The 288,358-nt window shown below is 40.7% G+C and overlaps 1 protein-coding gene across 1 annotated transcript; it reads left to right on the top strand.

Moving 5' to 3' along the window:
* Window positions 1–50,289: 50,289 nt before the first annotated feature.
* On the top strand, window positions 50,290–230,384 carry cntn3b (contactin 3b). Its single transcript, XM_060919261.1, has 23 exons — window positions 50,290–50,378; window positions 70,709–70,848; window positions 85,108–85,243; window positions 117,429–117,604; window positions 130,566–130,661; window positions 139,829–140,032; window positions 144,035–144,137; window positions 144,717–144,901; window positions 149,116–149,252; window positions 160,006–160,135; window positions 163,286–163,436; window positions 163,951–164,078; window positions 176,268–176,443; window positions 196,444–196,561; window positions 201,126–201,284; window positions 203,074–203,223; window positions 208,692–208,762; window positions 209,649–209,883; window positions 210,474–210,583; window positions 220,063–220,249; window positions 220,424–220,536; window positions 229,510–229,675; window positions 230,169–230,384. Exons 2-23 carry the CDS (start codon window positions 70,794–70,796, stop codon window positions 230,261–230,263), a joined length of 3,081 nt encoding a protein of 1,026 aa, XP_060775244.1. The 5' UTR covers window positions 50,290–50,378; window positions 70,709–70,793; the 3' UTR covers window positions 230,264–230,384.
* Window positions 230,385–288,358: the final 57,974 nt, after the last annotated feature.

Genomic DNA, 288,358 nt, shown 5'->3' with positions numbered 1-288,358 from the left:
ATTGTTGATGCTCATCAGGCTGGAAAAGGTTACAAAACCATCCCTAAAGAGTTTGGACTCCACCAATCCACAGTCTAACAGACGGTGTACAAATGGAGGGAATTCAAGACCATTTTTACCTTCCCCAGGAGTGGTCAACCAACAAAGATCACTCCAAGAGCAAGGCGTGTAATAGTCGGCAAGGTCACAAAGGAACCCAGGGTAACTTCTAAGCAACTGAAGGCCTCTCTCACATTGGCTAATGTTAACGTTCATGAGTCCACCATCAGGAGAACACTGAACAACAATGGTGTGCATGGCAGGGTTGCAAGGAGAAAGCCACTGCTCTCCAAAAAGAACATTGCTGCTCATCTGCAGTTTGTTAAAGATCATATGGACAAGCCAGAAGGCTACTGGAAAAATGTTTTGTGGATGGATGAGACCAAAATAGAACTTTTTGGTTTAAATGAGAAGTGTTATGTTTGGAGAAAGGAAAACACTGCATTCCAGCATGAGAACCTTATCCCATCTGTGAAACATGGTGGTGGTAGTATCATGGTTTGGGCCTGTTTTGCTGCATCTGGGCCAGGATGGCTTGCCATCATTGATGGAACAATTAATTCTGAATTATACCAGTGAATTCTAAAGGAAAATGTCAGGACATCTGTCCATGAACTGAATCTCAAGAGAAGGTGGGTCATACAGCAAGACAATGACCCTAAGCACACAAGTTGTTCTACCAAAGAATGGTTAAAGAAGAATAAAGTTAATGTTTTGGAATGGCCAAGTCAAAGTCCTGACCTTAATCCAATCGAAATGTTGTGGAAGGACCTGAAGCGAGCAGTTCATGTGAGGAAACCCACCAACATCCCAGAGTTGAAGCTGTTCTGTATGAAGGAATGGGCTAAATTTCTTCCAAGCCAGTGCACAGGACTGATCAACAGTTACCAGAAACATTTAGTTACTGTTATTGCTGCACAAGGGGGTCACACCAGATACTGAAAGCAAAGGTCCACATACTTTTGCCACTTGCAGATATGTAATATTGGATCATTTTCCTCAATAAATAAATGACCAAGTATAATATTTTTGTCTCATTTGTTTAACTGGGTTCTCTTTATCTACTTTTAGGACTTGTGTGAAAATCTGATGTTGTTTTAGGTCATATTTATGCAGAAATATAGAAAGTTCTAAAGGGTTCACAAACTTTCAAGCACCATTGTATGTACGTACCTTTCAGACTGTTGGTGCTTTAGAAACTCATTTAGAGCACATGATGTAAATAGCCAAAGTATGTTCCATTAAACTGCAAATATATGTGATTTTAAAGATGTATATAACGATTGGGTATACTTCAAACAATTAAGCCTTCACTTGAAAAATCATGAGACAGTAACATGCCACCATTTCAACTGCAATTGTGAGGCAATGTTCTGTCAGCTTTTCAAGCTCATAATAACAGAAGTGAAGGACAGACTGTCAAGGACTTCAAAACTCCAAAAACTGTTAGACAGACTTTTATATCTTCTACAGTTGTAAGATATGTTCTCTCATGAAAGAGGCTGCTTATAATTCATTACTGCTTCTGGACATGCAGACAGTCTTGTTTCAAGACATGTCACAGAGTAGATTATTGGAAATCTAAATGATCTTGTTTCACTTTAACTCTCATGCAGTTAAAATTATTGATGACATTTTCAAAGAAATAATGTCAGCCAGTTGGTTCTTGAGGAAATTTCAGAGACTTAAGGCCCGGTCCCACTGGCCGATGGACACAAAAGTATGCAAAAAGGACACAGCGGACGAGCAAAATTTCGGGGGTGGCTCTATCCGTTTTCATCCGCTCCAGAAATGGACAAAATTGGCGAAAATTTGCGAAAACAGAACGGAAAAGAACGGACGTGAGTAGTATATAGCGGGGATGTTAAACGCATGTTCATAGGAAGCCTAGCGGATGAAAGCGGATGGAAGTGGATGACAGCTCCGAAGGGGTTACCAGTGATAACTGAGAAGCGGACGCATAGCAGAAAGAGCGGATGCATAGCGGATGAAGGGGATGCATCACGTACGCCTAACGGAAACAAAGGGGATGTTGCGCGGATGTATATCGGATGCAGACCGTTCACTGCGCATGCGGGGGGTATGAATTGCGTCTGCTCCGCGGATATAAAGGGATGCAGCACGCATGCCGTCAGCATAAAGCGGAAAGACGTGCTGGCGGCTACATCGATACATCTCTACTACATCTCGTTTTTGAAGAAGGCTACATTGATACATCTCTACTACATCTTGTATCAACACCATGGCTGTTCGACTCGTACTGAGATCCAGATGATTTTCTCCCCCCTTTTATACAAAATATCGATTGTCCGCTAGGTGTCCTTCTACATACTCTAGACATACTCCAGACATCCTAAATATATGAGATACATCCCAGATATAAACGCTTTGTCCGTTTTGAATACTTTATATACGAGATGCATACGCTTACATCCTTTCTATTTCCGTGCTACTAACGATGAATAGACATTTCATGTACCTTATCTTTCCTCCCTCTTTCCGTTTTCAGCTGCAGCGGATGTGAGTTGCGAGGATGCCCAGAGGATGCAGAGAGGATACAGCAGATGTTTAACGGATGATAACGGACATAGAACGTTTGTTGCTCGTATATGTCGCGGATTTACATCGTACATGGCGGAAAGTTCATCCGTTCTAAATGTTTTGTGCAGTTCAAAACTTTTTGCGCGGATGAAATCACAGTGGACGGATGCTCGATGGATAGAGCGTATGAAGCACGTATGCAATGAGTACACAACGGATGCATAGCGTTTTCCAACGGATGGCAAAGATTTTTTTTACGTTTTACATCCTCTTTGCATCCGTAAGTGCAGTGGGACCGGGCCTTTAAGGAAAACCTGTCTCTTTTCTCAAACTTCTGGAAGATAACCCATTACCATTGATTACAGAAGAGCATTTTGTTTTTAGAGCAAGTTGGTTTTTGAACAAACCATTGCAAATATTTTCTCAACTAAGGATAAAATCTTTTCTTTATGGGTCATTTCCTAAAGGGATTGAAGACATTGCTAGCTAAGGTAGCTGTTTCAGAGAAGGTTTTGACCACGAATGTGAGCATACAGTAACTTGATCAATAATTTTCTGATTGTATTACAAAGAAAACAAGACTGTTGCTGGCCAAGACTTCCTCTTGAATGCAGTAATTTCCTGTCAGCTGTATATTGGTCAATTTGAGCTTATAATTCCACTTGGTTCACATGAAAAAAATAAAAATTAAAAAAAAACAGCATAACTGTATACTGGATTGTACTCAGAGTTTCAAGTGGTCTCCATGAAATTCAACTGGCACTGTTGGGCAAGAGTGCTGATGTCTGAATTTGAGATTTTTCAGACCATTTCTCAATCACCTGAAAATTCTTGAACAGGAAGCTTTATATATTCACCAGTTTCCTTATTAGGAACAACTGTACACCTGGTGTTTTATGCAGTTATCCAGCCAGCCAATCATGTGGCAGCAGCACAATACATAAAGCAATGCAAATAAAGGTGAAGAGCTTCAGTTAATGTTCACATCAAACATTTGAATGGGGAAAATTGTGATCTCTGTGACTTTGACCATGGCATAGTTGTTGGTGCCCATTGGGCTGGTTTGAGTATTTCAGAAACTGCTGATCTCCTGGGCTACAAATGCAGAAGACTACATCAAGTTCCCATCCTCTCAGCCAAGAACAAAAAGACTATTATGGGCACAGACTCACTGAAAATGAACAGTTAAAGACTGGAAAAAGACCAGTCTTTTTTTCTTCTAATTTTCAGCTGTGCAGTTTGAGAGAGTCTGTGACCTGATTGCCCCAGATTCCTGTTCTTGGTTGACAGGAGAGGAACCCAATGTGGTCTTCTGCTGTTATAGCCCATCCACCTTGAGGTTTAGTGCATACTGAGGTGGTTTTCTGCTCACCACAAGATTGATTGTATGAGTTATTATATACTTCCTGGCAACTCCAACCAATCTGCCTATTTTCCTCTGACCTCTCTTATCAACAAGGTGCTTCAACACACAGACTGGTTGTTTGCTCAATACTTTTTGTTTTTCATATGAGCCTGTGTAAACTCTAGAGTCCATTGTGTGTGAAATTCCCAGGAGATCAGCAGTTTCTGAAATACTCAAACCAGCATATCTGGTACCAATATCCATGCCATGATCAAAGTCACAGAGAGCATAATTTCTCTTTATTCTGATGTTTGATGTGAACATTAACTGAAGCTCTTGACTCCTCCTGTTTTACTCCAATAATTCATTTTCTTCTTCTTTTTTTATTGCACTGCTGCCACATGATTAGTTGAATAGAGAACTGCATGAATGTGCAGGGGTACAGGTGTTCCTAATAAAGTGAATGGTGAGTATACATTGAGCAGCTTGTTGAGAATAGTAAGCAAATGGTTTTTACAGTGTCAGCTGATAATCTTGGTGCACATACATAGCCTTGCAGAATTCCTTGCAGGAAATTACGTGTCCCTCATATTGTTTCAGAGGAATATTTGTGCCATTTAGAGAACATGTTCTGATCCTCTGCATTGCTATAGGTTGTTTTACCAAATGAGAAAGAAACCAAAATATCACTTTATTGAACACTACCTATATCTCATTCACTGTTTCAGCCCATTAGTAGGCATGGGGACCATCAGGTTTCATTAAAAAATATATAGGTTTTTTTTCTTTTCTTTCAAAAAGATAATGCATGACTCAAATACAGCTTACAAACTTTGGCAAACAAACATCAAGTCATGGATGCATATGTATTGGATCTAATCTTCAAGTCAATAAAGTGAAAATGATCCATCCATCTTCCCTTGACCAAAAGCTTAGGACTGCAATTGAAAGACAACATAAGGAAATAAACATACTCTTTCTAGCAACAGCAATTTTCTTTCATGAGACGACATATGAAAATGATATACACTTGTGCTTGTGGGTTCCTGTTCAGTCCATCCATCCATTATCTGTAGCTGCTTATCCTGTTCAACAGGGTCACAGGCAAGCTGGAGCCTATCCCAGCTGACTATGGGCGAGAGGTGGGGTACACCCTGGACAGTTCGCCAGGTTATTGCAGGGCTGACACAGAGACAAACAACCATTCACACCTACAGTCAATTTAGAGCCATCAATTAGACTAACCTGCATGTCTTTGGGGGAAATTGGAGCACCCAGAGGAAACCCACACAGACACGGGGAGAACATGCAAACTCCACACAGAAAGGCCCTTGCTGGCTACTGGGTTCAAACCCAGGACCTTCTTGCTGTGAGGTGACAGTGCTAACCACTGTGCCACTGGTTCTTGTTCTGGTTTAAAAGAATTTAGAAAAATATTTACAATTTTGATTATGGAGAATAACATTGCATTCATCACTGAAAAGTAGTGTTCTTGGGACAAATTGAGCATTTTAGAACATATGAAATACTTGGGTGTACATACTGTTTGCAGATATAGCTGTTGTTCACCCATGGGAGCTCAATGGCTAATACCCCCTTATAGCTCACAAAATTAGAGGAAAGCTACTGGTGTCACTAAAGAGAATTATAGTTTGTTACTTACTGTGGCCTGCGACTTTTCTCACTTTTTTCCTGATTGTCAATACCCCAAGCTGCAGCTTGAAAGTAGATTCTCACTAAAGTATGTATGTCTGTGAAAGTTCTCAGTCATTCAGGTCATAGTAAACCGTAGGTGCTAAAGAAGGCAACTGAACTTGCTTGAAATTATTAAAGACATTTCACTTTTCATCCGAAAGGCCTCTTCACTTCTGTCTGACAAGTGGGGAGTTCCAGGTATTTATCCTCTAGTGGACCAAAAGCAACCCTAAGGAAAGTCATTGACGTCACATGGGTCATTGAGTTATCCTGTAGGTGTAGGTCACTAGGGGCTGGGTGTGAACGGTGTTAGCAGCCTAGAGAATTGTTAGGGTGATCTGTGGGTTGTTGGTGTTCTCTGCCATTATGTGAGTCATTGAAGTCAGCTGAGTCTTGATGTGGATGTGTATTCACTTTCTTGGGAAGTGTGCCAAAGACTGCATTGTAGGTGGCTGATAAGTGGTGTCTCAGACCACCTCCTCTGTTCAGTGATGGTTGTTTCAGGTTGACAAAGGTGGTGTTTGCATTAGACCGTATCAGCGGATCATCAGATTAACGTTTTTCAAACGATTCGTGTGCACACAGCAATGCCAATACACGATTCGCGTGCACACAGCAACGCCAATACACGGATACGCTCAGCTCCGCAGGCATCCTGCGCTCCAAATCACTCCGCCCTGAACAGCGAGTGCCCTCTGGAGGGTGCGCACTCCGGCCCTGCGCAGCTCACAGAGCGCGAGTGAAGCGCACGAGCAGTGATTCGGGACAAATAGCAGGAAGTGAAAGTCCGCGCCGTTTTTCAGCAGTCGCGTCACATGACCAACGTGGCATGACCAACGCCAGCGAATCAGGAAGGTGGATGTCACAGTGACGTTGTCCAATGACGATGTCAGCTAGAGCTCAGCACAGCGTATCCTCGTTCCTCAATGTTTACACAGCACCGGATCAGATACATAATGGATTGAATACGTGGGCCCTGGCGGATTCAAGTTGTTCCGCCTGTGGAGTCGTTTCCCGGTGTTTTAATGTGAACGGACAGTGCATCTGCAACAAAAATGAGACGGATACGCTCTAATGTAAACACCACCAAAGATGGCTTCTTTTACTCCTCTTTCAAACCACCGGTCTTCTCTGGCTAAAATGCATACATTTCAGTCCTTTGTTATTGAGATGAAGAGAGACTGCAGAGTCCTGGCCTGAGGAACTGGCTCTCCTGTGTTGAGCCATGCGCCTGTGAAGCAGTTGTTTTGTTTCCCCAATGTACAGGTCCATGCATTCCTTACTGCATTGAATTATGTACACTATGTTGTCCTGTTTGTGTCTGGGTATTCTGTCCTTAGGGTGGACCAATTTCTGCCTCAGAGAGTTACTGGGTCTGAAGTGTACATGGATGTTGTGTTTGTAGAATATCCTCCTGAGTTTCTCAGATAGTCCAGGAACGTAGGGAATGACAATGTTCTTGTGTTTGTTGCTGTTTTCTTCCCTGTCCATTAAGGTTCTTTTTCTGGTCTTGATGAAAGCCCAGTTGGGATACCCACACTTCTGAAGTTCTTCCTTTATGTGTTTTTGCTCCTCCTCTTTTTCCTCTACCATTGTAGGAATGTCCTGAGCCCTGTGATGTAAGGTCCTAATGACTCCCAGTTTGTGCTCCAGTGGGTGGTGAGAGTCAAACAGTAGGTACTGGTCTGTGTGTGGGGGTTTCCTGTAGACCTTGATGCTAAAGCTTCTGTCTTGTTTGATGTGCATGCCGGAGTCCAAAAAGGCTAGGTTGTTTCCACTGATGTCCTCCCGAGTGAACTTGATGTTGATATCCACTGCATTGATGTGCTCTGTGAAGGCTTCCACTTCATGGGTTTTGATTTTAACCCAGGTGTCATCCACATACCTGAACCAGTGGCTGGGAGTGACTCCTGAAAGTATGAAGATCTGGATTTTCGCAATCAACCTGCAGCCTGGCATATATTACTGAGCTTGTGCCTGAGAGAACAAACTTCAAAGGTTTTTTTTTTTCTTTTTTTTTTGGAATATGACCGTCACACTAGAAGGGGACCAGACACCAACCCAAGATGAAGCTGTCATGTCTGACTTCACAGCAAGTCATCTTCCTCATCTAGCATTTGTCAACATGCAGAGAAGTGGCCAACTTTCAAGTTTCATGTGTCATCCTTTTCATTTGATGTTGAATTTCGGGTTCAGAAAGAAAATGAAGCCTCTGCAAAGAACAAAGCTATGCTTCGCATGTCTTGAGAAATAGAAATGGGAATACTGAGACAAGCTAGCAGAAGCTTTATATTCCTTCAAAACATACCCTAAATATTCAGAATTTGCAAGTCAAGCAGTAGCCTTGGTTCACAAGCATCCTTGCCTGTAAGAGCCAATATCAGAGACGAGTTGTCAAGGATGGAAAATTAGCCTTAAATATAAAATGGGGAATTATAGACAGAAGGTTTGAAATGCTGTAAGTTTTGAAGTAGAAACAAATAAGAAGGACAAAGAAAAACCATAGAAAAGTGTGAAGAAACCCAGGCACTCCAAAATAAATTTTCCTCCTGATCATTCAGTAGGAGTTGATAAATAGTCAGTTTCAAGAGAGAGGCCAGCAATGAAGGAGGAGCTGAAGAAAAGTAATTTTAACATGACATTTATTAACCAACAGATGGAAGTAACATTCTGTGTCCGACATAATGCTTAATATACTGTTGTGACAGGAGGTAAAATACCTATTGGCAACTGGAAAAAGTAAAATGAAATGTGAAGCAACAAATGTGCTGGATGGCTCAGCATAGCAGTTGTGCTACAAACAAACAGGTACAATAAACATTAGGCAAAACTTATGATATATTACATGAATATACATAACAATGACACTACACAAATATAACATTTCCTGCTAGAAGTTTATGTTCTAGCAGGGAAACTTTGTTATTGTTGCTTGTTGTTGTTTTTTTCTCTTTTTTTGTCAAGTCAAAATGGGTAGCTTTGCATGTGTTCTGTAATTTGCTATGTACTTTGCGCACAAATTTCCCCTTTGGAATCAATATTTTCCATCCATCCATCCAATTACAATTAGATAGGCTAGCCTTAGGCAGCACGGTGGTGTAGTGGTTAGCACTGTTGCCCCACAGCAAGAAGGTCCTGGGTTCGAGCCCAGCGGCCAACTCCTGTGTGGAGTCAGAGCAAAGTCCTTTCTGTGTGGAATTTGTATATTCTCCCTGTGTCTGCATGGGTTTCCTCCAGGTGCTCCGGTTTCCCCTATAGTCCAAAGACATGCAGGTTAGGCTAATTGGTGGCTCTAAATTGACCGTAGGTGTGAATGTGAGTGTGAATGGTTATTTGCCTCTGTGTCAGCCCTGTGATGACCTGGCAACTTGTCCTAGGGTGTACCCCGCCTCTCGACCATAGTCAGCTAGGATAGGCTCCAGCTTGCCTGCGACCCTGTAGAACAGGATAAGTGGCTACAGATAATGGACGGATGGATGGATAGATGGGTGGATGGATAGACTAAGCTTGACACAATGGCAACCATCAAGAACACACAGAATGACAGGCTAGCCTTGATGCCATGGCAACACCCAGGAACAACTTAACCAATGTGAAGTGTGACACACGGTAACTGTAAAGTGCAGCAATTGAGAACCAGCCTTGAAACAATTACATGAATTATAACACTTTGATGAAGATTCATGGCTTTGATAGAAATATTAGGAGGTTAATCCCCCACAAACCTACCCACAGTGGTAGTGTAGTGTAGCTCTGTAGTTTGCACCTGATTGTCATCCCATTGATCGAAAACACCTGACTCTAATTTCATCGTCAAATTAACTGCTAATCCTAGAGGTTCACATACTTTTGCCACTCACAGATATGTAATATTGGATCATTTTCCTCAATAAATAAATGACCAAGTATAATATTTTTGTCTCATTTGTTTAACTGGGTTCTCTTTATTTACTTTTAGGACTTGTGTGAAAATCTGATGATGTTTTAGGTCATATTTATGCAGAAACAGACAATTCTAAAGGGTTCACAAACTTTCAAGCACCACTGTAGTGACTTGGAAGCATGTGGGATTTGGTACCAAGGGTGTGCTGAAATAAGTAACTCACTAAATAATAATAATAATAATAATAATTATTATTATTATTATTATTATTATTATTATGATTCTGACATGGAGATGAGATTAAGATTCTCTGTAAAAACCAGTGAGACATTTATTTAAATAAATAAAATATATCTGATGCATTAAATTTTATGAAAACTATGAAGTGTGTGTGTGTGTGTGTGTGTGTGTGTGTGTGTGTGTGTGTGTGTGCGCGCTTTGAAATGAAACACAATTTTCCCTTCGAAGGTACAAGATAATTAATATTTGAATACATAAATACTAAATAATTTATTTCTCCTTTCGTTTCCTAAACTCATTGCTGCTATAGCAACAACTATCAGTGCTAACAGAGATGTCACTGATGTGATTATCTCCCTTGATATTAAAGGTTCTCACTACTGAAAAGCTGTAGACATGTCATCCAACATGTGTGTTGGTGAAGATTACATTCATTACAGACTTTGATCATTAATATTAACTCACTTTTTGGCTTGATGTTATAAAGATGGGTGGAGTAACAATGTCAAAGGAAGTTAATCTGTTCACTCACATGGTCAAGGCAATAGCATTTTTCTAAAAAGAGTAATAATTAAGTCCTAATTTAGGGTTGTGTGTAGAGATCATTTTAGAACACTCTGTATAAACTTATGGTTAAAAAGGTCTCCATATTTGAAGTGCATCATGAACATGGAATTCACAGTCCAAAAAAAGTTTCTTTTTTTCTTGTTTGGCCAGCTTCCATTATCTCAGGATCTGCTGTAGTCTTTTTAAGCAGGAGGTCAATGTGCGTGGATTCTAGTTTGCTAAAATAGACAAATTTGCAAAGATAGCAAATTACTATGATTAAAATTCCAACCTCATTGTATTCTGAGTGTATTAGCCTGATTATCAGTGTGTATTCAGATATTTGCCTTGTTTTAATTTGAACTCCGTAATGTCAAACCAAACTAAAGTGCATGAGACTGATGGTAATGAGGTCCAAGAATAACAGTGAAATATAGACTTATCATTCTGAGAATACAGTGACAAACTGGTCCCTTGAATTATTAGTGATTACAGTTTAAATATTTTCAAGAAGCCACAAATAGCAGACATCATTGTATAACGTTAAATGTTCCTAAGCAATATAAAATGACTGTGGATTTGATGACTTGTACAGGGTGTACCCTGCCTCTTGCCCATAGTCAGCTGGGATAGGCTCCAGCTTGCTTGCGACCCTGTATAGGATAAGCAGCTACAGATAATGGATGGATGGATGGATGGATGGAATAATATCATAAAGTATTGATGCTGTTGTTGGAATTTGTCACTGGTGTTACTATCACTGGCCTGTGTTCATGACTTACAGTACTGTCCAAAAGTCTTGGGCACATGTAAAGAAATGCTGTAGACCAAAAATGGCTTAAAAATAATGAAATTAAATGTTTCAAATTTAAAAGAAATACAACCCCGATTCCAAAAAAGTTGGGACAAAGTACAAATTGTAAATAAAAACGGAATGCAATAATTTACAAATCTCAAAAACTGATATTGTATTCACAATAGAAGATAGACAACATATCAAATGTCGAAAGTGAGACATTTTGAAATTTCATGCCAAATATTGGCTCATTTGAAATTTCATGACAGCAACACATCTCAAAAAAGTTGGGGCAGGGGCAATAAGAGACTGGAAAAGTTAAAGGTACAAAAAAGGAACAGCTGGAGGACCAAATTGCAACTCATTAGGTCAATTGGCAATAGGTCATTAACATGACTGGGTATAAAAAGAGCATCTTGGAGTGGCAGCAGCTCTCAGAAGTAAAGATGGGAAGGGGATCACCAATCCCCCTAATTCTGCGCCGACAAATAGTGGAGCAATATCAGAAAGGAGTTCGACAGTGTAAAATTGCGAAGAGTTTGAACATATCATCATCTACAGTGCATAATATCATCAAAAGATTCAGAGAATCTGGAAGAATCTCTGTGCGTAAGGGTCAAGGCCGGAAAACCATACTGGGTGCCTGTGATCTTCGGGCCCTTAGACAGCACTACATCACATACAGGCATGCTTCTGTATTGGAAATCACAAAATGGGCTCAGGAATATTTCCAGAGAACATTATCTGTGAACACAATTCACTGTGCCATCCGGTGTTGCCAGCTAAAGCTCTATAGTTCAAAGAAGAAGCCGTATCTAAACACGATCCAGAAGTGCACACGTCTTCTCTGGGCCAAGGCTCATTTAAAATGGACTGTGGCAAAGTGGAAAACTGTTCTGTGGTCAGACGAATCAAAATTTGAAGTTCTTTATGGAAATCAGGGACGCCATGTTATTCGGACTAAAGAGGAGAAGGACAACCCAAGTTGTTATCAGCGCTCAGTTCAGAAGCCTGCATCTCTGATGGTATGGGGTTGCATTAGTGCGTGTGGCATGGGCAGCTTACACATCTGGAAAGACACCGTCAATGCTGAAAGGTATATCCAGGTTCTAGAGTAACATATGCTCCCATCCAGACGACGTCTCTTTCAGGGAAGACCTTGCATTTTCCAACATGACACTGCCAAACCACATACTGTACTGCATTAATTACAGCATCATGGCTGCGTAGAAGAAGGGTCCAGGTACTGAACTGGCCAGCCTGCAGTCCAGATCTTTCACCCATAGAAAGCATTTGGCGCATCATAAAACGGAAGATACGACAAAAAAAAAGACCTAAGACAGTTGAACAACTAGAATCCTACATTAGACAAGAATGGGTTAACATTCCTATCCCTAAACTTGAGCAACTTGTCTCCTCAGTCCCCAGACGTTTACAGACTGTTGTAAAAAGAAAAGGGGATGTCTCACAGTGGTAAACATGGCCGTGTCCCAACTTTTTTGAGATGTGTTGTTGTCATGAAATTTAAAATCACCTAATTTTTCTCTTTAAATAATACATTTTCTCAGTTTAAACATTTGATATGTCATCTATGTTCTATTCTGAATAAAATATGGAATTTTGAAACATCCACATCATTCCATTCAGTTTTTATTTACAATTTGTACTTTGTCCCAACTTTTTTGGAATCAGGGTTGTACTATAAACAGCAGTAAACCATAATAAATGAAACAAAGTCAATATTTAGCATGAGACGACCCTTTGCTTTAAAAAATGGTAATCTCATGTACAATTAGTGTAGATTTATAATGAAATGAGCTGTAGGTTTTACTGAACATCTTGCAGAACCAGCTACAGTTCTTCTGGACACTTTGACTGTCACACTTGCTTCTTAATTTTGCAGCAAAACCCAGTAGCCTTCATTATGTTTTCTTTTTTAATCTGAAAAGTGCTCTTTTATGTCATATGCTGCTCAGATACAATTTTTTTTGTAACATTTAATTTTGTGCTGAAAAATGAACATTTGGAACTCTAAGATGTTTTTGTACTGACTCGATAATGTAGAAGTCATAAAATAGAAATCTATAACAAAGTTTGTATGAAAAAAATAGGGTGCTTAAGACTTTTGCACAGTACTGTATGTGACAAGTAATGGCAGTGACTTAAAGTTATGGCACCAGAAAAAAAAAAAAAATATATATATATATATATATATATATATATATATATATATCATTATCTCTAGCCGCTTTATCCTGTTCTACAGGGTCGCAGGCAAGCTGGAGCCTATCCCAGCTGACTACGGGCGAAAGGCAGGGTACACCCTGGACAAGTCACCAGGTCATCACAGGGCTGACACATAGACACAGACAAACATTCACACTCACACCTGCGGTCAGTTTAGAGTCCCCAGTTAACCTAACCTGCATGCCTTTGGACTGTGGGGGAAACCCACGCGGACATGGGGAGAACATGCAAACTCCACACAGAAAGGCCCTTGTCAGCCATGGGGCTCGAACCCGGACCTTCTTGCTGTGAGGCGACAGCACTAACCACTACACTACCGTACCGCCCATATATATATATATATATATATATATAAATTTATTCAGTCAAATTTGTATGTTATTTTTACTTACAGTCAGAATTTCCATATAGAGTATGAAAACATAATTCAAAATCTAATTTTGCTTGTCAGAAAGTCAACATATTTTGAGAATCTCACCTAACCTTCCGAAGCATGTAGCAGCAGTTGTGTTGAGGTCCATAATGTCTTTATATGTCTGAACATGGCAACAATAGGTAGATAGACAAACAAACATGTAACAGTATAATATGAGGCCAACTAAGAGACAGCATTAGCATGGCTAAACAATGAATAATAATAAAACAAAAGGACAGTACCAGTGAAAAGTGTCAGCAAGGGCAAGCTACACACAAGCATACTCACACTAGAAGAGATGTACAGTACATATACTGTTGAAACTTGAACTACTCCACTGGCATTTAGTACACAAGGGGGATGATGAAAAGCAATGAAGTTTTGGACCAAAGCCAAACTAACTGACTATACCTCAATCTCAAGAGAGCGAGTTGTGCCTTGCCAATGAGGATGCTCACAGACAATGGCACAGCTATGGTGGGAAGCTCATTCACATGGCTGAAAAGCACACTGCATGTTGCTTGACTTTGCTCCATGAGCTCTCCTTAAGCCATAAAAGTATGCTGTTATTTTAAACACCGGGCAAAAGGTCACATAAACTCTGAGGGGAAAATACATGGGAGTCCTTTAGGATTTTGGTGTACACATCTGAGGTGGTGACAAGGGTGCCTTGTATCAACAGCACTGGCCTAAGTTACCATCTCAAATTTTCTCTGTGAAAGCTGTGTTGCCTTGGAAATACAAAGCCACCGAAGGAGGAAATGCAGTTCATTGGCAAGGATGTGTGTAATGGGGTTAGGCTGTCCTGGAAAGACTTGTCTCTTTTAATTAGTATCACTGGGCCAAACAAGGCCTCCGAACAAGATCCTCTGAAAAATGAGTTACTCAGTCAACCATTCCACTGATGGATGAAGAAAAAGGGCATCTTCATTTACTATATTAGAGTTTGTGTTGATTTATGCAATCTCTGCATGCAATGCTTATTTAGGTCAAGGTATGTAAACGTATACAGCAATAAATAGTACAAAGTAAAATTGACAGTCATTTTAAATTACCAAAGCTTACTAGAAATCTCAAATGAAAAGATAGTTATGTACTATCTCCTCATCTTATACAGTACCAGTCAAAAGTTTGTACACCCCTACTCATTCAGAGGTTTTTTTTATATTTTGACTATTTAGTACATTGTAGAACAATGCTGAAGACATCAAAACTATGAAATAACATATTGAACATATATGGAATTATGTGGTAAACAAAAAAGTGTTAACAAAACAAACTATGTTTCATATTTTAGACTGTTCAAAGTAGCCAGCATTTCATGACACTTTGCACACTATTAGCATTCTCTTAACCAGCTTCATGAAGTAGTCACCTGGAATACATTTCAATTAGCAGGTGTGCCTCATCAAAAGTTAATTAGTGGAATTTCTTGCCTGCTTAATGCATTTGAGATCAAACAGTAAATAGTAAATAATACAAATACAGTAAATAGCCTGATTCCACAACTATAGTAATCCATATTATGTCAGGAACCACTCAAATAAGTAAAGAGAAATGACATCCATCCTTACGTTAAGACATGATGTGTCTTTTAATTAATAAAAATAAAGAAAGACAGGGTGGCACAGTGGTGTAGTGGTTAGCACTGTTGCTTCATAGCAAGAAGGTCCTGGGTTCAAGCCCAGCGGCCAACAAGGGCCTTTCTGTGTGGAGTTTAAATGTTCTGCATGGGTTTCCTCTGGGTGCTCTGGTTTTCCCCACAGTCCAAAGACATGCAGGTTAGCTTAATTGGTGACTCTAAATTGACCATACTGTAGGTGTGAATGGGTGTTTGTCTCTGTGTCAGCCCTACAATGACCTGGCAACTTGTCCAGGGTATACCCTGCCTCTTGCCCATAGTCAGCTGGTATAGGCTCCAGCTTGCCTGCGACCCTGTAGAACAGGATCAGTGGCTACAGATAATAGAGTTGAGCCAGATACTTGGCTGAAACGAGTATCCGGTACGGATAAAGCACTTTTGCCGAGTACAAGTATTATACGAGTAATACAAGTCAATATCTGTGCTCGGACTGAATGAAAATCCTCACACAGCATCCCTCCCCTACACACACCGCTCTGCTCACTCACACACAGAACAGCTCTCTGTATATCCCTCAGTCACTCAGGTTTGTAGGTCTTTTCCATTAATGTTTTGGGTTTCTTCAGCTTCAAGTTTGTTTTTATTTCAGTTTGTACTTACTTATAACCAGAAGAGTTCTGGTAAACGTGGGTTCATTCAGACGTGGTGCTTGGTAGAAGCAAGCTTTTTTTTTTACTTCACGCATTGAGTGATTCACGCACACTTTCTTGCTGTAATTCATGTAAAAATAAAGGTAGTAGTGGTATAAGTATTACAAATCAAGCTACACACACTCTCTCTCTCTCTCTCTCTCTCTCTCTGCCGGTCGTCGGAGTTTTTTTTTTTAAACCGTCAGTTGGCTCTAACCAGTTTTATTTTACTTCACGCACTGAGTGTCTGACACTTTCTAGGTAGTAGTGGTATAAATAATATTACAAATTAAGCTACACACACACACACACACACACACCTGGTGTGGAAATAAAAAAATAAAAAAGAACCAAAAAACAAATCACACTGATCATAAAAAATTAAAAGTTAAAAAAAGAAAGTTATGTTGAGTATGAAAACTCTTGTTCATTACATTTCATTTCATAATTGCAACCGCATGTGTTGTATTCATTGTTGCAAAACTTGTTCTGTAAATAGTTCGTTTGCTATCGTGATCAAAACCTCAATGCTGATGCTGTCCTGTAAACAGTTTTCTAATCAGCAATCACTATAACAATTTCTGATTAACCCATATCAATTGCATGCTTAAAATAACATACTGGTTAAAGCCCCGCCCGTTTCAACACAACCAGACCCACTTCCGGGTTAAATCCCGCCCACTTCCGGGTTAGGCCCCGCCCGCTCCGAGTACAGATATGGATACAGATAATTCATATGGTTAACAGATACAGATAATGCTGTACTCCCTCATCCCTAACAGATAATGGATGGATGGGAAGAAAGACCATTGAATTAGGTGTGTCCAAACTTTTGACTGGTACTGTATAATCAAGGCTCTTTCTAAATTTGCAGCTACTCAGCAGGACACATTAATATGGCATTAATGTTGTGTCATTGTATATGTACTGTACAGGTGCATCTCAAAAATTTTGAATATTGTGAAAAAGTTCAATATTTTCCATTTGTTATTTAAGAAACTGAAAATGTAATATATTCTACACTCATTATATATGAACTAAAATGTTTCAAGAATTTTTCTACTGGTATTTTTATTTTGATAATTATGGCCTACAGCGCAAAAAAATAAATTAAAAACACATCTCAGAATATTAGAATATTTAATTTTGAGTTTGCCTAAATTACTATTCAAGCAGTATAAACTGTGTGTCTCTCAGTCTAGTTCAGTACACATAATCACAATCATGGGGAAGACTGCTGACTTGACAGTTGACCAGAAGAGGAGGTTAAGCCACAGAAGGTTATTGCTGAAAAGGCTGCCTGGAAAAGTTGCACAAGCAACAAGGATGACCGCAGCCTTGAGAGGATTGTCAAGGAAAGTTGAATTAAAAGCTTGAGAGAGCTTCACAAGGAGTGGACTGAGTGGCTGGTGTCAGTGCATCAAGAGCCAGCACACACAGACTTCAGGAAAGGGGCTACAAGTGTCACATTCCTAATATCAAACCACTCCTTAACCAGAGACAATGTCAGAAGTGCCTTACCTGGGTTAAGGAGAGAAAGAACTGGACTGTTGCTCAGTGGTCCAAAGTCCTCTTTTCATATGAAAGTAAATTTTGTATTTCATTTGGAAATCAAGGTTGAAAGTGAAAAAGAGGAAGCTTGAAAGTGAAAAAGGGGAAGCGTGAAATAGTGGAGCCAAAGATTAAGTGGTGGAAACTAAGAGGTTGAACATCAGAAGGAGTTAAGGGAAGAAATGAGATGAGCACTGAGTGGTCATGGAAGTCTGCCAGAAGATTGGAATATTACTGCTGTACTAGTAAGAGAGGCAGCAAGGAAGGTGCTAGGGTAGTCATTAGGAAGGAAGACAAGGAGACATGGTGGTGGAACAAAGAAGTGCAGGAAATTATAAAAGAGAAGAGGCTAGCAAAGAAGAATTGGGACGATCAGAGAGACGAGGAAAGCAGGCGGTTATACAGAGAGACGAGACAGAAGGCAAAAAGAGCGGTAGCAAAGGCGAAAGCAGATGCATACCAGGAGCTGTACGAAAGACTGGAGACCAAAGAAGGAGAGAAAGACCTGTACAGACTAGCTAGACAGAGAAACAGGGAAGTGAGGGATGTACAGCAGGTAAGAGTGATGAAAGATGTAAATGGAAATGTGCTGACAAACAAAGAGAGTGTATTAAGAAGGTGGAAAGAGTACTTTGAGGATTTATTAAATGAGGAGAATCCAAGAGAGAAAAGGTCAGATTCATTGGAGACAGCAAATCAGGAAGCAGAGTTGGTTAGTAAGGATGAGGTGAGGGTAACCATGAAAAGAATGAAGACTGGGAAAATAGTCGGACCAGATGGTATCCCGATTGAGGCTTGGAGACGTTTGGGTGAGATGGCTGTGGAGTTCCTAACGAGATTGTTTAATAAGATCCTAGAGAATGAGAAAATATCAAATGAATGGAGAAAGAGTGTGCTAGTCCCAATATACAAGAATAAGGGAGATGTACAGAGCTGCAGTAATTACAGAGGAATAAAATTGATAAGCCACACTATGAAGTTATGGGAAAGGGTATTGGAGGCGAGATTGAGAAGAGAGGTAGCAATCTGTGAACAGCAGTACGGGTTTATGCCAAGGAAGAGCACGTCAGATGCAATTTTTGCTTTAAGAATGTTAGTGGAGAAGTACAGAGAAGGCCAGAGAAGGCCAGAGAAAGCTACATTGTGTGTTTGTAGACCTGGAGAAGGCATACGATAGAGTGCTGAGAGATGAGTTATGGTATTGTATGAGAAAGGGTGGAGTGAATGAGAAGTATATTAGAGTGGTGCAAGACATGTATGAGAGCAGTGAAACAGCAGTGAGGTGTGCAGTTGGAACAACTGAATGGTTCAAGGTGAAGGTGGGACTCCATCAAGGATCTGCTTTGAGTCCTTTTTTGTTTGCCATAGTGATGGATAGCTTGATGGATGAAGTGAGGCAAGAGTCACCATGGAACATGATGTTTGCGGATATTGTGATATGTGGTGAAAGTAGAAAGGAGGTTGAGTTGGGTTTGGAGAGATGGAGGTATGCATTGGAACGAAGAGGAATGAAGGTGAGCAGTAGCAAAACAGAATACATGTGCATCAATGAGAATGGGGATGAGAGTGTAGTGAAGATGCAAGGAGTAGATGTAAAGAAAGTTGGTGAATTCAAGTACCTGGGGTTAACTGTGCAGGAAAATGGGGGCTGCGATAGTGAGGTGAGAAAGAGAATGCGGGCAAGGTGGAACAGTTGGAGAAGGATTTCGGGAGTCATTTGTGACAGGAAAGTCCCAGCAAAAGTGAAAGGTAAGATGTATAAGACAGTAGTGAGACCAGCTGTGATGTATGGATTGGAGACCGTACCCTTAACAAAGAGACAGGAGGCAAAGTTGGAGGTGGCGGAGTTAAGGATGTTAAGGTTTGCGAAGGGAGTGACAAGGTAGGACAGGATAAGGAACGAGCACATCAGAGGGACAGCACATAGAATAGAATAGAATAGAATAGAATAGAATAGAATAGAATAGAATATCTTTATTGTCACTATACACATGTACAATGAGATTAAAGCATCTCCAATAACAGTGCAAAACAGCGTGTAAAGTGAGAGAGAGAGAGGAAGGGGAAAAAAAAAGGGGGGGGGGGGGAGTGTGTAAGAGGGGTAAGGTGCACAGTCCTGAGGTGTATGTGTTGTGTTACACATTATGGAGTGAGGTATTGCTCATTGCACATATAAATTATTGCACAGAGAGAGTCACGTTATAAATGATTGCACGAGAGATTCACATTATAAAATAAAATAAAATATTACACATTTATAAAGTATTGCAAGGTAAGGTAGGTGCACAGACTTGAGGTGTATGTGCTGTGTGTAAGGTGCACAGTCCTGAGGTGTATGTGCTGTATGTAAGGTGCACAGTCCTGAGGTGAGGTGAATGTGTTGTGTTTCACATTATGGAGTGAGGTATTGCTCATTGCACATATAAATTATTGCACAGAGAGAGTCATGTTATAAATGATTGCACGAGAGATTCACATTATAAAATAAAATATTACACATTTATAAAGTATTGCAAGGTAAGGTAGGTGCACAGACTTGAGGTGTATGTGTTGTGTGTAAGGTGCACAGTCCTGAGGTGCATGTGCTGTATGTAAGGTGCACAGTCCTGAGGTGAGGTGAATGTGTTGTGTTTCACATTATGGAGTGAGGTATTGCCCATTATAAAAGTATTGCACAGAGAGAGTCCCTTATAAAATACTGCACATTATAAATTATTGCACGAGGAGAGTCACATAGTAAAATAAATAGACTATAAAGTCAGAGCATATCCAAGTTCAGGGCAGTTATGGCTTTTGGAAAGAAGCTGTTTTTGAATCGGTTTGTCTTTGTCCTGATGCACCTGTAGCGCCTCCCTGAGGGCAACAGGTCGAACAGATCAAAGCCACGGTGGGAGCTGTCCTTGATAATGTTCTTAGCTCTGCTAAGGCAGCGGGAGGTGTAAATGTCCATCAGGGAGGGGAGAGGGCAGCCAATGATCTTCTGTGCTGCCTTAACTACCCTCTGGAGCCTCTCCCTGTCTACAGCAGTGCAGCTGCCGTACCATACTGTAATACAGTATGTCAGCAGGCTCTCGATGGATGAGCGGTAGAAGGTCAGCAGCAGGTTGGAGTTTAGGTTGTACTTCCTGAGGACTCTCAGGAAGTGTAGCCACTGCTGAGCCTTCTTAATGACTGCTGTGATGTTTACTGACCAGGAAATGTCGGCGGAGATGAGCACGCCGAGAAACTGGAAGGTGTGGACCCTCTCCACATACACGTTGTTGATGTAGAGGGGGGCAAGGTCAGTGGTGTGCTTCCTGAAGTCAGTAATGAGCTCTTTGGTTTTCTTGGTGTTCAGAGCGAGGTTATTTTCTGAACACCAACTTCAGGACCTCCTCTCTGTAGGCTGCCTCGTCTCCCTTTGAGATGAGTCCGACCACTGTGGTGTCGTCAGCAAACTTGACAACGAGGTTGTTGTTGTGGGTCGAACTACAGTCATGGGTGTAGAGGCAGTACAGGAGGGGGCTCAGCACACAGCCCTGTGGAGAGCCGGTGCTCAACGTGCGGGTGGAGGAGAAGTGGGGGCTAAGTCTCAGTCTGGGGCTGGTTAGTAAGAAAGTCCTTTAACCAGGCACATGTGAGAGCGGGGAGGCTGAGAGTGTCCAGTTTTCTAATAAGGATGTCCGGGATTATTGTATTAAAAGCTGAACTGTAATCCACAAAGAGTATGCGGACGTAGCTCTGCTGCTGCTCCAGGTGATTTAGCACAGAGTGGAGAGCTACAGCGATGGTGTCCTCTGTGGATCTGTTTGTGTGACATGCGAACTGGTAGGGGTCGAAGTCTGGGGGGAGGTGGTCCTTGATGTGCTGAAGAACTAGTCTCTCGAAGCACTTCATGATTACTGGGGTGAGGGCCACATGTGGAAAGCTTGGGAATTAAGCTAAGAGAGATGAGACTGAGATGGTATGGACACATCCTGAGAAGAGATGTAGAGCATGTGGGAAGGAGAATGTTGAGGATGGAGCTGCCAGGCAAACGAAAACGAGGAAGACCAAAGAGGAGATACATGGATGTGGTGAGAGAGGACATGAAAATGGCAGGTGTGGTAGAGAAGGATGCGGAAGACAGGGAGCAATGGAGATGAAAGATCCGCTGTGGAGACCCCTAATTGGGAGCAGCCAAAAGAAGGAGGGGAAGAAGAAGAAGAAGAAGAAGAAGAAGAAAGAAGAAGATTTGGAAATCAAGGTCCTAGAGTCTGGAGGAAGAGTGGAGATGCACAGAATCCAAGGTGTTTGAAGCCCAGTGTGAAATTTCCACAATCTGTGATGATTTGGGGTGTCTTGTCAACTGCTGGTGTTGGTCCACTGTGTTTAATCAAGTTCAAGGTCAATGCAGCTGTGTACCCAGAGATTTTAGAGTACTTCATGCTTCCAAGCTTTATGAAGATGGCAATGTCCTTTTCAAGCAGAACTTAGTACCTGCCCACAGTGCCAAAACTACTACCAAATTGTTTGCTGACCATGATATTACTGTGCTTGACTGGCTAGCCAACTTGCCTGACCTGAACCCCATTGAAAATCTGTGGGGTATTGTCAAAAGGAAGATGAGAAAGGAAGGAATCTCAGGTATGTCAGAAGGAAGATGTGTGTCTCTGTGTGTTTAACCTGTTTTTTTAGAATTCATTATCAGCAGGAGTGATTAGACACGCTGGTGTGACATTTAATCAAATCAGCTCTTGTTATTCAGTCCAGAGTATTTGATTAGCATTTGGGTGACTATTTCTAGTAAAGTGGGTTGACATACTTTTACGGCAAAGTGGAATCACATTATTGGTAATGATAAATTTTCATTTTATGGATTCAACTGAACCCAAAAATATATAATTTTTGCTTTTCTTTTTGCACTAAAAAGGGGTCTTGGCAGGTGGTAACAAAAGAAAATTTATGAACCAGTGCAGGTTTTTGCAACTTGTTCAACAGGGCACAAAATAAATAAATAAATAAATAAATAAATAGAACAAAAGCACAATATATAGGCATTATTATAATCAGACATGTAAACAATCAAAACAGTCAGAAGGTCACACTGTTTGGAAGAAATTAATTTACCCTCAAATGTAGCCTCAATACTAAGGAGTCAAAATGTTCCATACTGGAATCAGTGGTTTTCTTTAAAAAAAAAAGACTTCTCTTTTTATCTTAAGGTTCAACTGTGGTGGATTTGGTGATAAACCAATGTTTTGACATTTCAATTGAATCATGCTTATTCATTTTACTTCCAGTGTAGAGGAAAGCAGGGACAATTGGGGCAAGTTTTCAGCTTTTGTTGATTATGTGAAAATTCATATTGCGTTAGAGAGTATTTACTATACAACATTAGATTCTCAACTTGTCACATATACTGACCTTCAGGCTTCACTTTTTTCTGTCATTATTTTTTGCGGGGAGACATGAGACATTCAGGGGAGATATGGGACATTATATTGGGAGACTTGGGACATCGTGGGGAGAAATGAAACAAAAATAAAATACCTAGGCCTACATGTTTAATTTTTATTTATTATCAAAACCTGTAACATATGAACTCTATGAACACACAATGCTGGTATAACAATAGAAAAATGTCAGTTTACTAAAACCTGATCAGACAAAATAGTTCCATTCTCAAGAAGGAATGAAATAAGCTTAATCCTCATGCAGGTACACTCCTACATTTTCACCAAATATTTTTAAGCAATTTTATATTTATAAATGACAAGAAAAACCCTGTAACATGAACTGTCCAAACTCTCCCCTTCTGGCCATTTAAAAAATATATAAATAAATAAATAAATAAATAAATAGTTTTCCCAGAATTTAAGTGTAATAAATAATACTATATATGGTAACTCCATGCAGGCTTCATACTTTAATTCCTAACAAATCCCGAATTCAACAGCATACATTGCACCATAGAATGGAGTTGGACTGTGAAGTAGAAAATACAAGTTTTACTTTACATTACATTACAGGCATTTAACTTCTCCAGAGCAATGTACAACATACCCAGAACAGCTTGGGGAGCAGCTGGGGGTTAGGTGCCTTGCTCAGGGGCACTTCAGCCATTCCTACTGGTCCAGGGAATCAAACTGGTGACCTTTTTTATCCCAAAGCTGCTTCTCGAACCATTAGCCCATGGCTTTCCCATTTTTGTCAACTAAAACTGTTCCCCAGTTTTCGTTGACAAAAATATTTAACTGCATATACCTTACTGCAGTGTCCAGCTTTGTGGTTCCAAATGACGTAGGTTACTCTAAGGGGCAACATTTAACTTCTAAAACCTGATTGGTTGAAATTAAATTATTGGAATACAAACTGTCCCAAGTTTCCCCCATCCCAAGTCTCTCCACTCTTCCCTACATATACACTGTATACACTTGCCACTTTAATAGGAACACCTGTACCCCTGTTCATTCATGCAATTATCTAATCAGCCAGTCATGTGGCAGCAGTGCAATACATAAACTCGTGCAGACACAGATCAAGAGCTTCAGTTAATGTTCACAACAAACTGAATGGGGGAAAACAATGATCTTGGTGACTTTGACTGTAACATGGCTGTTGGTGCCAAATGGGCAGATTCGAGTATTTCAGAAACTGTTTATCTCCTGGGATATTCATGCACAGCATTCCCTAAAGTTGATACAGAATTGTGTGTGGGGAAAAAAACATCCAGTGAGTAGGATTTTTAAAGAAAGAGAGACATCAGAGGCACTGGCGTAACGCAAGTACTTGGGGCCCCCCTGCAGCTACTAAAAGTGTGGGCCCCCTCCCCCCCCCAAGGCCACCCTGCCATGGCCTCCTCTCTCTCTCCCTCTCACTCTCTCTCTGTATATCTCTCTTTTGATTGCTGAAAAGTGTGAAAAAAGTGCCAGGGCTCAGCCCCTGACAGCCCAGGCCCATTTAAACACGTATAGGACTGCCTAACCCATAGGCCTAGATGTTTTGTTAATTCATTCATATTCAGTACACCAGCAGAGTAGGCTATCCATTTATTACAAATAAATCCAACAATAAAAATGGTGTATGACGTGACAAAGCTCACAGTTCATACAGCTCAGTAAGCAGTAACGATAACAGTAACATTAATAATGATAATTACATAAGGTTCAATAAGGTTTAGGAAAATAAAAATGAAACTGTTTTAAAAGCCAGAGTATGGTTAAATAAAATACATCATAAGTTTAAGTAAAAGTTTGCATAAAGAATAAATCTGTCAAACACAGGGGTGCAAGCAACTAACATTTACTCACATTACTGTTATGAGAAGTTTTAAGAGTAATATAAAAATGAGTAATTTAAATTTTACTCAAGTAAATTTTGACCTAGGTATCTTATTCAATTACAATGGAACCAGGCCTGAAAAGGCCTACTGAGTAAAAATGAAATGCAGCACAATAATAAAACAATCTGGCGGAAATTAAAGAAAATTATGCTACCTTGTGTGCAGTTTTTTTTTAAACTAATTTACATAACCAACCTATCTTGGATCAATGTGTTGGATGATGGCTGGTGGTCACGGAGAACAATATTCAAGAAAAAGAAACATTGAATTATTGAGAAGAAAGATAATAAAAAGTAACTTTTATTCAAATGCCATTTTAAATCAGGTACTTTTTCACTCATTAGCCTCGTTTTAACTGCACTAGTCCTTCCCCATGGCCCTACCTGTTAGCGCATCATGAACTGGAGGATAAGGCCTAGCTCTCCCAAAAACGGATGACATTTTGGGCAGTGTGGATGTAAATTCTTCTTTTTTTCTTTTTGATTTGCCGCTTTTGAGCACCACTTTTTTCTCTGGTACGCTTCATTGTTGTGTTTATTATTTTCATGTTTCATCGGACTTTTTCCTGCATTGAATCACATCGGGCGACGGGCCCCCCCTAGCGGTCGGCCCCCCCGCCTGGCGGGGGCTGCAGGGATATACTTCACGCCAGTGATCAGAGGAGAATTGCCAGATTGATTTGAGCTGTCCGAAAGCCTAAAGTAACTCAAATAACAACTCTTTACTACTGTCGTGAGCAGAAAAGCATCTCAGAATGGACAACACTGTGATCCTTGAGGTGGGTGGGCTACAATGGCAAAAGACCACACTGGATTCCAGTCCTGTCAGCTTCAGTGAACACATGTTCACTAAAACTGGATAGTTGAAGACTGGAAAATGACCATGCAGTGTGTTAGCTAGTCAACTCATCTCATTCATCTCATTATCTCTAGCCGCTTTATCCTGTTCTACAGGGTCGCAGGCAAGCTGGAGCCTATCCCAGCTGACTACGGGCGAAAGGCGGGGTACACCCTGGACAAGTCGCCAGGTCATCACAGGGCTGATGCTAGTCAACTCATCTGCTAAAGATGTAGATGAAGAGAAAGGCTCACTTCCTGATAATCACAGCTGTTCTCACACTAAAATGTCATGGCACCAATTTGAAATACTTAACACAATAACTAAAGTAATTTGTGTCTGATTGTTGGAGGAAGCCGTGTTTATACCATTACAAGTCTGATCACAGCTGAACCATCATAATTTGACCAACAATTATATTGAACTTTATGTGGCTTAAAATCAAGAAGAAGGCCTTTATTTGTCACGTATAAACTACATTAGGGTACACTGGAGGAAATTCTCCACTGCAAGATGTATATGGAAATTCTTTTCTTCACGCATACAAACCGGACTTTTGAGGCATGCATGAAATATCAAGGAAAGAAATGGTTTTATGCATTCTAGGGTAAAACTCCAATTTTAAACACCTTTGTTTCAGTCAAACTTTGCATATGCAAAAGTTTCCATTCTAGTGTGAAAAAGATCCAAAGCTCAACAGGAAGTGAAAGAAGTGAGATGTCCTTGGTATTCTCTTGGCCTGCTAAAGATGCAGATGAAGTGAAAAGCTTCTCTTCACCCCACTTTGTTTTGAAGTTACAAAACCACAGCAGGATACCCAGCAAATAAGAGGATCAAATTCTGTTTGATGCCATTTCTTCTTTCTACACTGCAATGCCTGATTGTGCATTGTGTGAGGGAGCTGAGGCATCCCCAGTGCCCGCTACAGAAATATAATGTTACATGAGGTCAATAAAAAAAGAAGTGATTCTTTGAAAATTTTGCAATGAACTCCTCGAATTTTCTGAACAACCAATAAAAATATATGGTTAAAAAGTATGGACTAATAATATATGGAAATATATTTGTCTCATTTGTTTACCTGGGTTCTCCTTATCTACTTTTAGGACTTGTGTGAACATCTGATTATGTGAACATCTTATTATTTCCATATATTATTTCCATATATTATTATTCCATACTTTTTAACCATATCTTTTTATTGGTTCTTCAGAAAATTCAAGGAGTTCATTGCAAACTTACAAAGAATCACTTCTTTTTTTATTGACCTCATAGTATTTATAGTATTCATTGGTATTTTGGCCTGAATACATTACAGACACATTAAAAATCCAGCTTCAGTAAAGCTGATCAAAATATCACATAGTCTACTGTGAATGACAAGTAGCGAGCAAACATAAACGTCAAATTATGGTCTTTTTACAGCTAAATTGAAGGTTAATTGTAAAACATTCAGTCAACACACCATCTCCCCAGGTCACATCACAATGCCATGTTTGCATCTCACAATGAATCATAAATAGAGAATATTACACAGTCAAGCAAAGATATGAAGTTTATCTTCAAGGGGTGAATGGATATAGCACATGTGAGTGAAGCAAATGAGTGATATATTTTTCAATACAAGAAATCTTCATGCCACCATGTAATGTTCTTTATATTATATGGACACATCTACACACACACACAAAAAAAAAAAAACATACAGTGGTGCTTGAAAGTTTGTGAACCCTTTAGAATTTTCTATATTTCTGCATAAATATGACCTAAAAACATAATCAGATGTTCACACAAGTTCTTAAAGTAGATAAAGGGAACCCAGTTAAACAAATGAGACAAAATATTATACTTGGTCATTTATTTATTGAGGAAAATTATCCAATATTACATATCTGTGAGTGGCAAAAGTATGTGAACCTCTAGGATCAGCAGTTAACTTGAAGGTGAAATTAGAGTGAGGTGTTTTCAATCAATGGAATGACAATCAGGTGTGAGTGGGCACCCTGTTTTATTTAAAGAACAGGGATCTATCAAAGTCTGATCTTCACAACACATGTTTGTGGAAGTGTATTATGGCACGAACAAAGGAGATTTCTGAGGACCTCAGAAAAAGTGTTGTTGATGCTCATCAAGCTGGAAAAGGTTACAAAACCATCTCTTAAGAGTTTGGACTCCACCAATCAAAAATTTCCTCCATTTGTATACAGTCAGACAGAATGTATACAAATGGAGGAAATTCAAGACCACTGTTACCCTCCCCAGGAGTGGTCGACCAACAAAGATCACTCCAAGAGCAAGGCGTATAATAGTCGGCGAGGTCACAAAGGACCTCAGGGTAACTTCTAAGCAACTGAAGGCCTCTCTCATATTGGCTAATGTTAACATTCATGAGTCCACCATCAGGAGAACAATGAACAACAATAGTGTGCATGGCAGGGTTGCAAGGAGAAAGCCACTGCTCTCCAAAAAGAACATTGCTGCTTGTCTGCAGTTTGCTAAACATCACGTGGACAAGACAGAAGGCTATTAGAAAAATGTTTTGTGGATGGATGAGACCAAAATAGAACTTTTTGGTTTAAATGAGAAGCGTTATGTTTGGAGAAAGGAAAACACTGCATTCCAGCATAAGAACCTTATCCCATCTGTGAAACATGGTGGTGGTAGTATCATGGTTTGGGCCTGTTTTGCTGCATCTGGGCCAGGACAGCTTGCCATTATTAATGGAACAATGAATTCTGAATTATACCAACAAATTCTTAAGGAAAATGTCAGGACATCTGTCCATGAACTGAATCTCAAGAGAAGGTGGGTCATGCAGCAAGACAATGACCCTAAGCACACAAGTCGTTCTACCAAAGAATGGTTAAAGAAGAATAAAGTTAATGTTTTGGAATGGCCAAGTCAAAGTCCTGACCTTAATCCAATCGAAATGTTGTGGAAGGACCTGAAGTGAGCAGTTCATGTGAGGAAACCCACCAACATCCCATATTTGAAGCTGTTATGTATGGAGGAATGGGCTAAAATTCCTCCAAGCTGGTGTACAGGACTGATCAACAGTTACCGGAAACGTTTAGTTGCAGTTATTGCTGCACAAGGGGGTCACACCAGATATTGAAAGCAAAGGTTCACATACTTTTGCCACTCACAGATATATAATATTGGATTATTTTCCTCAATAAATAAATGACCAAGTATAATATTTTTGTCTCATTTGTTTAACTGGGTTCTCTTTATGTACTTTTAGGACTTGTGTGAAAATCTCATAATGTTTTATGTCATATTTATGCAGAAATATAGAAAATTCTAAAGGGTTCACAAACTTTCAAGCACCACTGTATGTTAATGAAAAGAATTTTAATTTTGAACCAGTTTGCCATTTTGACAATGCACGTCTAGTCAGCAGGAAAACATTGGGAGTGACATCGGAGCGAAATGTCACTCAGGTCCGTGATGTATTTCATATGAAAAATATAAGTTTTTTCAACATGAGAAGATAAACTTCATATCTTCAAGCTTACGTGTGATGGTATTTTTATTATATCGACACATTCACAAACAAAAAGTACTCACATTTATCAAAACAATTAATCGAGTTCCTCATGAGTGACATATAGAGATTTATTTCACTGTTTTGGTTCTTCATGTCCCAGACGTAGTTCATTTGAAAAATACGAGTGGCATATTTCCCAGTAAAACACTTATGTTCGTATAATATTAACAGGTATTGACCTGGATTTTCTTTGTACATTTTAATTTATATCTTACAGTGCAGGGCGGCACGGTGGTGTAGTGGTTAGTGTTGTCGCCTCACAGCAAGAAGGTCCGGGTTCGAGCCCCGTGGCCGATGAGGGCCTTTCTGTGTGGAGTTTGCATGTTCTCCCCGTGCCCACGTGGGTTTCCTCTGGGTGCTCCGGTTTCCCCCACAGTCCAAAGACTCACATTCACACCTACGGCTCTAAATTGATCGTGAATGTGAATGGTTGTCTGTGTCTATGTGTCAGCCCTGTGATGACCTGGCGACTTGTCCAGGGTGTACCCCGCCTTTCGCCCATAGTCAGCTGGGATAGGCTCCAGCTTGCCTGCAACCCTGTAGAACAGGATGAAGCATGCTAGAGATAATGAGATGAGATGAGATCTTACAGTGCTCAGCGTAAATGAGTACACCCCCTTTGAAAAGTAACATTTTAAACAATATCTCAATGAACACAATTTCCAAAATGTTGAAAAGACAAAGTTTAATATAACATCTGTTTAACTTATAACGTGAAAGTAAGGTTAATAATATGACTTATTACACATTTTTTCAGTTTTACTCAAATTAGGGTGTTGCAAAAATGAGTACACCCCACAACAAAAACTACTACATCTAGTACTTTGTATGGCCTCCCTGATTTTTAATGACACCACCAAGTCTTCTAGGCATGGAATGAACAAGTTGGCGACATTTTGCAACGTCAATCTTTTTCCATTCTTCAACAATGACCTCTTTTAATGACTGGATGCTGGATGGAGAGTGATGCTCAACTTGTCTCTTCAGAATTCCCCATAGGTGTTCGATTGGGTTCAGATCAGGAGACATACTTGGCCACTGAATCACTTTCACCGTGTTCTTCTTCAGAAATCTAACAGTGGCCTTAGATGTGTGTTTAGTCATGTTGGAAAAGTGCACAACAACTAAGGGCGTGGAGTGATGGTAGCATCTTCTCTTTCAGTATAGAGCAATACGTCTGTGAATTCATGATGCCATCAGTGAAATGCAGCTCCCCGACACCAGCAGCACTCATGCAGCCCCACATAAGGACACTGCCACCACCATGTTTCACTGTAGGCACCATGCATTTTTCTTTGTATTCCTCACCTTTGCGACGCCATACAGTTTTGAAGCCATCAGTTCCAAAAACATTTATCTTGGTCTCATCACTCCAGAGTATAGAGTCCCAGTAGTCTTCATCTTTGTCAGCATGGGCCCTGACAGACTCTAGGTGGGCTTTTTTGTGCCTGGGCTTTAGGAGAGGCTTCTTTCATGGACAGCATCCATGCATGCCATTTCTCTGAAGTGTACGCCATATTGTGTCACGGGAAATAGTCACCCCAATTTGGCTTTCTACTTCTTTGGATAACTGCAGTGAACTTGCATGCCGATTTTCTTCAACCCTTCCCATCAGAAGACGCTCCTGTTGAGGTGTTAACTTCCGTGGACGACCTGGACGTCTCTGTGAGATGGTTGCAGTTCCATCTTTCTTAAATTTTTGTACCACTTTTGCTATAGTATTCTGACTGATAAGTAAAGCTTTGCTGATCTTCTTGTAGCCTTCACCTTTGTGGTGTAAAGAAATGATTTTCTTTGGGGAATTCTAAAGAGACAAGTTGAGCATCACTCTCCATCCAGCATCCAGTCACTAAAAGAGGTCATTGTTGAAGAATGGAAAAAGATTGATGTTGCAAAATGTCGCCAACTTGTTCATTCCATGCCTAGAAGACTTGGTGGTGTCATAAAAAATCATGGAGGCCATATAAAGTACTAGATGTAGTAGTTTTTGTTGTGGGGTGTACTCACTTTTGCACCACCCTAATTTGAGTAAAACTGAAAAATGTGTAATCTAAGTTTATATTATTAACCTTACTTTCAAGTTATAAGTTAAACAGATGTTATATTAAACTTTGTCTTTTCAACATTTTGGAAATTGTTTCTGTTCATTGAGATATTGTTTAAAATGTTACTTTTCAAAGGGGGTGTACTCATTTACGCTGAGCACTGTATATATGTCTGTCTTGGGGTAACTTTTATAAATGCTGAAGAGTTTCACTGACATCACAGGTGAAATGTCTGATATGATTGAGTTACAACAGCAGTGTCCCAGTTTTCCCAGTACTACAGACCTATGTATGAGAAAATCTCCAGACTTGCATAAACCCTGAGGCGGCAAAATTCTGTCCAGGATCAACCCTTTAAATGCATTTATTCTGGTTAAGTTATTAGAATTGCAGTTCACTTTTTTATTGTTATGTTGTGTCCTAGTTTTAGGCTATTAAGGAAGCATATTATACCAGATATTGTGGGAGGTAGTAATCATTGTGCACATGAAATGTAACATGATAGCTCTGGGGAGCAGAATGGAGGAAATGTTTATTCCACATTGCATCAGAGTAAAAACTTGTAGAAATAATAAACAGCAGCCCATAAATTAGCTACAATAACTCTAACTGAAAAAGGAAGCAGAAGGCTGTTTAATGCAAAAAAAGAGAGAAATATTTATTCAGCAATCACATTATAAGTGACCTTCTGCTTCCATTTCTGTTTTACTCACATTGCTAACAAAATACATCTTCAATAGTACTTGACAATTAGACTGAGTCAGCTTTTAGATGGTAAGCTTTTGGACAGTGGCCATGGAGAAAAGCCACAATTATGTTAATGCTTTTGGTAATATTCTTCAAAATTATAGGATTATTAAAGGAACACTTAAATCTTACAGTTTCGTCTGCTGTGTCAGTTATGGTCTGGAAGTGCTCCATGGTTGCTAGATGAAAGATATTTAAAAAAATAAAATAAAATAAAATAAATACAAAATGATGTGATAGTTGTGAGATTAGACAGTAGGGTGTGCTGTTTTGCAACTCTAGGTCTTTCTTTCTTTCTTTCTTTCTTTCTTTCTTTCTTTCTTTCTTTCTTTCTTTCTTTCTTTCTTTCTTTTTAATAAATTCATCATATCAAACCCTTCTTCCATTTAGTTGCCTAGGTTAAAGGCCATTTGTCTTGTAATTCTATCCAAACTACAGTCGGACCTGATTGGAGACAATTATTAAGTAATCCCTTAAATAATCCCTGAAATAAGTAACATGGGTATTCCTTGCTAGTCACAGATGTTGGGAAACTAAAATATAAAGGCACTTAACAGTTTGTAATATTTCACACTTAATACTCCACTCCAGTCAGTAATCTGTGTCTGAAAGTTGGGATTAGGAGAATATTGATGTTTACAGTATTACAGGCCTGGTGACATCTGAACCATTATAATATGAACAATATTAGTGAATTTTGTATGACTTAAAATGAGTCGTAAAAATTAAAATCCAGAATGTTCTGAAATAAATATTTATATTATATGGACATGAATGTTTTACTGTGGAATACACCACTCATATTTTTCATATGCTACATCCAGGACATGGAGAATCAAAACGGTGAAATAAGAGCTACATGTCACTTGTGATTAATTGTTTTGATAGATTTGGGTACTTTGTTTGTAAATGTGTCTATATAATAAAAAGACCATCACATGTTGGCTTGAAGATATGAAGTGTATCTTCTCGTGCTGAAAAACTCACATTTTTCATACAAAATACGTTGTGGATCTGAGTGACATTTCCCTATATTTCACACAGATGATGTCACTCCCAGTATTTTCCCGCTGACTAGACATGTTGTCAAAATGGCGAATTGGTTCAAAATTATTATTATTTTTTATGAACTTGCATATTTATGTGTGTGTCCATATAATATAAAGAACATTATATGGTGGTGTGAAGATATGAAGTTTATCTTCTCAAGTTGAAAATATTTTCACTTGTTTGCTTTGCTCACTCATGAATATGTTTACTACTTGAAGATAAACTTAATCTCTTTGTGCAACTGTGTAATATCCTCTATATATTTTTACATTTAACTTATCATAATAACATAAAAAAGGAAATTTAGTTTAGTACTAATGTGGCACCATCTTACAGTGCAAAATATTAACTATTAGCAAGAAAAACTACCTTGGATATCGGCATAGCATTAATATTTCATGTAAGTAAATAAAACTAATAAGCATATTTCCAGATATTGTTTACACAATTCAAGCTTGAAATTGTTTTAATTTTGCTTATTTCAAGAGTTTACATCTAGAAAGAAGCAAAATAACCTGTCAATAGAATATGCCAATTTTAATAAGCTTATTTGTTATATAATCATCTCATCATGAAGAATGACAGAAAACGTATTTATTTAAGATATCGTCACTTGCTAAGGAATCATCTTTTACAATGTAATAATTTCAAATGTCTATGAATGGGACCCAACCCTGGATCATCTGTGAACAAAAAAAATCTATCTCTGAATGTTTAGAGTTTGAATCTGAATATGAATTTTGTATATAAGAATTACATTCATCTCATAGGTTTTTTTTTTTTTTTTTTGCTCACATGTTTCATTGTTTCTTTTGTGGAATATTTAATAAATGTCCACTTTCCATATTTGTCTTTTTCTTTGTGTTGGTGTAAGAAATCTAGGGGTAAGGGGAAAAAAACTGAACTCTGAGATTTCAGATTTTAATAAAAATTCAAAACCCTATATATACACACACCACTGCCAGCAAGCTAACCTTAGCATTGCATAACTACCTAGAACAGTACTTTATACTGGGCATATATGCTGACTGGTCACTTGAATAGGAACTTGTTCTTGATTCTAAGATTCCTGTTCTTGGCTGGCAGGAGTGGAACCCAATATGGTTTTCTGCTGTTGCATGCTGAGATGCTTTTCTGCTCACCATGGTTGTAAAGAGTGATTATATGAATCACTTTATCCTTCCTGACAGCTCAAACCAATCTGGCCATTTTCCTCTGACCTCTCTTATCAACAAGGTGTTTCCACCCACAGAACTGTCGCTCCACTCAATGTTTTTTGCACCATTCTGTGTAAACTCTAGAGACTTGTGTGTGAAAACATCAGGAGATCAGCAGTTTCTGAAATACTCAAACCAGTCCATCTGGCACCAACACCCATGCCACAGTGAAAGTCACAGAGATCACATTTTTTTCCCATTCTGATGTTTGAAGTGAACATTAACTGAAGTTTTTGATTTGTATCTGCATGATTTTATGCACTGAGCTGCTGTCAAGGGATTGGCTGATTAGATAACTGCATAAAACAGCAGTTTTATGGGTGTTCCTAATAAAGTGGCCAGTGAGTGTATGGAGCATCAAGTGCTTAACATTACTGTAGAAAACCAGCTGTTTTAGCAAAACATCAAATCTTTTAGATGCACATTGTTCTGAGTGTTTTTAACTCCACTCCAAAGCTCTGCTCTTCTCTTCTCTTCTCTTCACAGTCATGAATGAATGTTGCAGACTTTTGTAAAAACAAAATTCTAAAAGCATCTGCATTCCTTTGGGAATTCAGAATGATTCACCTTTGACCTAATTTGCATAAAATCTGTGGGGGTTTTTTGAATTTGTATTTAGGGTTCTGAATTTTGCAAATCTTGGGGTTATGCTTGCAATCTCAGCCCTGTGATAACCTGGCAACTTGTCCAGGGTGTACCCCGCCTCTCACCCATAGTCAGCTGGAATAGGCTCCAACTTGCCTGCTACCCTGAACAGGATAAGTGGTTACAGATAATGGATGGATGGATGGATGAATGGATACTTTGCAATCATACCCCGAGCAATTTCAAAATAAAGGCAACATAATTGATAATGTCAATTTATTAAATACACCTCAAGGAAAAAAAGAAAAAGTATGACATTATATAATTCAAATATATGACATTCATATTCATTTTCAAAGCTTCCTCTCTCCACAGTCAAATTAAATTATCAGGCAACCAAGTGTCACATATAATATAATTTTGCTATCCCAAAAGATTTAAATGTCTGACACTTGGATCTCAAACCTGCAGTGCCTCTGAGGTGCACATTAGTGATTAAAGCCAGCACATGAGTATGTACAGCCCTGGGCAAGATCCTGAGAACTGGACACCACCAATATAACTTTAATCCTACATAGCAAAATTGGTTCACACACACACACACATCCATATAATCAATGAAAATGTTCAAAATACTGTAGTTTTCTTTGTCTTCTATTTAATTAAAATGAGTATAAAAATAGGGGGGCACGGTGGTGTAGTGGTTAGCACTGTTGCCTCACAGCAAGAAGGTCCGGGTTCGAGCCCTGTGGCCGGCGAGGGCCTTTCTGTGCGGAGTTTGCATGTTCTCCCCGTGTCCACGTGGGTTTCCTCCGGGTGCTCCGGTTTCCCCCACAGTCCAAAGACATGCAGGTTAGGTTAACTGGTGACTCTAATGGCCCTTTTCCACTACCCTTTTTCAGCTCGCTTCAGCTCACTTCAGCCCGACACGGCTCGCGTTTCGACTACCAAAAACCAGCACGACTCAGCTCGCTTCAGCCCTGCTTAGCCCCTAAAACTCGCACCGTTTTGGAGTAGGGCTGAAGCGAGCCAAACCGAGCCGAGTGAGGCTGGGGGCGTGAGCAGACACTCCCCTGTGCACTGATTGATGAGGAGGAGTGTCCTCACATGCCCACACACGCCCCGCGAGCGCGCTGGGATCTGTAAACACCGCAAACCCGGAAGGAGAATAATTACGAATTACGAGAATTTCTGAAGCCTTATGCGCCTCGCCTCATCTATACGCTCTTGCCAGTATCTGTCCGCGTTGTCGGTGACAACAAGCCACAGCACCAAGACCAGCAACACTAACGACTCCATGTCCTCCATGTTTATTGTTTACTATCCGGGTCGTGAGACTACCGCTTAAAAGCTCACTGATGTCACTGTTTGCGCTGCTTAACGACATCACCTGACGTCCACCCACTTTCGCTAACTCCACCTAATGTGTCCACCCACTTCCAGCCAGCACGGTTCAGCGCGGTTGTAGTCGAAATGCAACTCCAACAGCCCCGCTCAGCTCGACTCAGCCGCGTTTGTAGTGGAAAAGCGGCATAAATTGACCGTAGATGTGAATGTGAGTGTGAATGGTTGTCTGTGTCTAAATTGACCGTAGGTGTGAATGGTTGTCTATGTGTCAGCCCTGTGGTGACCTGGCGGCTTGTCCAGGGTGTACCCCGCCTTTCGCCCGTAGTCAGCTGGGATAGGCTCCAGCTTGCCTGCGACCCTGTAGAACAGGATAAAGCAGCTAGAGATAATGAGATAAGATGAGTATAAAAATAATCATGCACAAAACATTTACCAATTAGTTGATACATATTAGAGCAAATTAGAGCACAACAGTTGAAGAATTAGTGTATATTGTGATGATTTTTCAATGAACTATTGTATCTGTTTATATTTTTTTATTATCATTTCTATTTAGATTGATTTAGCAGTTTATTAAATAATAGGTATATCCAACACAGCTCATTTTAATCTATTACACGTGGATTATTTCAATGGGCTTTAAGGTTTCAAAAAGAACATTTTATAATATTTAGAGAGAAAGGGCAAGCTATATTTCGCAAACTATTAATGTCTCACAGACACAGTATCACTACTGTAGACAACATAGTTACATCTTTTCATAGGACACCAAGCAAATTTAGCTCTTATTATGAAATGAGGATTTGAATGTCAAATTGAATGCTCTTAAAAGTGGAAATAAGTGATAATATGAGCTTCAGCTTAACTTGCAAATCAATAGTGAGCTAGAATTCAGCAAGGTAAATACCCAGTTAGCAAACAGATGCACTTCCATCTTAGCCAATGTTTGATTATCTCCATGAAATGCTTAACTTGCATGTAAAACTGGAAGGCCATCCATCATGTTGTCAGTTTTATGCATGATTGAAGTCTAAACTCCACAGACATCATGCACACATCCCATTGTATATTTTACAGTTTGAGAGTTGATGTATCTAATGTACTGTTGCATTTAAAAAAAAAAAAACAAATAAACCAAACCAAACAAAAAGCCTATACTGCATGCTGTTTCCTTTGTCCAAAATCATGATCAACAAAGTTAGGATTAATGTTATGGTACTAATGAAGCACGCATCAGAAATCTGAATAAACACAAATTAGTAGACACTGTCTATCAGTTTCTTCACATTTTTAAGTAAATAAGTATCCTGGCCTTGTCATGATGTTGTGTGTGGGGGCGACATCAGTTCTCTTTTTAAAATGAAGTGTGTTATTGCTCTGTTTTGGCCAGTAGTTCTTACAAAACAAAGAAAGCTTGCCTGTAATTCACACAGCTACATTTATCCATCCATTATCCATAACCGCTTATCCTGTGCAGGGTCATGGGCAAGCCGGAGTCTATCCCAGCTGACTATTGAGGTATTTCACCTGACGTCACAGGGTCACGTGACGCCCCGGTGTCCGCCATTTTGGACGGCAAGCTAGCTAATGTCAACAACAGTAGCTAGTATGTTACTGTAGCAATGTTTACGTTCAGTCATTTGGATGACTGTTAAAACCTTTCAGTCTCAAGTTTTTCCTTTACTGGATTTACTAGTTTACTGAGCCAGCCAGCCCCGGAGCGCTAGCTAGCCGGCCAGCCAGCCCCGGAGCGCTAGCTAGCCGGCCAGCCAGCCCCGGAGCGCTAGCTAGCCGGCCAGCCAGCCCCGGAGCGCTAGCTAGCCGGCCAGCCAGCCCCGGAGCGCTAGCTAGCCGGCCAGCCAGCCCCGGAGCGCTAGCTAGCCGGCCAGCCAGCCCCGGAGCGCTAGCGCCAGCCAGCCCCGGAGCGCGCTCAGTAAACTAGGAAATACAGTAAAGGAAAAACTTATAATGGGCCATGTCTCAACAGACTAAGAAGTTATTTCAATGACATTTAATAACATTTTGTTTATCCTGAGGACCGAAAGTAAATGAAAATGTGAACAAATCTTAGCTGTCAGTGAACAATCCTGGTGGAAGCAGGTAAATGTCATTCTCTAAGCCTGCTAACCTCAATTTTTGCAAATACCTCTCCCTCTGCTCGCCTTGTAAATGCCCTACGTCGCTGGATAGTGAAGGTGTTTTCTGCATCTCGCTCCTTTTTCTTTTATGTTTTTCGTTTGTCGCCTTCCTCGCATTCAAACTGATTCGAGCCGTGCCGTCCAAAATGGCAGCATCACATGACTTGGTCACGTGAGTGAAATACCTCAATAGGCGAGAGGCAGGGTACACCCTGGGCAAGTCACCATATCATCACAGGGCTAACACATAGAGACAAACAACCATTCACACTCATGGCCAATTTAGAGTCATCAATTAATCTAACCTGCATGTCTTTGGACTTTGGGGGAAACCAGAGCACCTGGAAGAAACCCACACAGATACGGGGTGAACATGCAAACTCCACACAGAAAGGCCCCCGTCGGCCACTGGGCTTGAGCCCAGAATCTTCTTGCTATGAGGTGACAGTGCTAACTGCTACACCACCGTGCTGCCCTAGCTACATTTATGTAAAGTAAAATATTTATTTGTGTTGTGTATTTAATTAGCTAAGTATTTATTTCAACTAATATTGCTTTAACCAGTAAAATTAGCCTCAGCTTCTACAAAATAAAATCTAATTAATTAGAAATGTAACTAGACAGAATTGGTAAAAGCTTTGCTTTTCTTATTTGTCTTTTCTGTACCAGTACAATAATGCTTCAAACATGAAGTGGGTTAATAAAATGGCATATGTTATACAAAATGTGGGTAGAACAAAACAAACAAACAAAAAACTCCAAAAATGGTGCAGTATTGGAATGATCGCAGCTGGATGCTTGAAATCAATGAGCATGGAAGAACAATGAACATGCTTTTCCTCCTCATTCATAGTAAGGCTTCTGAATACAGTGTTGTGTGCAATTTTTTTTTACCATTTTAGTGATAAGGAAAAGATTTCTTAGTCAGACACAACCTCAGACCAACAGTTTTTATCTCGTCTCATCTCATTATCTCTAGCTGCTTTATCCTGTTCTATAGGGTCGCAGGCAAGCTGGAGCCTATCCCAGCTGACTACGGGCGAAAGGCAGGGTACACCCTGGACAAGTCGCCAGGTCATCACAGGGCTGACACATAGACACAGACAACCATTCACACCTACGGTCAATTTAGAGTCACCAGTTAACCTAACCTGCATGTCTTTGGACTGTGGGGGAAACCGGAGCACCCGGAGGAAACCCACGCGGACATGGGGAGAACATGCAAACTCTGCACAGAAAGGCCCTCGTTGGCCACGGGGCTCGAACCCGGACCTTCTTGCTGTGAGGCGACACTACACTCACTACACCACCGTGCCGCCCCTATTATTATTATTATTTATTATTATTATTATTATTATTATTATTATTATTATTAAATATTATTAATCATTCTTTAGTTGTCTGGAAAACTATAAAATCCAAAGACCCAAGCATAGTTCCAGCTTTTAAAAGTCTGATTAATGTCAAAAAGTGAAAAGGGAGGAAAATTTGCATTTAAAGATTTTATTCCAATTCCCCTGAAAGAAATTGCCTATCTCTGCAAATATAACCTAATAAATTATGGAAAATCAACATGATGAACGTTTAAGAATTATAATCATCGGCCACTTTATTAGGTACACCCATACACCTACAGTTTTATGCAGTTATCGAATCAGCCAATCCCTTGCCAGTAGCACAATGCATAAAATCATGCAGATACAAATCAAGAGATTCAGTTAATGTTCACTTCAAACATCAGAATGGGAAAAACTGTGATCTCTGTGACTTTCACTGTGGCATGGGTGTTGGTGCCAGATGGACTGGTTTGAGTATTTCAGAAACTGATGATCTCCTGGGGTTTTCGCACACAACAGTTTCTAGAGTTTACACAGAATGGTGCGAAAAACAAAAAAACATTATGTGAGCAACAGTTCTGTGAGTGGAAATGCCTTGTTGATAAGAGAGGTCAGAGGAAAGTGGCCAGGTTCATTCAAGCTGCCAGGAAGGATATAGTGATTCATATAATCACTTTTTACAACCGTGGTGAGCAGAAAAGCATCTCAGCATGCAACAGCAGAAGACCACATTGGGTTCCACTCCTGCCAGCCAAGAACAGGAATCTTACACTACGTTCAGACTGCAACCTGAAACGACCCATATCCGATTTGTTGTGAAATCCGATTTTTTTGTTAGGCCGTTCACATTACCAATTATATGAGACTTGTATGCGATCTCCAAAATGAACGGAAAATGACCCAAAAGTGTCCCGCATGCGCAAATTGACACGTAATAAGCACATCTACGTAATACGTAAACAAAAAAAAGCGCACTCTTCATGTTTAATGATTTCTTTGTTTGTTTGTTTGTTTGTTTAATTATCTGGTTAGTGTTAAAGTGTGAGGTCTCGTGTGTGTTTTTGTTTCTGAAATGAAATGAAAACGTGTAGCCTGGTAACGAGGGTTGACTCCTAAATGTCTCTCTAATTTCTATATAAGTGCACTACATGTTACTAGGAAGTAATGGATTTTTAAACTCTATATAGTGCACTCGAGCTTCAGTAGGCAGTCATTTGGGATACGGCCGCTGTATTACCAAACTCTTAATTCAGGCTTAATAATTTGCACATATTTATTTCGTCATATTAATAAACTTTTTCTACATTTTTATAAATATTTATTTAGATTGTTTATAGCCAGCTGAATTCTGCAACTTCTCTCAGCACTGGCTCAAGGTGCATAAACACCAGTGCAGTTTACGATGGAGATGAGGCGAGACCTGGCGATGTGGTTTTTGTGGTGGCGGCTAATGAGACCGAAGGTGTCAAATTACTGGAAATTTCCAGAACAATTTTATAATCTTGTAATACAGGATGGTTTAAGTTATAAATCAGTTATAGAAACTGTTTTATTTAATAAGGCTAACAGATAAACATCCAGGTCCCTACCAAATCCACCATTAGCTTGATCAATTCTACAAAAGTCTATTTAAATTCTGAAAACTGTACAAATGTTGTTGTTTTCCACCAAAGAGGCCGGATTAGCCAACGCAGAATAGTGACGTTTGTCTCTTGTTGATGACGTGTAGGTCGCATGAATGCGACCTGTCCGGTCAGACTGCAGTCGCATGTGAAAATATCAGATATGCATCGGATTTAGGACCACATATCCAAGCGGCCTGGGTCGCATGTGAAAAAATCGGATCTGTGTCGTTCAGATTGTCAATAACAAATCGGATACAGGTCGCATATGGGCAAAAAAATCGGATATGGGTCATTTCAGGGTGCAGTCTGAACGTAGTCTTACGCTACGTTCACACTGCAAGGCTTAATGCTCAATTCCAATTTTTTTGTGAAATCCGATTTTTTTGTGAGGTCGTTCACATTAACAAATATATGCGACTTGTATGTGATCCTCAGTATGAACGAAAAGCGACCTAAAAGTGTTCCGCATGCGCATTGCAGGATACGATGACGTCACACGCAGTGAGCATGGCCAGTGTTTACAGAAGTAAAACCGCCCGGTTGCGGTATGACCCATCCAATCTAGCTTGAATAGCTGTATCCCCCCAAATGGAAATCAGCTCCCTAACCTCTGCGTCCTTCCATTGAGAAGATTCAGAACCTTCACAGCCCGAAGCGTCCCTCGCATTGATGTCATGCGCAGGGGTGCAGATACGTTTTTTGAACTGGGGGGGACAAAAAACTGGGGGGGACAAAGCTGCCAGCAAACCAACCCCAACCCCGATATGCCTGTCAAACTTGTGGGTTACCATAGCAACCAAGCTCGAGCTCGCAACCTGTGCAGTCTGCGCAGCTCAACCAACCGGATATCAGTCTTTGTTTTATGTGAGTTGTTGCAACTATGTATACACTGCTGTGCACCTCAATAAACCGAATGGTAATTAGTCTTTTGATTTTTCCGTGAGGTTTGCCTTATGCAAAGAAAGACAGCATAGACGTTTTTTCCTCCCTATAAGTGGGGGGGACCGAACGAGGTGAATTTAAATCTGGGTGGGACGAGTCCCACCCTCTATCTGCGCCCGTGATTATGCGCCATGTTGTTGTAACTTTTTTTGAGAGACCCGCCACCTACTTCAGCGCAGAATAGTGACGTTTGTGGCTTGTTGATGACGTGTAAGTCGGATGAATGCGACCTGGCGGTTCAGACTGAAGTCACATATGAAAAGAGCGGATAGGAATCGGAATTAGGACCACATATCCAAACGGCCTGGGTCGGATTTGAAAAAATCGGATCTGTGTCGTTCATATTGTCAATAAAAGATCGGATACAGGTCACATATGGGCGAAAAGATCGGATTTGAGTCACTTCAGCCTGCAGTGTGAACGTAGCCTTAGAATCAAGGACACGTCCCTCTAAAAGTGGCTAGTGAGTGTAAGTTGACAATGGAAAATTAGTTCTCAATTTGATTATAAACATCAGACACATCAATCTCTCTCTCATCACCTGAGATAAAATTCATCTTATCCATTTCATTGTGGCATTTAAAAGCAAGTTTCATTGTTCTCTTTTCACTCAACTAATTTCTGTTCATGCTTATATCAGAAGGACAATAATCACTGATTAATTCAGTCAGTTTTGTTACCTAAATTTCTTGTTTATCAAGTCCGTTAAATATTTTAAATGGTTGAATTTGTCCAGACGGTGTAAGCTTTCTTCTCTGTTTTGATGCCATAGTAGCATCCCAGACATTTTGACGGATGGGTATGGAATTACAAACTGAATTGCTTAGGTTGATTGTGTTTCTTAAACTACCTTCTTCCCCAAAGTGATATTTTCAGGCAGCAAGCCAAGGCAGGGTTAAATATTAACATGTAATTTAGCAGTTAGATATTAACATATAATTTAATGGTCAGATATTCAAATGTAATTTAATGGATAGATATTAACATGTAATTTGCATGCTATTTTGGTAAAATATTTTTTTTTCTTAAAGTTGAGATGTCAAATTTTATTATTTAAAAAAAAAAAAAATTTGCAATATTTTTGGTCTGCTTTCCAAAACACCCATGTTGCTCTACGGAGCAATTTATTTTCCTTTTTTTCGCAGATCTTTTGTCCCTGCAGCAGTCAGACTCTACAACGGCAGTCACCACTGCTCGCAGCGACCAGTCACCTTAACATTTTGGACTACAGAGATAGCCTCAGTCACTCTTGCATTCTGCACAATTAGTAATTTTACAAGTAATATTTATAATAATAATAATAATTATTATTATTATTATTAGTAGTAGTAGTAGTATTGTTCTTGTTATCTCCTCACTGAACCACCAACTCCATGGCCGATACTTTTAGATAATCATGTTTACATATTCTAGTACTTGTGACTTTGGAACAGTTACATCACAGATCCTTACACTTTTGGCTCTGTCTGTCTGTCTGTCTGTCTGTCTGTTTGTGCATTGTATATTGTTTATATAAATACTTATGTTCCTTTATATTGTGTTCTTCTGTTGTTGTGTATTATCTGATTCTTATTTGATTACCTGCTGCTGCTGTAACACTGAAATTTCCCTTTGTGGGATCAATAAAGTTTCATCTTTTCTTATCTTAAAATTCAGCCACAAAAACATCCACTAGGTTTTCTCAAACTGCCACACAATTAACTTTCTGAGTTAGCTTAGCAGACTTAGCTAATTATCCCAACAGTTATCCATCCATAATCTGTAGCCGCTTATCCTGTCCTACAAGGTTGCAGGCAAGCTGGAGCCTATCCCAGCTGACTATGGGCGAGAGGCGGAATACACCCTGGACAAGTCGCCAAGTCATCGCAGGACTAACACATAGAGACACACAACCATTCACACCTACAGTCAATTTAGAGCCACCAATTAGCCTAACCTCCATAACTGTGGGGGAAACTGGAGCACCTGGAGGAAACCCACGTGGACACGGGGAGAGCATGCAAACTCCACACAGAAAGGCCCTCACCGGCCGCTGGGCTCGAACCCAGGACCTTCTTGCTGTGAGGCGACAGTGCTAACCACGACACCACCGTGCCGCCCCCCAACAGTTATATGTTAAATAAATAGTTTCTCACATAATTTGTAAAATTCTGTGAACACAGTAAATATGTCTGCATATAGAAACCAAATATTGCTAAGTAACTGTCTCAGTTTCCCTGATGCCCTAATATGGCTGAATGACATATACTTTGCACCCAAATAAGTGTTTGGCTTTTTTCTTTCCAAATGATTGTGACTTTTACACCTCCTTGTTATTCAGTAATCAACCAAGGGTGGCTGAGTGATCCTGAACTTGGATTACTGTCTCTATGGGGTTTCTCTGAGCATCCTTTCCATGTCTGTGTGGGGTTTCTCTGGATTGGTAAATTTAAATTGCTCCTAGTGTGAAAGTGTGTAAATGTGTGCACATTGCCCTGTGATCTGGCATCTCATTCAGCATGTTTTCACCACATGGCACTCTTTCGATCCTGACTCAGACCAGGATAAAGCAGTTACTAAAGATGAATGAATGAATAACAAAATAAGTCACATATAGTCCCCCCAGAAATCACTGGAACAGCAAGACCAATTATTTTGTTTTTGCAATACCCTGAAGACATTTGGGTTTGCATGCACTGCATCCAGCAAAGTGCTAGTAGTAGTTTTCTTTGCTTTTTTTTCAGTCAGTGCAGTGTATAAGCCTACATTGCACTGATCTTCAGTAATCATCGAGTCATTAAATGGAGTAGGTTTTAGGGTGAGGATGATGCTATGGCCAGTGAGCTCAAGGGTGACTTGAGGAACAAATATAGCACTATATCCAGCCATCTATTATCTGTAGCCGCTTATCCTGTTCTACAGAGTCGCAGGCAAGCTGGAGCCTATCCCAGCTGACTATGGGCAAGAGGTAGGGTACACCCTGGACAGGTCATCGCAGGGCTGACACAGAGGTGGGGTTTACATTAGACCGTATCCGTCTCGTTTTCGTCGCGGATGCACTGTCCGTGCACATTAAAACACCAGGAAATGACTCCACAGGCGGGACAACTTGAATCCGCCAAGGCCCACGTATTCAACCCAGTTCGTATCTGATCCGGTGCTGTGTAAACATTGAGGATACGAGGATACGCTGTGCTGAGCTCTAGCTGACGTCGTCATTGGACAACGTCACTGTGACATCCACCTTCCTGATTCGCTGGCGTTGGTCATGTGACGTGACTGCTGAAAAACGGCGCGGACTTCCGCCTTGTATCACCTTTCATTAAAGAGTATAAAAGTATGAAAATACTGCAAATACTGATGCAAATACTGCCCATTGTGTAGTTATGATTGTCTTTAGGCTTGCCATCCTTCCACTTGCAAGTGGTAAGTGACTTTCGCATGCCCGATATGCACTGGGATCACACACACAGCGGCTCAGTCCCGAATCACTGCTCGTGCGCTTCACTCGCGCGCTCTGTGAGCTGCGCAGGGCCGGAGTGCGCACCCTCCAGAGGGCACTCGCTGTTCAGGGCGGAGTGATTTGGAGCGCAGGATGCCTGCGGAGCCGAACCGCTAAGGAGGAATTTACACATTGCACATTTACACATTTCAACTTACGTGCCATCTAATTAGTCATGTGATTAGCGTATCCGTGTATTGGCGTTGCTGTGTGCACGCGAATCGTGTATTGGCATTGCTGTGTGCACGCGAATCGTTTTTAAAAACTTTAATCTGATGATCCGCTGATACGGTCTAATGTAAACCCCACCAGAGACAAACAACCATTCACACCTACGATCAATTTAGAGCCACCAATTAACCTAACCTGCATGTCTTTGGACTGTGGGGGAAACCGGAGCAAACCCACGTAGACATGGGAAGAACATGCAAACTCCACACAGAAAGACCCTCGCTGGCCACGAACCCAGGACCTTATATATATATATATATATATATATATATATATATATATATATATATATATATATATATATTGATAGATAATTCTTTTTCAATGTTCCTTACAGCAGTGGAAGAAAAAGAAATTGTTGATATTGTTAGGAAATGTATGAACAAAAAATCTACCGACTGATGATGTTGAAAAATGTTATTGATGGAATATCCAAACCATTCACATATATGTAATTTGTCATTTCTAACTGGCACATTTCCAAACAGAATGAAAACAGCAGAAGTCATTCCTCTGTACAAAACTGGGAGCAAACACCACTTCACAAACTACAGACCTGTCTCACTACTTCCGCAATTCTCCAAAATTCTTGAAAAACTTTTCAATAACCGATTGGATAAATTTATTGACAAACATAATCTACTTAGTGACAGTCAATATGGATTTAGAGCACATAGATCAACATCACTGGCTTTAATAGAATTAGTTGAAGATATCACCGATTCCATAGAGCAGAAAAAACATGCAGTTGGAATATTCATTGATTTAAAGAAAGCATTTGATACAATAAATTATGACATATTAATAAAAAAACTGGAATGATATGGCATCAGGGGTATAGTTTTAAACTGGGTTAAGCTATTTAAGTAACAGGAGACAGTTTGTGAAGCTGGGAGATTGCTCTTCCTCATGTTTGGACATAACTTGTGGTGTTCCCCAGGGGTCAGTGTTAGGACCAAAGTTTTTTATCCTATATATCAACAACATATGTAGTGTATCTAAAGTAATGAAGCTTGTCTTGTTTGCTGACAATACAAATATCCTCTTTTCTGGTGATAATTTAATGGAACTATTGCAGGAGATCACAACAGAAATAAGTAAATCAATAACATGGTTCAACAGTAACAAATTATCATTAAACTTGAACAAATCCAAAGTAATATTATTTGGTAACAACAAAACAAACACACAAATAAATATTCAAATAGATGGGGTTATTATAGAAAGAGTTAAGGAAATCAAATTTCTTGGAACAACTACTGATGAAAAACTCAGCTGGAAACCACATATAAAAAACATACAATCCAAAGTATCAAGAAGTATTGCAATATTAAACAAAGTTAAACAGTTTCTAGATCACAATTCACTCCAGATTCTTTACTGTTTCCTGGTTTCACCTTATTTAAATTACTGTGCAGAGGTATGGGGCAATAATTACAAAAAATACAATACATTCATTATTCATTCTCCAAAAAAGAGCAGTAAGGATTATACACAAGGCTGGTTATCGGGATCATACAAATACATTATTCTTACAGTCAGAAATACTGAAATTTGCAGATTTGGTGGACTATCAAACAGTACAAATATTATTCAAAGCAAACAATAATCAACTACCACATAATATTCAAAAACTGTTCACTGAAAGAGATGGGAGTTATAATTTAAGGGGTTTATTTAAATGTAAAAATTATAGGGTGCGCACAACCAAGAAAAGTTTTTGTATTTCTGTTTGTGGGGTAAAGCAGTGGAGCAGTTTAAATGAGGACCTCAAGGGATGGCCAGACATGAAGCGGTTTAAAAAGATGTACAAAAATTTGATTTTCACAAGGTATAAGGATGAAGGGGATTAATCATAACTGGCTGTTTATTGTGTAAATTTTCTTTTTTTCTTTTTTGAGTCTTCATCTATTTGTTTTGTTTTTATTTTGTTCTCCATTGTGAGTGTGGTATTTGTAGTAAACTTGTGTGTAGACATATGGATATACACATGTAGTTAATTAATTATATGATATAGTCATAGAGAATTGATATCTGAATAGTTGAAGTAATAAGTAATATACAATGTATGTATGTCTGTGTGTGTACACACACACACACATATATATAAAAGGAAGCTCGATAATCAATTTATATTGACTAAAGTAGAGGGGTGGGATTAAATAAGATTTTACTTCAGCCCACTCCTTTTCGGACATGTAAACTCAAAACTGCTTAGTGCGTCCTTGTTTGTATTTTTGTCTTGTTTTCTTTTGTTTTGATTTTGATATATTATTATTACCTATATTATTTAAGGTTTATTTTCTAATTTAGTGGCTTTTTACGTGTTTTTGTTGCAAATGCTGTTTTGTTTTTCTTGTTATCTGCTTATTTATTCATTGTTTGTTTACATGTTTGAAATAAACTATCATAGTGGTGCTTGAAGGTTTGTGAACCCTTTAGAATTTTCTATTTTCTGCAGAAATATGACCTAAAACATCATCAGATTTTCATACAAGTCCTAAAAGTAGATAAAGAGAACCCAGTTAAACAAATGAGACAAAAATATTATACTTGGTCATTTATTTAGTGAGGAAAATGATCCAATATTGCATATCTGTGAGTGGAAAAAGTATGTGAACCTCTCGGATTAGCAGTTAATTTGAAGGTGAAATTAGAGTTGGGTGTTTTCAATCAATGGGACGACAATCAGGTGTGAGTGGGCACCCTGTTTTATTTAAAGAACAGGGATCTATCAAAGTCTGATCTTCACAATGCATGTTTGTGTATCATGGCACGAACTGAGGACCTCAGAAAAAGCGTTGTTGATGCTCATCAGGCAGGAAAAGGTTATAAAACCATCTCTAAAGAGTTTGGACTCCACCAATCCACAGTCAGACAGATTGTGTACAAATGGAGGAAATTCAAGACCACTGTTACCCTCCCCAGGAGTGGTCGACCAACAAAGATCACTCCAAGAGCAAGGCATGTAATAGTCGACGAGGTCACAAAGGACCCCAGGGTAACTTCTAAGCAACTGAAGGCCTCTTTCACATTGGCAACTAAAGTTGGTTAATGTTCATGAGTCCACCATCAGGAGAACACTGAACAACAATGGTGTTCATGGCAGGGTTGCAAGGAGAAAGCCACTGCTCTCCAAAAAGAACATTGCTGCTTGTCTGCATTTTGCTCAAAATCATGTGTACAAGCCAGAAGGCTATTGGAAAAATCTTTTGTAGATGGATGAGACCAAAATAGAACTTTTTGGTTTAAATGAGAAGTTTAAACAGTTTTCATGTGAGGAAACCCAACAACATCCCATAGTTGAAGCTGTTCTGTACGGAGGAACGGGCTAAAATTCCTCCAAGCCGGTGTGCAGGACTGATCAACAGTTACCGCAAACGTTTAGTTGCAGTTATTGCAGGTCATATTTATGCAGAAATATAGAAAATTCTAAAGGGTTCACAAACTTTCAAGCACCACTATATATATATATATATATATATATATATATATATATATATATATATATATATATATATATAATGGAGCATTAACCTGTCAACACTCATTACAATAGCTTACGACAAGACGGTATTAACAACAGACACACTATAATTTTTTTTTTTTTTTTTTTAACATACCTATTGCTTCCCGACACGGTTATCCTTATGACACGCCCATTGCCGGAGGTGCAGCTGTACCTAATGCTGCACTAAGAAACAAACTCAGTTATAAAAGAAAGAAAGGCAGTGGTACTGAATTGCTCAGTTTCATTTCAATAATACTGTCATATTATGGGTTCATGTTTTTGTCTGTTTTTATTCTATACCAATGGGCAATGGTAGAAATGCAATATTGTATTATTCTTTGTGCAGATTAGGATAATTTCAGGCACCTTTTCTTTCCTCCAGCAGCCATTAGGTAGGTTATTTACTTCCATATTTACTGATGCTCTTTTGCACAGCAGTGACAGTAAGAGTCTTTCTTTCCTATAGCCTACTGTTATTTCTCTCTTCTTCATTTATCCTCTGCCTTCTCGTCGTCTTGAACACTTTTCCCCCTTTTCATGCAGAGAGAGAGAGAGAGAGAGAGAGCGCAGCGCGCAGTTGGTGGACTCATTGCAGAGGACAGCACACGAGAGAGCATCATCTCGGTGACACGGAATTAATAGCGTTTTCTAGCTTTATCAACGTGTGTGTGTGTGTGTGTGTGTGTGTGTGCATGTGCGTGTGTGTGTGTTTCACACTATGAAAGCACGAGCTGTGAGGAATGATGTTTAAAAGCGCTCTCCAAGCGGGTTCCGTCCCATACGTGCAGAGGAATACCAAGCAATAACGCATTCTCAGAAATTGATGAAGAGGAGGAAAAAAAAACACCTCACACATTTAGCTGGTACGTATTAAACTTGGTTTGCCTTATTCATTAGCTATTTCATGTTGGCATAGCCTAATGCATGCGCACCATCTGGTCAGTTCTGCACTGCATGTAGGCTGCTTTTATCAGCCGTCCTTAATTCCATCATACTAATTTATACTAATCAGGATTCAACAAACCTGATTAATACTGTAGCTATACTAATACCATGTACAAACTGAAGTAGTGCTGAATCATTTAGTATTTGTGTTATTTTGGACTGCTGAATATCCTGTTAAAGTTCCAGTGTCCACCTTTAGGACTAAATGTTTTCCTAGCATCATTTAGAAAAGTAGTACGAGTGTTTCTCATTCACACAACATAATGGTCAGGGCTGAAGGAGCATCTACGCTGCTGGACACACACGGGCACACTGTTAACGTCCATTCAACACTGTAGCTTGTAATTCCCCCTCGAAAAAGTTATTTCAGAATTGAGATGTTGATTGAACTGTCATGCTGAACACTCCTGTCCCATATGTTCTGATTTCTGGCTTTTTTCCCCATCACCATACCATTATAAATAAGGAAATTAAACACTGTTGCGGGAGCAGGATGCTGATGCTGTGTGTGTGTTCAGTGTGGTCATCTGGGTGTTGAACTGCAAATGCAGCCCAGTGTGTACACGTGAGCACTCTCGGTTCAAGTCGCTTAGATACAGTACATACAAACCAATAGGATAAGAGTATGCCTGTCACCTTTGAGTCTTTTGAATCCTCCATGGATCTGAGTGATCAGGCATACTATCATACCTGGGCTCTAATGATCCCTAGAAGCATTGCGAAGATCAGTGGAATTGGGAGAGGAAAAAAGAGAATAGCCTCAGGAGGTATAGAAAGAGAGACAGAGGAGGTAAAGAGGAAAGCATGGAAGGGAAGAAGGAATAAAGAAAGGAATGGACAAAAAAAAAGTTTATGCAACCAAGATTAAAATGTGATATTGGTAATGCTTGGCACTACTAATATTATTAACTTTGCTCACAAGACATTTTATTCTGAGATAGTGTGGATACCATGAGCATTTTCATGATACTGAGCAAACCCATTGTTTCATACAGTAATGGAAAGAAAGCTAATATGACATTAAAATAATGTGTTTAGAAATGCAGTACCAGTCGGGCAGCACAGTGGTGTAGCACTGTCGCCTCACAGCAAGAAGGTCCTAGGTTCGAGCCCAGTGGCAGGCCATTATAAATAAGGCCTTTCTGTGTGGAGTTTGGATGTTCTCCCTGTGTCTGCGTGGGTTTCCTCTGGGTGCTCTGGTTTCCCCCACAGTCCAAAGACATGCAGGTTAGGCTAATTGGTGGTTCTAAATTGACTGTCGGTGTGAATGGTTGTTTGTCTCTATGTGTCAGCCCTGCAATTATCTGGCGACTTGTCTAGGGTGTACCCTGCATCTCACCCATAGTCAGCTGAGATAGGCTCCAGCTTGCCTGCGACCCTGCACAGGATAAGTGGTTATGGGTAATGGATAGATGTTTGATCTCAAATGCATTAAGAAGGCATGGAATTGTACTAATTAACTTTTGATGAGACACACCTGTTAATTGAAAAGCATTCCAGGTGACTACCTTATGAAGCTGGTTAAGATAATGCCAACAGTGTACACAGCGTCATCAAGGTAAACGCTGGCTACTTTGAAGAATTTAAAATATGAAACATTTTTTTAACATTTATTTTTTTGCTTACGACATAATTCCATATATGTTTCATATGTTATTTCATAGGGGCAGCACAGTGGTGTAGTGGTTAGCACTGTTGCCTCACAGCAAAAAGGTTCTGGGTTTGAGCCCCGTGGCCGACGGGCCTTTCTGTGTGGAGTTTGCATGTTCTCGTGTCTGCGTGGGTTTACTCTGGATGCTTCGTTTTCCCCCACAGTCCAAAGACATGCCGGTTAGGTTAACTGGTGGGTCTAAATGGACCAGGAGTGTGAATGGTTGTTTGTCTCTACTATGTGTCAGCCCTGTGATGATCTGATGACTTGTCCAGGGTGTACCCTGCCTCTTGCCCATAGTCAGCTGGTATAGGCTCCAGCTTGCCCGCAACCCTGCACAGGATAAGCAGTTACGGATGATGGATGGATGTTATTTCATAGTTTTGATGCCTTCAATATTGTTCTACAATGTAGGAAACAGTCAAAATACAGATAAACCTATGAATGAGTAGGGTTGTACAAATGTTTGACTGGTACTGCATTTAATTTTCCCTTTTATAAGACATTGAATAGCGATATTATTAAAAGCATAGTTTTTGTACGTTTACTACAATGTGGTGCTACTCTTTTTTGTTTTTTTGTTTTTCCTGGCAATCTACCAAACTCTAATGTAAATTTTGTAATATCTATCGGTTATTGTGAAAATGCCATATTGTCCACCTTTGTGTGATACTCATCATATTATATACAACACATATTGACTGTGGCTGAGTTATGATTGCTAACCTGTGTGGTTTGTGACCCTTCTTGAAGATGGCCCTGACCCTTGGTTTGTTAAATCTGCTTTAAATCTTCATGCAGAAAAATCGATATTGCCATCACTCTCTTCATGTGTGTCAATCCACCTGATAGAGGGCAAGAAAGAAGCAACTACGAATCTAAGAAAGTGAGTGAAATCGAGAAAGAAGGGCAGAAAGAGAGGGTTTAAAAAAGGAGGAGCAACAAGGTGAATGATATGGATATATAGAAACTGAAGGGGGACAAAGTGGGAGAGAGCAGATCAAAAATAGGAAGCACTGAGAAAATGAGTGAAAAGAGACATAGAAAGTGATAGCAAGATAAATACAGATAGAGATAAACAGCAGGGCTAGATGATATTGAAATGTTGTGGTCTATACACATCTCATCTCCCATCATGCAATTTTCACAAGAGGCCGCTTTCCTCGTATTCATGTTTATTTATAGGTGCATCTGGAATGCTTGGCTTATCTCATTTTGTAGCTAACAAGCACAGCCAAATTAGAGGTGAGAACATTGGGGAAGAGCAGTATACAGAATTCTGTTTAAACATGCCAGAACAGTGCTGAACTCTCATCTTCTGAGACTGTTAAAGCCTGAGTATCTCATCTCTGCTGCTATATGAGGGTGAACATGAGAGCTATGTTTATACACTTAATAAAATATTGGATTGTGATCTTATGATTTATTAAACTTGATGTCAATTTCACTTTCTCTCACCACTCATTTTACTCTGGTTCTCTATTTGAACCTTTTATTATTATTATTATTATTATTATTATTATTATTATTATTATTATTATTCCTCTCAAATTTCAATTTACAATAGGTTCTGAGACCATAATGAAAATCCGGGATATTTATTTATTTATTTATTTATTTTCATTTAAAATTGGAAATAAGCAGAAAGTTTTAGAATTTTGAAATATTTAAACAATGAAAGTAAATGTTCAATATATTGAATATTTAACATTCAAGATTCTGCACTATTTCTAGGTCCACTATTAAGAACTGTTGATATTTCATATGATAATAACAACCAAGGCCAAATTGTATATGGTTAATATTTACAATTCATTGGTAATTCATTGTGAAATCCTCTCTCTCTCTCTCTCTCTCTCTCTCTCTCTCTCTCTCTTTGTGTAATTCCCTTGGTGATGGTTGGAGCTTAAGGGACGAGGCCTGTTTGATGGACTGGGGGAAATAGGGCAGAGTGATGATGGGTTTGTGGAATGGCTCACTGGCCACTGCCTCCCCTCTCTGTTAAGTGCACTTACTCCCCTGGCCCTGCCACTTATCCTCAGGATTCACCCTTACATTTTATCGGCACTAATAAGGGCCCCCTGGAATTTCGATCACTCTCCACTTCACTGTTCTCTCCCTGAGCTTTTGTTAGGTGCTATATGAAAGAAACATATAATCTGGTAAGGGGTTGTATTACATGAGGAATGCATTTTGATTGCCTACTTCCTTTTATATAAAGCACTCATAATAAACTACATTTTTGAACTTTTTTGGGCGCAGTGTTCAGAGGTAGTTTTTCCATGGTGTGAATATTGATTGTCCATTTTATCTGAGGCTGTTGGCAAAGCCAGTGCAATCTGTTGTGGCTTTCGACTCTTATCTCAGTTAAGAGTGTAAATGAATAGTCATTTATCATTTCATCAGCCAGCTGACCATCTGAAAATCTTTTTGAATCTGAGTGTGTATCATGGTATTAACTGAGAACTGATTAAAAAAAAAGCTTCATATTTTCACTGAGGCTTATCTGCTCATTTACTTAATAATTTGCAGAATGTGTACATCCATGTGCCTTATACAAAAAATAGTACAATTTATGGGTCAGCAAACTCAGCACATTAACCTGTCAGGGAGCCTAAATTACAATTTTGCCCTGCATTGAAGAATTGGAAAAAAAATTACACGCCCATTACAACACATGAGACGATTAAGTAATACATTTTTCCCCACTGCTTCCCGACACAGTTATTCTCATGACACGCCCATTACTGGAGGGTGCAGTTATACCTAATGCAGTATTGAGAAAGAAACTCTATTAAATGAATGCCATCAGTGCTCAGGTTTCCTTTTGGTAATGCTGCTGTATTGTTGAATAATGTTGTATGTTTGGTGTGCTTGCATTGTACATCTTAACTGAGATTTGATTAAGGCCACATGATTCATAGGTTCGAAAAGAATGAAAAGTAGAATCAGAGTGGTGCTTTGTGCCCTAACATTCACACTTTACAGAGAATCAGAAGAAATGTAAATATTCTTCTGCTACAGAGTTATACAGTTTGATAAGTGAAAATGACACATATGCTGCAATTTCCTCCCATGTTTTTTTTAATAGTATATATATCCATCCATTATCTGTAGCCACTTATCCTGTCCTACAGGATCGCAGGTAAGCTGGAGCCTATCCCAGCTGACTATGGGCGAGAGGCAGGGTACACCCTGGACAAGTCGCCAGGTCATCGCAGGGCTGACACATAGACACAGACAACCATTCACACCTATGGTCAATTTAGAACCACCAATTGGCCTAACCTGCATGCCTTTGGAGGAAACTGGAGCACCCGGAGGAAACCCACACGGACAGCATGCAAACTCCACACGGAAAGGCCCTCGCTGGCTTCGAACCCAGGACCTTCTTGTTGTGAGGCAACAGTGCTAACCACTACATGAATGTCATGGTAATTTGGGGCTGTTAATGATTTCCTTGAACTGTTCTTTTTCCAGGGTGGAATCATTGTACATCATACACCTTTAATTACTTCAAAAAACAAGAATTGAGTGCACAAGTTTGAATTTATTTTGAATTTTCTCTCACCCACACAGGGTCAAAATTATACATACAGGCTCAAATATATACATACACCCCCACTAATATTTGGTTAAATGTCCCTTAGCAAGCTGCACCTCGACCAGACACTTTTGGTAGCCATCAACAAGCTTGTGGCATAATTCTGGCTGGATATTTAACCACTCTTATTGGCAGAATTGGTAGAGTTAATTTAAATTGGTTGGTTTCCTGGCACGGACCCGGCTTTTAAGAGTAGTCCACAAATTTTCAATAGGGTTGAGGTCGGGGCTTTGGGAAGACCATTCCAGAAGCTTAATATTAGCCTGCTTTATTCATTCCAAAACCAGTTTTGATGTGTGTTTGGGATCATTGACCTGTTGGAACACCCAATTGTGTCCAAGTTTCAACCATCTAGCTGTTGATTTGAGGTGAAGTTGAAGAATTTGGAGGTAGTTCTCCTTCTTCATTATTCCATCCACTTTGTGCAATGCACCAATACCACTGGCAGTAAAACAGCCTCAGAGCATGATGCTACCACTACCGTGCTTGACAGTTGGTGTAGTGTTCTTAGATTTAAAAGCCTCACCTTTACTCCTCCAAACATACAGTACCTCTTGCCATTGTGGTCAAATAGCTCAGTCTTTGTCTCGTCTGACCATAAAACTTTTCTCCAGAAGGCATTTGGCTTGTCCATGTATACAGCTGCAAATTTCAGTCGAGCTTGAAGGTGTTGATTTTGGAGCAGGGGCTTCCTTCTTGGTCGGCACCCTTTCAGTCCAAGGTGATATAAGACTTGCTTCACTATAGACAGTCAGTGCATTTACATGCACATCCAAATCGAGCTACTGTCGGTAATTGAGCTAAGGGTCCCAGCAGGGGTGCCAGAGAAATCCAATCCTACATGCACACAAGGAAATCGAGCTATTATGTGAGGTACATTGTGCACCCGAGCCACAGGTGGCGCTACACGCCCCATCGTGTTGGTACACTTCCGGTTGTCGTCATGAAGAAGAGGAGTGATTTCCACTTTACATTCACACCACATGTCATTGCCACCTGTTGGCTACAAACTGTCCTGCGCAGACCACTGTTTTGCAAGACAACTTATTTTGCACAATTGTATATTTTTTTAAAGTCCATTTTTTGCTTACAATTTAACTTATGTCTTAATAAACACACAAAAAGTTCAATTGTTTTTGTTTTTTGTCTCCTTGTTCCTCCTGACCTCTTCTGCTGCTCGCTACTACTACTGTTGTAATGCCGACCGAGGCTGTTGTGTTTCCCGCTTGTGGTCTCGTCACTCGTCACTTCCGGAAGGGAAGTAAGTAGCTCGACTACGTAGCTCGATAGGGTTACATGCACTAAGTAGCTCGGCTACAATCGCATAATCTAGGTCGTGTAGCTCGATTATGAGAAATCCAGTTCGTTTCGATTTCAGCCCAGCTAAGGTGTATCCATGGCATTTAGAACTTCGATTTCAGTCGAGCTACGGCAGAAATTCGATTTTCTCTATGTGCATGTAAACGCACTCAGTGACGCTGGTGTTCCAGCAGTTTCCAGTTCATGGCAGGCTTGAGCCTTGGTGGTTCCTGGGTTGTTCCTGAACATCCTAACCAAGTTCCTCTCATCTGAGGGTGACAGTTTGGGTCTTTTTCCAGACCTTGCCAACGTGGTGACACATCCGAATAACTTGTACTTACACACAATTGTTTGAACTTATGATCTTGGAATCTGCAGTTCTTTAGAAATGGCTCCAAGAGACCTTCCCAACTTGTGTAAATCTACAATTCTCCTTCTTAGATCTTCACTAAGTTCCTTGGACTTTCCCATGGTTCTGAGTATTGGTCAATCCAGTGAGTGCTATCAAACAAATCCTTTTTATGCTGCCAAAGAGAAACTACAAGTTGTAGTCAATCATGATCACTAATGAGAAGTTAATAGGCCTTGGCCTTGTCAAGTTAAAAGACATTGTAGACCCTTCAGCACCACTTATTAACATATTTAAGTTAATGGATGTATATATTTGAGCCTGTATGTATAATTTTGAACCTGTGCGGATTAAAGAAAATTCAAAGTAAATTCAAACTTGTGCACTCAATTCTTGTTTTTTGAAGTAATTAAAGATGTATGTTGTACAATGATTCCACCCTGGAAAAAGAACAGTTCAAGGAAATAATTAACAGCCCAAAATTACCATGACATTCATGCCCATGATGAGTGTATGTAAACATCTGACCACAACTTATATATATATATATATATATATATATATATATATATATATATATATATACACAACCCCGATTCCAAAAAAGTTGGGACAAAATACAAATTGTAAATAAAAACGGAATGCAATGATGTGAAAGTTTCAAAATTCCATATTTTATTCAGAATAGAACATAGATGACATATCAAATGTTTAAACTGAGAAAAAGTATCATTTAAAGAGAAAAATTAGGTGATTTTAAATTTCATGACAACAACACATCTCAAATAAGTTGGGACAAGGCCATGTTTACCACTGTGAGACATCCCCTTTTCTCTTTACAACAGTCTGTAAACATCTGGGGACTGAGGAGACAAGTTGCTCAAGTTTAGGGATAGGAATGTTAACCCATTCTTGTTTAATGTAGGATTCTAGTTGCTCAACTGTCTTAGGTCTTTTTGGTCATATCTTCCGTTGTATGATGCACCAAATGTTTTCTATGGGTGAAAGATCTGGACTGCAGGCTGGCCAGTTCAGTACCCGGACCCTTCTTCTACGCAGCCATGATGCTGTAATTGATGCAGTATGTGGTTTGGCATTGTCATGTTGGAAAATGCAAGGTCTTCCCTGAAATAGACGTCATCTGGATGGGAGCATATGTTGCTCTAGAACCTGGATATACCTTTCAGCATTGATGGTGTCTTTCCAGATGTGTAAGCTGCCCATGCCACATGCGCTAATGCAACGCCGTACCATCAGAGATGCAGGCTTCTGAACTGAGCGCTGATAACAACTTGGGTCGTCCTTCTCCTCTTTAGTCCGAATGACACAGTGTCCCTGATTTCCATAAAGAACTACAAAATTTGATTCGTCTGACCACAGAACAGTTTTCCACTTTGCCACAGTCCATTTTAAATGAGCCTTGGCCCAGAGAAGACGTCTGTGCTTCTGGATCATGTTTAGATACGGCTTCTTCTTTGAACTATAGAGTTTTAGCTGGCAACGGCGGATGGCACGGTGAATTGTATTCACAGATAATGTTCTCTGGAAATATTCCTGAGCCCATTTTGTGATTTCCAATACAGAAGCATGCCTGTATGTGATGCAGTGCCATCTAAGGGCCCGAAGATCACGGGCACCCAGTATGGTTTTCCGGGCTTGACCCTTACGCACAGAGATTCTTCCAGATTCTCTGAATCTCTTGATGATGTTATGCACTGTAGATGATGATATGTTCAAACTCTTTGCAATTTTACACTGTCGAACTCCTTTCTGATATTGCTCCACTATTTCTCGGCGCAGAATTAGGGGGATTGTTGATCCTCTTCCCATTTTTACTTCTGAGAGCCGCTGCCACTCCAAGATGCTCTTTTTATACCCAGTCATGTTAATGACCTATTGCCAATTGACCTAATGAGTTGCAATTTGGTCCTCCAGCTGTTCCTTTTTTGTACCTTTAACTTTTCCAGCCTCTTATTGCCCCTGTCCCAACTTTTTTTTAGATGTGTTGCTGTCATGAAATTTCAAATGAGCCAATATTTGGCATGAAATTTCAAAATGTCTCACTTTCGACATTTGATATGTTGTCTATGTTCTATTGTGAATACAGTATCAGTTTTTGAGATTTGTAAATTATTGCATTCTGTTTTTATTTACAATTTGTACTTTGTCCCAACTTTTTTGGAATTGGGGTTTATATATATATATATATATATATATATATATACACTCACCGGCCACTTTATTAGGAACACCCACCTGCTCTTTTATGCAGTTATCGAATCAGCCGATCCCTTTGACAGCAGCACGATGCATAAAATCACGCAGATACAAATCAAGCGCTTCAGTTAATGTTCACTTCAAACATCAGAATGGGAAAAACTGTGATCTCAAAGTGTGACTTTCTTTCGCTGTGGCACGGGTGTTGGTTTGAGCCAGATGGGCTGGTTTGAGTATTTCAGAAACTGCCGGGGTATCTCCTGGGGTTTTCACACACAACAGTCTCTAGAGTTTACACAGAATGGTGCATAAAACAAAAAAACATTGAGTGAGCGACAGTTCTGTGGGTGGAAACAAACGCCTTGTTGATAAGGGAGGTAAAAGGAAAATGAGCCAGATTGGTTCTAGGAAGGACATAGTAACTCGTAGCAACTCTTTACAACCATAGTGAGCAGAAAAGCATCTCAGCATGCAACAGCAGAAAACCACATTGGGTTCCAATCCTGCCAGCCAAGAAGAACAAGTTCCTATTAAAGTGGCCAGTGAGTGTGTATATATATATATATATATATATATATATATATATATATATATATATATATCCATTATCTGTAGCTGCTTATCCTGTTCTATAGGGTCGCAGGCAAACTGGAGTCTATCCCAGCTGACTATGGGCAAGAGGCGGGGTACACCCTGGACAAGTCGCCAGGTTATCGCAGGGCTGACACAGAGACAAACAACCATTCACACTCACACCTACAGTCAATTTAGAGCTACCAGTTAACCTAACTTGCATGTCTTTGGACTGTGGGGAAACTGGAGCACCCAGAGGAAATCCATGCAGACACGCAACATGCAAACTCCACACAGAAAGGCCCTCTCCGGCCGCTGGGCTCGAACCCAGGACCTTCTTGCCGTGAGGCGACAGTGCTAACCACTACATCACTGTGTGTGTGTATATATATATATATATATATATATTTTTTTTTTTTTTTTAATGAAATGTCAACTTTAGTCTTCTTTACTCAAGTGTAAACAAGTGTTGCCAGGCAAAACAAACCTCACCTGGCAGCACTTATTTTATACCTATAATGGTAATATTTGTCAATCATCAGTTGTCAGGTTATAGTCCTATGAAAATTCATGACCTTGAGTTTGACATTTCAAAGTCATTCAAGGTCAAAGGTCTTGGTGGTAACTGAAAGCCCATATGGCACTTCCTATAAGTTGATAATGGTAAATATCTGTCTACCATCAACCGTTTTCAAGTTACAGCCCTCTGAAAATCTGTGACCTTGAGTTTGACCTTTCAAGGTCACTCATGGTCAAAGATCTTGGTGCCAAATGAAAGGCCCTATGGGAGTTCCTATATGCTCATAATAGTAAACATCTGTCTATCAGCAACCGTTGTTCAGTTATAATGAAAAATGTGTTATTTTGACCTTTCCGGTGACCTTGACCTTCACCTTGACCCGATTACCCCCAAAATTTAATCAGGTAATATACAGACCATTGCCCATCTAACCTGAAAATTTGAAGTCAATCGGTGCAACTATCTAGACACTAGATTGTTAACAGACAGATACACAAACAAACAAACAAACCGCACTGATTACAAAACCTCGCCCCACCGACTCCATTGCGGGTGAGGTAAACATTGCAAAATGTAATAAATATTATTTATTGATATTTTAGAATATTAGGTATTTGCATTTGAGCTGGCTTTGCTAAATTGCCATGGGTGTAAATCAATGTGTGTGTGTATGTGTGTGCGTGTGTGTGTGTTTGCGCTGGTGGTGTGGGGGCTTGCAACGGATTGACATCCCATTCAGAGTGGTTTCCTGCCTCGCATCATAAGTGATAGGCTTAGGACCGACCACGACCCAAGCCAGAATAAAGCGCTTACTGAAGATGAATGCATGCAGACAGTTCATTAACAGTTTTGCTCAAAGATTACAAACATCCACATTCTCATTTCAGTGCTTGCACTACACCAGCTTTGACTGATAGACTTGAATCGATAATACTATAGGACACTATGCTATCTTTTTTTCCCCTGGGATTATATGTGCAACATAGTTACGATTATATTTTCTTATTCTTGCTTCACGTAGCCTCTGGTCTGGAGATGCCATGGTCAACACATAGAATGATAGACGAGCAATTACTTAAATGATTTCAGTGCTGCCTCGCTGCATCAAAACAAGAAGAACACAAAAATATATTCTGAGCACATTAATTCCACTACACACTGTAATGGGCTGTTCTTGTAGACTTCTAACCATTAAATGCCAAGCAATTTATGTGCACCATTTTTTTTTTAATGAGTTCATATGCCGTATGAGAGCATTTACACAGACTAATCTGTTAAGTCATACATATATTTCAGCATAGAGCATTACATTGAAGTTGTAAACTGCACAATACAGATTAGATTCTTGTATCATTCATCTCTGCCTGAGGCCTGTAGGTTTGTGTGAGAGTTGTAGATAGGCTTTGTCTGTGTCTGGCCAGAATACTCATCCAGAAGCATCTGCTCTATTAACTGCAGAATCAAATGGCAAGCATATTCAATCCCGGCATCAGATGTTGACTGAGCTTGAACACATTTCTGTTTGATAATGCTACATTAATATAATGTAGCACATTTATGCTTCAGTGCATTTTAAAAAGCAGACGGTGCAGGCAATATACACACCACTTATTACCAGTTGCATTTCCTGCACTGGCAAATTAATTGTTCGTTTTTTGTTTTTTCTTTATCAGATAAGTGGCTCTTGGACAAGTATGTGTCCCATGATTTACCTTGGCAGGGTTCATTACATAACACTATTACAGAGGTGAAGCCTGACCACCTCATTATGTTTGTAAATGCAGTGTTGAGCCTATCATTCTGCTTCTCAAAATCCAGTAATAGCACACTATTCGTATGAAGACATATGAGAGATTGGTTGTAATTACAGTGAATGACAGTGCACAGTTTGTAACTTTTTACTCATAAACATTCAGAATGAAACTCTCTAGTTTGCCTTCCTGACAGGCTATTACCAACCTTATCCTTGCACTGTTGGAATTAGGGCTAAAACATACATCGCAGTTACTCCACAGTCACACATACATCATTGCTATTATTTTTAAAGGACCCTCTAAACTAAATTACTTAACCCAAGGTGACCCTCATCACTGCTGAAGAATCATAACTACACTATAGACAGAGAAAAGATATAAGAAAAACTGTAATGGGCAGCTTTTGTTTTGACAGAGTGTATGAACCAATCAAAATAATACTAAAAAAAACCCTCTAAACTTCTATTTATAACTTGAACATTTCCTAATTCCACAGGTCACTTTATACTATTGCACTTTATAATATTTTTGCTGCTGCATAATTTAATTTAATACACTTCATATTTAATTCTGTGTTGAGCCAAACTGCAACGAAATTTAGTTTGGTGTACACTTGTTGCATACTGAATGACAATAAAGGTTGTCTATGTCTAAGTCTAGGTCTAAAATGAACCAGCCTCCGTGCAGTTCAGACTGTCAGAACTAGCTATCCTTACCAAAATCACCGGGACTCACCTTATCTGCAATGTTTATATCAATACCACCGGCTATGTTTACTTGCAAAGATTGTCTCCAATCTGAATGAATTATTTCTGATTGCAAATTTTTAATGAAATGCTTATATGTATCTTGTAATGGACACTCTGCAGCCAGTTTCAGTCTATTTGCCTGTTATATGTAATCCAATCCAAAGTTACACACACATACAGTGTGGTTTAGTATCAAAGTTGCAATAACAATAGAAAGTGTCCAGAACAGTGAGAAGAGTCCAGTTAGCTTGCTCTGCTTTTTAATCATGCTGCTTGTGTTTTATGAGTTTTAAATTACAGCAAAATATCATTGAAGTCTGATGATTAAACAAGCCCCAAGAGTGTCTTTGTGACCACAGTAAAGTTCACATCTCATCTCATCTCATTATCTCTAGCTGCTTTATCCTGTTTTACAGGGTCGCAGGCAAGCTGGAGCCTATCCCAGCTGACTACGGGCGAAAGGCGGGGTACATCCTGGACAAGTCACCAGGTCATCACAGGGCTGACACATAGACACAGACAACCATTCACACTCACACCTATGGTCAATTTAGAGTCACCAGTTAAAGATCTGATGACATGTTTTTGACATCTTTGGCGATGTTTTATAACATAAAAAGTAATTCCCGATGATCCATATATTAATTCACGAAGGCGCCTATTTTACAAGTTATGATAAAAAACGCGGCTATTTGGGCAAATTTGACGGGGTTGCAGCACCCAGGAGACGAAAGAGGAGGAGGGGCTATATGACGTCATCAAAAGAATCTTCCTCCTCACTTACCAGTTTGTTGTTGATGTGACAGGTGTTCAGTTTGTCATTATTAGTATTATTATTATACATTATATATATATATATATATATATATATATATATATATATATATATATATATATATATATATATGTGTGTGTGTGTGTGTGTGTGTGTGTGTGTGTTATTATGCCTTCGCGTTGTGTTGCCGGCTTTTACTCCAAAACCCACAAGGATGGGGTAAGTTTATTCAAGTTTCCCAGAGATCCCGAGGTGCATGCGAAGTGGGTGAAGCAAGTCAGGCGCACTCGTGACAAGTGGGAGCCCTCACCAACATAGCAAACACTGAGGGAAAGCTAACTTAGCCAGAGAAGTAGGCTACAGATTGTCATTTGCTTACGCTGATGTAGGTTATCAAATATTTTGCTTCATTCAAGGATAAAACTAAGAAGCCATAAACTAGAAGACGTGCCTGCCAATATTATCCTAAATGTATCACGGATCAGGCATAGTCGTAAGCTTATTATGTTAGCCATTTTCATGCTCCATTAGGAACTATGTATTCAGTGTAGCATACGGCTTACATGATAGAAGCAGTGTTTACACATGCAAGACAACAATACACAATATTAAAATATTGATTCCGTAACATTTTGAACAAATACGGGTTGACCTACCAATCCTTGTTATCCAACCTTGTGGTGTTCGTCAATGCTGGGCTGTCTGCCTGTCCGCTGTCCATCTCGGAGTTGGAGTCGCTCTCAGATTAGTGCACAGTAACAGGTTCAAACCTGTACGGTTGGATGCACCCATGTTCGTCATCACTAGATTCTTCCGATCTATCCCACTCACAACACAATTCTAGACTCCCAGAAGAGGAAGAGCTAGCACTAGAGAGTTCACCGGCATTTTCATGCGCCATTTCCATTGAGTAGAACCAGAGTAGAACAGCCAGTGAACCGCAGCGTGTTCTTCCGCTGACGTCACAGCATGGCTGCGAGCCACGGACCCAGTTTTCTTGCGCTGTACAATTAAAAGTTGGATATTCACATAACAACAGCTTCTTTTCACGTAATTATAACAGAAATCTAACATGTTTGCCATGTTGTATAGTTTTTTTTAAGAAATTGCATAGAGTCATGTTTCGTGTCATCAGGTCTTTAACCTAACCTGCATGTCTTTGGACTATGGGGGAAACCGGAGCGCCCAGAGGAAACCCACACGGACACGGGGAGAACATGCAAACTCCACACAGAAAGGCCCTCGCCGGCCACGGGGCTCGTACCCGGACCTTCTCGCTGTGAGGTGACAGCGCTAACCACTACACCACCGTGCCGCCCTTAAAGTTCACATCTCATCTCATCTCATTATCTCTAGCCGCTTTATCCTGTCCTACAGGGTCGCAGGCAAGCTGGAGCCTATCCCAGCTGACTACGGGTGAAAAGCGGGGTACACCCTGGACAAGTCGCCAGGTCATCACAGGGCTGACACATAGACACAGACAACCATTCACACTCACATTCACACCTACGGTCAATTTAGAGTCACCAGTTAACCTAACCTGCATGTCTTTGGACTGTGGGGGAAACCGGAGCACCCGGAGGAAACCCACGCGGACACGGGGAGAACATGCAAACTCCGCACAGAAAGGCCCTTGCCGGCCACGGGGCTCGAACCCGGACCTTCTTGCTGTGAGGCGACAGCGCTAACCACTACACCATAAAGTTCACATATGGGGGGAAAAAATCATATTTGCCTAACATTCTGGAAAAAGGATGCTTTAGTTGTTAAAAAATGCTACAAAATACACATATTATCCACTGCTCTATTGCCAACATTAAAAGACATTATTTAGGAAAGACTGCACAAGAAATATAGCTTTTATTAAAATTTTCCCCCTTTTTAATGTGTGCAAGTTCTGCATCCTCACTGAATGGCTGGCAAATATTAAATGCTAAGCCAACTTTACTGAGGTCAATTTGCATCCTGCATCTGCCTCAAAATATAAGTTTGACATTCTCCCAGACCACAGACATCCTTCTGACGTCCTCAGATGTCCCCATGCCCATTCAGACTCACAATTCTTTTCAATTTATTCAAATCTGTAACATGAATGGTTTTCTTACAGGATCATTTTATTACACCAGGTGCACATCAAGGCCCGGACGCATAGGCATAGAAAGCACATGCAGATTTTACAAAGGTTTACTCACCTATTATTCCTCTATTTAAGAGATTCTTAAAATGATTACCCAACTCATTGGGTGTACATTTATTTTGGAATGCCCTAAATTGTTTTTTGTACTCCGATTGAGGTGCATAAATAAAACTTTTATTATTATTATTATTATTATTATTATTATTACAAATGTAGCTAGCAACAGCAATGGAAAGATTCTGCTAATTCTCTTGTCCGCTCCCTGTATGAAAGTAATCCAGTATGAGAGTAAATCCAGTGGAAAAATATGTCTCCAACCTGTCTCCAAAGACACCAGCCAAATCCTCCCAAAGGCAATTACATCAGGAGCTCACAAGGTCTGCAAAGTGTACGCCAACCTACCCCATGACAGCAGATCATGCCTGCTCTACATCTTTATTCATGAGGTTAGGGGGCACAGCTAGTTGAAGACAAGAGAGGCCTTTGTTTGAATCAGAGCCAAAGAGCAGACTGTATGCATGTGTAGTTATGAACTGAAGAAGTGACATTTTTAAGCACGACAGAACTATTCATTTCATGTCAAGAAAAGGTGTGCTTGTCAGAAAGCCTGGAAGGAAAGAAAATGTTTCTTGTTTTCTCCAGATTGTAACACCAGAAAGGTGATCATTATTGGCAAGCAATGACAAACAAAGTTTTCTAGTCTAAAGAACATTTTGGTCCTGAAATGAGCTGTGTCTCCTTGCTAGTCAGTCTTTACACTGAACAAAACAAACAAACAAAAAAAATCTGTGAATCTGTGATCCATCCCGAATGTCTTTATTATATCAGCCATTGGTGCCATTATCACTCTTCATCCAAAATAACATGATCCATCCTGAGCTTTTCTTAAACTGTAATCACTTTAGTTATCTTAGAGAAGAATATACAGTGGTGCATAAGCCCATACGAAAAAGAACAGTAAAGAACTTATAAGAATTTACCACTGTCTTAGTAGTAAATCCTTATAAATATAAGGATAAATCCTTATAAGGATTTATAAATAAATATATATGCCATGTATGATTTACTCCTGAAAGTGGCCCATTTTGCATTTTCCTCATACAAATTTATGAAAATCTAGTATGTATGAAGTGAACATTGTGCATGGTTTTTACAGATAATGTGTATGATGAATTACACCATCTTTGTATGCTTCATGTAATGTTTTTTAGTTTTAAATTATATTTTACAGTTTAAAATGTATATGCCTTTTATATGTAAATCCAACACAAACATATGTGGATTTACATATAAAAGGCATATGCATTTTAAACTGTAAAATATAATTTAAAACTACAAACATTACATGAAGCATACAAAGACGGTGTAATTCATCATACACATTATCTGTAAAAACCATGCACAATGTTCACTTCATACATACTAGATTTTCATAAAAAATTTGTATGAGGAAAATGCAAAATGGGCCACTTTCAGGAGTAAATCATAGATGGCATATATAAATCCTTATAAGGATTTATCCTTATATTTATAAGGATTTACTACTAAGACAGTGGTAAACTCTTATAAGTTCTTTACTGTTCTTTTTCGTATGGGAGTGCAAAATACATTAACAACCCAAAAATAATACAGCATATCAGAAAACGCCACAAGAGAGAGGAAACTTCAGAAACAGGTCACCATGAGCTAGTAAAATAATTTTAGATGAAGATACATACTGTATATTTTTGTAATGAAGAGCAAGTCTGTTGTATGAACATCCCAGCTTCCTTTATTCAGGTTTTCAGTGTGTGCATACTCATATTCACAGCCAAGTCTCACAGAAAAAGAAGAAAAAAAAAGCATTTGCATGCCACTTTTTTGCAGCACCTGTGAATATCAATGCTCTGGCACAAGCATACAGCACATTGCATAGTGAAGTTTCAAACTTTCACTTGGACATTCAACACAAACATATTTCAGCCATGCCAACCAATATCATGAAGCGTCTCCTCTTTGCTGCAAACACAAATGGGCTCGCAAGTCATGTGATACTCTGATAGGGTGACATATGCTCAAAACAGGGATAGTTTTCCCTGTATATTCTAAGCCCATTTGCGCTTGCAGAGAAAACGAGAAGTTCCATTACCTTGGAAAGTACCAGTCAAAAGTTTGGACACACTAACTCATTTGTAGGTTTTTCTGTATTTTGACTATTTTCTACATTGTAGAACAATATTGAAGACATCAAAACTATGAAATAACATATGGAATATGTACTGAATCATGTGGTAAACAAAAAAGTGTTAAAAAATGAAATGTTTCATATTTTAGATTCTTCAAAGTAGCCCCCATTTACCTTGATGATGCTTTGCACACTACTGGCATTATTTTAACTAGCTTCATGAGGTAGTCACCTGGAATGATTTTCAGTTAACAGTTGTGCCTCCTCAAAAGTTAATTAGTGCAATTTCTTGGATTCTTAATGCAGTTGAGATCAAACAGTAAATAGTATATCATAAAAATACAGTAAATAGCCCTATTCCACAGCTGTAATAATCCATATTATGTCAAGAACTGCTCAACTAAGTAAAGAGAAACAACATTCATCATTACTTTAAGACATGAGGTGACTTTTAATTAATAAATGTAAAGAAAAAAATGTAAGGTGTGTCAAAACTTTTGACTGGTATTGTACGTCATAAAAAGCACAAACTATACACATAAAGTGGTAATGCACATTTTATATATATATATATATATGAGGCAAGCTTTTTTTCATCTCATCATCTCTAGCCGCTTTATCCTGTTCTACAGGGTCGCAGGCAAGCTGGAGCCTATCCCAGCTAACTACAGGCGAAAGGCAGGGTACACCCTGGACAAGTCACGGAACAGGGAGACCATGCAAACTCTGCACAGAAAGGTCCTCGTCGGCCACGGGGCTCGAACCCGGACCTTCTTGCTGTGAGGCGACAGCGCTAACCACTACACCACCGTGCCGCCCAAGCTTTTTTTAAATTTCATTTTATTTTTTTCCAGCTTAACATGCTGCACATAGTTTACATTGAGGTGAACTGTGCAGGATAGATAGATAGATAGATAGATAGATAGATAGATAGATAGATAGATAGATAGATAGATAGATAGATAGATAGATAGATAGATAGATAGATAGATAGATAGATAGATAGATAGATAGATAGATAGATAGATAGATAGATAGATAGATAGATAGATAGATAGATAGATAGATAGAAGTGGTAAAATGATTCATTCCATATTGTTCTTATTGAAATAGCTTAGTAGTTAAAACTCATATGGAGCATTTGAGTGAATGTTTGATACGTTATTGTGCAACATATGTGCCCAAATGTATAGAAAGTTCTGTCGATACATTGCATGAGGGTTTGTTTGTTTGTTTGTTTGTTTGTTTGTTTTTGGTAAGGTTGAGTTACATATTAATGATGTAGAATATTAACAGCACATTTAATATAATTTCATATGAACACCCTTGATAAAAATAAACACAAATAAATGCACTAATAGATTTATTTAGGCTCATATTTCTTTTTTTTTCTTTTAACTCTCAGACTGTTTTCTGCAGTCACTGTAGTCAAATACAAATATAGTTACAGTTATCATTGGTTAATATTGGTTATTGGTGTATATATAGTTAATATATAGTTATGTAGTTAATATTGGTGTGCTTTCTGGTTTGTTGTTGTGTTTTTCAGTTTTCGTGTTGTGTTTTCTGATTTGCTATTGCATTTTTGATGTGTTGATGTGTTCTGCACTTACAGGCCACTGTAATTCCAATGCTAAAGTTGTTCTAAACACCATGCTATCATACAGCATTTGGCAATGTAGGGCATAGTGTCCAGAATAATGTGTTTGGTATTGAGAGCTTTTTCAGAGCATCTTTTGCAGCTGTCTTCTGTATGGCAGGATTTAGGATTCCAGCTCAATCTCAGTCTTGGCATGCTTCCAGTCTTTCAAAATGTCTAACATACTTGAGCAAGCTTCCAGGAAGCTCTCTGAGAAGAAATGGAAAGGGTGAAAAGGATCCTATAATTAGCATATTATGTATATCTCTAAGAGCCAGTGGAAAAGTGTCAGTATAGAAGCTGACATTTCCTATTTATAGGTGAGGGAAAATAGTTTTTGCGGTCAATGAGTTATTATAGCAATGAGGCAAGCTTTTTTAAATTTGATTTTATTTTTTTCCCAGCTTAACATGCTGCACTTAGTTTACATTGAGGTGAACTGTGCAGGATATATATTTTTAAGAACCAAAGTTTAAATGGTTCAACTGGAGCATTTTAAAGGACACATCAATGCCATAATTACACTTCGCACTTTCTGAGTCCATCTGCTTCCATGCTTTTGAACCAGATTGGCTACACGTAAAACATTTTAAAACATTTAAAGCTCCTATTCAGTGAAAAGAGTGGCTTGTTGACATTTTAGCACTGTGTTTTTTGCTTAAATTGCTTTTAACTACATGTATATCTAGATTGAATGTGATCACTTAAGTGTAATCATTAATGTGTCTATAACCCAAAGTTTAAAAAAAAAAACGTCCTGTCACATTTGGCCCAAAATGTCTCATTTTCATTATTTCTGTAATTACTTTTCCCACAGATTATACGTCTTGATTTAGGAGGAAAAAAACTATTCTATTCACAAGCAATTGGATGAGAGTCATATTTGCCCTTGGCAACTGAAGATGACGTTACTATGGAAATGGCTAGTGCTGCTATCAATCACTGGCTGCCTTGCAGGTAAAATGTCTCATGCGTCATTTTATTCCAAAGCTCCATTTCTTCTCCTGTTTTCCATTTTCATTTTAGATTCATTGTACATGTTGTGTCATGTAAGCCTTGTATTGTAGGAAATTGTTCAGAAAAAACTGAAATATAATCTAAACTTGTGGACTTAGTTTGTGTTTGAAGATGCATTGAAAGGGACTAAAATGTAGTGGTGCCATGATTCAATTAACCTCTACAGTGTAATATGTTTTCAGAAAATATTCTCTTCAGGCATACCAGTCAAAAGTTTGGACACACCTACTCATTCATAGGTTTTTCCGTATTTTGACTATTTTCTACATTATAGAGCAATACTGAAGACATCAAAACTATGAAATAGCATATGGAACATATATAGAGAATATTGCATGTTTGTGCAAAAATATGAAGTTTATCTTCGAGTGGTATATATATATATATATATATATATATCACAAGTGAGCAAATGACTGATATATTTTTCAACACAAGAAGATAAACTTCATACATATTCATGCCATCATGTAATGTAATATTATATAGACACATAAAAAAAAATGCAAGTTAATCAAAAGAATTTAAATTTTGAACTGGTTTACCATTTTGACAGCACATATCTAGTCAGCAGGCAGCAGGAAACCACTGGGAGTGACATCATCAGAGTGAAATATCGGGAATTATTATACATATGGGCCATTTTTTCCATGGAATAAAAACATATATTCTATTCCCTTCTTGTGGGTTTATTGATGGCATGCAATATTGTTATCATATTGTTGATCCTCCATGTATTACACCACTCTCCCCAATGGAGAATGAGCGTGCAATATTATAACAAGACATCAAGACAACACGAGGTCACGTCAGAGCTCATGTGAAGATCCAATGACAAAACTTTTCTGCTGTGCACACGCAGAATCATTTCTTTGTCAGCCAGGTAAGAGAGAAGACAAGGCTAATCCAGTGCTAGGTTTTAGCAGTAAATAAATAAACTGAAACAAAAGACGTGCTGAACACCTGAAAGGCTACCAAAACTTCATTATATATTCTTCACGCATACTTACAAGAGAAAAACATACCAAAGTACATCAAAAAACTGGAAAAGAGACACGTCGGAGATGTAAAACTTTCGTGCTAGCGAGTGACTGTGACAGTCTGTAAACAAACATGGCTGCAAGGCTTGCTTTGGTAAAAGTGGAAGATTTTGACAGAATTTTGGCTGCCAGGTCACTCCATTGTGTGTAGTTGTTGATGTTGATTTTAAAAGTAACTAAGTAAATTACACAGGGAAAATAATAATAATATTCAGCTTGACTGCACTAGCATTGGCCTACGCTAGCATTGGCCTGCGCTACCACTACACCAGCTAGAAGGTAACTGCATTAACAGCACCAAGTCGTGGGTAAGCTAGCATCAGCCTTCATAAACAGGGGTTACCTTGATGACACTTTGCACACTATTGGCATTATCTTAACCGGCTTCATGGGGTGGTCACCTGGAATGCTTTTCAATTAATAGGTGTACATCGTCAAAAATTAATTAGTGGAATTTCTTGCCTTCTTAATGCATTTGAGCTCAAACAGTAAATACTAAATAATAAAAATACAGTAACTGGCCTTATTCCACAACTGTAGTAATCCATATTATGTCAGGACCGCTCAGCTAAGTCAAGAGAAACAACATTCATCATTACTTTAAGGCATGAAGTGTCTTTTAATTCATAAAAATAAAGAAAACCATTAAATTAGGTGTGTCCAAACTTTTGACTGGTATTGTATGTACTGATCAGATAATGCTCTCAAGAACATTCTGAATGACATGTGGTGGCTGACAACAGTTATCACAATTTGCCATATGGAAATTTACTGACTCATTTGAGAATTATGCCATCGTGGAGTAGCACCGATTTTCACTGAAGGAATCAGAAACTGTTTTGAAACTCATCCTTTTCTTTCAATCTTCCCCCCAAAGCCACATACCCAAAACACATGCATGCTTGCTACCTAGGCTAGAGCATGTAATGCTTGTGCAAGATGGGGAGCTTTCTGAATTGCCCATTGTGTTTAAATAACAAAACATTTTTTAAAGTCTTGCCCTTCAGACAATTATTCTGAGACCTTTTACATTCAGCCTCACAGCTTTTCACTGACTCTTTAATCCTATCAGTGGGCTTGTTGGAGATGATTATCTGGAACCTTTGTATGGAACTGTGTCCATATCTCCCCAGAAAGCACCATCTTTCTACTACCCTATGCCCTCATGGGACTTCCTTTCATTTTCTCGCTTTTATTTATTTAGTCATTTTTTTCTCTTTCTTTTTTTTCAACTGAGCTCAATGCTTTAAAGGTCAAATTTAATGTGAATTGAATTAAGCTTGCACGGTAACCAAGTGCAAACCCCTTCAAACAATACCTGTTCACTTTAGTAGGGGGAAAAAAGAAGAAGAAAATGTCAGGAAATTAAATCACTTCAGCCAGGTAGTGCAGAGGCAGACATGAATCACAGATAGTGCTTGACAACGCTGATGAAAGAAGTGATTTCAGAAACAAAATCCTGTCAGTGTAATGTCATGCCTCTGAACTTTGCTGAAGATGATCTGGGCAGCACTACTTGACATAAGCAACACTTATAGATTTGAAATTTTATATGCACAGAAAAACTCTTAATTAAAGGACTTTCAACGCAAAATTTATTTGACTACTAGTTCACCATTCTTTTTTATTTTTATTTTATTTAGGTTTTTTTTATAGCAATAATTTTAGCTGGGCAACATGGTGTTGTAATGGAAGGATTTGTCACCTCACAGCTAGGCAGTTCCATCCTGAATTTGAGTTATTGTAGTTTTTCAAGCTCTCAGCTTTGTCTGTGTGAATTTCCTTCAGATTCCTCAGTATGGTAGATTGGCTATGCTAAATTGCCCTTGTGTAAATGAGTGTGTACATGGTCTGGACTGGAGTTCCTTCCAGGATGTAGTCCCATCTCCCATCCAGTGTTCTCTGTTACTAAATATAATAAATAACTTCAGTTTACTTATCCTTACACAAGTCCACTATTTAATTAAATTGTAAAGGTTTTCATTTATCCATAAGGGATCGGTTCACTCATACAGCCTTGGAAACATTCATGTACTGACACAGAGCAGAGAAGTATTTTTTGATTTCCCCCATTGTGGCTTTGAGTAGACATAGAAAAAGAGGCATGGAGTCAACGTTGTTCAAATGTGTTTAGGTGCTGACTGCAAAGTCTTCTGAAATGTTCACATTTTTTATTGTGCAAGGTGTTTTCCTGTGTCTCAGAAGAACAATATCATGTGGAAGAGATGCGATCATTTTGATGTCCTGAGGGTTACTTTTCTTTGTTTTGGGACTGAATATCCTCCCTCTTGAGGTAAACAGTATGGCCCTATGGAAATAGCCAAACGTGAGGAGCTTTAACTAATTAGCATAATTATGGAACTGTGTCACACCAAGATGGCAACGTGCAGAAAACATTGTGACTCTACATTGACCTTGAAGAGTTTTGAGTCGCAGGTATGTAATTTGTAGTTGACATTTGCAAATAGATCAACGAAACAAATGATGAACATATCTTTTATCTGTTACTGTTTTTCTCTTATCATTTCTTTCTCTATAAGATCAAAACATTAGGTGTATAACTCCATACTCACTACCATGGAGTCAAGCCCCTGCATTCTAAAGCTAAGATAGCTAAGCACTAGCAAGGATGATTTCGTTATCTCTCCAGAAAAATGACATGTCCTATCACCTTTCTTGCAGCTCTATCTTGCAGTTGCATTCACTAGGCAGGCTTTCCTTTTCTTTTCTGCTGCCTTTTAGCTGGCAGGAGAGTGAAGTCCGCCATGTTTGCCCACGGCAACTTGTTTTGGTTAAAAGTAGGTTAAACATGCCCCATGATGGTCATGTGATATTGTTGCTCATTTGCTTTGGCAATCTCCAGAATCATAAAATGCAGGACGCATTTTATCTCGGCAAAACATTTACACATAGGATACACAGTGTGTGCAGCAAAACATCTTAAAACTCCAACAGCAATAGAAATAGAACATTTTGCCCAGAATTCAACTTTGCAGTCAGCACACTGAAATAAAGGTATAAATTGGTTTAGAAAATAGCTCAGGTCTTAATGTAGCCGTGCATATCCAAGGATATTGCAGAACTATGACAAACATGTGAAGAAAAATCTGTATGGATAAATCACTTAATGGAAGGTCATTTATCCAGTGACCCGTGTCGTTACTGCTTAATTAAAAAGCCATAATTTACCTAATTAAATAGGCAAAGTGTTTTACACAGGGTTTTTTTTCTTCTTCCAATTAGGTCAAGACTCTTTTGACAAAATTGATATTATGTACATGAAGTTGTTTCTTTAACAGCAGCTCTTGCCCTTGTTATTTCATTGTATTGTGCAATGATTCTTCCCAACTTTTAAAGTTATTTCTGGCTTTTGAAAACTGAGATTATATACACTGAAACTTATCTCTACAGACACTTTTGTTTTTGTTATTTAATATGCTTCCAGTGCATGTAGCCACTTCACATAATGTCTTTGGACTTTGTATGCATACAGTAAATATGAGAAAAATATATTTATTCATAAGCATAAAGGATATGTTTAAAACAAAATTGATCAGAAAAAAAGATTTAGACAGAAATACCATAAATTAACAAAATTAGTGCTTTGTTTGAAAACTGGTGTTAGCAAGCACAACTTGGAGACATCTATGGTAAGAAATAATAAGCTTTTTTGCAGCATTATGGTTTATATTTTGCCATATTTCTCTTGGCAAATCATCTTCAATTTGACAAAGTTATATCCACTGATTTACTTATAATTACCTCAGCCAATGTTGTTTTCACCTCTATTTGTTTATTTGTTTGTTTGTCTTTTCCCAACATAACTCAAAAAGTCATGAATGGATTTTGATGAAAGTTTGAGGAAAAGTGGGCTATGGGCCAAGGAACAATGGATTCAGTTTTGATGAAATCCGGATATATATGTGGATCCAGGATTTTTTTTTTTTGTCTGTTCCCAACGTAACTCAAAAAGTAGTAAACGGATTTTAATAACACTTGGACCAAGTGGGATCCCAGACGTCCGCTATTTAGCGGAATTCCGCTATTTTTCTAGCCAAAGTGGTGGTGTTTTTTTTTTAAATCTCTTGTATATCCGTTAAAAATATGTTTGTTTAAGTAAAATGACCAGCAGAATACGTTCTGATTTGGTTTGCTTGTTTAGCGATGTTTTTGTCAGCTTCGTTTGTTCTCGTTGACATTTGGGAACACTCGGAAGTTAAATTGATGTAAATACCGCGAGACTGTACGTGATAGAACGAGAAAACAATATGACCGTGCCCATTTGCTAGAAAATGTGTTTTAACTCTGTTCGTGCTTTTGTTTCTAATGCGTTGAACTTAATTCAATATGCAGGGCTGTGAAATTTCTGCGGATTCTGTCGAGAAAAATATCATCTTCACAAAACGTCTATTTTTGCATTAAAAATCATTGGGGGGGTCTAGTCGGTTTTAATCGCCTTGCACAAGACCGGCGGCTCAATACAGCCGGACTCGCGGAGTTTTATGCCAGCTGAGCGTGGAACACGTCTTGACTGCGACTCAGGAGAAGTGTTGCCAGATTGGGCGGTTTCCGCCTAGCTGGGCGGTTTCAAGTGCATTTTGGTGGGTTTTGAACATATTTTGGGCTGGAAAACGTCAGGAGTATCTGGCAACACTGCTCAGGAGTGCATGACAGAGCTAAAAATAGCTATTGCGTGACCTGGCACCGTGTACGTGAATTTTGTACTTACAGGGTGCAAGATCAGACATAGTTAAGATGCCATCAAAAAGGAAAGCTAAGGAGGTGTTTGAGAGAGATGCAAAGAGGGCTAGAAAAGAACACACAGACAGACTGAAGGAAAAGATGAAAAAGAACAAGTTTGCAAAACTGAAAGAGATGGTGTTAAAGAAAAGAAAATGAAAAGACTTTCATTAGATGCTGTTTGACAGACTATGAACATTTTGTAAATGGCTTTAATAGAGGAATGCAAATACTATAGAATTAATAACTGGGAGTGATACAAAGAGGAATAGAAGGAGCCAGAAGTAAAAGAAAAGATGTAAATAATAGATAAGAAACATTAGTTTTTTTTAAACTTTTGCTCTGTAGACAAGAGACATTGTGACAGATTCTTGGAAAAAGCCAGGACATAATACAAGAATTAAGTGTAATTTGGAAGACAACAGGTATCTCTCACTTAAATATTGAGCATGATTTTTCACAAAGTCATTTTGAAAGGCCTATCAAAGTTTTCTTTTATTAACATTTCTTTAAATTGTTATTTACACATTTTTTTAACTTTTATTTTGATTAAGAGATAAAATACATAGGCACTTATTAGATATTTCAAGGTATTTTACATGGATCTTTCATTTTAAAAGAGAAAACTGTTGATAGGTATTTTATATGGCAAAATGAAGACCAAGACTAGTCAAATATTTACTTGTTGAGATCAATTTTTTACTTGCAGGAAATGCTCAGAATACACCATATAACACCTAAAATGGCTTGGTATCTGGGGCCCTGCGGGCCCCAGACCCCCGGCTTATGCTGGGGGGCTGTGCCCCCCAGGCCCCCCCTTTTCCTTGGATTTCTTATTTACAATTTCACAGCCCTGAATATGTCGTGGAAAAAAGATATCGTCCATAAAAGAGATAGCGGAACAGTGTCCGGGTTAGAAGAAGTATATTCTTCAAAGCTACATTTTCATCTAATTTTTATAAATAACAATTTTTTTTTGCCACTTATGTCATTGATTATAAAATATGGCATCAAATAGATACACATTATTGTTAAATTCTGTTGCTTTTCTATGTTAAATCTATGTAAAAAATGTGTTCTATAGCATCTTTAAATGTTAAAATCTCAACAGCTTCAGGGGGCTTGCAGCGCCCTTGACCCCTGCTGATAGTTTCTTACATTCCTCTATTTTTTTCAGTTACTGCTGGGATCCCTGACTTGGTGTATAGCTTTAGTATTATCCTAGGTTCAAATAATTTGATTTTTATGTTGATAATATATGGCTTGGCAGAGGTATGCACTTTGCCGAGTGCCCTTCTAGTTTTAAAATCCTCCAAAAATGTTCAGTGTGATTCAAGTCAGGAGATTGATTTGGCCATGTAAGGCCTTCTTGAATCATCTGTCTGTTGGCTGTTATCATGCTGAAGCTTCCATCTTCTCCCCAGACTTTTACTGGTCAATGAGATTTAATTTTTCCCTAATATGCACTGAAAAAAATGGCCTGTTAAATTAACACAAAAAAATCTTGTACATCGGTTGCACTTATTAAAATCATATCCACTAAGCCCAATTAAGTCATGTTCTGTTTGACGAACATGACTTAATTGGTCTTAGTGGATATGATTTTAATAAGTGCAACCGATGTACAAGATTTTTTTGTGTTAATTTAACAGGCCATTTTTTTCAGTGTGTCCCACTACATCATGATTGCTAATTCTTGTGTGAAAACTTCCCAACCAATGACAATGTCCGAATACCTCTCCCTATCAATTTAGTATTGCAAACACATCTTTACTCATGCTTATTAATAGATATTTCTGTTCATATTTACAAGTGCAAAGTGAAAAGACGTGTGCAAATTTGAAATGAATATATGGTATCAGTCAAAAGTTGGACACACCTTCTCATTCACTGTTTTTCTTTATTTTTATTAATTAAAATACACTTCATGTCTTAAAGTTATGATGGACTGTCATTTCTCTTTACTTAGTTTAGTGGTTTTTGACATATGGATTACTACAGTTGCTGAATCGGGCTATTTACTGTATTTTTATTATTTACTGTTTAGTGTTTGATCTCAAATGCATTAAGAAGGCAAGAAATTAAACTGATTAACTTTTGAAGAGGCACAGCTGTTAATTGAAAAGCATTCCAGGTGACTACCTCATCAGGCCTGGCACCAGGAACAGTTTACTAAGGGGGCAATTAGAAATCGCAAGGGGGCAAATATTTTTCATATAGTGTGTAGTAGTGATGGCGGTCTGACAACGTGTTTCAAACAATTAACTGCGCCAACCACAAAACCACGGCCCCGAAGGTTGCTTTAGTCCGGGAAAATCATGTGACATATTACCAGGGCAGTTGCGCTTTTATCAACCCCCGTGCCCACCTGTTAACCCTCCCCTCCAATTTTCTCACAGACACGCGTTACAACCGGAAAGATGCCAAACATAAAACAACACACACAAACCTACAGGCAAGTCCTTTACATTTAAAATACATACAAATAGCTCCGCAGCATGAAAACAAAACGTCAATGCAAGTCTAAGGTACTTGGCTCGGCGGCCAAAATCATAATTAAAAAAAATCAACAGACCCCGCGGCTGCACTAGTAATAGCCTTCCTGACTCGCACCGAGTCAACGCTAACCACTTAATCCGCGATCCCAGTTTAGGCGTGTAGGGGACAAAACACTCTGAAGTGATTTATTTTCACCCCCGCTGCATGGGGGGGTGACGTCAACGACACATATTCTTACGCTATTTGCGCACAAAGCGGACCATATATGAACACATACACCAACATAAACGGAGATAAACTTAGCCTACAAAGAAAGAAAATGGATTCACAATATTGTGATTGAATTCGTTTAATTCGGAAGGGGAAAGACTACTCCCATAAACTGACTGCATATTGCAGGATATTGCAGAGACAGTGCACTTGTAAGTGTACATGTAAAACCCCCGCCCGCACGACCCTTGTCCTTATCACAGGTCTGTGTGTGCGCGGCTGTGTCAGCATTTCACACATACACCCACAATAACTAGTCCCCAGTAGTTAGGATTGATACATATGTCTAAAACAGGGTTAATATTAAATTCAGGCTTTTTGAAATAATCCTACCTTAATACAGTTAAATTCTACGATTGCAACGTAAGAATCATAACAACCAATCAGATTTGTTCTACCGTGCCAGTTTTAGTAGTGATTTATGTGAAATGTATTTTTGTGCAATGCGCAACCACTTAATATTTCGTATTTGAAAATGCAAATTATTAATACGTCTATAATACATTATATTTTCATAAGAAAACAATTAAGTGATCTGAGTCTCCGTTGAGGGGGCAGGGCTGTAGCCACGAGGGGGCGACGCCCCCTTTCGCCCCCCCATGGCGCCGGGCCTGTACCTCATGAAGCTAGTTAGGATAATGCCAATAGTGTGCAAAGTGTCATCAAGGTGAATGGTGGCTACTTTAAATAATCTAAAATGTGAAACATACTTTGTTTTTAACACTTTTTTTTACCACATAATTCCATATATGTTCTATATGTTATTTCATAGTTTTGATGTTTTCAGTATTGTTCTACAATGGAGAAAATAGTCAAAATACAGAAAAAGCTATGAACGAATAGGGGTGTCCAAACTTTTGACTAGTACTGTATGCACTATATGCATATTGAATCACAAAAACAAAGCGTCCAAATACTTATTTCCTCTCACTGTATACAACTGAAGTAAAAAGCTAATTCTAATTCAACTGCATTCAAACTTTACAGAACTGGTGGGGAGATGTGCTGAATGGAGTTTTGAATTGACCTATTTAATAGTAAATTGTAACTTACATACATAACATACATAACAATAATGTGTATAAATTGCATTATTGACAGATGCCTTTAACTACTTTATATACTGTACAGTAATCAAAATCACCATTATTTATTATTTTACAGCATAAAAATACAGTATACACCATATTATTTTACAGCAATTTACCGACAACAAACTTGCCAATAAACTACAATAAAAAGTTACAGTAGACAACTATAAACATACATTACAGGGTAATTACAGCACTGTAATATCTTACATAGTATAAAATAATACATAATCCAGTATATTTGCTCATTTGGCTGTTTAAAGAAACGTGACATAATGCAGAATACAACTGAGGTGAAGGTCAAAAAAGCAACTTATAATTAAGGCAGGATACAATTGAACTGAATTGAGGGAGCTTAGCAGTTCTGGGATTTGAACAGACAACCTTCTGCTTTGTAACTCAAAGCCACTGAACCATCAAAACTAGTTCAACTAGCTTGCATTGATTTAATGTAATCATTTAATGTAAGTTAATTCAGTGGTTGCAGTGGTTGAATCAATGTAAGCTATTTAGCTGGTGATGGTGGCTCAGTGATTAAGGCTTTGCGTTACAGATTAGAAGGTCTGGGTTCAAAGCCTAACAATGAGAAATGTCATGGCTGGAACCATGAGCAAGACTCTTCACCTCAGTTGTATTTTGCATTGTATGCCAAGTTTCTTTAAAAGCATCAACTAAATGACCAAATGTACTGGGTTACGTTTTGTTTTATCCTATGTAAGTAGGCATGTCAGGTGAAAATTCAAATTCAGTCCAAATTGTTTGAAACTGCTCTCACGGAATTCAAATTTGAATGCCGAACAACATACTTTTTACAGAATTAAAATATGTTTATCCGTTCTTGAGATATTACAAATCAAAGATTGAAGAAATGGCTTAATTTTGAGAAAAGTGACCTAATATTCTGTATTAGGATAACATGGTCCAAAATGGGCCAAATTAGTGAATGAGATCAAATGTTTTTTCTTAATAACTTTTATATTTTTCAAGATATTTACATGGAAATTGGCAGGCACGTAGATGGTTGTATACTGAATACAAAGTTTGAAAAATTAGTCAAAACAAATTATTTAATTAGTATTAATTATGCTAATTAGGTAAAACATTAAATTTGTACACTCAACAAAAAAAGTTATAAAAGATTATTTCTAATACCCTCTTTGTACTCTGCAGGCCTTTGTATTTCTCAAAAGTAGGGCCTACTAGTGTTTATATTAAAGAATATAAATGATAATATTCACAGCTTTCAAGGCTAACCTCGAAAAAATTGTGTGAGCCACATCCAATAAACAATTCCAGTTAATTTAATTGAAATTGACACTCGCATTTCTGACTTCCAGTTTTTTAAAATATCATTCTGACCACTAACATCTCAATATTTTTCATCAAAACAACTACAGTTGTATTCTAAAATAGTTATTTATTTACATGAATCAGTTTTATTTGAAAAAAAATACGTAGGTAAAGCTATGAAAACTCACTTCAAAGTCTCCCGTGAATCATAACATCAAAACTAGCAGATGGAAAATTCTGCTGAATACTTCATCAGAAACAGTGAGTTAGAGAACATCCCTATAGGGGTTATCTGACTGATATTCACAAGTGACCCAGTCGAAAAACCGATCAGAAGACAGCCTGACTACTTTCCTGTGACTCAAAAAACACCGGCAGTTTCCAGTGTTCTTAGGCAAAATTGTGAGTGAGCCCACTCCCTTGGATGAGAAGCAACTCCACACATGAATAGTCTCAGGATGCTTTACTGTTGGCATGACACAGGACTCAGAACAGTCCTCTGCAGTCTGCAAAAAGTCCTGCAAAAAGTTATTTTCTCTGATGAAGCCCCCTTCAGACTGTTTGGGACATCTGGAAAAATGATTGTCTGGAGAAGAAAAGGTGAGCGCTACCATGAGTCCTGTGTCATGCCAACAGTAAAGCATCCTGAGACTATTCATGTGTGGGGTTGCTTTTCATCCAAGGGAGTGGGTTCACTCACAATTTTGCCTAAGAACACTTCCATGAATAAAGAATAGTATCAAAACATCCTCCAAAAGCAACTTCTCCCAAGGATCCAGGAGCAATTTGGTGATGAACAATGCTTTTTCCAGTATGATGGAGCACCATGTCACAAGGCAAAAGTGATAACTAAGTGGCTTGGGGAACAAAACATTGAAATTTTGGGTCCATGGCCAGGAGATTCCCCAGATCTTAATCTCATCGAGAACCTGTGGTCAATCCTCAATCCTTATTTGTCCGGGTGGACAAATAAAAACCCCAAAATTGTGATAAGCCCCAAGCACTGATTATGCAAGAATGAGTTGCCATCAGTCAGGATTTGGCCCAGAAGCTGATATCCAGCATGCCAGGGCGAATTGCAGGAGTCTTGAAAAAGAAGGGTCAACACTGTAAATATTGTGTCTTTGCATAAACTTGATGTATTTGTCAATAATAGCCTTTGAAACTTATGAAATGCTTATAATTGTACTTCAGTATACCATCTGACAAACATCTGACAAAAAATTCTAAAAACACTGAAGCAGCAAACTTTGTGAAAACCAAAATTTGTGTCAGTCTCAAAGTTTTGGCCATGACTGTACTTTTTAAAAATTTTATTCAAGCAACAACGATAACAAGGAAGTGAGATATTTCTTGGAATTTGACTGTACGTTAGTCGATTAATTCAATGTTAATGTAGGCTCAACCACAAATACACAAAAATATTATATAACATATTACTCTGAGAATGCCCAATCTCTTCTGATCTTGTCTGATTATGTTTGTGATATTAGTAAATATGTTTTGTGTTCTAGTATCTCTCTACTTTTCCATCCATCCATCCATCCATCCATCCATCCATTATCGATACCACTCATCAGTCAGGTTCACAGGGAAGGCTAGAGTCAATCCCAGCTGACCTTGGGCAAGAGGCAGGGTACACCCTGGGCAGGTTACCAATCTATTGCACAGCTAGCACACAGACGAGTAATCATTCACATTCACTGTAGTTTTCCATTAACTTCTAAAAATATTCTGAATCCAGAGAAACCTCTGTATTACCACACATAAAATAATTTACAGTATATATGTATGCTATTAATTCAAGTCAGTTTATTTGTATAGCGCTTTTAATAACAGACATTGTCACAAAGCAGCTTCACAGAAAAATAAAGACTTTAAACATGTGAGCTAGTTTTATCCCTGATAAATTTATTTATCCCTGATTAGCAAGCCTGTGGCAATGGTGGCAAGGAAAAACTTCCTCAGATGACATGAGGAAGAAACCTTGAGAGGAATCAGACTCAAAAGGGAATCCATCCTCATTTGAGTGATAACAGATAGCATGATTATAAATAACTCACTTTTATAACTGTCTCCTATATAGTCACAATTACAACTGTGTAACCAAGAAATTCATTATAGTTTTAGCATGAAGTCTAGCTTGTTGACGTTATCAACTGTTCATTGATGGAGACTTGAGTGCAAAACTGTTCATGACAACTGCAGTCCTAAAGTTATCATGGCAATTGTAGTCCTCAACCATCATAGCAAAACTGTAAGTGTCCAGAGCCAGCTTCCAAATATGTTTTTCGACTGTCCATATGGGGCCATCCTCTACAAGAGCAATGTGATGAGACTCCAGCCAGACATAGGGCATCAGGATGGATCTGGTGGGTCTGAAGAGCAGAAGAGGTCAGCATCTGCAGTCAGCATCACTAGTGTCTTAAGATCGACATGTAACTCAACAGAGACAGACAGATAGTGGGAGAGACATAGACGGGGGAAGAGAGAGCCAGAAAGAAAACACAGGTTGTTAGATATGCCTTTTGTCACCTAATGGTTAAGAACAGTATACGTTGTGCACTGAGTACAAGCAGGGACTCCAGCAAGACTAACTATAACAGCATAACTAAAAGGGAGAGCCAGAAGATAACACAGACATGAGGGTGCCCTGGGACATAAATCAGCTAACCACTCCACCGTCAACAAACCCGAGTGAATGTGTGTGTGTGTGTGTGTGTGTGTGGGGGGGGGGGGGGGGGGGGGGGCACAGGATCCACACATCCCAGTTTACCAAAACACTCTAAGCCTGAGGACCCTCCAGATCTACTCCTGTATCTAATAAAAAGCCATTAACAAAGGCTTGACTAAAAAGATATGTTTTCAGCTGAGACTTAAACACAGACTGTGTCTGAGTCCCAAACAGTACTTGGAAGGCTGTTCCATAACTGTGAGGCTTTGTAAGAAAAGGCTCTTCTCCTTGATGTAGCCTTCACTATATGAGGTACCAAGAAATAGCCTGCACATTTTGACCTAAGTAGGTGTTCTGGGTCAAAAAGGATCAGAAGTTCACTCAGATGCTGTGGCACAAGACCATTCAATGCTTTATAGATCAATGTAATAGTAGTATTTTATAATCAATGTGAAATTTGATTGGGAGCCAATGCAATGTCTTCTTAAGGTTCACCAGTTAAATGTAGCATAAAACTTATTCAGCATAAAAATATTAAGCAGTGTTTTTGAGGTAAAGCTATCATTGATGCACTTCTTTCTTCTCTTCTTGCCAGCTTATGCAGATGATGCACTGTTTCACGGTCCGAGGTGGAGAACAGAACCCAGTGACCTGATTCTCCCTGTCCACTCCCCAAAGCAGGAGGCTGTCCTAGCATGCGAGGCCTTGGGCATCCCTCTTCCACAGTACAGGTAATAGCTCTCTCTAACACACTAGCAACCATTTTGACTGTACACTGCTTCTGTGCTCCTGTCGCACTGTTGGCATTGGCAAATCAGCAATGCTTCCCTCAGGGGGATTGAATGAGAGACTAATAATGCTGATTGTTATCGATTTTGGAGAGGAAGAGGCGGTTTGTTTGTCTCAACAGAAATACAGTAACCCACTCTATGGATAGTATGTGATTCTTCTGACAGTATCTTATCTCATGACTCATATTTTATAAGCTCTTCAATGCTGTACTGGATGTCAAGGTCATCAAAATCAATGCTGTACACTAAATGGCTTCATCTTGGTACTACACAGGTTGCTAGTTACACGAAGAACCACCATTGCAGCTAGAGACTTGTTATTTTCCTGCCGTGTGCAAACCTCAGCAGGAGCTTCAGATATTAGCAAGCAGCAAGCTTGATTTATTCGCCTTTCCCTGAGAGTAATATGCACTTACATTGCAGTAGGAATAAAAAAAAATTGCTTCGAAAATAGAAGGGATGTAAATGACTAATTTGTTCTGAAGATTTCCAAGATACTGTCCCACTTAGTCTCTAGTGGGATCTCTGGCCTGAAAATAGCAGCTGGGATTGGCTGCATGGCAGATTGTGTTTCCAAGCTTGGGTCAGCATCATGCAAATCTTCAAGTAAGTGCTTGGGGGATGGGGATGGGAAAGGGACAATAACCTTGTGAGTCACATTTTGTTAAATAGACGTATTTGCCTTTATACATTGGAGAACACAATGCTAGGTCAACAGCAGGGGGTGTCATTATATTCGTCGTGTGAGATGAAGAGCATTCGAGGAGCTAATCAATTACACTCCCAGCACCACACGAAACAAAAGAAAACAAGTGCAAAAGCTGTCTGCTGCTCTTCAAACAGACGGAATGACTTAGATTATGCACTTTAATTAGAAAGCTTTTGATTTATTCATGAACTTCTTGTAAACACGGCGACCGAATAGGATGCAGTCGCTTCTGCAAATTCAGCAAAAGGAACAGACTTTTGCAGATTCAGGCATAGTACAGTCAGACATTGTATGCAATGTAAACAAGGTTAGCTATTCTGTGTACAAAAATTATATGATTGTAGGGGGTAGCAAGCATTCTTGTAACCCTGCATGTTATCCATAAATGGATGTATATAGCCAACATCCATGACTTCTTTACATGCATACACAAGTACATCACTTCTCCGTGTTTGTTCAAAAAAAAAGCAGGACTCACCCACTTTTTTGTACAAAGTAATTAAAAAAAAGCAGGACATTGTTTTCTAATATGATTTAATAGTATTAATATTATAAGTGAAATCTGTACAGTTGTGTACACCTTGTCTTGGAGTGTTAAGAGTAGCAAAAGCCGGCATCACTGAAAAAGAAAATATGCGCACCCACTAATTTCTGTTCTCAGAAATTGAATTGTATTTGATTCACAACTCATTAAGAACACATCTTTTTTTAATAATTAAAGTATGTTTTAAGTATAGTAGTTATACCATACCATATTGTTATTATGAGGAAACAAAAATGGAATGGGGAAAAATGAAACAAAACTGAAATCAAACATATTTATGAGCTGTGCATCATCATTCAATTACCATACAATAGTGTAGAGGGGACATATGACAAATTCATTTTTTCAGTGCTTTTGCGCATATATTTGGGTATCTGGAGTGCCTACCTACCCACAAACTCTGAAATAAGACAACACAGTCTGTTTCTTTTGGGCTCCCTATTTCAGAAAACATGTGCTTCAACAGTTCTTTAGAATTATGCTGCCCTCTCATCCAAGTATCTCCACTCATGGTTTGAGAATTGCCTTTGTGAATGAATATTCATGAGGAAAGTGCTACCTGTTTGACCAGCAAAAAAAAAGGGGGGGGGGACTAAGCAGTGGCTTATTATCATTTAAAGGAATAGGTGGGTTGCATCCAACATCACATCCATCTCATTAGATATGCAAGACATGAAGTAGTGGTCAGCTAAGCTCACTGTTCAGAAAGCGTTACTATCGCTGTGGCGCCTTGCTAGTCAATAAAATGCCCTATGCTTGGATTGTTTTTGGCTGCTTGAATCAAACAAACAATGAAGCTGATGAAAGTTTCTTCTGGGTTTCCCATGAAGTGATAAAGGGTGAAAGAACAAAAGATTTTACCAAAAGATGACAAGAAAGGTGGCTCTTGAACCTTTCACTGTAATGGAAGGGAGCCGAGTCGAAGAGTGCTCAAGTTTGCGATGATCACTTCATGAGAGGTTTGTAAATTCCTCTGATCTATTTTGTTTGGATTCGCAAAGCACTTTTCTCACCATTTTCCGTTATTTTGTGATGTTTTGAAGTTCAGGAGATGCATAAGTCCTCCAATGTGTTTTTGTTTACTGCTTGATTGTGGTTGCCATATTGTAAACTAACACGTATGTTTTCACTTTATTTATCAGGATGTCCTAGCAATCTTTACAAGGATGATGATGTAGATTGGGCTCCTACACTGAACTACATAGATAAGATAATTGAGACAATCCACATAAACACAAAAGCAGAGCTCATGAGTTAACAGCACGAAACTGCTTCCCCAGCCATACAGTTACAGTAAGCCGTGATAACTTTTCCGTCATGTTTCACCAATACCCAGGTCTTTAAAGGGGTTTCTATGGATCTTTGTGAATGATTTACCTGAAAGAGAAGAGCAGGGAGGATTGGGAAATGAGTGGCTGTGGTTTGTTTACACCCGATACTAAAACTTGTAGCGTCCTATCATTGCATGAATACATCATACATGTACAAAAAGCCCTACTGACCCGGTCATAAACAATAGAGGATATGTCTTGTAGTGTTTTGATTCCCAGATCTTTAACCCAGCCACATATAAAAAGTTGCACTCCTCCATGCTCTTCCAGGTTTTCATCTGTTTGTCCGTGTAGAATGATGTCTGCAGCACCAGATAGTTTGAGATGTCAGGGAACTCAACGGATGGATAATTTTCTAACTCATAGGAAAAATCCTTCTTTGTTAGCGTGTAAGGCTCGGTCTCATTGCAGTGAGCAACTTTCTGAAGGTATCTTGACCATGCATTGGCCTCGAAACTGTGAAAATAGTCGGAGATGATTTCACTAGTTCTCTGCCAGACCACCACTTCTTCTGCATTTATTCTCCATTTATTTATACTTTTAAAAAAAGATTACTTTAAATGGTATGCATGTATTTGTCAGGGAATAGCACCATTTTCTGCTGCTGAAAAGCAGAGGTGCTACAGGGCATACCATGATACAGACCCTGAAAGAAGGCAGGAGTATCTCAACAAAGAGAAGGAAAGGTGGAGAAGGGATTGAAAGGAAGGAAGAAAAAAAGAAAGTGCCACAGAGAAAGAAATGGTGAGGGAAAAAAGAGAAAGAAAAGAGATAGTGTCAGAGCTAGGACAACACTTTAGTCTATGGCCACTCCTCCAAGTTCAAACAATCCCCCAGAACCAGAAAATGCCCCACAAACAGGACCCTCAAGGTTAGTTGACAGTTAAATGCTTTGTTGATGATGTGGCAGGGTAAATGAGATGCCTTTTTTTTTCTTTTTTTTAATGAAACATATTGTTGTTCAGGGGCGGCACGGTGGTGTAGTGGTTAACGCTGTCACCTCACAGCAAGAAGGTCCAGGTTCAAGCCCCGTGGCCGGCGAGGGCCTTTCTGTGTGGAGTTTGCATGTTCTCCCCATGTCCGCGTGGGTTTCCTCTGGGTGCTCCGGTTTCCCCCACAGTCCAAAGATATGCAGGTTAGGTTAACTGGTGACTCTAAATTGACTGTGAGTGTGAATGGTTGTCTGTGTCTATGTGTCAGCCCTGTGATGACCTGGCGACTTGTCCAGGGTGTACCCCGCCTTTCGCCCGTAGTCAGCTGGGATAGGCTCCAGCTTGCCTGCGACCCTGTAGAACAGGATAAAGTGGCTAGAGATAATGAGATGAGATGAGATATTGTTGTTCACTGGTGTGATGTCTGTGAGATCAGAGACTGAAAAATGTTCCTGATATTTCTCTTGGAAGTTTAAAATATTTTTATTAGAAAGAAAGAAAGAAAGAAAGAAAGAAAAGCTAAATTAAAGTAAATAAATAAACTCAGTTTGCCGATCACAGCAAGTGCCCTGATGTGCTTTCCGCATGTTTTAATTAAAAGTAAAACATTATAACAATTTATCCATTTTAAAACTTGTGATATTGCTAAAAATAGGCTTACCTGGGCGCAGCAATTTGCACTGAAACCGGATCTCTGCTTGTGATGTACAACCCCGATTCCAAAAAAGTTGGGACAAAGCACTAATTGTAAATAAAAACGGAATGCAATAATTTACAAATCTCAAAAACTGATATTGTATTCACAATAGAACATAGACAACATATCAAATGTCGAAAGTGAGACATTTTGAAATTTCATGCCAAATAGTGGCTTATTTGAAATTTCATGACAGCAACATATCTCAAAAAAGTTGGTACAGGGGCAATAAGAGGGTGGAAAAGTTAAAGGTACAAAAAAGGAACAGCTGGAGGACCAAATTGCAACTCATTAGGTCAATTGGCAATAGGTCATTAACATGACTGGGTATAAAAAGAGCATCTTGGAATGGCAGCGGCTCTCAGAAGTAAAGATGGGAAGAGGATCACCAATCCCCCTAATTCTGCGCCGACAAATAGTGGAGCAATATCAGAAAGGAGTTCGACAGTGTAAAATTGCAAAGAGTTTGAACATATCATCTACAGTGCATAATATCATCAAAAGATTCAGAGAATCTGGAAGAATCTCTGTGTGTAAGGGTCAAGGCCGGAAAACCATACTGGGTGCCCGTGATCTTCGGGCCCTTAGATGGCACTGCATCACATACAGGCATGCTTCTGTATTGGAAATCACAAAATGGGCTCAGGAATATTTCCAGAGAACATTATCTGTGAACACAATTCACCGTGCCATCCGCCGTTGCCAGCTAAAACTCTATAGTTCAAAGAAGAAGCTGTATCTAAACATGATCCAGAAGCGCAGATGTCTTCTCTGGGCCAAAGCTCATTTAAAATGGACTGTGGCAAAGTGGAAAACTGTTCTGTGGTCAGACAAATCAAAATTTGAAGTTCTTTATGGAAATCAGGGACGCCGTGTCATTCGGACTAAAGAGGAGAAGGACGATCCAAGTTGTTATCAGCGCTCAGTTCCGAAGCCTGCATCTCTGATGGTATGGGGTTGCATTAGTGCATGTGGCATGGGCAGCTTACACATCTGGAAAGACACCATCAATGCTGAAAGGTATATCCAGGTTCTAGAGCAACATATGCTCCTATCCAGACGACGTCTCTTTCAGGGAAGACCTTGCATTTTCCAACATGACAATGCCAAACCACATACTGCATCAATTACAGCATCATGGCTGCGTAGAAGAAGGGTCCAGGTACTGAACTGGCCAGCCTCCAGTCCAGATCTTTCACCCATAGAAAACATTTGGTGCATCATAAAACGGAAGATACGACAAAAAAAGACCTAAGACAGTTGAGCAACTAGAATCCTACATTAGACAAGAATGGGTTAACATTCCTATCCCTCAACTGGAGCAACTTGTCTCCTCAGTCCCCAGATGTTTACAGACTGTTGTAAAGAGAAAAGGGGATGTCTCACAGTGGTAAACATGGCCTTGTCCCAACTTTTTTGAGATGTGTTGTTGTCATGAAATTTAAAAATCACCTAATTTTTCTCTTTAAATGATACATTTTCTCAGTTTAAACATTTGATATGTCATCTATGTTCTATTCTGAATAAAATATGGAATTTTGAAACTTCCACATCATTGCATTCCATCTTTATTTACAATTTGTACTTTGTCCCAACTTTTTTGGAATTGGGATTGTAGCTTGCACATTAGTACACTGCTTGTACTAAGGCTGTCTTCACTATCCGTTGTAGGGCCTTGCAATGTGAGACGGTGCAATTCCCAAACCAGACCATGATGCAGCTGCTCGGCCCCCTGTAGAATATTGTGAGGATGGGTGATGGGAGATGGGTTTTCCTCAGCCTCCTTAGGATGTAGAGATGCTGCTGGGCTTTCTTAGTTATGGAGCTGGTGTTGAGGGAACAGATGAAGTTCTCTGCCAGATGAACACCAAGGAATTTGGTGCTCTTGATGTTCTCCATGAGTAAGCCATCGATGTACAGTGGAGAGTGGTCACTCCGTGTTCTTCTGAAGTCAGCAACCATCTCTTTTGTTTTGTCCATGTTCAGAGTTGACTCTGCACCAGTCCAATAGCCATTGCACCTCCTCTCTGTCTGCCGACTCATTGTTCTTACTGACAGAGGTGGAAGAACCCGGGTGCAGAAAGTAAAAACCCTGCCACATTTTTGCTCCAGCCAATTCAATGAACCAGCTGATCTTAATTACCACATCCCCTAAGCCAGGTTGATGAGCTAATTGGTGAAATCACCTGTGTTGAGAGCACAGGCAGAAGGAAAACCTAAGCAGGACTTTTACTTTGTCAATCCAGTTTTTCCACCTCTGCTTACTGATGAGACCCACCACAGTCGTGTCATCAGCAAACTTGATGATGTGGTTCGAGCTGTGAGTTGCTGCACAGTCGTGAATCAGCAGAGTGAACAGCAGTGGACTGACCACACAGCCCTAGGGGGCCCCAGTGCTTAGTATGGTGGTACTGGAAGTTCTGCTTCCAAGCCGGACTAACTGAGGTCTCTCAGACAGGAAATCCAGGATCCAGTTGCAGAGGGAGGTGTTCAGGCCCAGTAGGCTCAGCTTTCCAATTAGCTGCTGAGGGATGATTGTGTTGAATGCTGAACTGAAGTCTGTGAACAGTATTCGAGCGTATGTGTCCTTCTTGTCCAGGTGGCTAAGGGCTAGATGGAGGTTGGTGGCTATGGCATCATCTGTTAATCAGTTATGGCAATACACAACCTGCAGAGGGTCCAGTGAGGGAGGCAGCAGGGTCTTTATGTGCTTCATGATGAGCCTCTTGAAGCACTTCCTGATGATGGGTGTGAGTGCAATCGGATGGTAGTCATTGAGGCAGGACACTGAAGACTTCTTCAGCATAAGGACAATGGTAGTGGTTTTGAAGCACTTTGGAATGATGGCGTTGCTCAGGGAGTTGTTGAAGATGTCAGTGAGAACATCTGCCAGCTGGTCTGAACATCCTCTGAGCACTTTACTGGGGATGTTGTCTGGTCCAGCAGCCTTCTGTGGGTTGACTGTGCATAGAGTTTTCCTCACATCAGCTGTAGTCAGACACAGCACCTGGTCATTGGGAGGAGGGATGGTCTTCCTCGTTACCATGCTGTTCTGTGCCTCAGACTGTGCATAGAAGGTGTTCAGCACATCTGGAAGGGAGGCATCATTGTCACAGGCAGGTGGTGTTGTCCTGTAGTTTGTGATGGCCTGGATGCCGTGCCACATGTACCCTGTGTCACCACTGCCCTGGAAGTAGCTGTGGATTCTCTGGGCATGTGCATGCTTTGCTGCTCTGATGGCCTGAGACAGTTTGGCCCAAACTACTCTTAGGGCTGCCCTGGCACCTGCTCTGAAGACAGCATCTCGGATCCTCAGTAGTGCACACACCTCTTCAGTAATCCACAGCTTCTGGTTGGGGCAAGTGGTGATGGTCTTAGAGACAGTAACCTCATCAGTGCACTTGTTGATGTAGCTGGTCATTCCTCTAAGTTAATGTAGTCGCCATTGGTTGCAACCTCCCTAAACATGTCCCAGTCAGTGGTCTCAAAACAGTCCCGGAGAGCAGAGATGGCACCTTCTGGCCAAGTTTTCACCTGCCTTAGACCCAGTTTGGAGTGTCTGACGAGCAGTCTGTATGCTGGAATTAGCATAACAGAGATGTGGTCTGAGTAGCTGAGGTGGGGGTGGAGCTCCACCCAGTGTGCACCAAGAATGTTTGTGTAAACAAGATCCAGTGTGTTTGCTCCTTTCATTGCAAAGTCCACATACTGATGAAATTTAGGGAGCACTAACCTGAGGTTTGCATGGTTGAAATCTCTGGTGACAATAAACAGTCCATCTGGGTGTGCATTTTGCAGTTCACTGATTGCACCATGCAGTACACAGAGCCCTTCCTTAGCATTAGTGCTGGGGGGAATGTAAACTCCAATTATGAATACAGAAGTGAATTCCCATGGTAAATAAAACGGTCTACATCTAACAGTCACAAACTCCACTAGCAATGAGCAATAACCAGAGACTAGCAGTGAATTCCTGCACCATTCTGTGTTGATGTAAATACACAAGCCACCTCCGCAAGTCTTACTGCACAGATCTGCATTTCTGTTGGCTCAGAACGAAGCTAACCCATCCAGCTGAATGGCGGTGTCTGGAACATGTGTGTCGAAGGCTCACTGATTTGCATGGAGTACAAAGGCTAGCCCATATGGTCCCAATCCCACAGAAGAGCTACACTAGCACAAACCGCTGAAAAAGTTAATACTGGCTAAAACAGAAAGGTGTCAGCAATAGCTTTTTCAGCAGTTCGTGCTACAGTAGCTCTTCTGTGGGATTGGACCATATGGGCTAGCCTTCTTGCCCCATGTGAATCAATGAGTCTTTGACACCCATGGCTCTGTTGCCAGTTCACCAGTTGTCCTTCCTTGGACCACTTTTGCTAGGTACTAACCACTGCATACCAGGAACACCACACAAGATATGCCATTTTGAGATTCTCAGACCCAGTCATCTAGCCATCACAATTTAGCCCTTGTCAGAGTCGCTCAGATCCTTACGCTTGCCCATTTTTCCTGCATCCAGCACATCAACTTCAAGAATTGACTGTTCTCTTGCTGCCTCATATATCCCACCCTTTGACAGGTGCCACTGTAATGAGATAATCAATGTTATTCACTTCACCTGTCAGTGGTCATAATGTTATGGCTGATCGGTGTCATTAAATAAGCCCTCTTTCAGATAAAATCTTGGAATGTTTTACATTTTTTGATTGAAAGCTACCACACTGAAATGGCACCAAGTAGTAGAAATGACCCGTTTACTTTGAATGATCTGTTTGATTTGAATGACTGACTTTTACACCTGCACTACCATCCCAGCTCTGACAATGACACTTCATTCAGTAGATACCCACATGTTAAAATCAAACATCTGAAGTTCTTAGAAAGTCTTGTGCAATTAGGTGCTGATCAGTTTTTCCAAGATGTGATGTTCTAAATACTAAACATTATCCATTTATATTGAAACTGAACAGCATGCATCCAACAGGTGAATTCATCATCAGTCTCACTAATGTGTAGCAGTATTGATGGATCAGTGTCAGGAGCTAATGTTGAGTCAAGGGCATCTGATTCAACAGCAGCTAGGAAAAAAGATTATGTGACTTTTCCTTTTAGAGTTGTTTTGATGCCTCCTCCTATGCCAGTGAAACTGGCATCAGCTCAGAGACTAACACCATGCCAGAAGTTTGTTTGCTTGTTTGTTTGTTCATGTGACAGTTCCTGATGTGGGTGGAGCACAGAAGCAGGGCAGGCGAGTTGATGGTCACACACAAACTCTTTATTTCACTTATTACTAGCTTTTCAGCTTTCTTTCTTTCTTTCTTTCTTTCTTTCTTTCTTTCTTTCTTTCTTTCTTTCCTCACTCACTCACTCACTCTACACACGCATGCGTTGTGGTTGGGAGGGAGCCCCTTTTCTCTGCTCTCCCCCTCCTTTTATGCTCCGTCCCTGTAACAAACACACATACACACATTAATTGACAGCAGGTGGAATGACTTAGCCACTTACCTTCCCTGACCCTGCCCTCCATTCATGTGAGGGCGGAGGACCCTGTCCATAAGCCGCTGGAACGTAGCAGGAGCCCCAAAAGGGAGTGTGACAAATTGGTGTAATCCAAATGGTGTGGAAAAGGCCGTTTTGTAAAAGGCCGTTTTGTCTCGGGATAGAGGAGTCAAGGGGATCTGCCAATATCCCTTTGTTAGATCCAGTGTCGTATAAAAGCGAGCAGCGCCTAACCGATAAAGCAATTCATCAATGCGAGGCATTGGGTATGCGTCAAATTTAGACACCGCATTGACCTTTCTATAGTCCACACAGAACCGGATCGACCCATTGGTCTTGGGAACCAGGACCATTGGGCTGCACCAGTCACTATGGGACTCCTCGATTATGCCCATTTTGAGCCTGGCCTTGAGTTCATCCCGAACCACCTTTTTCTTGTGTTTGGGCAAGCGGTACGGGCGACTATGCAATACCACCCCTGGGGGCATTTCGATGTGGTGTTCTATGAGGTGGGTATGACCAGGAAGGGGCGAGAACACGTCAGAAAATTCCTTTTGCAACCTGGCCACCTCCGTGAGTTGGGCCGGTGAGAGGTGGTCTCCACAACAGACCAGAGTGGTCCGAGATGTTATCTTTTTCACCTCTGGCCCCAGCTCTGCCTTCTCCAGGACTACCGATGCCAACGCCATGGGGACCCCCTTACTCCAGCATTTTAAAAGGTTGAGGTGGTAGATTTGCAATGCCCCGCCCCATCCATTCGCCTCACCTCATAGTCGACATCCCCGACTCACCATGTGACCTCGAAGGGCCCTTGCCACTTGGCAATTAATTTGGAGCTTGATGTGGGCAATAATACGAGCACTTTGTCTCCCAGCGAGAACTCTCTAAGGCGCATGCCCCTGTCATACAGCCGGATTTGATGTTCTTGTGCCTGCCACAAATTCTCCTGGGTTAAGTGCGTTAGGGTGTGGAGTTTTGCGCGCAGGTCAAGAACGTATTGGATTTCGTTTTTGCTAGGTGAAGGTCCCTCCTCCCAATTTTCTTGTAGCACGTCCAGAATGCCACGCGGCTTATTCCCATATAATAATTCAAATGGAGAAAACCCCATGGAGGCTTGCAGGACCTCTCATACTGCGAATAACAGGGGCTTGAGCCACTTATCCCAATTACATGCATGTTCACTTACGAATTTCCGGATTATGTTCTTGAGTGTTTGGTTAAATCGCTCTGCTAAGCCATCCGTTTCTGGGTGATAGACACTGGAGCGGATAGACTTAATCCCCAATAACCCATACAGCTCGCGCAGTGTGCGTGACATAAACGAAGTGCCTTGGTCTGTCAGGATTTCTTTCGGAATCCCGACCTGGGAGATAAAGTGGAAGAGTGCTTCTGCAGTACTGTGTGCTGAGATATTGCGGAGAGGCACTGCTTCTGGATATCGCGTTGCATAGTCCATCAGAACTAGAATAAAGCGATAACCTCATGCCGACTGATCTAATGGCCCAATGAGATCCATCCTAATTTGCTCAAACAGGGTCTCGATTAGAGAAAGAGGGTGCAACGGCACTTTTGGAGTGGCCACGGGATTTACTAATTGGCATTCACAGCATGCCGCACACCACCAACGGACGTCCCCGCGAATCCCTGGCCAATAGAACCGGGCCATTATTTGGGCTAGTGTTTTATCTTGCCCTAAGTGTCCAGCCTTGGGATTAAAGTAAGCTGCATGGAATATGAGTTCCCTGTGGCTCCTTGGGATTAACAATTGAGTTATTCATTCACTAGTTTGAGTGTCCTGCATCACTTGGTACAATCTATCTTTAATAATAGCAAAATAAGGGAAAGTCGGTGCCGCACTTGGCTGAAGAGTTTGACCATCGATTACTCTCACCTGGTCAAACGCACGCTGCAGAGTCGAGTCTCGTGACTGCTCTAATGGGAAATCCCCAAGGGAATCCCCGAGAGAGGAAGGAAGAGAGGGCTGCTCCTCACTCTGACGCGGTGTTGACGTAGAAAGCTCTGTGACAGCTTCTCCAGTCAACGCCACACTGATATCTTCCCGTGACCTACTAGTGCAGGACCCACTACGTGTTAAAAATTCCATCAGCTTTTTAAATCCTGGCCAATCAGTACCCAAAATCAACGAGTGGGTGAGACGAGGACTAACCGCCGCCTTCACTCTATGCATTTGGCCCCGGAATAGAATACGGACGGACACCAAGGGATAATTGTGAACATCCCTGTGCACACAACACTTTCACCGCTTGTGCTCTCCCCAGTGCCTCACCTTGCACCAGGCGTTTGTGAATAGAGGTCTGATTACAACCGGAATCCACCAAAGCATGATATGTATCCCCTTGAACACTTACCAGTATGCAATATGTTCCAGCCCGATCGGGGGTGGTTTCTGGCACATCGGGGATCCAGATCACAGCTCCCACCTTCCTTGTGGAGCTCCGACTCTGGAGATGCTCCGACTCTCCACCACGCCAGCGCACAGCCCCAGGCTTTCCCTCTGCACTGGTGTTATGGGTGTCACTCACCTGAGGAGGAGACAACACAGACACGGAAGAGGGAGATGGGAGGACACCACGGGTGCAACGGGCCAGTTGGGGAGGAGCCGGCCGCCTCCTCCGCGGCAGGGGAACGGGGTGGGGAGGGGAACGAGACGGGGGGAGAGAGAGAGAGAAGAGAAGCAAGGGGAGATGCCTCGTCTGCCTGCCGTCGGAGCTGTCTCCAGATGGTCCTCCGCCAGCTCGATGGCTTATTCCAGCGACGCCAGGCGATGACACTGGACCCGTTCCACCGTTCCTTCCGGAAGTTGAGAGATTAACTGTTCCAGTGCCACCAGATCGATGATCTCATCGGCATCGTGGTCTTCCGCCCTCAGCCACCGCCGGCAGGCGTCCCGGAGTTGCTGGCCGAATGCAAAAGGCCAGCTGACCTCCTCCAATGCCACCGTCCGGAAGCGCTGGCGATGTTGTTCCGAGGAGCGGCCGACCCGCTGCAGGATGGCTTTCCTCAGGTCAGCATACACCAGTCGGCTGTCAGCAGGGAGCTGCTCCACTGCCAGCTGCGCCTCGCCAGTCAGGAGTGGGAGGAGGCACGCCACATGCTGCTCCAGCGGCCACCCCCACACCTCGGCTGCATACTCGAAGAGGGCGAAGGACGCTTCTGGATCGTCCTGTGGGCCCATCTTCGTGGGGGTGCCGGCTGCAGTGATGGTTGACACCCCTGCTGATGCGAGCAGGTGCCGGAATGCCTGGTGATCTTCCTGCTGGGCCAGCATCAAGGCTTCGAAGCGTTGCTCTTGTTCCTTTCAGAGAACGGTCAGCGCTTGATGCTGGTTCTGCTGGGCGGTAGCGAGGGCAAGGATGAGCTCTTCGGATGGGGAGGACTCCATGGGGTGGTTCCCTTCTTTGCGTCCCGGTTTTTGGCACCACTGTGGCAGTTCCTGATGTGGGTAGAGCACAGAAGCACGGCAGGCAAGTTGATGGTCACACACAAACTCTTTATTTCACTTATTACTAGCTTTTCAGCTTTCACTCACTCACTCATTCATTCATTCATTCTACACACACACATGCGTTGTAGTTGGGAGGGAGCCCCTTTTCTCTGCTCCCCCCCTCCTTTTATGCTCCGTCCCTATAACAAACACACACACACATTAATTGACAGCAGGTGGAATGACTTGGCCACTTACCTTCCCCGACCCTGCCCTCCATTCACAGACTGCTGCTTGGCCATGCCCCCGCTGCCACAGTTCATTTCTTTGTTTTTTTTCTTTTTGTTCCCCCATCTCAGTTTTCTACAGAGCCGTGAACACAATGTTGAGTGGAGCATTTTGACATGACACAAATTTAGAGACTCCAGAAACTAAATAATGGTTGATGATCTCAATCGCATTAAGAAGGCAAGAAATTCCACTAATTAACTTTTGACAAGGCACACCTGTTAATTGAAAAGCATTCCAGGTGACTAGCTAATGAAGCTGGTTAAGACAATGCCATTAGTGTGCAAAGCGTCTTCAAGGTTAATACTGGATATTTTGAAGAATCTAAAATATGAATTGTGCTTTTTTTAAACACTTTCTTATTTACCACATAATGCCATATACAATGAGCTAATGAAGCTGGTTAAGACAATGCCATTAGTGTGCAAAGCGTCTTCAAGGTTAATACTGGATATTTTGAAGAATCTAAAATATGAATTGTGCTTTTTTTAAACACTTTCTTATTTACCACATAATGCCATATACAATGGTGCTTGAAAGTTTGTGAACCCTTTAGAATTTTCTACATTTCTGCATAAATATGACCTAAAACATCATCAGATTTTCACACAAGTCCTAAAAGTAGATAAAGAGAACCCAGTTAAACAAATGAGACAAAAATATTATACTTGGTCATTTATTTATTGAGGAAAATGATCCAATATTACATATCTGTGAGTGGCAAAAGTATGTGAACCTCTAGGATTAGCAGTTAATTTGAAGGTGAAATTAGAGTCAGGTGTTTTCAATCAATGGGATGACAATCAGGTGTGAGTGGGCACCCTGTTTTATTTAAAGAACAGGGATCTGTCAAAGTCTGATCTTCACAACACATGTTTGTGGAAGTGTATCATGGCATGAACAAAGGAGATTTCTGAGGACCTCAGAAAAAAACGTTGTTGATGCTCATCAGGCTGGCAAAGGTTACAAAACCATCTCTAAAGAGTTTGGACTCCACCAATCCACAGTCAGACAGATTGTGTACAAATGGAGGAAATTCAAGACCATTCTTACCATCCCCAGGAGTGGTCAACCAACAAAGATCACTCCAAGAGCAAGGTGTGTAATAGTCAGCGAGGTCACAAAGGACCCCAGGGTAATTTCTAAGCAACTGAAGGCCTCGCTCACATTGGCTAATGTTAATGTTCATGAGTCCACCATCAGGAGAACACTGAACAACAATGGTGTGCATGGCAAGGTTTCAAGGAGAAAGCCACTGGTCTCCAAAAAGAACATTGCTGCTCGTCTGCAGTTTGCTAAAGATCACATGGACAAGCCAGAAGGCTATTGGAAAAATGTTTTGTGGATGGATGAGACCAAAATAGAACTTTTTGGTTTAAATGAGAAACATTATGTTTGGAGAAAGGAAAGCACTGCATTCCAGCATAAGAACCTTATCCTATCTGTGAAACGTGGTGATGGTAGTATCATGGTTTGGGCCTGTTTTGCTGCATCTGGACCAGGACGGCTTGCCATCATTGATGGAACAATGAATTCTGAATTATACCAGCGAATTCTAAAGGAAAATGTCAGGACATCTGTCCATGAACTGAATCTCAAGAGAAGGTGGGTCATGCAGCAAGACAACGACCCTAAGCACACAAGTTGTTCTACTAAAGAATGGTTAAAGAAGAATAAAGTTAATGTTTTGGAATGGCCAAGTCAAAGTCCTGACCTTAATCCAATTGAAATGTTGTGGAAGGACCTGAAGCGAGCAGTTCATGTGAGAAAACCCACCAACATCCCAGAGTTGAAGCTGTTCTGTATGGAGGAACAGGCTAAAATTCCTCCAAGCCGGTGTGCAGGACTGATCAACAGTTACCGCAAACGTTTAGTTGCAGTTATTGCTGCAGAAGGGGGTCACACCAGATACTGAAAGCAAAGGTTCACAGACTTTTGCCACTCACCATTATGTAATATTGGATCATTTTCCTTAATAAATAAATGACCAAGTATAATATTTTTGTCTCATTTGTTTAACTGGGTTCTCTTTATCTATTTTTAGGACTTGTGTGAAAATCTAATGATGTTTTAGGTCATATTTATGCAGAAATAGAGAAAATTCTAAAGGGTTCACAAACTTTCAAGCACCACTGTATGTTCCATGTTTTTTTTCATAGTTTTGATATCTTCAGGTGTTGTTCAACAATGTAGAAAATAGTCAGAATGCAGAAAAATCTATGAATGAGTTGGGGTGTCCAAGCTTTTGACTGGTACTGTATTCCAAGCAATGTTCTTTCTATTTCTTTTCTGGCAGAACAAAACCTCTTTCTATGCAGCAGACCTTTTCTGTTTTTAAACAAAAATGCCCCATGAGCTGCACAAATTATGTCTGCTCTCCACCTGCCTGGCTAACATTAGCCAGTTAGCTTTGGAAGACAATTCTCTGCAGCACTGCTAAGCTCGCACGTTTTAACATGTGATTATCAGAGTTGTTGAACAGTTAATGTGGCTTGCCAAGCTCACAGCTTATCTAGCTAGCTCGCATTACTATTTGTTGTTTGGACTGAATTTGTGTGGCAGGAGGACTGTCTCTGTTTTGTGTGTGTTCCTGTTTGGGTTGTCAAAAGAAGAAAGAAAGAAGAACACAATGCTGTTGTGAGATTCAAGTGTACCTGTGGCTGGTCTGTACTTCACTGCAATCACATATCAATTACTTAGGGTGACCAGATTTCCCTAGTCTGAAACCGGGACACTTTTGCGTGCGACCATGCTCGTGCACGCACACCTTTTTTTTTTTTTTTTTTTGCGTAAACGTGACACTCAGAGAGGTGCTCTTATTATTTTGTTGAAGCTCACATTTATCAACATCTCATATGAAATAAAACAAACAGGCATTTTGTTATCTAGTAGCATAGTGGTATACAGATCAGTTAAATTATGGTCAGACAACAGATTTTGTAATGGCTGAGAATAGGCCAGGCTATGTCCATAGGCCAAATTTAAACTGATTTATTTCACCTGTTTGTGAGAACACCAAGAAGAATGCATATGCACATGTAGGCTATATCTCTAAAATTGTATGCACTATAGCATGAACATAAAAAGTAGATATGTGACCTCAACATAGCCTAGGTCAGAATCAACCTTACTAACCATTCCCCACAACTGAATGAATAAAGCAAGAAGATGTGTACAAAAGTGAACACTTTAATGGAAGGTGCAACAAGCTGTTCAATATGGCCAAACTGTCAGAATGGTATGTTAAACAGAAACAAAAAAGAGACAAGTGATTTGAGAATATACACTCAAACAAAACAGCAGTAAAGGAGGAGAGGGGCGACAGCCCGAGGAAAGCCCCCACAGGAGCGCACAGCATTTGCAACATAGGCTACCCAACTCAGTACAAGAATAAAGCACAGGAACAAAGCTAAGGCGACTGTCAATCCACCCACCCGAAACAAAATGCGTTAGCCTACGTATATTTACAAGAAGAGTGAATCTTTTCCAGTTTTAATGTGATCCTGTATATCGGCGTTACCACCGTGGGCTACGGAGAAGGAACACTTTCAGTGTGTGCAGTAGACTTCATGCGCATTGTTCTGCACCTCTCGGAGGAAGGGGTAGGTGCCCTGTAAATCTTTGGAAAAGGTACATTTTCTTTTCGGCATAATTGCTGCAGCATTACTGTTGCTGGCTGCTAGACAAAGAACATTCGCGCCAGTTAATGTTTATTTTATTGTTGCATGGCAACCCGTTCTGTTGTCTGGAATAATGCGGTTAAATAAGCACCCATGCCACAGGGCCAGGGGGCAGTAACCAGGAAAGTTTGCGATTCCTGTCAATTCATCAAAATAGTAAATGCAGACATTTCTCCGCTAATGATTCCCACGCTGCTCAGTCACAAACGTTGCGAGTGGCGAAAACCGGGACATATCCGTGTCCCGACAGACTTTTGTCGGGACTCGGGACACACAACCCCAAATCGGGACTGTCCCGGTAAAACCGGGACGTCTGGTCACCCTACAATTACTATATTTTCATTAACAAATACATTTTTTTTGTGTGTCACCATTCTGTACTGATTTATTTAGTTGTTTATTTTCTGAGTGGAAGCATCATTGATCAGATTAGGGCAACAGCTATGCTCAAGGGTATATTACATGCAGTAATAAATGTATGGCATTTGAACATTTCTTCCCCTTGATGTGCATGTATCTGTATGTTTGCTACATTTTTGAATGGTGTTACAATTGACCCACACATTTTTATTCAGTGTTATGCCATTTCGCTCATACAGTTCAGTAGCACGGGACTCAGTGAAATTGTACAGCACTCACTGATATGGATAAATTTACATTTGATAAAAGAAGCAAACATATGTGTGATGTCCTCTGAAAAGTATAAAGTCTGTAATTTAAATAATTGATATTAATTTAACTAAAAAAAAGCAGAAAACATTACAATAGTGTCAGCTCTTCCCTCCTGTAAACACTGAGAACTTATGGCAATTTAAATCATGATTCATTTCAGAGTAGAAGGAAAGAGCAAAGGTGGAGGTAATTGAAGGGAATGTGTCAAGACATAGCTTACTCTGAAGTCTGCAAATATTTGAAGAACTTTTAACGATCTGTTTAATTTAAACAAATGAGTCTTACACCTGCACTACCATCCCAGCTCTGACAATGACACTTCATTCAGCAGATACCCACATGCTCAAATCTAACAGCTGGAGGTCTTAAAAAGTCTTGTGCAATTAGGTGCTGATCAGTTTTTCCAAGATGTGATGTTCTGAATACTAAACATCATCCATCTATATTGAAACTGAACAGCATGCATCCAACAGGTGAAGTCATCATCAGTCTTGCTAATCTGTAGCAGTATTGATGGAGCAGTGTTGGGAGCTAATGTTGAGTCAAGGGCATCTCTGATACAACAGCAACTAGAAAAAAAAAGAAGAAGAAGATTGTGTGACTTTTCCTTTTAGAGTTGTTTTGAAGCCTCCTCCTATTCCAGTGAAACTGGCATCAGCTCAAAGCCTAACACCATACCAGAAGGCCTTTTTTTTGTTCCTCCATCTCAGTTTTCTATAGAGCTGCGAACACAATGTTGAGTCAGAGTGGAGCATTTTGGCATAGCTCACAAATCTAGAAAGACTCCAGAAACTCAATAAACTTGGAACTGGCTTTGAGACAAAATTGGGACTTATGAGGCTTTCATACAGCACCTTCAGGCAAAATTGATTGCATGTTTTTTCAGCATGTTGTAGACATCATTTAACATGGATTTGATGTTGCCTGCAGTCGCTGTTCAATGCCAACATAACTGATTCTTAACTAATTGTGAGTTGAAAACTGCTCATTTGTTCCATTCATGAACAATGAATGGACGTCTTGCCAGCAGATAGTGTTAGATGCAGATTCTTGGGCTGTAAGGTGAATCCTGTGCTTAATGCAGCTTTGAAGGTCAGCCAGAGTTCATTGTGACTAAGCCAGGAACTGCAGAGTTCCTATCCTCACATTCCCCCCTGAGGCAAAAAGGTTTAAAACAGGAGAGCTTTCATCACTGGACTGCATGGGCCAATAAACTAATAAAAGCATGAAGATAACAGGAGATGACTAAAAGATCAAATAGGGATGCATTTTATGGCAGCAGAATTTAAGCTTGTCCTGTTTTATTCATCTATGTTGGCATTAACTTTGTTTATTAATTAATGTACAATTCCAGCTGTATATTTAACCTTAGAATCAGAGGAATTGCACCAAGACCTTTTGTAACTAGGCAACTTGAAAGCAGGTTTGTGCATAAGTAAATCATTAGAGAGTGGTCTGATCAGTCATTTGTTTAAAATTCAGAAATAACACAGAGTCAGAGGTGTGCTTGTGCCCGTGCTCGTTAGCTCTGCTCTGTCATTTTCACATATTTGGAATAAATTACCAGTCAAAACGTTGCATAAATCTTCTAATTCAATGATTTTGCTTTACTTTTATTAATTAAAATGCACTTAATGTCTTAAAGTAATGATGGACTGTCATTTCTTTTTACTTAGTTCAGCAGTTCTTTACATACTATGGATTACTACAGTTGTGGAATAGGGTTATTTACTGTATTATTATAATTTCCTACAAACCCCATTTCCAGAAAAGTTGGGGTATTTTCCAAAATGCTATTAAACAAATAATAAATAAATAAATAAATAAATAAATAAATAAATCTGTGATTTGTTAATTCACGTGAACCTTTATTTAACAGACAAAAGTACAAAGAAAATATTTTCAGTAGTTTTACTGATCAACTTAACTATATTTTGGAAATATAAACTAAGTTAGAATTTGATGCCTGTAACACACTCAAAAAAAAAAAAGTTGGGACTTTTTGGAATGTCTGCATTGATGTTTACAATGACCTACAATCAGAATCTCATAATTGTATATCAAAATTATTTGGAAGAGGTTATATCAGCCAGCTCTCGGCACATGTCTGATTACCTGAGAATAACCCAGCATCTTGTTGGCTCTATCCTCATTTTATGTAGCACATAATCTGGCCCACTGGAGAACAGATTTGTCATTGCTTGGATACAGTAGGTGCCTTTGTCAGCAATTACTTGTTTGCCAGTTTTGGACATACCAGGCACTCAATTGCCATATTCACGTCATCTGTGCTCTTTGAGCTGTACTGGTGATGGTGAAATGAATCAGTGAATGCTTGAATGGTGAGAAGAATGAACAGATAATCAAAGCAATGATTGGTCATTTAAAAGGGTTAACTATTAATCACTGAGGCATTTAATGCTTGCGTGTATGTGTGTGTGGGGGGTACATGACTATTCATTTTTACTAGTTGACCAATAATTAAAAAAATTTTTTTGACTAGTTTCATGACCTCACTTAGAAGCGCAAGAAACATGCCATACTGAACTTAAGTTCTATAGGCTACAAATTCAATCACCCGTGTTGAAGTAAACCACTTGTTTTCACCACTGACAGGCTCATAATGTAGTTATAAGTGTCTGACAACATGGAAAGGATCCCTATGGAGATACACCTGTGCCTGTTTACCTCAATACCTGTGAAGAAACTGTAGAAAATAACTGTTTCTACACTCATTGTTTTACCTTTCTCTTCTTCCGGTCTCTGACGCAATGCCCCATTCAGTGTCTGTAATTGAATATCACAGAAGGTTGTTTTCTGATGTTTACAAAAGGGGTTCTTTCCATGTTGTCAGACATTCATATTGTCATAATCAGATAAATATCTGGGCATTACTTTGGTAATAGACTTATTAATAAATTCTGCATGACTTCTCCTTTTGTAAACATCAGAAAACAGCCCCCATGTGATAATTGACTACAGGCACTGAATGGAGTGCTGCGTCAGAGATTAGAAGAAGAGAAAGATAAAGTATTAATGATCAAAAAGAATTAAAAAAATTCCCTGTGTTGTGTAGCGACTGCAGAACTGACTACATAAAGTCCAAAATATTTTTAGACGAACAATGAAAATGAAAGTCTTTACTGCATGTGTGTGTGGTGCACAAACACACACTTTATTGCGCAATTTTTTTCCTGGTAAAGCTTTTTCAGCCTGGAGAGAAGACCCAGCCATCCTATCAGATCAGTCTGCTTCCTGTCCTCGTCGATTACTTTCAGTGAGCCTTCACTGAACCCTCACCACTCACACACACAGAGAACTGCTGCACTTAAGAGAAACAAGCTATTTTCTATTTATACACTAACAGGCAACAGACAGACTATATGAAAGTCTATTATTCATGTTTAAGTGTGCTCACGTCTTGGCCTGGGGCTGAGTATTTTATTACAAACCGTTATTTTATAGATGTAGAATAAAATATATTTTTTATTTCTATATAAGTATAACAGATATTTTTTCTGACCTACAGGAGGATAATTATGCACAAAGTAGAAGACTTGTTATTTATAGGGACAAAGCTAATTCAGTCTTTATAAGGAGAAAGAAAAACACATTCCGCATTTGAGCATTCAGGGGCATGTCTTACTATCATTAAAAGTGAATGCAAACATTCGTCTAAAATGGTGACTAAAGAAGTTAGATTAAGCCAAAGCCTGCTCAGTCGTAAAATGAAATAATAAGATGAGAATCAGGACGAGAAACAGAGACAGCATTGCTTTTGTAGTCTGTCAGAGCTGTCTGGGGACAGACATGACTGCTTTGTATAATAAAGGAGCTCTGCCTTCCCTGCTCATTACATTTCTGTAGTAAAAGAACAGTATTGATTTTTCTTTCATTCTTTTTTTATGTCATACATTCTTAGCAGCCCCAGACTAAAACCCAATCTTGTCATTTCTTGTTCTAAAGAAATGAGCTATTGGCATCCTGTATTCTTTTGAGTGAAGTACATTTGTTGTGATTCAACCTCATCTTTGTTTTACTGGAGGATTTCTGTCCAGTTTCTAATAGCCATGACCCATGTATTAAAATCAGTTTATTATTGTCAACCAATATATATTTCAGCACTGCCTAAAAGCGGAGTTCCCAATGAGTGTATGTGTTAGTAAATAATCCCACATTTTTTAAAAAGCAAATTAAAAATAAGTGCTGGATAAAAACCCATCCATCTTATGTCAGTAAAGATACAAATTTTCTTGTCTGGTGGTCAAGTGTTTATTACGTTGCCTTGCACTTACGATCCGGTTCCCTGTGGTGGTACACATATGTTGTTTGTATGCATGTACTGACGTCGTACGGTCACAAAAGCCATCAAAAAACAGGTTGAAGCATTACCATATTCTGTTAAGTATAGATCGTCGCTCTGCTATTATTGAGCTCTGTATAATTAAACCTCAGATCTATCTGTCCTGTCTCTCTCTTCACCTGCATATCAAATACTCTTTCCAGCCTCACCCCCCGAAAATCCAACCCCCACGGACCTGGTCAACATCTATAACGACACACTGTCAACCTCCTTTAACAAACTGGCTCCCCTGAAGACAAAAACAGTCAACTTTACTCAGCCCCCTGGTACACTCCGGAACTCTGCGAACTCAAAAAACAACTCAGACAACTTGAACGACTTCACAAAAAAAACGGTCTCTCAGTTCACTCCCTCGCCTACAAAGACCACATGCACCTTTACAAATCAGCTCTCAACGAAGCCTGTACCACCTACTACTCTGGCATCATCCATTCAGGATCCTCCAACCCACGCTCTCTGTTTTCCACCATAAACAAACTCCTCAAACCCCACGACAACATCTCATCCTCATTCACTTCAGAGAAATGCGACAAACTCATGTCTTTTTTTCAACTCCAAGATAGCAACCATCCACAACCAACTTGCTGCCTCTTCTGCTATCACCCCTGTCTCAGAACCCGTACTTTTTTCACTCTCTGACCATCAGCTTTCTTCCTTTTCACCTGTAACCATAGCAGACCTCTTCAAAATACTTTCTACTATGAATTCATCCACCTCTCCCCTGGACCCCATGCCATCCAAACTCGTCAAAGATTGTTTCACCACCCTTGCCCCGCTCATCATGGACATCATAAATTCCTCCCTCACCTCCGGCATGGTACCCCTACCTCTCAAGCTTGCTACCATCACCCCTCTTCTTAAAAAACCTGCCCTTGACCCCGATGACCCTAACAATTATTTCCAACCATTTCCAACCTAACATTCTTGTCAAAACTACTGGAAAGAGCCATCGCAACCCAACTCAAAAATCACCTCCTCTCCAATTACCTGTATGAAACATTTCAATCCAGTTTCCGAACCCACCACAGCACTGAAACGGCTCTCCTCAGAGTTACAAACAACCTTCTGCTTTCCTCTGACTCTGGCTCCTTCACCATCCTCCTCCTTCTCGACCTCAGTGCTGCTTTTGACACAGTTAATCATTCCATCCTTCTCAACCGTTTGAAATCTATTGGTGTCACTGTCTGCGCCCTTTCTTGGTTCAAATCCTATCTGTCTGAAAGATTCCACTTCATTGCTATTAACCATCACAAATCCCGTATCACCCCTGTTTCACATGGAGTCCCGCAAGGTTCAGTTCTCGGCCCCATTCTCTTCATCTTATACATGCTTCCACTCGGTTACATTATACGCCGCCATGGACTTCAATTCCACTGCTACGCCGATGACATCCAGCTCTACATCACCACTAAAACCATCACTCCAGCTATCTTTTCCACCCTCACCAACTGCCTGACAGATATTAAAACCTGGATGAGCCACAACATTCTCAAACTCAACAACAATAAAATTTAAATTATCATCTTTGGTCCAAAATCCATCCTCCCCACCTCCCAAGATTTCTCACTCTGCATCGATGATCACTCTGTTACTCCCTCCCCCCTGGTCAGAAATCTTGGAATCTACATGGACCCTGCACTTTCCTTCAAGTCACACATTAACCATGTCACCAAAACATCTTTTTTTTCATCTACGTAACATAGCACGTCTACCACCCATTCTCTCCTCCTCAGCTGCAGAAACACTAATCCACGCCTTCATCACCTCCAGACTTGACTACTGTAACAGCATCCTGTATGGCCTCCCCTCCTCTGTTCTCCAAAAGCTGCAATATGTTCAAAACTCTGCTGCCCGACTGCTCACTCGATCCCCCTCCAGAGAACACATCACCCCCATCCTCTGTCAACTTCATTGGCTTCCCATTAAACAACGTATACATTTCAAGATCCTCCTCATCACCTACAGAGCTCTTAATAACCTCGCTCCCCCATACCTGACTGATCTCCCCCAACGCTACTCTCCTACTCGCCGACTACGCTCTGCTGACGCAAACCTTCTTACACCCACCACCAGGACCAAATATCGTACAATGGGAGACAGAGCCTTCACCATTGCTGCCCCAACTCTCTGGAACTCTCTCCCACAAGCCATCCGAAACTCTGATACACTGCTGTCCTTCAAAAACCAACTCAAAACTCATCTCTTCAATGCTACTTACAATACCTGATACATCATCTTCCATTATTATCCACCCTTTTCCCTCTGTTTTCCCTCTGTGTGTGTGCTGTGTGCATGTTGTATGTGTAATTTTTGTAAAGCATCTTTGAGTGTTAAGAAAAGCGCTATATAAAACCAATGTATTATTATTGTTATTATTATTATTAATTAATTAATCAGTACATTCTGGATAAGCAGTGTTTAAAGGAACATGCAATGCCAGAATGGAAGGCCCTCGTCAGTCACTAGAGATTTTCTGACAGCATGGTGCTGCTATCTACAGAGGAAATGCATTCACAGCTTCAATCAGGAATTCTGTTTTGTTATGCCCACATCCTGATGTCTGTCAAAACCAATGCCAGTTTGTACCAAATTATTATTCTCCAGACACTGTATGATTTCTAGTGTTTTATTTTTATCTATGTGATGTTTCTATAGAAGGGTCTACAGTAGATTCCCAGTAACCTGAAATAAAGCAGTATGTGATTGATTGAATAATTGCTGGATAATCACACCTACTTTCATTTTTTCCGACATTTCTCAGGTGGTATATCTTGATCCTTCAACATCATCTTACATTTTGTGTATTTTTTTTTAACCAAATTGTCCATGTTAGTTTTAAAGTCTTTGTCTCACAAATGACACTCAAGCTTCAGACTTGAACAGGATACCACAGTACTTCATGAGCAAACCAGAATATTCCTATATCTTATTGGGCAATCTTTTAGGTTCTGCAAGTGTAGTGTAGCACAAAGTCCATGCCCCAGGGTTTTTAGCCACCATAACTTGGTTCTATTGTGCAAGGTTCCTTGTAAGTGTAGTCTTTTGTAGGTTCATATGCTTTTTGACACAGCATGTTCCTACCCTCTGGAAAGTGTTCCTGATCCAGTGAACCATTCTTTGAGGTTTTTCCTTCCAGGATGAAAGGATGATTCACCAATCCTTCAGTGTATTCTTGTCCCAAATAATGTTGCAAGGCTATGTTTTGCTGCTGCAGCTCAAAAAACTTTCAGACAATAGCACAAAGCTACTCTCACTATTGCTGGGTTTCACGTGACGTCACATCCGCCTCATTAGTTATTCAGAACTTTAGCTGGTGATCTACCAAAGCTCAGTTGACAAAGCGTTTGTACAGAGAAGGTGCATTGCTCACATGAAAAATGTCTTACGCTTGCGTTGTTTTAGGTTGTTCAAATCAATCAAACTGTGAAACTGAAAAGTTTCTTCAGGGTTCCTCGTGAACTAATAAAAAAGGGTGAATGAACACAGGATTTCACAAAAAGACGCTGAGAAAGGTGGCTTTTGAACCTCTCACTGAAATCGAAGGGAGCCGAGTCGAAGCATGCTCGAGTTTACAGTGATCACTTCGTGAAAGGTTTGTATATCCCTCTCAGCTATGTCGTTAGTGTTTTCCAAGTACTTTGCTTGCCATGTTTCATTATTTTATGGTACTTTTTTTAGTCACAAAGCACTAAAGTCCCCAGCTGTTACTTTGTTTACTCCTCACAAAGTCCATATGCATGAAGGTTGCGACAAAATTATTACCCAGCCATACAGTTACAATGTGCTGTGATCACTTCTGTCTTGTTTAACTAAGATCCATGTCTATAAATGGGTTCCTGATGATCTTTGTGAATGATTTACCTGAGAGATAAGAGCCAACACAAGTGAGAATCAAGCGATCTGTTGTTTGTTTACACTTCAACTTGCAGCGCTTCGTTGTAAAGACGTGAATGAAAAACTTTAAAAAAAAATACTTACATGGGTAAAAACAATACAGGATTCATTCGGCAGTAACTTGATACCGAGGTCCTAAACCCAGCCACATACAAAAAAAGTTGTAAGCCTTCATACTCTTCCACGCTTTCATCTGTTTTGCGGTGTAGAAGGACGTCTGCAACACCAGATAGTTCGAGATGTCGGGGAACTCGACTGAAGGGTAGTTTTCGAGATCATATGACAAATCCTTCTTTCCCAGACTGTAGGGGTCTATTCCATTGGACATAGCAATCTTCTGAATATATCTAAAGTGAGCAGTGGCTTCTAGATTACAAGTGTACTCTGATAAGTTATCACTGGTTGTTTGCACTATGGCAGCTGTTTAGACCACCAGCTATTTCACTTCTGGTAAAACCGCTAAGAAAAGTCACATGACTGAAACCCAGCCATACACCAGTCAGCCATAACATTATGACCACTGACAGGTGAAGTGAATAGCATTGATTATTTCATAACAATGGTACCTGTCAAGGTTACTGCAGCACAAACTGCTGAAAAAGTTAATGCTGACTAAAACAAAAAGGTTTCAGAATTAACTTTTTCAGCAGTTTGTGCTAGAGTAGCTCTTCTATGGGATTGGACCATATGGGCTAGCCTTCTTGCCCCATGCAAATCAATGAGCCTTCAACACCCATGACCCTGTTGCCGGTTCACCAGTTGCCCTTCCTTGGACCACTTTTGCTAGGTACTAACCACTGCATACTGGGAACACCCCACAAGACATGACATTTTGGAGATGCTCAGACCCAGTCATCTAGCCATCACAATTTGGCCCTTGTCAAAGTCCCTCAGATCCTTATGCTTGCCCATTTTTCCTGCTTCCAACACATCAATTTCAAGAACTGACTGTTCTTTTGCTGCCTTTATATCCCACCCATTGATAGGTGTTATTGTAATGAGATAATCAGTGTTATTCACTTCACCTGTCAGTGGTCACAATGTTATGGCTGATAAATGTATAAAATAACATATTTTGAATCATAAAGCAGTTGATATTGGCATGTACAGCATGTTTTGATTGGCAGATTTGCTTCAGTTTTCACTTCATGGCCTACTTGGCTGAAATTGCAGCAGTTATTGGCTTTGCTTATATAAGCACATCTTTAATAATCATCTTAGGCAGAGGCAGTCAAGAGTGTCTGGGATTTCACGCTTAAAGTTTCAACACATAAGGAAAAGTTAATCAGTGTAATCAGTGATGAGATGGTATGATGAAGTGTTTCATCATATGGATTTATATGGTGGAAAACTTTAAAAGACAGATTTATCTCTACATATTACAAAGCAGTGACACTGGAGGCTTATTCCAAATGTTAAATAAACTTCTCCTTCCAGAAATATTCGCCATCCCAAGATTCTAAGGTGTTTTTTTTAAAACAGTATGTTATTTATTTATTAACTGTAATCAACTCGATGATGTGAATCTGTGATTTGAATTATAAATTAAAACTAATCAGGCCCTTATGACAATTCAGATGAGATAATCAACATTGCTGTGGCATAGTAACATACAAAACATTGAAAACCTGCCAACTAGTATAGGCATTTTTTTTTCAAATTCAAAACAAATACAGTGGTGCTTGAAAGTTTGTGAACCCTTTAGAATTTTCTATATTTCTGCATAAATATAACCTAAAACATCATCAGATTTTCACACAAGTCCTAAAAGTAGATAAAGAGAACCCAGTTAAACAAACGAGACAAAAATATTATACTTGGCCATTTATTTATTGAGGAAAATGATCCAATATTACATATCTGTGAGTGGCAAAAGTATGTGAACTTCTAGGATTAGCAGTTAATTTGAAGATGAAATTAGAGTCAGGTGTTTTCAATCAATGGGATGACAATCAGGTGTGAGTGGGCACCCTGTTTTATTTAAAGAACAGGGATCTATCAAAGTCTGATCTTCACAACACACGTTTGTGGAAGTGAATCATTGCACGAACAAAGGAGATTTCTGAGGACCTCAGAAAAAGCATTGTTGATGCTCATCAGGCTGGAAAAGGTTACAAAACCATCTCTAAAGAGTTTGGACTCTACCAATCCACAGTCAGACAGATTGTGTACAAATGGAGGAAAGTCAAGACCATTGTTACCCTCCCCAGGAATGGTAGACCAACAAAGATCACTTCAAGAGCAAGGCGTGTAATAGTCGGCGAGGTCACAAAGGACCCCAGGGTAACTTCAAAGCAACTGAAGGCCTCTCTCACATTGGCTAATGTTAATGTTCATGAGTCCACCATCAGGAGAACACTGAACAGCAATGGTGTGCACGGCAGGGTTGCAAGGAGAAAGCCACTGCTCTCCAAAAAGAACATTGCTGCTCGTCTGCAGTTTGCTAAAGATCACGTGGAAAAGCCAGAAGGCTATTGGAAAAATGTTTTGTGGACGGATGAGACCAAAATAGAACTTTTTGGTTTAAATGAGAAGCATTATGTTTGGAGAAAGGAAAACACTGCATTCCAGCATAAGAACCTTATCCTGTTTGTGAAACATGGTGGTGGTAGTATCATGGTTTGGGCCTGTTTTGCTGCATCTGCGCCAGGAAGGCTTGCCATCATTGATGGAACAATGAATTCTGAATTATACCAGCGAATTCTAAAGGAAAATGTCAGGACATCTGTCCATGAACTGAATCACAAGAGAAAGTGGGTCATGCAGCAAGACAACGACCCTAAGCACACAAGTTGTTCTGCCAAAGAATGGTTAAAGAAGAATAAAGTTAATGTTTTGGAATGGCCAAGTCAAAGTCCTGACCTTAATCCAATTGAAATGTTGTGGAAGGACCTGAAGCGAGCAGTTCATGTGAGGAAACCCACCAACATCCCAGAGTTGAAGCTGTTCTGTACGGAGGAATGGGCTAAAATTCTTCCAAGCCGGTGTGCAGGACTGATCAACAGTTACCGCAAACATTTATTTGCAGTTATTGCTGCAGAAGGGGGTCACACCAGATACTGAAAGCAAAGGTTCACATACTTTTGCCACTCACAGATATGTAATATTGGATCATTTTCCTCAATAAATAAATGACCAAGTATAATATTTTTGTCTCATTTGTTTAACTGGGTTCTCTTTATCTACTTTTAGGACTTGTGTGAAAATCTGATGATGTTTTAGGTCATATTTATGCAGAAATATAGAAAATTCTAAAGCGTTCACAAACTTTCAAGCACCACTGTACATGTCTACTAATAATATAGCTGTAATGTCTGTTGTTCAAATAGATTTATTAATATAAAGAAGAGTGACTGATCGTGAAATAATTTGAATCCCTTTAATCAATTTATTCAGGTAATACTATTAATTACTTAGTAGCTACATGAATACTAGCAAAGTTATATCATTGCTAAAGTGAGAAATGTAAACCTGAATCCACCACTGACAGCCCTATGCACATTGTGTCATTTCACTTTTAAAATTTGAATTATAAGGCACCATCAAGATCTTTTGGATCTTCAAATATACTGTTCTATGTTTGAATATGTTTGAATTTTCATTTAAATAAGCAGTGGGATCAGCCAAGCTAGTCTTTACCATTTAGATTCTTAAACCATTGATTCATTACATACAGTGGTCATTGGTATGCCTTCTTGATCACTTTAGGATTTTGTAATAGCTTTTATGGAGTAGTAGAGAACATCCAGACTGCAAGTTGGCCTAGTGTTGGTTAGCATGTCTGCTTCTCGACCGGGAGATTGTGAGGTCTACTCGTGGTCGGGTCATACCAAAGACCAGGGGTGGGCAAACTTTTTGGCTCAGGGGCCACATTGACTTTTGAAATTTGCCAGGTGGGCCGGGCCAACACCAAATTCATACATATCGAACATAAACCGGAAAAGCTTTAGTGTTATTGTAAGGCCTTCACTGACAGAGACCCAAATGCAGATCAGATTGACATTTATTTTAGTTCTCAGTCAACAAAGACAGAGCAGAAAAATGCTTGCAGTTCAATAGATTGGCACTGGATCCATCCAGAAAAGTAACACACACACACACACACACACACACACACACACACACACACACACACACACACACACACACACGTGACAGTAAGAAAAGTAGCGCACTTAATTCTTAAATTACATCTTTGAGCTGCCAGGATGAGTAGGATGCCAGTGTATTTGTATATTTGTATAATTTTATACATACAACTAAATTGCATATCATTAAATTGAACTAAATTACATATCAGTACATATCATTTTTGTACATTTCACTGAACTCGTAGATTTACACCTGAGTGTTTTTTTTTTTTTTTAACCATCCACTTCCAGCCTGCCAGTACAACCAACCACCATTAGTAGGAGAGGTACCACACCATTCCAAAATGTTTGCAGTTCAACAGTTTGGATACCACACCATGCCAACATGTTTGCAGTTCAGTGGTTTGGCACTGGATCCATCCAGCCCACAAAATCAGACAAAACAGCTCAAGAAAGCAAAAAACTCCAAACTGGTTTTCAGGTTCAAAGTCACTCACTGAAATATTTCCAGTCCTCAAAAAATCAAAACACAGGTTCCAAACAGGTTTTCATATTCCAAAAGGCCACTCATAGATCAGAATAACCTCCACAGGCAAAAGTCCAGGAACAGATATAAGCAGAAGCAAGGTCAGCTGCTCATAATACACCTATAGTAGCAGACAGGGACATAAATGAGTTAATACTCACATTCACTCAGCAACCGCTGAGCTGTATTCGTCCGTGCTTGCGCTGACTGGTTGTTAGCATAATTAGCATGCTTGGAGGAAAAGTGCCGTTTGATGTTATAAAACTGCAACGGTTTCTTTGCAAATAAGGCATACAGCCTTTGATCGGACTTCAGCAAAAAAAAAAATTTAGTTGTCCATTCTTTATTGAACACCCTGCACTCACTGTCCACTTTTCTTTTTTTAGGACTACTCATTGTAAAGTTTTATCCTGTGTTCTCGAGATCATCAGTGGCACGGGCGCCAGAATGACTTCCATGGCACGCGCTGCACCACTCTGCAAATGTAATCTCGCGTGAATACGACTGACTGGAAAGACGGATCTCTAGAACACCTGTCTACGTGATAACACTGACGCTTATAGTTTATAGATCTGCTCAATCGTGTTTATATGATTGTCTTCCGTGGGCCGGATTAAAAACGCCAACGGGCCGGATGTGGCCCGCGGGCCGTAGTTTGCCCACCTCTGCCAAAGACCATCATAAAAATGGTACCTACTACCATCTGGCAAGGCACACTGCAATACAGATGCGAGTGGGGAAGTCAAACTCTCGCGGTCACCAGAGGATTAGCCCCCCACTGTAACCCTAGCTGTATAGGTGAGAGGCCGAGGGCTATCGAAACAGAGATCAGCGTCACACCCATATGCCTTAAAGAGTTGGTTAGTACTGGGAGAAGAAACTGCCTGGGAAGACCAGATTCTGGCATGAGAGGGACTTTGACTTTGAGAGAACATCCATCCATTATCCACAACCGCTTATCCTGTGCAGGGTCGCAAGCAAGCTGGAGCCTATCCCAGCTGACTCTGGGCAAGAGGCAGGGTACACCCTGGACAAGTCGCCAGGTCATCGCAGAGCTGACAAACAACAATTCACACTCAAATTTACACCTACAGTCAATTTTGAGCCACCATTTAGCCTAACCTGCATGTCTTTGGACTGTGGGGGGGAAACTGGAGCACCCAGAGGAAACCCACACAGATATGGGGAGAACATGCAAACTCCACACAAAAAGGCCCCTGTCAGCTATTGGGCTCAAACCCAGAACCTTCCTGCTGTGAGGTGACAGTGCTAACCACTACACCACTGTGCGACCCAAGTAGAGAACATACTCCATGTTATGTATATGGGGTTTGATTCATCTAAAGCTCTGGTATCATAATGAAGGTGACCTGATCAGATCGATGTATGTGATTAATGCTCTTGAGCGAAATTCTCCTGAGATGTGAAAGCTGATTGTGTTTGCATTTCCACAGATGGTCTCTGAATGGGACACTCATTGATCTCGACGGTGACGAGAGGCGTCATGTGTCTGGAGGGAACCTGATTATCAACACATTGGATCGAGTCCAAGATGCAGGCATTTACCAGTGCTCTGCCTCCAACGCCCGAGGAATCATCCTGAGTCACAAAGCCACTGTGCAGTTTGCATGTGAGTTCTGTGGATCTTATGCTGCAATGCTAAGCTCATGACTGGACTCATTTTTTTGACCATAGGTATTTGATTAAACTGGATTGTCCACTATTCCAGTGGATAATAGGTATTTCCTTTTGTTATTCACAGAGATCCTGCAAAGGAATAACACTTGCAAATACATAAGCCCAAATGTGATTATAACTTTGTTCAAACTGCTGTGCAGTCCAAAAACAGTTATTCAAGTGTGCGTGACATGGGTAATTTCAGTGCCCCTTTCCCTTATCCATATTGATATACACAAGTGCATTTTAATCCCCATCAAAAACATATCCTCATGCTAGTTCTCTAGGTCATAGACTAAGAATACCATCACGCTAAAACCCTATTGGAGGAGGCTAGTACAGCACGACAGTGTTAAATGTTAATTCAGGTGCTTGGTGAAGAGGTTTTTGTCTAAGAAGCCTTGAGTCTTCTCTTGAGGACAGCCAGTGACTCAGCAGTTTGGACAGCTACAGGAAGTTTGTTCCAACACCTGGGTGCCAAGACAGAGAAGAGTCTTGATGTGTGCCTTCCTTGTATCTTGAGGGACGTTGGGTCTAGTTAAGGCTTGCTACTGACTTGTAGGGAACGTGGTGCAGTGTTATATGTGGGTTATTGTAGATGAGCACTGATTTGTTTTTGGTTTAGCGTGCAAGCTTCAATGTTCTGAATCTGATACAGGCAGCTATGCAAAGGCATTGGAGGGAAAGCAGCAATGGGATGGTGTAGGAGGTTGAAAACAAGTCTTGTAGCTCCATTCTGGATCAGTTACAAGGATTTGAAATGCACTCACCTTCCAGAAGCAGGTTGCAGTCGTCCAATCTCAAGATGAGAAGGGACTGAGTGGTACCTGAGGTACCCGTGTGACCCCTGTGAACAGAAAAGCCCAGATCCTCCAGATGTTATAAAGGAGAAATCTGTATGACTGAGTTAGGTTAACAATGCAAGGCAAGAAGGATAGTTGGCCAGGAATTACCCCAAGGCTGTGTGCACACCCAGATGATGTTGAGGATTTCAATGTTGTTCTGGGAGATCACAAGGTAACATAACATAAGGATATTTCCAGTGGGATATTGAAGTGTAAGTCCACAATCAGGAACTGATTGTATTTAATCATTTTCTCTAATAATTTACTTATAGGTTTCTGACAAAAAAAAAGAATTAATGTTATAAACATGTTATTTACATGCCACTGAATGAATGTGTGAGAAGAAATGACAGAACATTATAATTCCATCTTTTTGATTTATGAAACTTAATAGCAAATTGTATTTCTCAATATTTGTTAACCTTCACCAATACAAGTTAAATGTCCTTTCTTGTTTACTTGTTTACTAAGTTGAACAGTGATGATAATCCTTAAACACAGACAGTAGTTTGATTCATGTACAACTATTGGTCAGAGATCATTTAATATTCTATATTAGGAGAATGCATATGATGGTCTTTAAATAACATATATGGCAGCCCAGTTTATTTTAAGACACTTCAGTTTCAACCAAGTATATTTCAAACTGTTATGTTGCTTTGATTCCCCATATTCATGAATTGTAAATATGAGCTCAGTGACTTTCTTTTCGTATCTGATTAAATTAAAAGGTAGATTTTTTGTTGTTGTTGAGGAATTTGATTTTGTTTTTGGATTTTCACTTAGTATTGGAATGCATTCTTTTAAGTATGTGTATGCTGATCAGACATTGTTTCTTTCACACAATGTGTGAAAAAGATAGTTCACTTGATAGTGTGGGAAGTTAGCCAGCAGAAGAGGAAGAACTGGATGGACAGAGATAGTTCTGTGGTAGGATATGACATTAACTCATTAAATGTTGTACAGATCCTCCTCACACCAGTATAGGCTAAACTAGACTACTTCTATAGGAAGTCTGGCTGATCCAATTAGAATCCAATCCCAACCCCTACTGTGTGCTTTTAAATTTACTTTAATGAAGTTAAATGCTATCTGATCATGATTGGATCAAAATGCATGTTAATGCAAGGAGTAAATGAAGCATTTTACCCTACACTATGTGTTTGTGGATATGTGCTTGTCTGCATTTATTTGAATAAGGAGCTTTTGTGGCTAGTGCTTGCTCATCTCTTGAGGCTGTTCAGATTTGTAAGGCAGCAAATGAGATTTCCCAGCTGAACAAAGTGAAATCGAACTGGATGTCAGATGCAACCAACTCACAGTAGCAGAGAAGTGTTTGATTGGATTCAGACTCCATTGCTGATTCCCATTAGTCATGGAGTTTCCAGCTTTAAGCGAATCTTCGAACACTATACTGTAGACTCATGCAGCTGTGCACCAAGGATGGTGTTTCCTAACCTGCAGGCATGCCAAAATTTAAGTGGATATGCAAAAGTAATTTCTATCTATCTATCTATCTATCTATCTATCTATCTATCTATCTATCTATCTATCTATCTATCTATCTATCTATCTATCTATCTATCTATCTCTTTTTTCTGAAAATTTTAAAACAAGGAAAGGAAAATGTTCAATATTCAAGATAATACGGTTTCTATGTCATTGTTTAAACTTAAGGAAATTTATGATATTGCCCATGTTAGGTTCTGCGACTGTTAAAGATCAGATTTTCCTCAAGTCTTATCCCTTACATTTAAGCATATGTTCAGATGACACTCTGATGGATTGATCCAACATGGATCATTACACTCCACAAACACAGCTCAAAGTGCACCCTGTCACTAAAGCAAATTAAAGAAGTAAAAGATTCTACATTTTAACCATGTCATTACTGATGATATAATTTGTTCTAAACTTGCAAAAAAAGAAAAAAAAAGAAGCAAAACAGAAGTGTTTTCATGACTCCCACTGTATATTATTGCTGTAACACACTCACCACTCACTCACTTGTTTTTAGAAAGCTATAGATTCTCCACAATAGTGTGTATCACTGTAAGGAAAGAAGTAGGCATGAACTACAAATATGATTGACAACATAGATGTCATATAAAAATAAAGTCAAAATGTATCTGATGTTATCTATAGTGGCTGTTTAAAGGACAAGTTTGACAAGCTTTTTTTTTTCTGTTAGTCCTAAGAGCTCTTGTAACATAAATAATGTCTTTATATATATATATATATATATACACACCGGTATATACATACACACACACACACTGAAGACATTTTTAATGTTACAAGAGCTCTTAGGACTAACAGAAAAAAAATGCTTGTCAAACTTGTCAAATTTGTGAGGGTAGAAAATTAATGAAAGTTATTAAGCAGTGATTTTAAGGCAGTGCTTTAATCATAATAATATCAGCATCTGGAGACAAAGGAGCATTCCCATAAGATTAAGCTTAGCCTGTGGATTAGATAGATAGATAGATAGATAGATAGATAGATAGATAGATAGATAGATAGATAGATAGATAGATAGTGGTGCTTGAAAGTTTGTGAACCCTTTAGAATTTTCTATATTTCTGCATAAATATGACCTAAAACATCAGATTTTCACACAAGTCCTAAAAGTAGATAAAAAGAACCCAGTTAAACAAATGAGACAAAAATATTATACTTGGTCATTTATTTATTGAGGAAAATGACCCAATATTACATATCTGTGAGTGGCAAAAGTATGTGAACCTCTAGGATTAGCAGTTAATTTGAAGGTGAAATTAGAGTCAGGTGTTTTCAATCAATGGGATGACAATCAGGTGTGAGTGGGCACCCTGTTTTATTTAAAGAATAGGGATCTATCAAAGTCTGATCTTCACAACACATGTTTGTGGAAGTGCATCATGGCACGAACAAAGGAGATTTCTAAGGACCTCAAAAAAAAAGCATTTTTGATGCTCATCAGGCTGGAAAAGGTTACAAACCATCTCTACAGAATTTGGACTCCAGCAATCCGCAGTCAGACAGATTGTGTACAAATGGAGGAAATTCAAGGCCATTGTTACCCTCCCCAGGAGTGGTCAACCAACAAAGATCACTCCAAGAACAAGGTGTGTAATAGTTGGCGAGGTCACAAAGGACCCCAGGGTAACTTTTAAGCAACTGAAGGCCTCTCTCACATTGGCTAATGTTAATGTTCATGAGTCCACCATCAGGAGAACACTGAACAACAATGGTGTGCATGGCAGGGTTGCAAGGAGAAAGCCACTGCTCTCCAAAAAGAACATTGCTGCTTGTCTGCAGTTTGCTAAAGATCATGGGGACAAGCCAGAAGGCTATTGGAAAAATGTTTTGGACGGATGGGACCAAAATAGAACTTTTTGGTTTAAATGAGAAGCGTTACCTATGTTTGGAGAAAGGAAAACACTGCATTCCAGCATAAGAACCTTATCCCATCTGTGAAACATGGTGGTGGTAGTATCATGGTTTGGGCCTGTTTTGCTGCATCTGGGCCAGGACGGCTTGCCATCATTGATGGAACAATGAATTCTGAATTATACCAGCTAATTCTAAAGGAAAATGTCAGGACATCTGTCCATGAACTGAATCTCAAGAGAAGGTGGGTCATGCAGCAAGACAACGACCCTAAGCACACAAGTCGTTCTACCAAAGAATGGTTCAAGAAGAATAAAGTGAATGTTTTGGAATGGCTAAGTCAAAGTCCTGACTTTAATCCAATGGAAATGCTGTGGAAGGACCTGAAGTGAGCAGGTCATGTGAGGAAACCCACCAACATCCCAGAGTTGAAGCTGTTCTGTAGGGAGGAATGGGCTAAAATTCCTCCAAGCCGGTGTGCAGGACTGATCAACAGTTACCGCAAACGTTTAGTTGCAGTTATTGCTGCACAAGGGGGTCACACCAGATACTGAAAGCAAAGGTTCACATACTTTTGCCACTCACAGATATGTAATATTGGATCATTTTCCTCAATAAATAAATGACCAAGTATAATATTTTTGTCTCATTTGTTTAACTGGGTTCTCTTTATCTACTTTTAGGACTTGTGTGAAAATCTGATGATGTTTTAAGTCATATTTATGCAGAAATATAGAAAATTCTAAAGGGTTCACAAACTTTCAAGCACCACTGTAGATAGATAGATAGATAGATAGATAGATAGATAGATAGATAGATAGATAGATAGATAGATGATACATTAATTTTATAAAATATATTTAATCTTTTTTCAGGGTATGGTTGATGAAGGGTTTGACAGATAAATTTCAAGCTGATTTACAGCTAAAAGACTGTCATGAATCATGGCTGCACAGACATGTTTCTTTTATATTTCATAGTCTATTCCATGCGCTTATCCTCAATGATACGATACAATTTTTTTTGGTTAAAAGTTGTACTTAAATCCACAGGCTAAGCTTAATCTTATGGGAATGCTCCTTTGTCTCCAGATGCTGATATTATTATGATTATTAAAGTATTGGCTTAAAATCACTGCTTAATAACTTTCACAAATTTTCTAACCTACAACTGGTTTGGAACCATATATTTTATTTTTTTTTTATTTTCGTTAAATATTCACTTAATATATATTTCGGCACTGCCTAAAAGTGGAGCTCCTGATGAGTGGAATATGTGTTAGTAAATAATCCCATGTTATTGTTTTAAAAAGCAAATTAAAAATAAGCACTGGATAAAAACCCATCTTTCTTATGTCAGTAAAGATACAAATTTCGCTGTCTGGTGGACAAGTCTTTGAGGTATGTTACCTTGCACTTATGATCGGGTTCCCTGTGGTGGTACACATATATTGTTTGCACGTACATGCGAACATCATATGGTTGCAAAAGCCATCAAAAACTAGGTTGATGCATTGCCATATTCTCTTAAGTATGGAGCTTTGCGCCATGCTTTGCACACGGAGAACTCCGCTTTGCAGATGGAGAACTACCTGTTTATTACAAACACCTGCACATTTTTGCAATGATCTAATCAACCAATAACATACTAGCAGCATAATGCATAATATCATTAAGATGCAGCTCAAAAGCTTCAGTTAATGTTCACATCAAAATGGTCGGAAAATATGATCTCAGTCACATTGAACATGGCATTGTTGTTTGTGGTAGATGGGATGGTTTGAGTATATAAAAACTGCAGATCTCCTGAGATTTTCACATACAACAGTCTCAAGAGTTTACACAGAATGGTCCTGAAAAAAGAGTTGTGAGCGTGGAAACACCTTGCTGATGAAACAGGTAAGAGGAGAATGGTTAGAGCTGACAGGAAGTCTGGTCTAACTCAAATGTGAGCAGAAAAGCATCTCCAGACTCACAACTTGGCAAACCTTGAAGTGGATGGGCAACAACTGCAGAAGACCACATCGGTTTCTGTTCCTGTCTGCCAAGAATAGGAATATGATGTTATAGTGGGGACAGGTTCATTGAAACTGAAAAATTGGAAAACGAGTCAGTGACATTCTCCTTTCTGATTGTTGAGGTGAACATTAACGGAAGCTCTTGACCTGTATCTCCATGATTTTATGCATTGTGCTGCTACCCCATAATTGGCTGATTGGATAATTGCATGTATTTGCAGGTGTACAGACATTCCTAATGAAGTGCACAGGGAGTATATGGTGTCTGTCTTAAACAACTTCATGGAACTGAATAGTTTTTCAACTAGGGCTCTTCAAAAAGCCTAAGTTTTATTAAATTCAGTTACTATATGCACTATCTGCATGAAGATGAGTGTACCCATAACAACACACTGATACCCCCTTTCCACCAAAGCAAAGCGAGTGTTAGGTGGGGTTTACATTAGACCGTATCAGCGGATCATCAGATTAACGTTTTTAAAACGATTAGTGTGCACACAGCAACGCCAATACACGATTCGCGTGCACACAGCAACGCCAATACACGGATACGCTCGGCTCCGCAGGCATCCTGCGCTCCAAATCACTCCGCCCTGAACAGCGAGTGCCCTCTGGAGGGTGCGCACTCCGGCCCTGCGCAGCTCACAGAGCACGCGAGTGGAGCGCATGAGCAGTGATTCGGGACTGAGCCGCTGTGTGTGTGATCTCAGTGCATGTCGGGCATGCGCGTCACTTACCACTTGCAAGTGGAAGGATGGCAAGCCTAAAGACAATCATAACTACACAATGGGCAGTATTTGCATCAGTATTTGCAGTATTTTCATACTTTTATACTCTTTAATGAAAGGTGATACAAGGCGGAAGTCCGCGCCGTTTTTCAGCAGTCGCGTCACATGACCAACGCCAGCGAATCAGGAAGGTGGATGTCACAGTGACGTTGTCCAATGATGATGCCAGCTAGAGCTCAGCACAGCGTATCCGCGTATTCTCAATGTTTACACAGCACCGGATCAGACACGATCTGGATTGAATACATGGACCCTGGCGGATTCCCGTTTCCCGGCGTTTCCAGGCGTTTTAATGTAAACGGACAGTGCATCCGCGAAGAAAATGAGACAGATACGGTCTAATGTAAACTTGGCCTTAGTAATGTGTTTGTGCAAGTGCTGGTTCAACTTGTGAACTTTCTAAAACTGTCTCCCCTCCCCCCCAATTGTGACAGAGAGCCAGCATAGAGCCATGTCATTATGTCACTGGATATGTCTCTACTTTCCCAGCTGCTAGCCTGCCATGCTATTGAGGTATTTCACCTGACGTCACAGGGTCACGTGACGCCCCGGTGTCCGCCATTTTGAACGTCAAGCTACATACTAACGCTGCAGACAGAGAGGGAGAACCGGCTTGAAAAAAAAACGTGTTACAGACACCTAGAATAGATTAATTTGTCAGTAAGCACTCTATAAATAACCATGGTGTTTGCTTGTTGTGCTGTGGGCTGCCACAACAGACAGGGACAGCGTGCAGGACGCTCCTTTTACCGGTTTCTAGTGATGGGAATTTCGGCTCTTTTTCGGGAGCCGGCTCTTTTGGCTCTTCTTACTATAAGGAGCCGGCTCTTTCGGCTCCCAAACGGCTCCTGAGATTTTATTTTTGATTTAATTGCTGCAATTAACTAGTTAATTAATTACATTATTTATATTTTATCAGTAGGATGTTTTCCATTTTATTTTTTAGTTTTTGTAGCCATTGTAAAGCTTTGTAAAGTATAGCAGTGTAACAATGTTCTAGCTATAGAAATAAAACTTGCTTACCAATTAATAAATTATTTTCTCACAAACATAATGCAAAACTGTGTTATATTACCAATATAAAATACACAGCTGATTTTCCCCTCCTCAGGTGCCTCACAGACTCCTCTCCCCTGTGCTCCACAGCTTTAAGCATTACACCAATTTTTGTATTTTCGCAGCTGTGAATGACATCAACCAAAAAAAGTAGGCGTACACCATGCTACTTTTTTTCCTTTGAATGGTAATAGACAACACAAAGACGCAATCGGACAGCAACTTTTTCTGTGAAAGTCTCTCTCTCTCTGAGGCACCTAAGGACAAAAAAATAATTCGGCTCCCCAACTCGGCTCCCACCGAAGAGCCAGCTCCTGTCGTTCACTTCAAAGAGCTGGCTCTTTGAACTGGATCATTCGCGACCGACACGTCACTACCGGTTTACTACTGACCCAGACAAGAGGGATTACAGCTGTGAAGAGACAGGATTGGGAGCCAACAGAGTACTCCAGACTTTGCAGTGATCATTTCATTTCAGGTTAGTTTATCAGTTAACGCAATTTTGATAAAATATATAGCAAAAAGTAAATGGGTCAGTGTTTGTTAACCCATCTGAACAGTGAAACAAGGCAGTGTTAATTTGTCTAGGGTTGCATGTAGCAGACATCAGACATAAAACGCAATAACAGAGGCTAGAAAGAAACGGGACACAGAAATAAACAGGGAAATTAAGTAAAAAGAAAGAAAAAAAAAGAGCGCGGATCTCCAAACACATGAGAAGCCTATCTTACGCACATATCACGCGGACTCCACGCCTCCACACACGCATCGCGTCTGAAGTCATAACTCATCAGGGGAAATCGTGTCCGCATTGGCATGTTCAAAAAACAACCTCGCGTCAACAATGATACCACACACAAGAAAAAAAAAAAGAAAAACAGTCAGGCTACTCAACAACCAACCTGGCAGCAGCAGTTGTTGTCATGTAAACACAACACTTCGGATATGCAAATGCTTCCCGTTACACACGATTGCTATGTCAATAAACATCATTTTGCCAATATTTTAGAGACCCCCCAACATTTCCCAAATCATGTTTTCAAAGGATCTCATGTCTGTTTCAGGGGATCTCGGATCCCCCGAGTAACAAGACAGTGTTGTGAACATAGCCTACCTTGTACCATTTCAAACTGCTGGGGTCATCCTTCATCAAACTGTTGACTTCTGTCGACAACCTTGGCTCCATACCAAGGCTGGGTACAGTGTTTGTGATAAAAGACAGATCCAATTTAACACGAATCACAGCTTACTTTCTTGTTAAAATGTGCAAAGGTCTCCACCATCTCATACCTCCTTGCACTGAAGGACTTAAGCGTGCCGTCCAAAATGGCTGCATCACGTGACTTGGTCACGTGGGTGAAATACCTCAATTACCACTAGCACCAAGCACAACAACAACAACAACAACAATGGCAGACTACATCATCTCTTCTTCTTCTTCTTTGGATTAGTTAGACTAGATGCTACACTAGCTTTGTTTTTGTTTTTATTATTTTTTAAAATTGTTATTGTTGCTGTTTTTGTTTGTTTGTTTGTTTGTTTGTTTGGTTGGTTGGTTGGTTGGTTGGTTGGTTGGCTTTTGTTTTTTTAATGATGGTCACAAAGTTTTCCTTGTCTTGTTGGTCACAATAATCCCATCCCCAGCCCCTTACATAAGTGGTTCTTGGTTCTAAGCCAGCAAAGTGTTGGTGCCGCTCTGGAATCAGTTTTCCTGGCTGAGAAAATACAAAGAAGTGGTTTAAAGATTAGGTACAGGTTCCAAACCAGCCCTGGAACTGCCTTGGTGGAAAAGGGATATGAGTGGACACACTATCCCATCTCTTGTCTCTACTGAACAGATCCTGACTCCGACTTTCATCTATTGCAGACATTCAAACAAGATGGCCTGTTTCTTTGAGTCCAACTTTTGACATGGCAATAACACAATGGGAATCAGTGGCAACACATATCCATATGGATTCTCTGGCATAAAGGCACACCAGTAGCATCACGTGATTATGCACATTTTTACCAGGTCTACACATATTCAGTTCAGTTTCAACATTCAATTTGACCTCCTTACTATGAAATAGTGCAACTTCATAAAGTAAGCATTTTAGTAATGCTTCACCTAAACTTAGAGACTTAAGCTGCTTTTACACGAGCAGCGGGAACAAATTGCGCCTGGAACAAGTTGTGCCCACTTTCCTTTGTGTTTATGTGCTCACTCTCTATTGGTATCAAACCTGAAGTTAGACAGGTAAACATAAACATGTGCATGCACAAATCAGTGATAAGAAGAAAAAGACTTTTAGCTTGTTTTTAACTTGCTTTATTGTCCTCTCACTGCTTGTTTCTCAGTTTAAATGTTCGGTGATTCAGCGATAAATCAGCTCATTTACAGGCCAGTTTCTCCAAATCCAATTGGTATCTGCATCTCCCCACAACTGAATGAGGGTAAGAACTACTTCTTTAGTCCAGTTATCACTGCAGTTGGCTTGGGGATTGCTTGACACGATCGTTTAAAGGTGGAGGTTTGACAAGGAAAAGCACTTGAGAAGAACTGGCCATTGAATTTGCCATGAAGTGGTCTTGTGCAGATGATAAATGACCCGGATGAATGCTACAGCGTACACGTAAGCCCTCCTACTTGCCACCGTTTGAGTTTAGATGGTAAGTGGGACCAACTTGCACCTAGAACAAGATGTTCCAGAACAAGTTGCGCCACCTCGTGAAGTGGAGAAAGTTGTGCCCACTGGTGTCAAATTGTCCCAGAACAAATTGTGTTTTTAGATAGGCAGTTTCGCCGGGACAACTTGTTGCAGCAAAACTTGTTCTGATGCAAGCGCCTGTGTAAAAGCAGCTTAAAAGAGATGAGAGTCAGCCTCTTCAGGGTTGTTGAATAGTAAGGTTCTTCTGTCCTCTCTCTGCACATTGTGCTGCCTTGCTATTGATTAGTTCTCTGGCCAAAGAGAGCATCCCACTCGCCCCTTAGGCTCCCACTATCCTCATGGGTAGGATAATGAATCTCACTTCTGGGGATTGGTTAAAAGGAGTTGCTTGACATTTATTTCCTTTATTGATTACTGGTTAGTTGAAGAGAGAGTGGCAACTATAATAGGGCACTATTTCTGCCAGATTCAATTACCTTCTGATAAGGGGAGCATTTTCATGGTGATTTATTTTGTTTACAAATAAATCATCAGTCATTCCAAGGTGCCTGATATCTATTGGATTAAAGTTTTGACATTGTGCTTTAGTGATTTTGTGCTTTGCAAGCAGTTTTGCTTGAGCTTTATTAGTGACTTCGTATCCACATTACTTACACAGTTAATAAGGTTGTCTAATAGGTTAAATCAAAATGTCAAATTAGCTGGTTTCAACTTCAACCTCATAGATTTATATGAAATAAATACAAGACACAGAGAGCATCCAACAGCCCCAGCTTCTAGCTCCTGGGCTAAATTGTTTGACCTTCATGTTTGGACTGATATTAATGTTCTTCATTACAGAGCACCTGGACATATACAGGCACTATAGAGCTACTCGGCTTCTTCTCAAATCGACGGGCCAAGCCATACAGATTCCAACCCAAGAGCTCGTTAATCATCCTTAGGGCCTCACTATCTCAGACTCTGAACCTTTCATACTGTTATTGTGAGCTGACCAAGTCCTTTTTCCACCTCCTCCTCTGTTGCAGTTGAGGACATCTCTTTCTTTCAGCAGGGACTCTCATTAGGTGAAGCTCCATCCACCACCCCCACTGAATCCTGTTTTCTTCAGCACCTCATCCCTTGTGCAGTTTGTCTTATCGGTCACACTGACTCATTTTTTGTTTGGCTTGCTGGGCTTGAGGCCCAGCTGTTTGTTTGAATCCTTACAAGCTTCTCAATCTCGTAACACATATGTTTTTTTTTTTTTTTTATTAAGCCAGGTGGGGAACAGCTGCCTGCAGGGTTTTTTTTTCTCCTTGTGTTAATTTGATGTGCATGAATGGTGCAGGAACACACTGACACTGGGGATGATGTTTTAATTTTAAAGATTAGGGCTTGTTTGATAATAATACCGACATGTCGCCACTAACGACAGTTGACCCTCATGTTTTTTGCATTTGCTGTCTCCAGCCCTACTCTGTTTTATCCATCCCTCATTCACATTTTCCTTCAGGAGCTCCCTGATCCCCTCCCTGTGGTGTTGTGACACACTTGCTATATGCTAAAATCCATTTCACATCACAAAAACAACAGTCAGCCTCTGGATATATATCAAATAGATGTTAACTTGTAACACCTGGTCCAAACTGACCACTAGTATCACAGGCATCACAGTTGTTTAGTATAGTATATAATATGTAAGGAATAAAACACAACAAGGCATGCTGTCATGTGAAGTGTCTGCCACAGAACGTGAATAAGTCCCTGTGAATGAGTTATTACGATAGAAGAGATAATGCATAAGAATGTGCATTTTATAAGAAACATTTATTATACTTTTGAATTATAGCCAGTGTGTGTCAGAGATGCTGTAATAGAAAATTCATCAACAGCATCTGATTCAAGAATTCAATAACAATGTGAAGTATAACTTACAACGTGCTACTTGATATAACAGCTTGCTCTGAGATGTCAGGAATGTGAGAAAACAGAAAAAGCCAGAATCATGATCTCCTGTATATCTGCAAATATCAGGTGATATCTCCAGATTACAGTTATTCATGGTATTTTTACCATAAAGGTTTGATTAGAGTAGCAACAGCCATTGGCTATACTGGACTGTATATAAAGTACAATTATTTTTTTATTCAAAACACAAACTTACTATCTGTTTCATGTTATAATATTATGTATTATTTCATAGATCTAGAGAACTTCAAAACCCAGCTCAGAAGTGCTGTGAATGTGAGGGAAGGCCAAGGTGTTGTTCTGTTATGTGGAACCCCAATGCATTCTGGAGGTAAGGCTGATTATTCATAGATATAAACACTGTTGCAAAATAGTAATTTCTTGGATACGTAGTATGTCCCATTGTGTAGAAGTCATATTACAGACAGCCTCTTATACATTATAGATATGATGACTACTGTTTGGTAATGCATCATTACAAAAGCATCGTCTCCTGGCAAATAAATACTGTATATGAAGATTAGGGAAGTAAAAACTCTTGAATGTGTTTTGGATGTTGTGGAAGTGCCAAAATAATGGATCAAGATTGAAATCACATTTCAAAACAAGACAAAAGAAAGTGAATAACCATTATTTTGCACCTTGATGTGTTCACTGCACTTCATCATGGCTTAGGTCTGAGTCACAGCTGTTCTGTTCTACTTTACATGTTCAGCATCTTCTTGGCCAGCTGACGGAGCTTAAAAACTGGGACTGTTATTCAGACATCAGTAATTAGAGAGGAGTTTTAATAGCCTAAATGGAAATGACAGATCAGCGGTGTGAAACATTCATTTCAATTTGAGATTGCAGCAATTATGGGAACAGATGAGACTTCAGAAATTAGAAGACATGGGACTTGTTTCATCGGACAGCAATTAGGATTTGTAGAGATAATTAGTCTGTGATTAATCATGTGCTTAGTTGGAGGACAGGAAATCCAGGATGTACCACAATATGCTGATATGGAGTGGTCATGTTTTAACCATTTCAAAAGCTCACAGTGGTATAATCATGTCAGTGAGGACAAAAGAGATAGTAATGCTTGGTGTCAGTTATTTTGTAATCACTTTGCAATGCACACACACACACACACACACACACACACACACACACACACACACACACACACACACACACACACAGTGCCTGCCATGATTATTGGTACTCCTGTAAAGATTAGTAAAAAAATCCCCTGACCTGAACCCCATTGAAAACCTGTGGGGTGAGCTGAAGAGAAGAGTGTGCAAGAGAGGGCCAAGGACCTTGGAAGATCTGGAGAGATTGTGTAAAGAGGAATGGTCTCAGATGCCCTGCTCTGCATTCTCCAAACTTCTAAAATGTAAAGGAGAAGACTCAGTGCTGTTTTACTGGCAAAGGGGGGTTGTACAAAGTATTAAATGCAGGGGTGCCAATAATAGTGGCACATGTGGTTGTTGAAAATAATTATTTCTTGTTGAGGAATTTGTTTTTCTCTTATTTCGATTAAAGGTTGGATTTTTCTCTTTTTTTCTGTACGAGATAAAGCTATTTCTCCAAAAGGTGGATTTTTTTTTCTTTTTTACTAATCTTTACAAAGGGTGACAATAATCATGGAGAGCACTGGATATAATATGTAAGGAATAAAACACGACAGGGCATGCTGTCATGTGACGTGTCTGCCATAGAATGTGAACGAGTCCATGTGAATGAGTTATTACTATAAAAGAGATAACGCAGAAGTATGTGCATTTAATTATCAACAATTATTTTAAATTTGAATTATAGGATTAGAGATGTTGTAATAAAAAAAAATTCCTCAACACCTTCTGATGTAAGAATTCAATAACGATGTGAACCAGGACTTACAACATGCCTCTTGATATCACAAGTGAATAATGAATAACCTGAATAATTCACACTGGTAAGCTGTAGACCTCCTATAGATTTCTGCAAAAAATGCTCTCACTCTCCTCACGAACCTATTCTCCATTTATTGCTTCATTTAAATCTCTTTCTTTTCAATTATACTCAAATTTGTTGGTAAATGGAAATACACTCTCTGATTTGGAGCCTCAATCCAATCAGAAAGTAATATATTTCTCAGCAGAATGCAATCCCTGCTCCAAAAAGCAATCAATAAGTTTGTCATGTATGAAATGTAATGGGGAATGTTTAGCTGGATACACTGCCATTAGCTCCTTGAAAATCTTAGTCTGAAGAATAGTATAAATATATGGTAGACAAACTGAAAGGGAAAATTGCATGGTATGGACCCTTTTCAGTCACGTGACCTTCGTAAACGCGACCGCCATTTTGGACATGTAGTGGACTTCGGCTCAAATCGGTTTGAATGCGAGGAAGGCGACAAACATAAAAGAAAAAGGAGCGAGATGCAGAAAACTGTATTTACTAGTTTACTGTAATTATGATCTGGCAGCTATTTACACCGGATCCAGTGTAAATAGCTGCCGGAGCCAACGTCCGGCCGGGCCGCGAGCGAGCGCGCGCCGGCTCCACGGCCGCCGGCTCCGGCCGGGCCGCGAGCGAGCGCGCGCCGGCTCTGCGGCCGCCGGCTCCGGCCGGGCCGCGAGCGAGTGCGCGCCGGAACCTCGGACGTTGGCTCCGGCGGCTATTTACACTGGATCCGGTGTAAATAGCTGCCAGATCATAAGTACAGTAAACTAGAATGGAATTTTAACAGCAATGTAATGCCTTTTCTGGCTAATTTTATTCGTCTTACCTCCAACAAGGCGGTCACTACACAAGCGTTGGTATGCCGCTATCCATCTTCTCTGTCGGTCAGCATCTACCGGGATCCGATAAAATAACCCTTGCCTTGTTTGTTGATGGTTACTACATCCAGGTGCACAACAACATAGTGGCATGATGGAAGTCTTGCTGAAAATAAACACTTTCTTTGCTGCCGTTCCTCAATGCTGGCTGTGGTAAACTACTGGTAGTACATGTCCAAAATGGCGGCCGCGTTTGTCGTGACGTCACGTGAAAAGGGTCCATAGAAATACCAGCAATGTTTTGAGCAATTAGTGAATTTGTAGAAAGCCATATAGACCATTATAACATAAAAGAGGTAGTATAGGTACTTGATGGTGTTCAGAGTGCTCAATTTTCAGAGCAAGCTGTTATATAAAGTGGAATGTTATACACCACAGGTAAGTGTCAGGACTAAAAATATTAAAATCCTTCTCTATTTTCTATTGCTGATGCATTTGCACATTTCTTTCTTTTTGTTTGTTTGTTTGTTTGTTTGGTTGGTTGGTTGGTTGGTTGGCTGGCTGGCTGTATTTTTGTGGTCATTAATTCATGCAGTGTGTGGGTGGAAAGGTGCAAAATTGGGTGTGACATTCAAAATTTGCTAACACATTAGAATTTTTGGACCCATTTTGGTTAAAAAATGTATGGGCACTACCACAGCTCGAGACCCAATTTGTGCAGACTCAGGGAAAATAATGTAATTTCCTGACCTCAAACTTACCCTTAGTAGTACTTCTCCATTTCTTAAAACTTGGTTTGTCCATTTATATCACCCCACTCAAAGTGCATTGCCCAGCCAAAAAAAAGAAAAAAAAGTCACACACACTAATATTTAATTGGACTGCCATTAGCTTTGATTATGGCATGCATTCACCATGGTATTGTTTCCATAATCTTATGCAACATCACAACATTTATTTCCATCCTGAGTTGCATTATTCCCCCCCCCGAAAAAAAAAAGATCTTGTATTAATGACGAGAAAGTCTAATCACTCTGTAAAGTATTTTCCAGCCTATCCCAAAGACTTTCAATGGAGTTAAGTTCAGGACTCTGTGGTGTACAATTCATGTGTGAAAATGATTCATCATGCTTCTTGAACCACTCTTTCACAATTTGATGAACTCTGGCATTGTCATTCTGAAATATGCCAGTGCCATCAGGGAAGAAAAATGCTCTTAAAAATGGAAATGCTCTTAATTTCACTATTAAACAAACCCATGCATTCTACTGTTAATTTTTTTTTTTTTTTTATGATTTGATTTAACCAAGTGTTTAATTGATCTCTGCTCATGGTCAGTCAAGATTTTTTCCGACCACGTTTCTTCCATGAAGTTGATGGTTCAGCACTATCCTTCCAGGTTTTAATATTGCGTTGGATAGTTCTTAAGCCAATTCCATTCATTTCATCAATCTCCTTAGTTGTTTGCTTTGCTTGATGCAGGCCAATAATTTGACCCTTCTGAAACACAGTAAAATGTTTTCCATGACCATGTGGTACATCTTCTCACTGCATCAGTTAGGGTTAAAAGAATTGCTGCCAGCTGATATTAATGATTAATCAGATATTAATCATTGCAGTAATTATCCAATTAAAGGCTCTTAAGTATTTGCTTATTTAAATGAAAACATGTTTTGTTTTGTTTTTGCCAGGCAGCGTAAATAGACTTCTTCACCAAAATACAACCTCACAATTCAGACCATGTTCCTTTTCATGACATACAAGATTCTATTTTAAACTAGTGTTTAAATCTACACCAACTATAAGACGTCCTATAAAAATGCATGCCTATTTACTCTTCGTGAAGCATCTAAATACATCCAAAACCATTATAAATCCAAAAGAGCATTGCTATATATTTTGTCTGATCAGCTTCATTTCATTTGCTTCATTTCATTGAAATGAAAACTATGACAATGACGACCCTGTACTCTTTATAATAATAATAATAATAATAATAATAATAATTTAAACTGGCGGCACGGTGGTGTAGTGGTTAGCGCTGTCACCTCACAGCAAGAAGGTCCTGGGTTCGAGCCCCGGGGCCGGCGAGGGCCTTTCTGTGCGGAGTTTGCATGTTCTCCCCGTGTCCGCGTGGGTTTCCTCCGGGTGCTCCGGTTTCCCCCACATTCCAAAGACATGCAGGTTAGGTTAACTGGTGACTCTAAATTGACCATAGGTGTGAGTGTGAATGGTTGTCTGTGTCTATGTGTCAGCCCTGTGATGACCTGGCGACTTGTCCAGGGTGTACCCCGCCTTTCGCCCATAGTCAGCTGGGATAGGCTCCAGCTTGCCTGCGACCCTGTAGAAGGATAAAGCGGCTAGAGATAATGAGATGAGAATGAGATGAGATAATTTAAACTTATATAGTGCCTTTCTCACACCCAAAGCCGCTTTACAATTACAACAAAAAAAAATCCACCAAAAGGGTGTCAGGATGTAATTTCAGTGGCGTAGCTGCCCACAATCCCACCAAAGGGCACACAAAGGTATGTCCCACATTGCCTGCATGGCCACCACGACACCATCGGGCAACATCGCTCAGAACACCATGCCATGGATCCACAAAGCAAGCACAGAAGCACCACCACACTGAGTGCTGGACAATCCCAATGTTAAAGAGAACAACGAGCTCACTGCAGTCCATAGTGAGCAGCACAGGCATCACCCATTGCAGACCAAGGCCTGAGTAAACCGACAGCCAAAACTGGGTCTGGAGCTACACCACAACCAGCAGACAAAACATTCAAAGATAGAACAAACATCAGACCATACAAGCACAAAAAGAAAAAAAAAGTGGAAAAAAAAGAAAAATAAAAAGCTCCGGTGGGACGCGGCAGCCAAAACGCGAACAGCGTACTTTCAGTCGGAAATGGAAAACAGTTCTGTTGCACACTTTAAGACCTGTTTGCAGGAACAATGGGACAAAATAACACCTGAAATGCTTTATCACTTGGTGAAACGTCTTTTAAGTGTTGTGAGAAGGAATGGCAACATTATAAAGTGGTAAATGCTTTACCATTTTCAATGTGTAGTGAGAATAATCAAAATTGTAATAAGTGTTGATTTAAAAATAAATTAAAAATAAAATTGGGTACAACATAAGGTACAACATCAAATAATGTGCTGCTGTGTTATTTTGAGTACAGTACAGGTCAAAGATTAAATCATTGTTTTCAGTTTTAATTTCAATCTCAACATACCATCCCAACTTTTTCTAATTTGGGGTTATATGTCACACAAGGTAAGATCACACATCATATCAGGTTGGGGTTGTATACTTCACACAGGACAGATCAGATCATCCAGATAAAGCTATGCTGTGCAGGGCTTTAATTCTATTTTAATTATATGCAGTGATTAAAAAAAATAATTTCCAACTCATTAAACATGTGTGGGTTTGTAATGTGATGAGATATAATTAGTATGTACTGTCTTATAAGCTTTCAATTTAATTGGTTAAAAAATGTTTTGGTGTTTATCATGCAACTGTTACATGTAATTCATGGTTTATATGCAGTATAGACTGTTTAATATAACAGGAATTCTGCATTATATTGCATATATTGCTGGAAAGAATGCAAAGAGGCTAAATATGCTCTTTGTCTGTGACCAGCATTTGCTCATCTGCATTTTCTCTTTAAACTTTCAAACACTGTATTAGTCTGATATCTGCATGTTTTGAATTTTGCACTGTTCCCATTCAAAATTGCATATCATGCATAATTCAATTCAAATCATCATATTTATCATGCTCCTGCTAAAATACTGTCAGAACATTTGATGTCAGAAAAAAATTAACTAAATTTATTTGCTTTATAAATCCTGTCAATCAGTTGGGTATTGATGCCATTCAAAACTGATCCAAAATCTGGAAGTCAGTTATATTTGTGTTCAGCATTTTGAGTTCATACAATTGGAGAAATTTAGTTCCCTCTGAAATTTGGTCATTGTGATATGTTTATTTCTGTAATATCTAAAAAAATTAAAAATTAAAAAAATAGTCCTTTGTGTGGCTGGGAAGTTATTTAATTTGAGGGGATTCCCTAGCAAATAATGTGCATGAAATCGCTCACTCCGCACAGTCATGCAGACAGAGGAAGTCCATGTGTGCATGCACAGGTGTGCATGCACAGGTCTACCTGCTTCTTCTTCTTTTCCTTCTTCTTTTGGGTTTTACGGCAGCTGGCAATCCAGTGTTGCATTACTGCCATCTACAGGTTTACCTTGACCGTGCACTGACAATTACATCATTCTGTTGCTAAACGAACAGCTGATCACACCGAGGTGCTTGCTGACCACTGATATTTAATAGTTTGGTCCTGCGTTTCCTTTCCTTCGCAACATAACGTCTTTTCTCACTTTTCCTGACTGCAGTCAGTCTTTCACGTTTCATTCACGTCCTCCATTTTCCTCTCCTGTTTCAAATTTGCATCCCACAATGCCTTGCCCAAACAAGGAAAGCTCACCACATGATGCATGATGTAGCATCTTGAATGGGTCATGGTGAAGCAAGAAAAAATAGCTGAGAATTTAGGGCCACATGGCCCTAAATTCATTAATTGTTTTTTTTTTTTTTAAATCCTAATAAAATTGGGAGTCTGTGATTCAAATTCAGTAGCTTTCGGTCCACTAAACAAAAATAATTGGGTGTCATGGAAAATTCTTTTTATGACCCAAACTTGAAAAATATGCAAGGCAGTCTACTTTTAAGAATGAGAATTTATTTGATTTTAATATTGCAATATCAGGCTTAATATCTTTATTATTAACATAAAACTAAAACCCTTTTTTTATTTGTGCCACTTTGTACGAGGATACAACTGGCAATGATGGTCACAAAAGATATCAAAATATTCCGTGTGCAGATCATATGTTTTTGCAAAGTAAAAATAGAGTCCCTGGTGTCCATTCCAAACACGTCCATTCATGCATACTTTTGCATTTATTTCAATATGTTTGTCAGAAAGATCTTCTTAGGCCTTTGTAATGTAAAGCACTTTTCTGTGAAGACAGTCACAGCAGTGCACCCCCCCATTTCCCCATTTACAAGCCCTCTTTGTTAGTGCTCACTCACTGTCAGAAATCAGAATAAATCCCTTTTAAGGTCAAATCCTGGAGTTAATGACAGGGAAACCGCGTACCTTGATGCATCGACTACCCATGTCTGCCACGAAAAGAATGAAAAGAAAAGAAATCACCAAAAGAAGACTTCCAACTTTTGGTTTTGATTTTCATCTTTCCTCTCCTTGCACTTCCTGTGGATAACACAGACACACTTTTACACCATGACAGTTCTCACCATCCTTCCCACCTCTGCCTTTTTTCAGAGGATGGGAAAAGGTGAGTCAGCCAGGCGTGAACAAAGCCAAGCGAACCAAAGCCAGTGTACTGAGATTGGCAGTGAGGCAATTTTAATCTAGTTTGTTTCGCTCCTTTTGTCCTGTCCCTTCTGAAGAACTGGTTTGTTTACTAAGTCCCGCCTGCTCAAAGAAAAACGGGAAGTCTTTTTTTTTTTTTTGTGTGTGTGTGTGTGTGTGTGTGTGTGTGTGTGTGTGTGTGTCCACAAGACAAAGATAACAATGACCTGTCTAAAGGTGTCAGTCATTGAATATTCAGGTTCTGTTCACTACTCTGAAATTATTACATGCTGTCCATCAAAAGTTTGGTGATAGCTTGTAGAGTTATTTGACTTTTTTAACAACCTCAAACACATCTCAAAGCCAGAGACATTTGGTCAGAAGGGGGGGAATGCTGTCTATAATAGAATGGCCCCATCACCTGACCTGAACCATTCATGCTGCTCTGGGAAGTGCTGTAATAAAATGTCCAACCAACTGCAAGAAGCACCACAGAGCATCTATGAGAAATGTTGAGAAAGAAAAGAAAAACACTTTGATTGCATTATGTATGCATGTTTAATATAGATTTATCTATTAATTGTTTTCATCAGTAGACCTATGTATACCGATGCTTTTAAAAGCTGTTGAACCATGCAGTTGTAAAACTATATAATATGTTTCTGTGTCAATCTATTTCTTCTCTACGTATATTTAATGTAGAAATAGACATGCAAAACTCCTTTATACAATATCAGTCAAATGTGTGGACCCATCTGTTTTTTTTTTCCTTTATTTTTATTAATTAAAAGACACTTCATGTCTTAAAATAATGATGGATGTTGTTTATCTTTACTTAGTTGAGCAGTTCTTGATATAATATGGATTACTACAGTTGTGGAATAGGACTATTTACTGTATTTTTATTTGCTATTTACTGTTTGATCTCAAACACATTACATTGGCAAGAAATTTCACGAATTAACTTTTAATGAGGCAAACCTGTTAATTGAAAAGCATTCCAGGTGACTACCTCATGAAGCTGGTTAAGATAATGCCAATAGTGTGCAAAGTGTCATCAAGGTAAATGGGGGCTACTTTGAAGAATCTAAAATATGAAACATAGTTTGTTTGTTTTTTTAACACTTTTTTGTTTACCACATAATTCCATATATGTTCCAGATGTTATTTCATAGCTTTGATGTCTTCAGTATTGTTTTACAATGTAGAAAATAGTCAAAATACATCAAAAACCTATGAACTGAGTAGGTGTGAGCTTATTTTTTGTTTTTCCAAAAGTCATCTGGACCCAGAGTAGCAGGTTAAGACCTAAAGTTTTACATTTGTTTCTTTCTTTTTTTCCCCAGAACTTACTTTTGCTTGGGTCTTCAATGAGTACCCAAATTTTATCCAGCCAGACAGCAGACTCTTTGTGTCCCAGGAGACTGGAAATCTTTATATTGCAAAGGTTGAACCATCTGACGTGGGCAACTACACGTGTGTCGTCAACAACAGTATCACCAAGGATAAAGTGCTCAGTTCACCCACTCCTCTGGTGCTGAGAAATGATGGTAAGCTCTGTCTGCATACTAGACGATCCTTGATGGCTGGCCTTGAATGGGATACAATCTGAGATTTAAAAGGAGATGCCTTTTCAAGAAAGTTTTTTTTTTTTTTAGGGTTGCTTGAAAGATGCTTTTTTGTGCTAAATGTCAGGCCTTTGAAGGCTAAACTGTTGCCTTTTAAGGAAGCTAACATGTAACCCTGACAATGACATACAGAGGCCACATTTCCATTTGAGATGGTTGGTAGTTTACTGACTGAGCACTCAGGCCACATCCACACGACAACGGCAACGTGATGTTATTTAAAAAAAATATCGCCTCCAAATGGGCAACGATCAGTAGAAATCAGGTCCATATGGCAACGCAACGCTTGCTGAAAACGATGCAATACACATGCCACACCTCTAGGGGCGCTGTAAGACGGTCCCTTCGGACACACCAGAACAACCCATACGAAAAAGAACAGTAAAGAACTTATAAGAGTTTACCACTGTCTTAGTAGTAAATCCTTATAAATATAAATAAATATATATGCCATGTATGATTTACTCCTGAAAGTGGCCCATTTTGCATTTTCCTCATACAAATTTTTTATGAAAATCTAGTATGTACGAAGTGAACATTGTGCATGGTTTTTACAGATAATGTGTATGATGAATTACACTGTCTTTGTATGCTTCACGTAATGTTTGTAGTTTTAAATTATATTTTACAGTTTAAAATGTACATGCCTTTTATATGTAAATCCAACACAAACATATGTGGATTTACATATAAAAGGCATATACATTTTAAACTGTAAAATATAATTTAAAACTACAAACATTACATGAAGCATACAAAGACAGTGTAATTCATCATACACATTATCTGTAAAAACCATGCACAATGTTCACTTCATACATATTAGATTTTCATAAAAAATTTGTATGAGGAAAATGCAAAATGGGCCACTTTCAGGAGTAAATCATACATGGCATATATATTTATTTATAAATCCTTATAAGGATTTATCCTTATATTTATAAGGATTTACTACTAAGACAGTGGTAAACTCTTATAAGTTCTTTACTGTTCTTTTTCGTATGGGAATAGAAGTAAGGACGCATGCGCATAAACTATTATGCGCGAGACTTCATATTAGCCACAAAGTCAGGAAAATCTGTTCGTAAAATTACATTATAATGACCAAATACAATGAAAAGTATTTTTCCAGTCTCACCTGTGAAAGGTAATCCCATGTGATCTCGTTTGGACGGTAAACCTGTTGGTACAGTTAAACGCAGCTAATCTTTATTCTCCGCTTTGACCTTTCCAATATGGCGGCGAGGATGACGTATGATTCTACGCGGAAGGCGGCGTCTTTAATGGTCCGGAATAAATTGAATACTACACGTTGATGGATTAATTTGCTGTTTCTCACCTGTGAAAGGTAATCCCATGTGATCTCCTTTGGACGGTAAACCTGTTGGTACAGTTAAACGCAGCTAATCTTTATTCTCCGCTTTGACCTTTCCAAAATGGCGACGAGGATGACGTACGCGGAAGGCGGCGTCTTTAATTGTCCGGAATAAATTGAATGATACACGTTGATGGATTAATTTGCTTTTCTACGCCCTTTTTTGAGGAATGTATTGTAGGACTTAAACCAACATCTGAAGAGGTGAGATCGCTCCTTTTTTCCCCTTATTTTTGCTGGCGGGATTGACTCTGCCCTAAGGGCTATTCTCTCTCTCTCTCTCTCTCTCTCTCTCTCTCTCTCTCTCTCTCTCTCACTTTGCACCAGGCATTACACAATAAATATTCACAGTGAAAATATTTTGTAAGCGCGTTTCATGAACCAAGTTATAGGATTTCTTGACAACTCGCATCGCATCGCAATGAGATCATTGGCACTACTGGTGTTAAGAATCAGACCATTTTATAAATGAATATTTTGCTGTAGAGCTGCAGTGTTTGTACAATTGCATGTTTTTGCTTCACTATTACTGTCACTATTCTGCTTCTTGCATTACTACTGTGAACTAACACTGAACATAATAATAATAATAATAATAATAATAATAATAATAATAATATCCAAGCTCGTGTTTCACTCTCACTAGTGCTCTGTAAGGCTTTTTCCTGGTGATATTCGTTACACTTCTACCCGGCGTGAAGCATTCACAGTCATGTGGTTGTGACGTCATCGTAAACAAATCCGTTTTACTCATCCAGACGACTTCACAACGGCAACGTTGCCAGATCTTTCCACTCTGGAACCCGTTCTCAAAAAGATTGCGTTTTGGGCACCCAAAACGCCGGTGCCGTGTGGAAGCCAGGCCTAAACGATAAGCAATTGTATCGGAGTCACCCGAATCCGTTGCCGTGTGGACAGGGCCTCAGGCTACATCCACACGACAACGGCAACGAGATGTTATTTAAAAATATATCGCGTCCAAATGGGCAACGATCAGTAAAATATCAGGTCCATATGGCAACGCAACGCTTGCTGAAAACGATGCAATACACATGCCACACCTCTAGGGGCGCTGTAAGACGGTCCCTTCGGAGACACCAGAACAATAGAAGAAGTAAGGACACATGCGCATAAACTATTATGCGCGAGACTTCATATTAGCCACAAAGTCAGGAAAATCTGTTCGTAAAATTACATTATAATGACCAAATACAATGAAAAGTATTTTTCCAGTCTCATCTGTGAAAGGTAATCCCATGTGATCTCGTTTGGACGGCAAACCTGTTGGTACAGTTAAACACAGCTAATCTTTATTCTCCGCTTTGACCTATCCAATATGGCGGCGAGGATGACGTGTGAGTCTACGCGGAAGGCGGCGTCTTTAATGGTCCGGAATAAATTGAATGCTACACGTTGATGGATTAATTTGTTGTTTCTCACCTGTGAAAGGTAATCCCATGTGATCTCGTTTGGACGGTAAACCTGTTGGTACAGTTAAACGCAGCACATGAATCTTTTATTCTCCGCTTTGACCTATCCAATATGGTGGCGAGGATGACGTATGATTCTACGCGGAAGGCGGCGTCTTTAATGGTCCGGAATAAATTGAATGCTACACGTTGATGGATTAATTTCTTGTTTCTCACCTGTGAAAGGTAATCCCATGTGATCTCGTTTGGACGATAAACCTGTTGGTACAGTTAAACGCAGCACATGAATCTTTATTCTCCGCTTTGACCTATCCAATATGGCGGCGAGGATGACGTATGATTCTACGTGGAAGGCAGCGTCTTTAATGGTCCGGAATAAATTGAATGCTACACGTTGATGGATTAATTTGCTCTTCTACGCCCTTTTTGAGGAATGTATTGTAGGACTTAAACCATCATCTGAAGAGGTGAGATCGCTCCTTTTTTTCCCTATTTTTGCTGGCGGGATTGACTCTGCCCTAAGGGCAGTCTCTCTCTCTCTCTCTCTCTCTCTCTCTCTCTCTCTCTCACTTTGCACCATTACACAATAAATATTCACAGTGAAAATATTTTGTAAGCGCGTTTCATGAACCAAGTTATAGGATTTGTTGACAACTCGCATCGAGTTCGTTACACTTCTACCCGGCGTGAAGCACTCACAGTCATGTGGTTGTGACGTCATCGTAAACAAATCTGTTCTACTCATCCAGACAACTTCACAATGGCAACGTTGCCAGATCTTTCCACTCTGGGACCCGTTCTCAAAAAGATTGCGTTTTGGGCACCCAAAATGCCGGTGCCGTGTGGACGCCAGGCCTAAACGATAAGCAATTTTATCGGAGTCACCTGAATCCGTTGCCGTGTGGACAGGGCCTCAGTCTTTTATAGACCTTTTGGTGTTTTTTTTGTTTTGTTTTATTTTGTTTTGTTTCTTCCCTGCACTCACTTTGCTGGCACTTTCTTTGTGATTGTCCTCTTGTTGTAATTTTGTCTGTATACAAGAATAAAAAGAGCATATGCCATAAATCATGGATAAATGACACAATATATATGGGGTTGTGTGTTGTTTGCCCATCACAGGTGCAATGGGAGAATATGAGCCCAAAATAGAAGTTCATTTCCCAGACACTGTGCCTGCTGCAAAAGGATCGTCTGTGAAACTAGAGTGCTTTGCCCTGGGGAAGTGAGTTTTGTGGTGTTTTATCTACCAGTCATGTTAATCTGGATCGCACGTCCATGTCTGGATAACATGTACTTTTATTCCTTTTTGATACACTGCTGCAGGAGCTTTGAAATTCAAGATCACTTCTTTAGGTTCTTTCCTAATGCGATTAGCCATCTGTGATGAGGATTTATTTATTTATTTACTTACTTACTTACTTACTTACTTATTTATTTAACAGGAGGCATCTTATGTTAATGGCTGCTTTTCACAGAGCACTAACCCAAAAGATTTACCTCTTAAATAGCCCGGAAAATGAGCCTGGTGCGTCTTCTCGGAAGCTGTGAAGAAAGGGGCTCATTTAGCGTGATAAAAAGCAAATTTTCAAAGGAGAAGGGGATTACAGTCTTTGAGAGACCAAATAGCAATATCACATCAGTTGCAAGTGTTAAACAGATATGTTCAAACCAGACTCTCCAAATGCAGCCACATCCTCAAAGAAGACAATTAGGAATTTAAACATGTACCACTTGAGACACACTAGCAGGTTCCTGTAAACACTTGAGCTCGAGCCAAGTTTATTCTTTATCTCCCCCACAGCCCGGTTCCTAAAATCAGTTGGAGAAGAACCAATGATGTGCCATTCCCAAGTAAAGTCAAACTGAGTAATTCCAATGCTATCCTGGAGATTCCCAGATTCCAGCAGGAGGACACAGGCACATACGAGTGTGTGGCAGAGAACAGTCGAGGAAAGAATGCAGCAAGAGGCCGCCTCTCTTTTCATGGTAAAGGAACTAAAGAATTGCTGTAACTTCCATCCATTATCTGTAGCCGCTTGTCCTGTCTTACAGGGTCGCAGGCAAGCTGGAGCCTATCCCAGCTAACTGTAGGCAAGAGGCGGGGTACACCCTGAACAAGTCACCAGGTCATCACAGGGCTTGCTGTAACTTTCAGGAAAGAATATGAGTACTAATAGCTTATAACTAACAACAAATAGCTACTCTAGCTGTGGGGTAACTGTAGTGCTTTTGTTTAATCCAGATTACAATTGTTTCACCACTTTGAAAAATTCTGGAGGAATTTTGGTATTTTTGGTCAAGGGTTTTTTGTTGTTGTTGTTGTTTGTTTTTTTGCCTTTTGGCTTTTTTGGCTTTTCTTTTGGCTTTTTGTCATTTATTCCCTGCTCATGCACAATGACATGTTATGACAAGTTTCCACTTTCATTATGATGCATACAGCTGAATGCGATGAGTGTTACCCCCACTGTGTCATCTGGGCTATAACTTAGAGCAAGGTCATGTCATAACAAGTCTGTCAAATGACTCTTGTACTCAAGGGGAGTGATGTTTCATGACACATATGATGATGCAGTGGTAATGATGTTGTCATGCATTAGGACATCAATGAAATGTCCTTTGAAAGCTTTAGACTTAACATTAGCAACAAATGAGAACTACAACTGACAGAAATGCACAGTAAAAAGTGTTTGCATCTTTGCCCATTCTTAATAACATCCAATAATTTCGATTAGTGTAAGTGGCATACCTTACCCCAACTAATAACCTCTATTAAACTGATTGCATACCATGCACCAACAAAATGTGCAATTCTGACATATTTTGTCTACTCCTCCAAAAGTTGTGCTGTGGTAACAGCAAGAACTCATGAGGGAATTTTGGGGCTTATTCAGGTTCTTCAAAATAGGAGATTATTTTTGAAATGCAATTATACTCCAGCGTTAATTGAACTCACAGTCAGTACACAGGCACCGCAGGGTGTCTGCCAGGCACCCGGATAATAAGGCTGTGGAACGAGGTCAGAGGATTTATTTGTGTGCTGAAAGGACAGAGTGTGCCTTTGGTCTGATAGAATTGTCATTCTGACTGGAGAGAGGGGGCGTTTCATTTCAATAGGCCAATTCATAGCCATTATGCTTGTGTGAAATGAGCAGCCATTGTTGGATTTTTTTTATTTCAACTCCAATCCTACACTGCTAGATAATATCCATTCGGAAGTGAAAACCCCATAATATTGTAGGGGGAGGAACGAGACCACCTAGGGGAAGTCCTTGTTTTCTTCTGAAGGGGCTTTTGTGCAGATAATGTTCTTCTCGCAGTAAGTCATGGGACTGCAGTAAAAACAGTAAAAGTCATACTTTTTTAAAGATTTCATTGAAAATAACAGAGGGAATAAAAGGCTTCTAACTATGACTGAATATTTGGGATTGATTTCATATCATTCCCTGCATGGTCAAAAATAACAGTCTCCAGTAGAAGAAAATAAAGAACAAACCCAGTGTGTGTGTGTGTGGGCGGCACGGTGGTGTAGTGGTTAGCGCTGTTGCCTCACAGCAAGAAGGTCCGGGTTCGAGTCCTGTGGCCGGTGAGGGCCTTTCTGTGCGGGGTTTGCATGTTCTCCCCGTGTCCACGTGGGTTTCCTCCGGGTGCTCCGGTTTCCCTCACAGTGCAAAGACATGCAGGTTAGGTTAACTGGTGACTCTAAATTGACCGTAAGTGTGAGTATGAATGGTTGTCTGTGATGACCTGGCGACTTGTCCAGGGTGTACCCCGCCTTTCGCCCGTAGTCAGCTGGGATAGGCTCCAGCTTGCCTGCGACCCTGTAGAACAGGACAAAGCGGCTAGAGATAATGAAATGAGATGATATATATATGGAGTTTGCATGTTCTCGCTGTGTGCGTGGATTTCTTCCGGGTGCTCCGGTTTCCCCCAAAGACATGCAGGTTAGGCTAATTGGTGGCTCTAAATTGACCGTAGGTGTCAGTTTGAATGGTTGTTTGTCTCTGTGTCAGCCCTGTGATGACCTGGCAACTTGTCCAGGGTGTACCCCGCCTCTTGCCCATAGAGATAGGTTCCAGCTGACTATATATATATATATATACACATACAGTGGTGCTTGAAAGTTTGTGAACCCTTTAGAATGTTCTATATTTCTGCATAAATATGACCTAAAACATCATCAGATTTTCACGCAAGTCCTAAAAGTAGATAAAGAGAACCCAGTTAAACAAATCAGACAAAAATATGATACTTGGTCATTTATTTATTGAGGAAAATGATCCAATATTACATATCTGTGAGGGGCAAAAGTATGTGAACCTCTAGGATTAGCAGTTAATTTGAAGGTGAAATTAGAGTCCGGCGTTTTCAATCAATGGGATGAAAATCAGGTGTGAGTGGGCACCCTGTTTTATTTAAAGACCAGGGATCTATCAAAGTCTGATCTTCACAACACATGTTTGTGGAAGTGTATCATGGCACGAACAAAGGAGATTTCTGAGGACCTCAGAAAAAGCATTGTTGATGCTCATCAGGCTGGAAAAGGTTACAAAACCATCTCTAAAGAATTTGGACTCCACCAATCCACAGTCAGACAGATTGTGTACAAATGGAGGAAATTCAAGACCATTGTTACCCTCCCCAGGAGTGGCCGACCAACAAAGATCACTCCAAGAGCAAGGTGTGTAATAGTTGGCGAGGTCACAAAGGACCCCAGGGTAACTTTTAAGCAACTGAAGGCCTCTCTCACATTGGCTAATGTTAATGTTCATGAGTCCACCATCAGGAGAACACTGAACAACAATGGTGTGCATGGCAGGGTTGCAAGGAGAAAGCCACTGCTCTCCAAAAAGAACATTGCTGCTCGTCTGCAGTTTGCTAAAGATCATGTGGACAAGCCAGAAGGCTATTGGAAAAATGTTTTGTGGACGGATGAGACCAAAATAGAACTTTTTGGTTTAAATGAGAAGTGTTATGTTTGGAGAAAGGAAATCACTGCATTACAGCATAAGAACCTTATCCCATCTGTGAAACATGGTGGTGGTAGTATCATGGTTTGGGCCTGTTTTGCTGCATCTGGGCCAGGACAGCTTGCCATCATTGATGGAACAATGAATTCTGAATTATACCAGCAAATTCTAAAGGAAAATGTCAGGACATCTGTCTGTGAACTGAATCTCAAGAGAAGGTGGGTCATGTAGCAAGAGAACAACCCTAAGCACACAAGTCATTCTACCAAAGAATGGTTAAAGAAGAATAAAGTTCATGTTTTGGAATGGCCAAGTCAAAGTCTTGACCTTAATCCAATCGAAATATTGTGGAAGGACCTAAAGCGAGCAGTTCATGTGAGGAAACCCACCAACATCCCAGAGTTGAAGCTGTTCTATACAGAGGAATGGGCTAAAATTCCTCCAAGATGGTGTGCAGGACTGATCAACAGTTACCGGAAACGTTTAGTTGCAGTTATTGCTGCACAAGGGGGTCACACCAGATACTGAAAGCAAAGGTTCATATACTTTTGCCACTCATAGATATGTAATATTGGATCATTTTCCTCAATAAATAAATGACCAAGTATAATATTTTTGTCTCATTTGTTTAACTGGGTTCTCTTTATCTACTTTTAGGACTTGTGTGAAAATCTGATGTTTTAGGTCATATTTATGCAGGAATATAGAACATTCTAAATGGTTCACAAACTTTCAAGCACCACTGTGTATGTATGTATATATGTGTGTGTATATATATATATATATATATATATATATATATATATATATATATATAATTTTTTCGTGATCCGGTTTCCATCAAATCATGTGCTCTGATTGGCTTGCAAGCAGTCCGGAATCCTACGATACGGACCTTTGGCGACTCGCTCATTCAGAACAACAACAAGCATAGTAGCAATTTTTTGTCAACATTTATTTTAGCATTTCTCAGAATAATAGCATTAGTTTTACAGCATGGATAGCGATCACAACAGTGCTCACAGCGAAAGCAAGTTTTACTACCCTGATGAAGACGAAATAAAAGAAAACATTTCAGGAGAAAGCCGAAAACCTGTAACTGTCACTAACGCCGAGCAAATCCAGCAGTTTATTGAGGAGCAAAGGGCAGAAAATACAACAAAAAAGATGACCTATTATAATGCACTATTTCTATCTTGCATTTTTCACCAACCTACATTTCTCTCTTTATAGCCAAACCTTATTGGCTGCAGACCATGACAGCCACAGCCTTGTCCATTGAGGAGAACTTATTTTGGGAGTGCAAAGCCAATGGGAAGCCAAAACCATCATACAGCTGGCTAAAGAATGGAGAAGCGCTTATGTCTGAGGTACAGTGTAACTGTAGCAGAAAGCAAAATGTGTGCTTAATTCTCAACCTTTATAAGGTCAGCAGAATTAGCTGGTTGGATAATTGAGATGATTCCATGGCCCAGGTAAAAGGAATGAAAAATGACTGCTGTGAGAAAGCAATGAAACCAAATGGGTTAAATGAACTCAGAGGAATATAATGGGAAATTACGATTAGGAGAATCTTATGTCCAGCAATCATTCAGTTTCTCTGGACCACTTTCTTAATAACTCATGCATTTATTTATACCACTATTGTATACATCAATTCTTTCATTCATTCCTGGATCCAAAGCCTATCCCAGGAACACTGGGCATGAATTGGGAATGCACCCTGGACGGTGTCTATATATCCTGCACATACTTGTAAATTTACACCCTCATTCACATCCAGGGGCAATTTACAGTAGTCAATCCATATTGTATGGTAGCATGTTTTTGGAGGTCAGGAAAAAAAAGGGGGGGAAAAGAACCCAGAGGAAACCCCTGTAGACATTGAGAGAACATGCAAAACTCTGCACAAATGCTAACTGAAATTTAGGATTGAACTGGAGAATATGAAGCTGTGAGGGCAAAGCTACCCACTGCCCCATCACCCCACTGCCTTACACACGTTTTGTTTTTATATTATTAATTTGTCTCAAAGGAAAAGTATGTGTTATATTTATGAATGCACACTGACACATGTAGTTCCACTCTTTTCACATACTACTGTCAACAACCAACCATCTATCAGTGTTATATAAAATCCAGTCAGAATTCGGCAGTCATCATGTATCCCCCCATCCCATCTCATGCGATTTATCATGTTGTAAAGGAGGCAACAAAACAATAGAATGTGGTCTGCATTTGGACTGGGAATGACCTCTCTATTTATCCTCTCTCACTCTCTGTCTCTCTGTCTCTCTCTTTCATGCTTGTATTGTGCTGACCCCTGGTTTTAAGTATGCCTAATGGGCTTAAAGCTCAGCTATGCCATTAGCTTCTCCTGTAGCTCAATACTTTTTCGACCAATCCCTCTCACTTTTCTGACTGATCACTCACAATAAGATGAATTGCTTATAAGACTGGCACAGCTATTGTCAACACTGCTTTTCTGTCCAAACCTGAGGGTCAGCACTTTTTGTCCCTCAGGCACCCAGTCCACCTTAAATCTAGCATGGCTCTCTCAACCTTAAACCTCAAAACGGTGTTGCCTAAATTTTACCAACATGTGAAGTGTGCAACGAGGGGAGTAAATACTCTGGACCATGTTTATTCCAACCTTAAACATGCCTACAGAGCTATTCCCCTCCCCCACCTTGGACAGTCTGACCATCTCTCCCTGTTCCTACCCCCCGCATACACCCCCCTCAGCCGGCAATCAAAGCCACAAAGATGGACAATTACCACCTGGCCTGACGACGCCCTCCCCCGACTCCAGGACTGCTTTGAACGAACACAGTGGGAAGTTTTCTATCACGAGGACCTGGCCACATACACGGATGCAGTGCTAGCTTACATCAAGCACTGCATTGACATGGTCACCATGGTAAAGACCATTCGGGTGTTCCCGAATGAGAAACCATGGATGACCGGCCAGGTCCATGCACTCCTACGTGCCCGGGATGCAGCCTTCAGATCCGGCGACCGAGCGCTATACAGTAGGACTCGGGCCGACCTGAAGAAAGGCATCAGCGCAGCCAAAGCGGACCACAGGAGAAGGATTGAGGAGCAGCTGACAAGCCCCAGGCAGCTGTGGCAGGGCATTCAGGCAATAACAAACTACAGGGGCTGTGCTGTGTCAGCCGGGGACTCAGATGCGGCACTTGCGGAGGAACTGAACAGCTTCTTCGCCCGCTTTGAAGCTCAGGCGCAGCACACAGCCAAACCACCCCCCGGACCATCTCCCCAGCTCCCACTACAGCTCACACCTCCCCCCAGCACTCCACCCCAACCCCCACTTCAACCGACAGCAATCACTGGCACTCCCCCGCTCACTCTGAAGGTCAAGCCTGAGGATGTGAGACGGATGCTCCGAGCCGTAAACCCCAGGAAGGCAACTGGCCCGGATGGCATACCAGGGAAGGTGCTCAAGGCCTGTGCTGACCAACTTGCACAGGTCTTCACGGACATCTTCAACAGGTCACTGGAACAAGCCATCATCCCGACCTGTTTGAAGTCTGCCACCATCATCCCGGTCCCCAAAAAGTCACCCACAGCCAGCCTCAACGACTACCGCCCCGTAGCACTCACCCCCGTCATAACGAAGTGCTTTGAGAAACTGGTCTTGCACCACATAAAAACCTGTCTCCCCCCCACCCTGGACCCCCACCAGTTTGCATACAGGCCTAACAGATCAACTGAGGACGCAATAGCCACTGCTCTCCACTCTGTGCTGAGCCATCTGGAGAGACAAGGGAGTTATGTCAGAATGCTCTTCATCAACTACAGCTCAGCTTTCAACACCATAATACCGGACATCCTGATCCCCAAGCTAACCAGCCTGGGGCTCCCATCATCCACCTGCTCCTGGATCAAAGACTTTCTAATCAACCGACCCCAACAGGTGAAGCTGGGCCGCCACCTTTCATCTGCCCGCACCCTCAGCACTGGCTCACCGCAGGGCTGCGTGCTGAGCCCACTCCTGTACTCGCTCTACACATACGACTGCAGCGCAACCCACCCAGAGAACATCATCGTCAAATTCGCTGACGACACAACAGTGGTGGGGATGATAACAGGGGGGAACGAGGAGGCCTACAGAGATGAGGTCCTGAACCTGGAGAGATGGTGTGCAACCAACAACTTAGCACTGAACATCTCTAAGACAAAGGAACTCATCCTGGACTTCCGGCGGAACAGCGCTACCCCTGCCCCCCTGTATATCAACGGTGAGTGTGTTGAGCGAGTGCAGACCTTCAAATTCCTGGGTGTCCACATCTCTGCTGACCTCTCCTGGTCAACCAACATGTCAGCCCTGGTCAAGAAGGCCCAGCAGCGGCTACACTACCTCAGAGTGCTCAAGAGGGAGCAACTGAGCACAAGCCTGCTGGTGACCTTCTACCGCTCCACCATAGAGAGTCTGCTGACCTACGCAGTGTCAGTGTGGCACTCTAGCTGCACAGTGGCTGACAGGAAGAGGCTGCAGAGGGTGACCAACACTGCACAAAGGATCATCGGCAGCCCTCTGCCTTCCTTAACTGACATCTACAACTCTAGATGTCTGAACAGAGCAAAAAACATCATAAGGGACATCACCCACCCTGGCTTCCATCTGTTCAACCTGCTACCCTCTGGCAGGCGATACAGGTCCATACCGGCCAGAACAAACAGACTCAGGGACAGCTTCTTTCCTAAAGCAGTCACCATACTCAACTCCAGTCTGCACTGAGGAACTGGTGCTCTGAGAACTGGCCTACCTGTGAACTGTTCAAAAGGTAACTTTGTGTATGCTTGTGTATGTGTGTGTGTGTGTGTGTGTGTGTGTGTGTGTGTGTGTGTGTGTTGCATCATGTCTTTTTGCACTGTCAATACAAATGTCACCTTATCACTGAATGCTGCTATCACTAGCCACTTTACTTATACTACTGGAGTATTGATGCCAATATACTTGAACTGTATATATGCATGTGTATATATATATATATATATATATATATATATATATATATATATATATATATATATACTGTAATTATAATGCCAATATACTTGAACTGTAATTATAATGTTACACATGGTTGCACACCACTGGATGCTGCTACTATCAGCCACTTTACTTGCCCTTAAGGTTTTATCTACTGTGCTTTGTCTTGGGTGTATTCTCCATGCAGGACCTATACAAATGTGTCTGTATATAGTAGCTAGTAGTTCAATAGTAGTTTTTGTATTTTGTATATTGTACATACCTTTTCTTTTTATTCTATGTGTGTGTGCACTTTATGGAGCAGCTCTGAATCTCGTTATACTCTGTGTGATGACAATAAAGGCTTTCTATTCTATTCTATTCTATTCTATTCTATTCTATTCTATTCTATTCTATTCTATTCTATTCTATTCCCCATACTCACACATAGGCGACAGTCCAAAGGACTATGCAAAATTTGAGTGGAACTATAATGAGAGAGAATCTCTCTCTCTCTCTCTCTCTCTCTCTCTCTAAGGTGAACTGGGAGCCTGAGGGACAAAAAGTGCTGACCCTCAGGTTTGGACAGAAAACCAGTGTGTATGTATATATATATATATATATATATATATATATATATATATATATATATATATATATATAAATAAATGGTGCTTGAAAGTTTGTGTCATTGGTCATTTATTTATTGAGGAAAATGATCCGATATTACGAATCTGTGAGTGGCAAAAGTATGTGAACCTTTGCTTTCAGTATCTGGTGTGACCTCCTTGTGCAGCAATAACTAAACGTTTCCGGTAACTGGTGATCAGTCCTGCACACCGGCTTGGAGGAATTTTAGTACAGAACAGCTTCAGCTCTGGGATGTTGGTGGGTTTCCTCACATGAACTGCTCGCTTCAGGTCCTTCCACAATGTTTTGATTGGATTAAGGTCAAGACTTTGACTTGGCCATTCCAAAACATTAACTTTATTCTTCTTTAACCATTCTTTAGTAGAACAACTTGTGTGCTTAGGGTCATTGTCTTGCTGCATGACCCACCTTCTCTTGAGATTCAGTTCATGGACAGATGTCCTGACATTTTCCTTTAGAATTCACTGGTATAACTCAGAATTCATTGTTCCATCAATGATGGCAAGCCGTCCTTGCCCAGATGCAGCAAAACAGGCCCAAACCATGATACTACCACCACCATGTTTCACAGATGGGATAAGGTTCTTATGCTGGAATGCAGTGTTTTCCTTTCTCCAAACATAATGCTTCTCATTTAAACCAAAAAGTTCTATTTTGGTCTCATCTGTCCACAAAACATTTTTCCAATTGCCTTCTGGCTTGTCCATGTGATCTTTAGCAAACTGCAGATGAGCACCAATGTTCTTTTTGGAGAGCAGTGGCTTTCTCCTTGCAACCCTGCCATGCACACCATTGTTGTTTAGTGTTCTCCTGATGGTGGATTCATGAACATTAACATTAGCCAATGTGAGAGAGGCCTTCAGGTGCTTAGAAGTTACCCTGGGGTCCTTTGTGACCTCGCCGACTATTACACGCCTTGCTCTTGGAGTGATCTTTGTTGGTCGACCACTCCTGGGGAGGGTAACAATGGTCTTGAATTTCCTCCATTTGTACACAATCAGTTTGACTGTGGATTGGTGGAGTTCAAACTCTTTAGAGATGGTTTTGTAACCTTTTCCAGCCTGATGAGCATCATCAATGCTTTTTCTGAGATCCTCAGAAATCTCCTTTGTTCATGCCATGATACACTTCCACAAACGTGTTGTGAAGATCAGACTTTGATAGATCCCTGTTCTTTAAATAAAACTGGGTGCCCACACACACCTGATTGTCACCCCATTGATTGAAAACACCTGACTAATTTCACCTTCAAATTAACTGCTAATCCTAGAGGTTCACGTACTTTTGCCACTCACAGATATGTAATATTGGATAATTTCCCTCAATAAATAATTGACCAAGTATAATATTTTTTCTCATTTGTTTAACTGGGTTTTCTTTATCTACACTGTCAAAAAAATCTGTTGTTTTTACAAAAAAAAAAACCTGGCAGCTGTGGTTGCCAGAATAATTCAGTATAAAATACAGTGAACATGTAAACAGTTTTACTGACCAAACAGTAATTACAACAGTGTTAAATTGTAAAATAAACAGATTGTCCCATAATTTTGTACAATTTTTTTTAAAGATTTTTTGGGGCTTTTTCCTCCTTTATTGGACAGGACAGTGTAGAGACAGGGAGGGATTGTCAAATGACCTCTGGTTGGAATTGAACTCTGGTCCCCGGATTTATGGTATGGCACCTTATCCAATTAAGCCATGACAGCCCTGGCTGAATTCTTAAAAATAAAAATTCAAAATATATGTTTGTTAAATGTAGCTAGCTATTCATTTGTCTGGATTTAATAATCACAGACATTAAATGTTATTTTTACACTGCTAAAATGTAAAAAATAAAAAATTATGTTGTTGTGAAGGATACAACTTCTCTCTGTACAAAATACAAAAATGTGTGTTTTCCACAACAAAATACAATATTTTTGAAATTTTTTATTTTAAAATTTACAATAATTTTCGGTTCGACATTATACAACATCATACTGGTAAATAAACACAATATCACTGTATTTTGCTTTACGGAATTTTTATGTCGTGATTTCACAGAATTTTACTGTTGATTTTACTGACTTTTTTAACAGTGTACTTTTAGGACTTGTGTGAAAATCTGATGATGTTTTAGGTCATATGTAGACAGAAATATAGAAAATGGGTTCACAAACTTTCAAGCACCACTATATATATATATGTGTGTGTGTGTGTGTGTATGGGTCCATCTCAGAAACTGGTCTCTCATTTGGGACATTATGGTCAAAAAATAAGTTTTCTAATTTTACTATTTTTTTTACATTAACCTAACACTGTTTCTTTTGTCATGTTTAATAATAATAAAGATAGTATCTTGCTTTATCTGGCCTCCACTGTGGAAAATTTTTTTGATTACAATTCCAGTGCTTTTGTAAAATTGATTTACATTTAAAATAACTACAGCATGAAGAATTAAAGCCCCTCCTTCACAGATGAGTGAAAATATTGAATAAATGTCCTCTTTTTGATTGCTTGGGTTAAAAATGTCAAGTTATGATGACTGAATTGATTATTCACTTAAATATGAATAATATGATACATTTTGGGTATTTGATATGGCGAAATAGGACAAAAGGAAACAATGGAAAAATCAAGAACACACCGGAAAGATGAGAATAACGGTGGTGGTAAAAGAACAGTGACTGTACCAGCTGAAGGTCGCGCGGGTCTCTGCTGCGGTGCACGAGCAACGGGACATCACTACCGCACCGGACGGAGCGCGAGGCAGGGGTGGGGCAAAATGACTGGCCGTAGATTCTATCAAAAGTTCGATCTAAATTGACCATGGTTGCAAAATATTGGACAAAAATATGCAAACACTACGAAATATGAAAGTAAGATGAAAAAGAAACATTCTATTACCTTATACTGCAAGACTAAAACAAAATAAAACTGTCAAAGATGGAAGCACGATCAACTTCTAACTGTTGGAGTGGAAAATTCCATTCTGCACATGCAAATTGTTAATGTGTGTCCTTCCCCGCACACAAATAACACGCTACGGTAAAAAATAGACCACAACTCATTTTATAGCTCAGAAATTCATACAAGACCAGCTACCATCGTAACATATTCTGTAAGAAACATATTCTATACCTAACTTTCAGCTTTTGTTTAAAAAAACAAAATTGCAGATTTATAACTAAATTTTTATATGGCGTAGTGATTTTAAGTTACTACTTTTGGTGCGGTAGTGACCTTGACCCTGAGGCTTTTCATTTAGCTCAAAACATACGATCGTATTGGTTTTGGGTATGCAGAAAATGGAGTTACAACAGTGATCAAATATTTTGCATGATGTTGTATTACGGTTATGATTATTCTGTGAGCACACCAATCCTTAGGTGTATAAAGTTACAACTTAAAATACAATTAGTGATAACTGTATACTTTTCAGTGGACTACAACCTTTTTAAGGGAATGCGATGTAGTCAACCATTTATCATGTCCCAGATCAAGCCGCCATTTTTCCACAAATTTGCAGAATTTTTGCCAAATTCTGAATATTCACATCAAAGATTTAGTTTTCTCATCTCATTATCTCTAGCCGCTTTATCCTGTCCTACAGGGTCACAGGCAAGCTGGAGCCTATCCCAGCTGACTATGGGCGAAAGGTGGGGTACACCCTAGACAAGTCGCCAGGTCATCACAGGGCTGACACATAGACACAGACAACCATTCACACTCACATTCACATCTACGGTCAATTTAGAGTCACCAGTTAACCTAACCTGCATGTCTTTGGACTGTGGGGGAAACCACAGCACCTGGAGGAAACCCACGCGGACACAGGGAGAACATGCAAACTCCGCACAGAAAGGCCCTCGCCGGCCACGGGGCTCAAACCCGGACCTTCTTGCTGTGAGGCGACAGCGCTAACCACTACACCACCGTGCCGCCCGATTTAGTTTTCTGTATTATTTTATTTCAAATTAAAACCAGGGTGGCACGGTGGTGTAGTGGTTAGCGCTGTCACCTCACAGCAAGAAGGTCCGGGTTCGAGCCCCGTGGCCGGCGAGGGCCTTTCTGTGCGGAGTTTGCATGTTCTCCCCGTGTCCGCGTGGGTTTCCTTCGGGTGCTCCGGTTTCCCCCACAGTCCAAAGACATGCAGGTTAGGTTAACTGGTGACTCTAAATTGACCGTGAGTGTGAATGGTTGTGTGTCTATGTGTTGGCTCTGTGATGACCTGGCGACTTGTCCAGGGTGTACCCTGCCTTTCACCCGTAGTCAGCTGGGATAGGCTCCAGCTTGCCTGTAGAACAGGATAAAGCGGCTAGAGATAATGAGATGAGATGAAATTAAAACCAACATCACCATTCAAAACCGCATAGTTTATTTAGTGGGGTACCCATACAGTACCCAGTTTCTGAGACAGACCCATATATATACAGTTAGGTCCATAAATATTTGGACAGAGACAACATTTTTCTAATTTTGGTTCTGTACATTACCACAATGAATTTTGAACAAAACAATTCAGATGCAGTTGAAGTTCAGACTTTCAGCTTTAATTCAGTGGGTTGAACAAAATGATTGCATAAAAATGTGAGGAACTAAAGCATTTTTTAAACACAATCCCTTCATTTCAGGGGCTCAAAAGTAATTGGACAAATTAAATAATTGTAACTAAAATGTTCATTTCTAATACTTTGTTGAAAACCCTTTGTTGGCAATGACTGCCTGAAGTCTTGAACTCATGGACATCACCAGACGCTGTGTTTCCTCCTTTTTAATGCTCTGCCAGGCCTTTACTGCAACAGTTTTCAGTTGCTGTTTGTTTGTGGGCCTTTCTGTCGGAAGTTTAGTCTTTAACAAGTGAAATGCGTGCTCAATTGGGTTGAGATCAGGTGACTGACTTGGCCATTCAAGAATATTCCACTTCTTTGCTTGAATAAACTCCTGGGTTGCTTTGGCTTTATGTTTTGGGTCACTGCCCATCTGTATTATGAAACGCCGACCAATCAGTTTGGCTGCATTTGGCTGGATTTGAGCACACAGTATGTCTCTGAATACCTCAGAATTCATCCGACTGCTTCTGTCCTGTGTCACATCATCAATAAACACTAGTGACCCAGTGCCACTGGCAGCCATGCATGCCCAAGCCATCACACTGCCTCCACTGTGTTTTATAGATAATGTGGTATGCTTTGGATCATGAGCTGTATCACGCCTTCGTCATACTTTTTTCTTTCCATCATTCTGGTAGAAGTTGATCTTGGTTTCATCTGTCCAAAGAATGTTCTTCCAGAACTGTGCTGGCTTTTTTAGATGTTTTTTAGCCAAGTCCAATCTAGCCTTTTTATTCTTGAGGCTTATGAGTGTCTTGCACCATGCAGTGAACCCTCTGTATTTACTTTCATGCAGTCTTCTCTTTATGGTAGATTTGGATATTGATATGCCTGCCTCCTGGAGAGTGTTGTTCACTTGGTTGGCTGTTGTGAAGGGGTTTCTCTTCACCATGGAAATTATTCTGCGATCATCCACCACTGTTGTCTTCTGTGGGCGTCCAGGTCTTTTTGCATTGATGAGTTCACCAGTGCTTTCTTTCTTTCTCAGGATGTACCAAACTGTAGATTTTGCCACTCCTAATATTGTAGCAATTTCTCGGATGGGTTTTTTCTGTTTTCGCAGCTTAAGGATGGCTTGTTTCACCTGCATGGAGAGCTCCTTTGACCGCATGTTTTCTTCACAGCAAAATCTTCCAAATGCAAGCACCACACCTCAAATCAACTCCAGGCCTTTTATCTGCTTAATGGAGAATGACATAACGAAGGAATTGCCCACACCTGCCCATGAAATAGCCTTTGAGTCAATTGTCCAATTACTTTTGGTCCCTTTAAAAACAGGGTGGCACATGTTAAGGAGCTGAAACTCCTAAACCCTTCATCCAATTTTAATGTGGATACCCTCAAATGAAAGCTGAAAGTCTGGACTTTATGTCCATGTCCATTATACTGTATAACTATAACTTGAATATGTTTCAGTAAACAGGTAAAAAAAAACAAAATTTGTGTCAGTGTCCAAATATATATGGACCTAACTGTATACACACACACACACACACACACACACACACACACACACACACACACACACACACACAATGTTTCTACATTCTCTCATGATAGGTGATGCTGCTGATTTTCTTTTAGCAATTAGCAGTAATTGGTGCCAAAGCTAGCGCCCAGTATTGGTGCAAATATGTTTTGGACAATAAAATTGAGAAATCTTTGTGGGGGGGTTGTATGAGCTATTAAACTATTGTTTATGTGAGGACTGATTCTCAAATATTAGACCTAATCTAAATTCATACTTCAGGACTGATGCACCCGTACATACTATTCTTCACTAGTATCAAAAAATGAAAATATAACTGCATGGCTCTGTTGACATACTGTACAGTACATGTACTGTTCGGGTGTGCATTTATCTGTGTGTGCTCCACCCCACAGAGTCGGGTGCTCATAGAGAATGGTGCTCTCACCATCTCCTCACTGACCCTGTCTGATGGAGGGATGTATCAGTGTGTGGCAGAGAACAAGCATGGCATCATTTATGCCAGCGCTGAACTGGTGGTGTTAGGTAAGTTTCACTCTGTTGAAAGAAATTAGACTGAATCTCACTTTCCACTAATATGTATGCCCCCCCACACACACACATATACACACACACACACACACACCATTAAAGGGTACCTGTACAGCATGATCAACATCAATAGTACAAACCCTAATTATAATAATGCACACAAGTGATTGTTTACAACGAAACAATTTTTTTTAGCAAGGCAGCTTTTTTGACCTAATAAAGGCAGCTTTATGTGAACTAATAAATTAAATATTATACCTTTCTTGCAAGGGCGGCACGGTGGTGTAGTGGTTAGCGCTGTCGCCTCACAGCAAGAAGGTCCGGGTTCGAGCCCCGTGGCTGGCGAGGGCCTTTCTGTGCGGAGTTTGCATGTTCTCCCCGTGTCCGCGTGGGTTTCCTCCGGGTGCTCCGGTTTCCCCCACAGTCCAAAGACATGCAGGTTAGGTTAACTGGTGACTCTAAATTGACCGTAGGTGTGAGTGTGAATGGTTGTCTGTGTCTATGTGTCAGCCCTGTGATGACCTGGCGACTTGTCTAGGGTGTACCCCGCCTTTCGCCCGTAGTCAGCTGGGATAGGCTCCAGCTTGCCTGCGACCCTGTAGAACAGGATAAAGCGGCTAGAGATAATGAGATGAGATGAGACCTTTCTTGCATTTATTCTAGTTAATCAGTTTGAATCCCTTTTCCATGGAAAGTGTCAGAATATTGTTGGCACAGCATCGGTTTTGAGTCTAATGTGGCCTGCATAGCCCAAGAGCTCAGCCTGTAGATTCCTTTGAAAGCAGTTGGGCTCAAAATGGTCCTTGCAAACAACAGAATTTCTGCCAAAGGAAAGTATTTCTAATGTGTGACCTGTTCCCAAGTTGTGTAGCCACTGTTTCACAAGTCATTTACATTGCTCGATTGTCAGCAATGGAACACAGAGAAAATGCTTTTCCTTATTATCCCGTTTATTATTTTTGCAACCATAGGCTTTGCACACTGCTATTTTTCAATGTTTTTTACATCTGGCTACATCGCTGTGTCAGGAGTAGCGAGCCAATCAAGAATCAGGAAACCTATCAGCGATTCTACATCATACTGACCTTTGGCACCGCCCACAAAATGGCAACATGGCTGCCATTTTGTGGCAGCCATGTTACCACAAAACATGTGAAAAAGGGTTTATTAAATATTAGATTCAGGGTCTCAAGATTCTTGATCCTCAAGATTAGATTTAGGCCTCAAGATTCTTGATTCTTGAGCCAATCAAAAATCAGGAAACCTATCAGCGATTCTACATCATACTGACCTTTGGCACTGCCCACAAAATGGCAACATGGCTGCACCCTGAAGTTGAACTTAAAGCAATACAGCCTTTCGATTTCATAAAATTGGTGAAATTTAGTTCCTTCTGAAATTTGGTCATTGTGATATGTAATATCTTAAAAAATCAGGCCATTCTGTGGCTGGAAAGTTATTTAATTTGAGGGGATTCCCTGACAAATAATGTGCCAGGGAATCCTTGGCACTCACTTCACGCAGTCAAGCAGACAGAGGAGGTCCGTGTGTGCATGCGTACACTTACCTGAGCCATTGTCGTCATCTTCATCTTTCGGGTTTTACAGCAGCTGGCATCCAGTGTTGCATTACTGCCATCTACAGGTTTACCTTGACTGTGCACTGACAGTTACATCATTCTGTCACTAAACAAACAGCTGATCACACCGAGGTGCTCACTGACCGCCAATATTTATTAGTTTGGTCCTGTGTTTCCTTTCCTTCGCAATACAGCATCTTTTCTTCTCATGTTCCGTTACTGTAGTCAGTTTTCCACATTTCATGTGCACACTCATGTCCGCCATTATTCTCTCCTGTTTCAAATTTGTATCCCACAATGAGTTGCGCGAACGGGGAAACCCCACCACATCATGCATGATGTAGTATCTTGAATTAGGTCATGGTAAGGCAAGGAAAAAATGGCAGGGAATTTATGGTCACGGGGCTCTAAATTAATTAACTGTTCTTTTAGGAAAAAAAGTAATAAAATCGGAAGTCTGTGATTCGAATTCAGTAACTTTCGGTTCACTAAACAAAAATAATTGGGTGTCAGGGAAAATTCTTTTTATGGCCTAAATTTGAGAAATCTGAAAGGCAGTATACCTTTAAGTGAGCGGGAATACAAAATAATTTTAAAGCACTGCTTTATGTGACACAGTATGACAATACAGGGTAGTCAAAATGCATTTGTGCAAAATGTGTAGCATTTCTAGCCTATGTTTATTTTTTTGGTGCAGGTACCCTTTAACTAATTTACAAACCATAGTGAGAAAGCATGTCACTGGTATTATTGCAAATTATTATTACAAGCTTATGAATCAAGCTCACCTGGTCATGATAAGAACAAAAAATATCCAACAATTTAATTTAGCTATTCTCTCAGTTATTCCTTAGTTTTCTGCCACATCCAGTATTTTCAGTATTTTTTGTGATATCGGTGTGACTTGCAAAAATCCTCAGCAATTTTCAAGGTTATATCTTCAGCTTCCACCTTCACAACTTGATTATTGTTACCAGCCAGACTAACCATGCTGATGCAGAAACCAAGAAAGAAATCAAAGTTTAACTTTTTGAGCTTCCAAATGTTATTTTACCAGACTACGTCACTACCCTCTGTCTTACCATTTTAATCTCCTTTTTCAATATTTAGTCCTCTAAATTTCACCTTAACCTAAGCCATAAACTGACATGCTTGTCATCAGTGATGCTATCCATCTGAGTGTTCCCTTTCCAACATTACTTTTTGCCTCATATTGATTTGGACTCTTTGACCAGCTTTGTGCTATAGTCTTTTCTTTCTGGAGTTCATGTGCGTAAATCATGGAATATCGATCAGTGCTTTTTCCTATGCAACTGAATCCTACATGGCATGTTATGATGACTGATACAAGACAGCTAGGTCACAGCTCAAGTACAAAAAGATGCAGAACAAGATTCTGGAAGTCAGCGGCTTCATTTATCTAAAATTTCTGATTCCAAAAAAGCGGGAAGCCTGTTTTTGCCAGAGGCTGCAGGGAATTAAGTTGCTACTTTTCACTGTTTTTTTTTTCTCCCAAAATGGCATTAAGCGTTTTCTGCTTGCCAAATTTTGTCTTTCCTCTGCAGCATCACCACCCAGTTTTTCCGAGAGCCCCTTGAAGAGCGTGTTGAAAGTTCGTGCTGGCAGTGAGGTGACTTTGGACTGCAGACCACAAGCTTCACCCAAAGCCGTCAGCCTGTGGAAGAGAGGGCACTACATTATCCCTAAAAATGAAAGGTAAACTAAAAAAGATAACAGAGAGGTTTCCAAATGGCTATAGAAACACGTCATCCTATCATCAGGAGATTGATATTTTGAATCCCAAAGATGCCACAGCCATCTGTGCTCAGGAGTCGAGGGAGAATAATTGGCCATGCTCTCTGGCTGGAAGAGATGGCATACTCGCACTTCCCTGTTAATCACAGTAGCACTAGCTAATTGTGTAAGCTCATGTATGTGGAAGAAGGCAGATAACACTTTCTTTGTTTCATTTTTTTTAAGCTGTACTGTGATGCAGCATGAACAGCAGTTCAAAAAGATGTACTTGGCTTGCTTCACATGCTTCAGAGGAAGGAATTTTGCATTATTTTTGGCTATTTGTTTCACAATGTCTGCTATATACATATTATTTTTATGCATATTTTCCACTAATAAACAGAAGGCTTAGGAGGGATATGCAAAAAGCTAACTACAGTCATAAATATACAGTATGAAAGTGTATTTACTGGCCAACCATTGTCATTTCTTTCAGATTCTCTTTCTTCCCCAACGGAACACTAAAGATTACTAATGTGACTAAGCAAGATGGGGGCATTTACACATGCATTGCCAGAAACCAGTTTGGCAGTGCAAGTACTGCAGGCCGCCTGCTGATTACGGGTGAGTCGCTCCCAAATGTCATGCTTTTCACAATCGTTCCAGAGTTTTTAAGTTTGTGATTTGAAGTATCAAAGAGTTTTTGTTGTTTACTTTGTTAATCTCCTGGTGACAGTTACTCATTATTCAGTGTTTATGCATGGGTGGTGTCCTTTCTTGCTTTTCAAGTGGCATGTTTAGAGAGATGTGAGCCTGCCTGTTTTCCATTATAATCCACTTAATGAGAAAGTCTCCTTGGTAGCAGTAAAAGTATGAAAGCTTGTGATAAGGGATGGCTTTTATTACTGATATTTCAGATAATGAAAAGAAACAGCTTCTGTCCTTGTGTGCCTACCTACAGACTATGTAGTAATTCATATCCTGCTTATCAAATCTTGGCAGAATTATCTACCTTTGGAAATCCCTTTCTTTCTCTGCTCTGTTATTTATTTATTTATTTATTTAGCCATTAACCAAGAAAAGGAAGCTGATAAGGAGCATTTTAGCACCTAATTGCCAAACACACACTTAGGCCCTGTCCACACGGCAACGGATTCAGGTGAATCTGATAAAATTGTTTATCGTTTCGGCCTGGCGTCCACACGGCACCGGCGTTTTGGGTGCCCCAAAACGATATTTTTTGAGAACGGGTTCCAGAGTGAAAAAATCTGGCAACGGCGCCGTTGCGAAGTCGTCTGGATGAGTAGAACGGATTTGTTTACGATGACGTCACAACCACATGACTAGAACAAGCAGCACTTTGGCTGTTTTGTATGAACCACTGCATTGCATTCACTTTTGTATACAGCTTTTCTTTTAAGTAAACAAGTCTCATCTCATCTCATTATCTCTAGCCACTTTATCCTGTTCTACAGGGTCACAGGCAAGCTGGAGCCTATCCCAGCTGACTATGGGCGAAAGGCGGGGTACACCCTGGACAAGTCACCAGGTCATCACAGGGCTGACACATAGACAACCATTCACACCTACGGTCAATTTAGAGTCACCAGTTAACCTAACCTGCATGTCTTTGGACTGTGGGGGAAACCGGAGCACCCGGAGGAAACCCACGCGGACACGGGGGGAACATGCAAACTCCGCACAGAAAGGCCCTCGCCAGCCACGGGGCTCAAACCCGGATCTTCTTGCTGTGAGGCGACAGCGCTAACCACTACACCACCGTGCCGCCCCTAAATAAACAAGTAACTGAACCATTTCTTGAATTTCTTTTTTTTATTGGATAAGACTGCTTTTCAAAATGTTCACACACAATATAAAAAGTTATATAAATTATATAAAAATGCTTTTCAAAATGTTCACACACAATAAGAAAATTAAGTTATATAAAACTATGCACACTAATAAAACTAATTTGTACACGCAGAAGGCACGATTTCCTCGCGTAGTCGCAGCCATCTTCTTCTTGTTGTTGTGTGTTTGTTCCTGTGAGTGCTTCACGCTGGGTAGAAGAAGGGGTTTATGCGTGTAACAGACGTTGCGTTGTGTTGTTCACCAGTCTTTTTATTCTGAAGAAATGAGACACAAATACACTGCTGAGGACGGGCTGCAAACGTCCAGTGGCATTGGCGCTTACATTTCCAAAACGAACTGAAAGAGGCCAGTGCCTCGTTCCCATAACTACCTGCGCTCTTAAAGGGCCAGCGCAGAATTTCCCCACCACTACACACAATGGCAAGTGGAAAAAAATAAACCCGTTACATGCGCATGCGTCCTACTTCTTCTTCTACTGTTCTGATGTCTCCGATGGGACCGTCTTACAGCGCATGTAGAGGTGTGGCATGTGTATTGCATCGTTTTCAGCAAGCTTTGCATTGCTATATGTACCTGATATTTTACTGATCCGTTGCCCATGTGGATGCGATATTTTTTTTACCCGCTAAAAAAAAAATCTCATTGCCGTTGTTGTGTGGATGTAGCCTTAGTTGAGACTTTTTTCTTGGCAGAATTGTCTACCTTTGGAAATCCCGTTCTTTCTCTGCTCTGTTATTTATTTATTTATTTATTTATTTATTTAGCTAGCCATTAACCAAGAAAAGGAAGCTGATAGGGAGCATTTTAGCACCTAATTGCCAAACACACACTTAGTTGAGACTTTTTTCTTTGGTAATAAATTGAAACTTTAACATATGTAATAAATTAGTATGAATTAAATAATAAATAGTCTTGCGAAGGTATGTTGTTTTGATAATGTACAGCATCCTGTTTTTAATAAAAAAGAACGGACAAAATTTTACATCACTTCAACAAAACTAAAATTGTGACAGAAGAATTATAATTAAAAGCAAATGTGTGATGTGAGCAGTGTAGTGGTACAAGGAATAGTGTTGTCACAACTCCAGGATCCCCAGTTTGATCCTGAATTTCAGTTACTGTTTGTACAGAGATTTGCATGTTGTGCAGGTGGGTGGACTGGCTACGCTAAATTTCCTCTAGGTGTGAATAAGTGTGTGTCCAATCACGGTGTATCCAAAAGCACTTCGATGTTGATCTGGCTATTTACACAGGCTTATTTATTGATATTTTTAGAATGGTTATTACAGTGCTAAAAGATGTTTTTTGAGGTGATTCCATGCTGATTTAGACATGCAGTTTGTCCATAACTAGATTTTTTTCTGGCTTGCTAGCATTTGCCCTGTCGCTCCAGGGCAAAATGAAAAAAAAAAAAGAAAGAAAGAAACTTCGGATACCATGCATGCTTAGCTGATTGACTACTAAGGGTGTGAATTTCATTTTTGGCTGATCTGTTCATATAGTGTCACAGCACACTCATATTCAAACTGAGGCAGACTAATTTTCAGATCCCCGACTGCTTCCTTCCTACGGTATATATGCACCCTGAATAGTACTATAACTGTGCTGTTAATGTCATCTTGATTGGTGTGCTTATTAACCTATAATCTGCTATTTCCTCATTAAACTGCATGGTGGCTCAAGCGATTCCTTTCTTTTTCTTCATTTCCTCCATTAAGTTGAATATGCAGCTAATTGGTGGCTTTGTTGTTAAAATAAAAAGTCACAACCAGAGTGTGTGTGTGTGTGTGTGTGTGTGTGTGTGTGTGTGTGTAAAACAACCATGCTCATGCATATTCTGCTAGATTTAAGGCTCCAGTTGCCACCCTTTACTTCTCTCTCTCTTTTTTTGATAGCTGACCATCTTTAATTCACTGTAATTTAATGAGCATGACCTTCCCCTCAGAAGACTTCCGCAGTCTTTCTCTTGCCTTCCAAACACTTGAGCCTCCCCGATCAGTGCAATCTCCTGTGTTAAACCCCACTACAGTCACCAAAGAGTAGAACAATAATTCTTAATCTATTTACAAGTAGACCAGTTCAATCAACAAACAAGCAAAAAAAAAAGAATTAATTAATCTTCCCAGACTGTATGGGAGAATTAGAGCAGTACATGTGAAGTAGATTTCTGCTACAGTAATCAAGTCAAGTTTATTTGTATAGCGCTTTTAAAATAAGATAAGATATAAGTGTCAGTAAACCCGATGAACCTGTCCAAACTACAAACATGGTCACCTTGGACTACACCTCCCACAATTCACAGTGCCCTCTATCTCTGACTACTGACTCAGCTGCCAATCATTACTCCAGTTAGTCCCCCTGCCTATATAAATCTCTCACTCTCTTCACCTCATTGCGAAGTATTGTTCTACCTTCGATAGTACATACCGAGCCTTGTTATTCTCACTGACCCTCGGTCTTCTGACTCTGGTTTTCCTGTTCTTCGTTTACTCCTTTGTCTCTTTGCTATAAGGTTGTTTGCCAGTCACCCGACCCTCGCTTGCTCTATGACTCTGATTCTCGTCTCACGTTTTGGCTTTGTTACCATCTTCTCTATGATGCTCTTCTGCGTTTATATCCATAAGTGCCTGCACCGTGACAATAAGAAGACCTTTATTATCCCACAATGGGGAATGTTCCTGTTTGCAGCAGCAAAGTGGATAGCAGCAGAAGAGGATATATCAAGCCATACAAGTAAAAAAAAAATTTATATACATATATATATATATATATATATATATATATATATATATATATATATATATATATATGAGTGATTCCACGCTTATGGGTACTGAAATGGGGACATGAACTTATTTTTAAAAATTCACCTAAAACCATTTCTTTTTTTACCATCAGGTCACAAAACATGTAATCTTTAATGAATGATATGTTAAAAGATAACTTTAATTTTCTGAGATGTAATAAAAACATATTTATATGCCAAAGTCAAGCCTATGAGTTCCAAAATGATGTCTGTTACATTACTTCTGTTACGATTGTCCATCTCGCGTCTGTTACAAATTAATTACAATCTAGCTATATACCATGTTAATCTTATTGAAAGAATGTGTATGTTTATTCTACTACACATGTTTATTAATTATATTTGCTAAAACATCACCTTCCTATGTTTCAAAAAGTAATTCTACATTGTTAAAATTGAGAATATATATGTCCACAACACTTCTGTTACGTTCTGACTTTGGCATATAAATATGTTTTTATTACATCTCAGAAAATTAAAGTTATCTTTTAACATATCATTCATTAAAGATTACGTTTTGTGACCTGATGGTAAAAAAAGAAATGGTTTTAGGTGAATTTTTAAAAATAAGTTCATGTCCCCATTTCAGTACCCATAAGCATGGAATCACTCATATATATATATATATCTCATCTCATCTCATTATCTCTAGCCGCTTTATCCTTCTACAGGGTCGCAGGCAAGCTGGAGCCTATCCCAGCTGACTACGGGCGAAAGGCGGGGTACACCCTGGACAAGTCGCCAGGTCATCACAGGGCTGACACATAGACACAGACAACCATTCACACTCACATTCACACCTACGGTCAATTTAGAGTCACCAGTTAACCTAACCTGCATGTCTTTGGACTGTGGGGGAAACCGGAGCACCCGGAGGAAACCCACGCGGACACGGGGAGAACATGCAAACTCCACACAGAAAGGCCCTCACCGGCCCCGGGGCTCGAACCCAGGACCTTCTTGCTGTGAGGCAACAGCGCTAACCACTACACCACCGTGCCGCCCATATATATATATATATATATATATATATATATTACTAAATTAGAGGAATTATGAAGTCGATGAAACACACTTATTGCACGTATCAGGTGGTTGTAATTTCAAAAGATAAAACAGAAAAAAAACTGAAATAAATTTTAACAGACATTGTCGCACAGGGGGCGGCACGGTGGTGTAGTGGTTAGCGCTGTCGCCTCACAGCAAGAAGGTCCGAGTTAGAGCCCCGCGGCTGGCAAGGGCCTTTCTGTGCGGAGTTTACATTTTCTCCCCGTGTCCGCGTGGGTTTCCTCCGGGTGCTCCGGTTTCCCCCACAGTCCAAAGACAGGCAGGTTAGGTTAACTGGTGACTCTAAATTGATTGTAGGTGTGAGTGTGAATGGTTGCCTGTGTCTATGTGTCAGCCCTGTGATGACCTGGCGACTTGTCCAGGGTGTACCCCGCCTTTCGCCCGTAGTCAGCTGGGATAGGCTCCAGCTTGCCTGCGACCCTGTAGAAGGATAAAGCGGATAATGAGATGAGATGAAATTGTTGCACAGCAGCTTTACAGAAAATTAAAGACTTTAAACATGAGCTAATTTCATCTCATCATCTCTAGCTGCTTTATCCTGTTCTACAGGGTCGCAGGCAAGCTGGAGCCTATCCCAGCTGACTACAGGCGAAAGGCAGGGTACACCCTGAACAAGTCACCAGGTCATTACAGGGCTGACACATAGACACAGACAACCATTCACACTCACGGTCAATTTAGAGTCACCAGTTAACCTAACCTGCATGTCTTTGGACTGTGGGGGAAACTGGAGCACCCGGAGGAAGCCCACGCGGACACAGGGAGAACATGCAAACTCCGCACAGAAAGGCCCTCGCCGGCCACGGGGCTCAAACCCGGACCTTCTTGCTGTGAGGCAACAGCGCTAACCACTACACCACCATGCCACCCTGAGCTAATTTCATCCCTGGTAAATTTATTTATCCCTGATGAGCAAGCCTGTGGTGATGGTGGCAAGGAAAATCTCCCTCAAAGGACATGAGGAAGAAACCTTGAAAGGAGCCAGACTCAAAAGGGAACCCATCTTCTTTTGGATGATAACAGATAGCATGATTATATATAACTTGCTTTTATAACCATGTCCTATATAGTCACGAAGTACAACTGTGTAACCAGGAAATTCATTGTAGTTTTAGCATGAAGTCTATTTTGTGAAGTTATCAACTGTTCATTGATGGAGACTTGAGTGCAAAACTGTTCATGACAACTGCAGTCCTAAAGTTATCATGGCAATTGTCGTCCTCAGCCATAATAGCAAAACTGTAAGTGTCCATAGCCATCCTCCAAGTGCAAGTTCTGACTGTCCATATGGGGCCATCCTCCACAGGAGCAATATGATGAGACTCCAGTCAGATATAGGGCATCAGGATGGATCAGGCAGGTCCAAAGAGTAGAAGAAGTCAGCATCACTGGTTTTTCAGGATCAGCATGTAACTCAACAGAGAGAGACAGACAGCGGTAGAGATGGGGGGGGAGAGACAGGTTGTTAGGTATGCCCGGTGTCACAGAGTGGTTAAGAACAGTATACTATTTGTGCTGAGTGCAAGCAGGGACTCTGGCAAGACTAACTATGACAGCATAATTAAAAGGGAGAGCCAGAAGGTAACACAGACATGAGGGAGCCCTGGGACATGAAACAGCCAGCCACTGTACTGTCAACAAACCCGAGTGAATGGGTGTGTGTGTGTGGGGGGGGGTTGCAGTAGCATCCATTCATCCCAGTTTACCAAAACACTCCATGCCTGAGGACCCTCCAGATCTATTCCTTTACCTAATAAAGACTCTTAACAAAAGACTTGACGAAAAAGATATGTCTTCAACCTAGACTTAAGCACTGAAACTGTGTCTTAATTTCAAACATTACTTGGAAGGCTATTCCATAACTGTGGGGCTTTGCAAGAAAAGGCTCTGTCCCCTGATGTAGCCTTCACTATACGAGGTACCAACAGATAGCCTGCACCTTTTGATCTAAGTAGGTGTGGCGGGTCAAAAAGGACCAGAAGTTTGCTCAGGTACTGTGGCACAAGGCCATTCAGTGCTTTATAGGTCAATAGAAGTATTTTGTAATCAGTGTGAAATTTGATTGAGAGCTGATGCAATGCGGATAAGATAGGGGTGATGTGGTCATATCTTCTTTTTCTAGTAAGGACACTACATTACATTTTGAACTAACTGGAGCTTGTTTATGCATTTATTGGAACATCCAGACAGTAAGGCATTACAATAATCCAACCTAGAGGTAACAAAAACATGAACTAGTTTTTCTGCAGCATGTAGTGACATTATATTTTTTTATCTTAGCAATATTTCTGAGATGAAAGAAAGTTATCCGGGTAATGTTATCAATATGAGGTTCAAACAAAAGACTGAAGTCAATGATCACACTGAGGTCTTTTACGTCTGGATGTGAAGAAACAAAAAGGCCATCCAGAGTTACTATGTAATCAGAAAACCTACTTCTACAACCCCGATTCCAAAAAAGTTGGGACAAAGTACAAATTGTAAATAAAAACGGAATGCAATAATTTACAAATCTCAAAAACTGATATTGTATTCACAGTAGAACATAGACAACATATCAAATGTCAAAAGTGAGACATTTTGAAATTTCATGTCAAATATTGGCTCATTTGAAATTTCATGACAGCAACACATCTCAAAAAAGTTGGGACAGGGGCAATAAGAGGCTGGAAAAGTTAAAGGTACAAAAAAGGAACAGCTGGAGGACCAAATTGCAACTCATTAGGTCAATTGGCAATAGGTCATTAACATGACTGGATATAAAAAGAGCATCTTGGAGTGGCAGCGGCTCTCAGAAGTAAAGATGGGAAGAGGATCACCAATCCCCCTAATTCTGTGCCGACAAATAGTGGAGCAATATCAGAAAGGAGTTCGACAGTGTAAAATTCCAAAGAGTTTGAACATATCATCATCTACAGTGCATAATATCATCAAAAGATTCAGAGAATCTGGAAGAATCTCTGTGCGTAAGGGTCAAGGCCGGAAAACCATACTGGGTGCCTGTGATCTTCGGGCCCTTAGACGGCACTCCATCACATACAGGCATGCTTCTGTATTGGAAATCACAAAATGGGCTCAGGAATATTTCCAGAGAACATTATCTATGAACACAATTCACCGTGCCATCTGCCGTTGCCAGCTAAATCTCTATAGTTCAAAGAAGAAGCTGTATCTAAACATGATCCAGAAGCGCAGACATATTCTCTGGGCCAAGGCTCATTTAAAATGGACTGTGGCAAAGTGGAAAACTGTTCTGTGGTCAGACAAATCAAAATTTGAAGTTCTTTATGGAAATCAGGGATGTCGTGGCATTCGGACTAAAGAGGAGAAGGACGACCCAAGTTGTTATCAGCGCTCAGTTCGGAAGCCTGCATCTCTGATGGTATGGGGTTGCATTAGTGCATGTGGCATGGGCAGCTTACACATCTGGAAAGACACCATCAATGCTGAAAGGTATATCCAGGTTCTAGAGCAACATATGCTCCCATCCAGATGATGTCTCTTTCAGGGAAGACCTTGCATTTTCCAACATGATAATGCCAAACCACATACTGCATCAATTACAGCATCATGGCTGCGTAGAAGAAGTGTCCGGGTACTGAACTGGCCAGCCTGCAGTCCAGATCTTTTACTCATAGAAAACATTTGGCGCATCATAAAACGGAAGATACGACAAAAAATACCTAAGACAGTTGAGCAACTAGAATCCTACATTAGACAAGAATGGGTTAACATTCCTATCCCTAAACTTGAGCAACTTGTCTCCTCAGTCCCCAGACGTTTACAGACTGTTGTAAAGAGAAAAGGGGATGTCTCACAGTGGTAAACATGGCCTTGTCCCAACTTTTTTGAGATGTGTTGTTGTCATGAAATTTAAAATCACCTCATTTTTCTCTTTAAATGATACATTTTCTCAGTTTAAACATTTGATATGTCATCTATGTTCTATTCTGAATAAAATATGGAATTTTGAAACTTCCACATAATTGCATTCCGTTTTTATTTACAATTTGTACTTTGTCCCAACTTTTTTGGAATCGGGGTTGTAGCTGCATGTGGTCCTAGTACAAGTACTTCTGTCTTGTCAGAGTTAAGGAGAAGTTAATAAGCATCCAGTGTCTAATGTCCTTTACACATTCCTCAATTTTATTAAGCTGGTGTCTCTCATCTGGCTTAGCAGAAACATACAACTATGTGTCATCAGCATAACAGTGGAAGCTAATACCATGCTTATGAATAATATTACCCAGAGGTAACATATACTGTATAAAGAAAAAGGCAGTAAGCCTAAGACAGAACTTTGTGGAACACCAAACTTACCTTAGTATGCATAGAAAAATCACCATTTACATCAACAAACTGGTAGCAATCAGTTAAATAAATCCTGAGCCAGGAGAGGGCCGATCCCTTAACTCCCACAACATTTTCTAGTCTATCCAGGAGAATGGAATGATCAGTGGTATCAAATGCTGCACTCAGGTCAAGCAATACAGGCAGGGAGATACTGCCCTGATCAGATGCCAACAGCAGGTAATTTACTACTTTAACCAGTGCTATGATGAGGTCTAAATCCTGAATGATACATTTCATGGCTGTTATTCCTCTGTAGATATGAGCATAACCGCTGTGCCACAGCTTTTTCTAGGACCTTGGAGGTAAAAGAGAGGTTTGATATTGACCTATAATTGGACAGTTGACGGGGGTTGAGGTCAGGTTTTTTAATCAGGGGTTTGATACCTGCTAGTTTAAAGGATTTGAGTACATAGTCAATTCTAAGGGAATAATTGATTATTTTTTAGAAAAGGTTCAATTGTTTCTGGTATTACCTGTTTGAAGAGTCATGTAGGTCAAGGATCTAGTATACAAGTTGAAGATTTTGATGTGGGAATGAATGAAGTTAGTTCAGTTTATCAAAGGGGAGTAAACCATTCTAATTGCTGATCTGATACAGTTATATTGTTAACTACAGGGTTACTTCAATTGTCTTGCCTTAAATTAGTTGTTTACATTTTTTGTTGGGCATTTTCAATTTTGTAATTAAAAAAAAAATTCAAGTCATTGCTACTACATATTGCAGGTGTGCATGAATCTGTGGTGTTGTTTTTTTTTTCCTAGTTAATTTTGCTACAGTATTAAATAAGAATCTACAATTATTTTTTGTTATCCTCTGTTAGGGTGGAGAGATATGTTGATCTTGTAGCACTAAGAACTTTTCTGTACTTCAGGAGGCACTCCTTCCATGCTAATTCATCTCATCTCATCTCATTATCTGTAGCCGCTTTATCCTGTTCTACAGGGTCGCAGGCGAGCTGGAGCCTATCCCAGCTGACTATGGGCGAAAGGCGGGGTACACCCTGGACAAGTCGCCAGGTCATCACAGGGCTGACACATAGACACAGACAACCATTCACACTCACATTCACACCTACGGTCAATTTAGAGTCACCAGTTAACCTAACCTGCATGTCTTTGGACTGTGGGGGAAACCGGAGCACCCGGAGGAAACCCACGCGGACACGGGGAGAACATGCAAACTCCACACAGAAAGGCCCTCGCCGGCCCCGGGGCTCGAACCCAGGACCTTCTTGCTGTGAGGCAACAGCGCTAACCACTACACCACCGTGCCGCCATGCTAATTCATATACTACCAATTTTGTTTGATGTCATTTACATTCTAATTTTCAAATTGTCTGTTTTAAGGTGTGAATGTAATCATTATACCAGGGTGCTAGTTTTTTTTTTCTCTCTAATCATTTTTCTTTTAATTGGAGCTATATTATCTCATACATAGCAGAACATTGACTCTAGGCATTCAGTTGCCTGATCAAGTTCTGTGGGGTCTGATGGTAAAAATCTCCAAGGTCCCAGGTTCCACAGGTGAATTTTCAACACAGTTCTCAAATTCAAAAGGTTTTGGATGCCTAAACCCCCCCCCCCCCAATTATTATGACAGACAAAACAAAAGAGTACACAATCATTTAAAAAAATCTGAATCTTAGTATTTAGTAAAGACTTATTAACTAACAAGATTGCAGATCCTGATGGGACTCTGTTGGCTGTCTGAAAACACAGGAACCAATGAGACTAAAACTGCATATACTTAAATTTGTATTCATTATTTACAATATATGCTCTAGATGTTCATTCTTACACTTTATGCATTTTCTGATTTGCTGTATCTTTTTTATTTTGTGGATTTTGCTGAATGTATTTGGATCGGCATATTTGCTCAACAAATTCCCACTGCTTTCTGATTTTTCAGACACCCAAAAAAATCAATTAAAAATAAAGATCTGATTCATAGCCGGTACTTGAACATCATCTGCCCACTGCTATGGGGTTGATCAGAATAGGTTGAGCAGGGTTAAGGGCCTTGACCTTGGTAGTGCTGGGGCTTAAACCCCCAGCTCTAGAGCTTAACCCACTGAGCTACCACTGTGTCCCCATCAGTGTGACTATCCCTCGAGGTTGAGGATCATGATCTTCCTTCTGTTGGTCTATTTATGGACTTTCAGATGGCTTATGAGTCCAGTGTTCACTCTGAACATTCTTCAGCATTCAGGGCAGACAGTTCCAAGAAGTTTTATGCTTCTACAGAACAAAGATGCCTGTGTGTGTGTTTGTTTTACATGTACTTGATGTTGCACTCCAAGAAGCACACGATACTTCACAAATCAACCAACTGACCCCAACTTCAATTGTCTTGGTTTCCTTGCCTCCCATAGACAGTGCTTGAACTAATTAAAATGATATGTTATGTGCCAAATTAGAAGGATCAAAATTTCTGCCTTTTCCAAATATATCTGGATTTTCCAGGAAGATATTTTTGTAATGCTCTATTACATTTATATTAAAATGTTTGCTCTCTGAATACTGGCACCAGCACAACTCTTAATGCATGTTATGTATTCTGATTTGTAGAGCCTCTATGTTGTCTTGTATAGTTATGTAAATCATAATATTTTGTCACAGTGTATTGGATATGCCTATATGAACATAGCATAGCATAACATAAAAGTGGTATGAGCTGCTTGAAGCTGATCAGATGGCTGTGTTGTGCTGTGCAGAGCCGAGCAGGATCACACAAGGACCCAGCAGCATGGAGATTATGGTGGGCGAGAGCATTGTGCTGCCCTGCCAGGTAACTGTGGATCCATCACTGGACGTGAGCTTCTCCTGGGCCTTTAATGGCCAGCTTATCGACTTTGAGCACGACTCAGAGCACTTTGAGAGAGTTGGCGGAGTGAGTAAAAACCAACACTGTTTCCTGGCAGATAGTACTGTATTATTCTGTCCAGTATCCCTAGAATCAGTTTGGCCAAATGTACTGTTTTGTTTGAGATTCTTGAAATGTTATATAATTTGTAGGGAAATTATTCTCAGTAGCGAAGTTTAACTTTGGTAGCTAATGTCATACAGAGATGTCCAATCTTATCCACAGAAGGGACAATGTGGATGTAGATTTTCTTTCCAATGAAGCAGGAGCCTCACCTCATTCCACCTGCTTAATCAGTTAATCTTGGCTTTCCATAGACACAGGTGTGGATTTTGCCTGGTTTGAATGAAAACCTGCACCCACACACCAGCCCTTTCTGAATAAGATTGGACATATTTCACCCAGGTAACAGTAAATAAAAGTTCAGACCAATTATTGTGCTCTCATTTGTATACTGAATACTACCAACTAGCAATTATTTATTAATTATCTTACCTTTCACCTTAGTATTTGTGTTGGAGTTTAATGGTATTTTGACTTCACATAAAACTTACAATTTTTAACGCATTTTGATATTACATCTGATAGCTTACTGTATAATGTATTGCATCATTGAGTGCAAAGCACTCTTATTCTTCCTGTCATTGAAAATGAACATTCGAGATAGTTTTATTTTACTTGTTCTGGGTCACTTAATTAATGACCTACATTGACTATAAATTAACTAACATGATTGGGAACAGTCATTGTGTGACAATTTTCAAAAGAGGAAAGGGGCCATATCAATGCTTTTTTCCCCACTTTCTTTTCCTCTTAACTTCTAATTTTTGCCCCTCGAGGGAGCACACTCCTTATCATCAAGCTTTGCTGTAATTGAATTTGCATACCTATTTATGTAGCCCGAGCCTTGAAATAATTTCATAATGAGCTTGCTGGCATGAAACAAAGGCAATGATGATTTGAAATCCTTCCTTGAATTGCCTGATAAGACACAAAGCTTTTTATTTAACATGTTCTGTTTTTAACAAAGAACTTTGAATTGTTTGAAAAGGTGAAAATACAGCATTGAATGGGATTGATTATGTGTTGAGTTAGAAATTTCCGTTCCATTATGCCAACAGAATGTACAAAAAAAAATCGTCAGGTTTCTTATTCACATAATGAGATCATGTGATCAGGTGCAGATGTCAGCGACTTACACTGACATTGCTTGTAATGAGATGCAGGTTTTGTTTCTTGGCCTTCCTCATGCTTTTTTGAGATTACCACTTCTCATCTCAGCTGCTTTGGCTACATACATTAATTAAATACTGCTTGCTCCCTGTCTGACCTTGCTCCCTGTCTGACCAGCAAAGCTGAAATTTTAACCTGTCACTCCTCATTGCCAGCTGCCTGGCATCCTCTGAGATGGAGGCATTTTTGTTTGGGACTGGAGCTCGTCACAGATGGGGAAACCTGTTAACGGTTGCACGCCCATAGCCTTCGTGCACCACTGCACGGAGCTGATGTGTGCACTAGAACGGTGGGGGGACTCTTCAAAAGCCGAGGAAATGTTCTGTTTCTTGTGTGTTGGTAACCCAGATTACCCTTGAGTGACTCAACCCTCCACACACTTCTTTTCTTTTTTTTGAGATGAAAGTGCCGAGCTGCATTTTGACAAGGACTTTAGGAGAAGAAAACACACTGTCTTCTTTCTTCTTTTCAGCTGTTTTTGTTTATTTCTTATTTGATCACTATGAACAAACATAAAAAGAAAGCTACCCATGTGCTGAAATGCAAATAAGCTGCATATGGATGTTTTTACTGTCTTTTTTTTTTTAAATTCCATTTAATCGTTACTTTCACACATGGCTAACTTCCTCAGAACTGGTGTTTTGTTGCTGATGTAGTCATGGAACACAAAACAAGCAGAGCCAGGCATTCAATATGGTCAAATTCAATTATTCAGTACTAGAGCACAGCAGAATCAATTTTGATTTCTCCGTGTTGTGAAATGTTCATCCCTATTTTATATGTCATGCTAGTGTGACATCAATCTCTTGTAAAAGATGGTTGTAGATATCCATTCAGCCTCCCATTTCACCTGAGCTATTTATTCCCTATGGTGTTCATGTGTGGTATGGTTTGGCTTCTTCTTTTTTTTTTTTGGAACAATGTGAGCCCTCATTATGTATGCCTTGTCACCTCCCCCGCTTGTTTAATTATGGAATAATTAGCATCTTGCCAATTAGCCAGAGCGTGTTTGTTTTAGTGGGCTCTCATGCATCTCACAAAGCTTGACAGGAAATATTACCTGAAGGCTGTAGTTACTGTGCAGTCTGTTCTGTCTCACTGAAACACCCAGACCTGTCCGAGACCTCATTTGATTTCTAGTAGTGTAACTGTATAATGTATAATAATTGAAAATATTAATTCAAGATGTTAGCATTCTCAACAATATTTATGACAAAGACACAATTCCGTTATATTATCAGGGATCCTGCTAAGCAAAATATAATAGAAAGGTGCTAAAATTACAGTACATCAATGTATTTTATTTAACCTTGTTACTTACAGGCTAAAAAGACCTAAACATAACCACTGTAGAGGAGAGCTGGCACAGTTGTAACATGTTTTGGATTGAGTTAAATTACCCAATGATCATTTAATTTACAGAATTCATAGCAGAGCTCCATGCTTTAGAGAATATGGTAATGCATCAATGTGATTTTTGATGGCTTTTGCGACAGTACAAACGACATACGTCTACTACCACAGGGTACCCGATCGTAAATGCAACGCAATGTATCTCATAAAACCTTGACCACCAGACAATGAAATTTGTATCTTTATTTACATAAGAGAGATGGGTTTTTAGCAAGTGTTTATTTTTTTTATTTGCTTTTTAAAAAATAATGTGGGATTATTTGCAAACACATTTTATGGAAAATATTCATGACAGTTTCATATAAAACTAGTTAAAACAGTTTTATTTGTCCACTAGCTTGTTGGACAATTGGCAGTTTCTGTCATTTAAGGATGGTAGACGGATGTAAGTGCGGGAAGAGTTTTACTGAAAACACATTAGCAAACAGATACAAAATGGAGACAAAGTCAGAGTCTAAGACAGGTAGTGGTCAGATGCAATGTACAGAGCATATATTTTGCAAAGTCTGTGTGTTACTGAGAGTCCTTATATGCTCTGTGATTGCACTCTAATCAGGAACAGGTGCATGTTAATTAGTCCTAATGGCGCTACGTGTGTGCGCCAATGCACTTGGATGTGACCGATGTAACCAGACAACTGTTTGACATATCAAGTTTGATATTGGATCATAACTATATGGTAATGATGTAAAGTGAAAGCACTGGTTCACTGCTGTCCTCCAGGCACCCAGCAGAGTCACACAATAATAATTGTCATGGTGTTGTTTCTGGCGCATGGCATGCAGGGTCAAAGAAATAAATAAACATGTATTCGTAACTGCAATGCATATCTCATTATTGGTATCACTGTTACAAGAAAATGCAGCAATTTATTGATGTGAAATACACTATAGTACACAATTCGATGTTTCATATGCAATAATATTATTATTCTATTCAGGTTGATTTTGTGCCCTTACAAATATTTTGCTCATACACTCATCAGGAGCTCTGCTTTAAGACTGTGCCTATATATATATACACCGTGTGTGTGTGTGTGTATATATATATATATATATATATATATATATATATATATATATAAAACCCCGATTCCAAAAAAGTTGGGGCAAAGTACAAATTGTAAATAAAAACGGAATGCAATGATGTGGAAGTTTCAAAATTCCATATTTTATTCAGAATAGAACATAGATGACATATCAAATGTTTAAACTGAGAAAATGTATCATTTAAAGAGAAAAATTAGGTGATTTTAAATTTCATGACAACAACACATCTCAAAAAAGTTGGGACAAGGCCATGTTTACCACTGTGAGACATCCCCTTTTCTCTTTACAACAGTCTGTAAACGTCTGGGGACTGAGGAGACAAGTTGCTTAAGTTTAGGGATAGGAATGTTAACCCATTCTCGTCTAATATAGGATTCTAGTTGCTCACCTGTCTTAGGTCTTTTTTGTTGTATCTTCCGTTTTATGATGCGCCAAATGTTTTCTATGGGTGAAAGATCTGGACTGCAGGCTGGCCAGTTCAGTACCCGGACCCTTCTTCTACGCAGCCATGATGCTGTAATTGATGCAGTATGTGGTTTGGCATTGTCATGTTGGAAAATGCAAGGTCTTCCCTGAAAGAGACGTCGTCTGGATGGGAGCATATGTTGCTCTAGAACCTGGATATACCTTTCAGCATTGATGGTGTCTTTCCAGATGTGTAAGCTGCCCATGCCACATGCACTAATGCAACCCCATACCATCAGAGATGCAGGCTTCCGAACTGAGCGCTGATAACAACTTGGGTTGTCCTTCTCCTCTTTAGTCCGAATGGCACGACATCCCTGATTTCCATAAAGGACTTCAAATTTTGATTTGTCTGACCACAGAACAGTTTTCCACTTTGCCACAGTCCATTTTAAATGAGCCTTGGCCCAGAGAAGACGTCTGCGCTTCTGGATCATGTTTAGATACGGCTTCTTCTTTGAACTATCGAGTTTTAGCTGGCAACAGTGGATGGCACGGTGAATTGTGTTCACAGATAATGTTCTCTGGAAATATTCCTGAGCCCATTTTGTGATTTCCAATACAGAAGCATGCCTGTATGTGATGCAGTGCCGTCTAAGGGCCTGAAGATCATGGGCACCCAGTATGGTTTTCCGGCCTTGACCCTTACACACAGAGATTCTTCCAGATTCTCTGAATCCTTTGATGATATTATGCACTGTAGATGATGATATGTTCAAACTCTTTGCAATTTTACACTGTCGAACTCCTTTCTGATATTGCTCCACTATTTGTCGGCGCAAAAAAAAAAGGGGGATTGGTGATCCTCTTCCCATCTTTACTTCTGAGAGCCGCTGCCACGCCAAGATGCTCTTTTTATACCCAGTCGTGTTAATGACCTATTGCCAATTGACCTAATGAGTTGCAATTTGGTTCTCCAGCTGTTCCTTTCTTGTACCTTTAACTTTTCCAGCCTCTTATTGCCTTGTCCCAACTTTTTTGAGATGTGTTGCTGTCATGAAATTTCAAATGAGCCAATATTTGGCATGAAATTTCAAAACGTCTCACTTTCGACATTTGATATGTTGTCTGTGTTCTATTGTGAATACAATATCAGTTTTTGAGATTTGTAAATTATTGCATTCCGTTTTTATTTGCAATTTGTACTTTGTCCCAACTTTTTTGGAATCGGGGTTGTATAAATACCCTACCATTATTTCCACATATTGGAAAATATGCATAGAAATAATAGTAGGGCCAGAGTACTCACTTGCCTAATAATTGTGCATACAGTATACAGTGGTGCTTGAAAGTTTGTGAACCCTTTAGAATTTTCTATATTTCTACATAAATATGACCTAAAACATCATCAGATTTTCATGCAAGTCCTAAAAGTAGATAAAGAGAACCCAGTTAAACAAATGAGACAAAAATATTATACTTGGTCATTTATTTATTGAGGAAAATGATCCAATATTACATATCTGTGAGTGGAAAAAGTATGTGAACCTCTAGGATTAGCAGTTAATTTGAAGGTGAAATTAGAGTTGGGTGTTTTCAATCAATGGGATGACAATCAGGTGTGAATGGGCACCCTGTTTTATTTAAAGAACAGGGATCTATCAAAGTCTGATCTTCACAATACATGTTCGTGGAAGTGTATCATGGCATGAACAAAGGAGATTTCTGAGGAGCTCAGAAAAAGCGTTGTTGATGCTCATCAGGCTGGAAAAGGTTACAAAACCATCTCTAAAGCGTTTGGACTCCACCAATCCACAGTCAGACAGATTGTGTACAAATGGAGGAAATTCAAGACCATTGTTCCCCTCCCCAGGAGTGGTCGACCAACAAAGATCACTCCAAGAGCAAGGCGTGCAATAGATAGTTTTCACATGACATCACAGAGTCGGGGATTCCCTAGTGGCGGCCATCTGGGGGGTCCAGCTTACCGTACGGGTGACTGAGCACACATTGTAACGCGCGAGTACAAAGTCTTCAAAAGAACCCAAGTAGGCTGTTTAAAGCTAGCAATGGTGCACACCTGTTGTATTCACGGCTGTCGTAATAGGTCAGATGATGAAGTCAAGCGGAGCTTTTATGGAATTCCCATTGTACGGTAGCACGAAGGCAAGCAAACAAACTCAGCATACAAAGGAGAAATCTATGGCTTGCAAGAATCAAACGCAAGGATTATCAGCCTTCCAAACACAGCAAAGTCTGCTCCGATCATTTTATAAGTGGTAAGTTGTTTAAATAAACAATCAATTGTGTTTAAGTTTGTTTTTGGAAACCAAAACATCATGTGAACAATCTCTGGAGAATGCCTAACTGGAACTGCTGAGTGTACGTTTACACTGTAATGTACACTTAATATCGCTCGTTTGTCACGTTTCTATTTGAAACTTGTCACTTCACTCACGCAAGGGTCATTTTTGAAAAACATTTTAGGTCTATTCTGTATGATTTGATTTGTGTTTGGGATGCAAACAGCGCGCCTTTTGGCGGATGCCGCCTGAATCGCGCAGATCCATTTTTTTTTTTGGGGGGGGGGGTGTTGGAGTGTCTGATTATAATTTCAAAGTAAATTCTGTATTAAAATTACTAAATAAGCAAATCCGTTACAGTCCATGAAACAGGAAGAATAAGGATGAGGAAAAAAACAGTTTAAATCGGAAAGCTGCGCACATTTGCGCAGCCCGAGCGGTGTGCAGGACTGCACAAATGTGCGCAGCTTTCCGATTTAAACTGTTTTTTTCTCATCCTTATACTTCCTGTTTCATGGACTGTAACGGATTTGCTTATTTAGTAATTTTAATACAGAATTTACTTTGAAATTATAATCAGACACTCCAACGCCCCCCCTAAAAAAAAAAAATGGATCTGCGCGATTCAGGCAGCATCCGCCAAAAGGCGCGCTGTGAATATATAAAGTTGTATATATCAGACAGCCTTTAAAGTTTGATGAAGTCAGTTTCAGGCTTTGGAGCAGGCTTTGGCAGTTTCAGGCTTTGGCAGCCCTGCATAGTCACTTGAAAATGCCTCTTTGTCCACTTCGTAGGGGTCAATTCCCCCAATCAAGGCCAGTTTGGCTGCATACCGTTGTCGTGAGATGTCGTCTAATGTATCTATATACTTCTGTTTGCTTGATTTTGCCGACATCGATCTTTATTTTAGAAAACTGACTATATAACTTCATAAATTCGTCCGAGATAACCTAGCCGGTAGTGGCGATGGTCCGTTTTGTTTGCCCCCCAAGATGGCGGCTGGGGGGCGTTCCCCAGAATGCCGTGACATCAGTGAAAACTATCTATAGTCGGCGAGGTCACAAAGGACCCCAGGGTAACTTCTAAGCAACTGAAGGCCTCTCTTACATTGGCTAATGTTAATGTTCATGAGTCCACCATCAGGAGAACACTGAACAACAATGGTGTGCAAGGCAGGGTTGCAAGGAGAAAGCCACTGCTCTCCAAAAAGAACATTGTTGCCTGTCTGCAGTTTGCTAAAGATCACGTGGACAAGCCAGAAGGCTGTTGGAAAAATGTTTTGTGGATGGATGAGACCAAAATAGAACTTTTTGGTTTAAATGAGAAGCGTTATGTTTGGAGAAAGGAAAACGCTGCATTCCAGCATAAGAACCTTATCCCATCTGTGAAACATGGTGGTTGTAGTATCATGGCTTGGGCCTGTTTTGCTGCATCTGGGCCTGGACGACTTGCCATCATTGATGGAACAATGAAATTATACCAGTGAATTCTAAAGGAAAATGTCAGGACATCCGTCCATGAACTGAATCTCAAAAGAAGGTGGGTCATGCAGCAAGACAACGACCCTAAGCACACAAGTCATTCTACCGAAGAATGGTTAAAGAAGAATAAAGTCAATGTTTTGGAATGGCCAAGTCAAAGTTCGGACCTTAATCCAATTGAAATGTTGTGGAAGGACTTGAAGTGAGCAGTTCATGTGAGGAAACCCACCAACAACCCAGAGTTGAAGCTGTTCTGTACGGGGGAATGGGCTAAAATTCCTCCAAGCCAGTGTGCAGGACTGAACACTGAATCAATATTTACCGGAAATGTTTAGTTGCAGTTATTGTTGCACAAGAGGGTCACACCAGATACTGAAAGCAATGGTTCACATACTTTTGCCACTCACAGATATGTAATATTGGATAATTTTCCTCAATAAATAACTGACCAAGTATAATATTTTTGTCTCATTTGTTTAACTGGGTTCTCTTTATCTACTTTTAGGACTTGTGTGAAACTCTGATAATGTTTTAGGTCATATTTATGCAGAAATATACAACCCTGATTCCAAAAAAGTTGGGACAAAGTACAAATTGTAAATAAAAACAGAATGCAATGATGTGGAAGTTTCAAAATTCCATATTTTATTCAGAATATAACATAGATGACATATCAAATGTTTAAACTGAGAAAAATGTATCATTTAAAGAAAAAAATTAAATGATTTTAAATTTCATGACAGCACATCTCAAAAAAGTTGGGACAAGGCCATGTTTACCACTGTTGCCCCTTTTCCACCAAAGCAGTTCTAGGGCTGGTTCGGGGCCAGTGCTTAGTTTGGAACCGGGTTTTCTGTTTCCACTGAACAAAGAACTGGCTCTGGGGCCAGAAACCCCGGTTCCAGGATAGCACCAACTCTCTGCTGGGCCAGAGGAAAGAACCGCTTACGTCAGCGGGGGGGCGGAGTTGATAAGACCAACAACAATAACAAGACCGCGAAAGATCGCCATTTTTAAGCGACGAGAAGCAGCAGCTGTACAAACGCGAAGTCATCCATTATTATTATTGTTGTTGCTGCTGCTTCTTCCGCGTTGTTTTTGCTTTGATATTCACGCCAAGGTTTATGCAAACGTAGCGACGTAACTGACATATACAGCGATGTAACTGACGTACAGTATACAGCGATGTAATGACGTGTCTTCTCTTAGCACCGCGAGCGATGGAAAAGCAAGCTGGTTCTCAGCTGTCTCACAAGTTGAACGAGTTGTGAACCAGCACCAGCACTGGCCCCGAACCAGCCCTGGAACTGATTTGGTGGAAAAGGGGTATGTGAGACATCCCCTTTTCTCTTTACAACAGTCTGTAAACGTCTGGGGACTGAGGAGACAAGTTGCTCAAGTTTAGGGATAGGAATGTTAACCCATTCTTGTCTAATGTAGGATTCTAGTTGCTCAACTGTCTTAGGTATTTTTTGTCATATCTTCCATTTTATGATGCACCAAATGTTTTCTATGGGTGAAAGATCTGGACTGCAGGCTGGCCAGTTCAGTACCCGGACCCTTCTTCTATGCAGCCATGATGCTGTAATTGATGCAGTATGTGGTTTGGCATTGTCATGTTGGAAAATGCAAGGTCTTCCCTGAAAGAGACATCATCTGGATGGGAGCATATGTTGCTCTAGAACCTGGATATACCTTTCAGCATTGATGGTGTCTTTCCAGATGTGTAAGCTGCCCATGCCACATGCACTAATGCAACCCCATACCATCAGAGATGCAGGCTTCTGAACTGAGCGCTGATAACAACTTGGGTCGTCCTTCTCCTCTTTAGTCCGAATGACACGGCATCCCTGATTTCCATAAAGAACTTCAAATTTTGATTCGTCTGATGGCACGGTGAATTGTGTTCACAGATAATGTTCTCTGGAAGTATTCCTGAGCCCATTTTGTGATTTCCAATACAGAAGCATGCCTGTATGTGATGCAGTGCCGTCTAAGGGCCCGAAGATCACGGGAACCCAGTATGGTTTTCCGGCCTTGACCCTTACGCACAGAGATTCTTCCAGATTCTCTGAATCTCTTGATGATGTTATACACTGTAGATGATATGTTCAAACTCTTTGCAATTTTACACTGTCAAACTCCTTTCTGATATTGCTCCACTATTTGTCAGCGCAGAATTAGGGGGATTGGTGATCCTCTTCCCATCTTTACTTCTGAGAGCCGCTGCCACTCCAAGATGCTCTTTTTATACCCAGTCATGTTAATGACCTATTGCCAATTGACCTAATGAGTTGCAATTTGGTCCTCCAGCTGTTCCTTTTTTGTACCTTTAACTTTTCCAGCCTCTTATTGCCCCTGTCCCAACTTTTTTGAGATGTGTTGCTGTCATGAAATTTCAAATGAGCCAATATTTTTCATGAAATTTCAAAATGTCTCACTTTTGACATTTGATATGTTGTCTATGTTCTATTGTGAATACAATATCAGTTTTTGAGATTTGTAAATTATTGCATTCTGTTTTTATTTACAATTTGTACTTTGTCCCAACTTTTTTGGAATTGGGGTTGTAGAAAATTCTAAAGGGTTCACAAACTTTCAAGCACCACTGTGTATATATATATATATATATATATATATATATATATATATATATATATATATATATTACTTTGTGTGCACAATTATTAGCCAAGTGAGTACTCTGACCCTACCATTATTTTTATGCATATTTTCCAACCCCAAGCTATGTACACTTGAATGCTAATTGGAGTTAAGCATTCTCAGGTGGTATTTATTTGTGTAATGAGGGAAGGTGTGGCCTAAAGTCATTAACATCCTATATTAAGGTGTACACAATTATTAGGCAGCTTCTTTATCTCAGGCAAAATGGGCCAAAAAAGAGATTTAACAGACACTGAAAAGACAAAAATTGTAAAATGCCTATCAGAGGGATGCAGCACTCTTGAAATAGCTAAGTGTTGCATGCGTTCTAGGTGGGTGGAGCACAGAAGCACGGCAGGCCAGAACTGAGTTCTCAATAACTCTTTTATTGTCAGCTTTTCAGCTTCTACACGTTTACTCATACACACACACATGCCACACACACACGTGTTCTGGTCGGGAGAACTCCCTTCCTCTGCGCTCCCTCTCCTCTTATAGGGCATGGTCACTGGGGAAGACACACAAACACAGGTTAATTCCCGTCAGGTGCAGTGATTCCGCCACTTACCTTCCCTGACTCTGCCCTCCATTCACAGACCGACGCTTGACCACGCCCCCGCTGCCACACTAAGCTATTGAAACATGACCACAGAAAAATCAAACATTTTATTGCAAATAATCAACAGTTTTGCAAAACATGTGTGGAGAAGAAAAGACGCAAATTAACCACAAAAGACTTAAGAAGGATTAAACATGAAGCTACCAGAAACCCATTATCTAGTGCCACCATATTCCAGAACTGCAACCTACCTGGAGTGTCCAGAAGTACAAGGTTTTCAGTGCTCAGAGACATGGCCAAGATAAGGAAGGCTGAAACACAACCACCACTAAACAAGACTCAAGTTGAAACATCAAGATTGGGCCAGGAATTATCTGAAGACAGATTTTTCAAAGGTTTAATTAATGGGAGAGGGTGCAAAGGCGCTTTTGGAATGGCTGCTGGATTTACTAACTGGCATTCGCAGCATGCCGTACACCACCTACGGACATCTCCGCAAATCCCTGGCCAGTAGAACTGGGCCATTATTCGGGCAAGTGTCTTATCCTGCCCTAAGTGTCCAGCCATGGGATTAAAGTGAGTCACCTGGAATACCAATTCCCGGCGTCTCTTTGGGATCAAAAGTTGGGTTATTTGTTCCTTAGTTTGAGTGTCCTGTGTCACTCGGTATAATCTATCCTTAATAATGGAAAAATAGGGGAAGGACGGGGTGGCGTTTGGCTGGAGCGTTTGGCCATCGATTACTCTCACTTGGTCAAACGCATGCCGCAGAGACTTGTCTCGCGATTGCTCTAACGGAAAATCCGCGAGGGATTCCCCGAGAGAGGGGGGAGGAGCCTGCTGCTCCTCACTCTGACGCAGTGATGACGTAGATGGCTCTGTGACAGCTGCTCCCACCAACGCCACTCCGGGACCTCCCCCCGCTAAACTACGGCAGGACCCACTCTTCACTAATGCCCCTTTTCCACCAAAGCAGTTCCAGGGCTGGTTCGGGGCCAGTGCTTTGTTTGGAACCGGGTTTTCTGTTTCCACTGACAAAGAACTGGCTCTGGGGCCAGAAAAACCAGTTCCAGGCTAGCACCAACTCTCTGCTGGGCCAGAGGAAAGAACTGCTTACATCAGCGGGGGGGGTGGAGTTGTTAAGACCAACAACAATAACAAGACCGTGAAAGATCGCCATTTTTAAGCGATGAGAAGCAGCAGCTGTACAAACGCGAAGTCATCCATTATTATGATTATTATTATTATTATTATTATTATTATTATTATTATTATTGTTCTTGCTGCTGCTGCTGCTTCTTCTGTGTTGTTTTTGCTTTGATATTTGCGCCAAGGTTTAAGTAAACGTAGCGCCGTAACTGATGTATACAGCGACATAACTGACGTATACAGCGACGTAATGACGTGGCTCCGCTTAGCACCGCAAGCTATGGAAAAGCAAACTGGTTCTCAGCTGGCTCACAAATTGAACGAGTTGTGAACCAGCACCAGCACTGGCCCCGAACCAGCCCTGGAACTGATTTGGTGGAAAAGGGGTATAAGTGTATCATTAAATCCCGAAATCCAGGCCAATCAGTCCTCAAAATTATAGAGTGGGTGAGGTGAGGATTAACCGCTGCCTGAACTCTAAATTTCTCCCCTCGAAACAGAATGTGGACCAACACTAAAGGATAGTTGTGAACATCCCCATGCACACACAACACCTTCACCAATTGTGCTCTCACCAATGCCTCGTCTTGCACCAGGCTTTGGTGGATTGAGGTCTGATTACAGCCGGAATCCACCAAAGCCTGATACGTATCCCCTTGGATACTCACCGGTATGCGATACGCTCCGGCCCGATCGAGGGCGGTTCCTGGCGCGTCGGGGATCCGGATCACCGCGCCCACCTCCATCGCCGAGCACTGATGCTGGAGGTGCCCCGGCTCCCTGCAGTGCCAGCACACCGGCCCGGGCTCTCTCTCTGTACCGGTGTTCCGGATATCACTCACCTGAGGGGGGGAAGACACAGACACGGAAGTAGGAAATGGTAGGACACCACGGGTGCAACGGGCCGGCTGGTGTGGAGCCGGCCCCCGCCTCCGCAGTGGGGGAATGGGGCGAGGGAGAGGAACAGAAGGGGAGAGAGAGGAAGAGGGGAGGGGAGAAGGGGAGACACGCTGTCCTGCCATTGGAACGGCCGCCATATGGTCCTCCGCCAGCTCAATGGCCTGATCCAGCGATGCCGGGCGATGGCATTGGACCCACTCCGCGGTTCCTTCTGGAAGTCGAGCGACGAACTGCTCCAGCGCCACCAGATCGATGATCTCCTCGGCGTCGCGGTTGTCAGCCCTCAGCCACTAGCGGCAGGCGTCCCGGAGTTGCTGGCCAAATGCGAATGGCCGGCCGACCTCCTCCAGGTGCAGTGCGCGGAAGCGCTGCCGCTGCTGCTCCGGAGTGCGACCCACACGCTGGAGGACGGCCCTGCGGAGGTTTGCGTAGACCAGCCAGCTGTCAGCGGGGAACTGTAGCGCGGCCAGCTGCGCCTGGCCCGTGAGCAGGGGGAGGAGGCATGCCGCGCGCTGTTCCACCGACCAACCCCATGCCTCTGCTGCCTGCTCAAAGAGAGTGAGGAAGGCCTCGGGGTCATCATGCGGGCCCATCTTCATCAGGGTGAGGTGGGAAGGGCCCGTGGAGGTGGTGGACCCCGCCGACGCGAGTAGGTGCCGGAACGCCCGGCGATCTTCCTGCTGCGCCAGCACCAGGGCCTCGAACCTTCGCTCCTGTTCTTCCCGGAGGGCAACCAGCACCTGGTGCTGGCTCTGTTGGACCGTGGCGAGGGCATGGATCAGGTCCTTGAAGGGGGAGGACTCCATGGGGCTGTTCTCTCCTGCGCTCCGTCCCGGGTTTCGGCACCACTGTTCCACGCATTCTAGGTGGGTGGAGCACAGAAGTACGGCAGGCCAGAACTGAGTTCTCAATAACTCTTTTATTGTCAGCTTTTCAGCTTCGACATGTTTACTCATACACACACACGCCACACACACACACATGTGTTCTGGTCGGGAGAGCTCCCTTCCTCCGCGCTCCCTCTCCTCTTATAGGGCACGGTCACTGGGGAAGACACACAAACACAGGTTATTTCCCGTCAGGTGCAGTGATTCCGCCACTTACCTTCCCTGACTCTGCCCTCCATTCACAGACCGACGCTTGACCACGCCCCCGCTGCCACACTAAGCTATTGAAACATGACCACAGAAAAATCAAACATTTTATTGCAAATAATCAACAGTTTTGCAAAACATGTGTAGAGAAGAAAAGATGCAAATTAACCACAAAAGACTTCAGAAGGATTAAACATGAAGCTACCAGGAACCCATTATCTAGTCCCACCATATTCCAGAACTGCAACCTACCTGGAGTGTCCAGAAGTACAAGGTTTTCAGTGCTCAGAGACATGGCCAAGATAAGGAAGGCTGAAACACAACCACCACTAAACAAGACTCAAGTTGAAACATCAAGATTGGGCCAGGAATTATCTGAAGACAGATTTTTCAAAGGTTTTATGGATGAATGAAATGAGTCCATCTTGATAGACCAGATGGATGGGCCCATGGGTGGATAACTAATGGACACAGCACCATTTCGACTCCGACGCCAGCAAGGTGGAGGAGGGGTACTGGTATGGGCTGCTATTATCAAGCATGAGCTAGTTGGACCATTTCAGGTTGAAGATGGACTTAAAATCAAGTCCCAAACCTTCTGCCAGTTTCTAGAACATACATTTCTTCAAGCAGTGGTACAGGAAGAAGTCTGCATCATTCAAGAAGGCCATGATTTTTATGCAGGACAATGCACCGTCACATGCATCCAAGTACTCCACTGCTTGGCTAGCCAGCAAAGGCCTTAAAGATGACAGTAATGATAGTGTCCCCTTCCTCACCTGACTTAAACCCTATTGAGAACTTGTGGGCCCTTCTTAAATGTGAGATTCACAGTGAGGGAAGACAATACACCACTCTGAACAGCATTTGGGAGGCCGTGGTTGCTGCTGCACAAAAAGTTGATTGTCAACAAATCAAAAAACTAACAGACTCCATGGATGGAAGGCTCATGGCAGTTATTGAAAAGAAGGGTGGCTATATTGGTCACTGAACATTTTTGAAATGCTGAAAGTCTCATCTCATCTCATTATCTCTAGCCGCTTTATCCTGTTCTACAGGGTCGCAGGCAAGCTGGAGCCTATCCCAGCTGACTACGGGCGAAAGGCGGGGTACACCCTGGACAAGTCGCCAGGTCATCACAGGGCTGACACAGACAACCATTCACACTCACATTCACACCTATGGTCAATTTAGAGTCACCAGTTAACCTAACCTGCATGTCTTTGGACTGTGGGGGAAACCGGAGCACCCGGAGGAAACCCACGCGGACATGGGGAGAACATGCAAACTCCGCACAGAAAGGCCCTCACCAGCCACAGGGCTTGAACCCGGACCTTCTTGCTGTGAGGCGACAGCGCTAACCACTACACCACCGTACCGCCATGCTAAAAGTGTTTATTTATTAATTCTGAGTTGTTTATTTGTTATACTTACTCAAAAAATTAAAATAAATGAGTGAGATTGGAAAATTTTAGCTTTTCATTTAGTTGCATAATAATTCTGCACACAAAATGTTGCCTAATAATTGTACACACTTACATATTCCCCTGAGAAAGCCTCAACTTCCTTTTCCTTTGTTAAACATTCAGGTTTTATGTTTATTAACAATTTGGATTGACTGAGAATACTGTGTTTGTTCAATAAAATTAATCTTCAGGAATACAACTTGCCGAATAATTGTGCACACAATTCGTGTGTGTGTGTGTGTGTGTGTGTGTGTGTGTGTGTGTGTGTGTGTGTGTGTGTGTGCATAGATAGATAGATAGATAGATAGATAGATAGATAGATAGATAGATAGATAGATAGATAGAAAAACTTCACGCATAACATCTTATCTTATTGTCTTATCATGTGCAGGTTTCCCCATATCATGCTGTACATTTTCATTGAAACCAAAAGGAGTCTCATGTTAAAACTATATTGGCCTAATTGTAACATTGCTCAAAGAAACTGCAAACATTAAGTTATATAAAAGGATTGCTGCTTACCCATTATACACATTCTGTGAAGTGCTAACATGACAGTTGCGCATTTAAACATCTTTTGTATTTGACTGGTGGTGCAGAGCTCATAAAGGCATTATGCTTTTTATATTGTTAGATTTATATCTAATTTAATATCATGATTACAATGGTATGGTCTGTATTGATTGTGGGTCATTCTTAAGCAGGTGAATATTTAGCAATATGTATGCGTCTTTTCTGTCTCAACGATGCCATTAACAGTCTAAGAGCATCTGAAACAAGATACTGTACAATCCTGACAAGTGTTACAATTATAATGCATGCTGCACACATGATCTGTAAGAAGACACTTGCACAAACTGAAAACGATGCTAACAATGTTGAGTGAACAGAATTCATTTTTTGAACATAAATAAGGACAATTAGAAAATAATTTGGAAAAAAAATATTTTCAGTGTTTTTTTTCTTTGTTTTTTATGGATATGGCAGAATTGTATTTATTTATTTATTTATTCATTTATCAAAAAATATACAGTAACAGTCAAAAGTTTGGACACACCTAATTAATTTTTTTTCTTTATTTGTATTAATTAAAAGCGGGGATCCCAGATGTCCGCTATTTAGTGGAATTCCACTATTTTTCTCGGCAAAGTGTTGTTGTTTTTTAAATCTCTTGTATATCCGTTAAAAATATGTTTGTTTAAGTAAAATGGCCAGCAGAATACGTTCTGATTTGGTTTGCTTGTTTAGCGATGTTTTCGTCGGCTTCGTTTGTTCTCGTTGACATTCGGGAACACTCGGAAGTTCAATTGATGTAAATACCACGAGACTGTACGTGATAGAACAAGAGAACAATATGGCTGCGCCCATTTGCTAGAAAACGTGTTTTAACTCCGTTAGTGCTTTTGTTTCTAATGCATTGAACTTAATTCAGAGCACTGCAGGAACATCAGAAAAAGCAGAAGGAAAGATCAGAGAAACAAAAGCAGAGAAAACTGGAGGAAAGATCATAGAATGCACCCCAGAAAAGAGCATTAAATTCCTCTGCAGTGAAACCTTTCAAAAAGAGAAAGGTTTAAATCAAATATCTCCAATATTTGCTGTACATATGTATATATCTAATATTACTGAATCATTGATTTCTGCTTATATTCATGATTTTTGAAAATGAATGTGGCTTATATTAGACTAGTATTGACATTAACTCGAAACAAAAAAATAAACAAATGAGATGAACTATGGATACTATTGTTGTATTATAACAAAATCAGTGGAATATTTAGGCAAGTATACTCTTCAAAGCTACATTTTCGTCTAATTTTTATAAATAACAATTTTTTTTTGCCACTTATGTCATTGATTACAAAATATGGCATCAAATAGATACACATTATTGTTAAATTCTGTTGCTTTTCTATGTTAAATCTATGTAAAAAATGTGTTCTATAGCATTTTTAAATGTTAAAATCTCAACAGCTTCAGGGGGCTTCGCCCCCTGTACCCCCAGCAGGTACAGCGCCCCTGCACCCCACAAGGGGCTTGCAGCCCCCTTGACCCCTGCTGATAGTTTCTTACATTCCTCTGTTTTTTTTTTTTCAATTACTGCTGGGATCCCTGTAAAAGACACTTCATGTGTTATAGTAATGATGGATGTTGTTTATCTTTACTCAGCTGAGCGGTTCTTGACATAATATGGATTACTACAGTTGTGGAATAGTTATTTGCTGTGCTTTTTATTATTTACTATTTACTGTTTGATTTCAAATGCATTAAGAAGGCAAGGAATTGCACTAATTAAATTTTGACGAGGCACACCTGTTAATTGAAATGCATTCCAGGTGACTACCTCATGAAGCCATGGAAAGCCATGGCCTAATGATTAAAGAAGCAGCTTTGGTAACAACAGGTCGCTGGTTTGATTCCCTGGACCAGCAGGACTGGCTGAAGTGCCCTTGAGCAAGGCAACCCCCAACTGCTCTGGCAAGAGTGTCTATGTCCTTGTGTCTGACTAGCCAAAGAAACACTGATGATGTGATCTTCATGAGGGAAACCCTCATGAAGCTGGTTAAGATAATGCCAATACTGAGCAAAGCATCATCAAGCTAAATGCTGGCTACTTTGAAGAACATTAAACATGCTTTGTTTTTAACAGTTTTGTTTACAACATAATTCCATATATGTTCCATTTGTTATTTCATGCTTTTGATGTCTTCAGTATTGCTCTAACATGTAGAAAATTGTCAAAATACACAAAAACCTATGAATGAGTAGGTGTGTCCAAACGTTTGACTGGGACTGTATATATCACCATCAACAATAGGCAAATTCCACTAGATTTTGAAAATGGACAAGGAAAAGTAATGAACTTGTACAGTATATGCATGTAATCCAGTAGCAGTTGCATGTGTGCATTTAGATAAAGCAGGCATGTTTCAATTGTGCTGTGTTACAATTGTACCAGCTCTCCTCTAACTCACAACTCACATGATCCTCAGCCCACAAATGTAACAAATGACAGTAAAGTGCTTATTTCCAGTTAAAGCTATCTGATTACGAAGGACACTTACCTCTTTGCAATTACACTACTCTCTCTGAATATACCAGCTTTATCATTGCATAAATGTGTCTAAGTCTTTGTTATTGGTCTGTTGTGATAGTGTTTTGACCTCAGTCTGCACCACATTTATTGATTTAGTATAGTTATTCTAGTTTATGCCTGGTTGCCAATCCCTGAACAGTTGCCTCCATAATGTATCTCAGTATTGCCAAGACCCTTTGACTTGTTTGATACATCAATTTTCAGAAAACCAAAAAAACTTGCATCCATCAGTCTGCTTCATGACAGTCAGAAAAAAATTGCTGCAGGCATGACTGATGTTGGGCCGATAATTCCAATCATCTCATCTCATTATCTCTAGCCGCTTTATCCTGTTCTACAGGGTCGCAGGCAAGCTGGAGCCTATCCCAGCTGACTACGGGCGAAAGGCAGGGTACACCCTGGACAAGTCGCCAGGTCATCACAGGGCTGACACACAGACAACCATTCACATTCACACCTACGATCAATTTAGAGTCACCAGTTAACCTAACCTGCATGTCTTTGGACTGTGAGGGAAACCGGAGCACCCGGAGGAAACCCACGCGGACACGGGGAGAACATGCAAACTCCGCACAGAAAGGCCCTCGCCGGCCACGGGGCTCGAACCCGGACCTTCTTGCTGTGAGGCGACAGCGCTAACCACTACACCACCATGCCGCCCTAATTCCAATCATTGTTAATATTATTTTTTATTCAAATACAAGCAGAAGGGTGGACATCACAGCAGACACACATACTTCAAAGTCTAACATTTAAAGGTTTTTGTTTGTGCTGAAGTCAAACACTGGCTCACCAACACCCACAATGTTAACAAACTGTTATCAGATGCCAAAATGCTGCTTCATTTATTTATTTGTTTCCCTTATTCTACTCTTCCTCATATTTGTCTGTTTGTGTCTGACCATATCTCTGCCAAACCTAAGTGAATACCTTCCACATCAATTTCCTTGGTGGGGGCTAGATACTGATAATGAATACATGTTTACCTACAATGCTATGGGCTAGACAGTGGTTAAGAATTCACACTAAGAAACAAATTGAAGCATTGCCTTTGAAGAAATACTTTTGATTGGCTGTCTAACACATAAGAAGTCATACCAAGAAGTCAGATGAACAGTGAGGTCTTGCTAAAGAGTGGGAGTGATTGATTTGTTTTCAATTTAACAATGAATTTTCATGATTTCTGCTGTTCTATTATGCTTTATTGAACACAGAAGTTTGCTGGGGATCTCATGATTCGAAATATTCAGCTTAACCATGCTGGGAAGTATGTCTGTATTATTGATACAGATGTGGAGAGCTTGTCTGTGGATGCAGTCCTGATTGTGGAAGGTAACAAATCCAGCTGTTATACATAGTATATGCTTTATGAGTTCTTTCTTAAACTAGCTAGCAAGTTACTAAAAGATTGATTTGGAAACTTGCTGACAGTGTTCAGAATACTACCTGAAACCTATATAAGCTATAACTGGCAACCAATGTAACCCTACACTTATAAAAATATATATATTTCAACAGGTAACAACTGTAATGCAGTCTGGTTTTGTTCATTTTTATATCACGTTGGACTAACACCTGAGTAAATTATTCAGAGGCTATTAGTTTTACATAGGTAGTGCTGTTGTACTCTGCAGGCTAATTTACATTAAAAAATTATGACATTTAACTTTGAAGGTCAGTGTTCCTCTTCTGTGTCACATGATGGTGATGGTGTGACAAAATCAGACATTAAAATCAAATTGACTTTAATTTAGGGGCAGAGAATAATGTAACTCTTAAAAGCTTTATATGTGGGCGTTCATAAAAAATGTACTTTATTTAAGACCCAGAGAACAAAACCAGACTGCATTACCTCTGTTGATCAAGTATAGTTTAAAAAAAATCTTAACACTTTTTAATTTTGCACACAAATTAATGTAGCCATGATATACTAAATTGACATCATTGCAATTATAATGTGTGTGATATGAGCTCTATGTTATCATAATATTATTTTACTATTTTGAGTTGTTGATTTAATAAAAATAACACTAGTGTTGTTCATTCACTGCGTTGTCCTGTGAAGGATAAGCTGACCAAGTAGTCATCTGCTATGCTTCTGGCTCACTTTAACTTCATTTATAATTTAATAACATTTGCCGGGTTTTTTTTCATGTACATTGCCCATTACATAAATTTTGGCACATCTCCTGTGCACTCCAAAAAGTGATAATGGACTTGTGCAGATTTTACATAATGATATAATATTCATGTTATGACAATAAATTATAATTTTCATGAGTTTAACATAATTTTGCCTTTATTTAAGTATTTACTTTTTGTTGAACTTACATATTTTACTTAAGTGAAAATTTTGCCCTTAATTTAAAAATGTTGATCCATGAAATAGTTATTTTTATTTAATTATTTTTCAGTGTCTATCTTTCTGAATAGTAGATAAGTCTGTAATTACATCTGAGGCATGAATACAGATGCTCAGTTGTGGTATAATCTTTCTCTACATGCATATATTGCTAAATATGACCATTTGTCATTATTGTATCATGTTTCTATAATAGTGTTAAGACCGGTAAGTTAAAAGCTTGCTTTACTTTAGCTACAGAAAATGTTATTATTGTATCATGCATCTGTCATAATGTCTAAGCTAGGTAAAGGGAGACTTTATACAAAGTGTTCATCAAATTAAAGGATGTCAAAGCTTTAGAAATAAAAATGGCTCTACAAAGATGGGTATAAATAATAACTGTCAATGAATATTATTTATGAATAATAAATACTCATAAGTTGCAGTAGCTACAACATGATAGAGTTGTATCCTGCACTGACATAGCAATATGTCATAATTTTTACAATATATTCTATTTGCATGTCATTTGGAACTTTCATTGCAGACAGCATCAAATGGTTAACATTCACAAATAATGTAAATGGGCCATTCTAGCAAAAATGCAGATGCTATCTGAAGATTATATTGCTGTTAGATCTTTAGACATAAACTGTCATGGATATTCACTGGCATGTTTCTGGCTTATTCTTTTAGTTGTCATGGAACATCTTTTTTGTGGTATACAAGAGAGCACATATTAATTAGAGAGCAAATAGAAAAGAGTGGCATAACTGTCATTACATTAAAATTATATGACACCTATTGTGACCATTAGAGGCAGTGGATACTAACTGGACAGCTGTTATAGGTATTATAGGACAGTATTATAGGACAGCTGTCAGGCCAGAACATGACATCATGCATGGCACATTTGATGATGTAGGGTTGTCATGAAATACCATGAACAAAATTATGATACTTTCTGTAAGGACCAAAGAAAATGCGCAAACTCTGTCATTATAATGTAATGATAATCACTGTCAAAACCTTCACTATGTAACACTGTTATAGAGCAGGCTTTCATTTTAAAGATCAGGAGACCCTGAAAATCATCATGTTGGAAATGCCCACACTATATCCCATCATTGTGAGACTCAGATGTACCTGATTGACAAGATTCATTAAAATAAGGTTCTAGCAAAAGTGACATGACAGACTTTCCTTACATCAGCAAAATATTATGTCAGATGACTCAGGTTTTATGTCAACATCAAATATAAAAAGCTGCCTGATTAAACAGCCCTTTACTGTATGTTCATGTAGGATTATGCCAGTTTCATGAAATGCTTATATATATATATATATATATATATATATATATATATATATATATATATATATATATATATATATGCCATGTTAAACCTCTTAAAGTATCAGCTTTTATTGTTCAGTTGCTCTTCATAAAGCATGCTTTTTTTTTTCTTCAGTAACTCCTGTCCCACATTTAGCAACTGCAGTGAAACTAATAAGAAATATATCATTACAAGAGTCAAGAATGTATGGTAACTGATGGATAATGGGAATATAAAGTGCTGATGACACGTTTTTGACATCTTTGGCGATGTTTTATAACATAAAAAGTAATTCCCGATGATCCATATATTAATTCACGAAGGCACCTATTTTACAAGTTATGATGATAAACTCGGCTATTTGGGCAAATTTGATGGGGCTGCAGCACCCAGGAGACGAAGGAGGAGGAGGAGCTATATGACGTCAGCGAAAGAACCTTCCTCCTAACTTACCAGTTTGTTGTTGATGCGACAGGTGTTCAGTTTATCATTATTAGTATTTTTATTAGACATTATTATACATTATTATATATATATAGTTATTATGCCTTCGCATTGTGTTGCCGGCTTTTGCTCCAAAACCCACAAGGATGGGGTAAGTTTATTCAAGTTTCCCAGAGATCCCGAGCTGCATGCGAAGTGGGTGAAGCAAGTCAGGCGCACTCGTGACAAGTGGGAGCACTCACCAACATCCGTCCTGTGCTCTGAACACTTCGATTTGGATTGTTTTGACACCCTTCCCAGCTTAAAAGAATCTCTTGGGTGTTCAGTTCAGCACAAACGTGTGTTACTACCATCAGCAGTGCCTACACAGTGTTGCCAGATTGGGAGGTTTCCCGCCCAGTTGGGCGGTTTCAAGTGCATTTTGGTGGGTTTTGAACATATTTTGGGCTGGAAAACGTCAGCAGTATCTGGCAACAGATACTGCTGACGTTTTCCAGCCCAAAATATGTTCAAAACCCACCAAAATGCACTTGAAACCGCCCAACTCGGCGGGAATCCTCCCAATCTGGCAACACTGCCAGTATACTGGAGGGGGTCTACTAGTAGCTATGCCGGATCCAAAGACAGTCCTCCTGTCAGAACATGTGTTGTGAAATGACATAAGATAAAGGTACGTAGAGCTATAGATTCTACATGATAATCATAAATGTAATCATAAAGTCGGCGTGATATCAGTCATGTATTTGCTTGTGAAAGCTTGCGGCTTTCATGTAACTGCCGCCTAGCAACGAGAGGCAAAGGGTAAAGAGGGTAGACTATCATAGATTCTATTCGGAAGAGAGCAACACAATTCTAGACTCCCAGAAGAGGAAGAGCTAGCACTAGAGAGTTCACCGGCGTTTTCATGCGCCATTTCCATTGAGTAGAACCAGAGTAGAACAGCCAGTGAACCGCAGCGTGTTCTTCCGCTGACGTCACAACATGGCCGCGAGCCACGGACCCAGTTTTCTTGCGCTGTGCAATTAAAAGTTGGATATTTGCATAACAACAGCTTCTTTTCACGTAATTATAACAGAAATCTAACATGTTTGCCATGTTGTATAGTTTATTTAAGAAATTGCATAGAGTCATGTTCGTGTCATCAGCCCTTTAAGGGGTGAAGTAAATAGTTATTGAAAATACTGACAATATTTCTGACACTTTGAATCTGTGCTGTTGAAGAAACCCAGCCATGCCATGTTGCACACTCCAGAAAGTTTCTGTATAATATAGTACTAAATGCATCAGTGGAGATGTTTATACTGTGTACATCTCCAATTCCATATTCTAGTGACTCATATTGATGTACCTGCCCTACACATTGTGGTAGTTGTCCCAGGCATTAAAAAATGGAGCAGTTTGTCATAGAAGATGTATTTAATTGTCTCATTTAAATGTCAGCTGAATGGTATGACCCAGTCCTAGAACAACAAGCATGTGGGGAAAATAAAAGAATTTAAATGGCATAGAAGGAGTCAAACTGAAGTGGAAATGACCATAATCTGACAGTATACCTAGGGGGGAAAAGGGCATTTCATATACAAGCCTCCCACACAAATCCAAATTTACATTTATAGAAATATACATTCTTCCCGCATACATTCTTCCCTCCAGTTGTTTGTATAGCCTCCAGGCTTGAATGAGCTTTGCAACTGCATAACATTCAATTGATTGGAGCATTTATAGAAGCTGATCCAGGCCCCTCTTCACGCTCAGCTGTTGTATTTGTCAGGCGCACCAGGTCCCCCAGACAGTGTGTTGGTGGAGGAGATTACAGATAGCACAGCACAGCTCTCATGGAGCCCTGGAAGAGACAATGGCAGCCCCATCACTGGTTATGTCATCCAGGCCAGGACACCCTTCACCGTGGGCTGGCAGGCTGTGGACACAGGTACTATATCCTCTCCATGAAAGACAGAGTGAGGTTTTGATATGAAGATAGGACCCAGGTGCAGCAGGCATTCCTTAATAACAGTACAATTAAAAAAAAATGCTGATTCACTGAAATGAAAATTCTTGTCCAACTCTGAAACTAGAATGCAGGGCACTTTACAGGGTTTTTAAAATTGGATTCAAAAGCATTAAAATTTGATTGAGAAAGAAGAAGGTAATGGGAGAACAAAACGCTTTATTAGCAAGTCCTTTCAATAAGATATACCGTAAATACATTCACCAGCTACTTTATTACAAGCATACATATGTGTACCTGCTCACTCATGCAATTATCCAATCATGTGCAGCCCAGTGCATTCAATCATTCAGATACATTGTTGTTGGGCCAGATGGGTTGCTTCAAGTATTTACAAAACTGCTGATCTCCTTGGATTTTTGCTTCTGGGATTTTCATTCATAATACTGTGAAAATAAAACAGACCACATCAGGTTCCACTCCTGTCAGCCAGGATATGAGGCTACAGTGGGCAGAGGTTCACCTCAATGGGACAGTTGAAGGCTAGAAAAATGTTATCTGTGCTGTTTTGGGATTGTCCGCTCACCCACCATCTCACTCACTCACTTACCCATCATAGAGTGTTTGATGCACAGAACACTCACTAGGGGATAAGGGCAAAGAGCTGTTGATACATTTCAGACACTAAGTAGATGTTACACGGCTACATAATTATAATTATTCATCGGATATTTGTCATTCTTATCTCTGTCGCATAAACAAATGCTAGAACATGGACACCAACATTGCTATTTTCAGATAAGTACACATTTTAATTGACATATCTCTTCACAATGTTGAAATAAAAGTAAATGAAAATTTTATAAAAAACCTTTAATAAAACTCTACAACTCACGTCACAGGCTGCAACGCACGACGTTCTAAATTGACCAATGTAGGGTACAGCTTCTGTACATTACATTTTGGTGTACCTTGTGATGATTTTGTAGTGCACTATATAGTGAGCAAAATTTACAGTTGAGAATTTGAACAACACTACAAAATGGCAGATTCACTCTATAGTGGACTATCAAGCAGATGTTCCAAACACAGTACTGGTCTTTTTCCAATCTGCCAGTTGCATTGTGTTGCTGCCACATGATTGGCTGACTGGATAATTGCATGAGTGCATGATTGCATGAATATTTGCATGAATAAAGTGGCCAGTGGGTGTTTATTTTTATACTTTGTAGTTTCCGTTGTATGGGTCTTGAACAAAACCTGGGGAACTTTTTAGGTTAGTCTATGCCTTGGGGAAAAAAGGGCATAAATCCAAGTTAATATCAAAAGCTGTTTGAAAAATAAAAAATCTTGCACTCTAGAATTAAATAACATCCAAAATAGTAACTCTCTGTCTAATTCAATTATTTTTTTTGCAATGCTCAGCTAGTTTGGATTTTATTCAGTTTTGCAGGATAAGCATTTTAATGTTTTTGGGTAATGCTTTGACATTTTTACTCTATTTGCTGAAAGCCACAAGTGTCATTTCATTGGCCAGCATTTCAGTCCCCAATCAACCTTAATATAACCAGGCATGGAGGTACTCCATGCAAGTAAATACATGATTACAATTCAAAAATTAAAACCAAGAAGCAATTCAAAATTGAATGTACAAGATGCAAGGAAGAAACATGCAATGCAATAATGGCTCAGCAATAAGGAAACTATAGTTGTAGGAAGTTATGTACAGTAATCATTATTAAGTGCCTTCTACAATTCTGTACTTGAACAGTTCCAGAGGTCATCAATGGCAACACATTGACTGCTACGGTGGTGGATCTGAATGCTTGGGTAGAGTACGAGTTCCGGGTGTTGGCCAGCAACAGTGTAGGAATGGGAGAACCAAGCCCCCCCTCTGCCAAAACCATGACTGAAGATGCTAGTAAGTGTTTTATACACGTACATTCACTCACAAATATGTTGAATATAAGTCATAAAGGGAAATTTGGGATTGAGCTTTTCTAGAAAATGTGAGCTTGCCACAGAGCAATGCAACAGGAAAATGAATAAATACTATGTTTATCTGTAATTACTATTAATGTAACAATTAGGCAGGAAATACAGTACAAACCAAAGTAAAGATGGTCACACATTTGCATCTGAGGTGGAACTGAACCCAAAACAACTCAATTTAAAAGACTTGGACCTTGGTTTGTGAAATTATGCATATGTTCTAGACAAAATGATGCTCGAAAATATATATTAGAAAGTGTTATACACCTCAAGCCCAGCTCTGGATGGATGGATTGATACCTCAACCCCCCAGTGGAACTGGGCCCAATATACCTGCTTTTAAGCTATTTGTAATCCCAAATTTACCTGATTCATCTCATCTCATCTCATTATCTGTAGCCGCTTTATCCTTCTACAGGGTCGCAGGCAAGCTGGAGCCTATCCCAGCTGACTACAGGCGAAAGGCGGGGTACACCCTGGACAAGTCGCCAGGTCATCACAGGGCTGACACATAGACACAGACAACCATTCACACTCGCATTCACACCTACGGTCAATTTAGAGTCACCAGTTAACCTAACCTGCATGTCTTTGGACTGTGGGGGAAACCGGAGCACCCGGAGGAAACCCACGCGGACACGGGGAGAACATGCAAACTCCACACAGAAAGGCCCTCGCCGGCCCCGGGGCTCGAACCCGGACTTTCTTGCTGTGAGGCGACAGCGCTAACCACTACACCACCGTGCTGCCCCTAACTGATTCAGATTATTACAATTATTTTCGTGTAGTTCATACCTCCAGAGTTGCCAGATTTTACCTGGAAAGTTGTGTCTAAGATTAGGCTTTTCTAATAGCATCTACACTACTGTCTTTAACACAAGCATTTCCCTTTATTGATGATAGAAAATGAGGACTAAAGAAGCAGATTGCATTTTTTTCCTTTGCTGTCCATTGTAATATAACAAAGTAAGTGGTGATTTAAAAAAATCTAATAAAAAGAAAGACTAATACAATGATATAAAATGAGAAGATGACAAGCATTCAAATTAGTATCTAACAGAAGTATAGTATATTGCTAATGTACTATTGCATGAATAGTGCTTGTCATAATTATCACGTTCGTTGTCGTCACTGCCGAACCCGAACCATGTTTGGTTGACTTGGCCAGAATTTCAGCAGTAGGGTGGCCAGTTCCTTTCTGTGCACTGACACACACTTATGGGAAATTTAGAGTAGCCAGTTAACCTAACTGCATGTCTTTGGACTGTGAGGGGAAACCGGAGCACCCGGAGGAAACCCACACAGAGAACATGCAAACTCTACACAGAAAGGCCCCCATCAGCCACTGGGATCCAACCCAGAACCTTCTTGCTGTGAGGTGACAGCGCTAAACACTACACCACTATGCTGCCCGATTATCACATCACTCATTGCAAATTTGGTCTTAAATTAACAATATGGCTTCTGCCCTCATTATTTGGCAGTTTATAAAAGGAACACTTGATCCAGCACATCCTGTATGATGGGTCCTTTATGGGTCTTTAAGGGTTTATTGAATAAGGGTTGATCCAAAAAGAGCTCAACTTGGAAGACATACTGTTCAGGAAACGATGTTTTAGGGTTCTACATAAGGACTGAATGAGCTTTAAATGTTCTTTTTTTGTAAGAGTGAAGAAGTACAGTGTCAAAGTATGTAATTTAGATAGGAGTGAAAAACACTTTATCTACTCCTGAGAGTAACTGGACAAGCCATGAAAATATTTATTCAGGTTTTTATATCGTGTGCAGTTAAGTTATACAATTAATTGTGCACATAACAATGTGGCCACAAAATATTAAATCGAGGTCATGAAATTGTATTTTCTGTGCTCAGTGTAGGCAATTTCATGATGCTTTAATTTCTGATTTTCTCATCTCATCTCATTATCTCTAGCCGCTTTATCCTGTCCTACAGGGTCGCAGGCAAGCTGGAGCCTATCCCAGCTGACTACGGGCGAAATGCAGGGTACACCCTGGACAAGTCGCCAGGTCATTACAAGGCTGATACATAGACACAGACAACCATTCACACTCACATTCACACCTACGGTCAATTTAGAGTCACCAGTTAACCTAACCTGCATGTCTTTGGACTGTGGGGGAAACCAGAGCACCCGGAGGAAACTCACGCGGACATGGGGAGAACATGCAAACTCCGCACAGAAAGGCCCTCACCGGCCACGGGGCTCGAACCCGGACCTTCTTGCTGTGAGGCGACAGCGCTAACCACTACACCACCGTGCCGCCCCGTTCATAATTTCTTCCATATAAAATTTGGTCCACAAAATGTTTCCAATTAAGATACTGTCTGGTTATGTACAGTACTAATCAAACACTTGGACAGACCTTCTAATTCAATGGTTGTTCTTAATTTTTAATATTATTTTATTAAAAAAACACTTCATGTCTTTAAGTAATGATGGATGTCATTTCTACTGACTTAGTTGAGCAGTTCTTGACATAATGCGGATTACTACAGTTGTGGAATAGGGCTTTTTACTGTATTTTTATTATTTACTATTTACTGTTTGATCTCAAACACATTAAGAAGGCAAGACATTGCACTAATTAACTTTTGATGAGGCACAACTGTTAATTGAAAAGCATTGCAGGTGACTACCTGATGAAGCTGGTTAAGATAATGCCAGTAGTGTGTAAAGCGTCATCAAGGTAAACACTGGCTACTTTGAAGAATCTACAGTGGTGCTTGAAAGTTTGTGAACCCTTTAGAATTTTCTATATTTCTGCATAAATATGACCTAAAACATCATCAGATTTTCACACAAGTCCTAAAAATAGATAAAGCGAACCCAGTTAAACAAATGAGACAAAAATATTATACTTGGCCATTTATTTATTGAGGAAAATGATCCAATATTACATATCTGTGAGTGGCAAAAGTATGTGAACCTTTGCCTTCAGTATCTGGTGTGACCCCCTTGTGCAGCAATAACTGAAACTAAATGTTTCCGGTAACTGTTGATCAGTCCTGCACACCGGCTTGGAGGAATTTTAGCCCATTCCTCTGTACAGAACAGCTTCAACTCTGGGATGCTGGTGGGTTTCCTCACATGAACTACTCGCTTCAGGTCCTTCCACAACATTTCGATTGGATTAAGGTCAGGACTTTGACTTGGCCATTCCAAAACATGAACTTTATTCTTCTTTAACCATTCTTTGGTAGAACGACTTGTGTGGTTAGAGTCGTTGTCTTGCTGCATGACCCACCTTCTCTTGAGATTCAGTTCATGGACAGATGTCCTGATATTTTCCTTTAGAATTCACTGGTATAATTCAGAATTCATTGTTCCAATGATGGCAAGCCGTCCTGGCCCAGATGCAGCAAAACGGGCCCAAACCATGATACTACAACCACCATGTTTCACAGATGGGATAAGGTTCTTATGCTGGAATGCAGTGTTTTCCTTTCTCCAAACATAATGCTTCTCATCTAAACCAAAAAGTTCTATTTTGGTCTCATCCATCCACAAAACATTTTTCCAATAGCCTTCTGGCTTGTCCACATGATCTTTAGCAAACTGCAGATGAGCAGCAGTGTTCTTTTTGGAAAGCAATGGCTTTCTCCTTGCAACCCTGCCATGCATACCATTGTTGATACATATTTTGATATGATACATATTTTGTTTTTAACAGGGTTTTTTTGTTTACAACATAATTTCACATATGTTCCATATGTTATTTAATAATGTCGATGCCTTCAGTATTGTTCTATAATGTAGAAAATAGTTGAAATACACAAAAACCTGTGACTGTGTACAGTAGGTGTGCCCAAATGTTTGACTGGTACTGTATATATTAATGACTTCAGTGCCTTTTTTGAGTGTACTTACAGCCCAAAACATGATCTTCAGCATTGCATATTGTGGTTATATCAAACTGTCAGACAGTGTTACTGAACTTAAATCTGTTCCTCACTCAAGCTCTGATTTTAAACAAGATAAATGGTCCAAGGTCAGAATCCTGGATAACTGAGATGCACCTCTGTTTGCACCTCTTACACAATAATCAGAGTAGCATTTAAATCCATAGGTATATCTGAGGTCTGAATACCAATGTTCACAAATTTCAAGTGCAACTCTGAATACACAGCCCTTAGTAAATAAAACTCACAACCAACAGAAAAGGAGGAAATAGATACTATATGAGAAAGGAAATGTCTGTATCAATAAATGTGATATTTAACATCTCACATTTTAATCTCAATGCCTCATGTCCACATTGTCCTCTTGCTATCTCAAAAGAACGCATCATTCACAAGCTCTGTCATGTACTGAAGTACTCTCCCTGTGTGACTGTGTGACAGTCAAACCCAGCATTTCATTTCCTCCAGATTTGCAAACATATGAGTGTCACTACCAGTCAGCCTTAATACACTTACAGAAAACAGACTCACTTAGCCTGTTCCACTTCCCACTCCCAAATTCCCAGAAGTAAATCTTTCTTCTTGTAAAAGGAAAGATTTGACAAGTCAATTTTGCTGCAATCATTCTGAGTGTCAGAACTATCGGTTGAGTGATGCTCTGATTGTTTTGCTGGTTTTAACCCTCACCTTCTGTCCACTACTTAGCAATGGATATCCTATTGATTGCAATCCTAAAATTTAAAATCCTTCTTCTATTTTACCATCATCTCAATTTTAATTAATATTTATGGAAAGATCAATATATTAATGTTAATGGAAATACAGACACGCAGCTTGTGAACAGGCAAGGCAGGCAACTGCTTGGGGCCCCCTGGCCCAGGGGCCCCCTGAGAGTCTGGGCCCCCCGAGAGTTGGGGCCCGAGGGCTTATTTATTTTGTTTTTTATTGTTTTTATTGTTTCTATTGTTCTTTACCATTGCATTTTCACATTTGAAATTTAAAAAAAAATTGGGTTTCATACATTTTTTGTTGATGTCAGATTATTTATAACATATTGGTGATGAACACTGGTCAGAAGGGCCCCCTGGAAATTTTTGCTTGGGGCCACAACAGACTCTAGAATTGCCTCTGTGGAAATAGAAGCACTAAACGCCTTGTAAATGCTTGCAAATCCTGAGTGTAATTTGAAATGAAAGCTGTGACAAGAACTAAAATCATTCTGTCTCACATTTACAAACACACCAAGCACTATACTTTCATCTTCTTACTCTCAGGTCAAATGACCTGAACAAACATCTGTATTATAAACATGATTTGTTTCATATCCATTAAAAAAAAATAAGCTAAGCACATAATGTTTCATATTAGACAAACGATATTTAGCATCATTCCACATTTACATATTTAAATGTAAGCAAAACATATAGTTTAAATGTCTGACAGTGCTTTATTTCTTTATTTATTTTACCCTGCAGTTCCTGATACAGCTCCCACTGATGTAGGAGGAGGGGGCGGCACCAAGTCAGAATTAGTGATAACATGGGAGGTAAGTCGTTTATCAGATTTTACTGTCTCCCTCCCACAGTGGTTAGTCTAGGGCTTCTTGCTTAATTGTGTGGAATTGAATGGAGCCGTTTTATGAGCTCTGCTGCTCCCGAAACCCTCCTCTCTCTGGGCAGGTTTTTCGGCATCATTTCCTCCACTCCAAATGGGATTCAACTAAAGGGCTAGAAGGTTCCTTTGAAGTTTTCTTCTCCCTTAAATGGTTGTCAATGTGCTGAAACCCCAATACAGAGCGAAAGCGCTTTGGTAGTGGAAAAGTCCTCTATTTCATTACCAAATGGCATCAGGGAAAGCTACAATAATGCATTGCCTCAGGGAAGCTTCTAAAGAGTCCTGTAACACAGGTCTAATTGAATACATATCAATTTAATGTGTAAAAATTCAAGTTTTTACAATTAAAATTAGAAATTGAGATTTAAAACTCAATGAAAAACCTGTGGATGTAGGAAACTCTTGCTTCAGTAAGTTCAGCAAGGTAAAGCTACATGACATAGTCTATATGACATACTATATGAGTTATTTATTCTCTGTAGGAATATTCATATTTAACTTTCCAAAACCCCAAGACATCCACACATTTTACTATTCACTGCAATTAATTCAGCTGTTTTTTTTTTCCTTTCCACTGCTTCCCACAGTGGCAAGACTGATAGTTCACCTCTACTAAATTTAGAACTTCAGAATAAGACAGGAATTTTTGTTTCAGCTTTTTTGATATGATGGAGGAGTTTAAAATCTACTGAGGAAAAAACAGCTGTGTTATAGCAGTATATGTTATAATTGACTCATGTTCTTCTGAAGTGTGGGGCGGCCGGCGTGTTGCTCTAAATGTGTTTTAATATCACTACAGTCTTATGTTCCACCCCCAGCCAGTCCCAGAGGAGCTACAGAATGGAGAAGGCTTTGGTTACATCGTTGCTTTCCGACCAGCGGGCACAGTCACCTGGACCCGGGCAGTGATCTCCTCGTCCACTGTAGCACGATATGTTTACCGAAACGACACACTACCACCTTTCTCGCCCTTTGACATCAAAGTGGGTGCTTTTAATAACCGTGGGGAAGGACCCTTCAGCTCCATTGTCACTGTGTTCTCAGCAGAGGAAGGTTAGCATAATCCTGGATATGTAGTTGTATACACTACCATTCATTTATTAAGATTATCACTCATCTGGCTTATTTTGAATATCTAGCTGTAGTAACTGATGGTTACCTGATATGTTGTAATCTTGAAGACATTTTATCATGCACATCTTCCAAATTATATCTTGTCTCATTGAATGACTACTTCTAGGCACAGCACTGGTGCCTACGCTTCCAAACACTCCCACCCTCAGCTCTGTGCCTCACACAGAGACATGACCTTGAATAGTAATGCTGAACTAAGTTGATGTAGACAGCTCTTCCCCACACATACACTCCTGCAGCAAGGGCGTCAACCTGATATTAGTTATTACAGCAATAGATTACGGCAAATCCTGCCCGACATTTACGGGCCTGTCTGTGAGCTACAGTGTTAATTGAATTTGCCCAGCAGATTGTCTTCCTCTCTGCCAGTCACAGATCCCATTAAAATGAAGTGGGGGTTCTCTCAGGTGTGTCTAGGGAGTTTATTCTCAGGCATTAATACAATTCTGCGTATGAAGTTGCTGAATAAGAGAACAAAAACCTTTCTGGTCTTTCCGCTTCATTTGCAGTGCCGAGCATAGCACCTGAGAGAGTTGTGGCAAGAATCCTCTCTGCCTCCGACATCGAAGTCAGCTGGGAAGCAGTACACTCGAGCCCTGAGAGAGTACTCGGCTATGAGGTACAACGTTATTGATATAAATCCTTAATAATCAGCCTAGCTTGGCAGGTTTAGCCCCTCTGTTTGAGTCAAAATAATCAATTTACCTTTTTTGTATGAACAATTCAAAACATGATCACTATCTTTTACATGTTCTAATGCATTCAATTTATTATAATATGATGGTCTTTGTAAATATGGTGGTCTTAGAATGCAAAATGTGATGGGCTTACCATTGGCCAATTTAGTGTCATTGCAACCCACTGAGAACAAAGTTCTAGCAATGTGATCATTTTTTACTAAAGAGAACACTGTGGGGGAAAAAATGCTGGAGATGGAGTTGCCAGGTAGAAGGAAACTAGGAAGACCAAAGATGAGATTTATGAATGTGGTGAAGGAGGACATGAGAACGGTTAGTGCAACAGAAAAAGATACGAAGGACAGGAGGAGATGGAGGGACATTATCCGCTGTGGCAACCCCTAACTGGAACAGCCAAAAGAAGAAGAAGAAGAAGACTGTGAACACTGTTACAACACTTCTATAAAAGCCACCAATAGGAGGATGGTCCAGGATGATGCGAAACTCAAGAGACAGCTATAAATATAAATAAAACATGCGAAAGGACAGAAAAATATCTTGTTACCTCAAGCTCAGTGTGAAGACTGTCTCTGTTTATGCAACCCCATTTTCTCCATGAACCCGGATCAACTGATCGATGATGGAAGCAGAATGTTCTTTAATCGCAGGTCTCTCATTAGAGAATATTCATCATATAATCTGAAATGGAGAGAAATTATCACACAGTCTGTTATAGAATTTAGCCATGATTTTATTGGCATCATCTCATAGACTGTGATAAGTCATAATAGTCTAAAATAGGGTTTCTCAACCTTTTCTACTTTAAGGCCTACCTATTCATACTTGTAACGAGTCAGGGCCCATTAAAAAAGATCCCCAATTCTTTTGACTCAAATATTCTATTAGAATCTAATAATCTATTGTAAAGTATATTAATGGGATGCAACATCACTCCCTGTTACAGATGGGAGCCCAGGAATTAGGTAAATGCAATAAAAACAAACTGTTTTCAATTGTAGGTATCGTAGGCATGTTGGACTCTGCCAGGGCTGCCCTTTGTCACCGGTTCTGTTCATAACTTAAGAACAGAATTTCTAGGTGCAGCCAAGGGGCGGAGGGTGTCCAGTTTGGTGGCAGCAGGATCACATCTCTGCTTTTTGTGGATGATGTGGTCCTGTTGGCTTCATCAATCTGTGACTTACAACATGCTCTGGGATGGTTTGCAGCCGAGTACGAAGCGGCTGGGATGAGGATCAGCACCTCCAAGTCCGTGGCCATGGCGCTCAGCTGGAAATGGGTGAAGTGCCTACTCCGGGTCAGGGGAGAGTTGCTACCTCAAGTGGAGGAGTTTAAGTATCTCGGGTTTTGTTCATAAGTGAGGGTAAGGGGGAGCGGGAGTTGGACAGACGGATCGGGGCAGCGTCAGCAGTGATGCAGACACTAAACCGGTCTGTTGTGGTAAAGAGAGAGCTGAGCCAAAAGGCAAAGCTCTCAATTTACTGGTCCATCTACGTTCCCACTCTCACCTATGGACACGAGCTATGGGTAGTGACCGAAAGAATGAGATCGCGGATACAAGCGGTAGAAATGAGTTTTCTCTGCAGGGTAGCTGGGCTCTCCCTTAGAGACAGGGTGAGAAGCTTGGTCATTTGGGAGAGACTCAGAAATGAGTTTTCTCTGCAGGGTAGCTGGGCTCTCCCTTAGAGACAGGGTGAGAAGCTTGGTCATTTGGGAGAGACTCAGAGTAGAACCGCTGCTCCTCCACATCGAAAGGAGTCAGTTGACGTGGTTCAGGCACCTCGTTAGGATGCCCCCGGACGCCTCCAAAGGGAGGTTTTCTGGGCATGCCCCACCACAAGGAGACCCCAGGGCAGACCCAGGACACGCTGGAGAGATTACATCTCTCGGCTGGCCTGGGAACGCCTCGGTATTCCCCCGGAAGAGCTGATGGAGGTGGCCGGGGAGAGGGATGTCTGAGCTGATCTGCTTAGGCTGCTACCCCCATGACCTGGATCTGGACAAGCTGTAGAAGATGGATGGATAGATGGATTTAAAACTGTATGGATGTGCCAGAAGCCAATGTAAAACCCTGCGTGCTGGGCATTCTCAGTCAAAAATGATCCAAAAGTGGAGTCTGGTCCATTAAGACAAGAACTTATTGCTGTGTTTGTGTACAGCAAACAAGCAAGTTATTAAAACCAAGAAGTACGCTCAAAAGAAGTGGATATAGAAACCACTCAATGGGATTAGATCCTTACATGCTAACAAAGAAGGGATGGTATGAGATGAGACTGAGATGGTATGGGCACATCCTGAGAAGAGATGCAGAGCATGTGGGAAGGAGAATGTTGAGGATGGAGCTGCCAGGCAAACGAAAATGAGGAAGGCCAAAGAGGAGATACATGGATGCGGTGAGAGAGGACATGAAAGTGGCAGGTGTGGTAGAGAAGGATGCGGAAGACAGAGAGCAATGGAAACGAAAGATCCACTGTGGCGACCCCTAATCGGGAGCAGCCAAAAGAAGAAGATGCTAACAAAGAAGGATTTTTCCTACAAATTGGAAAATTATCCATCCGTTGACTTCCCCGACATCTTAAACTACCTGGTGCTGCAGACATCTTTCTGCATGGACAAACAGATGAAAACCTGGAAAAGCATGGAGGCATACAACTTTTTATATGTGGCTGGGTTAAAGATCTGGGGATCAAGACACAACAAGATAAATCCTGTATCATTTATGCCCAGGTAAGTGGGCATTTCTGGGCTTTTTGTACGCGTCTTTTTGATGGTTGCTAGGATGCTACAAGCTTTAGTATTGGGTGTAAACAAACCACAGCTGCTTGATTCTCAATCCTCCCTGCTCTTCTCTTCCAGGTAAATCATTCACAAAGATCTACAGAAACCCCTTTAAAGCCCTGGGTATTACGTGTGTTATATACGTGTTAGTTTACAATATGGTGACCATGATAAAACAGTAAGCAAAATCACATCTGAGGACTGAAGCATCTCCTGAACTTCAAAACATCCCAAAATGATGGAAAATTGCAAGAAAAGTGATTTGTGAATCCAAACAAAATAAATCAGAGCAATTTACAAACCTTTCGCAAAGTGATCACTGCAAACTCGAGCATTCTTCAACTCAGTTCCCTTCTATCACAGTGAAAGGTTCAAGAGCCACCTTTCTCATTGTCTTTTGGTAAAATCATTTGGTCTTTCACCATTTATCACTTTACGGAGAACCCAGAAGGAACTTTTATCAGTTTCATGGTTTGTTTGATTCAAGCAGCCCGAAACAAAGCAAGTGTAGGGCATTTTAATGACTATCAAGGTGCCCCAGCGATAGTAACACTTTGTGAACAGTGAGCTTAGCTAACCACCACTTCATGTCTTGCATATCTAATGAGGTGGATATGATGCAACCCAGCAATTGTACCCTCCAAAAAATTAGCTTCAACTTCAAAAAAAATCATGGCCCACTAATGGGCTGTGGCCCAGGTGTTGACAAACACTGGTCTAAAATACTGCTGAGATCACAGCATAAAGCTGGTTTAAGAATGGATGAATACAGGAGTTGCACTGGTATAACATAAAGAGATGGCATGGGTCAATTGGAGAGCCATTGCTCAGTAATGTGACATTACATGAGGAGCAATTAATTAATTCTTCATCTATACCATGGCCTAAAATCTCCCTTATATTCTGGAAGCACTAGTTTTATGTATAAATTATTACAGACAGTTCAGTATCAGCATCCAACAAGATTTCATTCAACCACCTCTAAGGCAAGGCAAAGCAAGGCAAGTTTATTTGTATAGTGCATTTCATACACACAGGCAATTCAATGTGCTTCACAAAAAATAAAAGCATAAGAACAGTAACAAAGAATTAAAGTAAAAGTGAAATCATTAAAATCCAAAATAAAAAAAAAAATTAAAATAAAGAATTAATGTAAAATCATTAAAATCAAAATTAAAATAAATTATGTTAAAGGAAATTAATTACACTTTAGGTAAAAATTAATCAAGTGAAAGCATCTGAAAACAGCTTTGTCTTGAGCCTGGATTTAAAACTAACAACAGTAGGAGCATTTTTGATATCATCTGGAAGTTGGTTCCAAAGCTTAGCAGCATAGCAACTAAAGGCTGCTTCACCACACTTCGTTTTGACAGCTGGTATTACTAGCAAGTTTTTCTCCTGTGATCTTAGAGACCTAGTTGGTGCATATAATTGAAACATATCCAGTAGGTAGCTGGGTCCCATCCCATTTAATGTTTTAAATAGAAAAAGTAATGTCTTAAAGTCAATTCTATAGTTCACTGGGAGCCAGTGGAGAGACCTTAGGATTGGAGTGATATGGACTACCCTTTTTGTTCTTGTAAGAACCCTTGCTGCTGCATTTTGGATTAGTTGAAGCTCTTTGATGGTCTTTTTTGGAAGACCTGTGAAAAGGCTATTGCAGTAATCAACCCTACTGGAGATGAAAGCATGAATAAGTTTTTCTAGATCATGCTTTGACATGAGACCCCTGAGTTTAGAAATGTTTTTTAGGTGATAGAATGCAGACTTTTTTACCACTTTCATATGACTGTTGAAGTTAAGTTCACTGTCAATAAGGACACCAAGGTTTTTGACAGTATCCTTTGCTTTAAGCCCCTTAGTTTCAAGAACAGTGGCAATCCTAAGCCTTTCCTCCTTTTTGCCAAGTATAATTACTTCAGTTTTATCTGCGTTCAGCTGAAGAAAATTGTGAGACATCCATTTGTTAATTTGGTCAGTGCATCTATGAAGAGACTCAAGAGGGGCATAGTCATTAGGTGACATAGCTAAGTAAAGCTGAGTGTCATCTGCATAGCTATGGAAGTTTATTGAGTTATTCTTAATAATTTGTCCAAGTGGGAGCATATAAAGGTTGAATAGTAATGGTCCCAGGATTGAGCCCTGGGGAACCCCACAGTTCAAGGACACGGGTGATGAACTGTGGCCTCCAATGGCCACATAAAAAAATCTTTGTTGTAGGTAAGATTTTAACCAGTTGATTACTATACCAGTAAATCCAACCCAATGCTCCAGTCGATGTAACAGTATGAAATGATCTACCGTGTCAAATGCAGCACTTAAGTCTAAAAGCACCAAGACTGATGCTTTACCAGCATCAGAATTAAGACGTAGGTCATTCATGACTTTAGTAAGAGCTGTTTCAGTGCTATGATTGGCACGAAAACCTGACTGAAACTTATCAAAACATCCGTTTGATGTCAGGAAGGCAGTTAATTGATTAAAAACAATTTTTTCAATTATTTTACCAACGAATGGCAAATTTGATTTGGGCCTGTAGTTGTTGAGTACTGAGACATCCAGGTTATTCTTTTTCAGTAGGGGTTTTACAACCGCTTTTCTAATGCAATAATACAGCACTATCAGACATAGGCGCGCGCGCGCACACACACACACACACACACACCAAGCACATCAAATGACCTACCACAATGTTCACTCACTTGTAATTTTTTGCACAGTGTGGAGACATGTAATGAAGGAAATCCTTCACAAGTTGCATTAGTTGAATGAAGTCTTTGATCTCAGTAAAGGAAAATTGAGGTGCTGCTTCTGTTACTTAGTGGACTACATACTGTATATACATCATACCTAACTAAATTACATACACTACATGCACCGAGTAAACCCCATGAGAATGGAAATTGAAGATGCTTCCTAAAAACCTTATATATCTGCATATATTATTTCAAACCAGTTTGATTTTTTTCCCCTGAACATGGACTCATTTAAATGAAATGTTAAATCAAATGTTTCAGTTGTGCTGTCTCGGCTGTCTGCAATGATTGTGTTTCGGAAGGAGCCAGTTTAACAAATCTTTGCTAGGACGTATGATTTCCTTACACATTGAACGTCAGGCTTTGATCTTTTTTTTATCTCTTGCAAATTGGTCATAAGCTTAATCATTTCAGCTTGTCCCAAGTCAGATAGTGATTCTCAAGTTGTCACGATAATGAGGTGAAGGCGGATGCAAGTGCAGATTTTTTTTATTATTATTTTTAAATATAGCACCACACACACACACACACACACACACACACACACACAAAACCAAAGCAAAACTATAGGCATGACCATGAACTATAGACAAAGAACAGACCTTAGCATGAGCGACACACAACAAACTCAAGACAACCAAGCACATCATAAACAAAACTTAAATAGGATGTTAAATTAGACACAACAAGACACAAGTGAGGGTGATGTATGACCATGTGACAAGTTCATCGTTTGATGTGCAGGGGCTGATGGGTAGTGTAGTTCCTGACACTAGCTCTCCAAGATGTTTCTGCACTCTCCCATTGTCAATAAAGTCAAGAGTGGATACATATTCTGAACACATGGACAAGTTGTAAAATGTTTTATTAATAGAAAATCAATGAATATAGCTAGAAGAACATAACTGTGTTGATAAATCATCAATTATTTCCCTACTGTTTTTTAGTGTGAACAGGGATGAGCAAAAAGTAGAAACAACGATGTGTTTAAATTTGTTTTACCTCAAGTGATGAGACAGGCATTGATATGGATATTGCTGATAATCAAAGTGAGGACTCATTTCCTGTTATAATTCTTAAAATTTGGCAGTATTGTTGTTTTTCCATATGTAGATTAGATTACAATTGTAGCAGTAGGTGTGTATTTGTTTTCTGTAGCCTGTTTGTTGAGGATAATTTTAAATCAGGTTAAGATCCTATCTGAGATCATTTAGAGGCAACAACATTTATTATTAAATATAAAATGACTTCTGGAATAAAAAGGAATCAATCTAAAAAATAAAGGACATAAAAAATTGGATTTAAATAAGCAAATAATTAGGAGCCTTTGATTGGATAATTACTGCAGTTATTAATGTGTTTCAGCTGGTAATAATTCGTTTAACCCTAACTGATGCAGTGACTAGCTTCTCATTTCATTAACAGTCATGTCAGAAGGGATAGCCCGTGGTCATGGAAGAGATGTTACTGTGTTTCTGAAGAGTCAAATTATTGGCCTCCTTCAAGCTAACTCTCAAATGCATTATCAAAACCTGGAAGGATAGTAGTGAACCATCAACTTCCTGGAAGAAATGTGTTGGAAAAAAATCATGACTGATTGTGAGTAGAGATCACTTAAACACTTGATGAGGTCAACTTGTAAAAAATCAAGAGTAGAACTCATGGCTATGTTTAATAGCAGAAGTAAAAGCTATTTTACATGCACAATGTGACAGAAACTCAGGATTGGCACTAAATAGCCATTTGACCATAAGAAAACCACTTGTTAGTGAGACTAATCAGGAGAAAAGGCTTCAGTTTACTAGGGAGCATAAAGATTGGACTCTGGAGCAATGGCAAAAGGTCATGTGGTTTGATAAGTTCAGATTTACTCTCTTCCTGAGTGATGGGTGTGTCAGGTTAAGAAGGGAAGCACATTAAGTGATGCATCCATCATGCATAGTGGCCACTGTACAAGCCTCTGGAGGCAGCGTTATGATCTGTGGTTATTTCAATTGGTCAGGTCGAGGCTCAGCAACGTTATGTGGCAATAAACTGAAGACAGCTGACGGCCTGAATATACTGAATGACCAGAATATCCCATTTGTTTGTTTGTTTGTTTGTTTGTTTGTTTGTTTGCACAGGCATAAAATTAGTGTTCAAATTGTGCAAGAGTGGTTCAGAAAGCATGAGGAATCATTTTCACACATGAATTTACCACTATAGAATCTTGACCTTAACCCCATTAAAGTCTTTAGGATGTGCTGGAGAAGACTTTACAGATTGGTTGGAGTCTCCCATCCTCAATACAAGATCTCTACAAAAAGTTAATGCAACTCTGGCTGGAAATAAATGTTGTGACATTGCATAAGGTTGTCAAAACAATGCCACAGTGAATGCATGCAGTAATCAAAGCTAAGGGTGGTCCAACAAAATATTGGTGTGTGTGCCTTTTATAACTTGAATATATTATTTATTACATATTAAATTAAATGAAACTTAAAGGTCGACAATCAGTGTGTCGGTGTGTCTCAGCAGAGACACTTTTTTTTTTTTAATGTCACCAGATTTTAAAATCCTATAACTTGTGATGTTAAAAAGAGACACCACTTTCAATATATTTACAGTGGAGTCCAAAAATCTGAGAACACTAGCAAAAATACTTCTATTTTTCATTCTTTTCTAATTTAATACTACAGTTTTTATTACACATTATATTATTGACAATTTCGGTTTAGAAAATTATTTGTCCATGTGAATGGTTTTCCCTGGCTGTCACATATATAGGACAATTGCTCAGTCCACATGTAAATTAATGGTTCCTCAATGAGTGGTTATTTGGTAAGCTGTAGCAGCAGTGATGTCTAATCATGTGTGAATTTGTTTCCTGATATCAGTCTTTGGAGCGATGATCCTTTCTTTATTCTGTCTTCTCTTCTGCTATCCTTTATTAGTTACAGTCCCAAACACCTAATGTCCTGTTAAAGAACACTCAGCTTTCTAATCTATTGATCATAACTTCCTGGCAAGCATGTAGAAAAAAACTATAATTATATCCTTTTTTTTTAATACAAGAATTGCGGTCACATCACACATTGCTGTCATATAATGTTCCAAACGATCCTCAGTGAATAAAAAAAAAAAAGGTAAGCTCATTTAGGAAGGAAGTCCTTTGGGCAAATCTCATTATAGTGTAATTATTCATTGATTTAACTCTTCTGACATGTAAGATCTAAACACTGATAGAATATATGACCTGGGATTAATAATTTATTATTTCATTTCCTTATAAAAAATTATTATTCAGCTGTGCACAGCGAAGTGTTAAGCGAAATTTCATCCTCTAGAAAATCAATGAAACACCCTTTCACCGGGAATCCACATTCCCTGCAGTTATTGATATACTGTAATGTGTTCGGCCAGCAGCATACTGTAGGAAAGATGTCAATGATTATTCAGTTGATTATTGATTCTGACGTGATGCCTTAATATAATTAGAATGATACCACGTGACCTTAGTGACCAGCTATTGATCCACTTCAGTGAAATACAATAAGCAGCGATCCCTTAATATCCATTTGGACCAGTAACCGATTATAGATCTCAGTAGAACGGCATCCAGTAAATCAGATGGGAGTTCTGGATCAATATCATTATTCTCAGTGTCTTAATTAGGATGTTTTATTCAGAACTCAGCATTCGAACATTTTTTTTTTTTAATTCGGCTGCATTAACATGCATTGAAAAATATATACATTTCTTCAAGCTTCCTTCACACATGGAAAGTGATTTCAGTCTGAATTTCATATGAATCATTTGTATCACTTGTGTCTTGATTGTATTCAATCTCATCTGTGCTTTTATCCATGCTCTTTCTCTGTTGTGTGCAGGTGGTGTACTGGGAAGATGACACTAAGCCGGAAACTGTAGGTAAAGTGAGAATCAGCAACAACTCCACTGTGGTCAGTGTTAGCGGTCTTCAGGGCAACACGCTATACTATTTAGCTGTGTGTGCCTTCAATACTGCGGGAAGCGGCCCTCAGTCTCTGCCTGTTAATGCTACCACTAAGAAACCACGTGAGTATCCTACTAGGGTTACTTAGGCTTTGGTTCCAGATGTTTACGAGAACTGCTGTCTCTGCAAGCCTACCTTAATAGTGACAGTAAGAGTGTAGTGATGAAATAGTGGAGACTAAAACAACCACAATGCTAATGTGCTTCTATGTTGCTATATTCCTTTCATCCCTTCAGCTCCAGGGCAGCCACCGCAAAATGTGGAGTGGACTCTGATAGGCTCGCAGCTCACACTGCAGTGGGACCCAGTCATCGCTCTGGATACTGAGTCTGAAGTCACTGGATATGTGGTAGGTGTCAGGAGAGAAAGTAAATTTTAAGAAATGATAAATCAGCACAAAATTAGTTACAAATATCGATATTATTATTACAGCTTTTTTAAAGTCCATTAATCATCATGACACTGTATTAGCAACTAGAAGAGCAGTAAAGCCTTAAACAATAAATATCCAGACCTCTTCAGTGATATTTATTCATTTTGTTGAATAACTATGTACAACCCCGATTCCAAAAAAGTTGGGACAAAGTACAAATTGTGAATAAAAACGGAATGCAATGATGTGGAAGTTTCAAAATTCCATATTTTATTCAGAATAGAACATAGATGACATATCAAATGTTTAAACTGAGAAAATGTATCATTTAAAGAGAAAAATTAGATGATTTTAAATTTCATGACAACAACACATCTCAAAAAAGTTGGGACAAGGCCATGTTTACCACTGTGAGACATCCCCTTTTCTCTTTACAACAGTCTGTAAACGTCTGGGGACTGAGGAGACAAGTTGCTCAAGTTTAGGGATAGGAATGTTAACCCATTCTTGTCTAATGTAGGATTCTAGTTGCTCAACTGTCTTAGGTCTTTTTTGTCGTATCTTCCGTTTTATGACGCACCAAATGTTTTCTATGGGTGAAAGCTCTGGACTGCAGACTGGCCAGTTCAGTACCCAGACCCTTCTTCTACGCAGCCATGATGCTGTAATTGATGCAGTATGTGGTTTGGCATTGTCATGTTGGAAAATGCAAGGTCTTCCCTGAAAGAGATGTCATCTGGATGGGAGCATATGTTGCTCTAGAACCTGGATATACCTTTCAGCATTGATGGTGTCTTTCCAGATGTGTAAGCTGCCCATGCCACATGCACTAATGCAACCCCATACCATCAGAGATGCAGGCTTCTGAACTGAGCGCTGATAACAACTTGGGTTGTCCTTCTCCTCTTTAGTCCAAATGACATGGCGTCCCTGATTTCCATAAAGAACTTTAAATTTTGATTCGTCTGACCACAGAACAGTTTTCCACTTTGCCACAGTCCATTTTAAATGAGCCTTGGCCCAGAGAAGACGTCTGCACTTCTGGATCATGTTTAGATATGGCTTCTTCTTTGAACTACAGAGTTTTAGCTGGCAACGGCGGATGGCACGGTGAATTGTGTTCACAGATAATGTTCTCTGGAAATATTCCTGAGCCCATTTTGTGATTTCCAATACAGAAGCATGCCTGTATGTGATGCAGTGCCGTCTAAGGGCCCGAAGATCACGGGCACCCAGTATGGTTTTCCAGCCTTGACCCTTACGCACAGAGATTCTTCCAGATTCTCTGAATCTTTTGATGATATTATGCACTGTAGATGATGATATGTTCAAACTCTTTGCAATTTTACACTGTCGAACTCCTTTCTGATATTGCTCCACTATTTGTTGGCGCAGAATTAGGGGGATTGGTGATCCTCTTCCCATCTTTACTTCTGAGAGCCGCTGCCACTCCAAGATGCTCTTTTTATACCCAGTCATGTTAATGGCCTATCGCCAATTGACCTAATGAGTTGCAATTTGGTCCTCCAGCTGTTCCTTTTTTGTACCTTTAACTTTTCCAGCCTCTTATTGCCCCTGTCCCAACTTTTTTGAGATGTGTTGCTGTCATGAAATTTCAAATGAGCCAATATTTGGCATGAAATTTCAAAATGTCTCACTTTCGACATTTGATATGTTGTCTATGTTCTATTGTGAATACAATATCAGTTTTTGAGATTTGTAAATTATTGCATTCCGTTTTTATTTACAATTTGTACTTTGTCCCAACTTTTTTGGAATCGGGGTTGTACCATGAGCAGCTCATTTGAACCTATATCAAAATGTCCACTCAGTAGGTAAAGAAGCTCAAAGAGAAACTAAACACTGTCATAAATCAGGTTGCAATATACAGTCCCTGCAGACATGGATTTTTTACTTAAAGGAGATATGCAGAACTATGGCCTCACTTTTTGTTTATAAATGCCTTGAGACCTCAAAAATGGCACAGGAATAGTTTTAAGCGTTAACAATAAATCTAATATAGTCATTTTTATGATTAAAATGATTCATATAGGTAGTGGTCTGAGTGAATGACCTTGACATCTGTGACATCACTGCAGGAAGGCTTTCAGTCTCATCGCCATTTCTGCTATACTAAAACACAGAGCTGACTGCAACTTCGAGCCTCCAATTTGAGCTAATTTATTGCCATGCCATGTAGATGTGTTACTGGCAGGTGCAGCAACATGACAGAAGGTGGATTTACATTGCATTCATGGCCCAAGAATGTTCAAACTGCAAAGATTTGGACACGTTTTGCGAGAAGTCAACAACCACGGGCAGTGACCTCCCGTGGTTGTTGCTAAAACCAGTGCCATCCCGTCCCATCCCAGGTTTTAGTAATTACCTGAGACGAGCAGTAATGGCGGAGTACTCAGTATGGAGAAAATGGAGAATGAGTAGAGCAGCCGTCTGATTTCTCCACTGGATATGCTTGCCTCAGCAGCAATATCTCGCCCTTACATGGAAGATGTGAATGAATGGAGAACTGAGGCCTTCAAGAAGTGAGAACACAGATGGGTCAGATGCAAAGATCATCATTTGGATATAAAACAACAAAAACAACAACACTCATTATTTACCTGCATTTAGATTAATATGTAAATATATGTATATGTAAATGTAACTTGTATTGTGTATTTAAGTTACTGGTATAAGATTATTTAATTTTCTTCAGCATGTGATTGTCTCAGTTCATCTGATTATTTAATTAGCCTTTTACATTTTATCAGTGAAAATGCATGCATGTACATGTATGTTGCATAAGTTATAACACCTATCCTGTTTTAATGAGAGTCAACCCACAATCAATGAAGTCAAATCAGTCTTAGCTGAGCAAGTCGGTAATGATATTTCTTACTTTCACCATAAATTTTTATTTATATGACTTTGGTCTATAGCTGTCAAAGTCCTCGACCTTAAAACCGGTTTCTGCTGTGACTTCACACACTCAGGGCTGGCTGGCTCAGCGGGGCAGCTCGAATGCCAACTTTGCAATCGATTTTAACTCTCAAAAATATATATTTTTTATTCCCATTTATGCAGCATACAAGAGTCAAGGATGAAGATACTATCCACTCAGAAATGTATTTAAAAATAAAAGTTCTGCGTATCTCCTTTAACATAAGCCACAACTGACGCTGTGTTTGTGACTTCTGCTAGCCTGGGGCTAATTTATTAAATGTCTCTTTTGAGACGAAAATCCATCATAATGTCTACAGTCTTGTTTGTGATGTCAGTAGCTAGACGTGGGTGGAATTTTTCCCTCAATAAGATGACACTTGTTTTTGTGTAAGGAAACTTGAAGATGATAAAATTAAAGGGTGTCATCTTTTCAAATACGTTGGGAGCGTTACCTGAAAGTTTCCTTTAACAGTATTTGCAAACATCTCTCATTCTCAGAATTTCTCAGAATACAGCCACACTTTAGATGCCAAACTTACAGTGTGACACACTCGCTGTTTGTGTATTAATAATCATGTGAACGGTTCATAATTAATCAGTCAATCATTGATAAGTATATGCATGACCACAGTCCTGTTGATGTTTGCCATTATACTGTACACTATGCAAGTAAAGTGGTATTGTGATAAAATTATTATTATTATTTTATAAAGATCTGAAATAACATTGTGTGAGGTTTTTTTTTTTTTTTTTAAACGTGGCCCACTTTTCATGTCTGGTACTGAAATCTGACACACAGGCAACTGAACAGTCCAATCAGAATTCAAGTGACTATAGTAAACTTCATCATTCATAGTAATTTTGTGACTGAACTTCAAAAAAAGATGCAAGGCAGTGACAGTAGAAGACAGTGTATCATTCACATATTTTTCCCAAAGAAGTAACTGTTCCTGTAAAACTCCATAAAATGTCATCACTACCATTTTGGTCCTCTTTTGCCTCCTCACTTGTAAACTCAGATTCAGCTGCAAATGTATTGTGATTTAGGACAGTAACATTAGCTACCAAGTGGAGCAACAATAACACGCTCTATCATCAAGCGATTATAAATTTGAATTTTGTCATAGATCAGAGCCAAAGGACATTGAATTGCAACATCGCATGAACAGTTTGAAATCTCAATGATGCCACAGCCATTCAGCAGATGAAGAGAATAAAATTGGCTGTGCTGTCAGGGAGGAATGGTATACTCACTTTCCTCTATCAATCACAATGACAGTAGCCAATCATGGGCATCTGTGAGCTCATATATGTGGAAGTGGGTAGATAGCGCTATGACGTTGCCAGTGGTCGAGTTGTAAAATCAAACCGGGGGGATGGTGAAATTTTTAGTCGCGTGTCGACCCATCGGTCGGTCCGTCGGTGGGAAACTGGTTTGCTTTTAGGAGGGTTTGCACACAACGTAGGTCTGTGGACCTTGTTCATTTACCAGACATACAGTATTTTGTGCTGATAAAGTGTGTAGTACACACTGTGTACCCTTTTTATTGTTGTAAAAAACAGAATACACTGGTATTTTACTGTAAAACATGCACAGTGTGGATGTCATGTGTCATATTTAGTCAGTCTCCTGGCTGACATACCTACCACATTCTCCATATTAGGGTGAAATGCAGATGACAAATTTGAAGTGTAACTTCATAGTCATGGTAGGCTCCTTTTAAATCGTTTGGTAAATAATTTATTAAAACCTCAGCAGGCAATGTAAATGAACAACTGAATCTTTTCATATCATGTCAATAGAATTTTTATTCAAAGCTGAACATTGGGAACACTGAGTTAAATACAGAGGTAGGTAGGTAACCAATAAGCTAAAACAAGCAACAGTAAATTGTAAATCTTCAGCTCTTCAGCTGTTGGTTCTCCTGCTTGTTCCTGCTCCTGTATTGTCTCACACTCCGGGTCCCCCTCCAGCTCCTGTCGCACTGTGTTGCAGTTGCTGCTGACTGTCATCTGGAATAAAGAGCAGTGGATAAGATAATTTAATTAAATATAATTATAATGGGGCGGCACGGTGGTGTAGTGGTTAGTGCTGTCGCCTCACAGCAAGAAGGTCCGGGTTCGAGCCCCGTGGCCGGCGAGGGCCTTTCTGTGTGGAGTTTGCATGTTGTCCGCGTGGGTTTCCTCCGGGTGTTCTGTTTTCCCCCACAGTCCAAAGACATGCAGGTTAGGTTAACTGGTGACTCTAAATTGACCGTAGGTGTGAGTGTGAATGGTTGTCTGTGTCTATGTGTCAGCCCTGTGATGACCTGGTGACTTGTCCAGGGTGTACCCTGCCTTTCGCCCGTAGTCAGCTGGGATAGGCTCCAGCTTGCCTGCGACCCTGTAGAACAGGATAAAGCGGCTAGAGATAATGAGATGAGATAATTATAATGTTATTTCTGATTTATTTATTATCTGAACGAGGATTTGAGCTTTGAAAAATGGCTGGATTCTTTCTGTAACGTTGATTCCCGCTGTTATCTAGGTCACGTGACACCGTAACATTGACGGTTACCAAGGAGCTGCCTTGGATACTTTGATACATTGCTTCAATACATACCAGCACTTTGATACATACTGGATACAAGCTAGCAAAATGAGTTAAAAGCAGGCATCTTTGGAAAGTTTCTTTGGAAAGGGGAAAAGGGGAAAAGGAGATAGAAGAAGAGCCTATGACGAAGAAAAAGAAAGCTGCATTTTAGCAGACACTTTGTCGAGTCCTACACCAATCCTGCTCTGCCTTACATGTTGTGACCGGCTCTCTAATGAGGCAATGAAGCCTTCAAAACTGCTAGTGTCGTTTATTTTAGCCTTCCTGTCTTGAATAACACTTTTTGTTGCCTGAAGAATAACAAACGAACGTCCAGGCTGATTAAATTAATGGCCTTATACAAGAAATCAAAGCTAACATGAACCTGAGTAAGCTATCGATAGCTGGCTAGACTCCAAACTAACATTCATTATGATAGCTGTGTTGTTATCCGCCGCCCACAAATTAGGCTACATATCGGTAACTTTACAGCATGATAGTGGGCTCACAGAAAGTGTGACTGATATTCGTAACTCTTGACTTACCTCCTGAAATGTTTTTTCTTGCGATCTTAAATCCGAACTTGCTTAGGTCTTGCTGTCCACTCCGCTTGGCCATGATGCTGCAATCCGCTGCTGTCACTGACGCCGAATGAAATAAAAAATAACGGAACCCCAACTGAATGTCACCTCCTCAAACGCTTCGCTTGCGCATGCCCTCTCTCGCGGTAGCTTATTGTATGCTCAGTTTCAGCAAAGCTACGTGGAATGGCATTTCTAATTCCAATGTTAAATAGAAGTAATGTCCACATTTATTGATAAAATTGCTCAAGGGAAGGGAGGGGGGATGCCCGTTTTAGAGGGGGGATGATTTTGACCATTTTTTATTCCAGGGGGGATGGCATCCCCCCCATCCCCCCTCAACTCGAGTACAGGACGTTGCATAAGCAGCAGTTCGAAGTAGTTCTTGTTTCAGAGGAAACACATGATATCCTTAACCCAAACATGGTTATGCTAACCTTGATCAATCCTTGTGGCTAATGTGTGATTAAGGAGAACAAATTCTAGCAGTGAGTTAGAATTAGCAATGAGTTGACATTTGAGCAGTAGATCAACATTCAGTACTTAGCCTGGATATGGAAGATGAGAGGCAACATTGTTTGGCATCAGTAAAGCCACTATTTTCCTCTGGAGAGATTGATGACTTTACTTAAAAGCAATGTTACCTCTAGGTACCTCGCTACATGAGTCAAATTCAACTTGAAGCCTGTTTACAGCTGACCTTTTAAAGCTTGATCAGTGCAATAATCTGCTGTGTGTGTGATGTGGGGCCAACAGGTTTGCTCCAAGATGTCAATGATAAGCTACACAATTTTTGTCTTACACTGAGATACATTTTTGCAAAATCTCATCCAATTAAACTATGTCTGATGGACGGTGTATCTTGATGCCATCGTATCTGCCCAGTTTTGAGTTTTGCAAAGCAGTTATGATCTGTTGGCAGATGTCAGCATAAGGAAACTTTTTGTGTTCTACTCTGAAATCTTTGACTGAATTTTCCTTGTAGTTCTTAGATCATAGTTATATCAAAATGCACTTATCGCACTTTTAGCATCTTATACGGTAGCACTTTCAAATAAGGTAAACGACCAGTTTGATTAAATGTGTTGCATTTATTTACATGCCATGTAGATAACGTTCATATAAAACAAAGTAAATCATTGGTGTTAAGTGGCAGACCACAGACTTATAAAACTGTATAATGTACAGTTAATGTTAATAGTTCTGTGATTCTAAACATGAACCATCTCAGTTTCTGTAATATCACCTGCATTTTATGTCAGTTATTTGGCTGAAGGCAGCTCATCAGCCCATCAGAGAGCTCATCAAACATTATCTCAAAAAGGGCAAAAGTTTTTACAGGTTCTGAGCTTTCGATTTCACTTAACTTCTTTGGTCTCACTGTCAAACTAAGGACATGGTTTGTTTCAGAACAAATCACTGAGGAAAGCAATGTTTAAGGCCAGTTGGACAGAGAAGAATGCATTAGTTCTCCATCCATTATCCATAACCACTTATCCTGTGCAGGGTCACGGGCAAGCTGGAGCCTATCCTAGCTGACTATGGGCCGAAGGCAGGGTACACCCTGGACAAGTTGCCAGGTCATCGCAGGGCTGACACACAGAGACAAACAACCATTCACGGTCAATTTAGAGCCACCAATTAGCCTAACCTGCATGTCTTTGGACTGTGGGGGAAACCGGAGCACCCAGAGGAAACCCACACAGACATGGGGACAACATGCAAACTCCACACAGAAAGGCCCCCGTTGGCCACTGGGCTCGAACCCAGAACTTTCTTGCTGTGAGGCAACAGTGCTAACCACTACACCACCGTGCAGTCCTGCATTAGTTCTGTCCACATCAAATTCAAATCAGACATCTCATCTTTTCAGAGTCCATGGCCCTAGTCAAATGTGGTAACATGAAGCACCACTACAAAACCAAACATAACTGTGTCACTAATTAATCACGTCTTTCTAAAAATCCATATATTAAACTGATGAGTGTTTCAAGGCTACCCCCCGTTCCCTGTCCCCACTGCATATCTTACTGCATATGATACAGGAAGCCAGAAGCCAAATGACTTGACATGGTGTACAGTACAGACTGTTGAAAAATGAAGTGAAGCTACCCTACCCATGCTTACGCTTGCCTTAAGCCCCAAAATAATTAAAATAGTCTTTGTTAATAGTTAAGCATGAAAATGTAACTATTGTCGCAATTTAGTCCTCTTAGTTGCTTATCCAGACTATTATAAACAATGAATTTTATATAACTGGAACTGGGCGGCATGGTGGTGTAGTGGTTAGCGCTGTCGCCTCACAGCAAGAAGGTCCGGGTTCGAGCCCCGTGGCCGGCGAGGGCCTTTCTGTGCGGAGTTTGCATGTTCTCCCCGTGTCTGCGTGGGTTTCCTCCGGGTGCTCCGGTTTCCCCCACAGTCCAAAGACATGCAGGTTAGGTTAACTGGTGACTCTAAATTGACTGTAGGTGTGAGTGTGAATGGTTGTCTGTGTCAATGTGTTGGCCCTGTAATGACCTGGTGACTTGTCCAGGGTGTACCATAATGAGATGATAACTGGAACTTTACACATTTTAAATTGTGTGTGTGCGCGCGCGCGCGCAAGTGTGTGAACATTATCCTGTGTCAGAGAACCATCTAGAAGATAGTGCATTTGTGGTTTTTGTCATTCACATTTTTACTGTCACCTTTCACACAGCCACATTTGGTTTCCTATGTAGTTCCATTCATTCACCAGAGTCCAGGCTGCTTTCTTAATGTCGCCTTATGCTGCATAATTTGATTATTATTATTTCATCTTGTATGCATTTGTGACATTTCAGTTCAGTAAGTGCTGTTTTTCACTGCCTACAGGTAATGTACAGGCGTCACCGCAATAATGACATGTACACAATCACCACCAATAAAACCACAGTGGAGCTGACGCTCTCTCCCAATGATAACTACGTCGTACAGATTAAGAGCCTGAGTGAAGGTGGCCTTGGAGAAGGAAGTGAACCTATCCATATTCACCAACTTAGTAAGTGTTGTTTCCCTTACCCCCTTTCTGAACTCCTTCATAGGCTTCTGATGGTGATTCAATCATCCAAAGAGCACAGAAATTATAAGCCACTTTCCTCTCCATTCATGAATTATAGACTTTTTTTTTGTACCACGCTGGAGCTTCCGACCTTTTTAGAAATTCACGTTCCGTCCACCATCCATCTCTGTCAGCCCCTTATTGTTCATTGTTGACAACCAAGCAAAATGGCCTGTGAAACAGCAGAGTGGTTTCTTCCTCCTTTGATCAAATTAAAACATGTTTCTTTTTTTAATTTTGCTCCTCCTTCACTGAGTCTTTTCATCACGAAGTACTTTGCTGTTGAAAGCTATTAATAATGTAGAACTGGAGAGCATTCTCTTCTCAGGTGTATTCTCTATTTTAAATTGTTTGGCACAAAGGATGTCCTATAATTGCTGTGATTTATTGTGTTTTATACTCTAAAAAAAATGATCTTTTTTTTTCTTTTTAGGTATGGGAGCCCAAGGTTCTGGAATAGGAAGACGAGACACCCTCACACTCTCGCGCCTCCTCATAACGGCACTAGTCGCCCTTAACGCCTCCTGAAGGTTTTTCTCTTGTGAGCAGCATCTCCTCCTGACTCCAATCTCTCTCTCTCTCGCTCTCAGACACACACACACACACACACACACAAACACACACACACACACACTTCATGCTCTTAACCCATCCCTTGTTATTGCCACCCATCTCTGTCTGGCTTAATAGGATTGCCCCATATACGTGTGTCACTGACACCGCAGTATATTGAAATGCCAAATAAATAATGAAAGGATTTGTCAAGATGGAAACATGTCAGAATAACAAAGAAAAGTGATTACCACTGCTAGAATGATGAATTAATTGTCATGCATGATCATATAGGAGATGAGCAACTTGAGTTGGATGACACAAAAATACTTTCCTCTCTCTCTCTCACTTCTTTCATGTTAACCTCCTCCACATCTTGGTTTGTGAAAGCAATCAATGCCTTAAGGCCATTTACATACCAAAGTGAACAACAAAATAGATCAGAGTTTTATTTCAGCCTCTAATTCAATAGACATAGTTTTCAGGCATCAGGGTCATCTGTGGTTATATTCTGCTATGAATAATTTGATTGTTCTCTCTTTCATGTCATTTTTCCCTTTGTAATACTTTTTTATTTGTTTTGGAAATGTAAATGTATTTCGCTACATTTGGAAATTCGAGGCAGAAACTACTTTTATTTATTATTTATTTATTGTTCTTATTAATTAAAAAAAAAAAAAATATATATATATATATATATATATATATATATATATATATATATATATATATATATATATATATATATATATATGACACACAAAATGTGGTCACAGTTTATGTTTAAAAGCCTCTCAATAGGCTCTTCTTCTTAGCTCTAACATATCTGAGTTAATCTGTAGCAAGAACCACAGTTGTAAGTGAGTGATGCTATCAAAAGAAGCCCTGTAGAAAACAGTGATGATCGAAGTCACCTTAAACCTTGATCCATTTTGTGTTCTCTTTCTTTGTTACTATTTACCATTGTTCTTTGTAAATGGAAAGCTAGATTAAAAAGCAGTCCTATTATCATTTAAATATCCTTTTTTTAGCCAACATCCCCCACATTCCCATTACTCCACTCTGGAATGTTATTAGCTATCTAATCTGTCAACTCCTGAGCTACAGAAACTGCTCCTCTGGCCCTTTGATGGGATATAGCATTTTGCTCTTTTCCTCATGCTTGTTAAATAATGGATGGCTCATGCATTAGGTATTCTGCAGAGTTAAAGCCAGAATATGTGATATACTTGTTAAGTGGCAATGTAGGCTTCACAAGCAATTTCCTCTCCAGCTTTATATGTGCTACCAGTCCTGCTGTATCCACTATTATCCAACCTGGGATTCAAAAGTGGGTTAATGAAATCGGCAACCTATTGGTTTAGTTCCGTATGAGAGCATTGAATAAACCTAGTGCCTTGATGAATACCAACCTATTGAATTTCCTGCAAGTAGGGACACATCCGCAAATTCTTCATTAGTTCTATATTTGGTAAATCAGCTTGCAGCAAAGTATGAGACTAAGTGGCAAGATGTGGAACACTTTGGTGAGAATTGGACTGATGTTAAACATTTTATAGCTCTGAAGGCATTTTTTGATAGATGTCAGGGAGGTAAAAGCCATACAATGGCAGAGACAGAACAAAAAGCCTATACTGAGATTTGCCACATATTTTGAGGTCATCTGAGGGTGAAAGCACATGTCCATGCCCAAAAGATTTTTTTCTGATTCCATAATCATGGTACTCTGCAGGTAATACATTCATACTATACAGAGATGAATACTTGGCCAAAATATGAAACGATTAATGCAAAAATGCTTCAGTGTAATGGCTGTTTTTTTTTTTTTAATTATAGTCCTACTGAAAGTTCTTTGAGAATGTAGTTACTAAAAGACAGTTTGTTAATACTGAGTAGTTTATCAATAATTTAATAAGTATTTGTCAGCTTATATGGAGGTCAGCACAGTGGTGTACCAGGCACACTGCAAAAATTGATATCTTAGGAAGTGCAAATATCTTGAATAGGGGAAATGTATCTTAGTTTTTATTATGAGATGATTATAAATAAAAGATTACTCAGATTATTTTTGGTGCTTTTCTCCTTTCGAACTTTACATTTTCTTTTTGTATTGGCAGATCCTTTTGCTTTGTTCTAGAAATAAATAATTAAAATTAGAGAAATAAAGTCTGCCAATAGAACAAGCTAATTTCAAGCTTGAAATTAGTAAAATGTCTAGAAATATGTTTAATAATCTTAAATTTGATTAATTATAATCTTATAACAGGAAATGCTAGATTCACAGTAGCGCAGTGGTTAGAACTGTCACTTCACAGCAAGAAGGTACTTGGTTTGAACCTTATGGCCAGCTGGGGCCTTTCTGTGTGGAATTTGCATGTTTTCCTCATGCCTGTGTGGTTTTGCTTCAGGTGCTCTAGTTGCCTCCCAAAGATGAGGTCAACTGGCTACTCTAAATTGCCCATAGGTGTGAATGTGACTGTGAGGTAGTGGTTCATCTCTGTTAGCTCTGTGATCGAGTGACAACCTGCCTAAGGTGTACCCCGCCTCTCACCTGAAGTCAGCTGGGATTAGCTCCAGCTCGCCCATGACCCTGACCGATAAGTAGTATAGATAACAGATGGATAGACACATTTGGCTGTATTCAATATATTTTCACTTGCTAATATGTTACTTTTTGCAGTGTAGCATTGCTGACTCACAACCCCAAGGTTTGATCTGAGCTCGACACTGTATGTGTCGCATTTTTCATATTCTCCCTGTGTTTGCATAGTTAATCTTTCTTTCAGGTTCTCCAGTTTCCTCCCAGTTCCCAAAATATGCCATTAGGTGAACTGGTAGCTAAATTGGTAATGCTAAATTGCCTTTGAGTGAATAAATGTGCAAATGTATGTGTGGTGTCCTGCAAGAAACTGGTGTCTCATTCAGGGTGTATTTCTCACACATAGTGTTCCTGGGATAGGCTCTGGATCACCGTGATCCTCATCTCATCTCATTATCTCTAGCCGCTTTATCCTGTTCTACAGGGTCGCAGGCAAGCTGGAACCTATCCCAGCTGACTACGGGCGAAAGGTGGGATACACCCTGGACAAGTCGCCAGGTCATCACAGGGCTGACACATAGACACAGACAACCATTCACACTCACATTCACACCTACGGTCAATTTAGAGTCACCAGTTAACCTAACCTGCATGTCTTTGGACTGTGGGGGAAACCGGAGCACCCGGAGGAAACCCACGCGGACACGGGGAGAACATGCAAACTCTGCACAGAAAGGCCCTCGCCGGCCACAGGGCTCGAACCCAGACCTTCTTGCTGTGAGGTGACAGCGCTAACCACTACACCACCGTGCCGCCCCCACCGTGATCCTGAAGAGGATAAAAGAGTTACTGAAAATGAATGAATGAATGAATGAATGAATGAATATGGACATGCCATGAGCCAAGTTAGTCAGTGGGAGGAGACTGTGGAGGTATAGACCCCTTTCACTGATGTCTCCCGAAACCGGAAGTAAACAGACCCTGCGCCATTTTGGAAGACCAACAAACTCGTGATTGGGGGAAATAACGGCAGCGGTATGTGAACCCACGAGAATAAAGTGGAGTGGCAAACGACTTAAACAAACAAATCTGAGCTGTTTTATTTATGATTTATTGGCCCAACAGTAGACTTGAAAGAAGCCTGTGTGAGACTTGGCAAAAAACTGTGCATATAATGGATAAGTCTGTGCATGATCTGCGGACACTGAGGTAAGCAAACGCAAGAAATTCAGATTTAAAACATGCTAAATTGGCCCCAAGTTGATAACTGTATGAGGAGCAAGCCTCCCAGACTTCTACAATATAATAATAATAATAATAATAATAATAATAATAATAATGGCGGCACGGTGGTGTAGTGGTTAGCGCTGTCACCTCACAGCAAGAAGGTCCGGGTTCGAGCCCCGTGGCCGGCGAGGGCCTTTCTGTGCGGAGTTTGCATGTTCTCCCCGTGTCTGCGTGGGTTTCCTCCGGGTGCTCCGGTTTCCCCCACAGTCCAAAGACATGCAGGTTAGGTTAACTGGTGAGTCTAAATTGACCGTAGGTGTGAATGTGAGTGTGAATGGTTGTCTGTGTCTATGTGTCAGCCCTGTGATGACCTGGCGACTTGTCCAGGGTGTACCCCGCCTTTCGCCCGTAGTCAGCTGGGATAGGCTCCAGCTTGCCTGCGACCCTGTAAAAAGATAAAGCGGCTAGAGATAATGTGATGTGATGTGATAATAATAATAATAATAATAATTTAGGATGGTTTGGGGCTTGCTCTCCCTCCTATTATATAAATAAAGCATAGTTGTTGTGTAGGCATATATCATAAATACATATGTATAATTTGGATAAATTAACCTAAATTATGGATACCTTAATAGTAACAAAAAGTATTAATTTTTCAACTGAAAAGATATATTATTAAAAGATAAATATCAACAAGATTACCTTGGCCAAAACTATGTGTAGGTTATTCTTAACAACAGCTGTAATATCACGAACCAAGCCACTAACAACATAATTGTAAGCCTGTAGCCCTTTGTAGGCTTTCAAGTCATCAGCAGTGTAGGCACTGGGTGTAAACAACAAATAGTTTACAATGTCTGGGTAGCAAACAGATGGCAGAATTGGTGTCCGGTCCTCCTTATGTTTCCATTCTCCCTTGCCGCGAGTCTTATCATATGGGTCAAACCCATCAATCACAGCCAGTTTCTCCACATACCGTGCCCTTTCTGCAGCTGGTAATGTACTCACATAACCCGAATTATCATCCATCATGTCACTTTACTCTCGCGCGTACTTTGTTTTATATTGTGAGTGCATGTACTTGGTCTTCCAATATGGCGCCTAACAAAATCTCGTGGCGCGGTGACGTCATGCGGTAGCCCTCTATATGCTGTGAGCTTTGAGATGCTGGTATAGAAAAATGCATCTGCTCAAACAGTCACCTGTGTAAAATATTAACTTTTGTTAAGGAGGATCAGTCATTTTGCAATGCAGACATCGTGTTCTTGTGTCTTTAACCCCTTAAATTCAGACTAATACTTAGAAGTAATTGAATAATACACTGGTTAACCCTAGTCCCAGCAAGACAATACTTAATGTATTCTTCTAACATTAACTCTAGTATAGTGGGCATGTGCCAATATTAAATTTATTCTATTTATATTTATCTGTTCCTATTGAAAAAGTGAATTTCATCATTGCCATCATCATATTCAGGACAAGCTTCAGCTTTATCATACATCATAACTTTATTATAGCATTGCCAACAATCTGTGTAACATTTATTCATTGAAACATCACTAGTTTCTCAGTTTAGAGAAGTGGAATAGAGGTAGTGACAATCACACATATCCATGAGAAAAATATCATTGTGTTGAAAACGTGGTAATCAGTAAATGTCTAGACAGGAGTTGATAATGAGAGGCATGTTGGCTATTTTTCTGGTGACCTTTTTATAACAAAGGTGGGGGAACAACTGACTAGCTGTAAGAACTGTGCCTTGGCCAGACGGTTTTGTGCCTGCTTCACTGCACTCATGTATGCTCTTTCTTAAAGTCCTGAGTAAGCACAACAAAGTGAACCAAGGTGACGGGGAATCTTGGCTTTACTCAACAAGCGCAGGCGTGGCACGGCCCATAGTGGTCCGTCAAAAACAAATCCAATCTGGAGAGCCTATCTACTCCCTTTCATGAAGGTCCAGGCCTCTGTGATTAGGCTACACTGGGCCACTCAATGAGATATTGATTTTCTCTCTGCTACTAAGGCTGTTACGATGCAGACTATTTGATTGACTGATGCCAGCTTTCCTGCCTCCTCTGTCACACTGAGGTTTTGCAATGTCCTTGCATTCCTCCTGCTCCATTGATGCTTAGATAACATAAATCAGAAAGAGAAACAAAGGAGGCCCTTGAAAATGAAGGGCAGAATAGTTAATTTCTTTATTTCATTTCTTAATTATTTTCTATATTTCTTCTTTTCATGTATTTATTTCCAAAAGGAAATAATTTTACAGTAATTTTATGAATGATACTCTTGTATCAATGTTTTTTTCTAATGTGTGCTGATTAACTGAAGACATTTTCTTTTTTTCTTGGTGTAATTACTATTTAGAATTTTATGTAAATGAATCTACTTTTAATACAGTATTTGCGTCTAGACACATCAATTCACAAAGAATCGTTGCTGTGATTTTTTTTTGAAATCATTTTAGGATTGTGCAGTCTATTTTAAAATAGTGTACGTTTATATGGAATACATTAATGGCCCAAAGTAAATTTACAAATTTGTCTGTTCTATTTAAAATTAGAACCTTTGTGATCAGTATTCTTTATTCATAATTTTAAGTGTTTAATCTTGACCAGTATTTCTCCCCCCAAAAAATGTAAATAGTAACAGTATATTTTTAAATGTGGCCAATAAACATTATAAAGTTTTTTTTGTTTGTTTTTTAACAACAGTTGGCCATGAAATTTAATACTGATGTATTGATTCATAATCTCTGTGAGATGACTCATCTATAATTGATATTTTCACATTGAAAAGTAACTGTTTTGCCTTGTATACCTAAACTGTGCATGTGGGAAAATTGTTTGGTGCATATGTATTGAATTTTATATACCTGTACCTTAATAAAAATATTAAAAGACAAGTGTATATGAGTAATGTTTTATTATGGCTTGGATTTAAAAAAAAATGAGTAAAATTGTGTGGCATGATTCATATTCAGACTCAGTGGAAATTGCTGCTAGACCACAACCTTACCCTTTCATTGAGTGTGAAATTATAATCTGTTCTGTGCATCAAGAAAAGGCATACAGTACAGAAATAACTAATTGCTTCCTAGTCCTGTTCTAATGTGAGCTTTTGCAGTCCAATAAGGCTTTCAGAAGTTGAACACAAATGATTCATACATGAATGAATCAGCAGATTTTTTTTATTGCATAAGATCTAAGAAGATTACAGTTTTGTGTGACTGCTTGTAGAGCAAAGTATTTATTTTCCCAAAAAGTCAGAGTATTAAGTGACTTTATCAAGAGACATTAGGGTGATAATATGCATGGTGATAATTGAATTACCAGGATATACTTAATGGGAGAAATAATATTTGGTTTGGTTTCCTTCTCAGTCTTTTTTTTTTTCAGTATGCCTCTGTGTAATGTTTTTAAGCTTATTTTGATATGGAGTTCTGAAATAATGTCATTAAAGCCAAATGGTTTTAATGGTTGCAAGGGTTATGAATTAAAAGACACTTTGTGTCTTAAAGTAATGATGAACTGTTGTTTTTCTTTACTTAGTTGAGCGCTTCTTGACATAATATGAATTACTACAGTTGTGGAATAGGGCTATTTACTGTATTTTTATTATTTACTATTTACTGTTTGATCTTAAAGCATTAAAAAGACAAGCAATTGCACTAATTAACTTTTGATGAGGCTCACCTGTTAATTGAAAAACATTCCAGGTGACTACCTCATGACGCTGGTTAAGATAACACCAATAATGTATAAAGCACTGTGTAAATGGTGGCAACTTTGAATAATCTAAAATATGAAACATAGTTTGCTTTTTTTAACACTTTTTGTTTACCATATAATTCCATATATGTTCCATATGTGATTTCAAAGTTTTGATGTCTTCAGTATTGTTCTACAATGTAGAAAATAGTCAAAATACAAAAAAACCTATAAGTGGGTATGTCCAAACTTTTCACGGGTACTGTAGTTTCGTGTCTTACTGCAATATTCAACCATATCACCTCTTTTTATTGCCATTAAGAACCAAGTGTGTGCAGTGCACTAACTTTTTCAAAAAGAGGTTTGATATAAATATATTTCACATTCATAGTAATATTTTAATGGTTAAAACAGCTGACTGCTGTGTTTTCTGTGTCTGTAACACATACATTTTATATGAATATTTTAGTCCTAGTGTCACAAATGCTGAGGGATGGAAAGAAGTCCCCCCCCCCAAAAAAAAAAAAATCAAGTGTATTTCACCTGTGCATTTTCACTGCTTTGAAAAAGTGTCCGTTTTTCCGGCATTATTTTTATTAGTGAAAATTTAGATTGAGATTACTTGTTTATTTGTGTGTTTGTTTGCTCATCCATTTGTTTGTTTTACATTTTACACCAGAAAAACCTTTTCACTGTTGAGGTCTGGCAGAAGGGTGATGTGAAGGAAAAATAATTCAGGATCTAGTTGCCGAAAAAAAAAAAAATTACCATGTTATATGACACTCAAGTACATGGGAATTCATGAAGATCAAATGCATTGGCAGTCATTTTTCCTTTTACTATTTGTAGGACTAGGTTATAAAATATATTATTGTTATTTTTTTTTACTCACAAAGGCCAGGTGCTTCATAAAAATGAAATTACAGGAAGTAGGTTAAGAATAGGTATGTCACACATGTTTTAATGAAGAAATGTAGTTGTCTTTTACAGTTTTTTTGTCTCACAAAACACTTGCATTCCTGGTGTGGGTTTGTTCATTTAAAATGAATAAAACACTATCATGCTGATCTCTAGGATTGAAATTTTTATTTATTTATTTATTTTATTATTATTATTTATTTATTTATTTTTAATTTTTTTTTGTGTGTGTGTAGCCTGTGATGAACTGGCATTCCTGACGAGGAAAAAGCAGTTCATGAAACTGACAAACTTGATAGCCATTTTGTGACTATCGACAAGATCGGGTTTTATGAAATGAGGGAGTCTGCACATCAAGGCAAGGAAATAACTTTTTGACCACACTTTTGTGCTAAAAAGCTCTTTGCAGGCTATAACATAAGCACAACACCGGAATAAAGTGGCTTGAAAACCTCCAACAGAGTACCAACATATTCAAAAGATCATAGTCTCCTGTTGAGCAGCTAAACACGTAATCACAGAATCTTTCATTTTTTGACAACAAAAAATAGCAACTGAGCATAAACAGCAGAAAGGTATAGTTATTGATGTGTTTCTTTATTGCAGAAGGAGTCTGTAAATTTCATGCAATGCTGTGATCCACTGCAAAAATAATATATTAGCAAGTGAAAATATCTCAGATGCAGAGGTGGGTAGAGTAAGCAAAAACTGTACATAGGTCCCAGGTTTCCAACTTCCAAAAGCTAGTCCATTTCCAAAGTGATCCCGAAGGCTAAGGCCATGCACACTGTACAATAATAATAATAATAATAATAATAATCATCATCATCATCATCATCTTACAGAAATTAACTATAAATTTTTACAGTAGTTCCTATTCTTTTAAAATTGCATACAAAACTCTGTAAAATTACACTGTGTTCACAATTATTAGGCAAGTGAGTACTCTGACCCTACCATTATTTCTATGCATATCTTCCAACCCCAAGCTATATACACTTGAATGCTAATTGGATTTAAGCATTCTCAGGTGGTATTTATTTGTGTAATGAGGGAGGGTGTGGCCTAAAGTCATGAACGCCCTATATTAAGGTGTGCATAATTATTAGGCAGCTTCTTTATCTCAGCCGAAATGGGCCAAAAAAGAGATTTAACAGACACTGAAAAGACAACAATTGTAAAATACCTATCAGAGGGATTCAGCACACTTGAAATAGCTAAGCTATTGAAATGTGACCACAGAACAATCAAACGTTTTTCTGCAAATAATCAACATGGTGCAAAAAAAAAGGGTGGAGAAGAAAAGACGCAAAATAACTGCAAAAGACTTGAGAAGGATTAAACATGAAGCTACCAGGAACCCATTATCCTCCAGTGCCACCATATTTCAAAACTGCAACCTACCAGGAGTGTCCAGAAGTACAAGGTGTTCGGTGCTCAGAGACATGGCCAAGGTAAGGAAGGCTGAAACACGACCACCACTAAACAAGACTCAAGTTGAAAAGTCAAGATTAGGCTAAGAAATATCTGAAGACCGATTTTTCAAAGGTTTTATGGATGGATGAAATGAGAGTGACTCTTGATGGACCAGATGGATGGGCCTGTGGCTGGATAACTAATGGACACTCAGCACCACTTCGACTCAGGTGGGGTTTACATTAGACTGTATCAGCGGATCATCAGATTAACGTTTTTAAAACGATTAGTGTGCACACAGCAACGCCAATACACGATTCGCGTGCACATAGCAACGCCAATACACGGATACGCTCGGCTCCGCAGGCATCCTGCACTCCAAATCACTCCGCCCTGAACAGCGAGTGCCCTCTGAAGGGTGCGCACTCCGGCCCTGCGCAGCTCACAGAGCGTGCGAGTATAGCGCACGAGCAGTGATTTGGGACTGAGCCGCTGTGTGTGTGATCTCAGTGCATGTCGGGCATGCGCGTCACTTACCACTTGCAAGTGGAAGGATGGCAAGCCTAAAGACAATCATAACTACACAATGGGCAGTATTTGCATCAGTATTTGCAGTATTTTCATACTTTTATACTCTTTAATGAAAGGTGATACAAGGCGAAAGTCCGCGCCGTTTTTCAGCAGTCACGTCACATGACCAACGCCAGCGAATCAGGAAAGTGGATGTCACAGTGACGTTGTCCAATGACGACGCCAGCTAGAGCTCAGCACAGCGTATCCGCGTATTCTCAATGTTTACACAGCACCGGACCAGACACGATCTAGATTGAATACGTGGACCCTGGCGGATTCCCGTTTCCCGGCGTTTCCAGGCGTTTTAATGTAAACGGACAGTGCATCCGCGAAGAAAACGAGACAGATACGGTCTAATGTAAACTTGGCCTCAGACACCAGCAAGGTGGAGGAGGGGTACTGGTATGGACTGCTATTATTAAGCATGAGCTAGTTGGACCATTTTGGGTTGAAAATGGACTTAAAATCAACTCCCAAACCTACTGCCAGTTTCAAGAAGATACATTCTCCAAGCAGTGGTACAGGAAGAAGTCTGCATCATTCAAGAAGGCCATGAGTTTTATGCAAGACAATGCACTGTCACATGCATCCAAGTACAGCATTTGAGAGGCCGTGGTTGCTGCTGCACAAAAAGTTGATTGTCAACAAATCAAAACCTAACAGATTCCATGGATGGAAGGCTCATGGCAGTTACTGAAAAGGAGGATGGCTATATTGGTCACTGAATATTTTTGAAGTGTCAGAAGTGTTTATTTGTTAATTCTGAGTTGTTTATTTGTTACACTTACTCAAAAAAATCAAAATAAACAAGTGAGATTGGAAAACTTTAGCTTTTCATTGAGTTGCTGTAATATGTCCCTGATGTAGGTGGAGTACAGAAGCATGGCAGGTGGGAGTTGATGTTCACACACACTTTATTTTTTTCTATTTTCATTGCTTATCAGCGTCATTCACTCACTCGCTGCTCACACACAGACACACACATGTTCTGGTTGGGAGAGCTCTCTTCTTTTCACTCTCTCCCTCCTTTTCTAACCTCCACCATCACTGCAAAAAACACACACACATTAATTGATAATGGGTGCATTGACTTTGCCACCCACCTTCCCTGGCCCCGACCTCCATTCACAAACTGACGCTAGGCCATGCTCCCGCTCCCACATACCCCCACTGCCCGACTCAGGCCGGGGAGCCGTCTGGCCTGCAGTGGACTCCCCCCCCATCCGACAGAATAGGAAGTCTGCCACCACCATCTGCGACCCCGGCTTGTGGAGCACCTCAAATTTAAATGGCTGGAGGGTGAGATACCAACGGGTGATCCATGCATTGGCATCCTTCATGCAATGGAGCCACTGGAGGGGCACGTGGTCTGAACAGAGGGTGAAAGGGCGCCCCAGCAGGTAGTATCAGAGGGTGTGGACCACCCACTTGATGGCCAGGCACTCTTTTTCTATGGTGCTGTACTTACTTTCCTGCACTGAGAGCTTGCAGCTGATGTACAGCACTGGATGTTCCTTGCCCTACACTTCCTGGGACAAAATGGCCCACACCCTTCTGCCCGATGTATCTGTCTGCAAAATAAAGAGGAGAGAGAAGTCAGGGGAGTGTAAAAGTGGCCCCCCACACAGTGCAGCTTTTACCTGGGTGAAAGCCTGTTGGCACTGCTCCATCCACTGGACCAGATCTGATGCTCCCTTTTTAGTGAGATCAGTCAGCAGGCTGGTGACATCCAAATAATTAGGTATGAACCTACAGTAGTAGCCAGCCAGCCCCAGGAACTGTCTCACCCCCTTTTTGGTCTTGGTCCTCAGGCAAGCATCAATCACTGCAGTCTTGTCAATTTGGGGACGCACCTGCCCATGACCAATGTGGAAACCCTGATATTGTATTTCCACCCACCCAGTTGCACACTTTTTCGGGTTAGCTGTGAGCCCTGCATGCCTTAGTGACTCTAGGACAGCCCTAAGGTGTTCCAGGTGTCGCAGCCAATCATTGCTGTATATAATAATGGCATTGAGATACGTTGCTGCATACGTGGTGTGGGGACAGAGGATCTTGTCCATGAGCCGCTGGAACATAGCAGGAGCCCCAAATAACTCAAAAGGAAGCATGGCAAACTAGTGTAATCCAAACAGTGTGGAAAAGGCTGTTTTCTCTTGGGATAGAGGAGTCAAGGGGATCTGCCAATATGCCTTCATTAGATCCACACTGAAAAAAATGGCCTGTTAAATTAACACAAAAAAATCTTGTACATCGGTTGCACTTATTAAAATCATATCCACTAAGACCAATTAAGTCATGTTCAGTCAAACAGAACATGACTTAATTGGTCTTAGTGGATATGATTTTAATAAGTGCAACCGATGTACAAAGATTTTTTTGTGTTAATTTAACAGGCCATTTTTTTCAGTGCAGTGTTGAATAAAGGTGAGCAGCACCTAACTGATTGAGCAAATCATCAATGTGAGGCATTGGGTATGCGTCAAATTTAGACACCACATTGACCGTTCTATAGTCTACACAGAACTGGATAAACTCATCGGTCTTGGGTACCTGGACCATCGGGCTGCTCCAGTCACTGTGTGACTCCTCAATTATGCCCATGTCGAGCATGGCCTTGAGTTCATCCCGAAACACCTTTTTTTGTGTTCAGGTGAGCAGTAAGGGAGGCTACACACCACCACCCCTGGGGGCGTTTCAGTGTGGTGTTCTATGACTTGGGTGTGGCTGGGAAGGAGCAAGAACATGTCGGAAAACTCTTTTTGCAACTTGGCAACCTCTGTGAGTTGGGCCGGTGAGAGGTGGTCTCCACAAGGGACCAGAACAGTTTGGGTTGCTGGTTTGGTTGTTTTTACCTCTGGCCCCAGCTCCGCCTTCTCCAGAACTACTGACGCCAACGCCACAGGGATCCCCTTGTTCCAACATTTTAATAGGTTGAGGTGGTATATTTGTAGTTCCCCGCCCCTATCCATTCACTTCACCTCATAGTCGACATCCCCGTTTCACCATGTGACCTTGAAGGGCCCTTGCCACTTGGCAACTAATCTGGAGCTCAACGTGGGCAAAAACATGAGTACTTTGTCTCCCGGAGTGAACTCCCTAAGACGCATGCCCCTGTCCTACAGCCAGGCTTGACATTCTTGTGCTTGCCATAAATTCTCCTGGGTTAAGTGTGTGAGGGTGTGAAGCTTTGCATGCAGATCGAGAATGTATTGAATTTCGTTCTTGCTAGTTGAAGGTCTCTCCTCCCAATTTTCCCATAGCATTTCCAAGATGCTGTGCGGCTTTTGCCCATATAATAATTCAAATGGTGAAAACCCCGTGGAGGCTTGTGAGACCTTTTGTACTGTGAATAACAGGGGCTTGAGCCATTTATCCCAATAACGTGCATCCTTACTTACAAATTTCCAAATTAAATTTTTCAGTGTTTGATTAAATTGCTCTACTAAACCATCCATTTGTGGGTGATAGACACTGGTGAGGATAGATTTAATTCTCAATAACTCATACAGCTCGCGAAGTGTGCGTGACATAAACATAGTGCCTTGGTTTGTCAGGATTTCTTTCAGAATCCTGATCTGGGAGATAACACGGAAGAGCACTTCCGCAACGCTGTGTGTGGAAATATTGCAGAGAGGCACTGCTTCCAGATATCACATTGCATAGTCCACCAGAACTAAAATAAAGTGATATCCTTGTGCTGACCAATCTAATGGCCCAATGAGATCCATACCCATTCTCTCAAAGGGAGTTTCAATTAGAGGGAGCAGGCACAAGGGCACTTTTGGGGTGGCTGTGGGATTTCCTAATTGGCATTCGCGGCATACAGCACACCACCGATGAATGTCTCTGCAAATCCCTGGCCAATAGAACTGGGCCATTATTCGGGCTAGTGTTTTATCCTGTCCTAGGTGTCCGGACATTGGATTAAAGTGAGCCACATGGAACACGAGTTCCCTATGGCTCTTAGGGATTAACAACTGTGTTATCTGTTCACTGGTTTGAGTGTCCTGTGTCACTTGATATAGCCTATCCTTAATAATAGTGAAATACAGAAAGGAGGGCGTTGCATTTGGGTGGAGAGTTTGACCATCGATTACTCTCACTTGGTCAAACGCATGATACAGAGTCTTGTCTTGTGGCTGCTCTAATGGGAAATCCTTGAGGGAATCCCTGAGAGAGGGAGGAGGGGTAAGCTGCTTCTCACCCCTCGCATCACCCTGGCATGGTGCTGATGTAGACGACTCTGTGACAGCTTCCCCAATCAATGCCACACCGGGATCCCCCCATGATATATCATTGCAGGACCCACCCCCTACTATGTGTTCTATTAAGTTTCTGAATCTCGACCAATCAGTCCCCAAAATCAGTGGGTGGGTCAGACAAGGATTAACCGCCACCTTTATTCTATGCTTTTGTCCCTGAAACAGAATGTGGACAGACACTAGAGGGTAATTGTGAGCATCCCCATGTACACACAAAATCTTCACTGCTTGTGATCTCCACAGTGCCTCACCTTGTACCAGGCTTTGGTGGATTGAGGTCTGATTACAGCTGAAATCCACCAACATGTGATACATATCCCCTTGGACATTTACTGGCATATGATACACTCTGGCCCAATCAGGGGCAGTCTCTGGTGCATCGGGGATCCGGACCACAGCTCCCACCTCCATTGCAGAGCACTGATTCCAGAGATGTGCTAGCTCCCTGCAGCGCCAGCAACCGGGCCAGCCTTTCCCTTTGCACTGGTGTTATGGGCATCACTCACCTGGGGAGGAGAAGACACAGACACAGAAGAAGAACATGGGAGGACACCATGGGTACGACGGGCCAGCTGGGGGAGGAGCCAGCCCCCATCTCCGCGGTGGGGGAATGGGGAGGAGATGGGAAGAGGAGAGAGGGGGGAAGGAGAGAGAAAAAGAGAAGAGATGACATGTCTGCCTGCTGCTGGAATTGCTGCCAAATGGTCCTCCACCAACTCAATGGCTTAACCCAGCAGCGCTGGGCGATGACACTGGACCCACTCTGCCATTTCTTCCAGAAGTTGCGCGATGAACTGCTCCAGTGTCACCAGGTCGATGATCCCCTCAGCGTCGCGGTTGTCCACCCTCAGCCACTGCTGGCAGGCATCCCAGAGCTGTTGGCCAAAAGCAAACGGCCGGCCGACCTCCTCCAATGTCAGCATCCAGAAGCACTGACGATGTTGTTCCAGGGAGCGGCCAACATGCTGCAGGATGGCTCACTTCAGGTCCACGTATACGAGCTGGCTGTTGGCAGGTAGCTGCTGCGTGGTGAGCTGCGCCTCTCCAGGTAGTAGTGGAAGTAGGCACTCCGTGTATTGCTTGATTGACCACGCTTTGTCTGCTTGCTCGAAGAGAGCAACGAAGGCCTCTGGATCATCGTGTGAGCCCATCTTTGTGAGGGTGAGGTGGGGAGGGTCTGCCGTGGTGGCAGTCAAGGCCTCCACCGATGCAAGCAGATGCCAGAATGCCTGGCAATCTTCCTGCTGGGCTAGCTTCAAGGCTTCAAAGCATTGCTCTTGCTCCTTCTGGAGGGTGGTCAGCACTTGATGCTGGTTCTGCTGGGTGGTAGCGAGGGCATGGATGAGATCCTTACATGGGGAGGACTCCATGTGGTGGTTCCCTTCTGTACTCCTGGGTTTTGGCACCACTGTAATATGCCCCTGATGTGGGTGGAGTACAGAAGCATGGCAGGCGTGAATTGATGTTCACACACACCTTATTTTTTCTATTCTCGTTGCTTGTCAGTGTTATTCACTCACTCACTCGCTGCTCACACACAGACACACACGTGTTCTGGTCAGAGAGCTCTCTTCTCTTCACTCTCTCCCTCCTTTTCTAACCTCCACCATCACTGCAACAAACACACACACACACACACACACACACACACACACACACACACACACAAAACATTAACTGATTAAAGGTGCACTGACTTTGCCGCTCACCTTCCCTGGCCCTGCCCTTAATTCACAAACTGACGCTAGGCCATGCCCCTGCTGCCAGAGTTGCATAATAATTCTGTACACAAAATGTTTCCGAATAATTGTGCACACAATTAATATTCCCCTGAGAAAGCCTAAACTCCCTTTTCCTTTGTTAAACATTTGGGTTTTAGATTTATTAACAATTTGGATTGACTTAGAGCACTGTGTTTGTTCAACAATAAAATTAATCGTCAGGAAAACAACTTACCTAATAATTGTGCACACAGTATAGAGATATTGTCTGTAAATTAATAAACCACCTGTGTTCAATTACAATGGCAATCATGACAAATTACAGTTGCTTCTCATTTTTTACAAGAAAAGTACTCTAATTTTTATACAGTACTTTCTCTGCTTTCTTAAATTACAAACAAGTGTATGTGAAATGACAGTAATTAACTGTAATTAAATATGTAATTCATAATATAGTTATTTATGTCCATACTAACAGTTTAACGCTTTTCTTTATAATTTTAAGATAAATATTATTAGTTTTATATTTATGCATATTTTTACATTCAAACTTTGTACTTCTGGACAGAAAAGTAGCAAAGCTTTTCATTAAATCAAATATAATTTAGTCTTTTTGTACTGTCAGTGTCTTACCTTCCTCTTCTTTCAGTTTTTGACAGTGACTACGAGTCGATTCAGTGTCTGTTGTTGAGTGATCAGAATACAGCCCCCAGGCAATAATCTACTAGTAAGCACTGAATGGGGTGCTATGTTAGAAACTGCAAGACAAGGAACATAATATATTAACCATACAAACAATCGTTTTATGAAGTTTCTTTACACTTATAGAGGTAAACAGATGTGTATCTCTGTAGGGATCTTCTCCATGTTGCCAGACACTTTTAATAACATTTTGACCCGAGTCAGTGACCAAAAAAAAAAAAAAACCTTGCTCTATGCCTAGTACACTTCCACTGTATAGTTGTTTTGCATCTCCAGGTTTTGCCATTCTAAGTCAATACTGGACCAGTTTTATTCATTGATGTCCCAAGTGAAAATTTGGATACCCCCCAGCACCCCCCACCCCCAAAAAAACTAAAAATAGGGCCCAGGTTAAAAAAGACCAGAGTTACCCTTTTAATATTTCTTACATTACAGTGGTGCTTGAAAGTTTGTGAACCCTTTAGAATTTTCTATATTTCTGCATAAATATGACCTAAAACATCATCAGATTTTCACACACGTCCTAAAAGTAGATAAAGAGAACCCAGTTAAACAAATAAGACAAAAATATTATACTTGGTCATTTATTTACTGAGGAAAATGATCCAATAGTACATACAGTATCTATTAGTGGCAAAAGTATGTGAACCGTTGCTTTCAGCATCTGGTGTGACCCTCTTGTGCAGCAATAACGGCAACTAAACGTTTCCAGTAACTGTTGATCAGTCCTGCACACTGGCTTGGAGGAATTTTAGCCCATTCCTCCATACAGAACAGCTTCAACTCTTGGATGTTGGTGGGTTTCCTCACATGAACTGTTCACTTCAGGTCCTTCCACAACATTTTGATTGGATTAAGGTCAGGATTTTGACTTGGCCATTCCAAAACATTAACTTTATTCTTCTTCAGCCATTCTTTGGCAGCAAAATAGGCCCAAACCATGATACTACCACCACCATGTTTCACAGATGGGATAAGGTTCTTATGCAGGAATGCAGTGTTTTCCTTTCCCCAAACATAACGCTTCTCATTTAAACCAAAAAGTTCTATTTTGGTCTCATCCGTCCACAAAACATTTTTCCAATAGCCTTCTGGCTTGTCCACGTGATCTTTAGCAAACTGCAGATGAGCAGCAGTGTTCTTTTTGGAGAGCAGTGGCTTTCTCCTTGCAACCCTGCCATGCACATCATTGTTGTTCAGTGTTCTCCTGATGGTGGACTCATGAATGTTAACATTAGCCAATGTGAGAGAGGCCTTCAGTTGCTTAGAAGTTACCCTGGGGTCCTTTGTGACCTCTCTGACTATTGCACGCCTTGCTCTTGGAGTGATCTTTGTTGGTTGACCACTCCTGGGGAGGGTAACAATGGTCTTGAATTTCCTCCATTTGTACACAATCTGTGACTGTGGATTGGTGGAGTCCAAACTCTTTAGAGATGGTTTTGTAACCTTTTCCAGCCTGATGAGCATCAACAATGCTTTTTCTGAGGTCCTCAGAAATCTCCTTTGTTCGTGCCATGATACACTTCCACAAACGTGTTGTGAAGATCAGACTTTGATAGATCCCTGTTCTTTAAATAAACCAGAGTGCCCACTCACATCTGATTGTCATCCAATTGATTGAAAACACCTGACTATAATTTCACCTTCAAATTAACTGCTAATCCTAGAGGTTCACATACTTTTGCCACTCACAGATATGTAATATTGGATCATTTTCCTCAATAAATAAATGACCAAGTATAATATTTTTCTCTCATTTGTTTAACTGGGTTCTCTTTATCTACTTTTAGGACTTGTGTGAAAATCTGATGTTGATTTAGGTCATATTTATGCAGAAATATAGAAAATTCTAAAGGGTTCACAAACTTTCAAGCACCACTGTACATTCATGGCATTTAGCAGATGCTCTTATTAACAGCGACATACAACATCTCTAGAACAGCCTGGGGAGCAGGTGGGGGCTAGATGCCACGTTCAAGGGCACTTCAGCCATTCCTGCTGGTTCAGGGAATCTAACTGGTGACTTTTTGGTCCCAAAGCTGCTTCTCTAACAATTAAGCCATGGCTTCCCATTTTCACTTTAATGATCTTATCAAAGTACATTTATAAGATATTGCCCCCACCAGTGATAGTAAAAATGAGTAACTTTTACTTTTGACTCGAATATGTCCTTTTTTTCCCACCGAACCCCCATATGCACCAATACCATAAAAATTATACCAAACATCAATATGCTGGCATCTTTCATTTACCAAATACATTTCAGTCTTAAAATGTGGATTAGATGAGAGGCTCACAATTTCAAGAAACTCATCTACTGTTATTCAGCACAAAGTATAAATATTAAATGTTGTAATTTATTTAAGATTTGTTCTGTAATTGAGAAAATGGTATCGTGATTGTGGCAGCACAGTGGTGTAATGGTTAGCTCTATTGCTTCACAGCAAGAAGGTCCTGTGTTCGAGCCCAGTGGCCAACGAGGGCCTTTCTGTGTGAAGTTTGTGTTCTCTCTGTGTCTGCATGGGTTTCCTCCAGGTGCTTCGGTTTTTCCCACAGTTCAAAGACATACAGGTTAGGCTAATTGGTGGCTCTGAATTGACCGTAGTTGTGAATGGTTGTTTGTGTTTCTGTGTCAGCCCTGCGATGACCTGACAACTTGTCCAGGATGTACCCTGCCTCTCGCCCATAGTCAGCTGAGATCGGCTTCAGCTTGCGTGTGACCCTGCACAAGATAAGTGGCTATAGAGGATGGATGGATGGATGGATGGATGGATGGATGGATGGATGGATGAATCATGATTGTTTGTAGATTGTACTGCTCCAGGTTTATAATGTTATTTTGTCTTCCAAAATAAATGTTATTTTACAATCTTGAGATTGTGCTAATACTTTATTGAAGGTATTTTATTGTCTCATCTCATCTCATTATCTCTAGCCGCTTTATCCTGTTCTACAGGGTCGCAGGCAAGCTGGAGCCTATCCCAGCTGACTACGGGCGAAAGGCGGGGTACACCCTGGACAAGTCACCAGGTCATCACAGGGCTGACACATAGACACAGACAACCATTCACACTCACATTCACACCTACGGTCAATTTAGAATCACCAGTTAACCTAACCTGCATGTCTTTGGACTGTGGGGGAAACCGGAGCACCCAGAGGAAACCCACGTGGGCACGGGGAGAACATGCAAACTCTGCACAGAAAGGCTCTCGCCGGGCACGGGGCTCAAACCCGGACCTTCTTGCTGTGAGGCGACAGCGCTAACCACTACACCACCGTGCCGCCCCGGTATTTTATTGTAATTTATTTAAAATAAATCTGTAAATTATGTGTTTCGCTGCTGAACTTTTAGTGTTATCACAGCAAGAAGGTTCCAGGTTTGAACCTCATAGCTGACAGGGGGCTTTCTATTAGCCCTTTTCCACCAAATCAGTTCCAGGGCTGGTTCGGGGCCATTGCTTAGTTTGGAACCGGGTTTTCTGTTTCTATCACCAAGTTTTAGTGTGTCCGTGACCAGACAGTTGTACAGGTGTGGTGGCAAGCAGTGAGCAGACAGACAAAGTTTAAATTTCAATAATTTATTATTATTTTAAGTTAACAATAGATGCACCTGTAATTCAAAAACATTAAAATGACAATCCATAAAAGAAGTCCTTTAAAACTCAGTCCATGCAATAACTAAAATCAGCGCGATCCCACCACCAGAGCGCAGCAGAAGCAGCAAGCCAGCAAGCAAGCAACACGCGGCCAGCAACAATCCCAGCGACCCAGCAAGCAAAGCAATTAAGCAGTAACAAGCAATCCCACAGTCAGCAGCAGTTAGCGTAGCATAACATGCTCGGTACCATCCCTTCCAGTCAGCTCCTCCTCCCTACGTCAGGTTGGCACTGGACGATGCTTTGCCTGGGTGCGGCTTAACCACGACCCAGATGAAGCATCAAACGTGTTGTGCACACACAATGTGGAAACCACAGTTGAATGCCGGCGCCCTCCGTTGCGCTCCGCTTGCTCTGCCGTGCTCTCTTTCCTGGTCGGTCGCATCTCTATTCCTCCTCGCTGGACCCCTATAAATAGGAAAAAAAACACACCTACCCCACCTGTCCCCCAATCAGTCTTTCCACGTTTGTAATAGAATAATTGACTTTGCCATTGTCCAATCATAAGGAACACCTGTGAGTTGTTAGTTTTAGGCCACACACTAAATTAGTTCACACAGCAAACATATCAGAAAAGGAAACAAATGTATAATCGAGCACTGCACACTACAGTGAAAACACCACTACAAAAAAACACTGTGACACCCCCCCAGGCTTTAACCTTGGCAGTCCCTGACAAGCAATGAACAGTCATGTATAACTCACGGAGAGTAGCACTCCGGTGGCAGGCCTAAATTCTGTCTAGCAGACCGGCGGGCTTCCTGGGGCTCCTGATCCCCGGGTACATTAGGGACAGGTACCCAGAACCCATAAATGGGAGGATCTGATTGCTCACCCCCCGATACTGCCAGTTTATCTAAACATACAGGGTCATCGTTCACAACCGTTGGACAAGGCTTCAAAGCATTTCTGTGCAGAGTCTTTTCTTTCCCACCCTTCTCTGGTCTAACTTTGTAAACCAACCCAGTGTTACCCACATGCTCTATGACAACATACGGTTCAGGGTTCCACTGGCCTCCAAGCTTCCCTTGTTCTTGCCTGTGGTTCCGACGCCAGACTCTCTCGCCAATCAACAGGGGACTTGCTTTCGCTTGTTGGTCATAATGCCGTTTCCGTTGTGCAGCTATGAGGGTCATCTTTTGTTTGGCCAACTGAAACGCATAAGACAGTCTCTGATGGTGATTAGAAACCCAGTCCCCCCACTCATACCTTGGTTGTGGCTGGTCCACTCCCAAGGAGTCATCTACTGGTAGACAGAGGTGTCGGCCGAACATTAGGTAGGCAGGGGCGAATCCTGTTGAACCATGGGGCGTATTGTTATAGACCTGCAGCAGTTCCGGAAGGTACTGGTGCCAATGGCTTTATTTCTCCTCAGTCAGGGTGCGTAGCATTTCCAAGAGGGTCTGATTCATCCTCTCCACCATACCATTCCCCGCCGGGTGGTAGGGGGTAGTCCAACTTTTAGAGACAGAATAGAGTTCACACAGTTGGTACATCACAGCAGACTCAAAGTTAGGCCCCTGATCTGAATGCAGTCTCATGGGGCAACCAAAAGGCATAATCACAGATGACCATAAAGCTCGGGCTGTCGTCACTGCCATCTGGTCACGAGTAGGTACAGCCCAGGCATAACGGGTGAAGAGATCGGTCATGACCAGGATATTAGGGTAGGGGTCTTGAGGCCTACCTAGTGACAGAAAATCCATGGCCACTACTTCTAGGGGAAATGAGACATGAATCGGGTGGACAGGGGCCTTCGCAGTCACCTTGTCTTTCTGTAGACTACAGGTCACACATGTTTGCTGCATCTGACGTACCTCCGACTCCATGTTGACCCAGAAGAAGTTCCTCCTGATGCTGGCAAGCGTTCTTTCCACTCCAGCATGTCCAGTAGCCTCATGGTGTTTTGTCCATACTTCTTTCTTTTGAGCTGCTGGGCAGACAATCTGGAACATGCAGTCATAAGTCTTTGGGTGGATGATCTGGCGGCAGAGAACCCCGTCGCGCAGGAGCAGACGATCAGCTTGCTTCAGCAGACGTTTGATGGTGCCAGGCAGGCCCCTCCGCTCAGCAGGTTTTGTCACAGTCCCAGACGTCACATATCTAACTACCATGCGGAGGTCAACATCCGCTTGTTGGTCAATTTTCCAGTCGCTGCTTATCTGGTGGATGGTGACAATGGGCGACAGGGGCATGGCAGACAACATACAGACTCTGGCCAGCGGGGTGACTGTAAACGGTACTGGAACTCTGGACAAGGCATCGGCGTTGCTATTCTCTCAACCCGACCGATACTTCACTTCAAAGTCATAGGAGGCAAGCTGTGCAGCCCACCGCTGTTCCGTTGCTCCGAGTCTGGCTGTCTGTAAATGCGCCATAGGATTATTGTCAGTGAAAACAATACATTTGGAGCCCATCAAGTAGTCTTTAAATTTCTCAGTGATGGCCCATTTCAAGGCCAACAATTCTAACTTAAAGGAGCTGTAATTCACATCATTCCGCTCTGTAGGGTGTAGACTACGGCTTGCGTAGGCCACAACACGCTCCTCACCATCTTGCACCTGAGCCAACACCGCACCCAGCCCTTGGTTGCTGGCATCAGTGTACAATCGGAAGGGGAGCGTGAAGTCTGCATACGCAAGCACCGGCGCCTCGACCAGAGCAGTTTTCAACCTCTGGAACATTTTCTGATACTCATCAGTCCAAATAATTGGCCGTGACCCTGCCTTTTTATCTGCTGGGATGCCAGTAAGTAGGGCATTAAGGGGGCGTGCAATCTTCGCAAATCCAGCAATAAAACACCTATAATAACCTGCTAGGCCGAGGAAGGCACGGACGTCCTTGATGGTAGTCGGGACTGGCCAGTTTTGCACGGCCTCAATTTTGGCTGGATCAGGTTTCACCCCATGACGGATGACGACATGGCCTAGGAAGCCTACCTCAGGCTGCAGGAAGGAGCATTTGTCCACACACAATTTCAGGCCATGTTTACAGAGGAGGTGGAAGACAGCGTCCAGATGTTTTAGGTGCTCAGTGAAGTTGGCAGAGTATATGATGATATCGTCTAAGTACACTAGTACTGATTCCACTGTCAGACCACTCAAACAGCGCTGCATTAAGCATTGAAAAGTGGCTGGTGCATTACATAAGCCAAATGGCATACAATTGAATTCATAGAGGCCAAGGGGCGTAGCAAAAGCAGTCTTTTCGCGGTCAGCAGGATGGACCTCGACCTGCCAGTATCCGCTGGCCAGGTCCAGCATGGAGAACCATTTTGCTTTGGCTAGTGAGGTCAGAGTCTCCTCAATCCTGGGCAACAGGAAGGCATCCTTGTGAGTAGCGGCATTTAACTTGCGGAAGTCTACACAAAAGCCCCAATCTCCATGCTTTTTACGCACCATAACTATTGGTGCAGCCCAAGGGCTTGAGCTCTCACGGATTATATCCTTCTCCAACATATCTTCCAACAGGGACTGCATTTCCTTATACATAGCTGGGGGCAAGGGCCGAAATTGCTGCCTAATAGGCGCTGCATCGCCAGTTGGAATTAGGTGCTGTACAATATCAGTCCTCCCAAAATCTTCGTTCCCCTTAGCAAAGATCCCACCCCACTTGGTTAGCAAGGCCTGGAGCTCACCTTTCTGTTGAATGGTGAGGTCCTCCCGGTCAGCACAAAGGTCTAGGGAAGGCATGGACAAGCCACCAGCAGCAGTATCCACCACTCTTACCTCCACAACTCCTTCCTGATGAGTGGCGAGTGACAGGTCATGTTGTCCATGGATCTTTGTTTCCTCCATCCGATACAACTGCCCCAACTTCTGATAGCGCCCTAGAGACACTTCAAAGGGATTGACATTACAGAGACGTATGGGGAAATGGCCATTTGTCACCTTCACTATAGCTCGGGCAACTCCAAAAGAATGAGGTTCAGGCAGAGCTTCAACTAGGCCACAGTAGGGGGCGTCATTTGGGTAACCTCGAACACGTGCCCATAAAACGACCTCACTTCGTGCTGGTAGCCGGATTCCTCCTCTTGCGGCAGTCCAGACATGCCCCATCAAGGCACCGTGTTGTATGGCAGTGGCCCGTTGGCAGGCAGTGAAGGCGTGGTTCCAGGCTTCCCAGGTTTGGTGGTCCTGACGCACATGTGCAGGGGGCCGGCCTGATTTCTGAAAAACAGCACTCCAACAAGCAGAGATTACATTCATGCCAATAATGAGGGGATTGGTAAGTCCTTCTGATTTCACAATTACAATTCCACGTTTGGGTATTTGGACACCCTCTACATCAGAATCCATTGTTGCATATCCTATATAAGGGATGTCAAGACCATTTGCAGCTTTGAGTGTCAGGAAAGTGGATTCTGATTCTAGGCCGACATGGGGGGCAAAATGTTGGCGAAACAACATTAGGGTGACTTGGGAGCCAGTATCCAGCAACCCTTGCATTTTGATGCCATTTATCACAACATCAATGCTTGGACACTGGCCCACAAATGCTAAATCGGTCCTAATTTTATGTTTCCTTTGTGAGCCCTGCTACTTGGACCTCAGCAGCAGGGGTTACTTGTTTAAAGGCTGCTGGGACTCAGAGTGACTACGACAGTAGCGGCCAATATGACCTGCTTGACGACAGCGATGGCAAATAGGCCTACCTTCCTCATCCCAATTAAAAGGAGACTGGGATTGAGATTGGGCTCGCCTTCTCCCATATTGTGGCCTACCTCCCCGTGGATCTGGCCTGAACTGTGCTTGAACAGGTACAGGCTGACATTCCTTCCACAGCTCTTGGGTCATTTCTCTTAACTGAGCTTTGAGGTCTACAAGAATTTTCTCCTTCAAGGTCTGTTTCCAAGACTGGGTAGCATTGGACTCACCGATCAGTGCACAAGCAGCTCCTTCGGTCCCCGTCTGTTGATGCTCCTCCTCCAACAGCAGGGCTTCCTTGAGAACCGCAGCAAATGCCTCTTCTGAGTTCCTGCGGACATAAGTTTTTAATGCACAAGAAAGGCTACCTTCATGTAGGCCAAGCAGCAGTTGGTCATGCAGCTGAGAGTCTAATGGAGCCTGTTCCTCATCCCGCGTCTCGATCTGACGGTACATCTTTCTTAGTCGTAGGGCAAAGGTCCTCAGGGTCTCGTTTGCCTGCTGTCTGCAACTAAAAAACTTAGATCATAAAACAGACAGAGGTACCTGGTCCCCATACACATTAGCAAGCACTGCAAAAATCTTTGAAGCCTTGTCACGTTCTGTTTCAGGCAAAACCAAAATTTCCCATTTGGCCTCCCCTTCTAAGGCCCCCAACACAAGACTAACAGCTTGGATGTCATTATATGTAGTGGCTGTAATTAAACCCGTAATTTGTTGTTTCCATTCACAATATTTACAACCTAGCGCAGTACCATCAAATTTTGGAACCCAAGGGGCCCCACCAAAAACAGGCATCATCATTGTATACAAAAACAGTACAGTGAACATATAAAAATCTACAAAAAAAAACCCAACAACAAATGTCTTTGCTGCCACTCACTACTGTCCACAATGTCCTGCTGGCTACGCCAAATTATGTCACCAAGTTTTAGTGTGTCCGTGACCAGACAGTTGTACAGGTGTGGTGGCAAGCAGTGAGCAGACAGACAAAGTTTAAATTTCAATAATTTATTATTATTTTAAGTTAACAATAGATGCACCTGTAATTCAAAAACATTAAAATGGCAATCCATAAAAGAAGTCCTTTAAAACTCAGTCCATGCAATAACTAAAATCAGCGCGATCCCACCACCAGAGCGCAGCAGAAGCAGCAAGCCAGCAAGCAAGCAACACACGGCCAGTAACAATCCCAGCGACCCAGCAAGCAAAGCAATTAAGCAGTAACAAGCAATCCCACAGTCAGCAGCAGTTAGCTTAGCATAACATGCTCGGTACCATCCCTTCCAGTTAGCTCCTCCTCCCTACGTCAGGTTGGCACTGGACGATGCTTTGCCTGGGTGCGGCTTAGCCACAACCCAGATGAAGCATCAAATGCGTTGTGCACACACAATGTGGAAACCACAGTTGAATGCCGGCGCCCTCCGTTGCGCTCTGCTTGCTCTGCCATGCTCTCTTTCCTGGTCGGTCGCATCTCTATTCCTCCTCACTGGACCCCTATAAATAGGGAAAAAAAACATGCCTACCCCACCTGTCCCCCAATCAGTCTTTCCGTGTTTGTAATAGAATAATTGACTTTGCCATTGTCCGATCATAAGGAAGACCTGTGAGTTGTTAGTTTCAGGCCACACACTAAATTAGTTCACACAGCAAACATATCAGAAAAGGAAACAAATGTATAATCGAGCACTGCACACTACAGTGAAAACACCACTACAAAAAAAAAACACTGTGACACCTCCACTAACAAAGAACTGGCTCTGGGCCAGAAAAAACAGTTCCAGGGTAGCACCAGCTCATTGCTGGGCTGGAGGAAAGAACTGCTTACGTCAGCGGGGGGTTGTTAAGACAATAGCAAGACCGCGAGAGGGTGCCATTTTTAAATAAGCGACGAGATATCATGGATGCAGTAAAGCAGCAGTCATCCATTGTTGTTGTTGTTGTTGCTGCTTCTTCTTCTTCTCAGTGTTGTTGTTGCTTCGATGTTCGTGCCAAGGTTTATGCAAATGCAAGGATGTAACTGATGTATACAGTGATGTAATGGCGTGGCTCCCCTTAGCACCCCGAGCTATGGAAAAGCAAACTGTGTGGAGTTTGCATGTTCTCCCCATGTCTGCATGGGTTTCCTCCCACAGTTCAAAGACATGCAGATTGGGTAAAAATACCCAGCCACTGGAGTTGCACAAGACAGTGCATACTTAGTGCAAAGCCCGGATAGACTGGGGAGGGTTGTGTCAGGAAGGGCATCCATTGTTGAAACCTATGCCAGATCAAATACGCGGAACAGATCTGCTGTGGCGACCCCTAATGGGAGCAACCAAAAGAAGAAGACTTTATTGAAGGTGTTTGTAATAATTTAGGGGGAAAAAAGTAAAATAAAGGTGTTTCTCTGCTGAACTTCTAGTCTTGTAGCTGTGTTGAAGGTGTTGGATCTTAATAATTTGGGTAAAAATATTTAAAATAAGTGCTGAACTTGGAGTGCTGTCACTTTATTGATGGTGTTTGATCATAGTAATTAAGGAAAATCAGTAAAATAACTTTTTTATGCTTAACTTTTAGTACTGTCACTTTGTTGAAAGGGTTTGATTGTTATAATTAAGTAAAAATCTATAAAATAACAGTTTTTCTCTGCAAAAGCTTTAGTAAAACTTGATGTAAATTTATAGTTTTTACACTTTATTTCAGTTAGGATGTTTTACTTTAACTTTACAGTTTTGTTTGGCAGCCTTTGCTGCCAGTCATTTGACCTTTTTTTTTTTCCAGCGCAGCAACCAATTGATGGCAGCAAAGCCGCCAAGGGGGTGTGGGGATGTGAGAGGGTATCAGGAATGAAGTAAGCTCAATCCTCATGCAGGTACACTCCCATGTTTTTGTTTTTTTTAAACAATTTTATATTTGTAAACCACAAGACAAACATGTAATATGAACTGTCCCAACTCTCCATCTGGCCATTTTGAAAAAAAAAAGGCCTTAAATTCTGGGGGGGGGGGGGGGGGGGGGGGGGGGGGGGTGTTAAGTTTAATAAATAAAATACTATGTATGGTAACTCTAGGCTACATACTTTAATTCCGAACAAATCCCAAATTCATCAGCAGACATTACACCATAGAATGGAGGTGAAGTAGAAAATACAAGTTTTGGTTGACAAAATTATTTAACCACACAGACCTTACTGCAGTGTCCAGCTTCATGGCTCCAAAGGAAGTAGGTTACTCTAAGGGGCAACATCTAACTTCTGATGTAATCTAAAACCTGATTGGTTAAAATGAATTTGTGCTAAGCTAATAGAGACATACCCCAAGAGACTTGCAGCTGTAATTGAAGCAAAAGGTGGCTCTACAAAGTATTGACTTTGGGAGGGTGAATACCTATGCACACTCCAGACTTTTGTTTTTTCATCTTCATTATTGTTTGTGTCACAATAAAGCAAGAATTTTCATCTTTAAAGTGGTAGGCATGTTGTGTAAATCAGACGCCCCCCCCCCAAAAAAAAAGAAAGAAAGAAAGAAAGAAAGAAAGAAAACATTTTAATTCCAGCTTGTAATGCGACAAAACAGGACAAACACAAATGGGGATGAGTACTTTTTCAAGACACTAAGTGGCATTCACAAGTCATGCCATCATACGGGTCATAAGTGAGTGTTATCAGAAAGCTAATACAAAGGCCAAGTTTACATTAGACCATATCTGTCTCGTTTTCTTCGCGGATGCACTGTCCGTTTACATTAAACCGCCTGGAAACGCCGGGAAACGGGAATCCGCCAGGGTCCACGTATTTAATCTAGATCGTGTCTGGTCCGGTGCTGTGTAAACATTGAGATATGCGGATACGCTGTGCTGAGCTCTAGCTGGCGTCGTCATTGGACAACGTCACTGTGACATCCACCTTCCTGATTCGCTGGCGTTGGTCATGTGACGCAACTGCTGAAAAACGGCGCGGACTTCCGCCTTGTATCACCTTTCATTAAAGAGTATAAAAGTATGAAAATACTGCAAATACTGATGCAAATACTGCCCATTGTGTAGTTATGATTGTCTTTAGGCTTGCCATCCTTCCACTTGCAAGTGGTAAGTGATATGTGCTGGGATCACACACACAGCGGTTCAGTCCCGAATCATTGCTTGTGCACTTCACTCGCGCGCTCTGTGAGCTGCGCAGAGCCGGAGTGCACACCCTCCAGAGGGCACTCGCTGTTCAGGGCGGAGTGATTTGGAGCACAGGATGCCTGCGGAGCCGAGCGTATCCGTGTATTGGTGTTGCTGTGTACACGCAAATTGTGTATTGGTGTTGCTGTGTGCACACTAATCGTTTTAAAAACGTTAATCTGATGATCCACTGATACGGTCTAATGTAAACTTGGCCAAAGATTACTATATGTGTATGTGAAAAAGTGAGATGAGAAGAGGTCCCCTAAGGACTTCTTTATTGCTGACTCGCTCCTGTCAAAGGTGAGATGAGATGAGGTCCCCTAAGGACTTTTTGATTGCTGTATTTCACCTGTCAAAGGTGAGATGTCAACAGGAAGGGATGACACTTTTTTAGACAACTTACATGTATCTATTGTGGCTGAGAGTCAGTGACGACAGCTGTTCTCTTTCAGGCTGTGCATTAATACTCAATCACCTGGAAGAAATGTGTGAGTAGGCTTTTCTGTGGGCAGAGGAAGAGACACAGAGACATCACCATGTATACTGTTCAAATATTCAATAAAAGCTTAAGTAATCACAGACAATCACATCCAGATCACCTGTAAATGAAACATCAGGGTTACTTTTGGTCCAAGGGGTTAGGAATCATTGGCCCATAATTACCTCAAGAGGAGACAATTTGGATCTTGAATTGGGAGTTCTTCTAATTTTGCAAGGGATGGGCAGCAGAAGGTCAAGTCGGCCTCAGTAGCCTTAGTCTGTAGAAAAGCTATGTCCAATTTGTCACAAGACAAAGAAAAATGAGAACATTGAATAAATGGGTGATTCAGAAACATTTGAGCAAGGTTGGCCCTCTTTGGCTGCCTGTTTAGTTACTTGGTCTGCAAAGTGGTTCCCACTGGCCTCAGTTGAGTCACCAGAATCATGACCTTTGATTTTGATCTACACTTGTTTTGGGCAGGGAACATGCTTCTAAAAGATCTGTGAGAAGAGAGACATTTGATATAAGTTTACCATTATTGGCCTTAAAGCCATGTGAGTGCCACATTTTCTAAAAATAAATAAATGAATGAATGAATGAATGAATGAATGAATGAAAATGATGAGCTACCCCAAAGACAACAGAAATCTGTATAAATTGAATATCCACACAAAAAAAACTATATCATTAGGTTTTGAACAAGAGCTGTCAACAAACACATGCACACCATGCTTAGTGACAAGGTGGAGGTAACTTCATCTGTAAAGTCATGTTCCAACCATGCTAGATCTGGGCTGGACCTGAAGGATAATAATAGGTGGGGTAACAACAGAGCTGGGATATTATCTGACGTGACAGGTTTGATAGACAAGTTTTGAGTAGCACACAGAATAGAATCATAACCAGAACATCACTGAGCGGTTATATGTTGTGCCTGAATATTGTTTAAAATTGAGCATCCCTGCTGTGATGCATGCAAAATCAGAGGGTGAGACAGTACCAGGTTTTTGTTTGTTTGTTTTTCAGCATCCGTCACCATGAGAGCAGAGACTGTAACAGCATCTAAACATGCAGGCATGCCCTGGACCACTGGGTCCAGGGTCTTTGATAGATAGGCTACAGGACAATAACCTCCACCATGCTTTTGGGCCGGACCCCCTGCTGTGATCACCTCCTCCTCCAAGATGTACAGGTGGAATGACAGACTGGAATGCTGGAACTGATGTGATAGCTGATGATAATTCAGATAACAGGATGAGTGCATCATTTCAGAAGTCCACACAATGTCATTGGGCTGCTCTTTCGAGGCAGGACTTTCTCAGGCTCTTGTCATGATGACAGCAATCTGGAATGTACTGACGACAATAATTAATGAGTCTGAGAAAAGACAACATGGCAGTCTTATTTGAGAAAGGAGCAACCTCAAGTATCATAGCGAGTCAATCAGATGAGAGAAGATGAGAGATGTCAAAGATCACCTTGAGAGATATCAAAGCCGAGGTATCACACCGAAGGCTGACTGTGGCAGTGGGGGTGTGGTCGACCTGTGTCTAATCACTGGCTGTCTATTAAATTGTGTCACGCAGTGCGTTTACATGCACATCCAAATCGAGCTAAGGGTCCCAGCAGGGGTGCCAGAGAAATCCAATCCTACATGCACACAAGGAAATCGAGCTATTGTGTGAGGTACATTGTGCACCCGAGCCACAGATGGCGCTACACGCCCCATCGTGTTGGTACACTTCTGGTTGTCGTCATGAAGAAGAGCTATTCAAGAGTATAAACAAAGTTATCAGTTCCATGTTCACAAGAAGAGTGTTTGTATGTATGAACAGAACTCTTCCTAATAAAATGGCCACTAAGTTGAAGTTGATCTGTAATGGTGAACATATTAACTGTTAGCCTGCTAACATGCTAATAACTTACCAACTAATTGGAAATGGGTGCGTACATGCCCAGACACAAGTGTTCCTAATAAAGTGGCGGCTAAGGCGAAGTGTCATGCCGACCGAGGCTGTTTTTTTTTTTTCCGACCGAGGCTGTTGTGTTTCCCGCTTGTGGTCTCGTCACTCGTCACTTCCGGAAGGAGCTCGATAGGGTTTACATGCACTAAGTAGCTCGGCTACAATCGCATAATCTAGGTCGCGTAGCTCGATTACGAGAAATCCAGTTCGGTTCAATTTCAGCTGAGCTAAGGTGTTTCCATGGCGTTTAGAACTTCGATTTCAGTCGAGCTACGGCAGAAATTCGATTTTTTTCTATGTGCATGTAAACGCACTGACTGTGTCTCTTTCAGACAGCCAGGAATGAGAGAGAGAGCTGTGTACCCCATCACGTGTGGTGTGTTTAAAGTGTCTTTAGAAGTCACTGAAAAGTGTCAAAATAAAAAGAACACACCTGTTCTGAAGCCTGCTTCCAGTTCCTCTGTTTCCCACAAGTTAAAGAGTTGTTACACTGACAAAACTGCAGCTTGAACCGTGAGGTTTTAAATTCACACCTAGCCAGGTGCATAAGAAGAGCCTTGTTCACACTTGGACTGTGAATGTCATTTGCATATTGGAGCAATGTGCAGCCATCAGGGAGGGTCAGAGAGTTCAGTGAGTCTCAAACAACAACAGAGAAGAGCGCTGGGGAGTCAATGAACCTTGAGGTAGGCGGGTTCACGTATATTATCGCTGCTTAAAAGTAAAGACAAATATGTGTTGAGTCTCAACACTCATGGGGACACTGAAAAATGTACTGCAAAGATCAATGACAGAAAAGTGGGAATGTTGACTAGGAATAGATAATAAAATGGAAGCTACATCTGGTATAGTAGGGCTGACAGGAATAACGAATTGATTAATGTCTCAAGTCCTGACTGAATCTCCAGGACCCATTTGATTTCTTTACAGGGTTAACTGGAGTACTATATGGAGATGAAGAAGGGACCAAAACACCTTGTGATAATAGTGACAAAATCACAGGTTTGATGGCCTTCTCATTTTCAGGGACAGTGGATATTGTTTACAATACACAGGGACAGGTGTTTTCAGACTGGCAGTGTATAGGGGTACTTGTACATGTCCAGCCTCATTGGAGTGCAACGGCCAGAGAGTTTGAGGCACCTGATTCAAAATCTGAGGAACAGAGACTTCAGCAGCTGTGTCTTCCTCGTATCATACTTAGAGAACAACAGCAGAAGCAAAAGATAGGTTATCTGGTGTGCACAGAACAGTATGGCCTTGTTCAAAAGAGATGGAACAATTGGGCTTAGTCAAAATATCACAACCTAATAGATTAAAGGGGCGCTAGGAATAATAACAAAGTAATAATCACTTAACATAAGTTTACTGAAGTAATGTCTCATTTACAATGAATATGCTTTAGTGGAGTTGTTTTATTATTTTTTTTCTTCTATATCGAAATATCAAGTACAATAACCGTAAATGCAGTGTTCTAGAGAGAAATGTAGTTGTTACTAGAATTTTTCATCTTCACATTAGAAACTCTTCAATAACAAGATTGTATTTTAATTTTAGGAGCAAACCCTGCTTAATCTAATGATTTGAGCTCATGACATCCAGTGATGTAAGTAAAGATTACAACTTCAAATTCTATACCAAGTTTTGCAGCTCATGTCACTGAGGGCACCTGTAGTGGAAATTCTCAAAATACGAGCCTTCACAGGAAGCAAGTTATTCAAAAACATAATGAAATGCCTACCATCTGAAGCATGCTTGTTCCATGCAGTTTTGAGGTTGTTTAACATATATTACTTGAGAGAGATCAGAAGCAGACTGAAATTTATTCTTAACTGTTCAAACATTACAGCTAGCTTAAAGTGCACAGTGTTTACTTTTTTTTTCTCAGCAGGGAGAGTCGGCTCAGAGCCAGGACTGATAGCGATGTGCTGAATAAAACTCAGATATTTTAACACAGTGGGGCTGAAGGAGGCAGTGAAGCCTGCACATACATAAGTTTACACATAGCCGGCGATTGCTATAGGCGACCTAGGCAATTGCCTAGAGCTCAAAGTGTGCCCAGGGGCGCCAAGGGCGACCAAAACCCCACCAAAAAGGAGGGATGGAGGTGTTACCAAGTGCATCAGTGGTGTACAGTGTTTTCAACCACTGTGCTGCCGACCTCTAGTACCGCGGAACACTAGTGTGCCGTGAGAGATCACCAAGTGTACCGTGGAAAATTATAGAATGATTGTATATTGTAAATATTGGCAGCAGCGTTTTAGTTTCAGTCAACATTTTCTATTGGTGATGTGCCTTGAGATTTTTTTCATTGAAAAAAGTGCGCCCTGGCTCAAAAAGGTTGAAAAACAAGTGTAGCCTACGCAGTAGTGGTCGGTGATTTCCTTATGCCTACTAAAAATGCACAATGATAGGTTATAAGGGGGGCGGGGGAGCGGTGTTCATCGGGGAATGAGAATGGCTATCCACTGCAAAAAGTAGCCCAGACTACAGGTGCTTAAATAAAGAAATCCAAACTCTCGGGTGCGCAAGGGCGCAAACGAAGGCTACAGGAAGAAACAAATAGAGCCAAGTATAGAGGTAAGTCTGATCTAATCTCTCATATCAACCATTATAGTGGCAAATTAATATTTTAGACGCCTGAATCAATGTCTGCCTAGCTAACTAGATGCAAACAGCAATAGACTTCAATAACAAAGTACCCATAATAGCACTTTTGTTTGAAAATACAGCCCATTGATGTCCTAACAGAGTGCTTAAGTTTGCACAATTTAGAATTGTAGAATTTTTTATTCATTTAATTTGTTAATTCTTCAGAGATGACTTAACTTTTAATAGCAAAAAAGAAACTAAAAATAATTTCTTGTTTATTGTCCATGCACTACACATTGAACAGGGTGCGGAAGAGTTTTTGCCCATTATATGGAGATATGTATTGAATTTGTGTGGTCATTTTACTTTGTGACACTTTATGTTAATAATAACAATAATGAAAAAGATAAAAATGACTTCTTGTTTATTGTCCATGCAGCGTACATTGTTTAATAGTAATAGAATAGAGTGATTAGATTAAAGTGTTATTTAGATGTTATTAGAGGGTTTTTTTTCTTGGGGGGGGGCGCCAAAACTCAATCTCGCCTAGGGCAGCCAAAGACCTAGAGCCAGCCCTGAGTTTACAGATTTAGTCAACTTTACACTTTTTTTTTTTACTTTTTTCTCTGTCAGTGTTAGCAACCATTTTCTTATGAGCACGGCCATGGTAGCTTATCACTTACAATCAAACTAATGCTTAAAAAATAGCCCTCATCAAAAATTTACCCAGGTTTAGTTGACTGTCCAAATTATCAGTGCAAGGTTGTACAAAATAACTTTGTCACATGAATTAATTTGGAGTTCTATATTCTTTCTTAAATGGACCATTTCCACCCATTTTGACACACACAAAACAACACACACACACACACACACACACACACACACACACACACACACACACACAGTAGATAAAACATAAAACACAAAGGATGAGAATTTCCTAGGTGGAGTAAGGTAAAATTTCAATAAATTATAATATTGGGAAATAATTCTCAGCTTAGAGTGTCTAAACCTCTCAACCTGTCTCGTGGAACACCATTGAGACAATATTTACACAGTATATGGCAGCTTTAGAATATACAGGTTGAGTAAGACTTGGCAACCTTTTTATTCCCAGAAACACTCGGAAATAAGAATAACTTGGACAAATCAGATAGATCAAATCACAGTCTCTTCCACGCTTCCACAAGGCCCAAGGAAAGAGCATAGTACTATTTATACGATGCATGTATGTGTGTGTGGCAGCAGGGGTGTGGTCAAGCGTCGGTCTGTGAATGGAGGGCAGAGTCAGGGAAGGTAAGTGGTAGAATCACTGCACCTGATGGGAATTAACCTGTGTTTGTGTGTCTTCCCAGTGACCGCACCCTATAAGAAGAGAGGGAGAGCAGAGGAAGGGAGCTCTCCCCCAACCAGAACACTTGTGTACATGCATGGGTGCCTGGAAGAGTGAATGGTTGCAAAGCTGAAAAGCTAAAAATAAAGTGGTTTTTGAGAACTCAGTTCTGGCCTGCCGTGCTTCTGTGCTCCACCCACCTGGTCTGATTCTTCAGTGGTGCTGAAACCCGGGACGAAGTGCAGAAGAGAACAGCCCCATGGAGTCCTCCCCCTTCAAGGACCTGATCCATGCCCTTACCACGGCCCAACAGAGCCAGCACCAGGCGCTGATCACCCTCCGGAAGGAGCAGGAACAACAGTTCGAAGCCCTGGTGCTGGCACAGCAGGAAGATCGCCAGGCGTTCCGGCACCTGCTCACGTCGGCAGGGCCCATGAACACCACCGCCGCAGACCCTCCCCACCTCACCCTAATGAAGATGCGTCCGCATGATGACCCTGAAGCCTTCCTCGCTCTTTTTGAGCAGGCAGCAGAGGCGTGGGGTTGGCCGGTGGAACAGCATGCTGTGCGCCTCCTCCCCCTGCTAACGGGCGAGGCACAGCTGGCTGCGCTACAGCTCCCCCCTGACAGCTGGCTGGTCTACACGGACCTCTGCAGGGCCGTCCTCCAACGTGTGGGTCGCACCCCAGAACAGCAATGGCAGTGCTTCCGCACACTGCGCCTGGAGGAGGTCGGCTGGCCGTTCGTGTTTGGCCAGCAACTCTGGGATGCCTGCTGGCGGTGGCTGAGGGCCGACAACCGCGATGCCGAGGGAATTGTCGACTTGGTGGTGCTGGAACAATTCATCGCCCGACTTCTGGAAGGAACAGCGGAGTGGGTCCAGTGCCATCGCCCGGCGTCGCTGGATCAGGCCATCGAGCTGGCGGCTGTTCCGACAGCAGTACAGCGTGTCTCCTCAACTCCCCCTCTTCTCTCTCTCCCTCTGCTCCTTGTCCTCGCCCCATTCTCCCACTGCGGAGGCAGGGGTCGGCTCCACCCCAGCCAGCCCGCCGCACCCGCGGTGCCCTACTGTTTCCTACTTCCTTGTCTGTGTCTTCTCCCCCTCAAGTGAGTGATGTCTGGAACACTGGTGCAGAGAGAGAGCCTGGGCCGGTATGCTAGCGCTGCGGGGAACCGGGTCACCTCCAGCATCAGTGCTCCGCGATGGAGGTGGGCACAGTGGTCTGGACCCCCGACGCGCCAGGGACCGCCCTCAATCGGGCCGGAGCATATCGCATACCGGTGAGTATCCAAGGGGATACATATCAGGCTTTGGTGGACTCCGGCTGTAATCAGACCTCAATCCACCAAAGCCTGGTGCAAGACGAGGGATTGGGGAAAGCACAATTGGTGAAGGTGTTGTGTGTGCACAGGGATGTTCACAACTACCCTTTAGTGTCAGTCCACATTCTATTTCGAGGGGAAAAATTTAGAGTAAAGGCGGCGGTTAATCCTCGCCTTACCCACTCGATAATTCTGGGGACTGATTGGCCGGGATTTAGGGAATTAATGATGCATTTAGTGAAGAGTGGGGCCTGCCATAGTTTAGCAAGGGGAGGTCCCGGAGTGGCATTGGCGGGAGCAGCTGTCACAGAGCCATCTACGTCATCACTGCGTCAGAGTGAGGAGCAGCCTGCTCCTCTTCCCTCTCTTGGGGATTCCCTTGCGGATTTCCCATTAGAGCAGTCACGAGATGGGACTCTGCGGCATGCGTTTGACCAAGTGAGAGTAATCGATGGTCAAACTCTCCAGCCAAACACCACACCGTCCTTCCCCTATTTTTCCATTATTAAGGATAGATTATACCGAGTGACGCAGGACACTCAGACTAAGGAACCAATAACACAGCTTTTAATCCCAAAGAGCCACCAGGAGTTTATATTTCAGGTGGCTCACTTTAATCCCATGGCCAGACACTTAAGGCAGGATAAGACACTAGCCCAAATAATGGCCCGGTTCTATTGGCCAGGGATTTGTGGCGATGTCCGTAGGTGCTGTATGGCATGCCGCGAATGCTAGTTAGTAAATCCCGCGGCCATTCCAAAAGCGCCTTTGTGCCCTCTACCATTAATTGAGACCCCATTCGAAAGAATTGGGATGGATCTCATCAGGCCATTAGATCGGTCAGCACGAAGATATCACTTTATTTTAGTTCTGGTGGACTATGCAATGCGATATCCGGAAGCAGTGCCTCTTTGCAATATCTCAGCATGTAGTATTGCGGAAGCGCTCTTCCGCATCATCTCCCGAGTCTGAATCCCCAAAGAGATTCTGACTGATCAAGGCACTACGTTTATGTCACGCACACTGTGCGAACTGTATGGGTTACTGGGAATTAAGCCTATCCGCACCAGCGTTTATCACCCACAAACGGATGGCTTAGTCAAATGGTTTAATCACACCCTCAAAAACATAGTTAGGAAATTTGTAAGCGAAGACGCATGCAACTGGGATAAATGGCTCGAGCCCCTGTTATTATATAAAATATCTGTTATATATATGTTATTATATAAAATGGGCATCGTCGAGGAGTCCCACAGTGACTGGAGCAGCCCAGTGGTCTTGGTTCCCAAGGCCGACGGGTCGGTCCGGTTCTGTGTAGATTACAGAAAAATCAACGTGGTGTCTAAATTTGACGCATACCCAATGCCTCATATTGACGAGTTGCTCGATCGACTAGACAGGGATCATTTTTATCCTTTTGATTTGACAAAGGGATATTGGCAGATCCCCTTGACTCCTCTATCCCTAGAGAAAAAGGCCTTTTCCACACCATTTGGCTTACACCAGTTCGTCACACTTCCTTTTGGGCTGTTTGGGGTGCCTGCTACATTCCAGCGGCTTATGGACAGGGTCCTCCGCCCCCACGCCACCTACGCGGCCGCCTACTTAGATGATATTATTATTTACAGTAATGACTGGCCGAGGCACTTAGAACACCTAAGGGCCGTCCTTAGGTCGCTGAGGCGAGCAGGTCTCACTGCCAACCCAAAGAAGTGAGCGACTGGGCGGGTGGAAGTATGGTATCTGGGTTTCCACTTGGGCAATGGGCAGGTGCGTCCCCAAATTAATAAAACAGCAGCAATTGCGGCCTGCCTGAGGCCCAAGACCAAAAAGGGGGTGAGACAGTTCCTGGGGCTGGCTGGCTACTATCGTAGGTTTATACCTAATTATTCGGATGTCACCAGCCCACTGACTGATCTCACTTAAAAGGGAGCACTAGATCCGGTCCAGTGGACGGAGCAATGCCAGCAGGCTTTCTCTGAGGTAAAGGCTGCACTGTGTGGGGGGCCACTGTTACACTCCCCTGACTTTTCTCTCCCCTTTATTTTGCAGATGGACACTTCGGACAGAGGGCTGGGGGCTGTTCTGTCCCAGGAGGTGGAGGGGGAGGAACATCCTGTGCTGTACATTAGCCGGAAGCTGTCGGTGTGTGAGGGCAGGTACAGCACAATAGAAAAGGAATGCCTCGCCATCAAGTGGGCAGTCCTTGCCCTCCGCTACTACCTGCTGGGGCGCCCTTTCACCCTCTGTTCGGACCACGTGCCCCTGCAGTGGCTCCACCGCATGAAGGATGCCAACGCGTGGATCACCTATTGATATCTGGTACTCCAGCCGTTTAAATTTGAGGTGGTCCACAGGCTGGGGGCGCAGATGGTCGTGGCGGATTTCCTCTCCCATCAAGGGGGTGGAGCGTCGGCTGCAGGCCGGACGGCTCCACGACCTGAGTCGGGCAGTGGGGGTATGTGGCAGCAGGGGCGTGGTCAAGCATCGGTCTGTGAATGGAGGGCAGAGTCAGGGAAGGTAAGTGGTAGAATCACTGCACCTGATGGGAATTAACCTGTGTTTGTGTGTCTTCCCAGTGACCGCGCCCTATAAGAGGAGAGGGAGAGCAGAGAAAGGGAGCTCTCCCCCAACCAGAACACTTGTGTGCATGCGTGGGTGCCTGGGAGAGTGAATGGTTGCAAAGCTGAAAAGCTAAAAATAAAGTGGTTTTTTGAGAACTCAGTTCTGGCCTGCCGTGCGTCTGTGCTCCACCCACCTGGTCTGATTCTACAGTGTACAACTGGGATAACTGAAAACTACCATCCAATTGGCTCTAGGAAACACCAAAGGACTATTTATATGCTCAGTGTAGGAGTGTGACCGGGATAACCAAAAACTACTTCATCCAAATCAGCCCTAGGAAGCACCATAGGACTAATTATACAGTCAATGTATGTGTGCTACTGGGATAACCAAAAGCTAACTTCCAATCAGCCCTGTGACTGGGATAACTGAAAACTACTATCCACTTGACCCTAGGAAACATCACAGGACTATTTCTACAATGCACATGTGTGCGATTGGGATAACCAGATTTCAGATCTCCAAATGGAAGAAGAGAACCCAGTGTACTTAATCAAAAAAAAAAATATTTTACCTTCTATGTGGAGATCCCAGACGTGAACCCCCCAGAAAATTGTTAGGTTTTTGATCTGTCTGTATTGAAGGAGGTTGAATTGACAAAGTGTGGTCTAGGAATGTAGACCTATGCCACCCAAGTGATTCTGCCTCGCAGATATCCAGGAGAAACATCTCTGAACAGCTGTGTCTGTGTCAGTGATTGTTTGCTCCCAGATATCCATGAGGAAGAATCTCTTAGGCAGCAGAGGTCTGCATTCCTAGATCATGCTTTGACAATTCAACCTCCTTCGGTACAGACAGATCAAAAACCTCACAGTCCTTTAGTTTGCTCTTAAAGGGATACAGAAAGGACCAACACAAGTTCATTTATTCATAAAGATTATAATATTTTGTCCACCAATACACTGCAGTTTTTATCAGTAAACACATCGTTTTTTTACAAATCGACACAATAGTTCGAAATATCACAGATTCAAGCACCCCGCCGAAAACCGTTCTACTCACCAGGAAGAAGCCGGATATGACGTCAGCGCAGTAACCAGGAAAATTCTCGGATGAATGTTTACATTCCTTTATATGCATTGAGTTGCAGAATCGTTTTTTTTTGTTGTAGATTCCCCTACATATTATGTGAGAATGCCGAATCGATGTGTTGCTGCAGGTTGCTGTAATATTCCTAGTCACAATGTGACACTTTTTAGGTTTCCAAAGGACTCGCATATGAGGAATCTATGGACAAAACAAGTACAACGAACCCTAACCCTAACCCTAGGCAACGTATCTGTATCTCCTGAAATAGGATAAATAAATAAGAGTATTCAATAAATGATATGCTAATGAAACGTTTTTTAATGTTGCTATTGATAATTTGAAACAGTGAATATTAGATTTTGTATTGTGAACTTTTGCATAGATATACATGTATATTGTAAATTGAAAGGAACGCTGCCATCTGGTGATTTCAGAGTAGGTCATTGTCATGTATACAAATTACCGGTAAATTTTATAACAAATAGTGTTTGTTATGCTGGATGTATGATACATACTTATTTTTACATGTTGTTATAGAAAGAAATTGTAGGGGCCTACATGTATACACAGCAAATTTGAATTCAAAGATTGTTAAAGTTAAATGTTTTTAGTATAATATGCAGGATACAGTTGTGTGGGCAAGTAGCTCAGAAAATTGACAATTGACAATAATGTTACATACTCATGTTGATGTGCCTGTAGAGGCCCATGGTGTCCATGATGGTCAATGAAGGCGTAGTTGGCTGACCGCAGGACATATGGATTGAGACAACATGGCGCAAACCCAGGATGGTCTGTTATGCACGAGTCAACACCTGCCTCCTCCATCTCTTGCCTCACCCGGTTTATTTCCTTGCAGCACTGTGATTCTATCACCAAGGGCATAGGCTCACAATGATCACAAGTGCACCTGTTGTGACCACAACATTTATCACTGAATAGTTTCATGTTATCAATCAATAAATATGTTTTGTTCAGATGTATATACTTATTTGTATCATTAAATGCAATAAACGTGATAGCGTAATCTGAAATTTGTTGAAATAAAATCTGAGTTGGCCCATTATGAATACACAACAGATAGGTTACACTATTTTGGAAAGTCCTTTTCTGACATTTCTGCATTTTGGACAAAATATGGGCTAAATCTGTGCAAATATTTCAGCTCCGATTGATGAATAAAATACAATTAGATCTATAAAACACCAAAACAAGCATTACAATTTGACAAAAGTTATTGGCTATATATGTTTTGGGTCCAATGAAAATTTCAAACAGACATAAACACATCTTAGTGAACTTGTGTATAGTATTTGCCAGAAAGCATATGTTAGATATTTAGTATGGTTATATTGAGGATAAATTTTGGAATTTTGAATGATTTGCAATTTCACTTGGAGAGAAACATATATGAACTAGAGCTAAAAAAAAATGCACATGCTTGACAATAATCCTATCATCGTGCATGTTCTTTGACTTGGTGTTGTCAGAAGTGGGGATTTATGAGATAATTTTACTTTTTTCATTTTTATTTAGGATACAAAAACCTACCATTCATTGTTTTGTAGGCGACCAATGTCAACTTCGATATTGGGTTCAGGTGTGCCAATCATGTGTTCCTCATCATCAGACACTTCGAGTTCTGTATCTGGCACATATGGTTCAAATCAATATGGTTGAATATCTCTAGGTTGAACCTGTGAAAGTTCTCTTTCTTCTCACCCATTATCATCAGATAATTCTTCTGAAAATTCGGACAAATCCACGCTAATTTCACTGACATCCGAGTCAGACATTGCTTTTCCTTGTTGTTTACACGGAGTGGATTACTGCGCTGATGTCACAATATGGCGCCCAGATTATCGTATGGCAGCAAAAAAAACCGAACTGGGATAGCGATTACTGCCGATGTTATTGTTAAATATCTTGGATTTTGTGATTTGGATACTAGCTTGCCGTATATCAAAAGAAAGCAAATTTTATGCTAGATCGCGATATGGAAACAGTTTTAGGACAAATTTTAATGTCCATTCCCCTTTAACTTACGATGGACCTGGATCACTCTTTCACAGCAAAGAGCATCTTGCTCACAACTGAATACACAGAAAGTGCATATGCCTCAAAGGAACTCTTGCAATCAATGGGTGGAAACTAGTGTTAAATATGCTGCCGGTGTTTTTTTTTTTCCTCATACATTGCAAGTACATCGAGTTTATTATTAAATAAATATACATAAACATTATGAATATATTTCAATAAGTTGTGGAATTATGTATGGATATTGTAATATCACATTGATAATGCCACATTTTAATCAAATTTAACTCCATTGTGCAAGTGATTATCTGATTTAGTGTCATAAATGAGACAAATTGCTGTACCTGTAAAATTGTGTGTATATACATCCCTCTTGTTGGAAGGGTCTGGGGGACCTCCCCCAGAAAATTTTGAAAAAAGGGAGCCCATTTGGTGGCATCTGGTGACTTAGGAGCATTTTATGGTGGTACTGACACCATCACTTTTCACTGTTAACATGGTTGAAAAGGTTGCTACAACAAGTGGAGGTCTGTGATGCTGTGGTTTGCAGTATGGGGTTCATATGAGCAATAAATAAAAAGTCATCATCTGACAACAATGTAATATATAATAATGCTGTTTTATTGCCTGAGCCACTGCCAGAACACCACTAAGCAAAAGGTTAAATGAGTTCTGTTGCAGTTATTTAAAGAAACAAAAACCCTGCAGACTGCATTCACTAAAAAAAATAATTGTACCAAAAACGTTGACTTTAAGTATTTCAATTACATGAAGTTTTTCCATGTAATTTTATTCGGCAAGTTCAATGTAAGGGTCCCATGGGATGTATGCCCACCACAAACCACAATCTCGCCTGCACGCTGAAGCATCATGGTACTAGTGCAGCAGCAAAGTGATTGAGGGCATTTGTTGTGATTGGGGATTTCCCAGGGGTATTTCCGGTTTGCCTGAGTGCATCATGGCAGCAAACCGACGCAAAACAATGATTTTCCTTCAAAATATGCTCCAGAGATCACAAGGTAGGAATCTGATGTGATTTTTCAGTGAGTGTCACAGCAAAAAAAAAAAAGTGTGTTGGCAAACTTAAAGTATCTTGGCATGAAATTAAAGTGTGCCGGCCCCAACATGCTAAAGCATTCTGGGGAGAACAATATATATATATACACATATATATATATATATTCACAGGGCTGACACATAGATACAAAAAACCATTCACACTGATGGTCAATTTAGAGCCACCAATTAGCCTAACCTGCATGTCTTTGGACTGTGGGGGAAACCAGAGCACCCGGAGGAAACCCACACAGACACAGGGAGAACATGCAAACTCCACTCAACTGGGCTCAAACTCAAAACCTTCTTGCTGTGAGGCGACAGTGGTAACCACTACACCACCATGCCACATAATATATAAGGGCAAAACATTGCCAACTTGGCATTGTGAATAACAGTTGAAATAGTCATGGCTGCGCTCCAGCGAATCCACTCCGAAGCTCCACTTGTCTGGCCAGCACATCTACCTTTGCCCATTATGGGCCATCCGTCCCTCATGATGCCACTCCCTTAGGTAATGCAGGTCTCAGAGCAACTGGAGCCATTCCTTCTCAATGTTGTGCAGCTCTCAGCTGCACCGACAGTCTTGGCCAGCCGGATTCTGGCTGCCTGCAGCCTGGGAAACAGTCAGCTGAGAGGGTCCAGGGGATGAGGAGGCAGCAGGGCCATGGGGTATGGGGAGGCACTGCGGTCTAGGGAGGGGGGCAAGTGATGGGATGGGTACTGTACCTCCTCCATACTCCAAATACCACTCAGCTGCATGTCGATTTAAAAAGGGACATTAAGCTCTTGATTGGTAACAATGAAATGAGCAGGCACAGGGAAAATATTTTATTGAATTATTTACCATCCAGTGTAAAACTATGCTCCAATTAATATGACATGTAGATCAATATGGTCCACATGGCAATAACCCCACACACATATGTGAATGACTTTTAATGTTTGATCTTAAACACATTAAGAAGGCAGCAAATTCTACTAATTAACTTTTGACGAGGTACACCTGTTAATTGAAAAGCATTCCAGGTGACTACCTCATGAAGCTGGTTAAGATAATGATGCCAATAGTGTGCAAAACATCAAGGTAAATGCTGGCTACTTTGAAGAATCTAATATATATATATATATATATATATATATATATATATATATATATATATATATATATATATGCACACACACACACAGTGGGGCAAAAAAGTATTTAGTCAGTCACCAATTGTGCAAGTTCTCCCACTTAAAAAGATGAGAGAGGCCTGTAATTTTCATCATAGGTATACCTCAACTATGAGAGACAAAATGAGAAAAAAAATCCAGAAAATCACATTGTCTGATTTTTAAAGAATTTATTTGCAAATTATGGTGGAAAATAAGTATTTGGTCAATAACAAAAGTTCATCTCAATACTTTGTTATATACCCTTTGTTGGCAATGACAGAGGTCAAACGTTTTCTGTAAGTCTTCACAAGGTTTTCACACACTGTTGCTGGTATTTTGTCCCATTCCTCCATGCAGATCTCCTCTAGAGCAGTGATGTTTTGGGGCTGTCGCTGGGCAACACGGACTTTCAACTCCCTCTAAAGATTTTCTATGGGGTTGAGATCTGGAGACTGGCTAGGCCACTCCAGGACCTTGAAATGCTTCTTACGAAGCCACTCCTTCATTGCCCAGGCGGTGTGTTTGGGATCATTGTCATGCTGAAAGACCCAGCCACGTTTCATCTTCAATGCCCTTGCTGATGGAAGGAGGTTTTCACTCAAAATCTCACGATACATGGCTCCATTCATTCTTTCCTTTACACGGATCAGTCGTCCTGGTCCCTTTGCAGAAAAACAGCCCCAAAGCATGATGTTTCCACCCCCATGCTTCGCAGTAGGTATGGTGTTCTTTGGATGCAACTCAGCATTCTTTCTCCTCCAAACACGACAAGTTGAGTTTTTACCAAAAAGTTCTATTTTGGTTTCATCTGACCATATGACATTCTCCCAATCCTCTTCTGGATCATCCAAATGCTCTCTAGCAAACTTCAGACGGGCCTGGACAGGTACTGGCTTAAGCAGGGGGACACGTCTGGCACTGCAGGATTTGAGTCCCTGGCGGCGTAGTGTGTTACTGATGGTAGCCTTTGTTACTTTGGTCTCAGCTCTCTGCAGGTCATTCACTAGGTCCCCCCGTGTGGTTCTGGGATTTTTGCTCAGCGTTCTTGTGATCATTTTGACCCCACGGGGTGAGATCTTGCATGGAGCCCCAGATCGAGGGAGATTATCAGTGGTCTTATATGTCTTCCATTTTGTAATAATTGCTCCCACAGTTGATTTCTTCACACCAAGCTGCTTACCTATTGCATATTCAGTCTTCCCAGCCTGGTGCAGGTCTACAATTTTGTTTCTGGTGTCCTTTGACAGCTCTTTGGTCTTGGCCATAGTGGAGTTTGGAATGTGACTGTTTGAGGTTGTGGACAGGTGTCTTTTATACTGATAACGAGTTTAAACAGGTGCCATTAATACAGGTAACGAGTGGAGGACAGAGGAGGATCTTAAAGAAGAAGTTACAGGTCTGTGAGAGACAGAAATCTTGCTTGTTTGTAGGTGACCAAATACTTATTTTACCGAGGAATTTACCAATTAATTCATTAAAAATCCTACAATGTGATTTCCTGGATTCTTTCCCCCCATTCTGTCTCTCATAATTGAAGTGTACCTATGATGAAAATTACAGGCCTCTCTCATCTTTTTAAGTGGGAGAACTTGCACAATTGGTGGCAGAATAAATACTTTTTTGCCCCACTGTATATATATATATATATATATATATATATTTTTTTTTTTACACTTTTTGTTGACCACATAATTCCATATATAGTGCCCTCTATGATCATTGACAACACTTGAAAAGATTAGCAAATAGCATGAGAAATAAATCCAACTTTTTGTGAAGTAACAATAAATCTAATATAGTAATTTTTATGATTAAAGTGATTTATATAGGTAGTGGTCTGAGTGAATGACCTTGACATCTGCAACGTCACAGCAGGAAGTCTATCGGTCTCATTGCCATTTCCGCTATACTAAGACACAGAGCTGACTGCAACTCCGATCCTCCATTTTTAGCTAATTTATTGCCATGCCACGTAGATGTGTTGCTGGTCAGTGCAGCACCACAACAGAAGGTGGATTTACATTGCATTCATGGCCCAAGAATGTTCAAACTGCAAAAATTTGGACGCGTTTTGTGAGAAGTTCATGGGCACATTGGGTGGCTACAAAGTGGTCTCTCCTCTGCTCTGCACATTTTACTGAGGACTCGTATGAGACCTCTGATCTGTTGAGGAGCCTTGCCTATAAGCCCGTATTGAAAGAGGGTGCAGTACCAACAATTAAATAAAACTACAAGAAAAGGAAAGTATTTATTTATGAATTTATTTTTTTAGTGCTGTCAAGCGATTAAAATATTTAATCGCGATTAATGTCGTGACTGTCATAGTTAACTCCCGATTAATCGCAATTTAATCGCACATTTTTGTCACATGAAAAAACATTGTAATTCTCTTATCAGCATAAAAAAGTGAATGGGCTTGCTCACCATTCGAACTACGGGGGTACTCGGGGGATCCAAGATCCCCTGAAACAGACATGAGATCCCTTGAAAACATGATTTGGGAAATGTTGGGGGGTCTCTAAAATATTGGCAAAATGATGTTTATTGACATAGCAATCGTGTGTAACGGGAAGCATTTGCATATCCGAAGTGAGCACGCGATCGGAGATCCGCGCTCTGAGACAAACGCAAGCACCCCCCCAAGGGAAAAAAAAAGGGACCCCCTGAAAATATCAGCATAGTTCGAACACTGGTTGTACCAATGATGTTTTTTTTTTATTGCAGAGCATAACACGTCTTGTCACAGCCACTGCAAAGTGGGGCTGGAGCCGCCGATGGGAAAACGATCGGAGCACCGTGGCTCTTCGGGGGAGGGCAGAGGACTTTGGCTGTGCAGGGCATGGCATCATGTCACAGAGCGTTAATCTCGCGATAAAAAAATTATTGCCGTTAAAATTGAGTCAAGTTAACGCGTTAATAACGCGACATTTTTGACAGCACTAATTTTTTTAAAAGGAAAGTAAGTTCAGTTGCACCAGTTCTCCTGGAGTGTGAGCCGAAGGTTGTTGGTAAAACCTGGGACAGAACAGGGCGTGACATATTGCTCAGGCAGTGACCTCCCGTGGTTGTTGCTAAAACCGGTGACGTCCCATCCTGGGTTTTAGTAATTGCCTGAGCCGAGCAGTAATGGCGGAGTACTCAGTATGGAGAAAATGGAGAATGAGTGGAGCAGCCATCTGATTTCTCTGCTGGATATGCTTGCCTCAGCAGCAATATCTCGCCCTTACATGGAAGATGTGAATGAATGGAGAACTGAGGCCTTCAAGAAGTGAGAACACAGATGGGTAAGATGCGAAGATCATCATTTGGATACAAAACAACAAAAACAACAACACTCGTTTACCTACATTTAGATTAATACATGCAACTTATATTGTGTATTTAAGTTACTGGTATAAGATTATTTAATCTGCTTCAGAATGTGATTGTCTCAGTTCATCTGATTATTTAATTAGCCTTTTACATTTTATCAGTGAAAATGCATGCATGTACATGTATGTTGCATAAGTTATAACACCTATCCTGTTTTAATGAGAGTCAACCCACAATCAATGAAGTCAAATCAGTCTTAGTTGAGCAAGTCGATAACAGTATTTCTTACTTTCATGATAAATTTTTATTTATATGACTTTGGTCTATAGCTGTCAAAGGCCTTGGCCTTAAAACCGGTTACCACTGTGACGTCATTCACTCAGGGCTGGTTGGCTCAGTGGGGCAGCTTGAATGCCAACTTTGCAATCGATTTTAACTCTCAAAAATATATATTTTTTATTCCCATTTATAGAGCATACAAGAGTCAAGGATGGAGATACTATCCACTCAGAAATGTATTTAAAAATAAAGGTTCTGCGTATCTGCTTTAAAGGAATACTCCAGAGTGAAATGCTTTTTAGGGCTATTTTCGCATGATTGGGAGTGCATATGTTGAGTTGGTAGCACAATCACGTCAATTGGTTGTGTTTTGAGAAAGTTGTTTTTTTTGTGATTTAAACCGAAGGCGCTAACATGGCAGTGCGAGGGGCATGTCATTTCACCAATACAAAACACTGTTTTTAAAACCATTGTCAAGGTCCAAACAACATTACAGTTCAGTGGAAGTGAGTATAGGGTTCCTACACGCAAACCAAAGTGTCCCTGGCTCTGTAAGGGTATGGACAGACCGTCTAGAAGACTGAATACAAAACATGTACCTTCCCAAAAGTAGTTGTTCTCCAGATGCCATCTTCAGGGGACAGTCCATAAAAGTTGAGTGCCGAGTGCAGGGCTAAATCCTCTGGAAATGCACCCCACAAGAGATGCCATTTTGGAGATGCTCAGACCCAGTCATCTAGCCATCACAATTTGGCCCTTGTCAAAGTTGCTCAGATCCTTACACTTGTCCATTTTTCTTGTGTCCAACACATCAACTTTAAGAACTGACTGTTCTCTTGGTGCCTAATATATCCCACCCCTTGACAGGTGTTATTGTAATGACATAATTAATATTATTCACGGATGGTATGGTGGTGTAGTGGTTAGCGCTGTCGCCTCACAGCAAGAAGGTCCAGGTTCGAGCCCCGTGGCCGGCGAGGGCCTTTCTGTGGGGAGTTTGCATGTTCTCCTCGTGTCCATGTGGGTTTCCTCCGGGTGCTCCGGTTTCCCCCACAGTCCAAAGACATGCAGGTTAGGTTAACTGGTGACTCTAAATTAACCGTAGGTGTGAATGGTTGTCTGTGTCTACATGTCAGCCCTGTGATGACCTGGCGACTTGTCCAGGGTGTACCCTGCCTTTCGCCCGTAGTCAGCTGGGATAGGCTCCAGCTTGCCTGCGACCCTGTAGAACAGGATAATGTGGCTAGAGATAATGAGATGAGATGGGAATATTATTCACTTCACCTATCAGTAGTCATAATGGTATGGCTGATATGGCTGATGTATATACTTTTTCTTAAGTGATTCCTAAAAGACAAATATATAAGAATATTAAGACATTTTTATTACATTCAAGCTTGAAAACTTGAATATCTGCCAAAAAATTTGGCAGATATCCATAACCCTTTATCCTGTGCAGAGTCATGGGCAAACTGGAGCCTATCCCAGCTAACTATGGGCAAGAGGTAGGGTACACCCTGGACAAGTCACCAGATCATCGCAGGGCTGACACATATGCCGCTTTTCCACTACAAACACGGCTGAGTTGGGCTGAGCCGTGCCGTGCTGAGTTGGGCTGAGTCGAGCTGAGCGGGGCTATTGGAGTTGCATTTCGACTACCACCGTGCTGAACCGTGCTGGCTGGAAGTGGGTGGACACATTGGATGGAGTTAGCGAAAGTGGGTGGACGTCACGTGATGTCGTTAAGCGGCGCAAACAGTAACATCAGTGATCTTTTAAGCGGTAGTCTCACGACCCGGATAGTAAACAATAAACATGGAGGACATGGAGTCGTTAGTGTTGCTGGTCTTGGTGCTGTGGCTTGTTGTCACCGACAACGCCAACAGATACTGGCAAGAGTGTATAGATGAGGCGAGGCGCATAAGGCTCCAGAAATTCTCGTAATTCGTAATTCTTCTTCCGGGTTTACGGTGTTTACAGATCCCAGCGTGCCCGCGGGGCGTGTGTGGGCATGTGAGGACACTCCTCCTCACCAATCAGTGCACAGGGGAGTGTCTCCCCATGCCCCCAGCCTCACTCAGCTCGGTTTGGCTCGCTTCAGCCCCACTCCAAAACCGTGCGAGTTTTGGGTGCTAAGCAGGGCTGAAGCGAGCTGAGTCATGCTGTTTTGAGATAGTCGAAACGCGAGCCGTGTCGGGCTGAAGTGAGCTGAAGTGAGCTGAAGTGAGCTGAAAAAGGGTAGTGGAAAAGGGCCAATAGAGACAAACAACCATTCACACCTACGCTCAATTTAGAGCCACCAATTAGCCTAACTGTATGTCTTTGGACTGTGGGGGAAACTGGAGCACCTGGAGGAAACCCACGCAGACACAGGGAGAACATGTAAACACCACACAGAAAGCCCCCATGAGCCACTGGGCTCGAACCCAGAACCTTCTTGCTGTGAGGTGACAGTGCTAACCACTGTGCCACCTATTGGCAGATAAGTTTGTGAAATTTAAGATTTTGATTTATTTGTCTGTTTGCTTTTTTTTTTTTAGAAAAAAAGTAGTTCATTCATCTATCCCGCAGAAGTGGGTAGTTCATTCATTCATTCATTTATAGGTAATACTGTATTGTTTACCACAAGCTGGCCTTGTAGTTAGCATGTCTACGTCTCAACTGGAAGATTGAGTTCTATTCATGGTTGGGTCATACCAAAGACCATCATAAAAATACTGCTATCTGGGGAGGCATGCCACATCCAGATGTGAGTAGAGAGTCAACCTCTAACAGAGGACTGGGTAACAGTGGGGGTGCGCTCATCAGGCTGAGGCAGCAGGGGTTTCGCACTGCGCTCCTGTCTATTCACCTGGCTAACATCCGCTCTCTGGCCAATAAGATGGACGAACTGCTGCTCCTCAACTTAATTAACACGGATTTTAACAGATCTGCTGCCTTGTGCTTCACTGAAACCTGGCTCGGTGAGCACATCCTGGACACTTCTCTCCACCTGCCTGGATTTCACCTGCACTGGGTGGACCGCAAAACGGAGCTCACGGGGAAAACGAGGGGAGGCAGAATCTGCTTTTACATTAACGAAAGTTGGTGTATTGATGTCACAGTTCTAAACAAATCATGCAGTCCTCATCTGGAGTCATTATTCATAAACTGCAAACCTTTTTATGCTCCACGAGAGTTTTCCTCGTTTATTCTGGTTGGAGTTTACATCCCTCCTCAGGCGTGTATTAATGAGGCGTTACATCACCTAGCTGACCAGATAAACAACGTGGAGAAAAAAACACCCGGACTCTTTGCTCATTGTTTTGGGGTCTTGTGGGGGACTTTAACAGAGCAAACCTCAGCCACGAACTGCCAAAATATAAACAGCACATTAAGTGTCCCACCAGGGACTCTAACACTCTGGACCATTGTTACACTGTTTTAAAGGACTCATACCACTCTGTCCCCCATGCAGCCTTGGGACTATCTGATCACTGTATGGTTCATCTTATCCCGTCCTACAAGCAGAAGCTGAAAGCTGCTAAGCCTGTAGTTAAGACGGTGAGGAGATGGTCCGATGAGGCCAAAGTGGAACTACAAGTCTGCTTTGACTGCACTGATTGGAGTGTTTTTGAGGCTGCAGCCTCAGACCTGCATGAACTGACTGATACTGTGACATCTTACATCAGTTTTTGTGAGGATGTGTGTGCCTACCAAAACCTTCCGCATATACAACAACAATAAACCCTGGTTCACTGCAAAACTCAGGCAACTTCGTCGGAACAAAGAAGGGGCCTAAAAAAGTGGAGACAGAGTTCTGTATAATCAGACCAGAAACACACTCACTACGTTTACATGCACATAGAGAGAATCGAATTTCTGCCGTTGCTCGACTGAAATCGAAGTTCAAAATGCCATGTATACACCTTAATTCGGCTGAAATTGAACCGAACTTGATTTCTCGGAATCGAGCTACACGACCTAGTTTATGCGATTTCTGCCGAGCTACTTTGTGCATGTATACCCTATCGAGCTAGTTGTCGAGCTACTTCCGGAAGTGACGAGTGACGAGACCACAAGCAGGAAACACAACAGCCTCGGTCGGCATGACAACGAATCATGACAATGGCATGAATCTTTTCTTTTTGTGGCATTGTTTGCACTGTTAAAATTTAGCTCACTTACTGTATCACCAAATACATCTGTACAGCTGTTGCATAGCTGTGAATTGTGTACATAAACAAGTCATTGTATTTGTGTGTGTGTGTATATATATATATATATATATGTCCAACATCTGAAGAATGTCAATAAAAACAAAACAATTGAACTTTTTGTGTGTTTATTAAGACATAAGTTAAATTGTAAGCAAAAAAAAAAATTTTTTTTGTAAGCAAAAAATGGACTTTAGAAAAATATTATTGTGCAAAATAAGTTGTCTTACAAAACAGTGGTCTGCGCCGGACAGTTTGTAGCCATAGTCTGTTAGAGCAAGCCTAACAGCTTGAACACGGAACTGCTAGTGTTGCCAGATTGGGGGTTTTAAGTGCATTTTAGTGGATTTGAACATGTTTTGGGCTGGAAAACTTCAGCAGTATCTGGCAACACTATAGCTCTTCTTCATGACGACAACCGGAAGTGTACCAACACGATGGGGCATGTAGCGCCACGTGTGGCTCGGGTGCACAATGCACCTTGCACAATAGCCCGATTTCACTTGTGCATGTAGGATTGGATTTCTCTGGCACCCCTGCTGGGACCCTTTGCTCGATTACCAACAGCAGCTCGATTTGGACGTGCATGTAAACGTAGTCACTGACAATGGAGGTGAAAGCAGCTAAGAGGAGCTATGCTGATAAGATTAAAAACAGCCTTTCAGCAAACGATCCGACGTCAGTGTGGAGAAGCCTGCAGAACATTATTAACTATAGGAGACCATTCACCAACACTGCAGTGAACCATGAACTGGCTGACGAGCTGAATGTGTTTTACTGCAGATTCGACACATTCACACCTCTCCCCCCTTCAGTCATTAAAGACCCATTTACACCCCCTGCCATTCTGTCACCCCCCTGTCTCTGACCCCCCACCAGCACTCAAGATCTGTGAAGAGGATGTCTGTCAGCTTTTCCACAGACAGAAGATCAGGAAGGCACCTGGCCCAGATGGTGTGTCACCCTCTTGTCTGAAGGTCTGTGATGACCAGCTGGCTCCCATCTTCACCCAGATCTTTAATAGATCCCTGGAGCTGTGTGAAGTCCCCTCATGCTTCAACCGCTCCACAATAATTCCAGTTCCTAAGAAAACCAATATCACAGGACTGAATGACTACAGGCCTGTTGCCCTCACATCTGTAGTCATGAAGTCCTTCGAGAGACTGGTGTTGTCATACCTGAAGGACATCACAGACCCCCTGCTGGACCCCCTGCAGTTTGCCTACTGGGCAAACAGGTCAGTGGATGATGCAATAAATATGGGTCTACACTACATCCTGCAACACCTTGACACTGCAGGGATGTATGCCAGGATCCTGTTCATGGACTTCAGTTCGGCATTCAACACCATTGTTCCAGACATCCTTTACACCAAGCTCACCCAGCTCACTGTGCCCTCCTCCACCTGTCAGTGGATTACAAACTTCCTGACTGACAGGAAGCAGCAGGTGAGGATGGGGAGCATCTTATCCAGCACTCGATCTATCAGCACTGGTGCCCCCCAAGGGTGTGTGCTCTCCCCACTGCTCTTCTCCCTTTATACCAACGACTGCACCTCAAGAGACCCGTCTGTTAAACTCCTGAAATTTGCAGATGATACAATGGTCATCGGCGGCACGGTGGTGTAGTGGTTAGCGCTGTCGCCTCACAGCAAGAAGGTCCTGGGTTCGAGCCCCGGGGCCGGCGAGGGCCTTTCTGTGTGGAGTTTGCATGTTCTCCCCGTGTCCACGTGGGTTTCCTCCGGGTGCTCCGGTTTCCCCCACAGTCCAAAGACATGCAGGTTAGGTTAACTGGTGACTCTAAATTGACCATAGGTGTGAATGTGAGTGTGAATGGTTGTCTGTGTCTATGTGTCAGCCCTGTGATGACCTGGCGACTTGTCCAGGGTGTACCCCGCCTTTCGCCCGTAGTCAGCTGGGATAGGCTCCAGCTTGCCTGCGACCCTATAGAAGGATAAAGCGGCTAGAGATAATGAGATGAGATGAGACAATGGTCATCGGCCTCATCCAAGATGGTGACGAATCTGCATACAGACGGGAGGTTGAATGGCTGGTCTGGTGGTGTGGTCAGAACAATCTGGAACTGAACACGGTCAAAACTGTGGAGATGACAGTGGACTTTAGGAGGAGCCCCCCACTCTGCTGCCCATCACCATCACCAACAACACTGTGACTGCTGTTGAAACCTTCAGGTTTCTGGGTTCCACAATCTCTCGGGACTTGAAGTGGGAGACCAACACAGTCACTATCATCAAAAAGGCTCAGCAGAGGTTGCACTTTCTGCACCAGCTCAGGAAGCTCAACCTGCCTAAGGAGCTGCTGACACAATTCTACTCTGCCATCATTCAGTCTGTTCTTTGCTCTTCCATCACTGCTTGGTTTGGATCTGTCACCAAACAGGAGAACAGATTGTAACGGACAATAAGGTCTGCAGAGAAAATTATTGGTGTCAACCTGCTCTCCATCCAAGACCTATACCTGTCCAGAGTCAGGAAATGGGCAGGTAACATCTCTGCGGACCCGTCACACCCTGGTCACAATCTATTTAATCTTCTCCCCTCAGGGAAACGATATAGATCACTGTATGCAAAAACAACCAGACACAAGAATAGTATTTTTCCCTCAGGCTGTCACTGTGATGAACAGCTAAAATCCAGATTCATACATCAGTAAAATCACTTGCAATATATCTGCACACTCATACCATACCATGTCATTCTGTGCTCACTGTTTATACTTATTTATATTTACTATTTCATCTTTGCACTATGCACCATATTGCACCAAAAGGGAAAATCCTTTTGGTGATGAACAGCTAAAATCCAGATTCATATATCAATAATATCACTTGTAAAATATCTGCACACTCATACCATAATTCTGTGCACACTGTATACTTTATATTTATCTATTCCATACTTGACTTACTTGGATTACTTTGCACTATGGACCTATTGCACCATTTTTTTTCTTTCTGTTTGTTTGTTTGTTTGTTTTATGTATATGTCTTTTATCTGTTTTGTACTATGAGAGCTAAGTGAAACCGGAGTCAAATTCCTCATGTTTGTCCACATACCTGGCAATAAAAGTGATTCTGATTCTAATAGGGAAGAAGCCGAGTGTTAGGGAAACGAGATCAGCACTGCCCAATGTGCCTGAAGGGTCTGGTTAGTACTGGGATGGGAGACTGCCTGGGAAGACCAGGTCCTGACACGGGAGGGATTTTGACTGTATTGTTTACTGACTTCTTGTAGTATTACTCCTTGTTTTCCTAGTTCCTTTTATTCAGTATTTTCTCTGGTATTGATTTAGTTTGTGGATTTGCCTCTGTTGACCTTGATCTAACCTCTGCCATGCGCTTTTTGGAAAAGCTTGAATAAAAAGTTCTTACATTTATATCCACTGCTTTTATTCTGTCTCTGCCCCAGTATAATCAGTAGCGTTGAAGAGCAGTGAGTTTGTGAGGAGTGAGGACTACTGAGACCACCTGTGACTCTTTTCTGATTCGCTATACTTCTAAGCTCCTAATGGCAGTGATATCAGATCAGTGTTAAGGGGTGGGCCTGGGTCATGCTTTCTGGCAAGCTGAATGGTGAGTAATTAGAAGTGGATCAGAGTGCTTTGCTAATTAAGGATAAATGCCAGCCTTGTCAAGAAGAGGCATCAGCTCTATCTGAATAGAGATTTTATTAGTAAACAACACATAAGAAGTCATATTTTCATCAGTGAAACACAGATTAATTTGTACTGTATACACCCAATGATCTGTGATCATCTGTGATGATATGTGCATGTTTTATTTATAAATGCTGCATTTTGTTTTCATATTTTTTATCTGTAATTATATCTATTAGTGATTATTAATTTGGGATGAATTTAATATTCATGTCTATTGTCCTACTGAACCTATGGCAAGTGAGTTTACACATTTTTCAACTCTTCACCCTGTTCAGTCCAAAAAATGAATCTACTCATCAGCAGAGTCAAAGATTGCTCTTTTTTCATTTGGATCTTCTGTCAAAATTAGTCTGAAAACCGTGACCTCATCTCATTATCTCTAGCCGCTTTATCCTGTTCTATAGGGTCGCAGGCAAGCTGGAGCCTATCCCAGCTGACTACGGGCGAAAGGCGGGGTACACCCTGGACAAGTCACCAGGTCATCACAGGGCTGACACATAGACACAGACAACCATTCACACTCACACTCACACCTACGGTCAATTTAGAGTCACCAGTTAACCTAACCTGCATGTCTTTGGACTGTGGGGGAAACCGGAGCACCCGGAGGAAACCCACGCGGACACGGGGAGAACATGCAAACTCAGCACAGAAAGGCCCTCACCGGCCATGGGGCTCGAACCCGGACCTTCTTGCTGTGAGGCGACAGCGCTAACCACTACACCACCGTGCCGCCCCGAAAACCGTGACCTTTTCTAAAAAATAATGTTCTTGCTATATTTAATATGTCATTACACAGTAAAAGTATCTGTCCTCCAATTCCTGCATCAGCCTTTAAATTCCCTCTGTGGTCATTACTTTTCCAAAGCTTATCTAAATTGTCCTTAGACAAGCACTATTGTTGCTGTAGCTCCCCTGTTGAATGCAAAGGAATTAGTCCCCCCTTTTCAGTCTACCTTTTTCATTCATGTTTTTCTACCATCCTTGACTCTGTTGCTCCCTTTAAAATCCAACAAACCAGGTTCAAGTCCCAGTCATAGCTGAATGATAGTACATGGGTGCTTAGGCAAGGGGGGGTAAGCAGATTGTAAATGGGGAGGAAAAGGACTAGCTGCAAATATCTTGTGAAATTTTAAAGACTTTGCTGAGTACTTTACGGAAAGCTGTTAAAACTGGCAGGGAAAATTATTTCTCAGATATTATAGCCAAATATGGACTTAGACCTCAAGCTTATTGAATACAATTATCTCAGTACTCAAAATCCCAGTCTGTCAAGGCTTTGAGGTATCCTTTAAAACATGCAAAGTCTCTTTTTTGCACTTTGTTGTAGATAAATCGAGAACATCAGGCTGCATTTATACCGTCTGCTTATTATCTTTCAACTGACCCAGAGTGCTGTGCAAATTTTAATCAGTTCCAACCTTTTTCCATTTCTTCTGTAATAGATGATATTCCCCTTATGAAGCCCACTA

The sequence above is a fragment of the Neoarius graeffei genome, chromosome 4, assembly GCF_027579695.1.
Source record: "Neoarius graeffei isolate fNeoGra1 chromosome 4, fNeoGra1.pri, whole genome shotgun sequence".
NCBI classification, from domain to species: domain Eukaryota; kingdom Metazoa; phylum Chordata; class Actinopteri; order Siluriformes; family Ariidae; genus Neoarius; species Neoarius graeffei.
The sequence above is the reverse complement of the archived record's forward strand: the minus strand, read 5'-3'. Positions and strand labels throughout refer to the sequence as shown.

Bases quoted from the DNA above. Each gene is read 5' to 3' on its own strand.
- cntn3b (XM_060919261.1), top strand. From the start codon at position 70,794: ATGACGTTACTATGGAAATGGCTAGTGCTGCTATCAATCACTGGCTGC. The intron at 208,763-209,648 runs GTAAGTCGTTTA...TTCCACCCCCAG, and splicing joins AATTAGTGATAACATGGGAG to CCAGTCCCAGAGGAGCTACA. The intron at 229,676-230,168 runs GTAAGTGTTGTT...TTTTCTTTTTAG, and splicing joins TATCCATATTCACCAACTTA to GTATGGGAGCCCAAGGTTCT.